The following is a 223,717-nucleotide window of genomic DNA, read 5'->3' on the forward strand; positions in this document are numbered from 1 at the left end:
CTGTTTCATTGATAACCTTTTACTATGAACCTATGCAGCACCCATGTGTCATCACGTGCCACCCTGTTTTTATCAGGACTACAACTGATCCAAGGCAATGTTTTGGAGACTCTCAGAAATCAATTAAGTGGAAATACTGGAAAGTGTACATAATATCAAGTTAAAATTCTCAGAGGCACCGTGTGTTTGCTTGAGAAAAAAAAGCTGGACACAGTAATGTTTACAGGTCTCTCTGAGTGAGACCTTAACACACTTAACATCTGAACATTAAAACTCAGAAATTCTGTGTAACACTTAACAGTTTGAAACTAGAATCCCAGACACTAATTACAAATCCTATTTCGTGTTTGAAGTTCTACACTCAACAGATACAATGAACAAGGATGACAGCTGTAAAGTGAACTTCTAGGTGGCAGCTCTCCTTTGCAAATAAACCAAATACCATTAGGAGGAGTTGTTAGGAGGCCGTAACCTCAAAAACATTAGAAAACTTACAATAGTGTTATCTCACATAAGCATAGGTCCATTTATCCCGGGATTAAGATATAGCTAACTGTAACAAGCCAGAGAGCTGGATAACCTGTCTTTAAACAGGTTTTCTTTCTTTTTATTTCCTCTTTTTAAACAAGGAAGAAACCCCCAAACACTTGTACCCAAGGAGCTATTTCCTTAGAAAGAACCAAGTCAGACAAACAGCAGGCACCACAAGATAATGTAACCAGCAAATCTATTTGAACAGTAACTTCAGTAACTTAAGATACTGCCTCTGAATAAACAAGCACGTGGTTTTGAGAATTCTGGTGAGATCTTACTCTGAGTCCAGATAACAAAATACAAAGCCACCGTTCTACTTCACTTAATTTTTCCCATATCTAAAAGGAATATTTTTGCGCTTGGAAAACATTGTGTGGAAACCTCATGCAATCACACTGACTGTTGAACAACTCGGATGTTCTCCCCAGCTCTCTTGGTGGGATTCCTTTTCATGTTTTTGTGTTTGTGTGTGTGTGCGGCATTTCTAATTGCAACTTCACAGTAAGATACTCCTGTATCTCCTGTCAGTGTTGTACCTGGTGATCATTTTATCATTTACACCAAATTTGTACAAAAAAAAGACCAAAACAGAAGTCTTGTATAGCTTGTGTTGTATCAGTACTCAGGATTTCTTGCAGAGCCCAGAGTGTTTCCTCATGTAATTAATCAACACAAAAATCCTTTGGGTAGAAAATACCTTCCCTTGGGATACTTCCAATGCTCCCCAGTATAGAATATAACATAGCTGCACATAGTTGCTCACACATACTTCGATGTCTCAGTATCCCAATACATATGCAGATGTTCGTTCACAGCCTGAATGAACCAGCACCCTCTGCTGTCACAACAAACACAGTGCTGCTGGGAAGACAGGCTGCACTGCAACACATTCCTGTCCTATAAATCTCAAATGCACACACACACAGAACGGAATTGCTTTAAAACATTAATACTCAAAGCATTTTTATTGCTTTTTACAATAAACAGAAATTAGAAAGAGCATTTCAAGAATCAGACCATTTCCTCCAAGTATTCCACCATTTGCTAAGGCTTTCAAGATTCCAATCTTTGTCTAAATACTATCAGTACTGAGTGTACCTATAGGCACTGCCAGTACACTGGAGAACCCACAGCAGGATTCAGTCATACAGGTACGCCAACAAAAGCAGATGCAGCATTCAAGTCCCTTGAGACAAATATCTCCTTCTCCCTGAGGTTGTTTTCACATTCAATCAATTGCTTAAAACTTCTGTTTGAAAACAATACAAAGAAACAAAAATCCACAACCCATATCCACACGGCTTGGCATAATGCTGCCAACAGGCAGCCTTTGAACCCTAACAATTGTACCTTTATTCTCAGTCTCCAGTGTTTCTAATAAGACAATGTATTCCATTCAAGTTTTTAATGTCCTATTTTTAATGTCCTATCAAGTAGAGACACTGCATGATGATATATTTGAAACTTTAATCGCTGATTTAAGGCCCTTCCCAACCATGAAAGGACATTCACTTTTGCTACCAAAAGGATGCACGTCTGTCTTCTTTTTACAATGGCTTGGTTTGTGGACCAGATTTATAAGCCTAATATCTGGAAAAGGCTAAAGCCAGGGATTTTTGTCTTAAAAAAAAGAACGATTAAAAAAACCAACTAATTAAGCTAATGTACCTAAGCTGTTTAGAGCAGTCGTTTGATTAAACAAACAGAGTCGGCTTCAGTTTACACCAGCGTTCCCTTAGCTTTGATTTTACTACATTTGAAGCAAAGATATAGTTGATTGATTCATAGGAAAGATCCCACATCTGCGATCGAGTCAGATGAAATGTTTTTGCAACCAGTTCATATTCTTGAGACAGATCTGTTGCAAATACGCCTTTATCATCAGTCTGGAGTTAAATCAAAAGAAAAATAAAGTTTAAATTAGTTAAATTAATTAAAGGGTTTTGACTACACATTACAAAACAGTTTTACTTCGACGTGTTGCACATATTACTCCAGTTCTTCCATCTATTAAGTATCATTTCATCCTTACTTTGCCCTATTTTCACTTACAGTTAATAAATTACTCAAACACACAAGAAAACTTCTCAAACATAAATCATAACAAATAACATAAATTACCTAGAAAATACTATTTCCTATAAACATAGCTGGAAAGATGGCCTGTTAAGCACATCAAATATACATGTATTTACATAGTTTGCACGCATCATCTCCACACTCCTCTCTTTCTCAGATTTGTGAACTAGATCAAATTCTGTATTCCTAAATCTTCAGGGAAGAAACTGTTTCATCCTCTGCATTTTAACTGTTTCATCCTTTGCATTTGAGTCAGCTCAAATAATTTCTACAGACTGAGGTACTGAAGGCAGCATCTTAAAAACAAGACTGAAAGCAGTCTAAAGATCATCTATCTAAAAGAAACAAGTTAGGATTATTGAAGTGTTAATGAGATTTCCTATTTCTAACTTAGAGCCCTTGTGCCCCCTCAGAGAAGACTGCTAACTCTATCTCGTTAAATTTAAGACACCATAGCACCTCTTTTTCTGCTGCTTTTTTTATTGGCACGCATGAGCAAACTGCTATCTGACATGACACCACTGGTTATCTAGACTTACCACAATTCAAAATCCCAGAAATAATCTGATTGTGATCTATTTTTGAAACTCAGTGATATATAATAAAACAAAGGACTGATGCTTGTTTGAATGGTAAGCGTAATGCTTAAAAATACACACATGCTTGCACAAAGCTACAAAGTCTAAGGGGTAAACCAGCAGGATGGTAGAGTGTAAAATCCTGCCACATACTTGGCACCGTCATAAGGTGGAGAGAGAATTCAAGAGAATCTCAGAAGCCTTATTCAACACAATAAATTAGGATATAAGCACAAGCTTAAAAACAGTGATTCCACTCTTGCTTAAGTGAAATCCGTCCATATAAAAATGTTTAAGAATGTCATTACATACTTTGCTGATTATATTTAATCTACATAGGGAAATGTCCTGCTTTCAATAAAAAGATTAATGTTAAGCATTTCAATTTCTACTACAAACATATATCTGATGGAATATCATGATTTGCTGTAAGCAGATGATAGGCTGTAATGACACACAGTGAGTTAGTACCTCAGCTCTAATTCATAAAAAGAGACATACTCCAATATGACTCTAGTTTTGCCCTAAGAACCTGGTTAAAAAACTTACACAAAGCACAGCAGGATGGCCAATGTTGTACCAGTATCCAAAATGGTGTTTGTCACAGGAGGGCACTGTCTGAGTTTTGATGTTTGATGTCATGCAAAGTTCTAAGGAAAAAAAAACAGAATAATCAAACATATAATACTAAAAAATGTTTTCCACACATTAATGGGCGTGCTTCCTTCTAAACGAAAATTGAAATCAATTGTTTTCTTAATTTTCAATGCTTCAAATATTTTGTAAGATCTTCTGACAAGCCCACAGTAGCCATTTTTTTCCTTAACTACTTGCTGTGTGTAAAACATAAGGATCTTGCAAAGCACACACAAACACCACACAGCCTTTCACAGTAACCAAGGGTTATGATTTAATTTTGTTTTCATCAGGGACATCAATTGTTGTATTTTTTACATATTTGTGGCAGCCACCAAAGACAAATCAGAGTTACTGAATCAGCAGTATGCACGACATTCGTAAGTTCAGAGATTACCAAGTGATTTCCTGTTTCCTTACCAATAGGTATATGATTCTGTCTAACAAGTGGCACTAATTCTTCTGAGCCAGTTGTTGCAGAGTTGAGAAACGTTCCATGCCCAATCCTGTCAGGAGGCAGGCCCAGGAGAATTTTCGTCTCCTCCTCTTGATTTGGAATCTAGGGAAGATGTATTTTACATTCCATTAAAGCAGCATAAAATAACGTAATAAATGATCACAACTGAGCTCAACTTCTATTTTCATAGTATATAATCATATATAATCAAAACAGCGTACACAAGGCTAAATATCTGCACTGCTAACCTCTGAAGAAAGCAATAAGGTATGACAGTGATTGTCAAATTTGAATTATTAAACAAAGAAGCCATAATCTTAAAAGGATATGTGAAAGATAATCACTGTTTGAAATTATTAAGTGCTTTCAGTCAGAGGCATCAAATCAGCTTTGCATTCTTCGGTCTCAAAAGTACCCTGTCAAGGTGTCCTTCAACATCTGTTATACACAGTTGTTAAAAGCACTGTGAGAGCCCCTAAACAAAGCAAAAACCAGATCACACAGTAATATGTTTTCAAATCAGTATGTGGGAATATGTTGCAAAAACCTCCTTAATAAAATAGAAAAGTACGAACAGTTTTATGACAGTATCTATCACACTTAACTTTCTAAAGAAACAGAAGTATTTTCAGCATTCGTCAGACTGACCAGAGCAGACATCAACCACCACTTCAACAGACCGTAAGAGGAGGCTCTGCTCATTCTACTGGAATCAGCAGAATCAAAACAAAATTGAAATTTCACTCATGCAACTTAGAATGTGCAACTTTTACTATACATGACTTCTGACACTATACCAGAAAAACAACAGTGGATCTCCTGGAACATTTCCAATTGTCAAATCCATGCCTGCCCCCCCTCCTGTCCCCTCTGCTAGGTATAACATGGTAAGAAACAATTCCACAGTTCTTACTCAGAACTGATTGATGAAAATCTACCTTTGTTTTCTTTGGTCACAATGCTCCAAAACATTACTGCTTTCTCATGAGAAATCTCTCAAAATCCATAGAAGCTACTGCCAGCTTCATCAAGGTTTTTATGAAATGGGAATTACAGAGGACTAAAATAATGAAAACTTTTACCTCTGAAAGATGCAGTGCCAGCTTCAGACCTGCTTTTTTTGCTTCTGAGAGGGGTTCAAAAAAATCTTGACCATGCCCTGCCTTGAAGATAGAAAAGCATCATCATTCTACATCTAGTTTTACAGGAATTCTCTAATTATATGATTAAGAAGTCTAGCAATATCCAAATACGTAGCTCCACTACAGTTACACTGACTAACTTTCCTTTTGCCACTACTCCACTTTAGATTACAGCACAGCAGGCAACGTTCTGCTATACAGGTGCAATTTTGACAAATAAGCTATACCTCAGTAGTTCAGTTGATGCCCAACACTGACCACTCACATCTTGATTTGATACCCTTTCCATAACTATCACCTAGAGCTATTTCATTTCAACTCAACAGCTGTCTTCAAATACTCTTGCTTTCTTAATATTGAAAGACCATTTGGTGCAACAAATCAAAATTCATACTTGTGCAGACTTGCTATAGTATTTAGTTCACCTCAACTCAGCCTATCTACTAGGACAATTTAGTAAGAGACACTTCCCAGATAAACACTGCTTTCCAGTGACTTTTCTTTCAGCGTTATAACCTTCTGATTCTTTGTTAAGAGTGCCTTTTTCCCTTACAGCAACAGGGATTAACATAGTGTCAAAACTATGAGTAATTAACTCAAACAAGCAACAAACGTAAGGCAAAACCTTAAAAGAACAAAGTGTTTTTGGAACTGCCTTCTGCTACACAACATTAAATAGTCATCTTCAAGGACAGATCAAAGCAAAACAAAAACTTACATTTGGATCACCACTGAGGTCAAGTCCTACTACAACCCCATCAGTGGAAAGAAGGAATTCTTCAGCAAGTTTAACAGTCTGCTTAGCAACTGCTGGGCCATCTCTTCTATTTATTGCTATTAATAATCTTGGAGAGAAGCGTACAGGTTCAGTAAAACAAGCCAGAGTACCAGGAGACCAACAAATCTCACACCAACGCGAACGGCACTTCACCTCCTTCATGGGTGACAACAGAGAGCATTTGCACAGCAAACTGTTTAGAGAGTGAAGGTACTGAAGCACAGAGGAACACCAACGGGATTAATACAATAGCTTGTGAACTGCAGTAGCCATGGAGAGAAGGAGGGCAGGGAACAATATAATATACTGCTCTTCTGCTGCCTGCAGTACCAGGAGAGCAACCTCTTGGAGAGGCACACGTGAAAAATAAGAAACCTTCAACTTTCACAAACAAATCTAACAGGTTGCTATTGAGAATCTTTTATACAGGCATGTAGATTCATTGTCCATAAGCAACAACTGACACCTTCTAAAACTCTTCTGATCCTTTTAACTACCTCTCCTTTACTGCAGGCTGCTTGTAGAGCTAATCCAGCAAAAGCATCTGCAAAGAATGTAGGCTCTGAAATAGAGTCTCTAATGCATTTCCTTCAAAACACTGCCTTTCCTGAAAATATTGCAGAGAATGCACAGATTTAAAGCAGAAAAGTTGCACCCAGTTTCATTCTCTATCGGTAAAAATGAAGATGAAAAATTAAATTTGCATATAAAATATCTTTCTATTCCATTACAAAGGTGACTTTCTGTAAGAAAGATTTTATTAGTCAATGACATGCTAATTTAAAAATATACAGATGTATTTTATCTAGTTTAGACAATTTTCTTTTCCATGCTCTTTTGTAAACTTCTCTGCAAACCATGACAGAGCATCAGACTAGACAAAACCTTGAACAGAAGCACTCCATGGGCTCATTTACCTTACATCTATATCCAAGCCTTCTTCTTTACACTGCTTTATACCCTCAAGTACAGTTTCAACATACATCCTTTTGGTCATACCTACAAACACACGTACACATTTGGAATCAACATATGTGAATTAATTTATTTTTTTTACACTGCAGACCCAGTTCTCTCGCCTCGTTGCTCATTTTGCACCTTTGATTTTTCTCCACCTTTTTCTAATTCATGTAGTACTAATTAGCCTCCTTCTAAGGGCATCTCAGAGAAATAAAATAACATTATGAATCAGAATGCAGCAAAAGCAATTTTCTTATGTTTTTCTATTAAATAACATTAAAAGAAATGGAGTAATAAAAATAAAATGTATCAGCTACTGAGTAGGAATCAAATGTCCTACTAAAGTCAGTAACTTAAATTCTTGGGTAACGGAATTATAACCAGTGCATCTTTTTTTTTTTTCCTCAAAAATCTAACAGTAAACAGTAAAATGACATTTTCACATCACTACATTTTACTTCTACATTTAAAGTATATTTTAGTTGATTCAATTGAATTTAACGTGCCTTGTTATTAACACAGTCTTAACTAAGCTTTAAAGCACATCAGACTTAGGAATTAACAACTAGGACAGACTATACCTGTGGAATTTTCTTCTCGAGGAGTGCTCCTTAATTCCAGATATTTGACACCATCATCAGCAAATTCTTTAACAACATCCTTAGTTATCTAGTTAAGAAACAGTGTATTCAACATCACTAAAATAATAGTTATAATGGCTTACACTCTCTTTTACAACTAAATGACACCCAATTATCTTTTGATGGAATGCTTAAAAGTTTTTGGGATGGATGTTTCCAGCACTTTGACCCTGGAAATAGTCCCCATGGAAGTGCCTTCATTTCCCATACAGATACTAGAGCAGGTTATGATAAACAAGCATTTCCCTGTCTGAATGAGAAAACTCCTCACCTGGTGCATTTACAAACCCTTTCACAGCTCCTGTATCTTTCTGTAATTTAAAAGGCCACCTAAAAATCCTTTTAGATAAGGAAAAGAGGATACTGCATCACTTTATTCTCCCTATAGTGATCACACAACCATTCTTCTTGTTAATTTTGTAATCTGAGGCAAGCAAAAGACAATTCCAGTTCTGTATCTTGAGTACATAAATGGGACAAGAAGAAACACAAGACTGTAATAAATAGAAGCTTTGCTACTGAGACATCATATTTTTAAGACACTATCAGTCCAAGTGTCTGAGTAGTAATAAGGACCACCATATTGGAACCTTGTTGCTTTAAAAAATATTAAATGGAAACATTATTTTAATCCTCTATTTCTAAATCAATGTGTTTTACACTAGTAGCTTAAAGGGACCTTTGTCAATACCATTGTTATTCAGAATTCAACCAACCAACCTTGACTTTGCACGTCACTTGCTTGTTTGAAACTATTTTAACCAACTTACCAGTAAAATATCTTCAGTCCTTGTTGTAATCTGATAGATGATCTGAAACATCTGAAAACATCTAAAATAAAAAGTCAGAAAATAAACACCAAACAGTAAATTGAGCATTCATATAAAATCTATACCATGAAAACTTGTACTATGTTAATTAACCACCTTGTAGGTTAAAATGCACATGGGATTTTGTTTATAGGGCAACCAAGACCATCTTAAGGGCCACTTCTGATTTCAGAAGTAAACACATTTGCAACAGAAATTATTAATGTCAACATGAGATTTCCATTTTCTTTCAAAATATTTAAGAAATGACTTTATAGGTACAACTAGAAAACAAAACCTAAAAGTTTTTACTAAGCTGAAATTTACGTATATTTCTGCAGTCAGTATACAAAGTCATAATTAAGCTTGCAACTTAATTAAAAGGTACATAGTAAATGGTGATCTCACACGTTTACTCACTCATCTAAGGTTCTTTTCTTTCCTTTGTCAATCACAGTCATTCCATTCTGGATCTGAAGGTATGGTTTCTGCGCCATAAGTTTCTTCATAGTAGAAGAACTGATACAGCCATTCAAATGAGCATGAAGTTCCTAGGAGGCGGAAATACACTGTGGATGATTAAGTGAGAAGGACAGCTTCTACATTTGCTTTTGTACTACCACTCACGTATCCTGCATTACTATTTCACTCCAAGATTACAAATAACAATTATCTCTGGCCAACAATCTCTGCCCATTAACAGCACACCAGGATTAATTGTGTTCCATCGCTAGTGACTGATTTCTGCCTTTCTCGTGGCAAACTGTCTTACAGGTGCAAACCCATGCCTCTCAACTCTGTTCCTCACTCCATCTTTGCTCTGTTTTATGATCTCTTGGCTGCTGAGGTACGAAATAATTACCTAGAGCCCTCCAAACTCAATCAAAACACATGCACACAAGCTTTGTTACATAGAACCCCCCTGGCATTCCACTCTTCTCAGAGATAGATTTAGTGAAGTATTTCATAAAGTTGCTAATTGGAAAAATATTGAAATCTTTTTCAATAATTTTTCAAATTCAGTTTTTCAGTAACTTTTTCAAAAATTTGATTTAATGTTATAACCTACTACATCTCAGATTGCTAAAGCACTACATTTCCAGGCAGAGGAAAAGGGGTCTCATCACTTCAATCAGTGCACAACTCCAGCAGAACAGCAGGAGCTGCAGCTGCTCCCCACTTCAGGACATTGAACCAGGTGCACATTTCATTGTCTTCCAAGCAAAAGACAGAGTTCAAATGGACATTAAACTTAAATCTAGACAGATGTATCTTATTGAAAAGGCACATCAGCACACACAGAGTGTGCAGTTTGATTTTGCTGTGCAAACAGTGTGGTGAGTACGTGCTGCTGGCTGTTTTGGAAGCCCAGAACTGTAACACCGATAAGATGCAGCAGCATGCACCCCGAGATAGCACAGATGCACTAAAACACACCCTTCAGAACATGAAGCACATGTTATCAGGGACAGACCTCAGGTCTTGAAGGTAGCTTCAGGGTAAACAGGGCAAAATAAAGAAAAAATAAAGGTCAAGCTCAACTGTATTAAATGGAAGAACAGACTACAAAAGCTGCAAATAAAAGCAGAAGGCCAACATGCACAGCACTTCCCAGAGTATGGAACAGAATCAGAAGAAAGATCACTGAGATCATCTAGTTCAACAACTACCAACCCATCTCCAGACCACATCCCTTAGTGCCACATCTACCCTTGTACATCCCCAGGGATGACGACTCTACCACCTAACTAGGCCTGTGCCAGTGCCTCACCACCCTTTCTAAGAAATGTTTCCTAATATCCAATCTGAACCTCACATGGTGCAACTTAAGGCCATCACTTCTCATCCTATCACTGTTAACCTGGGACAAGAGGCTGATCTCCACCTCACCACAACCTCCTCTTCTCCACACTGAACAATCCCAGTTCCCGTAGTTGCTCCCCATAACACTTGTGCTCCAGAGCCTTCACAGCTTCATTGCTCTTCTCTCTCAATGTCTTTCATGCAGTGAGGGGCCCTATATATACTGAGCACAGTATTCAGGATGCAGCCTCACCAGAGCTGCATACAGAGGGACGACCACCTCCAGCTGCTGCTGGCTGCGCTGTCTCCCATAGAAGCCAGGATGCCAATGGCCCATTGACCCTCTCGGCCACCTGGGCACACTGCTGGCTCACGCTCAGCCAGCTGTCAGCTAACCACCTCCAGACCCTTTTCTGCCACACAGCTTCCCAGCCACTCTGCCAGCCTGCAGCAATGCACAGGGTTGCTGTGAGTGAAATGCAGGACCCGGCACTTGGTCTCGTTGAACATCATCCCGTCGGTCTCAGCACAGCGATCCAGCTTACCCAGATGGATTTGCAGGGCCTCCCGCCCTCAAGCAGATCGACGCGTCCTCCCGACGCGGCGCCATCTGCAAACTTACCGAGGGTGCAACTCAATCCCCTCACCCGGACCATTCATCAAGTCCGTGGGACAAAAACTCGCCGCCCCGTGCCAGCCCCCGGCCCACCTCCCGGCGGGCAGGCAGGGCTCTGCCCCTCTCGAGGCCGCACACGCAGCCGCCGCCCGGAGCCGCTCACCACTTTGGGCAGCTCCCGGTAGAAGCGCCGCTCCCGCTCCGCCGCCATGACGGCACTTTGTGGCGCAGGGCGGGCCGGGGAGGGGCCATAACGGCGCACCGCCCCGCAGGGCCCACCGGGAGGAGAGTTCACGGAAAGCACAACCAACGAGAAACTCAAGTACCGCTCCAACATCAAGTTTATTGAGTGAAACAACCGTCCGACCACCGCCCCTCGGAGCTCCGGCTGACCGGAGGGGCGGCCAGGCTGCGGGCACACCGCCACGCCTCCGGCTCCGAGATCGACTTGCAGGATGGCTGGCTGGCACAGAACGAGATATTTCCACTCGTACACTGGTCAAACCCAACGGAAACAAAGCCATCCTGGAACTCAAAGGTACTGCGGTTATTTTGCATTTAGCTTTGAGCCTCAGAGCCATCTAATTGTAGCCCCATTTCTAAGTAACCAGTCAGAAGCAAAAGCTAGAGATGAATGCAATGAAGATCAGTAAGCGCAGTGCCCTCAGGCAAATAAATTAACCTCCCGCAAGTGCGCAATGGAAAAAAAACATTATTGACATATATTGGTAATCAACCTTTCTCAGAAAAGCAGCACATCCATAAATGAAGGGAAATTAACTTCAATTTAGTGATCCACCCTTTTGTTTTACCTTATTTAAAGGCAAACTAAGTACAGATACTGTACGTTAAAATGTATCCACACAGAAAGAACAACTGTTCTTTATTCTATCTTAAGGGCTCAGACTCCTACACGCTTCTATAGGGAGCCCTTTCCAAGCAATTACTCCTCTTGGAAATTACAACTACATTAAATATAAAGAGAGCCATCTGCAGGTCCCACGTAGCCCACGCCAATCAGCAGCACATCAATCAGTGTCCAAATTCCAAGTCCACCAAAGCTGAAGAGTTTTCCCAGACCTTCCCTCCACTGGCCCAGATAGAAACGATCTGCTCCAAATCCACCCAGGGTGATGCTGTGAGAATGAAAACAATTCATTACTTCTGTGTTATGTTATAGTTACATTTATAGCACCCGGAGACTCGACAGTTTTTCCATTCATGGCAAGCAATGAAAACAAAACTTCTCTACTTTTCTAACTTTGTAGAAGCTTGAAAATAGGCTATAAAAACAGCACACTCATCCCTACACAAGAGCCAACTTCTTCAGCTGGTGGCAGGAATGACTCCTGCTGTGAAGGCAACTGTGTTACGTTATGTCCTTAATCACAGTCTTATGTATTTGTCTTGGAGAATATGGATTCTTGCTACATAATTCATCATTTTTGAACCTCTAAAACTTACTGGAAAATGTCCAAAAAAACCCCCCAAAAAACACCAAAAGTGTCTGTACTTTCAAATCACTGTTGTAGTTCTCTAATGGCTTAATGTGTCAAAAGCTACCTAAATAGTTTAAATTTCAAAACTGCTACGCAGCTTTCTACCTTAATAATTTTAAAATTAAAGAATCTTTCCTTTTAAAGCATTTCCAGCTACAACACTAGGAAAAGAAGCCTTAAAAAGTGTAAACCATCTACACAACGATCAGTGATACCCATCAAATTCAGAAATAGCTACATTCAAGAGATTATTTGGATGATTTACAGCCTTAATTGCTTTAAGCATATTATAAAGGGGGAGAAAACAATGTGAAGTCCACAGAATTATTTCAGCATTCTCATCTGTTACTTCAGTACCTCATTACATTATTTCAGTAGCTCATCTGTTACCATACAGAAAGCATGTCCCCTCTACTCAGAGAATCACTCGAGGCTTCAGAATCATTGGTATTTACTCTAAAGAAAGCACATCCAATGCAGAAGTAGGGTAAAGGTTTGTCTTTCAAGCTCTACTGAAGACAGCTAATACAAAATCTTCAGTCATCATATGCCTCCAAGTTCTAAATTCTAAACCATTATAAACTACCCACTGCACTGAACAATGTGGAACAAAGATTTTATACATGATACGTTCGCACTAATTCATGTCAGCTTAAGTTCCGCTAATAGCTCTTGTGTACCTTAGTGCCAGGGCAGTAGACCACTTATAACCTCCAGTCCAGTTGCAATACAGCATCTTTGGAAAGACTCTGTTACCTGAATGTTAGAAAAGGTTTGAACCTTAATGCAACTGACAAAAAAAATAAATAAATAAATAAATAAAAAAAAATCACATAATAAGTAAGAAAATGACATATGAAGCCACACTCACTGTATTCCTCTAACAAGGCACTAAAAGGGTTGGCAGTGATTGAAACAGGAATTTTTGAGAAAATCTTACATTTTACAGTCCTCTGTAGACAATCAAACTTTGTCTCACATCAGAAAACATGAACGGTAAATGAACAAATAAACAGGGAAAAATTAAACTAGTGGGGTGACACCAGTGTGACTTTTTCCATTATCCTGAGACGTTTGAAATTGATTCTATTAATGTTGTGCAAAGTAGTTTAAGTCATAAAAGTTAACAAAAAGAAAGACCAATTTTCCCTCACATGAAAGGTATACAACAGTCCTGTAAAACAATGTTTGCAGTTAGCTATCACTTTTATAAACAAAAATTAAAACGCAACTGTAAAAAAGAATCCAATAGATTGATCAAGGTGCAGATTGCTACTGTAATCAACATAAACAATCATTGTGCTGACTCAACATTAAAAAGCCATTTAGAAAAAAGTGTTCACAAAATCCCTGGTACGGCACATTACCCAGACAGTGGATGTGGTCCCGCACTGTACAAGTGGCATTGTATCGCTGCCGGGGACAGGAAACCGTCATGCAGTTTGTAGAATTGGTGCACACGTAGTCAGTTGTTGGAAGCTGCCAGCAAAACTGGCACGTCATGTTAATTGTAAAGTTCTCCTGCTCGTGGTTATTCTGATCCTACAGAAGGACAGCATTACCACTTCATTAGCAATCAAGAAACGGTCAGCTTTCAGTATCAAACTGCATCTCGTAGATAGAAATGTTGGGCAAAATGTCAGCTGCTCTTTGTTACCTCCATATCCAGTAGAAAAATCAACATGATAAAAGTGACAAAGGTATTAAAACACAGTTTTAGTACTACTGCTTCCTCTACTCCAAATGAGGCTGCTGCCAAATTGACTGTTCTTACTCATTTGGTTTCAACCTCTGACAGACATTAGCCTCCCCATTCTCAAACTGGTTCAGTTCTCGTTGGTCAGCACGCCAATTAAACACAATCGATCAGTGGCTGCATAACAAGATCCAAAGCAAGAAAGACAAGCAGAGAAGAGTAGGTCTGACTCTCTACCAACTGCCGGCAGCTCAATCACAAAAAACGGATAACCTGCCTATGATAACCTAACAAACTGCATACGTAAGAAGTTTTTAAAAACATACAGATATTTTATGACAAGATGTCAAAGTTTAATTAAATTACTCAAAATTAGTTTTAAAAATAATAGGTTACTTACAACACAATGAACATGCGGTTTGACTCTGCAATCAAAAGTGGCTGGCTTCCCATATATGCAGGAATAATTTGTGTTACATATCATGCAGTCTGGTGGCAACCTACTGCAAAGTCCATTGCTTGGACACTTAGTCACATAAGCTGGAATTTCTGTACTTTCTGAAAGATGAAATATGTAAATGAAGTTATAAAAAAATTCTAATTTAAAAAAGCAATCTAGTTTGAAGCATGCATATTCAAATACATACGTGTGTGTTGATACCATATAAAGGACTTTCCTTAATTTGCAACGTGCAGAATCTATACTATATGACATAGCAGAGCAACTTGCAAGGATCTTGAGAAGTTCTGCACTGGACAGCACAGCCCAGCACAACAACACTCAGCATGGACTTGCTCACAGACGTGTATTGTTCACATGTGTTCAGAATCACCTCTTAATTTACTCCCTATCTGAAACACTTACCTCTGCTTACCTACCTCAGGGATGTGCAAAAGCTGTGTTTAATTGCACTGGGAGCAGTAACAACTTCTTGCAGAACTCTGAAGTCGCTCCAGAATTTCCACCATCCATCATAGGCATAAAACACATGAACTACAATGCCAATTTAACTTTAAGATTTTATATGAACAAGTTTTCTAACTGTATAATGCAAATCATTTCTTATGGTTATTGAAGAGTAATTCTTGATATGATGCTCCACAACTTCTCTAAAAGAACACAGAAGTTTCTAAGATAGAACTGAAGACCTTTACTGGTAACCTCAATACTCGGAGGAGAAAACCCACAGGGCTAAAACACAGGGAACAGCAACACAAACTGTACCTGCTGCCCTGAAGTAGGGAGCGTCTGTGCTTGTTGAAGTCAGGCTTTTTGCAAATGTGGACTGTGGCTGTGAATGCTTCGTGGCCATCAAAGATCCTGCTGTGAGAGGAGAAAAAAAAAAAAAAAAAAAAAAAAAAAAAAAAAAAAAGGAGAAAGTGGTATTTTTAGAATAAAGTGCACCAGGAACGGTTTGCTTTCAGCACATTGGTTAAAAGAAAAAAAAAACACAACACGGAAAGTGCAATAATAATGAAAATGTATGTCAGGTTTCCCATTTTATAAATAATAAGATGTAAACATTAGATATCAAAGACGAGCAGAAGTGATTCACACCTTCCATACAACCCGCGCTGATGTTCCAGCTCAGCCTTGTTTTCTCACCGCTCATTTCCCGCCGCGTCTGCACCGCGCACTGCAGCCGCTCCTCACGCGGAGCTGCGGCACGGGGCCGCGCCCGGGCAACGGTGCCACCCGGTGAGCGTCAGGGGGCACCGCTCCGCCGCCCACCTCCGGGCCGCGCGTCTGAGGTCAGCCCCGCCAGCAGCCCCGGCCCCGCCCGACCACCCCGAGAGCGGCAGCCACCGCGCTGAGGCTCCGCCGGGCCCGCCCTGCCCGTCCCCACCGCCCTCCCCAGCCCGGCCGGGGCACCGCGCTCACCGCGGCCGGAGAGGACGTAGAGCTGCGACACGAAGAGCGCGACGCCGCAGAGCCGCCGCAGCGCGCTTTGCCCCGCCGGCGCCGCCATCTTGTCTGCCGCCGCCTCACGGCCGGCGCCTGCCCGGAGAGGGGCGGAGCGCGCGCGCCCGCCCGCAGGCGGTGCTCGGGGCCGGACCCTGCAGAGCGGTTCTGCTTCCCTCCCGCCTTTTCTCAGCGCAGCTGTCCTTCACGTGCTTCATCCTGCATAGAGTTAGAGCATGTCCTGCAGGTCCTCTAAAAACTGCCACGGCTACAGCACGGATACACGTGTTAAAGCCCGGTACTGGAAAGGGCGGGAAGCTCATCTCAAACTACTGCCCCTCAGTGCTGGAGCCCGAACACATCACGGGTCATGGAAGGTGAATGTAGCCCACACAAAACAAAACTTTCACAGATAAGAATATATCCTTAAAAATAGAAAAAAGTCACCCCAATCATCTGACATTAATTCTGTAAAGCTGAACAGAAAGCTTTCCCCATCCTCCTTCCTACAGTTCGCTTTTCTTTTTTCTGTGGGTGGCAATCGGTGAAAGCTGGGTCACAAGCCAACTAGCACGGCACAAAGCACGCGCCAATGGAACACAGGCTGCAGGCAGGGGGAAGCACTGGCGTGCTTGTAATAACATCTGTGTCAAAGAGCACTTCCAACTCGTGGCTGTATGTTTACAAAGGTTGACAGAGCACATAACAGTGAAAAAATACTCGTGGTTAAAAATCACATATAAAAAAACATTGATTAAATGCCCTGCAGAGTTAACTTTAAAAATCATTTATAAGCATAAACAATCAGATAAGTAGAACCAATTTGTTTTCCAACACACTTGAAACAAAAAAATGAAGATTACATCACCCAGTTTCAGCACACAGTATCCCAAGCAACCACAGCAATAAATCACATGCCCATTTCTTTGAAAGGCAAATTGAGTGGGATTTTTTTTGATTGTTTTCAAAGAACCAAGTCAACAACAAACAGGCAGAAATAAAATACTTCCCACACACGGATATGGTGGTTAATTCAACTTCATTCTTGGTAATCGCCTTTACAGCAAGCAGTTACCGAAGGCATGGGCTCATTCAGTACCTTGTTACATTGTGATTTCCAACAGATACCATTTATTTATCACTTGTGAGCAGAAATTCATGAAGGAACAGGCTACTCCCTTACTCCAATATCTGACACATATTTGACAATTCAGAGTTAGAAAAAAGCAAAACCCAAGAGCCAAGCTCTGGATTCCAGGCCATGTCAGTTCTGCAGCTGCTGTATGACTGAGGTAGTTCAGCAGCTGCAGTCAGCACATTTCCCAGCCTTCTGCTCCTTCAGCTAGTACAGCACTACCTATTTACACAGTAAAACTGACATATTTCAGCAGAAGTGTAGGATGCCTGACAAAAACCAGCACTGAGCAGAGTCCCACAGGACAGTTAAAGGAGTCACCCACTGCAGTTGTTTGCTCATGCTATTCTCGTAGAATCAACACTGCTACCTTTGCTCGGCTTGTGTGTCCATGCTTCAAATTCTTTCAGATGAGCATTACCGCTATGGAGAAGGAAAGCAACACCATTTCACATAGGCAGTTCATATCTTAGTTTTTGTCCTTAGTAGCAACATCAGAATTCTTCTTCTGCATTTGGAAGACGCAAACTCTTAAATTTCTTGAGTTTCTCAATTGCAGAAGATACCAAAATTTCTCCATGAACTTTGTTGTCTCTTGTTCTCACATTGACAGCATGATTTGTTTTCTCCTTTTCACCAACCACTGCAAGATATATCACAAACAATATTAAACTACCTACATTATTAAGTGAGTCTAGACAAACCATGCCCAACATCAGAACTTAAATGATATGCAGAAAGACTCTACAGTTACCTAAGATAAAGTTATATTGAGCCAGTTGTGCATTTCTGATTTTCTTGTTGAGTGTGCAGCTCTGATCCAAATCCACATCTGACATAAATCCTGCTTCAAAAAACTCAGTGCAAACCTAAAAAAAGACGTTTACTATTACAGCATATACTTTATGAGATTCCATCCAATAAATAATTTATAAATATAAATAATTTAGCTCTTATGAACAACTGTATTAATGAAATCAACACAATTATTCAAAGAAAACTGCACACACCCTTAAAAGCTTGACAGGACCTTAGTGCTTAGCAATTCCTTGTTAGAAGAAATACAAGTTAACATCCGTATCAAACATTTGCTGATCCTCTCAGACAGCTACACTGCTGAATGCCAAAATGCCTCAGCCACAGAAAGAAGAAAATGAAGAGAACCATTTATATTTGCACTAAAAGGGGGTGGGAGTTGGTAAAAAGAACTTTGCCTATATCCTAGAAAGCGGGAGAAACCAAGTCTACCCCTACACTTTAAGGGGATAATTCTACAATGAAACATTTATTAGTATGTAAGGTAAGTAGCTCAGAACATTTTTCCTGTAATTATTACTGAAGTTTGTACATGGCAACAAAACCCCAAATATTTTGTTATATTTCCCTTTCTCAGGCTTACACAATTTTAGAGGGCATGGAAAAAAATGACTTGACCCAAAAGCGTCTCCTGTATTATTAAAGCATTTACTGCTCGCTCAAGGATGAGTATTTCAGGAGCTACTAAAATTGCTTGCTGCATAAAGCTGTATTCTCACCTGCCGTGCATACTCTTCAGAAGTAGGTCCCACAGGCACAACCATGACCTGCCGTGGAGACAGCCAGAATGGCCTGGCAAACCCAATAAGAAGAAAAGATAAATGAGCATTCTATTCTACCTTCTCATTCATACCCACAGAATTGTAAGCTAAGAATGTTGCATGTTACCTTTACACTTTTCAATTCACATAAAATATCAATCAGACTGAGTCCAATAAAATGGCATGCACAGAACTTTGACCTTCTGTTTGCTTCCTACCAATTTCCCAGATTTAAATAGAATTTCAATTCTTCACATAATTTCTGCTTTCATTTGTTATATAACTTGATAGTACTAGGTGAGTAGTCTCTGCATTTAAAGGTGAGAATTCACTCTTCCTTAATCCTTCAATCTATTAAAGAAGAAATATCTTCAGAGCTAACTAGAGATGAAATAGAACAACTTACAAATAAAAAAAAAAAAATCATATATCTGGGCTAATTTATGCCTGTGTAAGCATCTACTTTACATATATTAAGCATCTTCCAATAAAAAGGAAGAAGTAAAATGCAGCACACACACATTCAGTTGCAATTCGTATCTCACAGAATTTTTAACCATGAGCTATTAGTAGAACACACAACTGGAACTGCAAAACTAGATTTCATTCCATCTCACCTGCTGTTAAGAAAACCCTAGAGAAATCATTTTGTAAGGGGATGTATGAGACATTAGGGAAGACCTATATTTCCTAACCATGTTGTTAAACATTTCTCAGAATTGTATTTGTGTCACATACCATTTTCCTCCATAATTTTCTGCTAGAATAGCTATCATTCTCTCCACAGATCCCAGAACAGCTCTGTGAATAATCACTGGCCTCTTTTTATCATCTCCATCTTTGCTGAAAAAGAAAATAATTTCAAAACCACACTTCTCCTAGATCACATACATGCAATCCTACTAATTCTTTTGATTTTACTTATCACAGTAAAAAAACAGTAATTTATATTAAGCAAAAATTGCCACTTGCTACTAAAAATCTACTTCAGAATGAATCATGCTTTTAAAGGAATGCAGAGTAATCAGAATGACTGTGACATAGACACAAGTTCTTAAGCTATAAAAAGCACACTCTACAATTTGACTCCAAAACTGACAGCACCTTGTCTCTGTATTTTAATATTTTATATCATTCCTCTCTTTTCCACTACGACTTGAACTCGTCTTCTTGCACAGGATTTTATCTGCCCTCATTATTCATTTCTTTCTTTAAGATACACACCTCTGGTTATGGAAAAAAAAAAAAAAAAAGGCCAGCTGCTGTTTCTAATCTTATTTTCTACTGAAGAGTTATGATGTCTACCGAAGAATATGCAGCAGAACCAAAAATAACCAACACCTCCCTCAAACTTTTTGTATTATATAAAAATAAACATCGTAATAAAAACAACCCAGAAGACATGGTTCTAAAATTAACACACTCAGATGATAAAACCTCTTTTCTTAGCTGGAAGTCTAAGTGACATTTTCCTCAAAAAACTATTTGCATTCGCTTTATGTTCTTCAAGGTCACCTAATTCTATCCAACAAAAACAGCAAAGCATTTCCTACTGCAAACATACCATCTCCTCAACGGATGTTTGAATACGCATGCAATGTCCTCAAAGACAACACGATGACTGGACTAAAATTAAGAACTAAGCCATATAATCAGTTGCTTACCAGTTTTCTCAAGACAAATAGACAGGTCACCACGTTTTCCCACAAACAATGGCATGTACAATTAAAGTGAGCTATCGTCATACTGAGAAAACACCTTCAAGCTCTGGACTGAGTCTTCCACTCTCCAGAGATGTTTTCCTTCATAACCTATTGCAGGCTACTTAGATGCAAACTAATAATTTGCTAAGTGAGCAACAGAGCATTAATATAGCTCAGTTTATGGAAATTGCAGATAAGTATTCTATTAGTTCTAGTTAGAAGAGGAAGATAAGTATTTTAATCACTCACCCAACGTAAGTAAGATTAAATCGAATGGGTAGCTGGAAATCAAGTTGGATAGTAGCACACTGATGGTATCTGCCAAGAGCATCTTTGATCTTAATATCAATCTGTGAATCATAGAATGGCCTGGGTTGAAAAGGACCACATTGATCATCGGTTTCAACCCCCTGCTGTGTGCAGGGTCACCACACACCAGACCAGGCTGCCCAGAGCCACATCCAGCCTGGCCTTGAATGCCTGCAGGGATGGGGCATCCACAGCCTCCTTGGGCAACCTGTTCCAGTGCTTCACCACCCTCTGGGTGAAAAACTTCCTCCTAATATCTAACCTAAACCTCCCCTGTCTCAGTTTAAAACCATTTCCCCTTGTCCTATCACTATCCACCCTGTTCCCCCTCCTGTTTATAAGCTCCCTTCAAGTACTGGAAGGCCACAAAGAGGTCTCCCAGGAGCCTTCTCTTCTCCAAAGAAAGATTACATAGTAACCTGATACAGTTACAGCGTACATCTTGTCTACATTGTTGTCCATCCTGAAGTTGTATTAAAATATCAATTCACTAACCTTAGGACCATAAAATGCTCCATCTCCTGGATTCAATGTCCACTGTACTCCAAAATTATCCAAGCTGCTTTGAAGTTGCTAATCATGAAACAGAAAGAGTAATTACAACAACAAAACCCCACAACCTTTACAGGTGTACAAGAGCTTTTCATCTCTGTAAAAGTGTAAGCATTTTTCTCTGAAATACTAAGCAACTCAACATGCTGATGACTATCATTCAAACATTTAGTCACTTATGATATTCTTTAAAATAACAGTTCCCTGTAAGAATTTTTTTATTAATCTGGGGGGGGGGGGGGAAATCAGTTCAAGATAAGGGACTCTGTAAAAAATCTATAATTCCTCATTTTATTTAGAAACCTCACATATTATACAGTTTTTCAACATGCATTTCTATTCAAGATAATATTTAGCATCTGACCTGCACAATTTCACAAATGTCACTGTTCAACATGAAAAATTTGACTAAATATCTACTTCTGTAAAACTTTGCAGATATTAAATATATATATATATAACATTTATATATATATATATATATATGTGTGTGTGTGTGTGTGTTTATCTTTTTAATTATTATTTATTTATTTTAAATGTCAATTACCTTTTCTGCATGATCCCAAATCTCTAATTCTCCTAGATAGTTTTCTGGTCTTGTTGAAAGATGCAATTGGAAGGTAAAGCCAAAGATAGAATAAACTGACTTCAAGAAATCAAGACAGCCCTTAATTTCTTCTTCAATCTTAAATGTAAACAAAAGAAATTATTTGAAAAATAAAGCACAGTATTTTTACGATTCATTCATATCAAAATCTAATTGAATTTGCTGAGCTCACTACCAGAGCTAAGAGGCCACTACATAACAACCATCATGTATGAAAATGGGAGGGGGAAATGAAGGAGGAAAAATATTTTGCCTTTTGTAATTTACTTGCCTGATATATCAATCTTACTCAAGGGAAAACTCCTATACAAAGATCCCGTTCTGCAATTCATATCAATAACATCCCTTAGATATTTTTAAGGGATTTTAAGTTTTATTCTTTTTATGTAAGTATTTAACTCCAAAGGAAAAAAAAAATTACAGCACTGCTATTTGAGACTTCTAACAAAATAACTTTAAGAGGCTACTGATGAGCATTACTGCAGAAGAGTAAGAAATACGAAGTATCAGGTGATTAAGTAGAAAACGCCTACATCTAAAAAAAAGCACTGAAAACAGCATTATGCTAGAAAAAACAATAGAAAAACTTGGAGTGAAAATACTTGTATGAGTTTCACTTTTTTTGTTTGAAGTGTCAGTTTGAGTTGGTGAGATTTTTTTTTTACCTGTTCTATTGTACAGAAGATGTGAGCATCATCTTGTTGGAAGCGCCTCACACGAGTCAAGCCACTTAAAGTGCCAGAGAGTTCATTTCGGTGAAGAACTCCAAAATCTGCAAGTCTCAGAGGCATTTCCCTCCAGGACCGTGGACGATGAGCAAACATCAAGCTAGAAGGAACACGAACCTTGCTTTAAATCTTCTTGCAGAAGATTTAAGTCAGTACGTAAACTAGCAGTTAATATAGACGGTAATTTCACTGCTAAGCATTTATTCATTCAGACTGCCCATTACCTGCCTGTTCTAAAAGGCAGGTAAATGGAGAGCACAAGGCACTCAAAAAGCCTTGCTAGAGCCCACCTAGAAAAAAGCAACACTGAGAATAAGAATCAGAATTTTTGATATGCTGTATATGAAGCCTCAATCTAATCGACATTACTCCTATTTGCTACTGGTACAGGCTAATATTGATACACACAAATCTAGCTACTTAGTCTAGACTTACTGAAAGACCCTCCTACAAGAGTTTTACTTGGTCCACTTTGGGATGTTGTCAGGGAGCTCTCTAGAGTCCTAGCTGCTCAGTAGTCTACTGCACACACAAATGATGTGTATTGACACCACGTTTCTTTCTCCTCAGCCTCATAAGGGATGAAAACAGTGAAGAAAGAAGGCTTTCAGTTGAAAATACAAACCAGTGTCCTGGACAGTTCATTGGTTTAAGTGCGAAAGTTTCTTTCTCTACTTCAAAAGAGAACATATTTTCACTGTAGTGCTGCCAGTGCCCAGAAGTTTCCCAGAGTTTACTGTTGAAGATGTTTGGAGATACAACTTCAGTAAAATTACGCCTGTGATACTCCTCCTGTAAAACAAATCAAACGTTTACAAGATGATACAGCTTTCTATAAGCAATATTCTGATTTTCTTACTTTTAAAAAAATTGTTTTCTTACTACGGCACTTTACTGGGGAAGTAAACTGTGCATGAAGGCCTTACATAACTGTAAAACGTGTCAGTTAAGAACACTTTCATCTGTCCTATTTTGGAAAAGGTTAAATGTGTATGATCTTGGTGAAAATGGCATGTGCTTACATGCATAGACCCATCTCCCCCTGAGAACAGCTCAGTGCTACAAACAGCATATCCCTCGAGATCAACAGAAAGCATTAAGAATGTCAGTACTCACTCGTATGAAATCTGTGAGTGTATTATAAAGAAAGGCACCTCTGGGGAGGAAAAAGCAGCTTCCAGGACTCAAATCATGAAAGAAGAAGAGTTCTTGCTCCTATGTAAATATAAAACAGAATTCTGTAACATCATTTCAGATCTCCCTCTTGTAGTTACCTGCAGAAAATGAGTATTTCACACACTGAGACTTAACAAAAATGAAAGAATACAGTAACAAGATGATCTAACACAGTAACAAGATGATTTCTAAAAGTTAACAATTTCTCAGCGACAGATGTTAATTTCTCTCCAGTTCTTACTCTTAGAAGTCTGTGTATGACTGGTAGCCCACTTAACTCAGTGGCTAAATAGACATTTCCTCAAAATCTTGATGCCTGAAGTAATCTTACCATTAGCAACCAATGCAATTACACATATACCCATCACATCTGAGGGCTGACATACGAAGTTTATGAGCTGGTCATTCTTCAACAGAATTATCTCAAATACAAACTTAGAAGTGTGGCTCTAATACATCTTAAGAGCACCAGTAGCCTCTTACATTTATTAGATACTAGATACATAGATAATTTTTTTTTTTTATAGTAGATAATTTAGCTTTGAAAATGAAAGTAAATAATCATCAAGTACTGTACAGACATTCAAGTCTTAGCGGGTTAATTGAAACAAACACAAACACTTCAGCAAAGATCATCTGCCATTCCTATCCTTTGTCAGTTTTCTGTAAGTTTCTTGTTGACTCTTCTTCTGAGTCACCCCAGTTGTTCATTACCGCTTACGAAGGCAGCCCATATTTGTGTTTTGGCACCTACCAACGAGTAACCAGAGGTTTGCATCGACATCCTGCTGGCTACTGATGCTAATCTTCATTTAACACTTCAGTGTTTCAAATGAATGCCCCTCTGTTTTCAACTGTATATCACCCATTGTGTCTTAAAACAACCACAAGGCAATTCATCTTCTTTCAAATACTCTCCTTCTAAACTCAATTTAATACTAAATCTTCTCATTTTAACCTAGTAGAGGTACGTATTACTTCCTCACTTGCACCTATAAAAAGTATGACCAAAATATCATTCATAAAATTTTCAATAATTTCTCCCTTCTATGAAAAATGCAGCGTTTTATGTAGGATCTCAAAATATCCTACATCAAAAATGTTGAGAAATACCTCCCCAAGCCCAGGGACTACCTCCCAATTTATTCCCAATGTTAGTTCAGTATTTGTAAGCAACTGATGAGCCAAATTTGTTTAAATGAAAGTTTGAAACATAAAGTACACTGTAAGATAAATGCATACAACAGGTTCCCATTCAAATTACCCTAAAAAGAAGAAAGGGGGAAAAAAAAAAAAAAAAAAAAAAAAAAGAAGAGAATGAATCCTATTGCAGTAGCACAAAAGAGAAGCAGACCATAGAAGAGCACACCTTTCCAATTTTCCTATGATCTCGGTTTCTAGCTTCTTCCTGGAATTTTTCCCATTCCTTCATCATTTTGTTATCAGGGAAGGATATTCCATAGATTCGCTGCAGAGTTTCCATGTCAGCTTTTCCTTCCCAGTACGTAGAGGAATTCTGATGGACAAAACCCATAGCTGAGGATAAGTATTGTTATACTCTCAGCAAGAGGAAGAATAGATGTTAATGCATTTGAATGTTACGGCTTTTAACTTGGTAAAAGAATTACATGCAGTCATCCAGCATTTATTTATATTACAGATACTCGCACGGCCTTTTAGTCAGCATGCCTAATGCAGTAGGTATAAACAAGAGTCACTAGTCAAGTCATATTTATTTTACTTAGGTCCTGTATTTTAACTCAAACCACGTGTTATCTCTTGTTAAAGTTCAAAACAACAGAAAAGATAAGCACGGAAGTCAAAAAGAAAACGACTCTCTCAGTTAAATCCTAGCTTTCTGACAAGCCAAACAATCCATAGACTTCAGTCAGGAAGTCAGCAGAAGCAAGTATAACAAATGTCCCAGTGAGGACAGCCTGACAACAACATCAGAATCAGCATCTGCAACTAACTTAAACTGCATCGTTCTTGTCAGCTATTCCATTTTTAAAAAGCCAATAACTAAAAATCATAAAACCATGACAAACATTTACAGACCTGCCACTGCCCACTTTACCTCCTACACCTGAAGGACTCTGCCTTACAAGGTCAAAACACTACTTTCTGATCCAATTTACATCTTGGAAGTTATTTTTAGCAGAGAATGGAGGGAACGTGCATAACGCATGGACAGAACGGCACAAAGATGTGACAGCCACTACAAAGCCCGACCACAACAGCTGCACTGCACAGTGCAATGCTCTGAAGATACCAGCACAACAATACAGCAGCACTGTCACATTAGGTCAGCCACATTAACTTCTCCACTGTGCATGGGATAGCTAGTTCCACACCACTACTGTGAGTGTGTTTGCTCTGCTCCTCATTATACTCATATAGTTCAACTGCACTAACACCCCGATTAAAAAAAAAAGATGCTATCAGTTTCCACTGATGATTGCTGTGATGGTCAACAATAAGCAAGCCTTGGAAATGGATGAAGGAGGAAAGTCAGTAGTTCTGTTGGATGAGAAAAAGGAAATAAATGAGGGACTATTTTTAGAGTAAGCAAAAAAAACCAACCCAGGGGACCTTGTCACTTCAGGAAAAATAGATAAAGAAATCAACTGACCAGCTTATGGCAGTTAGGATTTAAAATGTGCTTTATTTAAACTTACCTTAAATATTTTAAGGGCCTTGATTTTTCCAGTGTGTCTCACATGTGGGCCCCTGCAGAGATCGATCAGTGGACCACATCTAAACACCAAAAGAATGAAAGTGTTTATTTCAAAATAGTCCAGCATTTTAAAATACAGTCACTAATGACATACAGGGTATTGCTTTACATGCTCAAATAATTAATAAGTACCTATATATGTAATACTCAGCAAATCTGTGCATCCTAAACCTAACTGCGTCTGGTACTTGAAGCAGGATATTCACTTGGTCAACACTCATCACATTTGATGAGAACAAATACCAGAACCACAGTATTATGCACAGCAATTCACATATTTCCATATGTGAATTCATTTAAAATTGCTCAGGGAATCTCAAACTATATACATCAAACAGAAAAAATGTTTTTCTCTTTTTCTTACTAATAAGTTTTACTCCTTGCAACTGCATGAACAGGATCCTCGACACTCAACACACACTTAGCAGTTAGTTTTATTCATTATCCAGTCATTCAGTTGCACTGGGGGTAATTTACTTTAATCTTTTTATTAAGAGGCAAAGACTGAAAAGATCTGCCATTTGTCCACCAATGGAGATCTGACCTGTCCTCACAGAGAAAGGAAATATCTGATTTTACATAAATCAATATTACTGATTGAAAGTCTCATTCCTGATTATACAAGTATTCAGAAATAAAAACAGAAAAAAGTATTATCCTCTCAAATAAAATGAAACATTTAACAGTATAAATGTTTTGTAACACCTCTTAATTTGTTTACCTGTAAACTGTGGTAGTTGGTGTGTTCACCTTCTCATTAAGGATACGGCACTTAAATTTGTTATACTGCATGAGGAAACACGAGAACACAGGAACACCATTACAACAGCTACTAACACTCTATCCAAAATTATGTATTAATAATACACATGCATCAGTAAGACTATCACAGCTAGCAAGTCAGGTATACAATGTAAACATTCAACAGCCTTCCAGAAGCATTACAAAACAAAAGGGGAAAGAGAGAAATTATCCTCACTATCCAGACAAAGCGTTAAACATGGCGATTACCACCTGAAAGCCTCAACCGACTTCAGAAAGACAACTACAACACAGCACAGTGAGACTGTTAACATTCACCATATAAAATGGACGTCTAGGGAATAGTCTTTTTTTTTTAATTCATCTCTGCAAGTTAACCAGAATGACCATATGCCTTTTAAGCACCAATAATCTCACTGAACTTGAGGCGTTTTTATGCAACAAGAAATTGATTTTTTTTATTTCTTGAAAAAACACCTGTAAGGGATATGGAGAAGGGAGACTTTTTTTATTATTATTATAACATAGCTAGGTACAATTCTGACATTGCAGGCAGTGCTTTGAAATGTAACTCTTATGAAAACACCATCATACCAGAATCACAGGTACTCCAAAGATTTACCTTAAACATGTCTAACAGGATCTCCTTCTTGACCTCCAGCCTTTCAAAAGGCTGCTTTTCTTTTATGATGTTTTTACAGCGGTTCTCCAGCGCTGGGAATTCAGTACTAGATACACCTCTACACAAACAGACAAGGACAAAAGAAACTCAAATCAATTATTCTGATATTCACATTCTTTAGGTAACCACATTACAACAGTCTAATCTGAAGACCACGGGACACGCTGTGATTTGTCACAGTAATGTCTTAGTTCCTTGATATCAGCAAGGACACAAAGCTCTGACACACAAACAGTATCACTCCAAACAATCCCATTCAAATCACCCAGGTAACAGCCTTCAGTTCATTCAACTGTCTGGAAGACCATTAGCTCCAAATACACACGGCTAAATCCCGCTGCATTTTACACTTCCATGTGTGATTCTTCAAAGAAATCTCCTTATACATGCGCCACTTTTAACACACAAAACATTATGGAGTAAAATACTCCAGTGTTGCACTTCAGTAATGAGTGCTAAAGCTCTTACTGAATATTTACCTGTCCTCAATGTACATGTCATAGTAAAATCCATTCTCAATTGGTGGTCCATAGCACAAGCAGCCCCCATAGAATCCTTCCATGGCCTCTCCAAGAATGTGAGCACTTGAATGCCAGTAAACCTGCAAATCAGGTCAGATGAGCAAGTCATGGGATCATCGTTATTATACAGTTAAAATTAAAAAACAAAAACAAAAAAAACCAAAAACGTATGGCTTAAGATGAGAAACTGATAAATCAGTCGTTGCTTTTTAAATTCTGTGAGAATTTCACCAATTTTTTGCTGTCATTTTTAACCATGACAAATACTTACATGATGATTTTTAATTACTTCTTAACTACTTCTTTGACCATACATTGGCAGCTGTAGCATTAAAGCCTCATCTTATTTTAGTCTGAAATACAATTATACCTCTGCACAACTCAGTCACTGTAATAAACATTCAGTTCATTTATAAGCAAGTCAATTTCCAGTCAGTTTAAAGTCTATGCAGTTTAACTACATGTAAAGCAATACAGACAATTAAGTTGCTGCTGTTCACATGTGGTATGTTTACAATAAGACTGCAAACCACGTTATGTGTAACATCAGAAGGTGGGAGAGAACAACTCCACAGAAAAACACCCATCTATGTTCTAAGTCCCTACTAATTCAGGCCACTTAATGACCCAAAAGGCTCACAAAATGCCTTGAACAAACTTAATCACGTGAATCTGACAAAATGAAGTCTAAGTCCCATGCATAAACACAGGCTAGAATCCCAGTCCCACAGAAAATTCCTGGGCACGTCACTAACTGTATTTATAGTTCAACTGACCAAGATGTGCTTACTTGTTTCTAACAAGCACTGTCAATACACAGCTGTATATATTTCATTTCATTTATGACTCAAATTTGATATTACACGATTCCTAGAAAATTTCAAGACAACCTCACTGTTACCTTCAGCATCTGATTTGCAAACACGTCCTTTGAACACACTCTAAGTCACACAACTTAGCCAAACTACTTCAACTTAGTACACAAATCAAGACACTACACAAAATCTGAATCTCGTACAGAGATATAATAACCTGTTTATGAGCAAGAGGAAATAAAAGAACAGTAAGAATTACTTCACCTATGAATTAGTTACATAGTATTTAAGCATCTTTGTCAAATAATGAGAAAAATTAATTGAACAGGTTTCTGGATTATTTTTTTTTTTAATACAACATTTAAAAAGCATAAAGCTGCAATCAGTTCAGTGACACAAACTCTTTTCATCAAGTAAAAAACAGATTTATTTACAGCTTGTGCTTCTTCATCATCAAATGTAAGCAGCTCCAGAGTACAATCTCCCTCCAATGGACGATCCAGGTCCCACAGTTCACCATTCACTTTGGCTATGACTGCATTTGAAGCCAACCCTTGACTAAAGAACACAAAGAAGAGACCAAAATATTTAGGTTCAAATTTGCAAAACTGGCAAGGTTTCTAGACCTGATGATCCCACTCACATCTTGTAGCACCTAAAGACATTTAATCTTTAAGTTTTTAAGTTTTGGGTGTTTGGTTGTTTTTTTTTTTTTTTTTTTTTTTTTTTTTTTGGTTTTTTGTTTTTTGTTTTAAAGCACTTTCCTACTTTCAAAGCATAGACTTTTGAGGACTTCACGGTTCATTCAACTTTCAGTACTAAGGATCTGCTCACAATTTTCTACCACTAGCCAGTAACTCACAAACCTTTACATGTCTCTAAGTTCTTAACAGTCTAATTGTTGTATTTTTTAATTGGAAGCAAGCACGATGACCTCAGCACACAGCCTCAAGCATCACTCATAATTGGTGATACACATCCCTGCTACTGCCTTGGCATTCAGCAGAGGCCTCAACAATGCTTTTCAAGTAAAGCAACTTGAGTCACCATTCACTCACTATGACGTACATGTTTTACACAACAATGTGAGAGGCAAATAACAGTAACAGATTTATCACCCCAAAAATACAATTCCTTCAATCTGCAACTTACCTGATTCCTACAGCTAGTTGATAGGGTGTGGTTTTCCAAGACTCCCCATCAGCTACTTTTCCATCTGTCAGAGTAATTTTGATAGGTTTTGTCTCATTGGCTGCTCTAAAAGCTAGTAAAGCATCATGTTCTTTCTTCAGTGTTTCATAAAGCTTCAGTCTGTCTTCTATGAAACTTGGCTCACACTGTAACTGTAACAAGGAAGTGAAATCATACATGCAAGCCAAAAGTTATTTGCAAGAGAAATGGAAGGAAGAGATTTACAGTGCTGATACATTCCTAGAGGTTTCAACTGAGACTAGATTTCAATATGTTAGAATTTATACTAACACGTAGTAAAGCGTTGGTACATAATAGTGCAGTCCAAATTGCTAACTATTTTATAGTAGCTTTTCAATATTCCAATGCACCCTCATCCATCTGGATCTAAATAGCTTTGTGTGTCTGACCTCAGAGAGCAGCCCATACTTCTGCCCCAGTTTGCATTTGGCTGACATCCCAGAGAAGTTTGGATCATGCCAACAAGAGCTCACTTCTGCTCGTCCTTTCAAAGACTCAGATCCAAGTTACTCAAGACAGTTTGAGGGAAGTTTCCTTTCGTTTAGCAGAAAACAAATTATGATCTATCAAACAACAGCCACTGTTGCCAACATTCTACTTCACAGTGCACATTATTTAACCATTCATGAAACACCACCCTCTTTAGGAACCACTGCATCCTGACCTTTATTCCCCCAAAGCCCACGTACTGTTGTCATACAGAAAGTAGAGCACTGTGAATGTGTAAGAATTCCACGTGCAAGTTGAAAGCCTCTGACAATACATCTTGTCAATACGTACACTATAGAAAGCCTTCTTCCCAAACCTGAGATTTCAGAATGCAGAGAGGTACTTCAGATCTCAGCATCTCTCCTGAATGGAACATCAAACAAAACCACTCCTCCTTTAATTACATGGTAATAAACCCACTCACTTCACTCTTGTGCCCACTGATGACTTCCTTTTCCTTCTGGTCCACCACAACAGCAGGTCTTTCTGTGGAGGCTTCCTGAAAATAACGAGAACATAAAGCATAACTCTGCTTTTGAGGCTTTCCCAGGCAGCCACCGAACCAACCGAAGCCGGCCAGCCTGGCCTCGGGCTAAAAAGGCAGCCTGTCCGTTCGGAGGCATCCCTTCTACACACACAGCTCACCTAAAGCCAGAACCAGGCCGCAGCACGGCGCTCAGCAAAGACTGCAAGACTGCTGACCAGGCTTCCCGATATCGCTTTCTCAGCGTTATTTCAATCACCACCGCCGCCAAGATCCCGACGCGTTCACACGGCCCGGTCAGCGGTAAGAACAGGCTGCGGTGGTTTGATACAACGATTCCGCGATCACGAAGCTCTCGCAGGGCGGGGAGCGGCGCCGCTCCGAGCCCACAGCCGTGACCGGGCCGGGCATACCGCTCCCATACCGCTCCCATACCGCTCCCATACCGCTCCCATACCGCTCCCAGCCCGCCCCGCACGGCGCCCTTCCGCCGCCACGCCCGAGCGCCGTTACCTCGCTGCCGGCTCGTGGCTCCGCCGGCGCCGCCCGGGCCAGCTCGGCCTCCAGGCTGCGGCGCAGGTGCAGGAGGCGGTAGCGCAGCTTCTCGTTCTCGGCCCTCAGCCGCAGCAGCTCGGGGCTGCAGCCCTCGGCACAGCGCGACGCGTCCCGCTCCTTCAGACGGCCGACCTCGGCCGCCAGCCGGCACAGCTCCTGCTCCTGCCGCGACACGCGCCGTGCGGCCGCCTCGACCGCCGCCATGTTCTCCCGGCGGGCAGCCCGCCCGCTGCCTCCGCCCTCTGCCCCGCCCCGCTCCTCCCGCCCACACGGACGTGGGGCCGCCCGTGGCGCGGCTGAGCCCGTGGGGCGGCCCGCCGGGCCCGGGCGGAGCCGTGGTGTGTGCGGGCGGGTGGGGCCCTGCCTCGTTGAGGCCGCTTTAGGAGTCGCAAAACTTTGGCGCCGAGGAATGGCTGAATCATTAAGGTTGGCAAAGACCGCTCACAGCACCTAGTCCAACCGCCGGCCATCCCCACCGTGCCCCCTGTTCCTTAGGAAAACCACCGATTTTACAACAAATCTGTGTTCCCACCGCGTACTACATGGATTCTTTTACCTCCAGTAGTCTCCCATCACCACCTCTCTCTGGTTTCCTCCTTTCATTGCACTTCCTGCCTATTTCTCCATTTTCAGTTTCTCTACCCAAACTTTCAGTATTTGCTTCACCCGGTTTTTACTGGAATTGTGATAACTACCAAACCAGGGTCAGCACTCTACACAGTTTACACAACTGGAAATAGCTGCACAGTGTGTGAAGGACAGCAGTCTCATATTTGTCCACAATTTGACACACTTCTTATGATACCACCCATTTTTATTTGTGTTTTTAAGGTTTTTTTAAGACTAAAAAGACATTATTTCACCAACAAATGCAGAATTTGTTACCCCATTTGGGATAGCAATGACAATCATGTTCTCAGCACAATAAAATAAATGCAGATGCAGCTTTGAGGTTAGACCTGAGAAATGTACTCATACTACAGCTTCTGTGTCTCATCTTTGGGTTCTGTTTCTCTCCAAAGCTGCAGTTTGCACTTGATCTAGTATTTACTGCAGTAACAGAAAAACTTAGCAGAAGCTATAGTGGCTGAGAAGGCTAATTAATCAGATGCTAATGTATGTGGAACTACAGATTTCATCAGAATCTTTCAGCTGCTGAGATATCACAGTATTAATATTAGTTCTAACTACTGAGACCAACAAGTCGGATAAGAAAATAGCATGAGTTTTGATTGAGAATATGAAGAAAATGGGAGAGCAGTATTTGTACTAAACTTACGGAGGTTCAAAATCAAAGGGAGTTTTATGAATTAAGCATTTAGTGGTCGCCTGAAAGATGTTCCAGGCCTTCCAGATAAATTGACTGCTTTCTCTGCCTACTGTGCACTACCCTTGCTTAGCCATGCTACCTGTGTATGAGGCAGATTGCTGGTGCCTTTCATCACCTTTCTTCTCCCCAAGGGTCCCCTGTTATGTGGTGTGCAATACCACACAAAGCATACATCGTTCTACTGGAATAGATTCACAAAGATTACAGAAGCAGTGACAATCTCACTGTTATGGTCAATAAGCCACAACACTCTATAAGGGGACCATAGCAAACTAACGCGTATTTCCACTCTTTACTCCAGCTAAGGTCACCTACGAGGCTTGTTATACCTGCAGCCAACCACAAGGTGACAGGCGATGCCTCCGAACAATTGCATGAAACATGACTGGTTCACTGTCTGCCTGGTGACGTGCGTAACAAAAATCCTAAACGATGGAACGGTCAGTGGTCACCTTCAGTGATAACTGATAAACACCTGAAACTTCAGAAGCAGAATCAGCCTGACAGGAAGATGTGATGGCTGCTACTTAAGAAGAGAGGAAACATTATAAAACTCATTTTCGTAAAAGACTGGGAAGTATTTTTGTTTGCTACACAACAGGTAAAGTACCCCTAAGAAATTTTATAGGTAAAGCTGCACAAGTGAGAACACGGACACGTTGTCAGTTGGAAGTAATGGAAATAGAAAAAAACAGACTAAGAAATGGGAGGAGGAAGCAGGAAATGCTCATAGCTTTTCTAGATGGGGAATTTATGTTGACAGAAACTATGAAAACAAGAGCAAAAAGCCCATGTATTAAGCAGCATTTGCGTAAGGAAGGTTATGTAAGATGTGATCCTCAATGAATGATTATCAGTGGCAGAACACCTCCACCAGGATCGCAGTAATCTTCACGTTAAACCTGGTTCACAAAACGGATGCTTTAACTGTGATTTTATTTTGCCTGGACACAATTTAGAGATATAAACATTACAAAGTTGATATTCTTCTCTGTGACATATTGATTTTAACAATAAAAAAGTCATTCTGTAATTTATTTTTTTTCCCTTTTACATGTAGGTTTGCAATGTATTCACAGAAATATTCTTGTTAAATGTATAATTCTATCACATCGTAAAGTTAATATTTTATGAAAGAGTAATAAGCAGAGCACTTACACAGTTATAATCTCAGAGGAATACAAAATTGAAGTGTACAGAAGACACTGCCATGTAGCAGCTTGTATGGATTATTTCAATTTGATCAGCTGTCTTGAACGAATTACATTTTGCAAAGGGATATCTTTGAAGATCAGTTACAGAATTAAAAAGTAACATTTAAATAAGCAATTCTCAGTCTCATCATTACGGTTCAGAAGCTGTTAACAGTTGTAAAGGGCTAATTAGTGTAATGTAATCCTCTTAGGAGGCTGCAGGCACTGAGCTAGATTTCTTTATAATTTGTACGTAGGCCTTCTTTATTCCATTAGAATTACAATAATTACAGTCGGCAGTATGTATTTGCATTCTATCCATCCACATTATGTTTACTTTGCATACTGAAGACTGCGCAATTAATACAGAGGCAGAATTTTGTATTTAAATACCAACATGTTTAGAAGAATAGGCAAATCTTGGTTTTATAACTGTGCAAAATATACCAGAAGAGAAAATGAAAATAGGAATAAGTGGCTTTCTGAAATCCCAAGCAATCAGAGGGAGAAAATACTGGAAGAGCTGGATGTGAACAAAGTGCTGTCATATTTGGTTTACAAGAGAGTCTTTTCCTTGGAGGAATACAAAGACATTTGGTCCCAGGGAAGCTACAAGAAGAGAACTGAATATTTTCTCGATAAACTATCGTTAAAAGGCCCAAGTGCTTTCTCTGCTTTTTGTTCCATTTTGGAAGAGGTCTGCCCTAACTTGCTGACATGTTTTCTCCTTGGCTCTGAAGGTAAGGACTCTGCTCTGAAATGCTTAAGTGTATATTGGTAATGTCTTGGAATCCTTTGGCACTAATAGTTACTTGCTATAATTAGCGTTTACTTTCTCTCTTGCACTAAACAAGGGAGAGTTTTCTCTGTATGGTTTGCATAAAAGAGAAAATCATGAGGAAGAAAATGTATTAAACAAATATATGTTGTTTTGAGCACTGCTGTTGAATGTTTGAACTGTTAGCAAATTACTGTATTTTAACATTGCTGCTAATAACAAAAAGCAGTCAGGATAAGGAAAAGGATTCCTAAGTAATACTGACAAGGCTTAGCTCAGAAATGTAACGCTGTTCTTTCAGTCTCTTTTCCATTTCTACGACATTTAAAAATAGGCTGATAGTGGTGTGTGACCTCCTCCACGTTTTTCTTGTGAGCTGTATTATTTATTCTAGCTATCAACAAATTACTGCTTTAAAAGGTTGCATTACTAAATATCAACAAAACAATAGAAATTAATCAAAATGCTCTTTGGCCAGCAGGAACCATTTAAGAAACAACGTCGACTAGATGCTAGCAATGATTATGTGAAAAAAAGCAGTATTCACAATTATATCCTAGTGACCTATTTTTCAATTTGCATGTCTATTTATTCCAAATTTGAGTCTTTCAAGTCTGAGTGTTCCTAGTAAAAATTGCAGAGTTACATTAATGTTGCACATAGAATGTCCTTTCAGCATGTAATTAAAACATTGCATTTTACCAATCCATTCGGTAATGGATTTAAGCACCCAAGTGTTCACAGAGTCACAGAATCACAGAATTGTATTTATAAAGAAAAACTGTAGGAGCGAGTATCATAAGGATTTTGACAAAATAAATAGGAAAAATTAAGATCTAAAATCATTTTAACCTTTGACATAGCTGTGTCTGTGTTGTCTCTTGAAAACCTGATTGTTTTAACTTGACAGTTAGAAATGCAATTATTCTAGAAGGCAACAGACATTTTACCATAATTCACTTATGAACAGATGTCCATACAGTGTGTCTTTTCAAGATCAATTTACATACAGATTTATGACAGTCACAGGGAAATGAAAGCATGGTGAATTTCTCAAGTGTTTTTGTCCGTTTTAAAACATCTAGAATAGAATGCTATGTATGGACAACTACCAGTTTTGAGAAGGCTGCTTAAGGTCTTTTCACATCATCAGTTTTTTGAAAAAGTAAAACACAAACCTAAACAAAGTAGGTTATAAATATGTTATAAACCCAAGCCTTTGAGAATATTTATTTTGGACTCAATTTTTTTGTTTCCTCTCAATTAACTGCAAGGACAGTGCAGAGAAAATTTCCTTTTACTGCACCCAAAATTTTATGCAGAAGCATGTCACAGAACGGCCTTACATCTTCCTGGGTGTACAAGGCTTGGGGACAAGTGCTATTCTGGAGGGTAGATTTGCACCCTCTGCAGCTGAGTGCAAGTCAAGGACTCTGTCTCCCTGACAACATCACAGCAGACACAGAGGAAAAATAAGAAAGCCAATGCTGCACATTTCTAAAAGAGTAAAGGATACTGTTGGAACAGCGTCCCCAATCCGTGCTGTCTGCCTGTGCCTTGTGCAGGCAGAAAAATGCCTCGGGCTGCCTTAGCTCATTCACTATTACTCTTGTTCCTCCTTCCCCTCCCCCACTAGCATGCATCAAATATGCAAAGTCCATCTTAGAATCTGTTATTGCTAGCAAACTACAAGATAACAGGCAAAGAAAAACACGTGCTATGTTCACATCAAGTCATGCACATATGTTTAAATTCACAAAAATAAATTGCGGTTTCAATTCAATTGCAGTTTTTTGTATATTGTGAATTTTTATAGATGGATTTTGATAAAGCCAGTTCTGAGGCATGGAGAAAGGTATGATGAAAAAAGAGCATTGTTTATTATTTCCATTAAAATAATTTTCTTCTGTACACTATAAGAGCTGATTAACAAGACAAAGGAATCAAAATGGAAGGAATACTGTCTGATCCAGATGCATGGTCAAAGGTTTGCTGTGTAAATGGCTTCAGCATCACAGCAGGCACAGCACTTGCGTGCCATCCTGCCCACTGTACTTGTTAAAGAGGCTCTTTATTGCAGGCTGACTGAGCACACCAAGTAGAATCAATCCGTGCTATTGATCCACTGCATGCACAGCAGAGGCCAGTTTCTGTTTTCTGGACCTGCCCGTGTTGGCAGATATGGGTATTTTAATGTTTCCATTGTCTTCATGCCCTACAGAAAGAACCATCTGATAGGTGGTGGAAATGTGGCATGGTTCCAAGAGGTCACTCCGTCTAATGTAGTTCCATGCAAAAACTGCAAACGGTGCTAGTGAAATGTGACCAGTGAGTTATGTGCTGCCACTTCAATACAGTTGATTTAACACCACTTGGAACTCTTTTGCCTCCTTATTTCAAAGAATTACATCCACAGTAATGTGAGACATGTTACAACAGTATTTGCTCTGTAAGACTCTTGTGACTTGAACATTCTACTCTTCTCTTATAAAATTCTCACAGGAATACAAAGCACAACTCCTAGTGATTCCACATGAAAAAATATTTGTTTACTACTCGTCCATCTGATGCAGTAGGAAACCAATTCTTCATTGGTTTCATTGAGCAAGAATATATGAGGAGTAACAATTTCAAATTTATTTGCAAAATGCCTGTAAGTTTAGACTGGCCACTACCACTTAAGCTATTTGAAATGTAAATATGGAAACAATGTTATCTATAGAAGGTCAAAAGAAATTATGTTTGCCTAAAACAGTCATGTTCAAATGCAGCACCACAGGTTGCATCGCACTGAAGAGTTGGTGGCTTTTTGAACTATGTATCAACTATTATAATTCTTTATTGTTATCCAGACTGTACGCACAGACATTTCCCAGCATCATCAGAGCAAACAAAGCTGAGAGCTGCAAACAAAGCAGAGATGGAGCTGAATGAAACCTGGGAGATGAGTGACCAAGAAGGAAGCCCTTCTGCTGAGGAGCACCTGAATCAATCATTCAACAAATACAGGTTAAAATTATCAGTATCATAATGTCTTTAATGATCACAGTATTTCCTGTCACAGTTTCCACGTATGTGAAGTACACCACAGATGCTTTCAAGAAGTTTTTCATTTGCATCCAATTTTACTTGGCAATTGTAAACTATGATTCAATATTGTAAATTGCTATTTTTGATGCTGATGAGTGCCAGGCTCACCTATCCTTACCATGTGTAATGATGTCATGCATTGATGGCACTGCTAATTTTCAGTGTTCAAGGACTAAGCACATACACAGAAATATGTTTGACTCACAAAGAAACTTGCTTAAAATGCGAGAGACACTTTGCTTAGTTCAATGAGCAGCTGAGAATGGACTACAGCTCTCAACAGCTCATTAGCTGTGAAAAAATCCTGTATATAGCTTGGGCAGAAACTTGCATAGTGAGGAGAATGCTCAAAAAGTAGTTAAAAGCTGTACTTCTGTTCTGATGTGTCAGTAGCATATAAAAGGTAAACATAGAAGTCTTCATACCTTTGTGGGTCTAGCTTAGTTTTGTTCATTTTCAGCTACAAAGTGGGTTACTCTACCTTGTGGAGGTATTGTGAAACTTCACAACAATGAAGTGATCGAAAAAGACTGTAGTATTAAGAGATAAGTTCATGTTGAGTAGCAGAGAAACACTGAATGGTAGAAGAATACAAAAAGACACTTGATGCTATATATTATGGACCCAAATTATAAAGCATGGGCTACTCTATACCATTCACTAGTGAATCTCCAGTAAGTTCTCTTTTTTTCTCTGTAAGCATTCACTAGTCTTCTAGGAAGCTTGCAGTCATTTGTAATCTGAATATGTGTCATCTGTCTTTAAAGAGATAAAAAAATATACATTGACACCAATTTAAAAAAAAAATCCAAATATTTCCACACTTTCTGTATGCTGACACTCACGTCCTCCATCCAGCAGAAAACTGTAGTAGGTAACTGGCTGATGTTACTATTTTCTCAAGTACCACACTTGTGTCAGCCATCAGAAAGAAAATCTTATATGGTCACCACAGTATTTGTGCAGACTAGAGTTTCAAGTGCTTGTAACAAATTGTGAAAAATGACGACCTCACTTTTAAAGAAAATAGTATAGCTGGAAGCAAAGCGAATGTGTCACCCACACATAACCTACATACATTCACACCTTACATGACAAAGTAACAGGCTCCCTGTCAACAAGACAACCGAGAGGAGACAGCGTTTACCCGCTATAAGAACACCAGCGCAGTAACTATGGCGCATCTAAAGACAGCTAGAAAAATAGTGTTAGGAAAAAAAGAAGAGATAAGAGAAGTGAAAATGGGAATTAGCTTAACTACACTTTTCCCAGTATTTGTAAATATTCTGAATAATTTGTTGAATACTTTTTCTAATGATAGAAAAATGCCAGACACAGATACTCGAGAACTTCAATGAATGAACAAATGGCAAAATTCCAGATGATGTTAATGGAAGCATCATGGCAAGCAAAGGTTCTTTGGTAACACAGACAGTAATAGATGTTACACAATTACAGAGCGTGTGTAAAGGTATGCTCTTATTATACAGCTTATCACTGCAGAATAGATGGTGTGTATGATTACATGTCTGGGAACAGAAGAATCACCTCAGTTCTAAACATTGAGATGATTCTCTTTGTTAGGAGTCAAGGAAATGCAACCATTACACAGCTCAGACAGTAAAGCACCATGGGCAAAAGAAAACAAATTTAAAGACGCAAAAAGGGTGTGAAATCACACTCCATTTTATTTAGTTATTTATGAAGATAAAAGTCCTACAAAGGGCATACCACTTTACTTCACAGTTTCACCTCTTGAAACAGCTACATCATTCCTTATGAATACAGTAAAAATGTGATCACTAACAGAGCTGAAACAAAGTAAGTCTGGGCTTTGCATACTGTAATTTGGTGTAGGACTTCAAAGGGCCAGCAGCCTATCCATAAACACTGTTACAGAGTGGCCTGGCAGAAGTACCAGTAACACAGTGCATGGCTTCTGCAAATCAGAGTTAATGATACGTTCTTGGTCTGGTTTTGGGTCAGAAACTGTGATCCCCTGATCATTGTCTTGTCTGTGCCTTTTTTCCCAGAATATCCTTTCTAAAAAAGATAATCTCTATTAGGCAAAGGATGGAATTGTAGTTCAGGTCATTAATTACCTGAATATGACCTCAAATTAATTAGCACTGCTGCCAAAACTCTTTATTTTTTTGTTGCTTTCCTTTATTCCTGGACAAATATCCATCGCTGGATGTTTGATGATGGCCCTTTTTAAAGTCATGCAGATCACAGAGAAGAGAACAGTTATTTTTCTCTGACTTTGTGTTTGCACCTCATGTTTGAGAAGTTTTTATTCTGTTACTGAGGGCTAAAGATCTGAAGCAGAAAACTCTCAGCTGCGTTAGTAATACATATATGTCCTACGTTCTCATGCATTAAGATTCCACCACAGTGCCTGCCAAAGGAATAATCAGAATAAGTTATGTCCTTACAGTGAAAATCAGATGTTATTTTTTGAAACTGATGTTATGTAGGCCATTAATTTTCATGCTGCAAGCAACAAGAGACTTGACATACAGCTTGTTCATTTCCAAGTAAATGTGTTACATTTGTGTTTAAACATGCATTATAGTGCATGTAATTCATTTCTTCCTGAAGCCCGCTGTATGGATTTCTTCTTGATGTTCACAGTTTTGGAATGGCTTTGTTCTGTTGCAGAATATACCTTCCAGAAATCTATTTCAATTGTATTTTAAAGCTTTTATATCAGCTGTTAACATTTGAAATCCAACATTTTTCATTATGAAAAACCCCTCCATTTTGGCAGAACTTCACTGTAATTAGAAGTCCTTTTGGAGAACAGACAACACTGCTCTCTTTCAGCTAATAAAAATAATATGTACAAATTGTTTAAAGATCATATATTCAGGAAGAAGTGCAGAGCTAAGCCACAGCCCCAGAGTTTTACAATTCATTTGGCCAGGACAACGTTACCATTTATTTGGATAGCCAAATATTGGCTTCTGACACCCCTAAACATCATTACTAATTTGGGAATAATAATGTTTATGGCATTTTGGCACATATTATGTACTATGGAAGAACAATCAAAAAAAAAAAAAAAATTCATGCTTTCATCTCAGTGCTGAGAGAGAATGGTGAGGAGAAAGACCTGAGTATCTGCCGGGCACGTTAGTCCAGCAGTCCCTAAAGAATTACTTGTATTTTTCTGCAAGGTGGTGATCTGTCTTATAAATCTAAGTTTCCATTTAACTTTTATTTTTTCATCACACAAATCACACCAGATTATATACTACTATACATTAGGCTCAAAATGCATACTAAATCTGTTTTAAGTTCATGGTCAGACTAAGTACAACTTTTTCTTTCTAGAAATTAAAAAAAGCTTACAAAAAATAAATTCACAGTAAGATAGACTGATTGAGAAGGTACTACTGTAACAAGCTCATGCAACGGATGGTAAAAAATGTTTTTTTCCCCATTTCCATACCATCTTATAAAACTTAGAAGTTCACCAATCCCTTTAGTTTAGACATAGAACTTACTTTTCTCTGCAGTTAATACTTAGAAATAGTAATCGAAACAGAAATTGTCAAGATAGCAACATTGAATTTACAACTGCAAATATATTCTTTCCATTATGTTCTTACCAATCAAAATCCTTCGATTCAAAAAATTGTGTCTAAGAAGGTTGGTGCAGAAGCCATGGCCTTGCAGTATTTAGAGCCGCAGGTTATCAGGCAAGCTGTGTATCTATTAAGAGCAGAAGGCTGCCCTCTGTACCACAGTAATTGTAAACTCAAGCAGCAACCGCAGCTTTTGACAGTTGATGGAAACTTAAGGTATCCATCCCTGATAAAGTTCTGTTCAATTTGGCCACTAGGTAGCACCACATAACAGTTATTACAAATATTTTGCTACCTACTGGAAATGATAACTGTGAATGATTATGAATTATTGTGACGTTATCATAACATTTCATTGTGATGATTTGTTTGCCTAGCTGTGCTGGGCATGCTACAAAACCATGCTACTAAACCAAACCAACAACAAAAATAGAAGGGCACATATCAGAGGTTTAGAAATATTTCTTATTTCAATTCGGTAGTGTTACTTACTGAGTTCATTATTTTATGCTCTTTACCAGCCAATACAAATATAACTGTGATGTTTCAAAGGTTTAGTGACAAACACCACCTTTACTTCATTGCGTTTGTTAAACAAAGCATTTCTTTTTGAAGCTGTGATGCCCAGACATAGGCAAAGGCCACCCAAAAAACTCACTGCCAAATACAAGAATACATCACAGGTATGGTAACTTTCACATTTCATGAACTTTGAGATGATTCCTTGCTGACCTGGAAACATCTCATATCCACTTTCTCATATTCAAATGATAAAATTAAGTGCAGGATATCTAGCCACCAAAGTCCAAGCCAAATACAAACCAATAACCGTTTCAACATTCAAGTTTCATCTTTCTACTAAACTGCTAACTGCAGCTGTTATAACTAACTAACTGCTGCTGTTATACTCAATCACTTCAAACAGTCTATATATGGTTCCATTTTTGCATGCATATATCAAACCAAATCATTCCGCCAAGGACTTTCTACACCTGCTTTACATAAGGCACTGCTGCGCTGCATCTCATCCAGTCACAAGGTTGTGTACTGTTTAAATTCCATTAATCTAAAATGCTGTTTCTGTGCTCTGATGCATTCCATTGGCAAAGACTATTTGCCTCCTGCATCTTACTGGAAGTTTGACTTCAGTTTTTCTTCTTCTAACTTGTGAGACTGCATGCATCTAATCACATGAAGGGGGCTCTGTTAGTTGGGTCTCCAAACATGACAGGCAAAGGCTGTAGGACTGGACTGTACATAGAAGAAACTCCTTTCGAGAGAGCTTCAATGAATGCAGAACTTTGCCAGAAAATGCACAGTTCTCCACTACTGAGAGGATCCCATTGCAGGGGACAGAGCATAATACAGTACTGCAAATAATTCTCATACATCAAGTCTGAGACATGTCTTCACAATGTTCTGTTCTACCTTACAGACTGGGGTTGAATACCTTGCTACCCAGCACCGTAATCATGCCCCCTCCCATATCTTTAGTTCTACAAGCATAGTGGATTTACATACGGAAAACATAAGTGGAACTCTGTGAGGATTGATTCTATTAAAAAAAAAATCCAAAAATACCTTCTAAAAGGTGTTAGTAGTGAGGTGGAAAGTTTGCTGAGGATACAAATCAATGTAGTAAGTATGAGGGTGAGTGCAGGGAACTACAGATGGGCCTTGTAAGACTAAGTGACTGGGTAACAAAATGGCAGAGGAAATATACCACAGATAAATGTGAAATGATGTATGTGGGCAAAAGTGTTCTAGGCTTCATGAATAAAATGATGAACTCTGAGCTGCCTATTACCACTGAAATGAAAGTTTAGGACTGTGACAGATAGTTCCATAGAAACATCAATTCATGGCATGGCAGCGGTTCAAATCTGCAAATGCTAGGAATTGTTAGGACAGGAAAAAAGAACAAACAGAAAACATAAGTATGGCAATATATAAAGCTGTAGCTTGCTTTAATCTGGAATATTGTCTGCTGCTCTGGTCCTTGCATCTTGAAATGGTTACATTAGATCTGGGAAAAGTGCAGAGAGTGTTAACAGTGGTCAGATACATGGGAGGGAATGGCTTACTTCATGAAGCCCTGAACAAGATGGAACTCTTTTTCTTTCTGGAAAAGAAGCAGCTTATGAAAGGAAATTTAAAAATAACTAAAAGCGAGGGTGAGAATTAAAGAATCACATATGCAAGTATAAGAAACCATGCTGAAATAAAGTAAACTGAATATGACAGCACCCACAGCTTTTTGAAGGTGTCCAAGCAGCTTTTGGGTCCTGCCCAGCAGTGCTTTGTCCAGCTACAGAGTAGATAAGGCAATAGAATATGGCTTTACTGTGAGCTGGATCCATTTTGTCAAACTTCTTTTTGTACTGAAAAGTCAAGCCAGGTTGGCACTCAAAGCACCCAATGCAATGCACTGTGTAATAACCTGCAGTTTCATCTATATAAATTGTTACTTCTGCAAACTGCTACATAAAATGTAAAGTTAGACAGGTGCTATCATTATAAATAACTAAAAGGCAGTTCTAGCTAAAGTTGCAGTTGCTTATGTAAGCTAACTATACTTAAACACAATATTTACAGTTCTTCTATAACAGCTGTGGTAACCATCACCATAGCAATGCATTATGCATGCTTTCTGAGACTACATCTTGTGTCTGAAAATATCTAAAACCCAGTTATCTGTTCTTCCTTAGTTCAGCTGGTGACAAAACCAGAAAAAAAGACAAAAGTAGCTTTTGGCCTTGCAACTTTCTTTTCTGATATTTGAATTTCCATAATTTCAGGCTTCTATGGTTAATCAGTGCAGTCTTAGACTACTCTACCTTATTTTTTTGTCTGTTCTTGGCTAGAAATACCAAAAAGATTTGTCTTTCCACCAGAAAGAGTCAGAGTATAGCGGTAATCCAGCTAACTATCATACTGTGGAAGTTTGTTGGATTTACTATATGCATATTAAGTAATCTCTTCACTATATAGATTTTTTTTTTTTCATTAGATAAGCTTTCCAGGTGCATTTTGCCTTGTTATAGTAGCAGAAATATGAACAAGAGAGTTGGGCCTTATAGCCATCCGTTGGTCTGTCTGTCCTCTCTTCCTTCCATCCTTCCATCCATCCACCCATCCATCCACTCTCTCAGCCAGCATTTCTCTCTTAAGAAGATTCTTCCCTCGTACAATGTTTGTTATTATAAAAGTGAAGCTTTTGGTAAATATTAATAAAATGGAAGTGTCAGTGTTGAGCAGGCATGTATCAAAGGAAGTGGACTTAGCAGTATACATTTCCACTGTCATTGTGCCGATGAGTCACTTGAATTACACGTATACTCTTGCCATATTTTAAACGCTCCTTGAGTACAAGATCATATGAAATGATTGCATCTTAACAAAAACTTCACAGAGAAGCATTCTGTCTTAAGAATAGGATGTACTTAGAAAAATAGCAGCTCTTTAAACTTACATATTCTTTGCTATTATTTCCACCCCAACAGCAATGAATCATAAGATTACCATAGAATTACTTCTTCTTTTGGTGCTGTAGGCACTTGCTCTGCTTGCAGACTGAGAAAAAAAATGTATTAAACAGTATGTCATAACATCGGTTAGACCTTTCTGTCATAGCAATACCTCCATATAGACATAACTGCCAGATCGGGACAGAAGTTTATCAGTCTCACCTGAGAATTCCAGGCACAGAAGTCATACAAAATGCTAATAGCAGTACTACCAAGAAGCTGATATTCAATTTATGCAGAAGAAATGCATTATTGCTGTTGATCTTGGTATTATTCACAATGTTTGTATCACTGGCTATTACCAGGAATTTTGTGTTGAATATTACATGAATAGTCATGAATGAGTGCAAACTCTCTGAAGTCCTGCAGTCGAAGTACATGTAGGTGCTTACTGTGCAAGCCAACGATTTCTCAAGAGGCAGAGAGCTATATACACAATCACTGAGAGCAGTATTTCAATCAAATCACCTTCTTTTCAAATCTTTTAAGATGGAGATAGAAACAAGACTATCCACAAATACATGAATAAAGAAGAACATTAAGCTTAGAGTATCTTCTAGACAAACACTTCGACCCTAATGACCATTCATAATACTCATTATGCTATTCAACATAAGTGGAAAGCTGAACACAAATATGAAGTTACAGTACAGGCACTGCAATCTTCAGGATGTTCTACAAAGCCAGAAAAAGCCTGACAAATGCAAACACAGGACTACAGTAACATGTAGCCACTGTCACATCTCAAGACAAACTTAAGGATTTTTGAGAAGGACACAGAAGTCTACACTGGGGGTGCAACATTTGTACAGAAATGGCCCAAATATACTTTCATGAATAGTTCAAAGAGATCACTGTCTTCTACTTACACATTTTTATTTATGGTGCATATGTCACAGCCATAATGATCTGGAATGCCTACGTTCAATACAGTTTCTGTTTACAATAAATTCTTATTCCATAGCTTAGGTTTTATTAGCAAATATGGAAGATCTCAACTTTCTGTTTAAGTAAGACACGACAGGTGACCTTTGTAATATATTTTTAAATTGCATTGTATTGGATTTTAAAATTCTTACACAAATATGTCTCTTTTTTCCATCTGTGCAAAATTCTGCACACTTGAAGGTCTTAGTGTCAGCAGCAATTAGTGTAGAGGGAAGGAGAGGATATTAGGTAGGCATTTCAGAAGCCTTCTTTAATTTTTCCATGGCAGCTTCAGAGCAATTAAATGATCCAGTATAGATCAAGGACTTCAAAATGTTTAAAATGATGAAAAATTGCTAAGGTTGTTATACTGCAATTTTGAGGAAAAGCCCTGACTAGGTCCACTTATAAAGCAATTCAAATATGTGATCACAAGCCTCATATCATGATTTTGATTTCTATTAACAGGATTGGAGAGGAATCTTCCACAGTATTGAATTGTTTGAGGCTGGCAGGATCTTTGGGTCTACCTGATCCCACTCCTGCCCCAGCAGGGCCACCCAGAGCAGGGTGCCCAGGCGAATGCCCAGGGGGCTTTTGGAGATCTCTAAGGAGGGGACTCCACCACATCTGGGCAACCTGTGCCCATGCACTGTCACCTGCAGAGCACAGAAGTGCTTCCTAATGGTCAGATGGAACCTTCTGTGTTTCAGTTTGTGCCCGCTGCTTCTTGTTCTTTCATCCAGGACTACTGAAAAGAGGGCTCTATCTTCTTTACAACAAAACTAAAACCACCCAGTGTTCCCAGACAATCTCCCATACAGTATGAGACTAAAGCTTCCGAGCTAAAGTTAATCCTTCACACCCTTATTTGCATCAGTAATCCTCAGTAATTGCATCATTTATTGACATGACTAAGGCTTTGGGAGAACTGTTCTGGGATAGTAACATTTAAATGTTGGTGCTTTATTAAAGAGCTTAGCATCAAGAGTACTGCTTGTATTTGAAATGTTTCACACTTTACTGGAGTAGCAAACATGATGCTTTCATTCACTGCTTTGTTCATTTATGGGTGCATTTGGAGCTGAGATGGATGGAATTGACTGCAAGCTAGTTTGGCTTGTCTTTATCTCTCAAGCTATAGTTACCGTGCTGGGGGGAAGAACCCAGTAGTGCAGAGAGCTCAGTGAAAACTGAGGATTGGTGGTAAATAGCAGCTAAAAGAGCAAACAAAATAATACCATTCACTGTTCATTCTACTGTACCCCAAAAAAGAAGAAATGTAAAATCAATACAAATATGATGAAAATTATTAGCAGTATATGGAATTACTTCTATAAGTAAAGCTACCTCTCTAACTAAAGAAAGTTTGAAAAGGGGGATTGCTTTATTTAGACTGGAGAGTGGAAAATGACAAAAGGTAAGTAATGCAGGATTTGAATTGCATTATGAATGAACTGAGATTTTAAAACACTGATATCAAGAATCCCTCTTTACTTTTTTCCTGAGACAAGAAAAAAGTCAAGCTTAAAAGAACAGAGAACAGAGCAAATAACCATATTATAATTCTTTTATCAAAATCAAAAGTTATTTGTAGAGTTCATGGCCAACAGCTATGGTCAAAATCAGTAATGTAAGGAGATTCAGAACTGCATTTTATTTTTGTATGCACAACACACACATCAATAGTCTCACTAAAAGTAACCTTAATTGCTCTGCCATATTGCAAATCCAAGTCTAATAGAAGAGTCTCCTGGCAGGATTTCCTACAGGCATTAATGGCGCTACTCCACCTAAAATCCAAATATCAGGCAGCTGTGGTCACATATCCCCAGCACATCCTCTCTAGAGTCTATATGGATGGTGCAGGAAAACAAAATCTATCTACTCTGCACCATCAACATAGCTTTACAAGACTAAAAACTAATCAAAAAAATGTAGATAAAGTTGACATCAAGTGAATGACTGTAGTCAACATCATATCTGTTCAAAAAACCTTTCAAGATCACCTGAAGAATTTCAGAATGCAGTGAATCCTTGGATACTGGTGCTGGCTTCTATTGAGATTTATGTTCTACTGTGCCTGCTGGTCTCGTGGCTTTTGTAAGATGCAATTCATAGCTATTCCAGCCAAACTTTGGCCCTTTATGTGCACCAGTTACTATCTCTTTTTCTCAAGGCTACTTTCTCAATTCCAAATAAAAGGATTTTTTTTTTTAAAGTACACATTGGAAGTTTCAGAATGTTTCTTAAATTTACTCTCTCCCTGAAAACCATCAATATAGTAGAAAATAAAATGGAAGACACTTTTTTACCACATTACGGTTAAAAATAATATAGTAAGGATTAGATTAATTATTTAACGTTCAAAGCTGAACCCTTTTTGTCCTAACATTACTGAATAATAGGGTTTTTATGATTTAAATACCAGAGAATATCTTAAATATGTTTTCTGATAGATCTGGGGCAACAAATCCCTTCTGGACATTTATCTCTGAAATTACATTGAGAGGAATAAACAGCTGTCGGGAATATAAATGCTAACTCATCAGAATGCTGACTCAGTGCTGTGGAAATCAAAATATGTTCATACACTGTAGAGGTAACATGTCAGACACCAACAAGTCATTTTTTTCTGTTGGGCAACCGTAAACCAGTTGAATTAAAATGCTGGAAAAAAAAAAACAACCAGGGAGTAGAAAGCAAATTATAAATAACACAAATCCTAAGGACCTTGAAAAGACCTGCCATGCAACAGAATGAACAGCAACCATCAGCAACAGGGTTTGTTAATCCGTCACCTTCAGCAGTAACAAACCTGCTCTTTAACAAAGATTATCTCAATAATCATTACGTGATTAAAGGCTCATTTCTGCTTTGCTTGCAATTAATAGAATTTAAAAATTCTGTGGAAGCGGGATTTAGCAATGAAATAATATAGCACTTAGGTGAAGGTTCCCATTAGAGACATTGGTTCAGTTTATTCACGAAATATGAGTTGAGTGCGAGTGATTTTTTGTGCTAAGATTTCCTAAGGGTGGAAATTTGTTGCTGGAGATGATTGTATTTTACTGAAATACCTGATGTTCTGCCAAGAGATGTAAGAAGATCTCTTTTATTTTAAAGTAAGTTTTCTTCTGGTAATAAATTCTCCTATGGAAATAACTGCTATCTAGGCATAATTTCAGGACTTTTTATCCAGATGGAATTTATCTTTGATACCTTGGGTCAACTATATTGACTTCAGTTGAAGCTGCCACTTTGCTCTGTGGCAAAGATTTTGGCTTGGTCTGGAGTCTTGTCCTACAAAGTAATGACTTGGACTCACAGTATGTTTTCTGGTGGAACAAATTATATATTTAATGCATTTATTGCATAATATTGCTAAATTGCATATACATGTGAATGTATGTAAGTATATATTCCTAACACCACTTCTACAGTCAGTCATCTTCCCTTTCACATTTCTTTATGGATTTACATCTAACTCTTGTGTCAGATACATTCCTTACAGAATTCAACTGTTATTTCATAAAGAGACAAGTGCCTGGTCCACTGGATAAATACTCTGCAATAGGTTTTGAGCAAAGTTGCAAATGAAGAATTTACTTTTTGAAAGCATAACCTAGGGCATTACTCAGCAATGATGGCTGTCAAAGGGAGAAAGCAAAGCAGAGCAAGAAAATTTATTTTGAAATATGACATTAAAGCTAAAGATTCTTTCCAGTGCAAATAACAACCTCTGCCAAAAGAGACTCTAAAACCAGAAAATCTAAAGCACCTTATACAATTAATTTTCAAAGGTAAAAGATGATACAATGCAAGTTCATTGCCTAGAAAAATCAAAATATTCATAGAGGCATACTAAAACATAGAAGAATTGACTTTCTTGATTTTATAACCTCAAGCTTAACGCCTTTATTCACAACTACTCTTCAAGCAATCAAGATTTCTCAAACTGGAATCTTTCTGGGCAGCAGAATTTCTCTGCTGGGCTCCTTGATCCTGTGGCATCTTTGTCATGACTTAGTTATCACACAGTTTCACAAGGCAGCCCCAGGTTCTGCAAAATCCAATCTAGAGGCATTGTTTTATTGCCCAAGGTAAAGCAGTCTTCTTTCGTAAACTGAGAGGAATCTGCCCTGTACTGTCATGTTAGGCCTTCTGTTTTCAAATCACCCAGCTGTTACTAATCTGTTATGTAGCTAGTATCTCCGTGTGCTGTATGATCTATAAGCAGGCAGCCCTTCTGCACATTTTTAGACATCAACATGTTTAATAACATACAGCATTATAAAATCCTCATGCAGATATTACTGAACAAGGCTGTGACTTGGTCGTACTTGAGATTTACTCTAGCTTGTTGCGTTTGGTTTGGAAAACGACTTAGTTCAGCACATTTCGGTATTTAGTCCTAGGACATGTGAAGCAACTTTTAATTACTTTAATCTTATTTATTTATTTATTTAGGTTATTTTGTGGGGTTTTGTTTGTTAGTTTGTTTTTGTTCAAGAGGTACCTCATCTTCCATGTTAATCTTTGTTGTTAAAATAACCTTACACAAGAAGCTGCGAGGAAATTTTTCTTATTCATAGTGCTAGATGCAGGATCTGTGATCTTGCCTTCTTAAATTCCTGGCCTACAAAAGATTTGCTGGTTTGGAAAGATGGTTATCTCGCCCAGACTTTCACATCTGGCACCAAGCTCAGCACAGATAGATAGAATCTGAAGCAATTTAACCTCCTGCTCTAATTCCAACTTCTGCTGAACAGCCTTTCTTCAGCTGTTCTGCTTCCAAATTAGCTTAGGATTTCTTATGTCATAGCAGTTCTAATCCTACTAGTTAGGGACATATTATCCAGTAGCTGTCCCACAACAAGATTTTCACCTTAGCCACACTTTTTTTTTCTGCAGAATTCTGCAGAAAATTATTGTTTTATTCCATTTTGTAGGTTCATTTTGTATTAGCAACTTCATTGTCACTGATGCTGTAACTATAGATGTCATTGTGGGTTACTTCTGAAATTGGATTTTTACGTTGAGTAGTCCTGAAGAATAAAACTGCATTTATCCAGATGTGGCCCCTGGCTTCAGATTCTGTAGTTTAGCTTTCTTGTTTATATTACGAGTAAGCTTTAGATTTGCTGCTGATCAGTGGGTCTTTGAAAGGTCCCTCCTTCTTAGGGCTCTGTTTGGATTATGCAGTTCGGTTCTACCATTTTTTTTTCTTTACTTTCTCCTGCTCCTTTAATTCTCCTCTTGCCATCATGAAACCTGAAAAGTGTAGGCACAGAATACATAACTCAAGAGCATAAACCTTCAAGGTTTCCTAATCCTTCTCTTGTGATATTTATGTCACAAATTTTGTATTTCCTATGTTGGGTTTATTCCTTATGCCTTTGGCAAATTAGTTTCTATTGGGAACATATACCTTGGGGATTTTTACCCCGCACCAGAGCAGTTAATGACTATGCCTAGTCTCTGTTTCCAGCAATTCTGTTTGGGATTCTGAAGTATACAATAATGAAGCCTGACCATCTCTGGAGTGCTGTGATATTTCCATATGATAAAAAAACATAATAAAAAAAAGCACAGTTATTCAGGATCAGCTCCTCAGATAAATCTAGTGTCTTAGAACTTTACTTCTTTTAAAGTGACTTTTCTCTAAATCCACTGAGTACTTTAAATAGAAAATAGGGTTGATCCTCAACTAAGGTCTGACACTAAATTCTTGGTGATAGCTCTTTTTATATCCAGCAAACAAAAGTCCATAAATCAATGTAAACTCTCTGAGTAATAGGAATTTTAAGAGTGCCAGTACTGCAGGATAATAAAAACCTGGCACAGAGACATTGCTGTCATGGGGAAATGTTAGGTTGTTGCATTAACTAATAACAATAGACGAATTAATTAGTTTGCTTGCTTATTTTTTTGCTGCCAGCTTTGCAGACTGATTAAGTTCTCTATTTCTGGCTAGGTTAAGGGTTTTATTTTTGTCTTGTTCTCTTATATGACTATTTTATTTTTGACAATACTATCCTCATTGTATTTGTAGGTTTCCATAGACATCTCACTGTAAGGGGAACGCTTGTGATAAAGAACAGTATCAGAATAGCTGGTCCCCCTAGGGATGCATTTGCTCATTCTTTCTATCTGGATCACTTAAAATCTTCAAAGACCAGCTGTACCTGGGTATTAATGCTCTTTCAAGACCATATGTTCCTCTTCAGCATAAAATCCATGTAAGGGGGACGCTTACATAAAAATCTTGCTGCAAATTATTGCCGCATGCTCCTTCTGTAAGGGATAAAGGATAAGGGACAAGCAGGAGCACATGCTTGTAATCAACCCATAGTAGGATACTTGAACAAACATGGGTAGCTCTTCCTCTTGCCTTTCTCCAGCCCTCCCCCAGAGTAATGGTAACTGCTGCCTTGAAATAACTCTGGTCTATTCAGATGAGCAGAAGGGCAGCTCTTTTAGAGTTATCTGTTGCTACATACACCATACAGATAGGATGGTTACTTGATAAAGGAAAAGTAGATGTCATAGACATGTATCTCACTTTGCAGCATTTCAAAACATATTCTGTGCAAGAATTTTGCCCATGTACTTCCTATACTCTAAGCAAGCAAATAAGCCGTCGTTATTAGTACAGACATAGAAAAATAAACATAATATGCTGAACAAATGGGAGCACTGCCACTCTGCGCAGGTGATAGGAGGTGAATTTATCTGGTCTTAGAATGCTTCCAGTGGACTGCAAAGAAAAATTTAGCTTACAATATTGAAGGGGGAAGAATCAAAATAACAGCACATCAAAAGTTGCAATGATCTAGAAATGTCTCAAGAATAATGTTGGGTTTGTGGAAGAAGTTTTGAGAAAATCTATGGGACTTTTATATGGGTAATTTCCTTACTAACTTCCTTCTATTTAAGCTTAGTCAGAAAACATACAAATATCAAGAACATGTGTTCAAGGTGTCAATATAAAATAGCAGAAAATAAGGCCTTGTTTCATCTAGTGAAGGCCAACTGAGTTCAAACAGTACATAACCTTTTTCTAGTTTGCTAATGAGATTCAGGAAAATACAGAAAGAGAGAAAAGGTGATAAGTGTATGTACTGTAGATCAGAAGGATAAGAAGTGGAGAGCTTTTTAAGTAATGCAGAAATGTCTGTCATCCATGTGTGTTAGGTGTATTAACAGGTAATTGTTATTTGTACAGTAGGATGACAGTGCATTTGTAAAGAGAAAAGCAATGCCTCTCAAAATTAAGTTCTTTGTACTGTACAAGACCTATAGCAAAGAGAACGCAAATTAAGTCTTAAGATTTCATGAAGGTTTAGATAACTCTTACAGTCAACTCCTCCAGAAATTCATCAGTCTAAAGTTTGGTGTTATTCACCATTATACTCTTTCAATGAGGCAGGTATAAATCTGAAGATGACAGAAAAGGGAATGAGAGTCTATGCATTATATTTAATTTAATCATATTCACTTGGATTCTTAGCTACGACCTTGAATTTGGTTATATTTGCAATATAATTCACCATAGAGAAGATGAGCTTCTGAAGCATTAGATTTGTCATGAGATGTCAGATTTCTACACCAAGCAGGAGGAAGAGTAACTAAGAAATGACATTGGTATTATCCTGATTTTAAATTCATGAAAAGAATAAAATTCCTTGCAGCCGGAATAGCATCAGAATGCTTAGACATAGCTTTTTTCTCCTTGCTACTGGAAAACTGCATCCTGCCTCTATGCTGGATGATTTTTCTTATTGTGCTTTCCACCCCTCGGGAACTGCTGGTATCAGTGCTGCATAAGTCATTGGAAGGTTTCCTTCTGGTGAAATATCAGTATGTTGTAGAAATGCACAGAAGTCATTGGTAACTGAAGGTATTTGCTATATCACATCCTCAGATGCAGCATAATGCTAAGAGAGACACGCTTTCAGAACTTGCAGTAGTAAGATGGCTTTTAAAAATAATATGGAGTACTTAGAGATGTGTTCACATGAAAATACAGGAAGACAAAAGCAGAAATGATTTCTGTTTCATTCACAGTGTGGATAGCATAATAAGAACATTTCATAAATGCTCAACAGATGGTATGTATGGTTTCTACATGATAAGATAACCAGAAACTTATCTATTGTAAGGAGTAAATCAAATGCAGAGTGACCCACCTTAGTCTTTGATTTCGGCTTCACAGGGAACCTTCCCTATAAACTGTTGCAGAGCTTGTGATTTATTGTTGCTGTCAAAGTAAAATACAGATTACCAGACTGAATATGTTTTGCAGTGACTACTTGCAAGTATTGGTCTTCTTCAGGTCCACACACTTTCTTGTACCATCAGTGTACACTAAGATACTTTCAAACTGTCCCTGCTGAGAAAAGGTATCTTCAGCTACTTGTGAGGTCACTCACAGAAGTGGAAACACTATTTTTGGCTACATGAGCAGATGTGAAACTTGATTTCCTTATTTCCATTTGTATATTCACTGCTATTTCTTTTTCCAGTCACCGCTTAATTCTGTTTGTTTGTCACTCATGTCTAGACAAAATTCTGGTAGGAGAATATCCCATTAGATCTGTGTGAAAGGTCAGCTGACTTTGTTCAATGAAATGAGCTGAGCTTCTGTGGTTTGGGGGTGAGAGCAATGTGTATGCTAGAGCGGCTTGGACAGTGGGTTTGCAGATAAGTGAAGGAGGTTTGAGGGTAGCCTTGCATCCATTGAGCAATGGTCTCTTTTGTGTGCTCTGGTTTTCAGATCTCAGTAGCAGTACATATAGTTCTGAGGAAGAGTTTGCACTACTGCAATAAACCAAACAGATTTGCAGAACTATTTAGGATGGCAGTATAATCTCTATTTATGATCTGTTACGTATTTTCCAAAGATTGTCCTTTGTATATACTAGAGGAATTTTCACAGAATTTAAAAGTAAGGATCTTCAACCAAAACTAAAATAATAAAAAAGAGGACTTTCTTCTCATTGCTTTCTTGTATCCTGTCTTGCCATTTCAAGACTGGAAAGTCAATGTACAGCTCCAAAAAAATACAATGCTGAGTAAGAAGCATGCACAGTTTCATAACTACTTGGGTTTTCTTTACATGCAGATGGTGGGTAAATTGCTTGGTTGGCAAGATAGCAAATGAGCTCTGAAGCCTGCTGTTGTATCATGAGAAAAAATGTTGTGGGTTATACTGAGAAGAGTAATTATACCGTAACTGTTATGCAGTGTATGTTGGCACTGTGGCAGTGCAGATCACAGCTTGATAGACCTTGGGACAGATACTATCCAGGTCAGCTCCAGGAAAACACTCACTGTAAACACTGCTTCCAACATCCACCAAAATGCATGGACTGAACAATGCTACTAGACCGTCACATGGTATAAAATGATGACTTCAGCGAAGCCTTATTATTTTATGCCCTCTGGTACATCTGACCCTTACAGCGTCCTGCTCGTGCTTTGTATGCTTCAGGTAAAGTGTTAGATAACAAGAAGCAAACAAAGAACAAGGACAGAGTTCTTTGTTCAGGGTTCAAGGACAGAGCATTAAGGTATAACTTCTTTTAACATATTTTGCTGATTTATTTTTGGAACATCCTAGAAAGTAGAAATATTTAGATTTAAAAGAGCACTAATGTAACCATGGATTTTAAGTTAGAGGAATAAAATCTTGTAAAATACTCTATTGTATGTATTTCTGTTATTCTAATGTCCTAAAACAAATCAAGAGAAGCTTGAAGCTGATCAGAAAAAATGTCAAATAAGCTGCAAAAACAGCAAAAGGTGATTTAAGTCTGCTCACCTTACTAGACAAAATCTTAGTAGTGCATTATTTACTTCACCTAATTCCTTAGCTTAAAAACACAATAAAAACCAAACAAACATAAAGAACAGAAACCAAACCAACCAACAAAACTAAAAAAACCTCTGTGCACTGTGTTAAGTAAGTAACAGTAAGTTGTTTAATTCTCCTCTTTCTCCCTTCTGCTATTAATGCATTTTTTTCCAGGATGTGAGGCATTATGCAATTTGATAGTGTAATATCAAGAGTGCCATAAAGGCAATTTTATTTTTATACTGGGGCAATTAAAAAAAATAGTCTACTCACAGCAAATTTGGAGCCAAATTACCTATGCCAAAAGTAGCAATAACTGCAGCGTAGAAGAGAAGACAGAATTGATTGTATCTGAAGAAGAGGGCAGAAAATTGCTTATTTGTTATAAAAGTCAGGTTTGTAGCAAGATTGTTGATCTGCACACGAATTTTCCTTGTTTATAAACAAATTATTGGAGGCTGGAGAAGTCTGAACACCAGTTAGTCAAAAAAGCTTTTAGATCTGTTTTGTAGCCAAATTTGAAGTAGAGAAAGTGTATTAATTACTCAAAGATACCTGTATCTGTAATGAACAGAACCGTTCTTCATGATGTATTAGATGGTCTCTAAGGAAACTGCAGAGAAAAACTTATGTACATAATTTCCATATTCCTGAATGTAATCCAACTGTTGATTATTTAATGACATATTTAAAACCTTTATTGCATTGTTGTATTGAAAAAAACACTGTACACTCATTTTGTATTTATTTGGCCAATATTTTCAAGAGTGAGCAAGAATGTGGGATACCCAGCCAAAGATAAAACACATACTGTGAATTAGGCTTCCAAAAATTGAAGTATTTTTAAAACTTTGGCTCCGGAGTTTCTTTAAGCTGATATTTATATTTACACACTCACACATAATGGGTGAGCTTTACTTTCCTGGAATGTTAGGAATGCTACCTCTGCTATTTTCTTAAAACTAAAAATGCAGTTACTAAAATATCTAATCTTACAAACTCTTAACAGCATGAATAACTTTTGCTCTTCAAAATTGGATTGGATTTCACAAAATTTTGAAGATACACACTGTAACTCACTACTGGAATTTGAATCTAACCCACTGTCCCTCATAGAATAGAATACCATGACACTAAGCTATGGCAGAATCCAACTATGGATGAAAGCATTGCACTCCCTTATTCTTAGCTCTGAGGCTGGTGGGAGCTTCCAGTGTACACCTGTATGCTCCAGTGGCAGCCAGTCGTCTCTTCCCATTGACAACAGCCTACTCCCACCTACAAACACCGAGGCATGGGCCAAGATCAACTCACACATACTGGCATCAACCTCCACCTCCTCAAGGCCTGTCCATCTGTCTGCTAGATGCCTCTTAGGATGCTAGATTGAATCTTAGGAAGAAATCCTTAAACTTTTTGTGGTCATCCTTTAATCACGTCACCCCAAACAGTCATAAAAAGGTTCCCCGCAGCATCAAGCTTTAGTTAGTAGGCTTATCTTTCAGTAGCTTTTCATTTCTTAATTCCCACCTGCTGAGCCTATTATCCTAAGTTTTACGATCCATCAGGATGTTACAACAGATTGGTATATAACAACTGTATAGTCACTTGGGAGCCAGATCTGCAAACTGTACCAAAACTTCATGGATGTTTCCTTACTTAGAAATAACAGGAACATTTGGCATATATTGATACCAACAAATATTGAGCTCTCATGGGCTTAAAACCATAATTTAAAATGGGACTATTTCATCTATGTTTTAAAAGCCTTGTTTATCACCTGTTTATTATTTATGCTCTTTTTTTCTTGTTGCCACTTTATTTTTTATTCAGGATGGACAATGAAACAAGTAGCTTGCAGTCACCCAGTTTCATGTTTTCATTTAGTTCCACTCCTCCTGTGCCTGACAAGAGCAATACTCAACTATTACTAATTACTTAAGGGTAGAGTTGATTGATCAAAGTTCCGCTTAAAATCAGACAGCATGTTTTTAGAAAGTTAAACTATTAGCATAAACAATATCCCTCTAATGATCTTCTCTAATAGTTCTGTGTTCCTTTCATTGTAGATTACTGTATACTTGACTCTAATTATAGTAAATCCTATTACATTAATTCTCGACGTACTGGTAATCTGATTATCTGTATAGTTTAAAAGTCATACAGATTGTAGTGACAATGACTTATTTCCCAGAAGTGAAAAATGGGTTTCATACTGTGTACAAATATGCAACTCAACATATAAAACAGCCCTCATCTCACATTCTGAACATTTTCAACATATTCATGCAGCATTCAGCTGGCCTTCGGGCTTTACAGTCCCATGGATGTGGAAACATTTCCATTAGGATTTAATCAAAGATATTAATGAACCTAAATCAGGGTCTGAATTACTATCACTTTATAAAATGAGGCACGCATATCTTTTCTGTCACAAGAAGCTCCTGAAACTTTAGTAATACTCTCTCTCATTTCTATTTATTTATCCTGATGTGTACAGCTACCAAGCACTGAACTCACTATTCCAATTTTAAAATGTAAAGAAAATGTAGAGAGGTATTATTTCCAGGCAATTGAGTACAGTCTCATGAATTGGTCTTCTTTCTCTACTTTTTCACAAAGGCTTTATAATGCCTACCACAACAGTTCAACAATTCAGCAATACAACTCCAATTTTTATTTGTTTTCAGGATGCCACACCCTCACTTCAAGGAACCATCATTATTCCCCGCTTCTCATAGTTTCCCCTTTTGTTTTAAGTGTTGTGTGCTTGTAGACTTTCCCGTTGGGCATATCATCTGAAAATGAAAGATACTAGCAACTCTACATTCCAGAACGATAGCGAAGTCCGGTCACACTTCACATCAGAATTACATACTCTCTCAGCTCCAACAGTATGCAGTTAGCAAGGCTAATTAATTAGATCTTTGTGTACCTTAGTTGTGATGTGTTACAGATGGTAATATATTTCTTAGAATCTTTTATGGGAAGTGATGCTACCTCTTTTTCTGTTGCATTTCACTTTGAAATTGTGTGCTTGGTGATTTCTTCCCTCCAGTAGTTTTCTACATGAATAATCTGTATCAGAGAGCACTAATGGAATTCATGCATACGCTTATCTTTTTCTACATTAAGCTTATTTAATCCTGCGAGAGGGTCATGTTTGTCAGGCATAATGTGATATTTGGATAATTTTGACTTAAAGTGCTTTTCTTTTTTTCAAAGTAATGTCTTAGAACTACAAGTTTGCAAGAAATAGGTGCAAGTACTGAATAGACGGTGGCTACAGATCCACTTTGCACTAGCTGCCTTTAATAGCATTTTTATTTGTAAAATTTGATAATAATAGTATAAAGGAGTTCCACGTCAGACCCAGAAGAAAGGCACTAAGACTGTCCATACAATAGTTCTGGACTACAGAGACACCTGCTTGCTTGCAAGTTTCATTTAAAATGTTAATAGCATATTCTAAGAAACTATTATTATTGACAATCTGAAGTTAAGTAAAATACATTATTTCTGTGAAGGTATTTGCAGAAGAAAATAAGCACTGAGGTCTCTACATCTGATGTACCTTTAGATTCTAAGGCATATTTTGTCTCAGAAAGAAAGTGGGACATATGAAGCCTACACATTACATTGAAATGGCAAGAAAATCTGTTTCAGTAGCTGTCTTGCCTGAAGGATCTGCATTAATGTTGTTAGTAAAAGGGAATCTTTATTAATATTACGATTATAATTGACCAACTGTGAAAATTAACAGAACCAATCCTAAGAAGTAGCACTGTGAAAATTAACAGAACTAGTACTAAAATGTAACGCAGAAAAAGAACTCTTCTGGTAAAGGGAAAGATTTAGATTAAATTGGAGTGCATTTGGAGATCAGTAAAGTCATGTTTTAATGTAAGTGTAGCATCACAGTCTGGGATGTTACAATGCCACTTCATCAATGGAGTTGTGTAATAAAAAGTTCTCGAATCATATGAAATACCACATGAGAACAGAATTCAACATGCATATCTCAAGATTTTTTAACCAATCATTAGAGTACAAATCAGCAAGGAGAACAGATACATTCTAACAAACAAAATATTAATTATTCCGTCTACGCTGTAGCAACAGTATTGAAAAATAGATGGAATGGACAACGTAATATTATGAAAAGTCCCTTTTTTATATAGGCTAAAGCTATATAGTAAAAGGTTAAGACTATTCTAAACTGCAAATAAGAGATTGTACTACCTGCAAACTCCTATTCTGACAATATTAAGATTAAAAAAATAAAAAAAAAAGACTGATGTAGTTTAGGATGAAACTGGTGTTACGACACCGTTACGCTCCCTTATTATTATGGATGGGACTGTGAGCAACCTGGTTTAGAGGGAGGTGTCCCTACCTGTAGCAGGGGCTTGGAACTAGGTGATCTTAAAGTTCCCTTCCAACCCAAACCATTCTATTATTCTATGATTCTTAGCTGCTTTGCAGCTGATTGGAGCTCCCAACGTGCAGTGCCTCAATGGCATGCTCTCAGTTGCAGCCTGTTTCCTACTGTTGACAACAGCCCACTTCCTACAAACACCAAGGCATGGGTCAAGACCAGATCAGGCATGCTGGCATTAATCTCCACCTCCTCAGCACCTGGCCATCTATCTGCTCCATGACTCACTATGCTAGCATAAACTTACTAACGTGAGTGGAATTTGGGCCAGCTATACATCTCTTCATGTGTAGCATTCATACCAGTGCAGTAACTTTCTGAACGAGTGGTTTGTTCGTCTGGAGGCAAGAAGTGCATTAGGAAGTCATAGAAGAGGCAGGCTTCAGAAGAAACAATGGCACTGGGGACTGTAAGCAATAGATGTATTACAGAGTTTGTCCTGAAATAAAATCTGCTGTTCAGTTTCCCATGCAAATAAAATTAAGAAACAATTACGGCTCTGCTTGGTCTTGTACTGAAAAGAAATAATGAATCGACTATGTTAAACTGAAGTAATGAAATAGGACATTAATTGTTTTAAAATGTATGCTAGGTTCAAAAAACATATGCAGCTTTCAGAATTCTGTAGTGAAGTAGAGTGTATCTCACTCTTGCGCAGGGCTATCTACTGTATAAATTATGGCCTAAGCTCAGCTAAAGGGTCCACATAGCTTCAGAGGTAACAGAGGGATATCTGGGTGCTTACCCTAATCTGGAAGCTGCTGACTGACTCCTATTTAAAACAGGTTTTTCAGCTGAAAGGCAAGAAATACAGGATTGTTTTACTCTTTTAGCTATATAAAGGACACGTACTTTAAAAACAGTGTTCTGAAAGAGATGTATAATGGAGCAGAACTAAGAACAAACAGGTATGAGGGAAGCAGAAATAATGGCAATTAAAATTAGAGAATTACATTATATCCTTAATTTATTGGTCTCTGCAACACATGAAGAAATATGGATGATAAAACTGTACAAAAGTTAATCCATTGGAACTAGATTAAAGAGTAAAATCCTTGAAAACTACGGAGCTAACTGAAAAAAAACAAATTATTTTTCAAATTTAAAAAGAATTAGGAAGTCCTACTTAATGAAGAGTAGGAATCGTATAATAGACTTAAAGTTGTTGAATAAAGATTTGAATGTGTAGCCAGGTTCCATTCTTAAATCTTTATGCAAGCTATTGTTGGCACATTTCTTAACACTTTAGTACATGGATGCTTAAAATAAATTTATGTTCCAAATCTCCCACTGTAGAAATGGGAAAAGCAATATTACAGGACTCTGTGCTTAGCTGCTTCTCCCTGCTTTATCAGCTTTCAAATCAAATTTCCTTCCATTGAACCCTCAGACTGCCTTATCTACGATGTTTCTACCACTACTAACAGATCAAGACTAGGTTTATATTTCAAGAATTTCTTTGTGAGATAATAATAATATGCATCTCTTCTGACTGATAGGTATAACGGGCACAACAGTAAAACTGAAATATGATATGAAAACCAATACAGTCTCATCATTCTTACAGTCAGTATTTCCTAGCATTTCAAGGTGTAAATGATTTTCTTAAGAGGATTGCACGAGTGTAAATGAATATTTCAATTATACTGTAGCTACCATTCTGCTAACAGTGGTGAGAGCAAAATCCAGCCCACACTCACGCTCTCATAACTTCTGTAGGCAAGAGGCATTTTTTCGTTGAAGTAATGACTGGATGAACAGCAGGGGAAAACAATGTGTTGGTTTTACAAAGGCAAACAAAGATCTCTATAGGTTTTCAAACTGCTTTGAAGTTCTGACTACAGAAGATAGTATACAGAAGATAATATACTATTGTCATTATGTAAAGACAAAAATTAATTCCTCCTCTTTAATGTTCCTAATCACTTCAATTTAACCATCCCTCATTGCTTTTATTGTTACATCTCTCAAAAGACAAAGAACCCATCAGTGATATCTTGTGTGGCATAGATGTGCAGGCTGGGCGCTGAGCTAGTGACTAAATTTTAAATTCATCTCTGACACAAAATTTGTACACATCTCATTTCTAGCTGAAAATGCAAAACCACCCTTATCATTAACCACAGTAATACAATTCTTATGATATGCTTGTAATTCAGATCTGATGTTTACCAATGAAATATTTCCCTTTTTGTACTACAGCATACTACAGTCCAAGTGCACATATTACGCATAGAAAAGAACAAAAAAATCACCAAAATTCTCATGTCTTAGACTCAAAGTGACAGTGCTGTTTACAGTATTTTCTCCAAACTGATTGAGTCAACTGGGACATCTACTCTAGGCAAGTATTACAATTTGTTTTTTTTGCGTATTATTTATAGTCCACTTCAAATATAATGCCTTCTATTTATTTTCATGGAAAGTACAACACATACAAAGAGTACAAGAACACTCTTTGATAGAGCAAATTCTTAGCTAGAATGCACTCTTTTTCAACATAGACACCACCGTTAGCTATGCACTTTCACCAGTGATGAACAAAAACCTGTACCAGCAGAGGTGACCCACAGTGCTCACATCCACTGTTTGGTCTCCATAAAGCTTCAGCAAGAAGATCAGTGTCAGTGGATTTTCGTTTTTTTTTTTTCTCATGAAGAAATTCAATTCCAGACTTCTCCTTCATATGCACTTCCATGTCAGACACCATTCTGTCAGACTGCCCCTCTGCTGCCATCTGGCACATGGCAACAACATTTAATGGAATATTGGTGGGAAGGTTCAACCCCTGCACCAACATCCAACTCTGACATTGTGGGCCAGCATCATAAAGTAGGAGGCATTACTTTTGGAGCAGCCTTTACATTTTACAGCATCTTAACGAAAAGTTGTCACTTCAGCATGGATTTGCTCTTGGATTTGTATTCTGCAAAATAGCTACATAATTTAGGAATAGTGGAATGGCCAAAATATCCCAGATGATATCAGGGGACCTTCATCTTCCCCTGGTCTGGCAGTTTGGAGGAAGGAAAAAAACTTTCTGCGTTAAACCACTCAACAACTCTCTCTCAACATATGTATCAGAACACCTTCTACAGAATATCTTAGAAAAAAAATAGAGCCGTTTCAGTGGATTTACTTGAGATTGACAGGTTTTCAGATGTGAATTAAGGATAATTTGGTGCTTCCGGCCAGGGCGCAGCCACCAGGTATCTCTAGCTATATTTCCAAGTGCTGTTTATCAACAGCCCCGTGCTGCCCTTCATCTCAGGGATGTCTGCTCAGAGATGGGTCTCTCTGATGTTTACAATGAATTCCAAAAGCACTCATCAAGAGCTGGACTTCTACAGCTCTCAGTGCAGAACTCGAAGAGGGCACAAACCAAATTGAAGTTGTAATGATATTGGTCACAGGTAGGGCTACCACACAGTTACGTCTTCAGTTACTGTTGCTGAATAATCCTGAGGTGCACCTTCCTCTACAAAACTTTGATACTTTTAGTTTCACTGTCTAATTTTCTGACATGCTGACATGCTTTTGTCCGGTGGGGAGAAAAAAAAAAAAAGGTGTGCGGGGCTGCGCTCTCTTTCCTGTGGACTCTCTAGTCGTTTTTAGGTGTCTTCACATCCCCATCAGTTTCGGGTCTTGCAGAGGTGAGTGCTGCTTTGGGGAGCTGCTCTCCCACCACCTCACGCTGTGTCTCGTGCTGAAGGAGGCCTGGTTGGAAGTGCTGCCCTGCCACCCCAGCGTGCCTCACCTCACCTTCATCCCCACTTTCACCTCCTCACCTCCATCCTCACCTCAGCCTTCACACCCAGCTTCATCCTCACCTTCACGTTCACCATCACCTCACCGCACCTTCATCCTCACCTCGGCTCCACCTAGAGCCTCGCCTCGCCTTCGCCCTCACCTCACCTCCATCCTCCGGTCACCTTCGCTCTCCCACCCTCAACTTCGCACTTTCTCCTCGCCGCACCTCAGCCCCTGCCGCTCGCCCTCACCTCACCTTCCCCTCGCCGCCTCCGCAGCGCCGCCCAGGCGGGTAGCGCGGCGTTTCCCCCCCGCCGCTCGGCGACCGACGGCCACGAGCGTCCGCGCAGGGCGGGAGGGACAGATCAGGACGGACAGATCGGGACGGCACGGGGCGCTAAGGAGATCAGGGCCGGGCTGCGGCATGGCGCCCCGCTGATGGCGGGAGGGCAGCGCCGCAACTGCGCCACATGGGCGGGGGGGAGAGCCCACGTAGCGGAGCCGGGCAGCGGGAGCGACGGGGCGGGGATGGTCGGGAAGGAGGCCCGCCGGGCCGGGGGGGACACGGGGGGCAACGGCCCGAGAGGGGACCGAGCGGGGAGGGGGGGGTCGGGCCTAGCGAGAGGCGGCGCAGGTGAGGATGGGGCGAGCGGCCTGCGGCCTCGGGGCGGCGGCGGCGAGGGAGAGGGGGAGCGGCAGGTGCGAGCGGGGGGCTGCGGGCGGACAGTGCGGCTGAGGAGGAGGAGGAGAAGAGCGCGGGCCGGGGGGAGGGCAGAGCGCGGCGGGAGGCGGAGGAGCGTCAGCTGGAGCGCGGATGGCGGGAGCGCGGCGGGAGGCGGAGGAGGAGGAGGAGGAGAGCGTCAGCGGGGGGCAGAGATAGCGGGAGTGCGGCAGGAGGAGGAGAGCGCGAGCCGGGGGGGCAGAGAGCGAGGGAGCGCGGCAGGAGGAGGAGGAGGAGAAGGAGGAGGAGAAGGAGGAGGAGGAGGAGGGGAAGGAGCGACGCAGGGACGGCAGATGCCTGGAAATAAAAATTTGATGATTGCATGCAGCGGCTGGAGAGACTCTGTCGGTGGCGGCGGCGGGGACGCGGCAGGGACAGGGGGGGCGACGGCAAAATGAAGTATCAGAAATACCTGACTGTCTTGCAGATGGCCATAGGGGTGACCGCCTCCAACAGGGGCAGTCTGATGCCCTTAAAGAGGAAGCTGTGGTGAGTAGGCACCGCGGGCGGCTCTGCGGCCGGGCCGGGACGGGCGGGCGGGCGGCGGTCGCGTTCCGCCGTGCGGATCCGCCGCGGGCCCGGGGCTGCCGCGCACGCCTCCGGGCGGGACGTTCCCGGCGCGGGCGGGGGCCGCGGGCTCGGAGCGCCCCGAAGGAGCTGTCCGCGCCTCGGCGACCCGGCGGCCCGCGCTCGGCATCCCGCGGGGCGCTGGCGCGGCCGGGAAGGCGCTGCGCCCGGCGTGCGGGGCGCTCCCACGGGCGGCAACGAGCCCGAGCCCGCCGGGCCGAGCCTCCCTGCGGGCCGAGCCTCCCTCCGGGCAGGTGGGCCGGGCGGCGGCGTGGGCCTCGGTGCGGCGGCGTGCGGTTGAGATGCTGAAATGGACTTTCCCTCGACTCGTTGTCGGTGTTAGCGCTCTCGCCGATGGGTGTGCTGAACCGAATTTTCTGGCTGAATCAACAATACGTTATGAAAAATGTATTAAAGTGAAATTGTGTAATGTGGGTGAGTAGGGCAGCGACAAGCATATGGCACCGTGCTGCCTGGCACTCGCTGACGGGAGCAGGCCGCTGCCGGCTGTGTGGAGGCACCGGGATGTGCCGGCAGGACGAGCTGTGCGGTCCGTGAGCTCGGGCTTTTTGTGAAGGAGCTGCCCAGAACAAACGCACGCTGAGAATGCCTTTCCTCGAAAAGACAAAGTGGTTCCGGTGGAGATGGCCCTGTGCTTTCTTTCACTGTGCTTAAACGCTCATGGTGAGGGGAAGTGCCATAGAAGGCATGGTAGGTCATGCTGCTTAGAGGGACACCCTCTGCAGGGACAGGGCTGTTGGCATGTCAGCAGCCCCGACAAATACAGGATTACCTGAATTCTACAGTGTGCTTTTCCCTTCCCCTCCCATGCCCCATATTGCCAGTTAGCATTCTCAGTATCAAGGAAGTGTATCCCTTGCAGGAGCAATGTAAAGCTAATAAGCTCTGTCATTAGTTCCGAATCTTGCTACAAAACAGATTGCAAATCCATCTCTATTCACTGTAATGCGCAAGATCAAATATAGTCTTACACAAAAATATGTTGTCATGCAAATAAGTTTATTACATTTAATCAAATCAAAAGGTTTTATAGTATATTCAGTGGTTTGATTTTGATTATGTAAGTTACATAAAGTGCTACCACCATACCTGTTCTGTTCTCCTCCATTGCTTTTCTTTCCTGTGTGCACTAGCACATCCATTGGTACATTACTTCTTTTGACAGTCTTAATTCGTCAAGCACTAGCACTTGTTCTTGTTCCCTGTGTCTTCTTGGAAACATTTTGTTTTACGACACATTAAAGGGAGGCTATTTACATGTACTTTAGAAGTCTAAAAGGTGCTCTTCACTCCTTGAGGTGATGTCTGCAGCTGGAGTTAGATCAGCTCTGTATCACCTGGTTTTCTGGCAAAATTCAGTGCTTTTTGAGCACAGATATCAAAACAATGGAGTGGATCTCCACTGCTGTGTGCTAAGAGCAGTGCATTTCATAACGTTTGTAACTTGCCTCAGTACTGCTGCAATGGTAGGCTTCGTGGAGATTTAGTTAGCTAAGAGTGTTAGGGAGAAATAAGATTATTTTTTTTTTAATTTTAGGGATATCTATGGATTATTTAAGGTTTGGAAGCCTATCTCTAGGATGTTGTTGTTAATAGGTGACGTGATATTATGTAGTCACTTTTTCTTTGAGAACTTTAATAGCATTAGGCATTATGAGAATTTATGCTCATGTAAGAACTACCATTCTGATGCATTTAGAGAAACGCTTAAGGATACTTTATCATTTAGTTTGTTTTTTTTTTTTTTTAACTTGGTCTGTGTCAAATAATCCGTTAAGAAAAAGTGAATATTAGAGATGAGAATAGATACCGTATTACTCAAATCAGTGTGATATTAGAGTGTATTTCCAACACAGAAAGCAAAAGTGTATTCCAGTACTGGATCACTGAGGATCTCCAAGAAGCATAAGCAAAATGTATAATCGAGCAATTCTGTAATCAATGGATGCTGATTTTCATTTGTTTTTATTTAGCTAAAAGATAACAGCAACAAAAAAAAAGCCTTTTGTTTAACCAGTCAGATTCATAAATTCTTTGATATGTTGGTGCATATTGAAAGTGGAAGCAAAAGGCATAACTTAATAAAAAAGGGTTAAAATACTCATCTTTTTGTTGGTTGAGATAATCCACCTGAATCCTACTGAATGAAAATGAAAAAGGTAACAGCAATGGTTTATTTCTTTATGGAGCATCTGTCACTCCAATTTCCTTCTACTTTCTTCCCCAGAATCCAAGTTCTGTTCCTGATGTACAAAAGCAGAGTTAGGAATGAAAACAAAACAAAAGAAAAGGTGGATACCCATGTCTCATGATGAGTTAACAATAAATTGGTGTAAACTCTCTGAGTGCAAACCAGAAAATGGTCCGAAACAGATGCTGCAGGCTTGCTGTGGGAAGTGGTGTAGATGGAAATTTGACTGCACTTAATGTGGAGCTCGGTCATTTTATGGTGAGGTTTGTCGGAGGCAGTAACGTGTTGGACCTAGTGATGAAGGAAGTTGCTGGAGTCTAGAGCTGCTGATTCAGACCTGTGTTTGTGAGGCACTGTAATTTAATACCTAGGAACCAAATGAGATGAGTGGGATGAGATGAGTACAGTCTTGCTGTATCTGGATGCAAAAAAGTGCTGTCATAATGCTGCCAGTTAGCAGAGTCTAACAAGTCAATAAGCTGTCTTCATTCAGAGCAGGATCCTCCTTCCAGCTCAGGCAATATGAGAAGTTTGCAGGCTGTGATGAGCTTCTTCCTGGACAGATTTTCTTTTCTGAGCCTGTATGATAATATTTTTTTGGAGTACTAACTTTATTTCTCCTAGAGTAGGGTTTTATGTGATGCCTTATGTTTAAAACGATTACAAGAGCTGCATAATTATAATTTCCTTCTGAATTTCTCATTTCTATTGTGAAATAGGTTATTTCACAGAGTTTTTCAAATTGTAAAACCTTTATTCTGGCACTGAGATTTCGCTAGAGCAGTTATTAGAGAAGGCAGAATAAAAATTGGGGATATGCTGGTTTGCACCTTGAAAACTGTACGCCACTTTCTTTCACCATAAGACAATCCAGAACTTCATTGGTCAACAGCTGTGATAGCTTTTATTATTGTTTTTATGGGTGAGAGCAGCATTGGTCAGCACCTTAGCTAGTATACTCAAGAAAAACTAACTGCTGACCTGGGGACGCCTTTAAACACTAAACTGACATCAATATTTACAGAAATACCAATATCTACAACTGGAATGCTTTTGGAATAGGAAACAATAAATAATGTATTTAAGGGGAACAATACAAATGCACAGTAATTTCTTACCACGCTGACAATAATGTTTCTCTTCCAAAGGAAGAAGGAGCAAGCCAAAAAGGAAAAAAACAAAAACCCAGAATATTTTCTAGCAGCTCTAATAATCCTCACTGATATTCTCGTGTGTCTTCAAGCATTTACCTCTACCTTGGAAGGCTTCCTCTGCTTGGGTCTGCTCCCTCTGGCTCCCCATGGTGCAAACGAGTGTGAAGTCACGAAAAGGCGAAAAGCTCAGTTACTGATGTGTTTTTGTTACCAAGAATGTTATGGAAATGGCTGGGGCTATCCATGGTGATATTTCTGTGTCTTTTTAGAGTGATGGGTAGTAGCCTGAAGTAATCCTTAGGTTACAGAGAGGTCTGCAGAAGCAGTGTTGTACAGAATTTGCATTTTGACAGGGTCTAATTGGTGCTATTGCTAAGTGAGTGTGTGATTTGGCAGCCTGGATGTTAATGATAGCTGCTGCTTGTAAGATCTGCATGGGCAGATTTATTTTTAAGCATGTGAGTAAACTTGCCTGCAATCATTGTCGGCATTAAGCATTGATCCGAACGCTTGGTTGAGTGTTTGTGTTCAGACTGGGGTCGGATGTGAAAGTTCAGGCTCGTAGCAAAGGATGCCTGTTTTATCATTAGGACCATCCCCAGGGAGAAAAGTGTCACTGTTAGTTTATGTTCCATGTAGAAACATAGCTAGAAAAAGCAAATAATAGAAAATGTGTAAGAGAAATAAAGCATTAAAGATTCAGCCTCTTGGATGTGGCTGCAGAAGTTTGTGGAAAAACGCAGATCACCAGAATGGATGTTATCCATTATTGCTTCTGTTAATACTTGTTTGAAATGGGAATAGTAGTCTCATTTTAGCCCACTGTAAAGATTTGTTGGTGATGCAAATTAATTGATTTTTTTTTTCCTGATGAAGGTGGGAAGCTCTGCTTAGTATTGAAGATATTTGCAGAGATATACAAACATTTTTCACAGTAGGGGACTGCTCAGGGTTACCAGTAATTGTTTCATATTAGGCTTTTTTTTTTTTTAATCAAAAATTAACACTGAATGACTATAAATTTTAGGTCTTCCAGGCAAGCGGGAGTGAGTTTCAGCCTTTCCACTGTTTGTTGCAGCCAGAAGGCAAACTGGCCACATTCAGCTGCACCCAGCGGACATCTCTGTCATAGTGGGGAAGCCTGTCTTCTCACTGGACACAATTACAGACAATTCACACATTTCTCAGTAGAGATCTGTGAAACTACTAGAGGTAGAAGTTTCAGACTTGCATGGCCACCTGCAGTAACCATTTGCTACAGACACCTCAGCACTTTTTAATAAGATGGTAGACAACTTGCAGGATATGAGAGTCATAGTGATTAATTATGACACTAAGTCTTGTTGAGGATATATATTTGCCAAAGATTTGTTCTCTCTATATTACATTCAGAAAACAAATACAGAAATGGTTTCAGTCCACAAATTATTCAATTATTCGGATACTGCTCTATAAAATTGTTCAGAACTCTAAGTCACTAAATAATGAGCTTTAAAGTCTCTTGAGTCTAACTGCACTCCAGAAAATTAACATGACATTAGTTTAGCTATTTCAACCAAGATAGAACTTTAAAAAAATGTTAGGGAATATTGAAGCTCATTATAAATAGTAGTTTTCTGCAAGTAAAGTAGTAAGTATAGTAAGTAAGTATCTGTAAGTATAATTTTTAATAATAACTGAGGTATGTTACATAGATTACATCTAATTATATTATAGTGTGCATTGAGGGATTAGTCCTTGGTGTTGACAGTGCACTTTGATGTAAATGTTGACTAGTATTTTGCTAGACTAATGCATTCATCAGTGGAGCACAGACACTAGAAGTGTCTTCATGTTTTTGCTTATTTTTCCAACTTGAGAAATAATTCATTCACAGTTATGTAATCTGATGTCTGATCAGGAACCAGCAAGGTCAATGTAACTGTTGTAAGAACTGTGGAGAATAAACCGGAGTCTCTGGCTCAAGGTGGGATTTACAAAGTCATTCCATCTTACCGAATAACATTTCCAGAATTGATGTGCCTTGATTTGGGAATCCTGGATGAGCCACATTAGAAAGCTGTTATGTTTCCACGGAATACTGAGGACATTCTTTGATAAACAAAACCAGTGCTTTTCCAACAAGGCATCTAGAATCATCCACTCCTCTCAGAGCTCTGGAGTCAGCTTTTGAAGTGTCTAGGCTTCTCTCAAGATCTCATTCTTAAGCTTTGAATCAAGAGTGTTTGCATGAAGAGGTTGATGAGTTGCAGACACCTTAACAGGAGAAATCTTCCTGCCTTAACTGGTGATAATTCCTCTATACCCCTGTACTACAGCCAGTGATTTAGCAACTCTCTCAGCAATTTTCTATTAATTAAATAACACAAATGAAATACAAAGGAAAGATGTAATGAAGTGTAGCAACTTTCATTAATATATTAATTTTTTTTTACCTTGAGGTTCAGATGTCAGAACCATCATATTACATGACAGTTTCAGTGCTCATTTAAAAAACAAACAAACAAACAAACAGCTCTATTTCTCAAGTTACAGTGGAAATGATGGGGACAGAAAGCAAGATAGGAAAGTAAAAAGAATTTAAAAATCTGTCTTTCAGTTCTATGCAAAAATGAATTTCAACTCAAACTCAAATACTTTGAGGCTTGTCTTGTGAGTTTGGACAGACTGAAACCAATATTCCCATTTGTCTTGCAACCTCATAGTCTTCATTTTGGAGTCTTATTCCTTGTGGAATTTCCTAATGCCTGAATCAGTTGCTATTGCTGTACTGCACCAATGTTACTGGAATTCTTGAGGGTTTTATTGCTGCTTCCTATGTTCCAAGAGGGTGGGTGTCATAGATCCAGTTCTGTCTCAGGTTTTTTAGCACCCCTTTGCTAAAGCTAGAGTAGTAGCAGAGGCACTGGAGGAGCTGGCATTTCATTTCTTTACTCTTGCCCCGAAGTTTCCCCATCAACCATAAAGTCAAAAACACACTGTTCTGTACCTGTGGATATCTTACAACAGTAAGCTTCAAGATTTCTATTGGTGATACTGATTTGATTTTTCTTCAGTTGGTTAAATATTGCTTTATTTACTTGTAAAGACACGTTGAAGTTAATAATGTTATAAAAAAAGTGAGTCTTTGATATCATGATATTCCTTCCCATAAAATTATACTTTGAAAGTTAAACGTGGTTTTTAAAGCAGGATTTGGAACTATGGAAGCTAGTAAATATTCACTGTCATTGGTTCTCCATCAGAATGAAATGATGGATGGATTCCTGGGGCAGCAAGTTCTGCTCCTCTCTTTCATTTTTTTCAAGTGCCTTTAAAGAATGGATCTCATGAGTAGAAGGGCTTTCAAAATGCATCATTAGTTCAGTTCTTTGTGAAAACTGTGTGACTTTGATTAGCTTGTTATTTTTACAGGCTTTATTTCACTTTATTTTATTATATATTTTTAAGGCTTCTTAGTATGAGAAAACATTAAAAGACTTAGAATTTAAACAAATATACGTCTAAAGGCCCCAGACTGAGTGGTTTGAAATAGAAAATTAAGAAAAGCCCAGTGCAGCTTATGGTTGTTCAAAAATATTTCTATTAAATGCAAGGAAGAATGTTATTATTAAGTTATTGAGCATTTAATTGAATGGAGGTAAAGGTGAGAACTTAATGACCCAGGTGACAAGTATTGAAATAGGCAACCCTCACAGATTTTCTGGGGGTAGAATAAATCCAGACCTACCTGCAGTGAAAGCCGTGGATCTCTTTGTGGGCTCCATGGTCAGTGTGCGGATGGATTGAGCACATTTGGACTAACTTTATCAGAAATGCTTGCAGAGCTCCATAACGTGTCCAAAAGAGATTCATACGGTCAAAATGTATGATAAGTGTAAATGTCACTTCTTGTCTGTGAACAGGAGTTGTGACAGAGCAGCTGTCTTGCTTTGGGAGTTTGTTTTTATGATTCTTTCAGACATTTCAGCAGGAAAATCTCTGGTGTTGATTTGGTTTCTGTGTACAATTCCATTGCAATAGCAGCCTGGCATCTTTCTCAGAACTTGCCCCATAAATAATTTCATCAAAAAAATCTGGTGTTGTCTGAGCAGGATGTTTATGCATTTCTGAATATTAGTTATGTAATGATTCAGAAAATTTTCTTTCCTCGCAGTTGAAAGTTCAGGAGTAAATTAACCCAAGGGGAAAAGTATTAATTTGGAAATTACAGCAATTCATCAGTGTTTGTAAATTGAATGAGAAATTTTAAAATCTCTTTCTTTTTTTAATTTACACATTTTATTCCTGTGACTTTTGTCTCTCCAGCCTCTTACAAATGTGAATGGGGACGTTTTATTCCAGTTGTGAAGCAGTGTAGACCCCAGGGTTCCCCCACCAAACAAGTATATTCAGCCTGGGTATTTTGTACTTGGAATTTTGTATTTCAAGTGTTAGCATGGCCCACTCTGTGCAACCTCTCTTTGTGTAATGTGTACCTGTAAAGGCACACAGCTGTCCTCTTCGTTTGTAAAAGCTTTTATGTACATACCAAAGCCATTAATTCCAAGTTTAAAAAGAGAAACCCAAAAATATATAGGAATCTTAATGGTTACAGGGAAAATCATTGAACTGTTGTTGTCCACAGCCTTGGGCAATGCAAAAAAGATGTGTATGGATATATGTGTGCACGCGTGTTTCAGTGGCCTCTTGTGCCTGCAGCTGAGAAAAAGAAGAAATGTAAACCTGCAAAAGAAGATTTTACTTTTTAGGTGCATGGATTTGCTGAAACACAGCACTCGTTTTCCTAATGTGGTGTCAGACTGCCTACAGACTATTTTGCATTTAAAATATTGACCTTTTGAAACTTATATTTAGTTAATTGTTAACCCCATTTACATTTACTCATTAACAACTTTCAACAATTTTGAAATACAAGGAGCTTACTCAAAATACTTCAATTGCAAGCTCCTCTTAGAACTATATTTAGATGACCAATGTGATGAACAGCCTTGAAAGCTGTAGTTTTAATTACTTCTACAGCTGTAATAGGTCCTTTCCATTTTGTGATTTCTCACCATTATTCTTTGCTAGAAGAGCTGAAGTGCCATTAGTGCTTAAACTGGAAAAGGTCAAAAGCCGAATTCTGCCAGGCTGCCTTTGATTTAACCAACAGACAGCAACATGTATCACAGGACACAATTTTTACCTTGAACTAAGAGTGGAAAATATCCCTTTTAGTTTATTAGAAAAAATATGCAATAGAGACATGTACAACTTTTAATTAAGGAAGTGTTTACACTGAAAAGAATATGTGAATGTGAATGGAGTGTGGGGATAGATTTCCCACTATTTATACTGGTCAGAAAAGGTCAGAGTTATTTCTAATAAGTTAAATATGTTTCTTTGCATTTTTTCTGACGTTTCTTACATCCGTGCAGAAAATGTACAGAAGACTCAATCTGCAAGCAGTGGTGGATTTAGTGGGAGCTACATTCCTGCATCTTTTGTTGTCTTATTTTGGTACTGCCTGTTGGAATACTAAAGGTTGGATTGAGAACCCTGTGATATCACCCTTGCTCATTTTTTTACTTGCATATTAACAGCGCGATATAAAATAAAGCGATCTATTCTTTGTCTGATACAGATCTCTTTTTGTTTGGCAGGGTAACTCCATCTTCCGAAAATCCCAATGGTGCTACCTGTAGTGTAAGTCAGGGAAAACCTTCCTTAAGAAGAATAAAAGGGAGAATACACAGAAGCAAAAGCCTCGATAGCATTGATTTCTGTGAATTCACTGTAAGTACCTTATCTTTTACATTCATTCCATCTGAAGTTTCGAGAATCTTGCTAATAAAGGAGTCATTCCTCGTGCATTTGGTTTATGTCATTGTTAGAATTGGAAAAGGTGTTGTTCTTAATAATGTTAAGAGTTAGGGTTCCATGCTGGCAAATGTAACAAAAATTGTATTGCTTACATAATTATTGATACATACCTACATTTTTGTTCTTGTGTAGATGTTAGTTCCGTATCTTGATTTCAGATTTTGATATTGCCTCATTCGTAAAGAGATGCACGAATTAACTGGAAATTGAGTAAATATGAAAAATGAATTATGTTTTCAACATCTATTTTCAGACTTAGAATGTGGAAGTTGTATCCACATTAAAATATATGTATTTTTAGGCAATCTTCAAAAGCACTTTTATTATATGCAGCTGTAGTAGAGTACAAGAGAAAAATCAATGCATATAAATTGTGTGTGTTCTTAGAGTACTTAAAGTTAGTATATCTGATAGATACTTTACTTAAGTGGTATTGGTGTATACTTGTTTGCTTCTCTGATTACAGTTACTTACATTTTTTCTATGGTTTAAGAAAATTCATAGTGGTTTTGAGGAACTCGTATAGCTTGTACTTTAGAGATTTAATAGAATTTAGAGAAAAAATATGCAATAGAGACATGTACAACTTTTAATTAAGGAAGTGTTTACATTGAAAAGAATATGTGAATGTGAATGGAGTGTGGGGATAGATTTCCCACCATTTATACTGGTCAGAAAAGGTTAGAGTTATTTCTAAAAAGCCGTGGTATATTTTTTCAGAAGTCCTTTACTGCAAAAGCAGTATAAGCTGCACCTCTGGAAGGACTGGTGGAAATTTGATCAAAACAAATTACATTACTCTGACAAACTAATATGATACAGCTATCAAATACTAACATAATGGTTAAGAATATGTTGAGTTATAAACCCACTGTTAAATGTGAGAACAAAAGATGTAATTAGGAAATATGTGCTGTCTTTATGATAACGTATAGATCAATAGAAATTGCATTGTCTGGTACTACATGATAATAGAAATAACATCATTATGATGTTCAGATGTAATTTCGTGAAACAGTTAAAGCTGAAAAACATAACAAACTCAGTTTGTGCAGCATTCTTTGTTTGCTTTGTTAAAGATGATGCCAATAGCATCAATGATATTTTTTTCTCAGGACTGCTTTGCTTCTAATTACGATGTCTTGTCAAGCTATCTTTGGAACAAAGAGCTTGTTTGCTGTGTAAGGAAACAGTGAAACTGGTAGCAAGGATTTGTGATGGAATGTTTTCTGTGGTGTCCAGCTACTTCTAGGATGCAAAGCCAAGTCTCATAGCTGATTTAAAGTTAGTTTTGGAGTCTGTGCAAACTGTTGTCACAGAAGCGATGTTGGTGTAATGGTTACCTTACTGAAGGGTAAAAATTCTCTTTGGGAATGAGATTGCTGAAACAATAATTTTAGCATGTGCTATATGGGTCTTCGTCTGTGTGGTCCTATTAAGGATTTTTTCTAAAAATCCTTAATCCTTAAAGGATTTTATCTAAATCTCTACTCTTGGGGCTTTCAAAGGAAAAAGCGATCATAGCCAACGGTAAAAAGAATATCCTGTGTGCCATAGAACTTTTGCAAGGAGATTTGAGACACATAATAACAGCCCATGCCTGAGCATGAAATGTGCCAATATACAGAGTATGTACATCTATCCATATGAAACTCAACTATTAATAGCAAAGCGTTGAAAATTAGGATCATGAAAAGAGGACCACTATTTATTCTGAGGTTGTGTGTGTTAAAGGGTGATGACACTATAAAATAGCTAAGCAGAGAAACAGAGTTATACAAATGGATTTTCTTGCTGCTGCTACAAAATTAAGCTACAATCACACTAAAATATTTCTTAATATTGCTTAATAGTACTTTTATTGTTTTAAAATTGTGATTAAAAATAGATCTGAAGAAATAATCGAGGGAGTCAATATGAATAAATCTTTCCAAAGTGCTGTAATACTATTCATGTTATGCATCTTTTTTCTGGTAGGAAGGCTCATGCACTGGCAGAAGGAATAAAATAGAAAACAAAACATGTAGCAGAAGTGAGAAATTATTTTACACAGTGAAGGAAAGAGCTTTTTATACATTCCCTTTGGAACTGCTTAGTGTGGTAGTGTTGTTTTCATGCAGAACAGAGATGAAATGTTTCATATTGAAAGGATGATTTCTATGCTGACAAACTCAAAATAACTGGAGGAGCCAATGAAGTGCTAGCTTTCTTCATCATATAATGCAATTAAGATCTATTAATAATTCTGACTGTTAGAGAATTTCATGTCTATCTGCATCCCAAATTGCTGTGTTTTTTTTTGTAAACCTTTTGTTCCTTACCTCTAAGCTAATGCATGTTGAATACAAATCCTGACAGCAGGGGGACCTAAAAAAAAAAAAAAAAAAAGGTGCATGCTGCATTTTCTCCTAGTGCTACAAGATGTGTCCCTAGTGGGAAAGGTCTGGATTTCCATGCAATATGTACATATGAAAATGCAGTAGGTGAAAACACTGTACCACTTACTGTGACTTCAGCTGTGGTGGAGAACAAGCTGCGGGAGCAGTGTTAAGCTGGGAGGCTCATTAAAAAACATGGTTATTCTTTGCAAGGGAAAGGTTAGCCAGAGAAGAGCCTACTGCATGCGTGAGGTTCCAGATGAGACCAAATTATGACTTGGACAGAATACCACAGCCTTCTCCTGAGGGCTGTCTGGGACAGGGAGTGCTGCCCTGCTCCTTGTTCACCTCGTGAAGCCTATGATGTTCGCAGTTTGTTGGTCCTGTGGCTATTACTGTGGGTGACATACCTAAAAGAGTTGGAGGGGTCTCTGCCTGTGTAAATTGCTGTAATGGCAGGTCAGCCCAAAAGGAACTTACTGTGAGCCTCAGGTATCTGTGAGAGGCTGCCAGGGCATGCCCCTGTTACTGTGCAGCAGCTGCCTGGTGTTTCATCATCTTTAACATCATGTTAGGGGGTATAAATTCTTTGTTACTACAAGTGGTGGGAGTCTGCAGGATTGCTGACAAAAGATCTGGGATATATTTCTGTTGATACCTCTGCTGTCTGAAGTGGGTGGTACTGGGGTTTGTAAGTCATGACTCCCATTACCATTTTGCTAAGAAAGTGAGCAGGAAGATAAAGCAGAGAGACAGTGATAAGCCACAGAGTGACAGGACAGCAGCTCCTTTAATGTCTTTCATCCTTTTTCTTTTCTTTATCCTCTCAAGGTCCAATTAGGGTCTGGTTCCCACTAAGTAAAGCTGTTTTATTGTTTTCCAGTTCCCCTTTATGGAGTACCACCATGCAATGCTTTCCCAGTTTTTAGTCTCTGAAATACTCAGTTTTATTGTGATATAACAAAAATGTGTATTTTTGTAATATTGGTAAATGGTTATCTGCAAGAAACGTTGTGTAACTCCTTTTGCACGCTGCAGAAAGCTTTGAACTGGAGAAGGAAAAGGATTGTAAGTTCTCAGAGAGCTCTGAAATAAGTCTTCCCTTGTAGAATGAGCTGGTCATACTAGTGGTCATTACATCCACTTTTAAATGCTTACAGTGCTGAAACAAGCTCTGGGCTTGTGCAAGCCACCCTCTGCAGCAGTAGCAGTTCTGAGTCCAATTTGTCAGCAGGGATGATGTTGTGCTCGGCGCTGTGCTGACACACCCGATATTCCTTGTCAGGGACCTCTGGACCCGTAGCACCAGATGGTGAGGTGTGACTGGGCTCTGCCTTTTTGGCTTCTTCTCGGTCACCATGTGGGAGTGTGGTAGGACCACGATGGGGCTGTGAGCAGCCTGGGGTCCCTGTGTCAGCCCCGAGGTGTCTGAACGAAACTGATGGCTGCTGGCATTACAGGTTTTGTGCGTGACTCACAGTGTTGCACACACTGACTGCCCCCATGGTGCGCAGACACCGAGAAACTGTTCCCTCCTGCCCCTGTGAGACAGTGGGGATGTTCTGTGGGAATGATGACCAGGAGGATTGCTGGGTGCAAGTGTAGGGACCTCAATGGAGATGGAATATCTGAGATGTGCTTTTTTGTTTTTAATGCTGTAACATTTTGATCAGATTTGAGAAATTTACCAAAATTATCAATTTAAGAGCTCTGTGTGTTTGTAGTAATATATCCATAACGTTTTCCTACTAGAATCAATCCTTGTGGAAGGAGCTCTTATTGGAAATCAAAGCACTGCAGATATTTTCAATACGAATAAGCCCAGCTCTGCGTATTTTCTGAAGGCAGCTGATGCCAGCGGCTCAGTAAGCATGCACACAACAAGGTGTTGTAAGCAGGCAGATCCATTTCTGGTGTGCTTCCACTTGCACTGAGGTGGAATTCCAATGAAGAATTCTGTGAAATGCTGTGGAAGAGCTGGGTCCTGCTGTCATTTTACCATTCTTTTCTTGTCTTGCCTTCTCTGGGTGCACTGCTTTGTCTCATCAGGTATTGATGATAAAGAGGGATTGGCTCCAGTCCTTTGTGCTGGCACTTCAGAAGTCAGTGGATGTCAGTGGAAAAACACAAAAGTAACACGGTGAGGTGGGAGATTACTCAAAAGAAGAGAAGAGAGAGGCAACTAAGCACAAAGGGCAGGCTGAATAAAACAGTGTGGAATGTAGGAGGAAATTGAAGAGGCAACAAAGGAGGAGATCATCACAAAGTGAGAAGTAGCCACACGTGAGTTTTAGGCAGGGAATGCACGTGTTCACCCATCACATTAGTTTGCTGTTACACCACTGAGGGAGCATGGTACCTCATGGGCCTTCCTGCCCACAGAGGAGCTGTGTATTTCCCTCATGCCCACCGTTGTCAGCAGGGCCAACCTCGTGCTCAGAGGGGCTGTGTGCCCAGCGCTGTGCGGGCAGTGTGCTCAGAGGGGCTGTGCTGCCATGTGGGCACGGTGTTCTGCTGCTGCTGTGAGAGGTTTCGCTTCCTTATGTTTTGTAATGACATTTTAAGGCTGTTTAGGGGCTTCAGACATTAGCTTGCGTGGATGTTTATGATGACATCCTTGTTTCACTTCCCAAGACTCTTTGGTAGATTTTTAAAGCGTACGGCAGGCTGAAGAATTTGTTCATTCTTGGAAATGTCCTTACTGAGAAATTGTCATTGTGATTAGCCCCATTCCCCCAGTGAGAAAACCCGGTGATTAGAACAGGACTCTGTACTGCATCGCTCTGTTAGTTCATAGGGTGAGTATATTGCTGAGTAAAGCACTCTGATCTGTACTGAAATCATGGTTTTGTTGCAATTTCTATTTTATATCATTGAACTCAAACTTCTCGTCGTTTGGAGTCATCAAGTAAATTGCTTCTGAGGTGGTAAAAGATATTCTCTAATTTAATTTGAAATAAAATGGTTATATTTTTATACTTCCATTCGTCTTGATTTTATGGCTAGACCTTCCAGTGTGAACATGTATCTGTAAAAGTAGTGCAAGGCTAACTGAAGAATAATGGAGATTGTATGTACGTGAGTTATTTCTTAGGATGGAGATGTAAGAACACTGACATTCTTTAAAAAGTCCTGCAGGTATTTTAGCCTTGTTTGTAGATGTGGAAGGAGGAATTCATTAGCACAGCTGGAGTCTTGTAGATGCCCTTAATTTGTTCCTGTTCAGAGAACTGTGTGGTTGTTCTGCAGCTGTTTGTGAGGATTAAATCCTCTGTTGTACAAGACAAATCTCTTGCAAAAGTGACTCATTTATTAGGTTATTAATTTCATCTGTTAATGGATACAGGAACACAATCCTGGCTTACAGAGTAGAGACAGTTTTAGGCATATTGCTTTACATAAGATGGTTTAAATGATATATAAAAAAAGAAAATTTGTTTCATTTGACCAATTAACACATTTTACAGTTAATGAGATTAATGTACTTTATGTTTCTCTTTTGTATTTCACTAGTAATGTAGAAAAAAGTGAGGAAAAATCTCCATATAATTTTTAGCATAGGTAGTGAATAGTTTCAAATACAGATGATTTTTTAACTAATTTTGGTTGGTGCAAGCTTTGTAATACTGCACTATCTAAAAGAGAAAATGCTACAGGCTTTTGATCCAATATTATGATTTCTGTAGGAAGAAGGGGTTTGTTTTCATCACCGTTTATTTCTCTCATCTTGTTCTCTTTTCAAACAGAAATCCAAAGTTTTATACAACAAGTATTCTAAACGTTGAGGCAAATTAGTAAGTCTTAAACACCATGCTAGGTGAAACGTATGCAGCCTTTTGAGTAAGGACATAAACTGTAAGGATGAATAATTTAATTTGCTAGGTTTTAAATTGTGATTGACCTTGATTTATGTTTCTGAATCGATTCAGATTGTTTTATGCCTCTGAATAAATTCAGCACTCCAGTGTAAGTCTGCCAAGGATATTAACTTCATAATAGTCATTATACTAGTGACTGGATTTACATTTGTATTTAATTAGAAATATATTTTAGAGTAAGTATATTTTTTAGGTTATTATTTCTTCTGAGGATGTCACCATGAAATGCAGTAGACTGAGCTGCATTGAAATTGGCATCTGTTAAAGCAATACCTCGCTGATTATTTCAGTACCATCATAATTTGACAACTGTGACTTGTCAGGTCTCTCCTTTCCTTAGCAAATGTCAAAAGATATCCAGGCCATCATGTAGTTTAAGTTATATAATATCAGGCCCTGACATGCAGCAGTATGGGATGCTGGTGTCCCATATCCCTTCAATCTCAATATCTCAGTACGTGCGCCGTAACGTTCCAACCTGCTGAGGCCGCAGGCAGAGGGAAGGTCCAAAGCCTTGTCCTTCAACTGGTGCAGGGCTCCAAGGTAGCACAAGGGGGACAGTGAGTGGCCATTTTCTCTGGTTTAAGGTGCTTCTGAAAGCATGCATTAGTGTCTTCATTTCTGCACTGAATTTTGTATACATCCACATGAAGATCAACTTTGTCTTATAGTCATTTTGTAGGATGACTCAGGGAAAAGAATAACTTTCGTATAAGCTTCTTTAAGTAGCTGCTAATCTAATTTTCTGGAATCCAAAGTTTCTTCATCTTTGTTGTGATACAGACTGGATACCTTAGCATTTTGTTAACTGTTATATATTTATGTAGTAAAAAGTTGTTTCTGTCCAAAAGAATTTTGTGTGAGTGGATTTCTACTGCTTTTGAGTCCAAGTGCATTTATCTTTCATGGCAGAAATTCTTCACTGATTTATTTCTACAGTGGAAGTTAACGTTCTGTTGCTCAATCTATTTTTCTGTTATTGATAGGGTTATTTGTTTGGCCTTTCTCCATTATTGCGTTTGAAGAGAGGCAGACTTGTTTATAAATATGAGGAAACAAAGACAGTAATGATTTCTGTTGCAGGCTCTCAGTGCTTAAAAATAGCAAATAATAGGAATGTCAGAATGAATGGCTTTTCAAAGATTTCACCAGAATGTATAAGCTTAAAATTGTAGTAGCATGTCTGATTTAATATTTTAGTAGTGTTTTCTTTTCTTTTCCCTTGGTTTTGATTGTTTTGTTTGTGTGTGTGTTTTTTGACAACTCAGTTGGCCTTACTGGACTCATTCCCTCTTGGAAATAAGAATTTGTGAGCAATTAATTCTAGTGGCCTTACAATCTATTTTTCATTTTAAAATGAACCTATATGAGTTGCTTTTATTTGTAAAAGGTGCTTCGAATTTTCTGTCATGAAATACATGTCCAAATGTAGGCACTGTTGGCCAGTCTGTTAAGGTGCAATAACGTCTCGGGAATAACAAAAGTCCTATAGGGCAGGTACTGTCAGCATCAAAATACAGTGTTTGTGGTTTTCATGATCTTGAAATACAACACTTGGCCTCACTGAAAGGTCTTTGAAATCTTTCTTTTTTAGGTTAAGACAGAAGAAATGTTAATCAAAGTATTAGATAACCATGACTGAGATGCTCCAGCCATTCACTGCCAGAATGCTCTCACAGTGGATGTTTCCCAGCACTAAGCTGTATTTCGTTCTTTAAGCTTTGAAGAAGGACTTTTTAGATCTACAGGGAGATGAGAAGGTAGTGCAAGTTCCTAAGCAGCAGCAGAATATCTCTTAAACGCAGCCATGCTCAAGGTTATCTGCTACTATCTAGCTACTGTCATACATCTGTCTATATAACCTCGTAGAAGCAGACACAAGCACTGTACACGTCTAATGCAGCTGCATGCTCACTGCATTCAACATATACTGGTTGGGCCCACTTTAGTGTTGCACTGGTTAGGCTCGCTTTCTGTCAGCATGCCCTCTATGTACATTTCAGAGCTTTGTTGACTAAACTCTGCCATCAAATCATTCAGGCTCTGCTGGTAGCAGGCACTTCCAAGCAGAGGCCCTGACCCTATGTGGGCAGACCTTCAGCAGCAGCTGAGAAATGTCTTCGTCACCCTGCCAAGGGCTGCTCTGTCCAATTTTTTTTTTTATTCTCTCGAAGTCCCAGTGGGTGCTCAGGAACCTGTCATTTATCACTCAAATAAATTGCATTTTTAAACATTCCTCATCATTCCAAACTGTCCAGCCCTCTCCTAATCTCTGTCATCCAAATGGCTGACAAGTGTGCCTAGGCAGGGGACAAAGGAATTTGCCTTTAGCAGATGGTTTATTTTGGGAGGATATACAAGTGCTAATGTAGAAAGAACTGGCAGAATGCTTCTCGGCAGTCAGAAAGGATTTTGATGTATGTGCTATAGCATAAGGTTTTGCTGCAGTTTCTGGAAAACTAAAAATAAAGGAAATGTTGCTAGAACAATGAAATAGAATTCCATGTGTTGAAAGTTGAAGACAAAATACATTCCATCCAATGCCGAAGTCTCTGACTTGAGTGCAGAATGAAATAAAAAAGATTGATTGTAAGCACCTTGGAATTCAGACTGCATGAATTTGCAAAAATTTCTTAGCAAACTTCTAGGAGAAAATGTTTTTCTGGCCCAAATACTTTTTATATTTTTTTTAAATTTTCAAGTCTGAGGCTGTGAATGCAAACCAAATTGTTTATACTCTGTGCTTAGGGTAAAAAAGAGTTAGAATGCATTAATGGACCGGGGCAGTTGGCGTGGGCTGCCTCATCAGACCTGCAGCAACAAAGCCACTTCTTATTTGCAGAGGTTCTGGTTGCTTTTGGCACAGATGTCCTCTTTGCCCTCTGGCACAGTTCTACTCAATTTTTCAAAGAATTATTGGGTGTTTGTTGCCCATCTATATCTAAGAAGAGCAGCTTGCTTCTCCCACAGGTATAATATGCCTTTGCTGATAGCTCTGCAGTATTCCACGAGGAAGTGCACAGGACTGGATAACCTCTAAAGAGCAGCTGCCTTTGGATATTTGGCACTGTTATTAGCAATATACTATTGGGATCACAGCTTCTGTAATAAATTTAGCAATCTTGGCTGTGCTATCATTATACTTATCTAGCACCCCTCAGAGCTAGAGAATTTGAGAAGCGCGTCTCCTGTTCTCACCACGATGAATGCCACTGCATAAGTAAGAAGCAAATATTTCGTATTTTTATGAAGATTTGACATTTAGCTTATGGTGTCTACTGACTTCCTCCAGCTGTCATTCATTGCCCTTGAGGACCATCCAGGAGACTTGTACTAGAAGTTCGTTCATGACAAAGAAAAGGGAAAACTGGAGCTGCTCTGATATCCAGCAATCAGAGAATGCTTTCTCTGGGCTTGCTCTGAAGGGAAGTTAATAAAGACAGTACTCAAGGTTGAGGGATATGCTTTCCAGTGAAATGTTCTGCAGGGAAAGGAAATGAAAACTGTCAAGCTCCAGTGAGGTGAGCAGCACACAGCAGAACAAATACAGCAGAACTGGTCTCCCCCCCTTTAGGGAAGCCATTGTGTCTTATTCTTTGACCAAATGGTGGTGAACTGCTTTACATCAGAGTGCCTGAAGTGCCCAGGCAGTGCTTCAGCTGCACTTACTTTCAGGTGTGATTTTTCTATGTGGACAGTAAAACAGTGCTTTGTGCAATAATGGTTCATTTACTCTAACAAAATAGGGATGTGATCTCCCAAATTAACAATCCCTCAACAGAGGCATGAAAGCTTTTCGCAGTTTATAAGTGGATGTGCATTCTGTGTTTTTTTTATTCTTAAATGTGCAATCCCTGTGAGACTTGGTTGGCCAAATTAACCTAGTTAAACTTCGCTGACACATTACCTGAGAAGTACATGGCTTTTTCTTTCTCTATCCAGAAAGTAATGGTGGGTTATATCTATATAATGGTGGGCTTTTCTATATTGCCATTAAAGATCTTTCTAGTAACTGCACACAGTCTTTATGCTTTTTGGCTGCAGTTTTGGACAGTATAGCAAAACAGCTTTGCATGTCTGGATGGTTCCTACTGGATCAAGAGCTTGAGCAAAAGCTATAGCAATTCTGAGATGCAGTCATCTAGAGGTGGCCAGCCATCCTTTTTCTGTTTCGCAGGAATTCTGCTGTGTGCTCACAGGCAGGCAAGAATGAGTTCAGACAGATGCTGAGAAACAAAATGCATTAATCCAAAACTTTTACAGCCAGTACTTTGTAATCTTGTATTTGTATTGTTAATCTCCTCTGGAGTATCTATTTTTTTTTTTTTTTTTGGTTTGGATTCTGTGAGGGAATCTTGGGGCTCTAAGATGAGTCCAAAAAGAAATACAATTTGGAGGTATCAACACAGGCATATTTTAGAACGAGTGCAAAACCAGGAAGATAAAAGATGAGTCAGGAGGATTTACTGGACTTCATCCCAAGCACCTAAAATTCCCTGACAGGAGTTTCATTTCTCTTCTGCCACTGCAAACTTTTCCATTTAAGATGGAGCTCAGAAGAGCGCCTGGGCTCTATGGAGCGCTCACAAAGTGGCAATTCACAATTTGCCCTGTTTTACATATTCTGCTGATACGTATATCTTTTGAACATGTTGTGCAGTGACATGGGCCACAGAATCGCACTGTGCAAGGTAACAGTGAAGCAGTACAAGTAGCAGGAGTCTTTCTTACAAACTTGGTTCTGGTGATAGACTGGGATTTTCTGCATGGAGGCTGTGGTTTTTCTAGACCACACCTTTAGAAGGAGCTACTGGGACTAAAACACTGTGCATGCTGGAGATCAGCCATTGGGTATCCTTCAGAAGATCATACTCGCTTCAGGGTGTCCAGAAAGATCTTCAGTTATGTTTTGTCCCTTGATGAGGGTTTCCTTACTGATTGCAGTGGCTGTCATGTTCAGATTTACACATTGTTGTCTTCTATTTATTGTTCTCAACTTTTATCTTCAACTTTTGTGGCTTTTATCATTTGTGTTACAGTAGTATTTTGAGCATCCTGTTATCATTAGAGTTCCACTTTACCAGATCTTGTATTGACATGGAAGAAGATTCAGTTCTCTAAGCATTAGATATGTTAAAATGTATTAAATAAGGACACTGCAGGTACTTCAGTTAAAATTAGTAAAGGAGAGATGACTTATCACCATAGTGATAGTTTTGATTCCCTTGATTTCATCTGCCTGTAATGCACTGCATGTAAGCATTTGCTTTTCTACCTCCTGACTTTTGTACAAATATTCTGAAATATTAAGTATTCAGCAATGTAAGCTGTATTTGTCCTGCAGTTGCTTTTCACCTCAGCAGGTAGTTACTGTGGTGTTAAAGAGCTAAAGGCCACCCATGCTGCCTTTCTGTGGCTGGTCTAATTTAGAGTGCATGCTCAGTACCCTGTCAATGGTGAAAGTCATGCATGAGGATATTAGAATGGAGCTAATGAAAATGAGGGATGTGGGGAAGCAGAATGGCAGCATAAGATGAACTTGCTGGCAAACCAGAATAAGCAGAAAAAGTGTGGGACTGAACAAAACAAACATGCTGTAGGGGAGCACACGGGAGGAAACTCAAGTAGCATATTTTCACCCAAAGGACATAGTTTAAAGTGTTTGTTTAAAGGCCATGTGTATCTAGCAGAAATATCATCGAGGAAACACCTTGACTGAAATAGAGTACATTTCATAGGAAGGGAATTGAGAGTAATAGCTTTTTAAAACAAAAAACGTTTTCTTTTTGAAAAAAAAAAGGGTAACAATTCAGAGACTATTACTTGTCAACATTTTGGTTGTGTTTCATAATGAGCTGAGAAGAGAACATTTTATTTTGGGATCATCATGGGAATCCTAAGCCTCAGACAAACACTGTGTTCCCTTGTAATGGCGCAGAGAAAGCAGACAAATTTCAGCACAACATCTGAGAACAGAATTGGTCACAGCTTAAATGCAGCTCTCCTTGTTTTCTTGGGTGAATAGAGATATTCTAAGGTAGTTCCTTGCCGATGGGTAAGATGACCAAGAGATGAATGAGACCCATTAATGTGTTGCTTTTATGCTTCCTGACTAGTGAATGAGCCTGATTTTGCTGATGCTTTAGGGTGCTGCTTAAATAAAGATGATAATTGCATTTCAAGACTACCCCCAGAGATGCTCAACATTAGTAAGAGTTATTAGTTATTTTAGCAACTATTATTATTAGATATTCTTCAGGGAATAAAAAGCCAACAAAGGAATCATAGCTATAGCAAAAAAGGCCTTGGGGCATTCCTCTATGAAGAGGTGCTAAGGAACACCGAATGATACTGAGGTATGTGATGGAATTTTATCCAAGTTTGCCTGGCATTGAACAAAATGTACTGTATAAACTGTCTTGTAGGTTAAAGAAATTAGTGTGGAACAGTAAGAAAGACAGTCTTGGGAAAAAGAATAGATGTAACCTAAAGAATGCAGTGAATGCGAGCCTGTGTGATAAAGAGAGTAGGAGAAGAAAGTATCAGAGACAGAGAGAAATGAAATTAATGCACTGGTGGAAGTCTGCTTGCCTCTTAGTAAAGAGATGCCATTAACCTTATCAGGGATAGTGGTTATTTTTAGGACCCCTTTAGCCCTAGTGTACAAAGAAGAGCATAATCGTATAAAATCACTGCAGCTGATTTGTCGTAGCATTTTCTCATAAAGAATATGATCTAAGCCTTTAAAACTAAATGATCTCAGAAGGATAGCTCTTTTGCCAGCACCCAGATATAGCACATACACAGCTCAGAGGTGATTTCAAATAATTATGGATGCCTTTTCCCTCTGAATCAAATGATTTGATTTTAGTGAGGGTTACAGTTTGAATTTGACAGCAAGTAGGAAAAGAGTCAACATTTCTCACTGAACTGTCTAAAATAAACAAGAGAATTGTTTTTCAGGATCAATCAAGAATTATAGCAGACATCTTCAGAGGAAGAAGGATTTTCTTCCCCAGTTCAGGACCATTTATAAAAGTTGTTCCTCTTCCTACAATGTTTTCACACCTGATGTAGACTGCGTGCCGTGTGACCTTAACGGAGTATCAGAATCATCGGCTGTTTTAGGCTGGAAGGTCCCTGCAGAGGTCACGTAGTCCATGCTTTCTGCTCAGAACAGTGGCAGCCTGGACCAGGGCGCTCAGAGACTTTCCTGCTCCTTTCTGAGAATCTCTGAGAGTGGAGGCTCCATGGCACTCTAGGCAGCTTCTTTCTGTGATTGACCACCCTTCCCACAAACATTTTTTTCCTTATATCTGATTAGAACTTTCTGGGCTGTGATTTGTGTCACTGTGTACCCCCAGGAAGTCTGGCACCGTGCTTCCAGTTCCATTAGGTAGCTGAAGAACTCCAGTTAGCCTCTTTTATTCAAACCTCATTTGCTCACCGTGCCCTAATATGTTGTGCTTGCTCCCATCCTCTAGTCAATGCTTGCTCTCTGTTGCATTTGCTAAGCTTTCTCTTGCACTAATCAGCCCACGACTGCACACAGTACACACAGTCATCATCTTCAACATGCCCTGGGTTTTCACCTTATCTCTGAGTTAAGTGCTTCAAGCTGAATGAGGAAGGATCAAGTGCAAGGTATTATTTCAGTGTGATGACTTGGAAGTCTTCCATGGCAACTGTTGTACAGAGTATGTAACAGTAACAGTGTGGAAGATCTTAAAAAATAAGATACAGACCTTGAAATTAAATTGTTAAATAACTGAGATACAGCTCTTCCTGCAAATTCATTAGTTTTTTCCTAACCGTATTCAACAGGAAAAATGGTCTTTGTCTTATGTCCAACCTAAATATGATGAAGTTCGAACTGTATGTATGGAGGGTGGAATGAAGAAGAATCTGTGAAACTAACAAAACCTTCCTCTTGGTTATCACCATGCACTGACGTGGTCAGTTTGGAAGAACACCAGCAGGGTGCACAGTTGGGCTGTGCAGTGGTTTGGTGTTGCTATTTACTGTAGTTTCAGTTCGACTGTTTCAGCGTACGTGCTCTGTGTTTAAGTTCTGCTTCCCAAGGAAGATTTTCATTGATCTGCTCCCTCTTAACTGTGGGAACAGCTTTCAGTTTGGTTATAGTCAATACCAAAAGCTGAAATTAGAAAAGACGTAAAAATTAATCTTGAAAATGCCTGGAAGAACCAGAAGCAACCAGACCCCATGCCTTCTAAGTCTCTTATGAGTCACGATTTTGATAGATTGGACTTGGCAGCAGTCATGGTATTTTGGGTGTATCTGTGGAAGCCCACAATGGTGGGCTTCTTCATCTTTTATATTCAGTAATTCCATACAAATTTAAATCTTTTAAATTGTTTGTGTTCTTTTGAGATCTTTTCAGGAGTGAGAGATGGATCTGAGTTATTTGAAAAGTATTATTAAATAGATTATATAAAGTACATGTGATCTATTTTGCCATTTTTCTATCCTTTAATCAGGGGCAGAAGGCCTGGCAGCTGAGCCAGAAGCACGGAGCTGGCAGGGGCTGTGCCTCCTATAGAAAGGGAAAGGAATTTGGGGACAGTACCGAGAGGCAGGGGCACGGGGAAAGAAAGCCAGAAGAGGGGAGAGGGGCCAAGCAGCGGGGAGCTGGGCTGCTGGCAGCACTGACCAGAGCAGCCTGTACCTGTCCTGCACAGCTGGTGGCAGCCTGCCTGCAGCCGCAGTGCCTGCCCTTGTCCCGTCCTCAGGGAGGGCTGGGTTGTGCCCCAGCCTCTACATGCAGAATGGTCAGTGTTTGGTGTTAGGGTGAATCACCTGCAATGCTTGGCAGGGCCCAATGAGCTGGACCCCAGTAAATGGTGCTGTTATTCAATTACAGTAAATTACCGGAATTAAAGGTCTGACAAAGATTTAGGGAAACTACACTGGCACTCGGAGGCTAGACAGCCACCTGAGCCTGCTTTCTGTTGTTTGATCGAACTAATTAACATGTATTTGAATATGAAGTGAGTTAATCTTTAAAGAAAATATTTAGCAGTTATACGGTAATATTGTCTGACATAAAAAATGCTTTATAAAATCAGATTAAGTCAATTAAATCCCTCCTGAGAGTCATTTTTTAGAATCTTAGAGTTCAGGCTGTTCAAGATTTAAGGTATTATCAAAGATAACGTAGTATTAGATCTCTGTCAACTGCTTCCAGAGTTGTGAAGCTTTTCTCCAAAAACTGGGCAGTGAAGTTTAGTTAGCGGTAAAGCTGTTGGAATGTTGGCAGGGCATTACCAGAAGTAATATTGCTGCAGTCATTTCAAGTCAGGAAACAGAAGGTGATCTGCCCTGGGCCAGCTCCTGCAGAATTCGAACGTAATGCACAGTTTTATCCTTTTTGATGCCTTTTAAAATATACTCTACAAATATGGTAGATTAATTCTCAGTGACTCATTCCTTAATGGCCCATAAGGGTAGTTTCTATAACTTTCTCACATTTTGCATAGCTATGTTTGCTTTCTGTGATTTTAAGTTCTTACAGTTGATCAATTTATGAATTCACAAATCAGGAAAATACTGTTGCATTGAAACTAAACACTCTTGACTTTGTTTTTCTACCATTTTGGATATTTGAGAATTTGCTCATCAGAAGGAAATCCTGTGTTTGCTGTTTGGAGATCCTCCACCAGCTTCCTGTCCTGCCAGGGGTCACTGCCAGCGCAGTCAGTCAGGGCCCTATCCAGTAGGTCACAGACATACCACATCCGTCTGTACACTCACAGCCCCCCGTCACAGGCAGCTGAGACATACCCAGTAACTCTACAACAATGCTGCATAAGGGTTTATATGCTGGACTACACTTTCTTGTTTCTTTTTTCCTTCCATTCTTCCTGTCTTCCTTCCTTTTTTTTTTTTTTTTTTTTTAAACTTTCCACATTCTCAGACTAATCTGGTTACTCTTTTAGTGACAAGAAAAAGTGAATATCATTTGACAATTCCATCACTGTGCAGCCTTGACAACTGGAATCAAATTAGGTTAGCCAGCTTTTTACAATAGGGTGCAGGCTCAATTTAAACGTGATGTACATGAAATTGCTAAGCCAGTTTGAATGCAGTGAAGAAATGAAGATTTAAGCAGGAAAAGCAGCTAGGAGAATTGATGAGACAAGCTGTATTTTATCTGAGACCACTTTACAAACATATCTTCCTTGCAAAAGAGGTCAATATCAAGTATGCCATACAGACTTCAGAAATAGAGCTGAGTGCTGAATCCTGTTAATAAGGTTTTTAAGAGGATGTTTTTAACGCAGACAATACCTGTATGCATGGATAGAAATGTATTCTATCAGAAATCTACTCACAGAAAAGAAGTAGCATCTGAAAAATGAATGGAATTTGTCATGGGAAGCCTACTGGCATTTTCTTAATAAGGGCCACTTGCTTCTTCTCTCGTACTGCTGCATTTTCTCCCATTCTCCAAATCTTACGCTAATTAGCCTCCTACCTGCCTTTTCCCAATGCCAATTCTCACTGTCTCACACCACGTTCAGTGCTTGAATCCCCTTCCTTCTGTCTTATGCTGGCTGAAATCCATCTCTCTGCATGCTAAATATGTTAATTAATTTTTTCATACACTGGACTGATACATAACATTTTTATCTAATCACACAGATTGGTCGTGCAGCTTCTTGCAGAATTCTTGTACTTTCATGTACTTTATGTAAAACACAGCAAAGTTAACTTGGGGCCATATCTCCAGATGTATACCTCTCAGTCTTCCCTAGAAACCAAATGTATGAGTCTACCAGAACCACACCATGGAGCTGTCTGCTTACAATTGCATCTCTGCTTTCCTGTCCACTTTCAGTGCATTCGGAATTTTCTCTTAGTAAAGCAGGAATGTGCATGTATATCAGATCAGGCCACAAACCAAAATTCTGCTGTCCTTTTCACAACTGTTGACAATGTTTGTGTGTTGTTGAGATGCAAATATCTCACGGCTGTTTGTGATTTCTCAAGTTTCTGTCCTGATAACCTCCCGTGGCAGGCAGTTTTATCATTTAATGACCTTTTTAAGAAATTGTTCTTTTTGTGAGTTTTTTACTGTTTTCCAGCAAGTTCATATATTAGTTTGTCTCTTTCTCATAATCTGAGACAAAAAGATTCTCCTAGTTCTTGTACCCATTGTGAGAACACGCCATGTTGGTTTGCTGCAGCCTTTTTCTCAATAAGAGATTTTCCTATGCAAACTTGTGTCTTTCCTCTACAGCACCTCTGGTTCCTTTTTTAGAAAGAAATGACACATAGACTGTGCTTGAAGACACGTTATTGGTTTGTGAGGAAATTACTGTGTTTTCAGTGTTATCTTCCATTCAGTTCCCTACATATCTTAACATTGTGTTACTTTTTGTTGTTGTTGTTTGGCAGATTGATTAAATATTTCTGCTGAAATTTCTACAGTTAAATCAATGGTTTCAAAGTATATTTGGTTTGATACAGTGAATTTAGAACTCTCATTCTAAAAATATATATAGTAATTTTCATTATTTGGCTTTTTTCTTTTTCATTAATTTTTACTTGTCTTTATGTTGCCTGTTCTGCTTGATTGTTTAGGATTTCCTGAAGCTGTTTGTGGTATTTTTGGTCACAACTTCTGTCAGTTGTTTTATCTCATCTCCAGATATTTTTGAAATTTGCTACTCATTCCAAAGTAATAATCACAATATTAAATAAAAGGAGATTTGGTCAGAAGTACGGAGCAAAATTGGCCATTTATTGCTACTTTTCATGTTATAGTCTGATTTAAACTAATTTGATAATTTCATATTGATCCACAAAGTTGTGTCACCTTTAAACAGAGAGCAGTACTTACCAAGGTAACCAAGGCATTGTTATCCCACCTGAGTACAAGCAGATACTTTGTGAAAAGCACTTGTTTTACATCGAGTTTTAATTGTTTAGAGGCCTTTTATGTAGTATTTGATCAAGATGGTAAGAAATGACATATTGCAGTATTTTTTATTTTGGTATTACCCAACAAGTCTGCAACCCTGCAAGTGCACTTTGCAAACATCCGTGCATGGGGAACCACAGTGAGGCACCTTGCTGCACTGGAACAGTTCACCAGCTCAGTGGTTTTCATTCAGCTTTCCTATTGCTTACCTCCTTGCTACAATAGAAAGAAAACAGCAAAGAATAATATAAAGGCATGGTGAAGTAAAAGAAACCATTGACTGAATGGAAAACTTTTAGTTCAATTTTGTCAATATCTGCTTTTAATCTTACTTTGCTCATTTTGTCTTTTTATTGTCTTTTAGTTAAGACTATTGACTGTTTAGTTAAGACCTCAATAGTGCTATCTTGATTCACTTTTAATAGCTTTTCTTTAAATCCATTGGTACTCTAAATGAGATTAGTATTTCTCATGTCCAGGAATTAGAAAGGAATCCTTAGAAGTAGATTTTACAACTGAAATATCAGTATATTTCTTCCACTGATCAAAATCCACGTTTCTGACAATCACACCATTCTTTCATGTGAATGGAGGTGCCTTTTTTTTTTTCTTCTTTTTTTTTTGAGAAGATCTGGAATGTAAAATAAGCAGAGAATTAAGCTTCCATACATCCTTCCTTTTTCCTCATTTTCCTTTGGAGCTTTTTGGACTGTCAGGCATTTGCAAAAGAGCATGCAGAAGGGCAACTACAGGTAACTACGGATTTTCACAGATTTCTGTGAATATCACACCTGCAGACACAACTCAGGACCTCTTGAGGTGCAAAGCTGCCATTTGGTCACTGGTTTTGGCAGGAGGAATGTAATCTATCCACTGTGAAGTTTCTCTTACTGTGAGTAAGTCTGTAGGTTTTCTGGTGCTTTCATTTAGCTTGAAATCTTTGTCTGTTCCCCGAGTACCTTAGACATAATCATGAGCAATCAGAAGACGTTTAGTAATTGCTTTAAATGATTGGGTTAAAGAAAATCCTTGAAACAGCTTGAAGTTTTTAAGATTCACATTGTAGTTGTGCTGTTGGCTTTGCTCACACCAACCTTTTACAACGTGACAAGCAGCAGACAGAAGTACTGGGAAAAACAAGTGAATTTAGAAACAAAGCTGCTGACTTGCAGTTGCTGTTACCAGCAGGAAGGGTTTATCTCATTACAATTCCCTTGAGGTCTAAGCCCTGCTCACATGCATACCTGAATATTTAAGTGTATGGATAAACTACTTAAAAACCTTTTGAATCAACTTTTGTCTCACCTTAACTGGCTTTATTTCTATCTCTTGGCCTCTTTTGGGTTCCCATATTAAAACTGTAATTCTTTCATTTGTTCTTCTTTAGGAAAAACCACAAAATCTGCTGACACAAAAGAATTTTGTCAGTTGTATGAGTAAATCTTCTTTAATTGTCAAACTGTATTCCAGGTACATCATTCTTAGTGTCACTTCAAGGCTTAAGCTGACACTGTATGCTGGAATGCGTCAGCATGTTGTATAGCATGAGTTACAAAGAACTTGCACACTGTCTTTGAAAACACAATTTATACTGCATCTCTTATCCCAAAGCGTAAACCTCAGAATGTTCTATACAAAGTTTAATTGTCTAAAACTGTAAGTGAAAGAAAACCAGAGGCCTAGAACGAGGGATAAGGGTGATCTCTGCGGCAAATGAATTCAGAGAAACTTCAGAATATTCCCTGGAAATTTTTTAGCTTTTGTGTTTTATCTCTGTGGAATCTGAGGTACGTCAAAGCACTCATCATTTCAGCAAATAGATATACTCACCTTGGAACTTGGGCCAAATCTACTGTCTCTGGATTGAGGGACTGTCTAGTGAAATTCATTTGACTAAATCTCTTTTTTGAAGAGTGGAAAATATGATCATTCAGTTTCAAACAGAGCCATACTTGGAATTAAGCATGTGCGTAGCACACTGATGCACGAAATGCAGTCATAAATTAATACCATCTCCTCTGAGTTGTCTTTTTTCAGAAAAAGTGTTTTCTTTCCCTGACATTGAATTTTGTTTGATGTTTAGGAGTATAAAGGTCTGTGTGATGTTCTGTAGAGAATAAAGATTGTGTAACATCATATTTTGATGGAAATATAACAGCTACTTAGTGAATCTTTCTACACTGATGTATACAACCAAAATAGGTAACAATAAAAATTTGTTATTCATATCTATACAGTGCTTCCTGGACACAGCAGAGGTACCTTCCTGATATACTGAGAGAACTGAAAGGATTGAGAGCTTTGAGAAGCGTAGGATGGGAGCACAGCTGGGTTGGATGGTGACCATGCATCCCAAAAGCCCCTGGTGACTCACTGTCACAGCTGTCTCAGCACTCTCATTCCTTAGCAGCCGCTCTCCAGGACAGCCACACTGCTGACCCTGTGATGTATCAGAGCTGACTTGAGCTGCTTCAGAGCTATATGTAGCTCAAGAGCCACACGTTGGTCCCTCTGGCATAGATTGTTCAAGTTCGTTATGTCTTATGGTTGTTGAAATTGCTGTATGTGTGTTATCTCACTACATTATGCAGGTTTTACAAGGCAAGAAGCATATCCCTGTGATAGTCCCTGTGAAGGAATTCATGAGTATGAAGTATAGATACTTCACATTTTTCTGAGTATCTTTTCATGTGTCACTTGCATTCTACAATGAAACTTGTTTTCTAAAGTTCAACTCCAGTTCTCAATAGGCATTGAGCTTTTACTGATGCCCATTTGTTTCCAAACCAAATTTTAATTTGAAATTTAACTTTTATACTTCTGCTGTGTATAAGGTATTATACCCTTACTGGCTTTATTTGTATCACATTATATCTTTCTTCTTTCACTTTAACAGAAAAAACAATGCAACACTTTTCATGACTTTAATAGTCCTTGTTCCTCCACTTACTGCTTTGATTACATTGCAGATTTTATCATAGACACAAGACACAAGCACTGACCACTTTACTGATTATGAATGTCTTTTTTCCTACTGCCATCACAATTGCCTCATGTGCACTTTTTTGGTTGATGCTGATTCTTACTGACCTTAATCCCTCTTCTGAAGAGAAATGCCTGTCGAACCTTGTAATACTGTCAAAAAGCATGAAGTTCAGAGAATCGTAGCCTAGTGATGGAAAAGTCCTGCTGGGTCATCTACTCCATCCCTCGTCAGTGCAAGATTCTCCACAGGGACACTCAAGAAAGGACTGTTGTTCTTCAGCTAGAAACCCGAAGTTGTTCCATTGTCCATACAGTCATCCTGATGTAAAACTTATCCTTTGTTTGCTTAAATTCAGATCTAGAGAGCACTCAGGTAATAACTGAATGTAGATCCAAGGCATCTATGTGCGCCTGTGGCTGCATGTGTCATATGGCAGTGATATGTCAGATTCAAAAGGCATGAATTAATACTGGCAAAACAACAGCAGATATTACCAGTGTCTGAAGGGACACATGAGTGAGCAGCCTAGCATCCTATTCTGCACTGGCAATTCTTGCCAAGAAGCTGAATATCAGTGGCTATATTTACTAGTTTAATGGTATGGCAGCTGTCTTGTCAAGACTTTCAGTATTATCTTGTGAAACTGAATACTTCTTTCAGGTTACCTGGCCTGCAGAGGAATATGTAGAGCTGTTGGTCTTCTGATAAGAAATCATCCGTGACAATAGAAGGTCTTAAGTGAATGGATATGGACTGATATCACTGAACAGCTTTCTTGCTGACAGTAGACTGCAACAATAAAGACAAAAAACAACTTCGCAGATTCTATTTAAAATAATGCAGTATATACCTATAAAGTAGAGAGAATCCCAGTAGGATTCGCAGCTCTTTTATATAGCCCTGGAGCGTTATGTCTCCTAGTCTGCTGTGGACCACAGTGAGTGGAAGCTGGGTTTTGGAGCTCTTAAATTTGTAGGGTTTTATATGTATATATAATAGTCTTATTTGAGCTACTAGAGTGTTTCTCAGCAAATAGCTGCTAACTCCAATACAGAGTATGGAGTTTGGTGTGTTCTTTGGGGCTGCAAGGCACAGCCTGTCAGCCCTCTGTGGCACATTTCTGAACCACAGAGCCAGTATTCAGTATTTCCTTTTAAACTGTATGTTTTAATATATACTACCCAGACTTGCTGCAAGTGAGGAGATGGGTGCATTGAATCACTAAGCTTGTAATTAATCCTTCAAATAACTGCTTTTTCAGTGTAGGAAAAAAGCTTTAAGGAGACATCTACTGTATATTATTTTCTGTAGTGATTTGGTTTAAGTACTTAGCACAGTATAGAAAAACTAGTGCTTGAAAGGCTTTGAATTTATGATAGCATATGTGATAGGCCTTTTCCTCAATATTACTGTGTTGTTAGATGTTCTAAAACTGAAAACAAGAAGTTTATGTAGATAAAAGTTAGTTTAATTGTACCAAATGGCACACCAGTTAGACCAAAGAGATAAGCAGGCAGCTTTTAAGTGCTTTTTTCCTCAGAACATCTGAGAATACCATGCCTACCTTGCTTTGTATGGTCAAGCCAATCTTTGATGAGAAATACCTCTTATTAAGTCTTTCAGGACTGAATTCTCTGACTTGCTGTAAAATTACATATGGGGAAAAGTATCATTTCATGCAAAGGTAAGAGCAGAATTGGAGCTGAGGTGGTCTTGCAAAATATAAACTGCTATTTCATATGAAGTACTAAAATCTGCAGAGAATTTTCTTAAAATCGTAACTGTGTCCTTATCATCAACAGAAGAAAGAGTAGATGAAAAAGTATGCTGCAATTTGGACACTGGACATCATTATTACAGAAAATTTTCTTTTTTTCTCCCAGCTATGATAGGAATTTGCTCTCCTTTTAAAAATGGTAAAAACAGATGGAGTTTTGAAACCTCAAATTCTTTATTATGGACTCTTTAAACTTTGAGAGCAAAGTAGTTATTTGAAACAAAAATGTTATGTAATTTATGAAGTTAATAGAAGGTAAAACTTTTGACATTCCTTAAATTTTAATCCCTCTGTTATCCATGTGATTTCATGTGATCTTTCTGCTTCTTGAGAAACTGCTTCATTATATTGCATAACAGTTTGGCATATTTTGCTGTTCCGAATAAAAGCATACTTTTCCTACAGGCTTAAGTTTGAGAATTTCCAAGATGGAGAAGGAGCTCCAGGCTTAAAATCCAGTTTTTAAATAATTGCTTTGTTAGAAGCCAAAGTTTTTACTGCAATTAAATTGCAATTAATAAGTACATTATCATAGAGTGGGGTTTTTTTGGTAGGGGCTGAACTTCACGAAAAGAAGCCTGCAAAATATTTAGAAGCTGTTTTAATTCTTAAAATAATGAACTGATGCTATTTTCATCTTCCTTTAGTATCAATACTTCTAATGTTGGTTTAATTATATTTTGTATGTTTTGATTGGTAACTTCAGTTCTGGTCAGGACTTTCCTAACTTTGCCAGTATGAGTGCCAGTAGAAGCAGATACCTGGTATTGTGACAGTTATATGCTGTCATAGGGTTACAGGTTTCCTTTTTACCCAAAGAAGGGAATTGTTCATATTTTATTACCTAACCTCTATTTCACAGTTGTTGTTGTTGTTTTCTTTTCTTTTTTTCTTTTTTTCTCTTGCAGAGTTTAAATTTAGGACATGGCATTTCTGGGGGGAAAAAATCTATATTTAAGACATACAAAAAATCTGGGTCTATCAATTTCAATTCAAAATTTTCACATACAAAGAACTCCCAAAGAATATCAGAGCCTTTGTGGTTTCTCTTTGTAGGCTTGGAAGGCTGCACAGACTGACTGAGCATCTCTGCTGTGTGAGATACCTGAGCTCAGTGTCCAGGCTGAAAAGAAGCTGCAGATTCACTGCCTACAAATCACATGTGAAAGGCTGCATTGTGCTTTTCTCTGACTGTGGTGTCTGACAATATGTGTTGAAAATCATTTTATTCTCTTAAATTGCATGCTTAGGCTAGATACAGGAGACTAAGGTATCAATCACAGTCCCTATGCATTATCTATCTACAGATCAGTCAGTCCTTTTATAGACAACGCTGTGTTTAAGTTGTTAGATAATCAACACGATGAGAGTTAGCATCATGTAACTCCAGTATAAAGAGAGAAGTAGGTGAAAATAAAGCCAGAATGAATCTCACTGAAAAAAGATGTAATGGTGGTATCTGAGAATAAGCTCCATCAGCAGAGCTGAAGACTGTGTATTTAGGCACATGTCTCTGCCCAGATATATGTGTGTGCATGTGTGGATACTGGAGGTCATGAAAATTGCCTCAGCTTGCCAATGTAAAAATAGTTATTTAGCTAGTAAACAAATCAATAGCAATCACTAACAGTTTCATTAGATGAATAATTTACACTCTTATAGTGGGATTGATTTAGTTACTGTGGATACATTTGAAATTGTTTCAGCTGCACTTATACAGTTTTAATTTAATTTAATGAATTAATGGATGAATCTAATTCCTCAGAGTGTTATTTAAACTGATTTAAATGTGTCTATATTAAAGTGGATATGAAAGGAGTTTAATTAATACAGAACACTACAGCAGCATAAGTCCCATGTACAGCCATAGCAGATAGTTCTGTGTGCACTGTCTTGGAAGTGATGTAGAATCAATTCCAGCTGTAGTCCTTTTTCAAAGTTTGTGTGACTGCAGGAACAGCCAGCTTCTTTCATTCTACAGACATCCTCCCCAATGCATTATCAAGGAGATTTCACAATATTCCCTCCTGTCCTGGTATAGAAATTGTGACCAAGATTTCAGTACTGCAGAAGTGGCAGCAGTCATTAATGAGGAGTCAATCCATTCATCTGAAGTGACTGTATTTGCTATTGACCTAATAAGTGTAACCATCTACATGGGCTTTTTGATATCTCTGAAGTTTAGTCAACACGCAGGAGATTTTTCCGTTATTGTTTCATTAGCTGCTGAGTTGGGAATTTCATCAGCCTTTTGGGAACAGACATTTAAATCTTGAGAAAAATAAATTTGTACTCCTAGTTTAATACTTGATTCCTGTGTTCTGCTAGACTACCACAACAAGTGAGTAGCTCCTGCTATGAAATAGTAGAAATAGAAGCCAGGCCACTTCAGTACCAGGAGGCAACAAGGAATTTTATTCCTGCAGTGGAAATGGAGAGGAACTCTCCTTGTTCTCACTACCTGTGCCATTTCTTCATTAATGTGCAGTGAATTAATGGAACTCTACAACTCCTTCTGACAATACGACAGCTATTCCTTGTTTAGGTTTCAGAGACAACCTAACCCATATGTGAATCAAGGCAAGTCTCTGTATTTATGTTCATAGAATTGTTTGTTAATATATACATAAGTCCCATGTTTCTTTACTACAGCAAAAAGATGAGCTTACTTACAGCACTGTTGATGAACTGGTGATATCCTTAGGATACCAAGGAAATTTCAGTTAGGTAACAGTCTCTAAACTTGCCAACAGAAAAGTGAAATACTGGTAGTAAGACTGGTCTTTTAAACCAAGATATTTTGCCAGTGGCTACGAATAAAATTTATAGATATGACAGAATGAGCCCCGGTGGAAGAACATGCCATTGGGACCCACAATGGCTGTAAACATTTTATGATATATGCCAACTCCATTTAGATTTTCTTTTTTTTAAAAAAAAAAAAAAAAAAAAAAGAGGACAAATTGATGCAGCAGGCTGATGGAGTGCAGGATTTATATTTTATGTAAAGGAAGGGATTTTGTGATGGATGTGTTTGAGGGCATATACTGCCCACACTGAATAAGCAGTTCTGACTGCATTCACATTTCAGAGATAATCCAAAATTGTTCTGAGACAAGGAACGCGGCTGTGCCCAGTGAACTAAAGTTTAGGCTGCGTGTGTGTTGTGCGTTACGAAACTACAGATCCACCAAATGGAATTTTCAAAAGTTTCAAAAATGTTGCATTCCCATTATCTTTTTTTCCATGTAAACTCACAAAGAAATGAGGCGCAGATGATTTCAAAATGCACTCTTTCCAGATGAGTGAGGGCTGAGTTGTGAAGTGTGCTGCTGCTAACGGAGGTACAGTTCCTTATTTGTTGTCAGCAGGGAAATAGAGCTGTGGCAGATTCTTCTGCCTTGGTGGTAGCAAATAGACAAGTGCTTAGTGAGCTCTCTGCTTCCGTATCCACTTTTGATCTGCTTTTAATCGTCGCCCTTCTTGCACTTATCAGTGATGTACATGAATTCAAAGATTAAAATCCTTGCTAAAAGGCGAGATGCTGCCCGTAGAAGTGCCTTCTGTTGGATCAGTTGGCTGATAACTGAGTAGCGGGTGATTTTTTTCTAGGTCATTTTAGCACAAGGCAAAGATGTCGCTGTTGGTGTGGCTGCTGTCTTTTGACCTGTGACATTTTATCCGCTAGAATATATCTAGCTGATAAATATCTAGCTGATAAATAGCTAAAAATAAATAAATAAATAAAAGATAAATCTAGCTAAATAGAATATATTTAATTTGCCTGAAGTTGAGTGGAATATCCATGAAGTACAAGACATTAACTGTGCATATGGCATGTTGAGGAAAAAGATTTTTAGAAAGGAAGAGGATAATCAAAGGCTGAGAAAATGTTCTCTGACATGAAACAGTACGGAGAAACAGACTCCAAATTTAGATAGGTAATAAAATAGTGCTTGCAGCAATAACACTGAAACATTGAGAAGCGATTAGCAGACTGAAAACCAAAAAGAGCCACTTCTCCAAAAGCAGCCCTGATCCTGGCTGCCTTACAGGGAAAACTGTTCTCAGCGAACGTGTCCTCCTTGATGAGAATGTCCACTGTGCTGAAAACGTGATGCGGAAAGCTGCTGCTCCCCCTGCCCTGACACATGCCGTGCTGTGCGTCTGTGCATACAGTTTACACGTGCTGCTTTGTCAGTGGTGTGAGGACCACATGTCAGTGGGTAGAGCAGTGCAGGCAGCCCACAGCCCTGCTCTGGGAGCCAGGCCTCACAGGTGCTGCTGAGCCTCCAAGATGCGCTGTGCTCAACACAGCTCTTGGCCCTGTGGCAGAAGATGGGACTGAGTTAAGGAAAGCACAGGAGGAAAAATGACCTTCCTGTTTTCTAGATTTGACTTTTGTTGAGCAGTGCAGAAGTATCTGCTGAAAATATGCCAGAAAGTACTTCCTTGCAGCAAGCCTTTATCCATCTTAAGTACATAAAAATGGTAGAAATCCCATTTACAAACAATTATATTGAAGGCTCTCCTGAAGGAGAACCATTATGCAAACGAAGGCATGCCACGCATTCCTGGCATTCTCCCTGTGTTAGTGCTGCAGTGTCCCTGGGAGCTCTATCAGCACAGGAGCCACTGGGCCATGTTCCAGCCCTGAGCACTTCTGGCCAGGCTTCCCATATTCCTGTAGCAAGGGAACAGTGTGCCAGAACATCTCCACCAGGGATGGCTCCTGTAACGGTGGGAGTGCTGCTAATGGTATGCTAGAGAGAGAACTGGTAAGGAAAGGGAAACAAATCTGGTGACAGTAGAAAGATGGCTTTTGATTTCCTTTTCTTACTCCCACAGGAAAAGGTGGAGTAGAACATGTTTATGTAACATTTGGAGACAAGGTGATTCCACCAGCAGAGTAAATATCCCACCTCCCAGTAGTGTCTTGCAGTTTGTATTTCAATGTGGATCATTAGTGTTTAAATCAATTCCAAACATGTAAAGGGCCAAATTAACGACCATGAATTTCAGCAGAACTCAGAGCTTTGCAGGAGAGTTTGTTCCATTACGCAAATAAGACCTGGTGATACTGTCACAATTCTGCAGGCCAGTGGGAAAACCATGCTGCGGCCCCTGTAGTCCCCTCACAGTACGTTTGTATCTTAGAACAGGACTAGCAAGATCATTTACCAATGTCTCTCCCTTTCTTTTTGTCATTCCTTTATTTGCTTGAGTTGCAGCCCTGTCTCAGTTTGCAGACACCTCCCACTGATGTTCTGTGGTCACATGAAGGAACAGAGCTTTTAGAAATGTATTTGCTGCTCACACAGTGAAGCTCTCACATGAAGTATTTTGTTTGCCAGTCTCACACAGAAAGAATAATTTACATTCCTGTCATATAGAACATGGCAAGTTATATATGCTGGGTAAGCATTTTAACATCTTCTAAATTTGTATGCCCTTATTTCAGAATGCTTTTAAATGTAAAAATGTAGGAGACAGGGCTCCTGCCCTCCTCATTTGAGTTTTGGGAACCAGATTTTACATGGTATGTTTATTTCAGAGAAGACTACAATGTAACACATCAGAGCAGGTACATCCTTTGCACTGCATAGTTAGCCAGTATCTAATTTTTTTTGTATGATTTGTTTTTCAGTTGATTACTTCTCTTGTAGGATTACCCACTAGTTTTCATTAAGGAGCAATAAGAAATAATCCTGTTCAGTTCCTAATTGGCTTCCTCACTGAAGAGCCTCAGCATTTGGAGACTTTCCATTCATTTTGCCACTGGAGGAAAAAGTCATGATCTGGACTGTAGCATGCTTTCTGAAGGTGACTTCTGAACCTTTCGATATCTTGAGCAAAGAAATCCACAGATGCTAAACATACAGTCTCCTTCAGAGCAAGTATCAACAACCTGGGAAAAACTCTACCAAAATCAACACAGATACAGAAGCTGGGGAAGCAGACTCCCTTGTTTTCATGAAACCAACTTGCCTCAACAATAGCAAAGTCTTCAGAGACTGAAAATTAGCTATACGCTAAGGAAATGCACTGGTGAAACCGAGTGCTGCAGTGCCACCTAGCACTGCCCAGCTTAACGGTGTTTACTCTTATTTGCTCTGGTAGCAGTGGGAGTCCTCAGCTGGTGATAGGTCTGGTTGTGTTGAGAGCACTGATTGTACGTGTATGTAGTAAGAGACAATTCCTGCCCTGAAGAGCTTGCACTGCTAAATACAAAAGAGACAAAGTGAAGGAAAGAAGCATGCAAACAGTTGTTCACCAGGGCAGTGAGAGAGGCAGGAGAGGTGTCCATCTTCTGAGCTGCAGGCCAGCAGACTGTACACTAAGGGACAGTTCTCAGGAATGAAAAAATGCTTAAAGACTGAAACTGCTCTTCTATTTGGAGAGCGAAAATAGAAAAGTGGGAGATTTTGTGAGGTGTTTATTTTAGACAGCTTGAAGTAGAAAGCCTATGGCCTTCCAGATGCATCTCCTACATGTAATTCCTGATGATTTCTGTATGCTGTATGGAATATATAAAAACAATAGCAAGCAGTTAGGGCTCTTGATGTTCTTTTTAAGAAAAAGAAAAAAAAAAGAGTCACCAGGGTATGCAAATGTAGCATCTTTTGTGCTAACTGGTCTAATTAGTATCCAGTTTGAAAAACTGAAGTGGTTGATAGAAAATATTAATGAAAGGTGAGGTTGGTTTATGAACATCATGTACTTATACAGCACACCAGGTATTTTTATGCTACCCAGGGCATAAAAATGCCAGTCCATCTGCCTTTATACAGAATGATACTTAGAAATTTTCAACCAAAAAACATGAAACTCTTAGAAATCTAAAAAAAGAGAGAGAAATGTATTATTAACACAAATTAGCAGCTATTGCTCAGAAACTTGACCACTGTCTTCTAAATGCAGACCAGAGTGGATGGTGCTTGGATAGAGCTTTTGCGGAACATGAGAAAAATCCTCCAGATGGCAGAATAGCTGCTTGGATGTATGTGCAGTAGACGGGGATGTAGTTTTATCCCTCACTAATAAACATCCCTGTTGTGGGATCAGCATCTGATGCAGTAGCTCTTATTTCTGATTTTTTTTGAAAGCAGTTTTGATTAGAGCTTGTGGAGAATTACTCAGTTTGAGTCGTATTTGCTTGTTTTAGTCAGGATGCTGTCTGAGAGCTTCACCTTTCTTCTGTTCTTAAATAACTGGAATTCAGAAGCAAACTTGTTTGGATGTCAAGCAGCTTAGAAGATGCTATTAACAGTTCAAAGAATGTGGGCATAGTGGGAGTATGCAGGGTGCTTCCAGGGTCACATTTCCCATTCTATTTGTTTAAGTGTGGTAACAGTGGAAGGAAAGCTTCAAAATGAAGTGGAGCATTTAGCAAATTTTGTTTTGACACTTATCTACTACTGAGTACACAGTCATTACGAAAGAAAATTAACCCTCCCCTCAGGAATGTCTGTTCCTTAATATCCCTTTGATGAATTTTCTGTGCTGTCATACATTTGAGAGGGAACGTCAACTTCATGTGTTTCGGCTCTGCTTGCCCTGGCATCCTTCTCAGCTTCTTCAGGACACATCTCTGCTGAGTGCATAGTCCCTCTGTGTTATCAGGATTTCTCATCCATTATCCAGCAATATAGACTTCACTTTCAGCAGTGAAGGCTATACCAAGAAATTGTTAGATATATTTCAAGATTCTACTAATGCAATTTTTTCTGTTGGAAAAAGAGAATTTTATAACTCTGGGTCCTTATAAGTTATCAGCCTATATGCTGCAGGTAAGCAAAATGAGAGAATTGCTGCCATTTAGGAAGCCATAAAATGCATACTGCTTTTCTTGGGGAAAGGCAGCAGATAGATGGATGCAGCCTTCTGCTCTTGCTTCTGAGTCCTGCATGATGGTAAATGATTTCTAAAGCAGCATTTTGTTAAATAAAATATGAAATACTCTTCAAAGATGCTTGTCCAGAGTTCTCCCTTGTTTAAGTACAGGATTTACTCTGAGAGACATTTTGACACATCTGGATGCACAGCATGTTAGCTGAAGGCAAGCAGACATTGCAGTGATGAGGGACAGCTGGGCCCTGCTGGCTCAGCACACTGGGGGCTCGCATGGAAGTGCTGACACTGCATCGTGACCGCAGCTCCCAGGTGATCACTGCATTGCCTGTGACATTAGAAATCAGCAGAAAGTTGGCTGAGAAGTCATTCGTGCAATCTCAGAGAGAGAGGGAAAGCAAAAGAGAAACCACAGTTGGCTCTTGGGAGAGGAGGCAAAGTGCTAAGTTGCCGCGGTACAGAAGTTTTGAATAGTTCATTCATTAAGTGAAGGTCAAGGTAGATTCAGACTGATGTGTATACATTTGGGCAATTGCTGTACGTTAGGCATAAATATTAAAAAATACAAAATAATCTCTTTAAAATTGACATACCCTGTACTGATGTATCACTAAGTGGATAGGTCTTTCTTCATAATAGCTCTTCCCTCCCTCTAAATATATATTTTTGTCTTTCACTGATTCTAGATTTATGTTTTCTTTCTTTATATTAATTTTTGGAGAGGAAGGTACACAAAATACATTATTGCCTCAGTATGCAGGCACCAGTGGTTTGTTCTTTGGTAAAAGGAAGAATTTGGAACATCCGATCAGCTTAAGAATCATATTCTGAGACAAACACTTTTCTGTGCTATATGTCTAGATCAGAGTAAGTAAAGTGTGTATAAACGTAAGTTTGTCCTTAGCATTTTATAATATTTATTCTCAATTGTAAGATTATCTGCCACAGAACTGCTTTAACAGTTCAACTGTGAGTTCTAAAGTGCAGCTCTTTTGAAAAAACAGGAATGAGTGAAAGGAAGGATTTTAAATGCATGCTACAGATAGGTGCTACCGTAACGCTCAGAGAGGTATTGGCTCTTACTTCTCAGGGACAGAAATATACAGTAAACAATTTCTCCAAATAGAAATAGAAATAGAATAGTACATAGTTAAAAATTAAAACTCAGTGACAGTTTGCTGTTTGCTTTGAAAGTATTTATAGAAATGCAGCTGAATGGTGGAAATGCTATATTAATACAAAGTGTACAGTATACCTCTAGACATGAGGTTATTTTACTATGGGAATCTCCATATCTGACAATATTGGCAAGTTGTGAAACAATATACCTGGAAACAAAACACGAAAAAGCTTTTAAACTGTTTTGAAACACATTTGTTTAGAAAGTATTGCTGTAGATGCAGAACAGGAGAGTTAGTTTTTCTGCTTGGGTTTCTTTTGTTTATTTTAAGGGTTGAAGTTAAAATACGAAACTCAGACAATTCAGTTATCATCACATGGAGTCACAGAATCACAGAATCACAGAATTGCAGGGGTTGGAAGGGACTTGCAGAGATCATCGAGTCCAACTCCCTGCCAAAGCAGGTTCCCTACAGCAGGTCGCACAGGTCAGCATCCAGGCAGGTCTTGAACATCTCCAGAGAAGGAGACTCCACCACCTCCCTGGGCAGCCTGTTCCAGTGCTCCATCACCTCACTGTACAGAAGTTCTTGCGCACATTGGTGCAGAACTTCCTATGCTGCAGTTTCGGGCCATTTCCCCTTGTCCTGTCACCCTTCACCACTGAAAAGAGTCCGTCCTCACAATTCTGCCCCCCAAACCATAGATACTTATACACCTGGATCAGATCCCCTCTCAGTCTTCTCGAGGCTGAACAGACCCAGCTCACTCAGCCTTTCTCCATAGCAGAGATGCTCCAGGCCCTTCACCATCTTGTGGCCCTCCGCTGGACTCTTTCCAAGAGATCCCTGTCTTTTTTGTACTGGGGAGCCCAGAACTGGAGGCAGTACTCCAGATGAGGCCTTACCAGGGCAGAGTAGAGGGGGAGGATCACCTCCCTCGACCTGCTGGCCACGCTCTTTTTAATGCACCCCAGGATGCCATTGGTCCTCTTGGCCACAAGGGCACACTGCTGGCTCATGGCCGACGTGTTGTCCACCAGGACACCCAGGTCCCTCTCCGCAGAGCTCCCCTCCAGCAGCTCATCCCCCAACCTGTACTGGTGCATGCAATTATTCCTCCCCAGATGCAAGACTCCACACTTGCTGTTGTCAAACCTCATCTGGTTTTTTTCTGCCCAGCTCTCCAGCCTATCCAGGTCTTGCTGAATGGCAGCACAGCCTTCAGGCGTGTCAGCCAATCCTCCCAACTTCATATCATCAGCAAACTTGCTGAGGGTGGCCACTATCCCCTCATCAAGGTCATTGATGAAGATGTTGAACAAGACCGAACCCAGCACAGCCCCCTGGGGGACACCACTGGTTACAGGTCTCCAGCCAGACTCTGCACCGCCAACAACGACCCTCTGCGCTCTGCCAGTCAGCCAGTTCTCAACCCACCTCACTGTCCACTCATCTATCCCACACTTCCTCAGATTTGTTATAAGGATGTCGTGGGGGACAGTATCAAACGCCTTGCTGAAATCAAGGTAGACTACATCCACTGCTCTCCCCCCATCCACCCAGCCAGAGACAACATCATAGAAGGCCACCAGGTTGGTCAAGCACGACCTCCCCCTGGTGAACCCATGCTGACTACTCCTGATCACCTCCTTTTCTTCCAGTTGTCTGGAGATGACATCCAGCACCAGCTGTTCCATCACCTTTCCAGGGACAGAGGTGAGGCTGACTGGCCTATAATTGCCTGGATCTTTCTTCTTGCCCTTTTTGAAGATCGGAGTGACATTGGCTATCCTCCAGTCTTCAGGCACCTCCCCCGTCCTCCAAGACTTCTCAAAGATGACAGAAAGCTGTTCAGCAATCACCTCTGCCAGCTCCCTCAGCTCCATGGATGCATCCCATCAGGTCCCATGGATTTGTGAACATTGGTGTTGCCTAGGCACTCTTGGACCACCTCTTCCCTGACTGAAGGGAGGTCTTCCATTCCCCAGACCTTCTCACTAACCTCCAGGGTCTCGGATTCCCGAAGGGGAGCTTTTTCACTGAAGACAGAAGCAAAGAAGGCATTCAGTATCTCCGCCTTCTCAGCATCCCCCGTTACCAGAACACCCCCGTCACTTAGCAGGGGAGTCTAACAGGCCTCACTTACCAGCATGAGCACGAGAAACAGACACAGAGCAGGCTGCAGGGTTCTAGCAAAGGACAAAAGGCAGTTCAGAACAGGAGGGGAACAGGTTATACCCTGTTTAGATTACTTGGGTTTATTCAGGTTGGCAGTTCCTTATGAATTTGTGCTCAACTCCTTACGGAAGTAGCTGAAGCAGTCTCTGAAGCATTAGCAATTATCTCTGAAAATCCATAGAGGATGAGGGGGAGAGATCCCAGAGGACTGGAGATGCACATGATGTTGTGCTATGTGTGCTTAAACAGGAGAAAAGGAATAGCTGAGGCATCATAAGGAAAGGAGCATTGCTAGAGTCAGCAAGATTCTAGACTCACCTGTTCAACGATCAGTTTTCTTAATGTGGTAAACACCTTATGTGTACTTTTTGATGTACAGATTCTATCAAGCCAAGTTACTTTTTCCAACAGGTAAGAAGCCTGGTCCAAGTGTTGTTACCTATCTGAGTTTAGAAGGCTGTGAACACAACTCCACTGTCCAAAATAGAACATCTTGATCAGCAATCTAATGAGGTAGAAATAGAAATCCACTATAAAACTGTTCCACACCACAGGCCCCATACACTGCTATACACCCGTGTGCTGTCAGAAAGGACAGCTGGTTCAGGTGGAGTTCAGCAGGCATTTATCCTTTGTGTGGCTGTAAAGAAAGTTTGCGTGAGGAAGAGAAGTATGCTTCAAAAATGTCTGGATGGCACCAAACTGAAACTGTTTTAAATCTTTTGAAGGGCAGGTCAGAATTTGGAATGATCTTGAATAACTGAAGAAATGGCCTGAGGTCAGCAAGATGCAGTTCATTGAGGTCAAAAGCAGGATGTAGGATCAGAGATATGAAGGGTGTTGTGTCTAGCAAAAATGGCAGACACAGGTCAGTGCAGGATCCATCCGTTTGTCTTAAAACCCCTGTCACATTTGTGCTGAGCTACACACACAGCCCAGCTTTTGGAGAGTTTTGAAAACATATCTGACAAACACCTGTAGGAGGCTGTGTTGTGCTCATCTTGACTCACCAGGTGCGCACAGGCTAAATCATACAGGACAATTTGAGGAGGTGAAGTCTGGGTCTCAGCTGCTTTTTCCAGTGCAGCCTTACCAGGTGCGTGCTGTGATTTGCTGAGCACCGTGGTGCAGTGCCTCCAGAGCCATCCCTGCAGCTCATGGGTCAAGCCTGCAGCTCTGGCTGGGCAGTGGGCCTGGCCACAGGAGAAGGTCCTCAGGCTGTCATGTCCTCCCTGGCTGAATGGTCTCGATGTCCCATACAGCCTGCTGTCCTGCCATCCTCTGGTCGTTTAAATGTCATCTTCTGTCAGCATACTAAAATGAGTGCTATTTAGACTTGTTACTCTATGGTTCATTGACTAAAAGAACCATTATGGTCTGCTGGTTTCCTGTGGGTGGTAACCACGTAGCTGGTCACTACTTGGTAGGGAGAAGGGATATTTTGTCAGTATTGTGATTAAGATAATTTTTCATATGTGTTTTCATGTTTCCCTAAAACAGAAAAGATTTTTTTAACTTTGAATTGTTTAGAATATACATAGAATTATGATTAAATATTCTTACAGATGGAGAGATAAACATCTATTAAATATGAATCTGCATGGAAGTCAATTAAATCTCTTCCATATGTTTTCCATAATATTAAAAAAAATGAATTGCAGCTTAAGGCCAGTTATGACCATGCCTATTCATTTGTAATGGCTGACTTATGATAATGTCTAAAATTGCAATTTTGGTAGAACCACGGACAGGCTGCTACATGCAGAAAGGGGTGCAGACGCCCCAAGCTGTGACCTCATCTCAGGGCAGCTGGCTCCAGGAGGACTGGCCACCCTCTGGGCTCTCCAGTCATTCATGCTTCTCCAGAGTCTCAGGGTGACCTACAGCAGGAACACTGAGTCCATGTGGTAGCATTCGTTGGTTTATTGGTAGCAACTGCATGTGTATTAATTCATCAAGGCCAATCAGCAGGTTAGCTGCATTCCCGAATGGTTGGTATCCAAGTAGATGCACAGATAAGCCATCAGAGGGCAAGCTTCTCTTTGGTGGCTGGTTTTTGTTTTTTTAATATCTTGGACTAAGATGTCTAAGTTGAACTCTCTCATATGCATGATGTGAATATCATGTCTTCCCTGTCTACCTATATTACAGAAATGTGCCTTGTTACCATAGTGGCAAACAGACATTTCAAGCAAGGACTAGAAGCTTTTCCCTAAGAATGACATTAAAGCTTTTTTATCATCCAGTGTTTTACAGTAAACAAGATGATAGGATGTTTGTTTTCAAACTTACTGCATAGAATATTTTGAGGAGAGGGTGAGCATTGTCAGGGGTCACAGGCTGAGGATCTGGGAGGTGTGCTCGGAGGATGACTTCATTACAGCACGTGGAAGTACTGTGTCTCCCTGACACAGTGCGCTTTCCTAGTCCTGTACTATTTAAAGCAAAAGGGCTTTTAGTTTAGAGGAGGCAGAGCAATTAGGATTGCCCTGGAGGGAGGTATGTAATTATTTTGGAAAATTGAAAACATCATTAAGAAGTTCCTTTGTGTGCTGAGCTGCTTTCCCCGGCGTTGAGAGGATTTTCCAGTTTTTGTTGTGCATTCTTTAATGCCAGGTATTTCTGGTTGCTAGCTCAAGCCTTCTTTGAAGGGGCGAAATTCACGCAGAGCTGGAGACAACCTCTCGCAAGATACTCTTAAAGCATTGGTAAATATGTCATTAGTGGAATATAGTAGCAAAAAGCTTTTACTCTATGCACTTTGAGGTGGGGACAAGCAGTTACTCTTTCATTGACACTTTGGAGTTTTCCTCAAAGTTGAGTTCCTATGGTGGGAGAAATTGTTAGTGATCTGTTAAGGTATTCGTTTTGTTAGTGGTGGGAAAAAGACCATGATAAGCAAAAGCATTTTCTGGAAAAAGCTAGCATTTAAAGCATGAAGTTCAGTGGAGTTTCTTTCTCAAATAAATTACTTTAAGTGCTGCTGTTGAATGTAGCTGCCTGATACTCACTTGTTTCTGGAGCATTGTGTATTTCTCAGTGTAAATACTGAGTGTGAACTGGTACTCAAGGATAGAGAGCCTTGGAAACTGTCACATGCAAAACCTCCGGGCTGAGGTCTGTCCTCCCCATCAGGGCCTCATGGCAGATGCAGCCTGTCAGTGAGGGCAATGCCTGGCGGTCCTCTGAGCCCCCCAAGGCCTGGCCCTGCCCCAGGCCTGCTTCCACATGGGCACGGCGACTGCCACATTGTGTGGTGCTGGGGAAATACCGCGTCTCCCTGACACAGCGCGCTTTCCTAGTCATGTACTATTTAAAGCAAAAGGGCCAGGGTTGGCTGCAGCCAGGTTGCAGCATTTTGTCCAGCTGTAGATCCACCAGCCCTGTGGAGGAACCAAATTGAGAGGGAGCCCTTCTGTGGCTTCCAGCATGATCCCCATGGTGCATTCTTGCACCAGAGAGCAGTCATCCTGCACAAATCCTCAGCAGATCCAACACACTTCAGCGTGTTCTGGATTCCTCTGGAAGCTAGGTGAGAAGCCAGTGTTACTGCCTGTGGTTGCAGAGCTGTGTTGTCACATTGGCTGGGGAAGTGTTTCCTGGGTTGGACTCTGTTGAACCTGGTGCTCACAGGAAACTGTGCTTCAGCGAGCACTGAGCTGCAAACACGGTCATATGTGTCCTCCAGGAAGGACAGAAGATACATCTATCATCTCCCACTGCCTCTGCAGGGCCAAAAAGGGATTTGCACTAATAAGACACCAACTTCAAAAGAGCCCCAAAAGTTAAATGTTTGTATTAATTAAATCTGCACACCAACTTCTTTTGATTGCATGGAGAAATCTCAGACATAAGTAATCTGAGTTGCAGGATATCCCTGTGGTAAGTACTCAGATAAATCTGCCTAATTCTACTGAATGCAGAATTTTCTTTGCATGCAGGCAGATGCCTCTGATTGCTCTCTCCTGTGCTGTGCTTTCCTTTATGCCCATATACTTGTTTTCTATCGTGAGACTGCGGCTTGGCCTACTGTTGCCTGGGTCAGCAGCAAACTCAGAGTCCCTTCTCCAAAATCACCGAAAGCAGACCCTGTTCTCTACAGTGCTGTACAACTTGAGGTGCTGCCTGTTGCATTCCACCAGGACAGCTCGGAGGGCTCAGGGTGCTTGGGTGGGTCTCAGTAACTCAAAGGAAGGAGCTAGTGGGCAATCTCAGAAACAGTGTAAGTGGTACAAGTGAGGAAGGTTGTATTCTGGAGAGGTTCATAAGGTGACAGAGCCATCTGACTGGAATGCTGAAGTGGACAGAAAATCAAGTAGGCACCTTTCTACTGACCACAAGCCCACAGTTGTCAGAAGACACTACATACTCCCCCATTGCTTCCCCATGGTGACAGATGTCCTACTTTTGCAATTCAAAAATGTGGTCTTGCTAACTTATGAATTATACAAGGGAAGAGCATAAAAATCTCTTCACCCACCACTGAAGAGAAGCTACCTCTAGGCTGCAATATTGTTACTGTTTAATGGTGCAGGACAACTATATAGAGCACTTATGACTTCAGGAAAATATTAAGCATAAGATAGCTATTTGTTTTTCAAAAATGACCTGACTGCTAACACTCTACATTGCATGCATGGGCACACAGACCATGTATGCATTGCTTTGCATGGCCATACATTTTCAAGGCATTTTAATGCTTTATCTGACTGACAACAATACCTTAGTGTCTTATCCCATGTAGACTTGAGGGAAAAACTTACCAAATCATGACCACAAGCAGTTCTAATAATACCTGCCTGTTCTCCCTGATGATCTTTTACACACATAGCCAGGCACATCCTCCCTGGTTTAAAGGGATCAGTGAACTGCTTTTCAGGCAGCTCTGACTACAGGAATATATTTACTTTGATTTATGAAAATTTAAAATCTTTTGGGCATAGGGGATCAAACTCTATGCATACTTAGTAGCGGGTTTTTTTGCATTATTTATGCCTTCAACTGTAAACAATAGCAGCAGCATTTATACTCGGGAAATAAATCGTGCAGTTAAACAGGGCCAGAGTTTGTTGTCTGCAGAATAAACTTTCCTCACTCAGAAGGAGGTAAAAATGCTGTAACAAAAGAAGTTCTGAGAAAATATTTGAAGAGAGGAGAGTACATAGGAGTGGCAGACCAACCCTGGAAAATACTACAGCACTATTTTCTAGCAATACACCAAAAACTTGGCCAACATTTGGGTCTTGTGGCTTGACCTTGGGTGGGAATGATATTTTAATGTAACTGCCTTTTCCACTTACATAAAAAGTAGCCAGTTTCTCAATGTTACAAAATAAAGAGGTGGATCTAGCCCTCCCAGTTCACTGAACAGAGTGGAAAGCGTTGCGCTTCCTTTGCTTGCTTTCATTCTGGTTGACAAATATCAATCTGCGTGTATGGAAATAGTTAATTTGTAATTTTTCTCTGGCCTGTATAAGCATTTTTATACTGAGTTGAAGTATCCCAGCACACGAGTAGCAGAAGGTCTGGATGGACTCTGCTCCCCTTTGCCCTCTGCCCTGTCCCCTCCCCTTCCCCTCTCTGTTTTCCTGACATAATCCCACATTTACATACTCGCATCCCACACAGTTCCCCAAACATGTGGCTTCCTGGCCCATAAAAATCTGAAGGCTGTGCTGGCTGTGCTATAGGCCAACGTTTTCAGAACTGCTGAATTGCTACATTTGCTTTCCATTCTCTGTGTAAGTATCATAGAATTACTGCTTTGTCCCTTCCTCTGAATTCTCTTGAGGTTAAGTGCTACATGAGGTTTCCTGCAATCCTGGAAATGATCTCTTTGCACAAGGCCTGGTGGGAGATGGAACAGTTTGCAGATGCTGTTTACAAGATGAGGTGGTGGCACATCTTTAATCTGTAAATGGAAGTGTCAGGTGCTAACTAGTTCACAGGTCAGCTTCTTCCTACATGTGGAGGGTGGCCATAGAGAATTACAGCTTGTCTGACATAGAGCTTGTTCCCAGTAGTCAGTTCTGTGTTGTAACGAGAGATCTGCAAAATACCTGATTTTAGAGGTGTAAGTTTTAATATGCATTTGAAGATGACTGGCATTACAAATCTGGGTTGTTGCTTCTGACAAAGTAAACATGTCTTGTATCATACTGAAATATACAACTAAGTGCTGTCACTGCTGACCGCCTGTTGGAGTTTCTGATAAAGGTTTGATCAGAACAGCCAGATTTGAGATTCCTTTCTGTGTAGATGCTGCACTTGAATGACCTTAGGGGGAAGATTCTGTCTCAAAATATTCTAAACGTATGAACAGGAAATGCCTACTTTGCACTCTAATTTCTTCAATGAACTTATTATAAAAATAACCTGCCATTCTGTAAGGTTACTGGTGCAGAGAATTTTTGCTAGAGTTCTGCTGACGTATAGAATTCCCACTCACCCCCTTTTGCTCAGAGCACATGGTGTTGCTTATAGCAGAGTGGGCTCAGACCGTGTTTAGAAATGCAGAGCTGCGTGGATGCACACGTGCGTGTTAAAGCAGAAAGTTGTCTTTCCAAAGAATTGAAATGCATGTGGGAACTAATGTGCATTTTTTAGTGTATAATCGTGTTTGCGATAGCAGTTAATCTGTAGTGCTTAAAGAATGAATGTTCAGCCCAGGAAGCTGAGAGATGCAATGTCCTCTGCATCTGGAGCCTCTGTCTGCATTCAGAACCACACAGCTGCTCCTGCAGAGCATCCTGCAGAGCGCTCCCGGCTCCCGTTGCTTTGCTGCAGTGCCATGCAATAACCAGCACACCATCCAGAAACTGTGCAAGCCAGCTTCTGAAAGGCTCCAAACCTAGCCTGCATTACAGTCATCAGCAAAATACAAACAAAACATCACTTGGTTTTTTTTTCTTTTATCATTTGCATATTTGCAAAATGCTTTCTCAGAGCTTTGGCATGTCTGGTATGGGGAAGGATGAGCTGCTGTAGTTTTTCTTTCCCGAGTATTTTTTTATGCAGACTTCTGATATAGGATTACAAGCTAACAGAATAATGCCTGACAGGAATTGATAAAGGATTGCAGCACGAATCCCTGCAGGGCACACTGGGGCAAGTTCGTTACAGGAACAGCCTTCCTCTGTTTACATGGACAAAAGCTGGGTTTGACAGTTTCACTGATCAGCGGCTTCGGGAGTGTGTGAACTCGCCATCATTCTGCGTTGCTTTTTCTACATTTTTCTCTATAGTAGCCTTCTGAGCATCCTCACCCTGATTCACAGTGCTATGCAATACTTTCCAATGCAAAGTTTGTAGAGAGTGTGTGAGATCCTTTTATGAGATTTATTTCCAAAATGGTTAGGTAACAGAGCATCAAGTGAAGCTGTGCTGAGGCTGAAAGCCAACCAGCCGTGCTGGTGCTGATACAGGCACAACGCTGATGGTAACGTCTGTAAGAAATATGTTTCAATCCCACTGTCATCATCATCCTTACCTAGGGAAGCTGCTCTCTTTCATTCATATTGCTACTCAAAAGTCAGTCAAGCTCACAAATCTGTATGTGCTACTTCATGTTGAAAGAATGCATTTTATTTCCCAGAGATTCTGTACAAACCCAGTGTAGCAGCTCTATTTACGAATGATATTGCATTTATTTTGCTCATGCTTTTCGTGGACATTGTGTACAAATGAGAGAAGAGACATCCAAATGGTGATTGTACAAATTAATGTGTGATTATTGCTTTGCATTCTTGACAGTAGGTTGACTCACGACACAAGAATATAGCTATGGAGGACCTCATCGTGCTTTTACACCACTTTAATTGTACTGGCATCAGTGAAGTCATTTTTCATTTACGCCAACATAAACATAATTTGACGGAGGCCCAACGAGAAGGCAGCCTGAGATATGAATTTTGCATTGCCAGTGACATCATTGGAAAGATCCTGGTTCTTATTCCATTTTCAGAATTACTCAGATCCTCCCGACTTGTCTAAACTCAGTGAATAAACTCTTTTTGATATATGATATCTGAACTGACCGTTGAGATAAGACTGCAGAGAGGAGCTGGGCTTTTTCATTTATGGTTCGATTTTCAGAACATCTGAAAGACTCTTTGAACATACTAACACTGCTTTCTTGTGTTCTTCCTGTTAGTGGTTTTGCAGTGCTGTAGCACTGGGCAGACAGAAATAAAATGGTAATTGTACATGACTTTTCATCCATTTCACCTTCTTTTTCCCTTTTCTTTTCTGCTCCTTTTCATTACTTTCTTCCCAGTTTAGTGTGACTGTTTAGAGAAATATTGTCTCTGACAGTGGCGACACAGAGTTGGGAGGTTACCGCAGCTATCCCTGTATTCTTAAAATAATAATTTTCTTAACCATATGCTGGGAAAATTTGCATTAAAAATAATGGGAAGTGAAACAGCGCTGTGGTAGTTCGGTCAGACTTTAAGTCTAAATTAGAAAAGACTTTAATCTGTCATTTGGCTTCTTGTTATTTGCTTTTCCTGCTACACCCGCTTCCGCCACTTGGAATTATGATTAAACAAAGAAGTAGCAGAATCAGTTACAGCCAGAGATTCTTACGTGCCCCTTCTGTTGCTTGACTTCCTCTCATTTGTTGTTGGCTGTACTCTGTGAAACAATTCTAACAGGAGTGGTTTCAAGACACTATTCCTTTGAAAATTTTCTGCTTCTTCTTAAACATGTTTTTTGCAAGCGCAAAATATGTGATTAAGTTCAGCTTCTGTTCTACAAGTGCTGTGATTTTGAACAGCTTGACTGTGCCGAGAGGGAGAAAGAGCTGCAGCCAGGGAATTGCCAGTTCAAATCACTGGCGTCACGGGTTCAATTCACAAGTTTCATCCCCCCAACAGGGGCGGCCAGCATGTCCACGTGAATGTGGAGACTCCAGGTCTGCACAGCGTTGCTTTTTGTGTCCTGTATGTAGATGGAAAGACACTGAGGCCCTGGAGCGTGTCCAGGGAAGGGCAACGAAACTGGTGAGGGGTCTGGAGCTCGAGTCTTATGAGGAGCGGCTGAGGGAGCTGGGATTGTTCAGTCTGGAGAAGAGGAGGCTCAGAGGAGACCTCATTCTGCAACTTCCTGAAGGCGTTCTGCAACTTCCTGAAGGAAGGCTGTGATGAGGAGGGGTTTGGCCTTTTCTCCCAGGCAACAAACAGGATCCAAGGAAATGGCCACACGTTGTACCAGAGGAGGCTTAGGTTGGACACGAGGAAAAGCTTTTTGTCTCAGAGGGTGGTCAGGCACTGGAATGGCTGCCCAGGGAGGTGGTGGAGTTGCCGTCCCTAGCAGCTTTCGAGAGGCGTCTGGATGAGGAGCTATGAGATAAGGGTTAGTTTGTGGTAGCAGTGGTGATGGGAGGGCGGTTGGACTAGATGATCTTGCAGGTCCTTTCCAACCTTGCAATTCTGTGATTCTATGATCTGCACACATACAAGACCTTTCATATAAAGCTATAAATTCACGTATTTGACAGGTCATTAAGGAAGAAGAGTTTTATTATTTTCCTAGTAACTGTTATAAAGGGATATATAGCTATTCTGAATAGATAAGACAGCTGTGGGTTATATTGTAATTTCCAGGTATCTTCCACAGGACTACAAAGTACACATTGGATAGCCCTTACCTCTGCCTGCCCCAGTCTCAGTTTGTTCCCCAGACTGTGGGACTGGAGGGGGAGGCAGAGGAGACAACAGCAGCCTGGCCCCATTCAGCCAGGGCTGTCCTGCATCTCGACCTGCAGGCACTGTGCAGCCCACAGCACTTTTCAGACTCAGAAGCAATTTTTACAAAGGACAGGAAATTGCTCACATCAGTCCTGCATGATCAGAAGACAGAATTGCATTTTGTAAAGCAGTAGAGGGGGCAAACAGCAGGCACTATTAGAAAACAGTAGCCCCAGACAGTTTTTGTTAACTAGCATGAGTTAATTTCTTCCAAATTTCTTGACTTCACTGGGAAGTCTTTCTTTACTGAAAGACTGTTTAAATGTAGTCTTGTAGCACTGGCACCGATTTAACCCAGGAGCCACATGGCAAGAAGGCTCAAAGCTAGAACATGACTCGTGATGCTTGTGAGACCAACACACATCCATTACACTGTCAGGTGAGCAAGGACTCCAGGCTGGAAGTAGCTGTTCTGTGTACAGAAAAAGAAGTGTTTGTAAACACATGTTTAGGAAGCTATTTTGAAAATGTGATTAAGAAGAGGAAATAATGCCCTTTATGAGCAGTATGCTTTGATGGTTTTGTGCCTCTGAAGTCTTTCTTCTTTTCTGCTGACCTAATTAGGATTTCATATAACCTAGTGTCATCATTTAACTTATAGGATATTCATTCTCTTTAGAGAATTATGCTACTGAAGCATGTTCTAATCAGCTGGTATTAATGCTATTGTGTTGAGTATTAGCAGTAGAATGTGTGTGGGGTTTGGGGCGTGTGAAAAGGAGTCAGACTTTAAATGCCAAATCAGACCAAGAGCTATTCTTCTGGTACACACAGTCGGGAATTTATCAACACCAGTGTTTTTTCAGTTTGTGCATATGACTCTTTTGTATGTAACTATAAATAGAAAAGACACGCAAGCACTGGCGTAGCCTTAGTCTGTTTGCAGTAGACATCTAAGTTAGCTATCATTTACTTTGGTATCTTCGCATTCATCATTGTATATGCAAAGAAAATGAGTGAATTGTTTTGTAAGTCACACGAATTATACAATTGTGTTAAAAATCGGATTCTTTGGTACCTACTCTATCAATTAGAAGTCATATTGGTTATGACAAGTCCGCACAAAATACTGTGGTGATACCATTTTTAAAAGGTTCAGACAATAGTCTTTAATTTAGGACTTTCAGAAATGTATAACATAGACCTCATCAATCATCACTTAGGTTCAGATGAAAGTGTTAATCTGTGCAAGTTACCATGAACCTGGTTGAGAATGCCTTTGTAAGAACTCAAATTTAACTTACTTTCAAAATCTACCCATTAGGGTTGAAACATTCTATTCACATATTAGCCTAAAATTTGTATTTTGGAAAGGCTGAGAGAGGTTTTGGAGTTTGGTTTAGTTATTTGATTTTGCATTTTGATTCAAAAATAGTGCATTTTCTTATTCAAACAACACTACAGCTAAATCATAAACTGAATATCACCTCTAAACAATCCCTTCCAAATGACTCACCTGAGCTGTGAGCATGTGAAATCTGACTTCAGAGTGTTTGCAGTGGAGTTGATTTCTTTCTTTATTTTGCTGAGGTCATTATCGTGCAGCAAGGAAAGGTTGCCCTTTAAGTGCACGGGTATCTGAGTTAGCTTTGCAGTGAGCTGGCTGGCCAGCCAAGGTCAAAGTTAAGGTGAGCACTTGTGACCGAGTGAGATTGTTCATTTGCACTTCCTGAGCAGATAGAGGGAAAAATCCTTTCCTACTACCTGTAGAGGAATGGGCTACGTAAGTTACACATGTGGTTAAATTCATTTTCCATGAAGAATAATAGGTTTTCTACAGTGAGATATTGCAACAGCCCCCGGTAATATAGCAGAACTGAAAGATATGGAAATACATTACCATCTATTAGATACTCAGGTACTACTTCATATTTTTTTGAAAGCACTTTGTAATGCTTTTAATTTAACAGGAAGAAAACTCAATAATTAGAAAAACAAATTCTGGCAGGCCAGGATCCCGTTAAACCTGGCATTTCTGAGGTGCTTTCAGTTACAAAGGCTACTTTGAGAAGCTGGTAATAGCAGAGCTGCTCAGATCATAGCAGAGATGAAAGAGGTAATTCCGCTGGGAGTATCAAATTTAAACTGCTCGCTGCTGCTTTGGCTTCTGAAATATGACGAGAGAATCAATGATGGCTGTTGTTAAGGTCTGAGGAAGCCTCTGGCTTATTAACAGTCTAGAAATTAAGAATTTTGAAACTATTAAGATGAAACAGCTTCAGATAAATCATTCCCTGAAGTTTTTTCTGAAGGGGAGAAATAATTAGACTTATCTAAGGGAAATCAAGAGATTGAATTACAGGGACCGTCCCTAAACTGGCCCTGTGACAAAGACAGGACCGTCCCCAAACTGACTGTGAGAAAGGAGTTTACTGGAGGCCTCATGTTTTTCATGAAGCTTTTCAAGCATATTCCCTCTTGCTGCTTAAGCTGACAAATGTCAGACCATGAACTAAATGTGGATATTTTCCGCTTAGCCAAGTCAGTCACTGTTTCAAAAATCATACATCCTCTTTTTGTCTTTGCTACAAGATAAAAATCCTTTGTAGCAAGGATTATGATCTGCAAGTCTCACATAAAGGTTACAGTAGCTGGCAGCACCGTGCTGTGTTGGGATGGTGATATTCCTCTGACCCTTCACTTCCAGCTGCATCCTTATTCTTTTCCCATTAACTCCAGGTAGAAGTAACGTTTAGCCCTGGCAGCCAAATCCATGCAACTGCAACAGTGAGGATGTCAGCACTCTTAGGAATTGATCGCTCAAGGCGAGTGACAGACGGTTGTCCTTCAGCTCTGGAGCCTGTGCCTCGCTGTGCTGGGGCTGCAGAACCCAGGCTCCTCACTGAGGCCCTGGGGCAGCTGCAGGTCACGGCCTGTGCTGAGCGGGGTGGCAGGGCACTGCTGTGTGCTGCTGCTCATGGGCCCCCATGAAAGGAAAGAGCTTCTAGGATGCGGTAAGTAATACCTAAGAAACCTTGTGAAATGATTAAAAAAACCAAAACATCACAAACAGAGGGTTTCTGATTTCTCTATTGGCTATTTTTACACCCATTGTTAAGTTTACTAAGTAATTCATTTCCTTTAAGAGTAAAATTCACAAAGCCGTTTAGAGAAACTGCTATGATAGCTTTTCCAAATTTCCCTAATGAATATTTCACACTTTCATTAGATTTCTTCTGCTTCTATTTCTAGTTAGGGCATGCAACTCATTCCATATTTAAAGACTGCTCCGCAGCATAGCTTCCAGCCAAGTGGTGGCCCTGTTAGAGATGAAATAGCTCTGTTGAAAGTTCTGGCTTTTCTGCAAGGTATCAGGCTTTAAAGAAGATGATTTAAATGGGAGGAAGTATACCCCAGGTGAAACTGAAAAAAACCCACAGGCTTTTGTTGCAATGCTTGTTGCCTTCTATGCAGCTTGTTTAAATGATTGTTTTCTATTTTTTTTACTTTCCTTCCTCTCTTAGATGGTAGGCTGTTTGGGGCAAGCTTGATTTTTACTGCATTTTTAAACTTTTCAATACTATAAATGCAAATAGCTATATTGATCCAACTGTCATATGAAGGATAGGCATATCAGAGAAGACGTAGTGATGGCTTTGATGGCAAAATAAGGTGGCAGTTATGAAATCTAGTGAATTTTGTACGCTGTGTTCAGTATTTTACACATGTAGGCATGGGGGCAGCATGGGCTTGCTTTATCATTTATATAAGCAAAAGCACAAAGATCTAGATATCAGTCTGTAGATGGGAAAATGCTATTTCATGTGCATGTCAGTCTGGTATGTCCAGCTTCTCCAGATGCCTGTTCAGAGCTGCTCTCTTTTAGCTATCCCCCAGGCAGCCCCTGAAAACTGGCACTCCCCTGTTCTCTACTTGCTGAAGGGTTTTCGTGCTTCTGCTTTGGCTTATGCTCCCCAGCTGGCAAAATAAGACAGATCGAAGGATCCTCCAAAGCTGGTGGTCTTCTGGATATGTACCAAGTATTCCTCTCTAGGGGTCCTGGTGTGGCTTCCTGCTTGTTGCTTCAGCAACTTACATTAATGGTCTAGGTACAGAATTAATTCCTGGCCAGTCCAATTAAGTTAAGCAGACTTGTGTTGCCTTTCATTTCTGCATTCTGACTTAATTATATAGTCAAACCTCACCCATCACTGTTATTGTATCTTACTGATGAGTTAATCAGGCATGTACACATGTTTCTTTGTAGCATCACAAGGGAATTTAAGGAACTGTAACTCTTTGCATCTTCCCTGTAAATTCTTACATGCTTTCATATTGGACTGTGTGGCTGCCTGGAGTTAAGAATGGTACTGGATGCTATAGTAATCTGAATAACTCTCCTGAAGCCTTACTAACACTCCTGTGAAACCTGCTCAGGCAGCACTCCTGCAGTGATCCTTCAAACATCTGAGCAGACACGTAAGTAGCTATTGAGCCATATTAATGGGAAATGCCAGTAAAAAGAAAGAATTCACTCTGGCTCCATGGAAGGATGCTTGATTGCTAAAGAGAAAGTCCCACTTATGTAAACCTCCTTTATGCAGTGTGACTGCAAGTCTCACACATTTCTTTTTTGTTAAATTAGGACATTTGGATTAAACAGTCCAAAAGAGAAGGAACATGCATTTTCAGCATGCAAGGAACTGTTGGCTTAGTGTTCCCCACTGCTACACTTTACGCGCTCTTCAGTTTCTTTAGAGGGTTTTGTCATTCTCTTAAGTGCTGTATTTTCACAAATGCTGTAATTTGATATTCTGATTAATGTTTTTCAACTGTTGTTTAAAAATACTGGTAAAGTCAGTGAAATTGTTAATTAATATTTATTGCAGAAATGCTCTCTTGCTAGTAATTGAACACAGAAGGGCAATCAATGTGGAGTCAGGGAGAAACAAACAGCCCTAGTCCTTATCAGAGGGCAGGTTTTGCAGGCAGTGCTGTCCTTAGTTTTCAAAGCTTACATAATCTTACCCGAAGCTGTCAGTCGCCTGCAGCTCACACAGATCGCAGCGACCACAGCCTCTGTGACCGCATCAGCAGCTTGGTGCCCCCATGAAATGTAGTACTGGCTTCCTTCAATACTGATATTAAAACACTGTTCAGACTGGGGATATCAAGTCAAAATTGAAGAGCATGTAGACAGTTATTTTGAACTTGCTCCTACGGTTTTGGATTTGGGTTCTCTTAATGTTTACCATATGTAGAGCTAAATAACATGAAGCATAAGTTTGCTTTTAGCATAATCAAACACAAAAATTAATATCCTTAGAAATGAAGTCTTTCCTGTGCACAAAAAGTCTTGGAATGGAGGGGGCTTTGGAGAAGGGTGAGATGAAATCACAGTTATGGGGTACCTATGAGGTGCCTGATGTTGTCTTTGATACCAGCAGACCACAGCATCCCTCTTTCAATATTCTGGAAAACATTTACCTCTTTTCTCTTCCTGGAGAGAGTAAATCAGCACAGGCAACTGAAAACATGCTTCAAGACAGAAGGATAAAGCATATCCTAAAAACTTAACATTGCTGTGCACAGGAGTTAGCTGTTTTTAAACAGTCGTTTATTTTGGAGGCATTTTTTTAAGCAGGGAAACAGCTAAAAGGCAGTCCTAGAAAGCAGTGAGCTTATGTGCATAAGCCTTTTTATGTGTTGATAAATGAGAAAGCATAGTCAGTAAAAAGTAGTTATCAACTGCAGAGCAATTTTTCTTCACCAGTTAGATTACAAGTATGAAAAGCATAGAAATCGAGGGAAAAGAGTACAATTTGGATGTTTCTTTATGCATTGGAACATGTAACGTATCTGTAGAAGAGTCGCACATAATGCTAGAACATGAATTGCATCCTTTGATTGCTGCTTTCCATGTTTGGTAAACCACGGTGTGGTGGCACAAAGCCAGGGATGGCAATTTTTCACCACCTCAGTGTTTCTCAGTCAGTGGGAAATCCCCATTTCACTTACTGAGAAAGATCTCGCCTTCTTTGTCAATTAATGCCGAAGGGGTGGAATTGGGAGCTGAACAGAATATGTTGTTCTTTACCCTTGTATGTCCTCAAGGCTCTCAGTGTATATGTACATGTTATTTGATTTCATGCTTCTGTAAATTTTTGCCCAGAATAAATGCTTCGTTCTGTGGCAATAATTATATAATGTTATAAAAATCCATCATTTAAACACTAAGTTGTCAACTGCATGACTTTCATACAAATTCAGAAACTAGTTTATTATGTGTCTTACAAAGATAGTTTTGTTTCAGACACAATACATCCTCTTAGCTGGAAGGGATGGTCTGCCAAGTACTCAGACAAAAAGAAGGATACATGTAGTGCTGAGGAGATGAGTAGGAGTCCTGTAAAATGTGTAACTGTTATGTTAGAGATCTTTTAACACAGTCAGAAATAAGTTTGCATTCTGTGCAGGACAAGTCTATTTATGTATTTTCTCACTGCCACCACAGGTTTTGCTGCAAGGTAGCATTCAGGCACATCGAAACATCCAGAGATGTTTATCCTGGTCATCCTTGTCAAAGAAATGTTTTGTGTGGGAGTCAGGATGTGGTATCATAGCAAGATGTCAAGAGACAGATCTGCTCCTGCTTACATGGGAAATGCCTTCATCTCCTCAAGGTCCATGCAGCACCTAGTGCTCCTAGCAGAAGTGCTGTCTGGAGAGAAGGCACACAAGGCCAGCTGCTACTTGGAACACAAATCATTTTTAACAATGACTTGCATGGTCCCTGAGGGTTGAGTCCGCAATTTAATAACAGTTTATCTTGATGTGATTTGCATACAATTCAAAAGTTAGCTTATTATGGAGCCTAAAAGCATAGCTTTCTTTTGGCAACAGTGTGTCCTCTTAGCTAGAGAGGATGGCCTGCCAAGAACTGGAAGGAAAAATTGGAGAAAACTGTTGAAGTTCACCAAAGGAAACTGGGAAGTGATGATAGAATACTGCCTCTTGTCAAAGCTGCTTCATGATGATGTGTGATTGCCCAGTCACGTAATGATGGTGACACAATTGAGAAACAGAGATATTGCTTTCTTCTACATCTGTGTGGCAGGCAGGAATAAAAAAGAAGCTAACATTTTCAATAGGAATTTCCACAATTGTTTAAATATATATGATTTTAAGAGGGTGAGGTTTCTAGGTCTGTGTTAGTAGAAAAGTTGCACCGATAGAAATAATTGATAGGAAGAAAAAGCAGAGCCTGTTTACCAAATTGATTCCTTAATTTCCTGAATGTAGATTGCTTCACTGCCATATGCACCTCAGATTAAGGCAGAGCTGCAAATGGAATTGTTAAGAAGTTTCAATCCCACCAATAGTGTCCCCTGCAGTTGGAGGGTTATAGCTATAGCACTAACATAAACAATACAACTGTTTGCACCTCGGCTTTCAATCCTGTCACACTCCTGCTGAGTTCCAGGACATCACTCCTTTTGGCTTCAGGGGCAGCAGGAGCAGGTCCAGCTGAATTACGTGACATGAAGACTTTTCCTTAGCTCTATACTGGCTGAGCTATATAGGCAAATTCCTGTTATGTAATCCAGAGATCTTCACAGTTGAACAATGCTGATTTATGCGTCTGCTTGTGGTAATAATTTATTAGCAGGAAGATGTTCTTCACAAAAAAATTGTGCATCCTTCTTGCAAGGTTTTCTCTTCAATTTTAGGTTTTGGTAGCGCTCATTGAAATCCATAACCAGAAGGTTATGTTGAGTTACTGTGTTATTTATTCAAAAAATAGAGCCCCTAAATGCACTTTTTTACAGACTATTTGTTGTTTTTCAAAAGGCTACTTAGAAAGGATATTTTTAGACTGTGACAACTGCATCTTGCCATTAGCAGAGTTTCAGGCAAAAATACCATGGATCTGTCTTTGTCATGACAGGAGTATGAATGCAAGATGCTTCACATGTCTTTGGAACCGATATAAAAATATCTATAAATGATACCTCCGAGATTTCTACTGTATGTATTGAATGTATTTCATTTCACCCTTCATTATTTGCAGTAAGATTTGCTTGTTAGGATACTGCAGACCACACAGTGCAGATTGCCACACATCAGTGCGTGCCAGAAGTTCATGGCCCCGTGCAGGAGTGTGGGAGGCAGTCGAGCTGCGCCACTCCCAGGAACGTGAAATGCTGCCTGTAGTGGCTGCGTGCTGCACCTTCCTGGCTGCTGCTGTGCAGAGGTATTTATGGGTGTGGGTCACAAGTTTATGGCTCCTGCTCCCTGGCCCAGCAAAGGACTTGCACACAGAGAGGCAGGGAGTATTTCTGGTTTTATTTAGTGCAGACCCGTTTTGGCTAGCATAAAAATAAACTTAACGCTGACTTTGCAAAGGATGTGTGTAAAGCTGGATTTCACTTCTGGCAGAAAAAAATGGTCTTAAATTTAAAGGTAGTAATGTTGGACTTCCAATGTGAAACATTACATTTTCTGTCAATTTACCCTACTTACTATAAAATAGATTTCACATTATCCATATACAGAAAACTCTTTTTTCATTATTGACCGTAGAAAAGTATGTCAAACCGAAATACTTAAAATTTGGCAGATGAAAAAAACTCTTCTCCTTGAGCAGCAGAGATACTTATCTGTGATATTCTGTGAGTGCCTGAATGCCCTACAACTCTTACAGCATTGTCTTTCTTGGTAGAGATATGCTCTAAACCATTTGCAGTTTACTTGTACTCAGTACTCATTGGTGTTTCCATCTCCTGTCAGCTGGGTAGGAACAGCAGGTAGGCAAGTTGATTAAACAAGTTTGTTTTCTTGGGAAATCTATAAAATGATGAGTTGACACTTTTTTAGTTTGAACAAGGAGACTGATTAAAATAATCAGCATTTCCTATCCCCTTTGGCACTAGCTATTGTTTAAATATCATCAACAAAGCATATTGTAAATGAGCTTGTAAGAGGAAGCAGTGTAGTCCTGTTGTCATCATTTCACTGGAGGCTGTTAGTAGTCAGAAGATGAATTTGTCAGATTTTGGTTTTACTTCATCTGGAAAGATCAATTTGGCATGATAATCAGTTAACATTGTGGATTTCCAAATGTCCTTCCAGATTGCAATTTTGTTCTCTTTATCATTAAAAAAGTGAATGACTGTTTAATTTAACTGACAAAGAGACTTTTGTCCAGATTCACCTTACTAAGCTAAGAGTTGGCAGTGGCAGTCAAAAGTATCTTTTAAGATGAAATAAGGAATGATGGCAGAAGAAAATAGCCCTTTGATCATTTCCCTTTTTAAAATTTCTGTTAGTTTCCTTCCTGCAACCTGGTGCTCCTAAACACAAGTTCTTTTTAATATTACAAATACAATTTTCATATGAATGTAAAGGTATACTACATATGGGATGTAAATTATTAACAGACTTAAGAAACTATAAATGTAAAATTCAACTTTGAGCTGTTTCCAGAATTAAGATACGTGTGTGATACTGCTGATATCTGGTATTTATTTTGCTCGAGCTAAAAAAAACCACACTGTGTGTAAGCTTTTTGCTAGAGGGTATTTCTTAAACCTTACTGTTACCATGGATAATGCAAGTTGACAGGACCTAAGTTGAGGGGCAAGTCATATGGAGTCTGCATTCCAGGGCTGTATTTTGGCAGGCAGAGGACAGGTTGGAAATACTTCAGCAGGATGATCAAGGTTTACTGCTTTCAGACACAGGTTTGTGCCAGGCATGCATGCAAACACTTGATGTATCCCAACCAGGCAGTTACCTTTCACATAAAGTATGAGAAAATAGTCACAGTCTTTGATGCTGCGTTACAAAGGGCATCAGATATTACAGCAAGAGCCTCACCAGAAGTGTCTGTATGTGAATGGAGAAAAGTTCTGCGTGACAGCAGTGCCTGATGGCAGTGCTTCATTCCAGGACCGTAACTTGAATCATTTCAAGGTTCTGTAAACTAATATAAAGTCTGATAGAGTGGAATCATGTCCACAAGTTGCTCCGTTACATTTCCAGTCTGGCTAATGTGTATTAGAAATTTCTTTGTAAGTCCACATCTGAACATGGTTCTGAAACTGTTTTTGAGCTTTGCTCTGTGTAGGAAGCTGAGCTGTAGCCAAAGACTCCTGGTTTTCCCTTTGTCATCATGGAATTAGCTCTGGTGAAGGGAGCCAAGAACTGTGGCCTCCAGTGAAGCTGGGAGCCTATCAGGGAAAGTGGTGCGGAGAGGTTTATAAATCATACCACCAGCTGCTAAAGTGAGGAGTCTTTGCTGCATTACTCTGTCCAAGGGAGGATTTGGACGGCGGGGCCCAAGCAGCTGGGCCGAGGGAGCAGGCTGCTGTTACCACATCCCCACATCCAGACCCAGGTCACTCAGATGCATGGGAACGGGGCTCCCTGCCCCTGGTTTCCAGTGGACTTTCCTAAAACTGTGCAGGCCTCCGTCTGCTTATCCTCAGCATTTGCTTCAGTACTGAAGCTTACTTACTTTGTTCTGCCTGAATGATCCTGGACAGGACTGGAACACATCCAGCAGGCCAAGTCCTGCAGCTGGCGGAGGGCACCTGGATAGAGAAGTTCAGAATGGGAGCAGGATTAAAGGATGGAGGAGAAATGGGAAAACCATAGAGAATATGTTGGTTTAAGGGTGACAGTGCAAGGACAAAAATCAGAGCTGACACTGATGCATGCAGCCAAATTAATCTTTCTGGGCTTTATGGAACCAAGACCCGGACAACATGGAGCCAGGAATTATTCAGGTACTGAATATGGGGTGAAGTCCATGTGCAGGAGGGTGAAAGAAAAAGAGCTCTGCTTTCAAAATCATTAGGAAGCAATGCTGCAGGTATTGTTCCTGTCATGAAGAAACATTTAATAGAGCGCAATATCAACTTTTCTAGAAGGCAGAGATTTTGCTTATTATGAACTTGGAGTAGGAATGGACTCTTCACTAGTTCACCTGGGTGAAAAGGACGACAGTGTGTAATAGTGGCACAGGACCATTTGCAAGGAGTGCTGTTTTATCCAAATCTTCATATAGGTGACAAAAACTCATCAGGAGCAGCTGTAAATATATGCACTGCTTTGCGGAGCGGGGATTTCTTCGGGTACACTGTACTGACGGTACTGATGTTTCCTTCAAGATCCTGTGTGAGGAAGCCTTGCGTTTCATAAAGTTTCTCATATCTGATTAATTTTAATAACTGCATTAGATAATGTATGATGCCTGTGCTCAAATAAAACATCAGCTAAATCTTTGTGCAGTCTTACTGGGGAGAGGCTGGGGAGAGATTGCTGATTATTCTTTAATACCTTAATAAAACCTTTTGGCATAACTGCGGCTTCTAGTTTCACTCAATTAAGTGAACAAGTCCTGAGCATGCACAAAGACTCATATTAAACTTGCAGATAGGCCCGAGGAGAAATTAAGGACAATGAAATGAGAATAGCTACTGCCAACAGGGAATTAAAACTGAAATATAATCAAAAGTACAAACTCTCAGACTTTTTTCTTTCCTGTTCCTTTCCTTGCCAGTCATCTTAAGTAAAACTTGTATCCACTCCTATTTTTTGTTTCCTCCTGCCTCTTCGTGCAGTATTTTGGTGCAGGATTTTGTATGGCTCACCAGACAGGAGCTTTGGTGCGGTCTGCATGTGCTGACGTTCCCCACCTAGCAGGGCACAGCCAGATGTGAGGGTGAGGCAGCCCGCAGCTGTGGGCAGCGGGATGTGGCTGGTGGCTTCCCTGGGAGAGCAGGCAGCATGTCCTTTCCCTTCAATTCCTCTTCTACTGGTAAGGGGTGCAGCACCATGGGGTACCACTGCCTCTACAAGTGTCAGCCCGGCACAGTGGTGTTTGTCTGTGCTCACTATTGCCTGTGATCTGTAGAAAATTTATATTGGGTTTGGTCCATCATTTCGAGAACATCAAGCCTCTCAGCTCCTTCCTTCCCACACCCATTGCAGCTCTTTGCATTTGGCGCTCCCCTTTTGCATTTCTTCAGTGCCTGTTATTGAGCACTCTTATCTGTTGTATTATGCAGCAAGACAGGTACACTTGCAGTTCTGGACACAATCTATGGCACTTCAGTTGTTGAAGTCCTTATAAACGATAAATAGAAAAACTATGCATTGATCAGGAATTGAGGTAATTGAGAGAATGAATTTCTGCTGTGTTATTCTTGTATCTCACTGTTGGCAAGGTTTGTCATTTCTGATCTGGCGTTTCTCCCATCTGTGAGTTTTTCTATGTAGTAGCAGGTGACAAATAGAAAGTTTTATTATTAAAATTTAATAACTTTAAATGGATGTAGACTTTACATAGCCCTGGCCCAGTAGGCTGGAGAAGAGTGAGGTGATCTGAAACAGACCGTATGTTAACATCTCAGGTTTCACGTATTTGTAGGGTAAGAAGCACATGAGGAGATACTTTTACTATTCATCAGTAAATGAGATTCTATTCTGTGCCTAAAACAGCTTGTTTAGCCTTTCCGAAAGAGATTTTTAAGTGGTGGTACAGTAAAGTAAGTGACAGAGAAAAAGATGCGTGAGAACATTTCCCTTATCCTCTAACCTAAATCATCAACTAAAATTCCTTTTGTGTAACAACATTTCAAGTGGTAGGTTTACAGGGAGACCGGGGAAAGTAAGGGAAGGCCTGGAGGATTACTGATAAGAAGTTGCTGAGTGCTTGTTTGGCCAGTAACTACAGAGTGGTCTTTTAGGTAGCGAGAAGTACAGAGCCTCTGAGTTGCCACAGAGGAACAAAACCAATCTGGTATGAATCTAGTCAAAAGTAGATATCTGGATGGATTTTGTATGCTGAAGGATAGCTTAACACAACAGCCCACAGATCCTTAAGATATTTCCAAGTGGAAAAAGGTTTACAAGAAGAACATCAGTAACTTTTGAGTCTTTAATGTTGATAAATGTTAACAACTGAAGCTTGCATAAAAAATCACAGGTTTACTTTTATATAAAACATACAAGATGCAAATCCATGAATATTGTAGTTTTTCAAGTTGCTTTATTATTAATATAACATACAACAAATCCTGAAGGATAGATAAGGTTATACTGTGAAAATTCTTGTCTTGTACAAATATTTTCCCTCTTTGAGAAATGTTGACAGGCATAAAAGAAGGTGTGGAGAATCCTCTGCAGAGGGGAAAAGGCTTCTGCGCAATCCTTTCCTTACAGACAGTACTGCACTGCCACAATTCACAGAATGCTCAGGTGCAGGGAAACCCGGATTCTCTCCAGCCCTGAATGTAGCCACCTAGCAGGAAATTGCTGTCTCTTTGTACCAAAATTTCCCCACAGCAACAGTGGATACAATAGGTAGTGCTCAATAGTTTCTAGCTTCATGTCCTTGTTTTCTTTTATTTTTAAAGTGGAGAGTGTAGGATGTCCTATCAGTGCTGTTTCAAACAGGTCTTCAGGATAATTTTCCTGAATGTCCAGAGGGGCAGTTCTTTGCTCTGGGTTTGCCATTACCATCTCAGCATAGGAACTTTTCCAGCATCCTCTTCCTACTGTTTCTCCAGTAACAAAAGTTTCTGATGGGAACCAGAACTCAGAGCAAATGAGTCATCAGGCCAAGGCACGGAACCTTGTGGCAGCGTTGCTTCATCCCTTTGATGCATGGCTCTCCAAACCCGACTGCACACACCAAACAAGCTGGCCTTAGATGGTGCTATAATAACTGCCTGACTGCCACAGTCAAAATTACAGTGTATGAGGTATTCCTTCCAGATATTCATCAACATGCGAGTGTGTTCTTGCCTTGCACAGCAAACCTGTGTCACACCCTCAGTGTGGCCAAGGAGGAGTTGGACAAGACAGCTGGGCCTGGAGCGGCCACGGTAGGCAAGGCAGCTGGTGGGTGACAGCAGGGGCAGCCGGCATCTTGGTGCAAGTAGGGGGACCTGGCTTACGAGCAGGGGAGCAGGAGGCCATGGCATTGCCACGGAGCTGTCGGAAGCTGATCCTGTTAATTCATGGCCCAGTGCAACCAAAGTGTGGAGAGTGGTGGAGGTGGGTCTGGTGAGCTGAGGTGGTGCTGCCTCGTGCAGGAGTGTGTGGGTAGAGAAGTAATGAAAAGAAACGAGGAGACTACAGAAACCCAGCAGTGTTAACATCTTCATACTGAGGGCAGTGTGGAGCAGAACCTGGTTACTTATAAATCTGCTGAGACAAAGTTATGTGTGTGTGCGATGGCCCTTGGGACTTGATTTTGGTAGAAGCAGCAGCATGTTCTGGTTCCCTCTGTCCTCTACTCAGAGCATTTTGCAAGTCTTTCCTCAGCCCATCTGAAACAATGCCATCCTTGATGTGATCTTGTCACTTCCCCACTCCTCTCTGACCTATTTTTGCTGTTACGAGAATTCAGTTGATTAATAATGGCACATTCGAGGACAAAATGGGAGTAATGTCTCAACCTTGAACTCCTGCTCGCGTATTGCCGTATTAGTAAGTCACAAATACATAGATGTTGAGCGCTTGAATTAGGCATTCTTCTCTTTTCTCCTGCCTTCTGTTTCTCTTCAGGTTTTAAGCTCTGTGGGTTAGAAAATGCCAGCAGACTATGGGGATTGCCAGAAACTAATAATAATTAAAATTCCTTGCTATAAAAAGCGATGCACGCTGTTTGAGCTGAAAGCATTAGAACACTTTCCAAGAATTCCAGCATATTAAATTCTGCTGTGACATTTGACTTACAGCATGCTAATTTTTTTTTTCTGCTTCAATGCAGTGTAATGACAGTAAGTTCCACTTTTGTAAATAGGTTCCCACACAAATTCTTCATATGACAGCATGTGTGGGAGTCCGCATAATCCAAAAGGAATGTTTCCTTCTTCGTGTCTCTGTACAAACCTGTCTCCATCGTGACAGAGATGTAAGCCAGAGTCATGTTCCCTGTGAAGACAGGTGCCTACTGACCTGAGCTATGAGACTGGCATTTCGTTATCTGTGTTAGCATTCACAAGAGCTGTCCTCCTAACTGATAAGCAGATAGCAAAAAAAAAAAACAAACCCAAAACTTTTTGTAATATTTGACAGCGAAGTGCAGTGGGTGCAGTAGCCTGGGCTGGCAAGCTCAGGATGCTGTGGTGGTGATGCAGCCTCAGGACTGGCAGAGCTGCTTCCACAGGGCTCCCAGCTGGCACACGGACATGGAAACCACACAGCTGCCCACACTGTGGGTGCCTACATGCTGAACGTGCCCCAGCTGTGGGCCAGTTTGTGTACAGGCAAAACGTGCATCGCTGGACTAAGCTTCTTAGTGTATCCTTTGTGTACAGGGCCAGAAATCCTTCCCTTTTTAGGGATCTGTGCTCAGTTACTGAGCACTTACTTTATGTGGGCAAACAACTGTTGATATTTTGGCATTAGATTCCCAGCAGGGAGCTGTTGCAGACCCTCCGTGGTGGCAGTGCTGGCAGTGGCCAGGCTGGAAGCAGCTGGCATTCACAGGCCAGCGCATTCCCAGAAGATATCAAACCTTCTGATGTCTGGCTGCTAGTTCTGCACCAAGGCACTGTGGAGATGTGTCAGACCCGTTAAAGGGAACATATTGCCAATTCGGATCGAAGCTGTAATTTGACTATCTCAGTGATGTCAGGCACCTGTGTTCATCTTCGGTGGTGCATCTGTTCTGGTTCTGGCTGCGTGCACTCTGAAACTGTTTTGTTATGGTCTCTCAGAAAAATGTTTCCGCAAGTTTCTTCTGAGAAGGAAGTACAGTATTGCTGTTATTAGGTTGTTTTGGGCTAAATACAGAGCTGCTGCTGAAAGGAATAGGGGTACTGCAAGTGGTGTCTTGGTCTGCCTGGGAACTTTAGCAGCTGAATGTCACTGCTGGGAGCCTGAAGAAGACAGTAAACTATGAGACTTTGCAATGAAATAGGTTTAGAAGCACACAGAAAATATTTGGAGAAAATAGATATCCATGTATTCCAAATACTTAGTTGTGGTACCAATGGAAATGTTCTTTTTATGGTTTATTTTATCTGGAGAGCTCTGAGTAGCACGTCAAATTCTTCAAGGATCAGAGCTGGTGGGATCTTGTTCTTCACTCTGTATACTCTTAGCAGCAAAACCAGTTTTCCTTGTATCCTTTGATATTTTTCATCACACGTTTCTTGTTGCTAATATTTTTAAAAAGGTTATTTTATCTTGCAATAATCAGCCACCTATGGCTAGATGGCAAAAATACATTGTGTATTTGTTTAGCCCAGTGGAAGAGGAAGGAGAATGGAAAGCAAAGATAGAAGGGTCATTCTCAGCAATTAGATGCTTTTTTTCTTCAGTAGTAATTAGAACAAAGTAATTGCCAATAATACAAGTGAATTCAGATCAATGGTAGTAGTATGGCCTTGACCACACCACAAGAAACCATCCATATTCTGTGAGCATAGTCTTGGTAAATGTGTCTCATTTTAGATGATCATATTTAATGTTAGTTCTGACATTTTCGTGTACTAGCTAACACATCAGTATCTGTTCTACTTTCCTACCTTCTGGGGATGTGTATATGCTCTGTGTACAAATGTAACACAGGGACATGTTGGTGTTTCTTCTGCATTGTCTATTCAGCTTTGAACACTGCACAGCACCCTATAAGGTGCTGTGACATATCAATTACTTATAAATGACTTATGTGGTTCTGATATTACAGTAGGAGTCATGTGGAAAATGCCGTGGCCATCTGCAGAGTGGAAATCTGGAAACGCTGTAATACCATATGTGACATCCATTCATTCCACATGGCAGTGAAATCAGTCCGAAGAGCAGCAGTGTTTGACTTGAGCTGGGTACTTCTCCAAAGATGAGAGCTATTGAATGATTCAGACTGATGACACAAAGAGACTGTAATAATGGCTCCTGTGTAAGTCTGAAAGTGTTTCTACAGTACCAGAAGAGTGTGTTGTATGAGCTCTTTCATATGTAGAAACGTTAAAAATGTTAGTGTTAGTCCTAGGAAAATGACAAGGCAGTGACCCACAGCTGGCAGTGGACAGGGCAGCAGCTGAATTTGTCCTCACACCACCACGTCTTCACACACAGCACACTGGCAGGAGGATGTGTAAGCCGTTCCTCCATGCTATCCTGTATTTTTCAGGTTCCAAGTGTACTTTTTATTGCCATGCCTTCTTATCAAAGTCATCCAGTTTAAGAAATATATTGCTCTACTGAGGAGTTAGAGCTGTTGCTGCGGCTGCTGATTCTGCTTTTTGATTAGCTCAGTAGGATCCCAGTTTCCTCTTGTCTTCCTGTTTGCTGCAGGGACGTGGAGAATTTCAGAGGACTTGCGAGAGGCCAGGAGCGAATTTCCATGGCATGCTTGATGTAAGGAGGCCTGTGTTTTGCAACTCCCATCATAGGAAGTCCACTGAGGTCATGATGAAGTGTGCTTGTAGTGTTTTGCTGATTTTCATAGGGAGCTGCCATGACAGCGGGCATGGGCAGAGTTCAGGAAATGCGGAGAGGATTTGAAGCCATTTTTGCCCTCTCCTGGGCTGCACTTTCCATCAAAAATGAGGCACGGTATCTGCCCAAGGAAGTACAAGTAGATAAAAACTTAATTTTAGTTATTCAGGGTCACCTGTGGACTGAGATGGAAGGGCAGCTTTGAAGTTTTCAAATTCTGTTTCTGTGTCCAGTGAGCAAATTTCACTGATTCTTCCACCAAGCTGGTGTTGTACTCTTGTTATTATTGCTGTGCATGAACGACTGGCTGCTGTCTCCTGCCTTTATTTCCAACTGTGAACTCTTTTATAAGACAAGGAAAAATGAGCCAGATAGCATCCTGATAGTTTTCTCCTTTCAGATAATGGCTGTGGTTACCACACCACCACAAATAGGGCAGATGTCAGTAGCACAAGGGATGCCTTGCTCAGTGGTCATAGATATGGGACTGCCATGCAACTCCAAGACTCATCTCATTTCGGTGAAGATCTCACTGCATGAAAGGTGTTGGCAGCTATGAAAAAGCTGCCACAACCCATTCCTCTGGCAAAGCATGGGACTCCTCAGTTAGAATAGAATTTGTTTTTATATTTTATTTTTATATTGAGGGCTTCCTGAAATATCTTTGTTTTGCACTGGGATTATTGCCAATAATATGTTTTTGTGACATTTTGTAAATGTACCTGCATCCTCAGATAACATTATTTTTATTGCTGCTCAAAGTAATTGACGAAAAGAAACAGAACGAAAGAAGTGTAAACTCTTAACAAAGCCAGTGCAGGAAGTTTCCTAGCAGAACAAAAGGAAAAGGACAGAAATGATGAAAGAAGAGCTAGATTTGAAATGCTGCACAAATTATTACCTTGCAACATTAATTCCAGCAATTTACAGGCATCACGTAAAGGAAGGAAGTGATTCAGTAGGTTAAAGGCAGCCAGAGAGTTTGAGATTGCCAAAGCAGTACAAGTGAGATCCTATCTGGGGATCAAGAGAAATACTGAGAATGAAAAAGGTAGATTGAGCAGATGAGGATGTCCACGTTTAAAATCAAAGCTGCAAACCAAAGGATGTTGATGAAGTGTTAACAAGATGTATTTCCAATTCTGTTTGAAGATAGATAAGAAAGCTGCAACTGTAGGAAAAAAGAAAAAAGAAAAAAAAGTTTACCGTAAAAAACAAGATTTAGATAAAACATCCATCACAAGATCTTGAAGTGGTTTACAGAAGTGCTTTTATATTTCAATTTTACTTCATAGATGATCAAAGTGAGTAAATTAAGGGACTTGAGAGGTTACACAGAAAACCAGCAGCACAGCCAAACTGGATTAAGAGCTGCATGCACCACATGCAACGGTCTAAATGTGAGGATGCTAGAAGATACTCTTCTGTAAGGTAGCTGGTCACCTCACAACTGATATTTCAGTACAACTAAATGGCAAAAATGCTGAACTGCTAAATGATCCTCTCTGTGTTACCTGAGTTTAGAACATCACAAAGCTGTTTCCAAGCATTGGAAATGGATGCCAAATGTTTGTCAAGACAGCTTGCAATTCCTCTTTGCATTTTGTCTGCATTTCACAGCATATTATAAGTGGCATGTCAGTAAAAAATAGATTCAATCTTGCCAGCAACAGAAAGCAAAGAGGGAAGCAGCGGTAGTTGGCTCCCAGCAATTTCTCTTGGGAACAAGTCTGAACTGAGGCAGCTTTAGGGCTCTTCAGTTAAATTAGAGTTTTCTTTCAGTTCTCTACATGACGGGGTTGTTCTTTTAAGGACACCACCATTTTAGAAGAATCAGAAAAAAGGAAATGTGTGGCTTAGGCAACCGGCATCTTATTGCACGATTGCACTGCCTATGTTGAAGTAGATATCAGTACACAACCCATGATGAGAAAATGCCTCAGTGTCTAATGAAAGAAAGCAGAAACACGCCATAAAACACTTGATAAAACTGTTTCTGGCTGATAAGTTTTTATCTTTGAGCACCAACATCTCGGGGAATGTGGCCAAGGGCCGTGGATATCATACAAGGACCAGAAGCTGTTTGTCACAGCCATCCTCATTAATGGCATCGCAAGTCAGCTGGAGCATTGCTTTGCTTGTCAATCTATACTGCCTGCTCCCTCACTGCACTAAGTGGGGCTGAGTCTTACAGACTGTTTACACTGGTTTTAGTTGTCGGAGGCTTTTTCCAGAAAGCTTGTCTGTGATAATATTTTGTTGTAATTTATCTGCCACTTTGCTAGGGTAGTGGATTCAGTTTGGGCTGTGAATTCCATTTATGTAGACAAAAGTAGATCTGGATACATTCCAGTCCCCAAAGCAACCATTTCTCATCTTCCAGCCCCTCATTTTGGCGTCACCTTTTTCTTCACCCTCCCATATCACGCAGTCTTTATACTCTGAAATGTATGGCAGCTTCTTTTTATGGCTTAGCAGAGCTTCCTCCTGGCTTGTCAGAGCTGGAAGGTGCTGCTGGCTCTCCTGGGTGAACTGGGTGAGAGGTTGAGCAGACAGTCAGAAGTTACTGTTTGGCATCATGATTTGCCTGCCAGTAGAGCTGCATCCCACAGTCCTTCTTTTACAATTTCAGATGTATGTACTGAGGAGAACAACAGATCTCTGAGAAGGATGTTGTGAAAGGCTCCGTTGCAGAGTGACCACTGCAAAGGGAATCTCAAGCGGTTTAATCATATGATCAGCATTCAATGGGGGCTCACTGATCACATGTGGATTGTTTTGCTCGCATGTCAGAGCCCACCAGGAGCTCTAAGTGTGGACAGGCTTTGAAAGAAACCAAAAAGCACACAAGTGTTTGTGCAAACAGAGAGTCTTTTTGTTCTGTAAGTAGCAAAACAGTTGTCTCCTTGGATGCCTGGTCATGAGGATGGCAGTACTTTCACTGTTTTGCTCAAAGCTGTAAGCAACCTTCAGTGATGTGGATAGTCTGAAAATATGCCAGGCTTATGTAGTGGCCCTTAAGGAAAATTACTCACTGCAGCCATTTATACCAGCTTGTATTTGCAAGGAAAATTTAAAAAAAAAAGAAGAAAAAAAAGGAAAGAAAAAGATTTTTATCTCCAGCAGTACAGATTATAAATCCATAAAAGCAAAAATACTTGAAGTTCTATGGTTGGATATTGCGCGGTGCTTAAAGGAAATAGAATGCTGTCAACAATTTCTACAAAACTCCTAAGTTTGGAAGCAAAAACAAACAAACAAACAAAATCTTATTTGTTCATTTTCTAGCTTCTCCCTTTTGGTTCCTGACTCCAGTAGTCATTTTACAAAGTTTTGCATGTCAGTTATTTTGTTTTTCTGCTAATTGGCTTTTAAAGGGAGAAGAAATTCTCATATAGGTGTATGCAGGCTGACCTGCTTTTTAGAACTCATACAATATCTCTTGGAGAAAGGAATAGGGAAAAACCTCTAAAAGCACACTGCCAAATGGCAGTAATGTCTCCTGTCAGATAGTAGAAGGGGAGGAGAGGCATAATAAAGCTCACTGTGATTATGTAAGAAGCTGGAAAAAGTGACCTCCACTGGAGGTGGAAAATACTTCAGAAAGGTTGAAAATGTGTGGAACCTAAAATTCGGAGAATCACAGAACTATTAGAGTTGGAAGTGACTTTTAAAGGTCGTCAAACCCGACTCCCCTGCAGTGAGCAGGGACACCTACAGCTCCATCAGGTGCTCAGAACCCTGTCCAGCCTGACCTTGAATGTCTCCAAGGACAGGGCATCGCCCACCTCCTTGGGCAACCTGTGCCAGTGCCTCACTACTCTTATGATAAAAAACCCTTTTTCTTATATCTAATCTAAGTCTATGCTCTTTACATTTGAAACCATTTCCCATTGTCCTGTCACACCAGACCCTGCTAAAGAGTCTGTCCCCTTCCTTCTTATAGCCCCCCTTTAGATACTGAAAGGCCGCTCTCAGACCTCCCCAGAGCCTTCTGTTCTGCAGGCTGAACAACCCCAGCTCTCAGCCTGTCCTCACAGGGGAGGTGTTCCATCCCTTGTTCCATGAGTTTTGTGGCCCTCCTTCGGACACGCTCCAACAGGTCCACATCTGTCCTGTGCTGAGGACTCCCCATGTGGATGCAATACTCCAGGTGAGGCCTCATTGCTCAGGGCAGAGGGGCAGGATCACCTCCCTCATTCTGCTGGTCACGCTTCTTTTGATGCAACCCGGGATACGATTGGCTTTTTGGGCTGCAAGGGCACATTACTGCTTACGTCTAGCTTGCCATCCACCAGTACTCCAGGTCCTTTTCAGCAGTGCTGTGCTCCATCCTTACATTGCTCTGCTTGTACTGATAAGTGGGGGTTGCTGTGACCCAGGTGCAAGACCGCACACTTGGCTTTGTTGAACCTCGTGAGGTTCTCCTTGGCCCACTGTTCGAGCCTGTCTAGATTGTTCTGTTCTATTATTCTATCGCAAAAACAGGCTGATACAGAGGTGAAAACCTGAGGAGATGCTGATTTCTCTAGGAAGAAAGAGTAGACTTAGGATCATGGCGTAATTCAGGTCAGAAGGGACAGGAGAGCCCCAGCCTCCTGCTCAAAGTTGGCTCACTGATGAGTGCAGAGCAGGTTGATCAGGGCTTCAGCCACTCTGGTCTTGCAACCCTCCAAGAATAGGAATTACACAACTGTAATGCTGAAGGAGAAACTGTGGTGATAATATGAAGAACTTAAAAATCAGTTTGTCCTTTGCAGTACAGTAAAGCTTTCAAGAAGGCCCAGCTGTCTGTTCTGGATGTGGCAAACCACAGTGCTGTGGAGCAGAGCGGCCAGAAGTGCTCCCTGGCACACAGCTGTAGGGAGCTACAGTGAGAATAGTGTAACAGTGTGGTGACTGTAGTGAAAAAGGGTGTTTTGTAGCTGAGAATTTGCTCTATCAAATAGTGTTATTGTGCTTTTTGTATCTGTTGCAGTTTCCATGGAAGTAAATAGGAGGCGTTATTTTCAGAGCGATTTATGTCACTTAATTTTGTCTTTCTTAACAGCAGTTCTACAGCAGTATTGTATATTTATGTGCCAGCAGTTAATTTATAAAGCATTTAATTCTTGTTAAAGCTATTAATTAGGCCATATAGTACCCTGTTGATGTTTTACTGGTGCTGGGAGTTGTTCAGTGATTAACCCAAGGTGGGAGAGTGTGCCTGTGACCCCTGGGGGGTAAGAGCCAGCCTCTGTGCTGCCTGTCTCAGCAGCCACCAAGGAACAGGTGGTAATACTAACCTCATGGGGGAATTCTTTGTGAACAAGGAGTGTGTCCTCCTAAAAAGACCACAGAAAATGATTGAAAATGGGATTCTGAAAAGCAATATGCCTTATGCAATGCATTTTGCACTTTTTTTTCTTCAGACATATAATATAACAAAGCAGAAGAGCCTAGTGGATGTTCTCCATATTCTGAAACACATAAACTAGGAAGGAAAAGTGAAAAATACCAGTTTTGTTGCGGAACTGAAGGGATGTGAGACAAGTGCAGTCCAGAATGTAACATCTGTATCCCGCTGCTGCTAAAACATGGGTGTAGTCATAGTTGTTTGTCCTTTCATTGCAAAGTGGAGCTTAATAAACATCCCTGACAATAGGAGCAGGTATGGCTTAATTACAGCTGTTACCACAGACAGGACTGTACCAGTTACGTTTGCATTGCATTTATACTTAGAGAAACAGGTTTGTTCAGAAGAAAATTATCTGTCTGTATATCTGTACTTACATCAAAGTATGTCTGTTAAATACTTCTTCCACACAGCAGAGAATGAGAAAGGAAAGATGCTATCATAGACTACATCCAAAGCTTGTTTAAAATGTTGTAGTTAATGTTAAAAATAGAGATCTCGGTCAATAATTGAAGCATCTTATTATTGTTTCCACGATCAGTACTGACTTCAGAGAGAAGAGGGGCAGGGGACAGTTTGCACAATAGCTTTTGGATTGCTTATGAAGGTTACTACAATATTTGTCTTGCTCATTCCATGCTCTGCTATGCAGGCAGAAACAGATTTCTGTGTTTTGAAGAGCTGCTCAAGCATAATTAGAGGCTCAAAATGAGTTGAAATCTCAGCTGGCGGTCTAGCAATTTGTTTTCATGCTGCAAGTCATTCAAAATTTATATGTGCATAACTTTTTGATGGGGTAAGGGGATATCCTCAGTCCAAGCACTCTGTTACACCCCTATTTTTAATCAAGATATAATGCACACAGTGTCCAGTTGTGCATTGTCTTCTGCCCGTCAATGCAGCTGAATCTTCATAGTTTCTGCACTTCGTCTCTCTGAGGCAAGGACTGCAATACAACCATAATAATGTTATATAATGGCGTGTTTGTTTCAGCTGTAAAACACTGCAGCAGCGGGGTCATTGCTAAAAATACGAGACAAGCAGAGCACCGGGCCCTGCTGGAGCCCTGAGAAGTGACCATGGTTGGGAGCTGGGGCCAGGCTGTGGCAGTGCAGGGCCTGAGCAGTGCCTGGGGAGGGTGCCACAGAGAGAGCATCTCTGCAGCTAGCGTGGTCGGGAGGGCTGTGGTGGGGTTCTCTAATAGGAGTGGAAGCTGCCTTGTCCCCAGCCAGTGGGGGGCTGTGGCTGGGCACTGTCAGTGCCTGTCCCTCAGCTGCCCGCTCCTGTGCAGCCAGTACGTTTGGCAGGGGGCACAGCCTGCTGCTGGCTGCTGCACTGTGCAAATGCAGACCTTGCTCCCAAGCAGCTCCACATGCTTTATTTTAGAGTATCTCTGCCTCCTTATGTTCAAAGAACCTTTTGGTGATGGAGTGTGTACGTTGGCTGAATTAATGTCGATTGCAGGTACAAGAAACAACTCTTGAAAAATAGGGATGCTGATGCTGTAGAATACTGCCTTTCACCCTGTCTAACTAGTAATATGTTATGGTAAAGCAGAGCATGCCCAGGTGCTCCTTACTTTGAGACTCATCGTTTCTCCTTCACTGGCCAGCCTGCAGGGCTATGTCAGTAGTGCACTGACAATCTCCATCTGTTGACAGATTTGGGGTGAAGAGTTGTAGGAGGGCGGTGTATGCTTTGTATTTGTCTTTTCAGTCCAGGCAGGAGTTAAGAAAAAAAGAAAAAAAAAAAAAATTAAAAATCAAGGACTTTGTCTGAAACAGTGCATATAACACAAATGCATTCCAGAGACTTCAGCCAACTTAGCTGTGAGATCAGTGGAATTCTGTTTGCAGTGAGAAGGAAATATGATTTAGATATATTTTGATGATACAGTCTAATCTGATCACTTAGAAACAGAACATCTTTTTTTTTATTAAATATGATACATAATGAAGTTTTTGCTTGGAGGAGTAGTTCAGATAGTAACATTCACGTGTTCAGCATCCACCCCTAGTCACAACATGAAATCCCATTTGGGTAAGATCTCATTAAGTTGTGCTGCAACACGTCGAGTGTGAGTGCAATGACACGTTCTGAGGCCACGTCCATCTCACGGCTCTCCTGCCTCTCTGGCTGGTTATTCAAGCTGGGGCTGGTGCTGCCCCAGGGAGGCATCGCTGCACACACCCTTGTCTCTGGGCCTTTTGTGACCAGGCGTGGGTAAAGCTGGCCCTGCATATATACGAGCAGAAATTTTGTACAGCTCAGAATTTTCTGTGGTTTTTAATATACTGAGGGCTACTACATTAACCCAAGCAAACATAACAAACACTAGATATGATTAGTAATCCTCATTGAATATGTTTATGTAGGTAATTTCACTGATTTTCCCATGTGAAGCAGACGTTCAGTGATGACCCCTCAGGACCACAGCTGTAGGCGAGCTGTGGTGATGCAGGTGCAGTGCTGACTGGGGTGCAGCAGAGGGGCATCACATGAGCTGTAGCAGCTCCCTGTTCCGTGGCCTCCTTCTGCCCTCCTCCATGAAGATCCCAGCCAACCCTGGCTGCTGCTTCCAGACTATGGAGCCTGTAAAGAGAAGCCACTAATTATCTTCATACTCATTTTGTCAGCACCATTAAGGCCCATGAGGGTGCTGACACAGGTAAAATGTTTCAGAATACTTTCTGTGGTTACTTGGGATCTAGGTTTGCTCTGGTGTTTGCATGCTTTTTGTGTGTATTGTAAAGGAAAAAGGGAGGTGCCTGTTCATCCAAATAAAGTATTGCTATCCTGATACATGCCCTTAGAAGAAACATTTGTCCAGTAGTGCATGTCAGAATGGCACCACTGGTGTTCTGAGAAATGTCATCATGGTGTATCATTGGATAGTAGGATGAGAAGTAATGATCTACAGTTGCCATTAAGGGGAGGTGCAGGTTGGATATTAGGAAAAAATTCTTCTCAGAAGGAGGGGTGAAGCGCTGGAATGGGCTGCTCGGGTAGGTGGTGAAGTCACTGCCCCTGGAGGCATTCAGGACAAGGGTGAATATACACTGAAGGACATGGTTAATGAGCATGGTGGGAATGGCTTGGCAGTTGGACTAATTATCTTAGTTGTCTTATCCAACCTAAGTGATTCTGTGATTCTATAATAAGTAGTCATAGGGCTTGCTTCAGCCTCCAGGTTTATAACTGGGCCTTCATGAGGAAATGTTTGAAGGGCAGCCCTTTCTAATGAGGAGCTTTAGAAAAGCATGGGAAAAAAAGTCTTAATATAGTATCTGTGGAAGAACTTTGTCAAAATGCGTTACATTCCTCGTAAGAAACCATATAGATCACAACAGTATCAAGCATCTTGCTGTCAGTTACAATCTCAGCTCCGAGAGGTACCAGAGTTGTGTGACTCACAAAGATTCTGACACTTGGCAAAATTGACTTCTCCCCATTTCAAAAAGGCTTTCAGAAGGACTTAGGAGTTAGAGAATGACATTTACAGGCATAGGCTGTATCTTTATAACTGTAAAGCAGCACTGAAAGCAACAAGCAAGCTTGCAGGTGCATGTGGAAGGTGAAGGGGTTGAGGGTCTGCCAACAGCTTCAGCTTGGACTTTGCAGGGAAGCTTTCTTTATTGCTTGTCCTAGCTTTACCTGCTCTGGAAACAAGAAGCATTTCGTTCCCCAGGCTCTTGCTTTAGCACCTTTCACAAGGATTAAAATCTCACACGTTTAAAAAAAGATATGGCAGTTACAGGTTTTCAGCTTGCACACCGGATGGAACTGACAGATGTGTAAAGAAAAGGTTTAGCTAATGAAATGGATATAATGGTGAGGCCTCTGCTGCCTAACAACCTAGAAATGCTAGAGGTGAGAAATGCTCATCCACATGTGGTAGGTAGAACGGGGAGTTTGAACAGTTAGCTGCACACTAGAAGGGTTTTGCTTGTATTCTTGCTGGGCTCTGTGTGTGTGTTTAGCCAGATTAAAGCGTCATGCTGACTGGAGCCTCTTGGCATCACCATGGTGTAGGCATGCAGTCTTAAACAGGAAGCTTTCTCTGTTAATGCAGCAGAACCTGGAACATTTCTGCCTGCTGATTTCTCAGGTTTGAAGTTGGAGATTGGGATGTACCCTTGTAACATATGCTTGCCTTCTGAGGTGTGAATGTGTTCTCAGTAAGCAACTACACAACCAGCTTTAACCTGCTGAGGTCAGAATTGAGCCCCTGCCTGCAGGCAGATGCCACCTGTGAGGTTCTCTGAAGAGCTCCTGGTCTGGGAAATGTAAATCCATTTACAGACCTGTGTGCAGAGTAAATGCCTGAGAGCTGGACTGAATCTGAGTTATGCTGAGAGAATTTCTGCTGAGAGAAATGAGTGAAATTTGGACCCTGGGACGCTATAAGCAATGTGATGGCCGTAGAGGAAATCTTACAGAAAGTCTTGCTTACTTAGTAGCTCGTATCCCTTTGAACCTCATGTTTACCACATTAAACATATCCAATATTGCTCTGTGATCAAAAATCAAGTTTTCAAATCTTAGATTGAGATAGTATTTAGTTATTTCTAGGAAAAAAAAAAAACACTTATTGAAAATGTATTAGAGATTGCTGCTAATGGGAAAAGTGTGAAAAGCATGCTTTCTGTTGCCTTTTGAGTGAATTGGTACCAACTGGCTTCACTGAATCTGTATGCAGCCAACACTATGGGAATCTCCAAATTGAGGAAGTATGCATCTCAGGATTTCTTGCACATGCATGATGGAAATGCATGCATGTCTTACAGGACCTTCTGAAACATGTAATGCAGATTTCATAGGAGTGAAGTGTGCAGTCATAGCTCATGTGAAGTGCAGGTTTCCTCGCTTTTGTAAGGCAGAGAGTTCCTTTTGTCCTTCAGTTTGGAAATCTGCAAGTGAAGAGATCTATGTGCTTCAAGCACAGGTGAACGATAAGCAATTGTAGGTATATAATCATGTGACCTTTACCAGCTTAAAAAGTTCCTGTCTTTGTCCATCTACTCTTGCCTCTGTTCTACAAGAATAATTTTCTAAGAAGTATTGTTTTACTAACCTGCATACACAGTTAGCCTGATGTAGCTATGAAGGTGGTGGGAAGAGGTTCAGGGGCAGAGATGAGTGATCGAGTAACAGCAGAAGAAAGTGGGGCTTCTGTCACGTCAGTGTGTGTTGCCTGATGATTTCTGTGCTGTGACATACCAAAGCCCAGCAGGCAATCTGTGACGCTTTTTTTCTTTCCTGACAACAGATCAGGAAATAATGCAATATCCTCCCATACTAAGCACTTTCTATTATCCTCTCTAGTATATTGCCACTTGAAGCTATTACATAAAGTAAAATGTTTAAACTTCTTTTAGAATCTTGTTGTGAGTTTTATTTGTGTAATTAGACAGATTAATATTAACCACAGTCAAACAGTTGCAGATGAAGTGTTCCACCAGTGTGTACTGCAAAACCACATGTTGTCCCTGGGAGCTGCGCTTTCCTGCCAGTCACGGACAGCCAAAACCATTGTGTGTAATATCACAGATAGCCAGATGTCTCCCTGGCTGCTGCACGTGGAAAGTGGCTGAAGAGCACTCTTAACTCTTAAGATGAGAAGTATATTACGCTCAGTAAATGTATCTTAAATTAGACTGTTTCTGGTGGAGGGTGAATTTGGAGGGTGAATTATTGGAACACTGAGCTTTTTATAGCAGAATACTATGCTTTTCAGTGACACTGGCTTTGAATGGGAGCCCCCAGAAAACCATTTGACCAGTTGTGACAACACTGTGCTGTACAGCCTTCCCACAGTGTGCTGTAAGAGCTGTACAGGGCACAAAAGGGACAACCTGAGCTTCTTCTACTGCCAGAAACAGCAGTCTTTTAGAACTGGTTTTCTTTTAGATGCCTTAAGATCAGAAAGTAGAAATAAAAACAAGGTGGAAAAGGTTCATAACCTTGTGGGCATGACCATCAGAAGCTTACTCACCTTACTTACCTCCCCTAAACCTTACGAAAGTCACTCTTACAGAGCAGGTGCTGCTAGGACAGAGCTGCCAGATGAGGTAAAGATTATGCTGGCATTACTGGCTCTAATCTGCCGTTCCTGCTTTTGAGTATACTGTCAGTTCCTTGACTTGGTGGAAGCATGTGTTTTTTAAGATTGTAGATGGAGTCTTGTGCCAGTTGTCGTAAGAACATTTAGGGGAAAAAATGAGGAGAGAGTCTAATGCCAAAAGCTGAAGCAAGAACTGTGAGTTATTGCTTCTGGAGTCCACGTGTTTAAGTTTGTACATTTCTGCAACTACACTAAAGTGTCAATATGAAGAGCTAGGAAGGAAATGAGTTTTTTTTCAGTATTTTTAAAATCTTTTAGAAGTATAAAAATGTTCAGTGTTATGTTTTTTATGTTGAATACAGCAGCTTTCAGCATATAGTTTCCCGTTCTATATGCGTGCTGTCTCATTAACAAAAGTGAGTTGTGATGCTTTTCTGCGGTGCTCATTACTGGTGAGGTATTTGCGTTCGAGAAACTGGAGACATCATTTCATGTTTCAAAATGATCTGGGTTGGAAAACCACTCCCTAGCAGAACCCACATGCATGGCTTCATCAGTCCTAGAAGATGGGGATTTCTCTTTGGGTTTCAGAGAACAGCTTTGTCCCTTTGCATTGTGTGCAAGGGCTCCTGGAAAAATCTTCAATACTGAAGACTTTGCCAGCAATTAATGAAATCCATCAATGTTATTAAGCTATCCCTGGTCTGCCTTTCCAAAATCCTTACAGTTTGTAAGTGGCAAAGATCTTTATACTGGTTTATATTAATTCTTTGTTTTACTCACCAAAGATACCTGTACGTATCAACTTTGGAACCTGTTCCTTTTTGTTTGGGCACACATCTTCGAGAATGAATGAGTCACATTATCCTGTTCTGTGTAAGCAAATATGAAGAAGAGTAATTCCAGAACAATGTTGCATGGGTGGCAGTGTCTCCAGTGTAAGACTGCTTAAGTTTTTCACCTATCTTTGAGTGTTTTTATTATCCCCTCTGAGTTAAAAAAGCTGGAGAAAGCAAAACAAAGCACAATAAATATATCTGACGTTCTGACATCCAGTGGCTGCTTGTAGTGAAGCATTTTGTAAAATTAGCCTTGATCAGCTGCAGTGAATTCCAAATACACAGCCCCATTCACAAAGCGTCTGTCAGTGGGACGCAGTTTTACATAGCACTGCTGTAATGAATTAGCTCTGCTGTCATGAACCAAGATTAAAACTTACTGATAACGTGTTCTTTTGTTCCCAGACTTTGTCACTGTACATAATAATAGGAATGACAGATATTCTCTAAGACCTGGTCAAAACCAAGGAGACGAGGTTTCTTTTTATAAGGATATCCTAAAATAATAACCAAATAGTGTAGCCTGCGTTCTCTTCAGCTCTACAATAATAAATTATTTCAATATTTCAAAGATGGAAATAATCTTGCATTGCCCCTACAACCTACTTTTAATTCTATTCATACACTTGCCATTTGCTTAAAAAGTGAACTGATGTTCTGCCTGAACAGAAGAGCCTTGCACTATGTTAAACCTAATACACTTGTAGTAATAAATAAGACATAGCAATGAATATAGCACATCAGGTGTTTAAGATTCCTCACTGGTGAAACAGGTCCGATTTATTCCTTGTCAGGCTCTATTCAGCCTCTGATGTATACCTGAGGTGTATGCTTTCACCTATTAATGAGAGAGAAATTAAAGATGTTTGGGATTTTGTCTAACAGTTCTGCTTTGTGAAAGGCAGTGAGGTATTGGAAGACTCTGTTCACTGTAATATTGAGCAAATATCTGCAGTGTTTTTAGATGAGGGACCTGCACTGGATCATGGCCTTTTAGAGAGGAAGGTAGGAAGTAAGCTTTAGCCTGTAAGTTTAGGAAGTGAGCTTTAACTGCGTGTAAGGAGGAGGAAGATAAGAGTCATTATAGACATTGTTACTGCACTAATGTTTTTTTTCCCTAGGGACTTGATTCAAAAAGACTCTAAAAAATTATGTAATATTAAGCACATGGATTTCCTAATGATTTGTTTAAACCACTTCCTTATTTCTTGAGGCGAAAAAAGATACTTTCTTCTTTTGTGGTTTGCACTGTGAATTCTGATTTTCAGTTCCCCTTTTATCTTCATTCCTGAAAAGCTGAAATCAAGTGGCAAATTACAAATAGAGAACATACCATATCAACTCAACTGCTTGGCGTCATTGATCCCACGTTGGCATATTTAGAGCTAATTTGCACAAGACTACCTTGTGCTGCAGTACAAGCCTGATATCTTTGAAAGATGCGCTATGAATTGTTTTCTTTCTGAGCCCCATACACCACGAAAACCACAGGAAGTTATCTCGGTAGTGGCTGTGGTTCTGCAGTTTCCTTCTTCCTCATCTTTAAGTGATCAAAACATTTCTTAAAAAAATTAAATCAGCATAGAGAATAGACTTCCTGTTCTTGCAGAATAGCAGATACAGAAATCAGGATTCACACATCGGATTGTCCTTCTGTGTCCTTTGAATCAATTTAAGTTTGTGGCTTGAACAGTACTGATCAAAGCAGTTTTATTTTTAACAAGAAAATGCAATAGTGCTTTTGTTAGACATCTTTCGGTGGCAGTTATTTTAAAGATAAGTAAAGTACTTCTGTCATTCAACTGTTGATTTCTCAGAGTTTTCTCTCTAAAGACAAAGAAGTTGTCCCATTTTCAGGACTGAACGGGCAGTATCAGAACTGTTATTTAAAGTTTGATTTTTAAGTTACACCTTGCAGATGAGACCTGGTATATATCTATCTCAGTGAATGTGTTCTCTGCAGTGCATGTATATGCACAGACACTGATATGTTTGTCTGTGCTTTGCTCTTTATCACTGCAAGTGTGTATATGGATAGATGTTTGCTGTTGTTAGAGCCTTTTTTCAGGGAATTCAGTAATACAGAGATGAATTTTGTAATACTTTATTGAGAATTTTTGAAATAAGGTAAATGAGAGAATCAGTCAAGATTTTTTCCATTTCATATAATGATTTGGTTATTCAACCAACACTTGACCAAAGTTTGATTTAGTGTTATCAATATTGTGGCGGTAGCTTTGCTTGTCAGTAATTTATTAATGAACAGATGCAAAAGTGCTTCTGAAGAAGAATTTGAAATGGCTGCAGAAACAAAACCCACTTTCAATTAAAATATCTATGAAGGCACCTTCAAGCTTGTACTTTTTACCAGTGCTAAGAGAATGAGTTGGCACTTCTGGCTTCTTGGGTTGGTATCACCAGCAGAGGTGGAGCTGTACACAGCTGCTGGAAAGAAGAAGGCGGGAGAGGAGGGAGAAAGGGAAGGAAAGGAAAGAAGAAAAGGAAATGAGATTGATTGAAAAGAAGGAAGGAAAGAAAGAAACAAATACGAGTCTTTTGGGGCCGGACATCTTCCAGCCTGGCAAGAGGTCATCTGCAATCATCTGGTATCTGCTGCCAGATGTTCTGAACTCTGTGCTGGCAGCTTTGCCTGTTCACATAGTCTGCGTCTGTGTTGATTCAGTGTATGCATATATGGCATGGTTGACCTATGTTCTGTAAGGTGCTACAAAAACTGCCCCTTGTTTTTGGTGGAGCTTGGGGCAGACATAAGGGAGGGCTATGAACTTGCTCTTTTTCAAGTTGCTCTCCCTTTTCCCTCATCAAGTTCCTTTTTGTGCCTCAGTACCTTGAAATCTTCCCCCTCCTTCCTGTTGTGATCTTAGCCTTTTCCTTCCTGCCTCCTCCGGCAATTACGCATGCGATGTGGGCATAAAAATTGTCGCATTCCTCCTTTGGCATGCGTAGATAGATTTCAAAATCTGAGGCGCAGTTACTTCTAGCAGTGCTCAAGTGAACAGATCTTCAGCGTGTTTGTGTGCTGGAGTCAGCTGAGGGGCTTTGGCAAAGGGCAAAGGGAGGAGAAATTCTCATGGCTGCTGTGGGAAAGGGCAGGGGCAGGTGCATGGCAGGGCTAGTAGATGCTGGCAGCTTGGGGGTGGGGACACGACTCTGTTGGGCTAGTGCCTTGAGGGGTGCTGGTGGGCCCAGCCCAGGCAGGAGGTCTTAGCAGGCCGGGCTCCGCACTGCTGTGTCCTCCTTGCCGCGGCCCTTTCCCCTTGGTTTCAGGCTGCTGCCTTGGGAATTTGCTCCAGCTATTTCCTGGAATATGGATTTGTTTATTTTCAAAGGAGAACAAACATAAAACTCACACGGAGGCTTTGGGTAGGGCGTTCCTTTGTAAAGCGGTGTTTTGGCCATTAAATTGTTGTCTCTTTTTGGGAATGCAGATGCTCTGAAGCATTGCACGGAGCACTATGGCAGCTGATAGCATGTAAAGCATACATAAAGCGAAAAAACACGAGGCCCCGATACAGTGCCTCAGTAGTGCCTCGTATCTGCACAGCGCTTGTGGCGTGCGCTCTGCTCTGGGCTCTCTCTCACCTGTGCTGCTCTGAGCCGGCGGGCGCTCCCGGTTACTCACGGCACCAGAGCTAACACGGGACTTCTGCTCGTCTGGCACTGAGAGCAAAGCGAGGTCAGTAAGGCGCTGCTGCCGCTGCGCAGGGAGGCGCGCGGTGCGGTAGCGCAGCACGGGGTCGGCGGGGTGCGGCCAGGGCCCACACCCACAGCTGGGGCGGCTTCTTTAGGAAGCGCTTATCTAAATGGAAAAAAAATATTTTCGTGCGATTTCTCTTATTTCTTAAATAAATGTTTATTTTGTAAAAGGCGCCGAAAACGCCTTCACCTCGAGCACCCAGGCGTTTGTTCGCCAAAGCTGCAGTCCGCGCGGCCGCCACTTCGGGCCGGAGCTCCTCGGCTGTTCTCGGTCAGCGCCTTTGTTCCTTTATCTGGAGAACGAGACGCGCAGCCGGAGCGCCGCCGCCCGCCCTGCGGACAATAGGGGCAGCGGGAGCGTCCGGCGGCCGCTCAGTGAATGGGGGAGCGGTGTGGGAGGCCCGGCTCCGGGCTCCCCGCTGCGCCGCCGCTGCTCATCGCGCCTCCCACCCCCCCGCCGGCTCCGCTCCGGCGTTTCAAACCGCCCCCCGCGCTCCCATAGGCTGTGCCAGACGGCCGCCGCTCGGCCCCCGCCGCCGTCGCCCGCGGCTCCGACCACCGCGCGGGGGGAGCCCGGAGGCGGACGGGCTCTACGGCCGTTCTTGCGCAGCTCGGCCACCGCCGGGGGAGGCGGGGCCGGGAGCCGAGGAGATGCCGGCCACGCAGGTGCCGCCGCTCGGGGAAAGCCGGGGCCGGCGGCGGGACGGGGGTACGGGCGGGGCGGGGCGCTCCCCCGCACGGCGGGATGGGTCGCGCCGCACTCAGGAGCGTCCGGGGCTGCGCGGCACGCGGCGCCGTGTGGGGAGCGGAGCGGAGCGCGCGGATCGCGGATCAGGCAGCGACCGTCGCCCTTCGCAGCCCCGGCCCGGGCGGGAAAGAGCCGGCACTTTTCTCAAAGTTGGGGCTCCGCTCTCTTTCCCCTTCCTTCCTCCCTTCCTCCTCCCTCTTTCCCCGCCCCTTCCCTCGCCGCCCGCCTCTCTCCTCCTCTTCCTCCTCCTCCTCCTCCCTGCCCGTGGGATGTTTATTTGGGCGGCTGCGTGAGGCGCGGGAGGCGGCGGGGATCCCTTCTCCCCGCTCTTGGTACTTGCAGGCGCGGTCTCCCTGCTCGGGGGGAAAGAAGGAAACAAAATGTCTGCCAGAGCCGCGTCCAGCAAGGTAAGGCTCAGCCCGGCGGCGGAGCGCTGCCGCGTTAATCCGCGGTGCGGTACGGAGCTGCGGGCGGCCCCGCTGCCTCCTCCTCCTTACGGCCGCTTCCCGCGCGGCTGCGGCGTCCCGGCGGCTGTAAGGCTCCGTCCGTCCGTCCTGAGGTGCGGGCAGCCCGGCCGGGGCGCGGAGCCGAGTTGGGACGGGGCCTCGCCGTGCGTTCAGCGCGATCCCGCGTCCCGGCCGGGCCGAGCGAGCTCGTGGACGGCTCGGAACCCCCCGCCGGGGCCGCTCCCCACCTGTTGCACGGGCCGCGGCGGCGGGACAGCCCCGCGCCGAGATGGACCGGGCCCCGCCGAGGGGCCCCACGCGGGCGGGGCGGAGTCGCCGGGAAAGGCCGCGTCCCTTTGTTGGGGGCGGGCGGCCGGGGGCGGCTGGACCGGGAGAGGCCGGACCGGGAGAGGCCGGTAGCGCGGGATTCTTCGTCCCGCCGGGCCGGGCGGCGGCATTTGACGCGCGGGCGGCGAGCGGCCCGGGCCGGCGGGCCGCAGCCGGCGGTGCCCGTACAGGTGCACGGGCGGGCGCCGCCCGCCTCTGCGGTGAGTAACGCCGCGCTGCCCCGGGGCAGGGCCGGAACGGCGCCCAACAGGTTGTTGCCGCTCCGCCCGCGATTGCGGGGCGCTCGGAAACGGGTTCGGGTTTGAACTCGGAGCCGCCGTTCGGCCGCGACTCCCGAACGGCCGCCGTGGGCTTCGGCGTTCCGAGTTCCGAGCTCGCGCGTGTCGCCGGCGCCGCGATGTTTGCTCTCGGTGAAACTCGGCGGTTTCGGTCTGATGTCACCTGCTGGAACGCACCCTGTGGCGCGGCCCGCCCTGCTGGGGCCTTGGGGCTGGGAGCGCCCCGTTGCACCGGGCGGCCGGCCGGCCTGCGGCCCCTTGGCGTGAGCGTAGCGCCCACCGCTGTGCGGGCAATGAGGCTGAAGCGCCCGTGTCCGCTTACTCGATTGTGTACTCGGTTTCTAAGTATGCATCAGAGATTTCTTACTACATATTAACCGATGTGTACACAGAAATACCAGCGATAAATGTATGCAGTGAGCAAAGTAATTTGTTCTGCGTTACACTTCAAACTGGTGCTGTCACATTACACAGCTGTACGGATAGGACTTACTTTTACCTTGTTCGGATTGACAGAAAGCATGATGGTGAAAGTAAGTATTCTTTGTCCTTAAAGCTAGTAACCTTGTATTGGAATTCTGTTGTGTGAGGAACTGTGGGAAACTGCCCTGGCTGAAATGTTGCACACTGTGCTCTCATGTAAAACTGGTGCTGAGTTTCCACCTGTAGGACGAAATCTTCTCTTGAAATATAGCTAGCTTTCGTGGTTGTGGAAAAAATAATGCCCCTCGTGTGCATGCAGTGTCTTAGGAAGTTAAAAATGGAAGAAACTCCAAACATTCTAAACTTCTAAAATACGCAGGCGTTACCTCTTTTGTTTTTGGACTGGTGTGCATGTACACTGGAGTAAAACTGAGCGTTGTCTCTTCCCTTAGCAGTCACCTGACACTTCTTCCAAGTCTTTGGCATTAAATTGGCACTGTGAGCCCATGTTCATGTTTACGATAGCAGCTAAACTAATTACGGTGAAAGTTATCTTAATTTAAGAGTGTTGCAAAATAGTCTGCTTCTGCTGTAACTCTTCACGGTCTATTTCCAGACCTTTTTTTGTCAAGTAAGATCTTGCAGCCTGTAATGGTCTCCTGTTTAGTTATTGCTTGTCTTCTTGCTCTTAATTTGTCACATAACATTGTCCGAGACTTGGCTCTTATCTATACAGTTCACATGAATTTCATTGTCAAAGTTTCCTGTCAGTATGTAGGCAGTGTAATTCTACTTCAACTAATAATTCCTGGGCTACCGATTATGCTTTAATAGTTATGGAGAAGATGAGGGAGAGATGATAAATATTTCAGAAATACGAGAATATTGGAGGACTCCTGTGTTAAGTTTCAGGTCTTGTTTCCTTCAGTCATCCCTCTGGACGCGGTGTCCAGTTTCTCATTTTGAGGGGTGTAGTGCATTAAAACAAATGCTGTGAATGTTTATCTCTTAACAGAAGTTTTCCTTAACATACTTGCAAGTTTCTGAGGGTTTGTGTCCATGCCCACGTCTGCGTCCATGCTCGTGTTTATGTTGGCACACTTGACCAGAGGAGAACTAAAACAATTTTTTATTAGCACAGTAATTCTTGATTTGTACGTGTGGGAATGTTGGCTGGCTTTGCTGTGTTACACCCCGTTATCAGTAGTTCCTGCTGCCTTCTGCTCCTGCTCACTTTTGGTTGCTTGACTTTTTCACAGCTATGCTGTGAAAGAATGAGCTTTATGAAGGTTTTCAGTGTTTGCTGCAGCTGTTGGTAGTGTACAATACAAGATGGTGGGAGAAATGAAATCTTGCTTGCAGCCTAATCTAGCAGTGGCCATGATTGTGAAACATTGAGGGCCTAATCTCTTCTAATGTAGTCTTGAACAATGCTAATGGATGCTGAGGGAATGACTGTGTGTCAGGGTATTAGTAATGAGATGTAAAGCTCTCCACCTTTAAGCTGAGGGTCCATATGCAGTCTGCACTAGATTTTAAAAAGAAAGGAGAAGTTCCTTAGTAGTAAATGTAAGGAGAAGAATTTTTAGTTTTCTGACCTCTATTGTATTTTGAACCTGAGTTCTTGACTTCATTCTAGTTTTAAATGTACGTGCAGAGAAGATTTCCCTTCACTTCAGTCCTGTAATTAATTGGATTTTTGTTCTAACTGCCTCTCCAGCTCCAGGCAAGTATCTGTTAGTGCTTCAATGAGAAGTAGAGAAATGGGTCACAGTAACAGTTCAATACTCGCAGATTGCTAGGACTCCTTGGTTCCTCTTATGGTTTTCATAAACATAGCTTAGTATTCTATCCAAAATCATGTTCAAAGATGCTAATGACTTCATTCTTTGTAGAGGCTATATGCACCAACTTTTTGAGTGTGCTTTATACTGTGCGTATCTATGATACAGGTTTTGTAACAGTGTTTTGTTCTTCACTTTGAGACCTTCATAAACACTAGAACGTTGGATCAGTTCTCTCAATGTTGGGGAGATTCTTCAAGCATAACAATAAAGAAATGTAGAAAATGCATGTGAAGAAGTAACATGAAGTACTAGAAATAAGCTGAGTGAATTTAACATCAGAAATTATCTACTTGCCGGAAACAATCCTGAAACATTTAATTTTGATATTGTTCTTTAGGTTGTGTGTGGACCTAAGACATTGCTTCAATTTATGTATTGTTTTCAGGAAAGAAGATAATCCAGAACGTTTAAAACTTAAATTCATACAATTATGGTGAGAGGCAACTGTGGCTACTGAATGGTAGTTGAGGTGTTTTTTTCCAGTGTCAGCTGCATGAAAGAAGCTCAGAGCTCTACAGTCTTTGCTGTTGTGAAGTGCGTATGGAGTTTGCTACTAGTTCAGTGCATAGGACAAAGATTAATTTAACCAGCGGTTGAGATCTGACTGTGCCCGGGAGCTGATTTTTATCTTCATAGGATGGAAAATTGGTAAAACCTTATCAGTGAGCAGCTAACTAATCCTTGCTTTGAAGAAGGCAACTAGAAATGGATTGTTGTGCTTCACAGGTATGTTAAGGCACACGTTGTGCTGTTGAATACTGTGAGTATAGGTACAGAGCTTACGTCATTGTGAAAAAAGGCTTAAAAACACTCATCCATAACCAGTTTCTGTCAGTCACTGATGTTCAGACCAAGCCTGCTGTGCTACCAGCCATACCAATCAGCTGGCAGTGTGAAGTAGGATCTTCTGTTTTGTTCTCCCGTGCTCTAGAGCTGACAGGAAAGGTGATGTGTGTTGCACTGGAAGGTGCACTGAGCACGTCTGGTTGGTCAGTGTGAAAGCTGCAAAGCTGTACATGTCTAAATGTAGAAAGTTGTGGTCTCCATGTTCAGTTTGCTAACAGTGAGTCGAACTCTACATGTCTGTTTAAGTTAATTGGTGGTACTTGATTCAAAGGCTTATTTTTTTACTATATAGAATGTTTGAAGTTATATAATCTGTACAGCAAACTACCCTCTGGTTAAGAAAGACTTCAGTCATTTGTATCTCTTGAGTTTTTCCTGGTCATAGTATAAATGCAGCGAAAATTAATATCAAGCTATGTTCAATGTTTTCTCAGGCAAATAATATTGCTAATGACTTCTTCAGTGAACGTACTGATTAAGCAAATAGCCACAGGGAAGTCTCAAAATGAATTCTGTGGTTCTGTGCATTTATGTATGTTGAGTCCAAAATGTCTTGAAAACATTGTCTTTTCTTGTAATTATGCTATTTTAGGGGCATATTGTTCAAATGTGCGCTCTGTGCTCACAAACATGGGGATGTTCTTGCTTCAAGGAGTTGTGCTGAGGAAATGAAGAAAGCATTAATTTGAATGCTGGCAGATCCAGTTTGAGTCTTGTGGATCCAGGGGAGCAGTGAGCTCTGCCAAGGTCACAGGGGTAGGAACTTGGCTGGGGAAAATGATGTCTGCTTCTGTTATCCATAGATTTTTCTTGCCTGGAATTCCCTCGGGGAACTCGCAGGCTACAAGCAAGCCTGCAGGACTGGGTACTTTGCTCACATCTGCTATTTGTAACTCTGTGGGATCTTTAGTAACTCTTCAGAGTTGTTTCTAGCCTTCATCCATTAAGAATGTTTTTTTAGTTTAGGTGTGTTTGCAAGCGTTAAGCACAATGTAGGTGCTAAGAAATTAAGTTGACATTGTTTTAAAAAGTATTGATATTCCCAAGGTATTTAGTAATCTCTAACAGGATTCTTGTTTCCTAATCTGTTACAAACAGATGTTTCTGCCCTTTTGTGGTGGGGGAAGGTAGCCTAAATTCAGTAACATGGTAGCAGTAGGAAGCATGGTAGTAGGAGTTCCTTCTTATGAGAGGTGAGCAAGGCTGCTATTACCCACGTTGACCTGGATAATTTGCTATAATGTGTTTTCTTAGTTAGCTTTCCATAGCAGAAAAGCAGTAACAGAACTTGGTACTACTCAATCTTTTGTCCCTCCCACCTAACTAAATCTATTAAATGCTGACTTGCTAAAAATAGGAATTATGCAAAAGCAGGCACCTTCACTGATTTGTAGTTTCTCTGTGTTCCTCTCCATTGCCTTTTTGCATTTAAGATCTATCTTAGAGGCTTCCTTGCAAAATATTTCCCTTCACCCCTCCTCAACCAGGCAGTAATTAGTTTTCAACTCACAGTCCCATGGGACTGCATAGCCTGTTCTTGCCTGGTTTGAATGGGGTCCACAGCAGTGTCTTTCCCTCTGCCCTACTAGGTCAGCAATCATTTAACAAATTGTCCCATTTCTTTACTTGCACTGAGTGGAAATCAGTGTGCTCTACCACTCTGGAGAAGATACAATTGTCCAAATTGCATTTAAAAACACATAAGGATTTAAGTTCATTTTCCACGTGAATGTTTATTTTTCAGAGTGGGTATTTGCATGGTGGGATAATGGCAGCCATGGTGGGAATTAATACGAAATTACTTGAAATTAATACTTGATTTGGTCTTTTAGCAGGCTTTTTTAATAAATGAATCTGTAGAACAGGACTTGCAGTGGATGAATTCCCTGTGGCAAAATTGAAGTAAGTGTGGTCATCTTCACTGAATAAATATTGGGAATATGATTGTCTTCAGTCATGCTGTGTAAGGGTAAGTTGTCTGTAGCAGAATGTAACAGTTCAAATTACCAAAACTGTAGAACTCAAGGAGAAGTAACTCTTAAAAAGGTATTACTTGACAATGTGTTATCAAAGTTATCAAACAATTAGTGATGTGTAATTAATATGGGATCAGAACAGTACCTGGGGCTAGGTATGGCAAGTATTGTTTATCTGAACAATTTCCAAGGCTTGTAATAAATCTGTAATTCATGTTCATTTTTGATGGCTGGCTTCCCCACAATTATATCTGGGAGAAGGCCAGATCGTGTTAACTCTGTCAGCACAGGATGCTTCTTGGAAAAAGTGGATCTTGTTTGACCCAGCGTTGTTCCTGTGTGTTATTTGGAACAACGTTGTTCTGAATAACCCCACGTGAGGTAGTTTTCCTGGTGAACCCGTAAATCTGGATTCCTTGAAATAGTATTTCTAGTGAGTATTAAGATCTTGAAGCCAAGCTTGGAGGCATGGCTTTCTGACAAAAGAACTTGTGTTTCCTTCAGTATTGAGAGTGAGCTGTGGAAAGTGATTGGCCATCATTTACAGGTTGAGCCCCTCTGTTAATAGCATGGCTATGTTGGAAAGGAAATTCCTGGAGGGTTATCTCATGAGAAAACTAAGTGGGCTTCATTTGGTTTGTTTTGTTTGACTCCTTTGAATGATGAGGAGTAGATCAGTGCTCCCCAAAAGGGGAGTATTTAGCTAAAGGAAATGAGAAAGGTCCACTGTTTATAAACAGCACAGTAATGATTTGAACTGAGGATACACTCTATCAGAAGTGGATGTCGTGCTGTAGGTGCAGTCTGTAGAACGGCTGTGTACGTTTCCTAGTTGTGCTATTGTAGTTGTGTTGGTGGTGGTTAGAGGGTGGGTGTCCCCTAGAGCTGCTATGGGAACAGCTGAGGTTCAGATAGGGGATCTATCTGTAAAAGTACCTTGTCAGTATGTAGCTGAACATTTTGTTTGTCATACACATCTTGCACCTACTGACCCTCTGGTTCTATGTTTCTTATGTGGTGAAACAGAAAAATAAGTACTGCCTGACGGGAGCGTGGAATATTGTCTTGTTGGGGGGCAGTTAGGAAGCTTCTTGACTTCATATCAGAATTCTGTTTATCAGAGTTTTGTTTACACTATGGTCAGCAGCAGATCTTTGATCGTCTGAAAAGGTGAGATATGCAGTGTTGCCTTCTGAAGTTAATAACCAAGGAACTGTATCATTTCAACGTTCTGCCTGCCACCAGGTTCTTCTGATTCAGCGTCTTGGCTGAGCATTGCCTTTGCCATTTGGTATTTCATAGACCTTTGTGAAACAGAAAGGCTTTTCACTCCTTTCTTGCATCTGCCTTCCCCAGCAGTGAGAATCTTATCACAAAAGCTGAGGTGTCTGGACTCTCCAAGTGACTACTGTGAAACCTGGTGTTCTATGACTAAGGCTTACTCACAGAAGTGTTTCATCAAGACTAACTGAATAGCTGTATTTGAAGATTGCAATTCTAAATCAAGATGATACAATCAGACCCAACTTCTGAAAGAACCATAATAGGAGCTGAGGTGTGTTGCTGAAGTTGCAGCTGTATTGTTTTTTGCATCTGTAATGCTAGCTCCTGTGCTTGTTACTGCTTTGTGTAATAGAACTGAAGGCAATGAATGGGGAGGAGAAAGAAAAGCATAACAAATTTAAATGTTAAAGCAAATAAAGAACAGTTTGAAGGACAAAGTTCTACAAAATTCTAGATAGTAAGACTCCAGAGCAAACTGGAAGCACTTCAGAACCTACTCCAAGCACTTAAAATGAAAAGTGTGCAAAAGTTCAGATGAGAAATAATCCCTGACATTGGCCTCCTGAGACTACAGTTAAGTCCAGAAAGAGAGAATAAAATATGCTGAAATGCATCTACTGCTTATCTTCTCTTGTGCTGCGTTTGGAAATAATGGGAATAATCACACACACTGGTTTGGATGATCCTCCTCAATTATAACATTTATCTGAAAATATTCCCAGATAAGTGGGAAAGAGCAGTATCTTTAGTATGGTGATGACTTATCAAGCTGCTTCCTCTTAAATTCCTCTCTATTTTTATTTTTTTTTAAAGTATTGTGAAGATAGCCAAGAAAGCAAGTGTAACCCAAAGTCATTGGTTGTGTTGGTGTAAGTGGTCGTTTAGGTAGGACCTAGATGGGACGCAGGTAAATGAAGGGCCCACCTTTCTGAGAGTACTGTGTGTGCTGTTTCAGGGACAGGAGGCACTGAGCTCAGTGCTCACAGTTGTGCACGGGCTGATAGTTTAAATTAGTTCAAAAGGTGGTAACAATTTCTGTGAAACTGTAGGAAAGACATATGCTGGCATATGGAAACTCCTGTTGTCTTTCTGCCTGTAAGCATGAAGGGGGGGTGGTCAGAAGTCCTTGCTTTCACACTCTACCTTCCCCTTCCATGTGAGAGCACCACCTCAGCAGGCTCCCCCAAACCCTGTCTGATAACAGCTGTGTTTGTAACCAAGTGTCAGGAATGTGGCTTTCCTTTGCCCATATTTATTTGCTTCCTCGAATGTCTTTCCTGCCTTCCTGTTTCTGGAGAGGAGGTGTGGGTGTATGCATTAAGAAGAATTGCAAATAGGAATGGAAAATGCATGTGAGTCTCTGCTAAATCCCTTTTCCTTCTACTGCTTCTTACCAGGTTAATTCTAGTGCTAGTCCAAGTTTCTGTGCTGATATGCTGTTCCCAGGAATCCGTTCTGTATTCCAGTGTGTTGTTTGGATATGTTTGCCATCTGAGATACAAGATAGGGTAATATATGCCTTGTTCTGAGTGAAATCTCGTAATTCTTGTCTGGTAATCTTTGCCTGATAGCTGTCTGTCAAGAGGAATTTCGGGATGCAGGTTGATGTGGACCAAAGCGTACATTTGTCTTTCAAAATGGTAGAAATCTCTTTGCCTTTGATGTTATGTAAGCTTGAAATGATTCATCTGAAATAAAGCGGTGCAAACGTGGAAGGCTTTCTTGCTTGTTGCATTGTCTGCTGTCTGTAAATGCCTCTTTATCTCGGGAAGAGTGAACAATGGTAAGAAGGCACCGCTGGCAGTTGCTGAGGTCATTGTTCCTGCAGAATGGCCAGTGTTCTGGCTCCTGCCTTTTTCCTCCCAGCGTTATGAGGATATCTGCTAAATGACTGGGTTACTGCTCATGTGAGCACTATCTCTGGCTGTGCATCTAGCTCCATTCACATCGGGGTGGGATTTCTGTCCTATGTCATACTGTGTGTACGTTTCAGTTTTAAATGGAAACAGAAAGGAAATGTCTCTTTAACTTCAATGGGAAATTTTGCAGCATGCATTTTGCTAGGCTGAACTTCTAATTATATTAATCCCCTCTTTCACGAATCAGTTCTTAAATAGCTATTGACAATTAAAAAAAATATTTAAACAAAACCAGGCAGTCAGGAAAGTCCTGTATGGGCTTTTTTTCCCTTTTCTAGGATCAAATTGAGAATTTTTGTGATACTTTTTATATTTTTCACTGATGTTATTTCCTGCTTTCTCCTCTGGACTTAAAGAGCATGAAGTCTCCTAGAGCTCCTAGAACTAGCAGAAGTACACTTATTAGTGGATGGCAATTAAGTGGTGAAGCAAGCAGGCAGTAGTCATCTGTACAGCAGAAGGGCTCTGTGGGACAGGGTGAAGTAAATAGCATGTGGCAAGTTGCAAATGCTGGTACCTGTTGGGTGAGCTCTGTCGTCAGGTTGGTATGTGATGGGAGAGAAACACGTGGGTCAAGCAGCGAGTTGGAGCAGCTGGAATTTACTGCAGTGCTGCTGAGGCTTGTGAGGTAGGCAGGCTGATGGAATCCGCTGTCCTGTTCCGCCGCCTCCCCCACCCCCCATTCCCCTTTTGTTGCTGGAAGATCTTTGAGTAGAACTGCTGGCTGACTTGCTCTGCTGGGAGTGAAATGCTCCGCTTCTGAGCAGCTGGAAGTAAGCATTTCACTTTGTTTTGTAGAATACCCCTTTTCGTAGGGAGTGCCACAAACTTAGCATGAATCCAGGTTTTACTTTCTCTACCTTTTAACTCTAACATGGGGCCTTTTATTCAGTAGGTTTAGCTCATTGTCTGTATGGGGAAAAATCAGTTTTCTGTAGAATGTTCAGCATTTTGGTCACCTTAAAGAAAACAAAAAACCAAACTCACAAAACTCAGTTACTCAAGAGAACACCGTAGGCAGCATCAGGAAAAAAATGTAGTTTCACTTTTTTTTTCTATTGAAAAAGTGGATTTTTTCATGTTTTAATGTTCGTGTATTTTTAAAAATTGTACATGACCTGTAGCTGACTAAAAGATCACGGCTACAAACTGCTGCCCCGGCCCTGCAAGCAGTGTAATTATGTTGCTTCCAAGCGATAAGCCGAGGCAATTCCCAGATTGCTGAGATGCCTGGAAGCGCTGACCTCTGGGGCGCTCCTGCTATGCGGGGATGGCCGCCGCCTGCGCTGCTGTGCGGGCCTGTCACGTGCGGACCGGCTGCAGGAAGCTTTGGTGCAGCCGTGCTAAGAATGCTTTTGCTGACTGATAGGCACTTAGGCTACCGGCTGTGAACAAAGCTGGCTCTCGTTCCCTGCTTCTAGCCCCCATTTTCTGTAACAATGCTTCTTTCCTGCTGGATGCCGCACTGCTCTCATCTAGGCCCAGCTGTTGACTCGTCTCCGGTTAAATTGTATTCTCCTTAGTTTTCACTTCAAAAATAGTCATGTGTGAGAGTTTTGGTTTGTGTGGTTTGTTTAGAGCTGCTTCGAACAGGCAGCCTGCAAAAGTTGATGTGGTGTTTTAAAGAGTGTGAGGATTAGGGGAGGGGAGTGTGTGACTGGGCACGAAGGGGGAGGGAGAGAATTAGAAAACAATGGTCTTTTATCGTGATGACCAGTACTGTGAGCAGCGGTTTGCTGAAATGGAGCATGCATCGTGGAGAAGTTAGAGTTCTAGTGTCTAGTCTTGAATTGCTGGGAAGAACAGGAATAAGCTGATAAATAAACGTTATCTTTTGTGCGTGATGCTGAACGGCTGTTGTGTACAGTCACTGTGCTCCTTCAGTATGAGAAGTAGGGCTTGGGCACGAATAGGGAACTAAACTGACTTGATTTCCTTGTTTAATCTCTTTACCTTTTATTTAGTTATATTAACAGCTGATAGTGATTCTTGCAAGTCAGGCACTGAAAGTGGAAAAATAATTTGAAAATGAGAAACTCTAATTCCAGTAGGCTGACTAGAATGTTACAAGGATAAACTGCTTTCTGAATTCACTTAGAGAATCCTGCTGCAGTTCAGGGAGCTGCACACTCACCTGAATTGGAAGTGTAATCCAAACGAGCCTATACAAAAAGAGTCGTCCATTACTAACAAAGAGCAAAGTTTACCAACTCGCAACTTAACCTTTGACTCTACTGATTGTGTTTATATTGAATATAATCTCTTGGTTGCTTGCACCTTGATTCTAAGCCTGTTCGAGCTTTTCAGTAGGTTTGGATTAAACAACAATAATTTTCTGCTGAGAAATAGAAAGTGTTCAAGGATTTTGTTGATATAATTTTTAGAGTTGAGCCTTCTGTGCAGCCTGTCATCATTGCCTGCTTGGAGGGCTGGTGGTGACTGCAGGTGTTCCCCTACTTCTACTGTATTTCTAGTATCTTCCTAGGGCTGTACCTGGAAGGAAGACTTCTTCCCATTCCTGTATTCACCAACCTGAAGCTGTGTGGTGCTATTAATTTCTGCCTCTTTTTTAATTGTGTTGTAGTACAGTTAGGAGAGTGTAATTTTTAGGATGAGTAGAAAGAAATTCTATTAATCACAGTCTGGAAAGTGAGACAAGATTCTATTATGAATGAGTTTAGAAAGATTTGAAATAAGTGGCACTTTTTGTTAATTTATTAATAACTAGATGATTAGTAAAAGCATTTAAAATGCAGGCTGTTCTTGCTCTGATAATTATGAAAGTATAATTCAAAAATAAGTAATTGCTGGTCTGGATGAACAGAAAACAGATCAGTTTTTTGCAAAATAATCCAATGTGTTGCAGCCAGGATGTAATTCTGGGAATTCACTTAGAAAATTGTTTGGTTTTCTTATTTAATTCTCTGATGCTTCAATGCAGATTCGATGCACTGTTGCCATTAGTGGCAGTGTGGTTGTCCGACACTGCAGTGTGACAATTGGTGGGCCTCTGCCCTGGGAGGTTTAATGCCTGTCAAATAGTGTGATTAGCTTAAATGTACTTATTTTCCTAACTTGGATTTTAACCTAGATGTTTCTTATGTTCCAATGTGATCCTGAAATGTCTTTACCTTTTTTGCACTGTAAGTATCACATTATCTTATAATGCAGTAAATAAAGTAGATCTTATCCAATGGAGTGTTCTGTTTGTTTTCCCTTTGAGAGGAGTGATTTTTGTTTTCTGCTGAAAGGAAGTGTTGGCAAAGATGGTGAAAACTTGCTGCAGCAAAAAGAGATGTGACAAAATGATCTTCCTCACCTCCCATCCTTGGCTGACTTCTGAATGTTTTACTTCATGTCACTACAATTATTTAAAAAGTTATTTTTTTGTGCTCTTTCCTATTTATTTCCCTTCTCAGTTTATTAAGATGAGCCAGCTGACAGAAGGAGTTGGACAGAGCAGCACAAGTGCCAAAAAAGGATATACAATAACATACATGCAAGTACATGCACTCCTTCAGAGTGCTGATTACGAAGACAATAAAGCCAAGGCTAGTCTGAGCTAAAGCCTCACTGGTGCTTTAGCCTGCATGCAGAGCTTTTGGACTTGTAACCTAACTTGGGCTTAGGCTTCTGGCCTCCCCGTGGCCTTTTCACTGCCTCTGATGCTCATTAACACATCAGTAAGGTAGGCTGAAACATCCATTTCTCCAGGGATTTTTTTGTAGGGGTGTTTTTTGTCTTCTGAAGGATGTGTGACATTGGCTCTGGATTTGAAACTTAAAAAGTCTGTGTACCACAAGTTTAACTGAAATCTGTTGCAGAATGTCAGCATGTTACATACATTGGTGTAGAAGTGAATTACCTCAGTTGAGAGGAAGTGATGGCACTTGTCCTTGACTTGATCACAGCCTGGGACTTGGCTGCAGGGTGGTAATTGCTCACCCCTGGCTTGTGGACTGTTCTCAGTAGTAAGGCTTCAGAAGACAGGTAATCAATGTTACTTTGCTCTTATTTGTCCCACTTCTGGTGTTTTACAGTGTGTTAGCAGGAAGACTGCAGTATAATAATTGCTGTGGTTCTTCACTGTGTTAAGAAATTCAGGGTGGGGCCTCGATGCAACTTCTGTTTTCTAAATGCTTTAAAAATAGGTAGGGGAATAAGAGGTAATATGAACAAATATTTTTAAAATCGTTTCCATTTGAGTATTGTAACAAAAAGGAAGTCCTTTTTAGAGCAGTCTCTGTAAGTGATGTGGCTCTACAAAAGGTTGGCTGATGTAACTTCATGGTAGTGGAACAATGCTTCCTTCCCTGTATCTAAGCAGTCTACTGCCTCATGCTCTGAATCATACTTGTCTGGCTACACGGTGAGCCACTTCATCTTATTAACTCAGCAAAAGGCTGATCACTTGTTTTTTTTTCTGGGTTTTAGGGAGCTGAATGGCTGCCTGGAATGTCCTGAGAAATGTAGGACTTCTTGTTAGGCTGGTCAGCTGTTAGGGCAGTTAACTCCTGTTTTGTACAACCACCATTGTGTTCATTTTGTGTCTGAAGATTGTTTGATGAGCCGTTTTTTCCTGTAGATCAGTTCCTTTTCCTAGTAGGTCGGTTCCAATTGTGTTTTTCTAACCTCAGCATAGCTCTGATGTCTTGAGCAAGAGCTACAGGTGTTGGCTTAGTGACTAATCCTGTATTGTTTGTAAGAAGTAGCAGGACCGAAACAATAGTATTTCTCAAATGAGCTGTTTCTTTACTGATTTCGAGTCACATACTCAGATTTTCTTGAAGACTCTGATCACAGCTTCCAGGATGCTAAAAAGGGATGTTACACAATAGGGCTTTATAAAATTCCCCTTCTGGTTATGTTCTGATTTATCTGCTCTTGAGTTATGGGAGATAACAAGGTGGATGGCCTGCCTGTGTAACAGAGTTAGTGTGCTCTCCTACTAATGTTTGTCTGCAAGTGTGCAGACAAGAATAAGCTAACTTTGCTGTACTATCAGTGGTTTAAGAATTTTGGAATAAAACCCTCGGTGTTATAAATAGGAGGTAGAGTTTTCCTAGCCAGCTGTGTAAGAATAAGTAAGAATTAAAAAAAAAAAAAAAAAAGACTTGGATGAGGGACACAGAAGGACAGTTTTCCTTCAGTGGGAGGAAGGAGCTAGACCAGCTGATTCTATCCTGACTTGGATGATTGAATTTAAGATTTTAAACCTTTCTCTGAAAGGTTGTACCTAAGTTGGACTGTCATTTGATGACAGTCAAATGATACCCACATTTGTAAATCATAATGATACTGAAGCTCTTTTCCCTCTTTCTCCCCTCTCCCCCCCGCAGTTTAATCTTTTAAGTTCTTTTATCCTAATATAGGGGAAATGTTATCACACTGCCTGTGTACGTGGCCATTTTCTTCTTTAGAACCTCTCCTATGGGGGGAAAAAAAAACCATGGAAGTTTTTTCAGAGTCATCAACTTCTCAAATAGTTTCAAAAGCCTTCACTATTTTTTCTTCAAGCTGTGGCCTCTGATATCATTTTCCATTACATTGGCTCATCAAACAGACTTGTCTGGTGTTCTGAAGCTATCTCTTAAGGTTTCTTGCTCATCCAAGAAGAATGTTTAGTGGTTGGTTTTTTCCCTTAAATTTAGCTGATTTTGCAGGTTTCTAGGTGATTCAATTGCTTCCTTCCCCATTCTATTTCTTGCAGTTGTGTAACTTGAGAGCTTTTGGAGCAATGGTTGAATGAACTGTGGCTGTAACCTAGGATAAACAGGTAATTGGCTGAAATTATACAGGCATTTGGCCAAACGTATGCAGGCATTTCAGCTTTAACGGAGAGCTTATCCAGTTTCTTCTCCAGTTGGTTGGATAAACAGCTAGAATGTCACTCATGCCTTTTCACTTCGAAAAATGTGCTGAGTAAACTAAATAAACATCTGCCCATTAAGCACAGATGGGAAGGGCTTGCCAAGAGGTGGTTTCGACGGGTAGCATGTCTGAGTAGGTATGTGTAGACTTTTATTTTCAGTCTGTTTGTGAAGTTCCTGTTCTGAAATACACTACATGCTTGTCATCATCTTTGCTGTCATCTGTCTGGCAACTGAGTATTCTTTATGAAATGATGATTACCGCGGGAGAAAGGCATGTGAGAAGCTGCTGTGCCTCTTAAATACAAAGCTTATCTGCCTCTGTTATTTATTGCCTGTTTGATTACTATTTCAAAGTAAGGTTGAAGCTGTGATATCCACTATTACTTGTGTGGGTATGTCTCTGTAGTGATTTTCTGTGGGGGATTTCTCGCTTGATGAGTCTTACCTGTGCAAAGTCACAGATTTAAATAGAAGTATTTAAATGTAAATAGTTCTTTTCATCTGTGTGCTTATAAAAGGTGTTAAGCTGACTACTCCAGGAGATAATTTCAATGGTTAAATTGTAACAAGAACTCTCCTAAAAACCCCTTTATTTGCTGTTTGACCTTCATCTGTTAGAATGCTGGTATGTCCAGATTTCCCTTTTTGGAAGTTGTGATGGATGTTAAAGTAATGCCTGTATTTACACAGCTTTATTTTCATTTCTGTACAGTAATTTGGGGGGGGGGGGAGGGGGGGGGGGGTTGTTGAGAGTCTGTAGGGAGTACAAACTCCTCTTCCTCCTTCATAATTCTGAAAATGAGTCTGAGGAAGCCAAAGCATATATGAGTGTTGCTTTTCATGATGTTGGATGCTTCTTTTCTTGGACTGGTCGTGGCTTAGCTAAATTTGCTTATGTTCTCATATTTTTATCCTGTGCTGAAGTAGACTAATATTTTGGTGTGAGGGGACAAAAAAAACAACCCAAATCCTTACTTCTGTCATGAGACAAATGTCAGTTAAGTGTTGAGAAGTACTGTACACAAGGAGAAAGAAGCTTACTGCTTTATCTTGCACATTTTCCTGTAATATTTAAGAAGTTTGCTTCTAAGAAAAAATGGCAGCACTGTGCTATGTATATGCAAACTGATATATGCTCCTGGAGACATAATGTGTTCACTATTTCTGACACAGAGTTCTTTAGAAATCACGTCTAGACAGCTAAAATGTGTCTTCAGTTTACTTGCCGTGTAGCTGCAAGATGTAAAGCAGAAGTGGAACAGGAGAAGAGCTTTGAAGTATACTTGTTCTGTTTTGTCTTGTAACAAAGTTCTTTTAATAACAACAAAAATCATGCAGCGGTCCTCAAACTCTGTTGCTGATTTATGAAGGCTCAGAAAAGATGTGCTGTCACAGAAATGACTTCCTGGATCCTTGACTTTCGGATACCAAAGACACGGGCTGCTGTTGGCGAGGAAGACCTGAGGGCAGGAGGGTGGCAAGTTGTTGTGCAAGACATTTAGCCCTATGATAGTGATGTGATATACAGCTCAAGAGTTAAAGGGCTGAGTTGAGAATGCGGGGTTTAGAAATGCTGCGTTTGCAATGTGGAAGTTGAGAGCTGCTTTCTGTGCCACAAAGAGCAAGGAGTGCTGGCATGTGGAGGGGTGAGCTGAAGGCTGTATAAACCTGATCCTTTTTCAGTTTGCAAACCAGAATGTCATGCTGATGAAATTCTGATTCTTGTGGTTTTGAAGTTGAAGTGGAAACTGAACTTTCTGAAAGGGGGAATTTTATCCTTGTTTGATACCTCACAAATCCAAAGCCCTTCATTTTTTAAATACAGTTCCTGGTAATTACAGATGCACTTATGGCAGAAAGAAGTACAGCACATATTTTAAAGTAGCCCTAATCATTTTGCCCATGTAATTTATTGCCTAATTGGGAATGTGCATTCCAGAGTGGTGATGAAGGGGCGCAATGCAGTTTTGATGAAGAATATAATCCTGTGTTCTTTATATAGTCTGATTTACTGTGCAGATGCAGAAACTGTGGGAAGAGAAGTTACACTGCTGTGTGTTCAAAGCAGCTGCGGGGAGGAGACAGCAGTTTGTTTTGCTTCTGTATTTATATCAACTCTTAAAAGTGGTCACAAAGATATTTTAATTTGAGGTTAGCTTTTGGTTTCTGGTGGTTTTAAGTATGCCAGGCTTAAAGCATGTGAGATTTTAAAGCAAGTTAAACGGTGGATTGGGATCTTTTTTGTTGTTGTTTTTGCTATTTGTTATCATCTTAAATGATCAGCTTGGGAAAAGGAAGATGAAGTTTAAGCTGCAGCACAAAGACCTCCAAGCTGTATGTCATAGCAAATTTTCTGCTATTTCCTTACTTACAAAGCTTTCTGAACTTGTATGATAAGTGTTACATAAAAGTTGGTGTGTTAATTGAACTGCAGTGGTCAAAATAACTGGCAGGCAACCAAACGGCACTTATGGAGAGAGTGAGTTTTTGTCTGATATCAGGTGTGATGTTTTGCCTTGAGTGTGTAAGGCGGAGTGCTGCGAGGCAGTTCTGACCTGGTCAGCAAAGAATGCTGCAGAGTTAATTCCCTGCTCCCTTCCCCTGCTTTGATGTGCAAATAGAAAAGGAAACAGTAGCTGTGAGTCTGTGGGGTGGGATGGGAAAAGGCACCATGGTTATGTATGTCTGAATACGTTCAGAGTTTAATTTGAAGCCTGTGTAAAGCCTCTTGTCCACAAATTGCTGTAATTTTCTTCTAGAAACTGTAGCCAATGTTTCTCCTAACCTGGTTGAGTTAGGAAATGACTGGGGTGTTCTTTGGCCTGGCCTTCCTGGCGGCCCCTGGATTGTTAGGGTGGGATATGGATGCAGTCAGCAAAGAGGAAATCCAAAACCAAAAATCCAAGAGCATGCTGCTGTTGAAAAGGCTTGCTTTACTTTTCATCTGAAGTTTTAATATATGGCAATTTGCGTCCAATTTTTTTTTTGGGGGGGGGGAGGGAAATCTGCAAATTGGAAAAGGTTGTAAACCACTGGTACAGGGAAAGGCAAGGCTGGGATCACTGCCAGCAGAAAATCAGGGGAGGATTATAATCAGGCAGCTGTTTGCACTGGGCGGTAGCTCAGGCCTGCATTCATTGCCTCTTGCTTGGTCCTGGCTCCCCAGTGGGATTGGTTTTGCTGCTGTTTATTCCTACCACAGCTTCTCATCACCTTAGAAAGGTGTTTCTGGCTTGGTTGTGGTGACATGGGTGTTCCTGCTGCTGTTGCATGTCACTGGAAGGGGAGGGAGAGAAACATGTGGAAATGTTTTCCTGGTTCTTCCTTGCTTGTGGAGCTGCTGGTATTTTTCTCTTGTGCTTGTTAGGGGCCGTGATGTCTGAACAGATGGAAGCAATGATTATTTTACTTTTTTTTTTTTTTATGGGTAGATAATAAACTGGAAGGTGGAAAAATATGTATGTGTATATTTTCCATAAAAGCGTGTTTGTGAAACTTTGATAACAATGAATCCTGTTTATCTTTCTGAAGGGAAACACCCATATTTTTCAAACCCCTGTGTATGGTTATGTTTAAGTTTGGGAACAAATGTGCAATAAACATGGAAGGACTGGATGTGAAGAAACTGTACTGTACTTTTCTTACTACCTACAAAGCATGACATGTCCCTTGTAAAGCAGCTGGTGCTATGGCAATAACTGCAGGTGCACACTGCTACGTGTGTTCTGTGCTATGTCTGCTCCTGTGTTCGTGGTTGACAACCCACCAGACCAGGCTTCCATTTCTCTTCTGTTAGTTTCTCTGCCTGCCTGCTCCTTCTGCACTCAGCCCCTTGGCTCCTTGATTCGGTTCAATTGGCTTTGCAAACAGAGGAGAACCTGCCCTGAAAATGTGAGCAGTGCTGAGCTGAGGTTGCTGCTGCTACTCCCAGCCCTCTGTGTTGGCAAACAGCAGCCTGTTTCTTCTTGAGTGCTGTTCTTCCAATTCTGCTGGTTCTGATGGGACAGGTTGCTTAAATCCAGTGGCTGCTGTGCCTTGCTCTGCAGCGGCATTGGGTGCCCACTCACCGGGTTCATGCAGGACCCATTTCCCCCTTCCCCCAGGTATGCTGTAGCTGAACTTGTACAGTCACTTCCATTTTTTCTCTTTGTTAGCAGCCGATAACTTTAATTGATTTGTTCTGCAGACACTAAACAAAAAGGACTGGTAAAAGATAAGCACTTAAGCTGCAGCAATAAGCTGCTTGTGGGGCCGGAGTTCATCTGTAGGTCTGCAGGCTACCGAGCACAGCATGACGGCTTGCTGCAAACGTAGGAGGGACTCTGCTCTGAATTTAAATATTGGTAGCATGCATCAACACTGCTTTGACTTTTTTACATTATATGTTTCTGAACTTGCAACACTACCTGCTTTTGAGTTAAATCACTGCTGTATTTTAGTTTTGTAATCAGATGTAAGGACAATTGCAGCATGTATATTTTTTCTTCAGTAATAGTTGATGTGTTTTCTGGAAACCTCCTTTTTATAGCCGGCGAATTGATGTGTGTATGGCTAGAGATGGAGCAGCAGTAGTGGTGAGAGGTATCACTGAAGAGCACTAGGTTGTGTCTGCTTAAGCCAGGTAACTCTTCCCCTTTTGCAGGGAACATGTTTTGGAAAACTGGGAAAGGAGTACTTGTGTTACAATGAAGTAATGCAAAATGAGCTTTTATAGTAGGATGGGAATACTCCTGTTTCACAAGGAAAAAGGTTGTTCTGCACTTTCCATGCTTGCTGATAAGAAAGTGCAGTTAGGTTGTCCTTGCTGACAGCTGAGCAAGCTGTGCCGATGTGAACCTGTGTGCCCAGGCAGGGTGTTGCTGTGCTGCTCTCATTCTCATCCCTTCTCTCTCATTGATCTCTCATACTTTTTTCTCCTCATCCTTAATTTAAAGATCAAGGACAAAAAGCTGCTTTTCTCCCTGTTTTGTACCTTTTAAACCAAACTGTTTGTTACTACTGTCTCCTTTATACAAAGTCACTAACAACCTTTAACTTGCCTAATATTTAACACTACTTGCTGTCTCCTCTTTTTTCAAGTCCCGTGTTTCTGTGTGCTTGGCTCTTCATTTACCTCCTTTGAATGTGCAAAGATAATGTAAGCTTAGAATTACAGTGTATGCTGCAGATGCTTCAGTAACTGTGTGGCTGCTGAAATTGAATCTTCTTAACTGACCCCCAAAATTGGAAGACATCTGTATGCCTGGTTGTCACAAATAGGGAAGGGCACTTAACTCAAAGCTTTGTGATAGTGATAGATGATGTTGAGAGGAAGAAACTTAGAACATCTTTAAAGAAAGATTAACATGTGTCATTTCATGTGTGTTGTTGTCCAACTTCTGAAGATAGCATGGCATCTGTAAATTGAAGTATCATGCAAACCTCTTAAATGTATGTTTGGTCTGAGTGATGCCAGAAAGCTTTGAGCAGTATGTTGGGAAAAGGACTACCGTGTCTTTGGGGGATATGGTTGCCTCTCCAGAGGCTCTCATTTAACAGATCTTCAGAGTGTAACAGATGAAGTGGATGTTTACCTGGTGCAGTGTGTGGTAACTGAGTAATGATCTGGAGGAGAAGCAAGGTCACAGCCTTCTTGCTTACAGTGAGATTCTTGAGCATTGACTGCTGCTCTGATCTCCAGCTACATGTTTGCAACTTTTGGTGTCCATATCTCACACTTGTATGCACTTTATCTTTTCATTTTGAATTAAAAAGCGATATCCAGGTGCATGAAGTTGACTCAAGTTTCCTAAATAAAACTGAAATAGTATGATTAAGTTTTCTTACATAATGATGAGACAAACTGATAAGGAGCCAACTCAGGTAGAATCAGCTACATGTGGCCACATAGCATGCAGGAACATAACAAGGGAGCAGAGGGTAGGGTTATTTCTGAGAATGGAAACTAGTTGCAGGGCAAAGTGTGCTGCTTAAGCAGTTTTTGGTGCTAAAACGGTGCTTTTCAGGCAGCACCTGAAGATGCAAAGAGTTAAAACATTAGATGGTGTTTCTTGAGAATCTTGTCTTTGAACTGGAGAAATTCACATCTGAACTAAAGATGATCTCTAAAGAGAAAATGAATGCTTTCAGCAATATATGAAAGCTATAACCTAGTTTTTTTTTTTTAATCATTGTCCTAATAATGCTGACTTCAGTCAGTATAATGGAGAAATTAAAGACAAAAAAAAAGCCTACCTGTGGCAGTGGCACCATCACTCCATCTGAACACAAAGGCAAGGCAATAAGCTGTATTTTGTATTTCTCTTCTGCTGTGATTTTTGGTTCCATTTTGCTAGTGTACTAGCCTGGAAGTCATGATCTTTGAAATGCTGTTTGCCAGCACTTGGGAGTTTGTGATTGTACATGATTTCATTGCCAGCTGGAAAGCAAAATGGAAAGAAGCAAAACAAATGAGGATCCCAAATTCTAAAGCATTTTTCCCACGCCTTAGAGATCATGGAGCAAGTAAGCTTTCCTTAGCTGATGGCAGATACTGTTAACAGGGTGTTTGAGTGCTGCTCTTCAGCACCTGAAGTAACCTGACCTATGACTGAGATGCATCTTTGGGGTCTTTATGTTCTGGTTTGTTTTGCATTACTACAAGTTTCCTGAGTGTTGTTCTGTAATAATAGCATTCAGCAAGCCTATGACATAAAAACTTCTATAAATACTGCACTATAACTGGATTATAATCCGGTTTTGATTTTTTTTTCTTTAATATTTTCTAACATTTTCCTTCCACCCAAATGCATTTTTCCCCCTAGCTTCTGCATATTTTTGTCATTTGAGGGTTTCTAGAATGTCTGAAAACTTTTGGAACTAGACTCTGCTGATTTAAGTGTTGCCTCCATGAGCAACAATAGCCAAGGAAACCTGTGGCTGTGCAGAGAGCTGGGTGAGGTTTGGACTGAGAGGCCATTCTGGAGTCTTGCTTGCTTCTGGATGCAAACAGCAAGTTCCAGCAGTGTGCAGCTTGCTGTGCCTGTCCTGCCTCTGAGCACCCTCTTCTCTGAGTACACAAGCTCTAGAGCTTGTCTCCCAGTGCTTGAAATAACTTAGGTATCAAGTTAGAGTTCAGTGGCTCTAGGGTAGCTTGGAGAGTGAATGTGAGGTGGTGAGTATCTTACATAAAGAGTATGCAAGAAAAAGCTCAGATTTTTCAATTGATAAAATCAATCTGATAGTAGGGTTCTATCCTCTCTGTACTGGTTGCAGTGAAAAAGGATTTTTAATTAACAGAGGCCTTTGTGGTATCCACATAAGACAGTTGGAACTAAGCTGTTGGAGTATATGGTGGTTATAGAGTAAGCAGTAAGGACAGAGGTGAGTGTCTGCAGGAAGTTCTCTTGGTTGGTGCTGGAAGCAGTGCACTGCTCCAAGTATGTGCCGAGAGATGGCATGTTTGGGGGGGAAGTGACCTCTTCATTTTCTGCTCTAGCTGGCTGAGGAAGATACGGTTTCCTTCTGTGGACTTCCTCAGGAAGCCATTGTTTGGGCTATTGCCTTTAGGTCTTTTTTTTTTAACTGAATGATAAATATAATCCAGTAGTACTCAAACCTGCAGAAATTCTTACAACAGTTCCAAATGCTAGTTGTTATGGTACAGACTTTATTTCTTTTTTTTTTTTTAATTTCTTTTTCTTTTTTTATTGCAAAAGCAGATGGCAGCTTTGACTTCAGTGTAGCCATCTTGTAAGTGCAGAAGTCTGAAAAAAGTGAGTGTTACAGTGGAAGAAACTTCACCGCAGGAACCTTGTATTATTTTTAGGCATGAGATACTGGTTTCTCTAGCTTGAATTGCATCTTTCCAAATGTGAACTTGAACTGTCTTCTGCAGCCTGCAGGTAGATCTGGTGCTGCTGCTGACTGCAGCTTTCCCAACTGCAGGAGTGGCAAAGGGAGCAGTGCTGTTCCAGAAGCATGGCAGCACTGGCAGTCAGCAAGGCTTTTGTTCCTGGATGGTGCTTGGAGGAAAAATCTTGGTGCATGAGTACCGAATTACTCATTTGGGAAAATTGTATTGTGTGTGTATTCATGTACCCAGAAATGCACAAAGAAAAAGTGGTATGACAAAGGCATATTTAAAAAAAAAAAAAAAAAAAAAAAAGCACAGAGGAACAAAGTGGGGGTGGAGGGGAAGGTTGGGGGAGGAAAACACCACCCTTAGAAAAGAAACAAAGAAATGTGGATAGGAGTACAAAAAAGTTGTACCTTGTGAAGGACTCTAAGCCCACAAAGGGAGCTTCATGAAAAGATGCTTAGTTAGATGAATTTATATCTCAGAGCAATACCAAAGATCAAGAACTTCAATTATTTGCATATTGATGAATTGCAGTCTCATCTATATCTTCTTGAAAACTGAGAAGACAGTTTCAGGAGCCATCTACAGAACTGGTAGTTCTACTAACAGTTTGCGTAAAGGTGATTCAAATGAGCTTAAGGAAATTTTGATTTAGTAAAGAATAAGTATAATGTAAACTATTCTTTTTAATGCTAAAGTCATGATAACTATCCTTTCCTTCCAGTTTCTCTTAGAGAACCACAGCCAATATAGATACAGCATGAGTCTACAGATTTACTTGGCCTCTTGCATTACGAAAATTCTTAATGGTTTCTGTTGAGTTACTCCAGCCCTAGACTGTAGCATCTCATTGTCGTATCCTGGTTTCTAGTGGTGTGTATTTGCTTTCCTGCTGAGTCACCTCATTTTCCCCAAATCAATATTGGTAATGTTGTCTTGAATACCACGTTGGCAGCAGCATGCAGCAGGGCTGGTGCCATCACTGCTAACTTAACGCTGTCTGCCCCCACCTCTTAATTAATAGCTGCTTTTTCTACACACTTGGGATTTACCTATATCCACATAAGAGGTGTGAAACTCAAATGTTCCCTGCAGAATACAGTATTAGCATACCCACAGTGTGGGTCATGTCGAAGAGCAGCATCTCAATGGAGACCTTGGCTGATGGAGAGCAGCAAGAGCTAGTTTTTGTGCCTCAGCTGTCAGTGCCTGGTGGGATGAGCACCTCCGTGAGTCTTCATCAGACTTTTTAGTCATCTATGAGTGAAGGCAGTTCCTCACAGACAAGAAGCAAACTCACTTATGCAGTTTGTGTTAAAGCCAGCAACTCACCTCAGGCTGCCTTTGAACTGTTTTAACTGCTCTGGATTGGACTGTTTGGGCATGCAGAAAGAATGAAAATAACATATTACTTGGTTTGCTATCTGACTAATGGATATTTGATGTTTCCAACTCTTGTGAACTTGAAATGAATGTAGTAGCAAAATCTGGGGAGGCAGTAGCAGTAGACGAAGAGATTACTTAAGTGAAAAACGGAGCAGAATGGAAGTGGAAAGACTGAGCTACAGAAAGGAAACCAATTGGGAAGAAAAGTTAGAAATGGTAGCTCAGTCAGTGAATGACCAATGAGCACTGTGGCTGCGCTGAGAAAGAAAGGTGGATTAAGTTGTGTGGTAGCAAGCAAGTTTTGGGGGTTTGCTTTGTTTTGCTTTGAGGTATGTTGTCTTAGTTCTTAGAAACACGTTGAGTAGACCAGTTTAATTTTTCTTATTTGTTGGAAATTTACCAGCTCGTCTCATATCTTTCCCACTTCAGCATTACCAGTTCTCCCAGCTTCAGCATGAGCAGTGCTTAGCTGGATAACTTGTTATCAGCCTTTGCCGTATCCAGGAGCAGGCAGTGTGTTTGAGCTGTGCCTTCGGGTGCCCTGCTCCAAAAACAAGCAGCAGCAGCTGGCAGCCCTGGAGCTGTGCTGCCTTTTAGCCCAGTGGCTCAAACTGACCTGTAGGCAGGTGCTCCGAATGCAAGGCGAAGGGTGTGACGTGCCTGGGACAGGTGTGGTTAGTGAGCTGTTGGGTTCATTTCTCTGCTAACTGGACTAACCTGATGCAGGTAGGGCTGCCTGTTTTGGTTAAAATGTCTATTGCAACTTGTGCAATCTGTTCTTGTACTTCTGTTTCACCTTTTTCCTAATTGGAGTTATTTAAAAACTTCTCCTGGAAGTTTACGTGCAGAGATAATTCTTCATTTGTTGAGATGTTTAGCCTGAGAAACACTTGCCAAAACTAAGACAGAATGAGAGCATCACGAATGGGGAAGGAAATCAGTATTCATTAACCGTGTAGCAAGTGGAACATTCTATTTTGTTTCAAAGATGGCACTGTTTGTGGAAGTTGTTACTGTGCTAAAATTGATCAGCTGTGTTTTTAAAATACTTAACTGGAAGGAAAGAATCTAATCTGGGGCTCCAGTTGTGTTGATTTCTAATGCAGAGGAGCACCCTGTGCTGAGTGAGAGAACTGATGGAAGGAGGTGTTTGCCAATTAAGTTGCACCAACGTTTTTAGGAGAAGTGAACCCTGAAAGAAAAATAAGCTGTAATGTAACACATCCAAGCTGTTGAAATTGGAGCACAAAATGCAGAGAGGAAAAAGACCTAAAGCTTTCTGGGAACATGAGAAGAACTCACTTGTTAAATGTAGTTGCAAATTCTGGTGTGAGAGAAGTGGATTAAATTTTCATAGATATTCATAGTGGGACTAAATGTTTCTGATGCAGTTTTCTGTAATTATGTACGACTGGATGAAAATTGGGAACGTTTTTGTTGTAATGACTGTGTTACTGTAATGATGGTTGAGTGCTTCTTTCTGATTGGCTTCAGAGATGTTTCTGCTGTGATTCTGTGCTTTAGTTAGTGGATTGTTTACTTGTGAGAGGGTGCATATGGAGCAAAACATGGGATGCTGCCTATGGAAAGGCAGAATGTGGCAGCAGGAGAGTTGTTGCTGCTTGCTGTGTATTTCCTGCTGCCTCTCTACCCGTTTTCAAGGCTTTGACTCTTCCATTTTTAACTCCCCCAGCCCATTTTCCCCTTTTCCAAATGTTTTTTGTGGCACGTCTAGAGCGTCTGCTCTTGTAGGCAGAAATACAAGTATGTAAACATTGCCATAATGTTACTGTTTAATCCTGTTCCTTTTCTGAGACCTCATTTATTTCTGTGGTACTGTGGCATTGAGTGAAGAAATTAGTGTACACTGATCTGCAGTCTGTTAAGTGACCTGTAAGCATAACACAGTTGCATGGGTACTGTGATCTGCAGAGCTGGGTGCTCACGATGAGTTGGTGGTGATCTGCCTACAACTATAGAACAAGCAAAAGGCAGAACGTTCATGAAGTGTCAAATGTGAAAGTTAGTGTGTTATACTTGTGATCCTGGTGGGAAACTGAAGTGGGCATTGGACCTTACTGTGCGCTTAAGGAGCAACCTAGAGAGACTGCATTATAGGTTTCTTGTAGTTCTTCCCTTTAAACTTCCCTAGTTCCAAAGTTAGTGATATATATAATGATCAGAAATTTCATGCCTGTTAAGTTCTGCTTCCTGAATCCACATCCCCCCCCTTGACCAAGAGCACAGGAAGTTCAGATGTGACATATAAAGGTGGGAAGTATCTAACAAGTGAGCCAACTCTTCTGTTACTGTTCAGTATGAATAAAAATGGTCATTTTGAGTGCAAATTCCTATTTGTGATACTATACAGTTATTACAGCTTTTCACTGTATGCTGTATGGGGAAGTCTGATTTTTGTTTTCTCTCTTTCCTTAGAGTGCAACAATGGAAGAAACAGCTATATGGGAACAACACACGGTGACTCTTCACAGGGTAAGCTAATACAATTGGTTGTGTGTGCCTAACTCAGGATGCTGGTAGGCTTTGAAAACAATAGGAAAAAGCCAGATGTCAGGAAGTGAAAGAAAAGGAAACTGTCCTATCCCTTTGTTTAAATTTAGAAGCGTTGTAAAAGCTGTGTGATAGTAGTTCTATTTCATCTGTTTGTTTCAGTTTAAATTTCTAAGATGAGCCTGCCTACAAATGCTTCTGCACATAACCGAAAGTAGTTAGAAACTGAAGGGTTCATGCATTAAAGACTGTACAGAAACCATACTGATTGTTTTGCATTTTGAGTTGCAAAGGCTTAAAGCAGTGTGGTTGAATACAACTAAATGTATTCAAAACTGTCTAATTTGATTAACATTTCTGTTAAATCAGTGTTGAAAATGGTGATTAGATAACAGAAATATGCACTTCAGACAAAATGTGTAGTAGAGATCAGTGAATGGAGACAATTTCTACCTTTGTACTTTTTTCTTATTTGAGCTACTCTTAAAGTGAACCAGTTTCTGGTGTAGCTATCAGAAAGCCATACAAGAGAAGCAATTAGTAAATAAGTAAAAATGATAACACACAGCACTACTTTTCTAGGTGACTCTTCAAGTTTACTACGCTTTACAGCCCAGAAAGTTTTTTAACAAATGTTTTTTCTGAAAGTAATTGCCCCTGTTATTTTCTTCTGCAAGCTGTGCAGTCACACTGTGAAACTTTTTAAACGTGACTTTTTTTTTTTTCTTTTTTTTTTTTTATCTTACTGTTGGTTAAAATAGTGCTGGTGTTATTTAGAAATGAAAAATCCTATAGCAGTACAAAACTGGGTGGTAGATTTAATGGTAGCTTGGTTTTTCTGGAAAGAGATCTTATTCTGATTAATCTAAGTGATAACTTTAATGAAACATGAAAGTGAGTTCAATCAGTGTACAAAGGAATAATGCAACGCTGTGGTAGGTTTTATCTGGCAAATGTTAAACAAATAGAAAGTTAGAATTTATTCTCGGCACTATGAAGAGTTTTTCAGGGTATTTGCTTATTTGCTAAACTTCAGACTTTCCTGTGACATTCTTATAATGCTAGGTTATCAAGAACATAAAGTTATTTCTGCTTAGTTGTCAGAGAAGAAATGCTACCAAATTTGTTGCATTCTCACATGCAGAAGTTAGCAGAATTGGAATAGTCTCAAAACAACACTTTAGAGTGGTTGAGGAGTATTTCTGTGCAAATTCATCTGTTGCCCTCTGCTGAGCTACGGAACTGTCTGGAGACAGTCCATTGTCTGCCATGTAATGCATTTGAAGAGCTGAACTTGCTTTCTTTTAAAAGAGATGTTGAAAAGTCAGTGTGATTTTTATTTAGGCTTAGCTGAGGGCAGTGAGCTGGCTGCAACTAATGGACTGGCACTAAGCCTCTGAACTTATAGAATAGCAGCAAGTTAAGCATCGCAGTATTGGCTTCCCATGTGCTTTTTCTTGTTTGTTTGTTTTGTGGTGTTATTAATTTTATTTTTGGTATGCCTGCAAAGGTCTTTTACCTTGTAGTTCATTTGGTCAGTATTTACCCTGGAACTGAAGGTAGACAAATGGAAGGTAGACAATGGAAAAACCTGGTTGAGAATATAACTTTGGTAAGTCCCCTTGGAAGAGGCAGAGAAATACAGAGATGTGAGCAGATCTTTGGTGCCTTTTCCCCATGCCCAAAGAAAGCCTCTGCAATGTGGCTGCTTCTTCAATTCAATTAGCTGCTGTTCAACTTTTTTAAATAAAAACTTACTAGAAGGGATGACCTCTGCTATAATTACCAGCTTTGAAAACAGAAGGAAAATTCAAGTAGCTTAAGCAATATGTATATGTGTGTGAGCAAAGTTACGTAGAATGTTCTTGACTTTGTATTTTCATGTTCTAAGAGCCATTTTTGTTCTGTTGGTATGTCCAGCTCTGACAGATTTCTGTTTTAAACCTGTACTGTTCTCTGGTATAACTCCATTGCTGCTGTCTGTATTGGAGTTGTATTCCTTTAACTCTTCTTGTGCTCTGTAAGGGTAGACAAAATGTAAACATGAAAATCAATTTCAGTAGTAACCAAAGGCATTTCAGAAGTGTTATATACCTTGAAAGCATACACGTTTTTGGTTGGTTTGTTTGTTTTTTTCTGAGGGGGTTGTTTTGTTTGGTAATGGGCCTTTAAAAAGGGGTTATGATGCTGGATAGTCTTTGGAGGATGAGACTTAGAAAAGAGAAGGGAGTGTTTTATGGAAGAAGTTCTTGCTGAGGAATGATCCTTTTCTCACTTCCTCTTGCAGGGCTTTTTCTATTACCTTTGCTTTCAAGAGGTGTCATTACAAATTAGGGACAGAGTGCTCTTAATCCCAGTAGTTGCAGTATACGTGTGTCAGTTCAGGTGCTTTGCCACAGTTCAGACATGAGATGTTTAATTTTAAACTACTCCTGATCCATCTGTTTCAGATATCTTACAGAGCCTATAACAGCATAAAGGAGATCTGACTACATGGCACTTAGTGAATTCCAGCACTACTGTCAAAAGATGTACTACAAACCTCTTTGGGGGAGAAAAAGCAGCTTGAACTTAAAAACCAATTTTTTTTTTTCCTTCCATTTCTTTACTACACTTGTAACTTTGTGGGCTGTTATATGGCTCTTAAGAGACTGAGCCAGGCTCAGATTCAGTTAAAGCTTTCCAGTAGCTGCAGTTCCTTTTACTGAGAGATTTATATTTTTATATTCTTAACTGTGATTCTGAGTGCACTTCAGGTTTGAAGTGGGATTTTTTTCATCCTTGGAATTGGAGAATTGGAGTATTGAAGTATTAGATGAGTTTCTTAACCCAGTAAAATAAAAATCATGTGTGTACGCTCCTTTCTGCTTCTCCCATGCAGCCTTATTGTGGGAGCGGAGCAGCACAGCCCTTCCTTGTGTTGCTGTTATGTCATCTGATGGGAGTTTGTGAAGTGTTACAAGTAAATAAAAGGCAGCTTAAGCAAGATGCATGTTTGTATCTTATAACCCATAGTGATCATCCGGTTATTTCCCTCCACAAATTTGGAGATTTTTCTTTAAGAACTAGGTTCAGTTTTACAGCTCTGAGTGCAGTTCAGTTTGTCGCTCTAGGTTGATGTTAGGCAGTGGGATAAAATGAGAAGCAGTAGGCAAAAGGTTATGGGAAGCTTTATTTATTTGAGCTCGTACGTTTTCAAAAAAAAATTCAGTTTTTGTTTTGTGTTTTCCAATGTGGGTTGTTTCTTAAGCCTTCATTTTCATATTGTCAGGCAGCTTTTCTCAGAGTGGTACTCCTTTTTTTGACTACTTCCAGCATATGAGACTGCATTGTTTCAGGCTTGATGAGAAGGACATTGTAACAGTGAAGCATGAAACTTGTCCCTTCGCTTTTGTTGATTTGGTTTGCGGATCTCCTCTAACAAAAACAGAATGATAAGTGACAGGATAGGCTTACAGTGAGTTTCTGTGTTTCTGAATTCGAGTGATGATTGTATTTCTTTTCATGAGTGGAGAAATATATATATTTTTTTGTATGTGTCTTTATGGTTTAAGGAAAGGTAGACCTTCATTTAAATGAAGTTTGATATAAATGTCTGCATCTCTCTTCTGCCTCCCTCTTCCCACCCAAGTACAGTGCAAACTGTTCTATTTCTTATGGTATTGGAAAACTGGAAGAAGGAACAGTAGCATGAGGAAGGGGAGAAATGTTTCCTTTGCAAGTGTTACTGTTTTGGAAAGTTCCTTGTTGCGTGTTTTTATAGGCTGTTATATATGTTTGCTTTGAGAACTATTTAAAATTGAATTAAAAACCTGACCTGCAGTTCTGGTTCTAAGTGATCATTATGAGCCTTTATCCTGCCCTCCTGCATGGCACAGGGTTTCACTTAGCGATTCTTGAATCTCAGCCATGACTTCTGGTTGATCTGGCTGGAATGTGTTTGAAAAGATGTTCAGCCTTCCTTGAAGGAAGTTAAGTATGTGTAAAAAGAAAGCAGTAAGGTATGCCCCTACACAATTATTAAATAACCTTATTTTAAAAGTGTATTTTTTACTCTAATTTTTTAATAGCTTTCTTTGTGGCTTGCATAGCATTGCATGGTTTGTTAATCCTTCTTCCAAAAAGCTGTATTTCTCTCCATGTTTTATGCAGTAAATTGTTACCATATGAGTAACATTAAGTAAAATTGGTTCTCTTGTTGCGTTACAGGCCCCTGGATTTGGATTTGGTATTGCAATATCTGGAGGAAGAGATAATCCTCACTTTCAGAGTGGTGAGACCTCAATAGTTATTTCTGATGTGCTGAAAGGAGGCCCAGCAGAAGGACTGCTACAGTAAGTGCCGAAATACAGCTGCATTCTAATTTGGGGCATTTGTGTTTTTGGTGGTTGCTTAACGTCCTAATTGTTTGGCTCTCAAGATATCAATATACTCTTTATATAGTAGGTCTATACTATGTGTTATTTGTTCAGGGAAGCTCAGCCCTTGTTATTTTTTCCTTAATCAAGTATTTAAAATCCACATTTTCATATTTTTTTTCTTTCAGAGAAAATGACCGTGTTGCGATGGTTAATGGAGTTTCAATGGATAATGTTGAGCATGCATTTGCTGTTCAGCAGCTGAGGAAAAGTGGGAAGAATGCCAAAATTGTAAGTGGATGTCCACAGACTTAAGGATGCTTAAATTCAGAAGTTACAGAGCAGAATTGAAATGGCATAATTTTTGCTGATATACATACAGATACATACATGATGCGGAGTACTTGCGTAATACCTACCTGAAAGATGCTTCAGGTTTAAGGGATGATAATGACATGGTTATCACATGAGTCACCCAAAATGTTCTCTCTTAAAGTATGAACAATCACTTGGTTTGCTAACCAAACAATCGTGTTTGGTTAGCATGGCAACAAATAGTAAAGATTCTTTTTCTTTGTAGTAAAGTTGTCCTCAGGTTGCCAAAAGTTTAATTCTTGGCTTTGTTTAATATTTCTTTTCATTACCAAGTGCTCTTTTATCAAGTCTTTCACTGGCACTGTATGCTAAAGATCCTTACCTACTACTCATGCACAAATGTAGTTCTTAGTCTCAGCAAATGCCGTGCCAAAGTAAAGTATAATTACCTTAATTCCTATAATTTTGTAGGCTTATTCAAAGTGCCTGGCTGGCTTTTGAACTTAGCAAAACAGAACAGATGATCACTAGAGGGTAGTAAACTGTTTTTCTATAGAAGTTTGAGTACTTTTTTTTACATTATGGAAAAAGTAGAAATCACGTTTGACTTCTTAATTTAGGAAAATGGGCTTTAGGGGCTTGTGGAAAAACTTCAGTGCTGGCAGATTTCAAGTGCTCTAGTGTGCTTTAGCAAGATTGCACAAAATTGTGCCATGTCTTACACTTGTGGGTTTAGCAATTATTTAAAGCTTAGAAAAAAATAACGTTATCGTGAGCTGTGCAGGTTTTGGAACCTAAATATGTGTTGTAGGATTCAGTATTTGTATGTTGCTTGATCATAGACATAAGTGTTTTCTATACCTATCTGGAGAAAATCAGTGGCAGAACTTCTGTGTATATCTTTATTTGGTACATGGTAGGGAATGAAATCCTGGAGACAGTCGGGTTTTATTCTGGAAACTGCCATCTGTGTTAGTGCAAACTGACTTTGAACTTTTATCAGGAATGTTCCCTTGTTTCTGTGGCCTACATAAACAACTTTAATATTGGCAGGCTTCAAAGGTAAAGAGAGTTACAGTCAGTAACACGCTTGAGTATACAATAGATTACATGTTAGTAAAAAAGTTTTTAGCAGTGCCAGTGACTGACTGGTGGGTTTAAGGAAAGAGAGGGCATTAAAATATGCAATGCTATGGCAACAGAATCGTGCTGCAAAGGCTGTCACAGAATCACAGAATGGCCCGGGTTGGAAGGGACCTCAAGGATCATGAATCTCCAACCCCTCCTGCCACATGCAGGGTCACCAACCTCCCCATTTAATACCAGCCCAGGCTGCCCAGGGCCCCATCCAGCCTGGCCTTGAACACCTCCAGGGATGGACGGGGCATCCACAGCCTCTCTGGGCAGCCTGTTCCAGCACCTCACCACTCTCATAGTAAAGAATTTCCCCCTGACATCCAACCTAAATCTTCCCTCTCTGAACTTGAAACCATTTCCCCTTGTCCTGCTGTTATCTACCCTTTCAAAGAATTGATTCCCCTCATTTGTAGGCTCCTGTCATTACTACCCTTTTTCCTCCTAATGTAGAGGAAAATAACTAATATATTTCAGTAGATGACTAAATCAACTGTTTTTCTTGTTTCATTGTTCGGTGTTCTTTTTTTTTTTTTCTTTCTTTTTTTTTTTTTAAAGGGAAGAGTTTCTAGTAATCTGTATTGATGTTTCTCCTCTATTAGCTGGATAGAATTTTATGACAAGAATGCAGGAGCTCAGAGCGTTCACAAGTATTTTCTTTTGAATTTAACTTCTGTTGTTTAGTACACTGTTTGCATTAAGCAGCATGGAATCTGTTACACCTGAAAGGCAAATCCTGTAAATCAGTTTTGGAGCTGGGCTTCTTACTTGGCTCTAAAATCACTTGCTCTCCAAGAAAGGAATTCTTGAGCTGTGATTTTTCTTCAGTTTTTTTAATCCTGGAATAAGATATATAGACCAGAGTTTTCAGGGTTTATTTACACCAAACTAGGTCTGTGTGATCCTGGATACAAAACAGTGAAAGGTCTTACTTGGAATTCGTTGGTAATCATCTTCCATCATGGGCTCACTGCTTCTTTTTTTTCCAGACTGTAACAGGTTCTCAAGAGACCTTGTTAGAGAGTTTGTTCTAAGGCTTATGTCTCCGTAGTGATAATCTTGCCTCGTGCCCATTTCTTTGCATCAGTGTTCTTCAGTAGACTTAGCTGGTAATGTTCTTCTGTAGAGTTAGGCTGTATGTGTAGCATCATAGAATATCCTGAATTGGAAGGAACCCACAGGGATTATTGTGTCCAACTCCTTGCTCCACGTAGGACTACACAGACATGAAGCCCTATGTTTGAAAGCAGTGTCTGAGCTCTTTGAACTTTGGCAGCTTGCTGCTGTGACCACTGCCCTGGGCGGCCTGTTTCTGGGCCTGTCACACTATGGTGAAGAACTCTTTCTGTTGTATACTCTGTGATCATCTCCTGATGCATCTCCATGCCATTGAGAGCCAACTTTCTAAGCTCATCTATCTTGTAGCCATTACTGGGCTTTGCACATTAACTAACAGACCTCACCTTCACAGAATAGTTTGGATCTATAGCTAGTAATGGCAGGATGGGATGTCTGGAAAATGTCTGTTCTGTAACTGTTACATAGATCTGTTCTGGTAAAGGTTGACTAGACATCCTATGCTTCATTTACATGCCAGGTGTCATGATTATCACTTTGATTCTTCAGGTCTTGTGTAACTTTCCTCTTGTGTAAAGGATTTCCTTTGTCATGAATTGGCAATGATCCAACAGTGATCAAGGAATGAGTGATCAAAAGGGATTTTCACCAGTCTCACTGGGTTAGCAGTCAACATACAAAATATTCCTTCTCTGGTAGATCCTCAAATAGTTTTCAATAAGTTTATTTTAATAAACAGAAATTTATGTATAAAGGTTTCCAATAACATACTGGAAGTGTTTTCTCTACCCTCATCTAGCTCATCTAGGAAAGTATTTGTGTAAGTGATGAGTTGAAATGGAGATGGATGAAAGCTAAAAGCAGTAGTTGGTTTTGGCCTCTTTGGGAAGGAGCTTGCATCATGTATTTAATTGCTGTTGTGAAAGAGAAACTAATTTAATTTTAGCGTTAATTTCATTTTGACATCGAAGCTATGGGTAAAGAATCATTAACAATTCCTTAGTTAGTATTCTCTAAATTTAATGAAGTAGAGGCCTGTTGAATCTGTTCCATAGCTGCTGATTATCACTTGAGGAAAACTCACAGCCCATCTTTATTGCTAAAAGGTTTTCTGTTCCTAGAAGTGCAACAGAAACCCACTGGTAAAGATAAAACCACACACACTTAAAACAAACAAGAACAGCTTGTGTATCAATACAACTAAGTGGTACATGAGACGTGATTAAAATACAGCCAAAGCTATTAGCTATTGGTTTGTTGTAGACTATCCGAAGAATGAAGAAAATTCAGATTCCAGTAGCTCGACAGGAACCTGAGCCAGTGTCTGAAAATGAGGACGATAGCTATGATGAAGAGATACGGGATCCAAGGTCCAGCCGTGGTGCTTCCAGTGCCAACAGAAGGCATGAGAAGAGCTGGGTACGAGACCGAAGTGCAAGCAGAGAAAGAAGCTTATCACCAAGATCTGACAGAAGATCAGTTACTTCCAGTCAGCCTGCAAAACCTACCAAAGTAACGTTGGTGAAATCAAGGAAGAATGAAGGTAACATGCACAGAATTCTAAAAATAGGCAAAGGTCCTAGCAATAAAGGCCAACTACATCAATCAGTGTTGTGGTAAAGGCTTTGTGAACTTTACGAAGGGAGTTGTTTCAGTTCATTGCCAGTTTTACAAGTAGCTAGTTGAAGAACTGAAAATTGCTGTTGTGTTTCCAGTGGTATTTTTCATGTTCCAATATATATGAGCTTAACCATTTATATGTCTGACATGTTATAGTGGCTACATACTTTATATATATTTCAGCTAAGTCTTCCTTGTTCCTCCTTTTTGAAAGAAGGAAAAATTGTTTGGTAGTATATATACTGAGCTACTAAAAACCAGAAATGACTACAGACATAGCTGGAAGAGGAGTTCTGTAACAGTAAATACATGGAGAAATTCCACTGTAGGCTTTCACGTAGTATGTTCACTCTTCTGTTTGTGTTTTTAGTTTAACTCTTACTCTTTACAGCGCTGTAAATCTTGAGATCTTTGGACTTACTTTTTTTTTTTTTTTTAAACTACAATCATTTTTTCTTTCTTTTTTTTTAATTTTCTTTGTTCTGAAGAATATGGTCTACGGTTGGCAAGCCACATATTTGTGAAAGAAATATCACAGGATAGCCTTGCAGCAAGAGATGGCAATATTCAGGAAGGAGATGTTGTTCTGAAGGTACAGTAAATTGTGGTGGTGGTTGTCCAAAGGAAAAAATCTTTGATGTAATCTTTTGTAGAACCAACTTTCTCTTTATGTTCTAATTATTGTTAGTAACGTGAGTAAATATCTTATTTTAAGGATTTTAAGGATCAATAAATCTAACTCTCCTACTTAAAAAAAAAAAAAAAAAAAAAAAAAAAAGTCATAAAGCATGTTTTTTTGTTGAGTATTATTCCACAGGACTGACTTGGTCAAACAATGCTTATGTAACAAAAGAACCTCACTTCAAATGCATAATTAAAAATAAAGTGCTTGGAGTGGTATGAGATTCTGGCCCTAGATGCATACTTACACCATATAGTGCTGTGCAGTTGAGCAACACTGAACCTCACCTTCAAGTTAAATGTGATTTTTATTACGAAGGAAAAAAAAGTTGAGATACACAGCAACTTTTATCTAAGAATAAATAAATAAAATTGTTAGTAATCTTGCAACAAATGGCGCAGAAGAACATGCTATTCCTCACTCTGCTGTTAGTTCAAAAAAGCATTTTCCGGGGGAAGAAAGCTTATAATTAGTGAGTGGTAGAGGTTTTGTATTTGAAAGATGAGGAAATTTTTTTTTTTTTGTTATTCTATTTTGGATAAAACCTATTGCTGTAGTATTCTGAGTAAACTGTGGCAATTTGAAAAATCTCTGGATGTTTCAAAATATTATCAGACAGAAATACACAGCATTTTCTGGAGGTTCACTGTTTTTCAGTAAGCTTCTATTTGCATTCTTCTTACTGTTCCAGATCAATGGCACAGTGACAGAAAATATGTCCTTAGCAGATGCAAAAACACTAATAGAAAGGTCCAAAGGCAAGTTGAAGATGGTGGTTCAACGAGATGAACGAGCTACGCTGTTGAATGTCCCTGATCTTTCTGACAGTATTCATTCTGCTAATGCTTCGGAAAGAGATGGTGAGTATAAACTTAATTTCCAAAGGCAAGGAATTCCCTGTGTTACGAAGATATGAAATACTTCAGTGGGGTGAGAGGAGGGTGGGAAGGCTGCTAGTAGGATTGTCATGCGGGTAAATTCCTTTGAATGTGATTTGAAATCTGTACCTTCAAAAAATATATGGAGAGAAAATTACAACTCCTTTTCTTGCAATTGTTTTTGCAGGAATATCGTTTTTAGTTGTTTTTGAAATAATATATTTATAACATCTTCATTAAAAAAGAAAAAAAAAACAAAAAAACAACCTCTGCAAAAGCTTGTTTCCATTTGAGCAGGTCATGCCACCATTTTAATTACAGTCATTTCATAGAAAAACAACTTTTATTTAACAGACATCTCAGAAATTCAGTCGCTGGCATCAGATCATTCCAACCGATCACATGACAGGCCCCGCCGCAGTCGTTCACGATCTCCTGACCAGAGGTCAGAGCCTTCAGACCATTCCAGACATTCTCCACAGCAGCCCAGCAACGGCAGGTGATGGCAGCATTGTATTTTTAAATCAACTATTTAAAGTGACATTTAAGCTGTAGGAGTGCTTGGGTTTGTACATCAACTGGTGTGATGCACAATTATGGTAGCAGTAATGTGGACTTCTTTCTCTTGAGGTGTAACTGATTGTGATCCAAATTTTGTGAGGCTTTGGGGAAATCGTACCTTAAGCTTCTTTTGCCCCTTTCTTATTAAAAAAAAAATAAAAAAAAAAAAATACACACACACACACACACACACACACACACACACACACACATACACACACATATACTGGAACATAATTATTGTAAATGGTCTTTCAAGTTTAAAATGATTGAAGAATATGCAAGTATATTTTACTTCACAGAAAAATGAGCTGCAGCAATCTTAATAGAGCCAACTAGCAGCACAGTTCTAATTGGTTGTCCATCTGGTTAAATTGGAAATCTGCGTTGTTTTGTTTAATTTTCTTTGCTACCTTTCTTTAGAAGTTATTAAATCTTTCTAAGTAAGTTTAATTCCTGCAAAATAAGGAGGCTTTTTTCAGCAAATGTAATTTGGGAATATAGTTTTAAAAATTTGAGTTGGTACTGGGGCATTCTAGTGGTAACTCTGAAGTAAGTCAGTCTAATTTTATATGAACTCAGAGATGAGTGATCTACTGTATGTTTTAGAATATTTTCTTCTGCCTTTTCTTCTGAAATGTTACTATTGACAACAAATCTGTCTTTTTTTTTTTTTTTTTTTTAATTTGTGCTGCATTGTTTTGGAAATTGGTACTCTAATTAGCAATAGAAAGTTTAAAAAAAAAAAAAAAAGGAAAAATAGGATTTTAAACAAATTTGTTGTTTATGGTGTGATGACTTCACCATTAGTGCTTCCAGCTGACAGAACAAAAACTGTTACAAATTTCAAATTCAGAGCTGCTAGCTGTTTGATAAAACTAAGATAGACCAATTGCTTATTAACTTTTTTTTTTTTTTTTTTTTTTTTTTTTTTGCCAAAGGGGGAGTGCTTCAAGACTTTTAATATCTTCTAGGGCTTAATAAATCTGCAAGATGGCTCTTACATGCATGCATACCTATTTGTATACATTGTTGAGAGAGACCACAAGGCAGGAAGGTCTGTTTTCAAGTAGGAGCTCTGTGCAAGTGAAAAAAGCTTAACAGCAGGATTCCAGACTCAGGGATGCCATGATTCTTCATTTGTTTTAGAAGTGCATACTTCATAGCTCAGTAAAATATCCATGAGAGCTAAAACAGCTGGAATGCAAGGAGGGCTAGCTCAATAGTTATCACCTATCTTCTTGTTGCAAAGTTCATTTTAGCTGTGACCTAACAGTTCAAATGAAGTACAAATACAAATTTCTGCTTATTCTAGAGTTATTATTCTAGAGTGGCTTAGCTGCTGTTAGTAATTAGTAGAATCCCATTATTTAGAAGAATGCAAGTTCAGCCATACGTTTTTCTATCTTGTGCTAGATGGATTGAATTCCTGCTTCCATAGGCAAGAACAACACAATGAATGTAGAGTCCCTTGTCCTTTTGTGATAATTTTCTCCCTATGGTGTCCCAGAAAAAAATGCAAGTGAGCTCTTACTTTGTTTTCCTTTCTTTATGTTTAAATAAATAAATCTACCCACTCAAATATTCTTTTAGTGAGAGATTATAGCTCCACGACCTTGGTTTTGTTGAAGGCACTGTGGGAAATTTGTATCCTCTTTGTCATATGATACTTGGCTGTCTGAGAATGTCATGAAGGGAAACGTGTTGCTGTTTGTTATTGAGATGTTCAGGTTTGGAAACTATTTTTCTGAGTCCTTCGAAGGAAGGGAAGATTGGATTAAAGCATAAAATCAACATTTAGGAATATTCTGTTGAATAGTTCCTTTATGTCAACAGAATTGATTTTGTGGTTTCGTAGTTTTGACTTCCTCCTGGACGTACTGTTGGAGTAGGAGACACCTTAACATTTTTTGATTATAAAGGCTCCTGTAAGAGATGAAACTTGTATTTCTCAACATGCTTTTCTAATGCAATGTGAAGATGGCTGACAGATGGAGGAAAAAAATCCATCAAAACTGAACTATGACTTATTCTTGTGTTAGGGCTTTCCTCCTCTGTTACAGTGGCTGATGTGGATGGTCACTTCCTCCCTACTGACTGTGCTGTCCAAGAATTAAATCCTTCCTTAGAAGGAACTTCAAAGTTAACTGTGAATGCTTCTGTTATCTGCTTTGTGAACAGGAGCTACCTCAGCATGGATTGGCTTCCTGTTGGACATACCCCTTTTGAGATCAGAAAATCTGTTGGGCCCTGAACCACATAAAGAACATGCTAAAAGCAGCCGCTTCTTGCAGTATTTATTTGTGCAAGTTCAGATTTGCTGCTGGTAGCACTGTATTTGCAACAGTGCTTCATTGTTAAAAATATGGTGGAAAAATTAGAGGGAGAAAGCTTGAGAATAAGCTGAGGAAGGAAAGGTGGAAAAAAAAAAAAATCAAAATCAAGAAGGATGTTAAAATGTATTGAACATAATTAGCCTTTATTTAGAAATTGTGCTGTTATGCCAAGTGTTTGTGTGTTGATGAGGAGAGAAATTCTGTAGGAATCCTCTCAGTCCTTTCACACGGACTTAACTGTAGACTGACACATTTTTTTTTTTTTTTTTTAAAGTGCATTAGACCACTGACATGTGCCAGTACATTTGTTTCAGTATTGCTTCAGTGCCTGGTTTGATCTTGACTGTAGTCCATATTTCAGTATTTTTTACAGCAGTTTTCCTATATGTAGAAATTTTATAACAATTGCTACTTGTACATGGTGTTAAATATCATTTGTAGTTTTCTTTAGTCCAGAGGAAGTTCAGAGATGTCGTGGGGTTTTTGTTTGTTTTAAAGTGATAGAACATGGACCAGTTGTACTTTACTTTTTCCACTTATGGAGAATTGCAAATTATCCATTGTCAAGTTTTGAAAAGGATTCAGAAAATGGTGCATTCTGATGTAAAGCAATTGGGTTCTGTGGTGATCCAGTCAAAGCTCAGGTCTTTACAGATTTAGCAGCATTGTCGCAATGTAAGAACCATCAAACTCAGAACTGGCTTTCAATAAGTGTAATGGTTTCCAAACTTGACAGAAGCATGGAGAGATGTCTGCCTGTGGATGAGCAACTAGGTCTAGATTAGTTTCAGTAGCTTTAGGTTGACTTTTACTAGTTGTTCCATGTTGAAGGGGCTTAAACAAACACCAGCAACAACAGAAACTATAAATACAGACAAATGTTTGTAGCTGTGGAGACTTGGAGAACTTTTAATCAGCTGATAAGGAATTAGGTACTGAGTAAAATAGAAGGTAGGATTATCTCCTGGCTTTGAGGAGGAGCTCTGAGTTTTAACAGCGAAGTATAGTTTTAGAAGACAGATTTAACTTTGAAGAACTATTTAGGTAAAATGTATCTTATACATAGAACTTCAGGGAACATGGGATAACTTTGTAGAGTACATTAAGAACTGTGCTCCCTAGGCTGGAGAGTACTTTGGGGAAGTACCATATATATTCTATTCCATATATTCTTTCTTACCTGTCTAGTCTTACTGTTACAGATTACAGGTTGTTGATCTAGTTAAGGTTTTGGTGAGATGTGTGCTAAGCAGTGGCATTTATAGCAGGGATAAGAGCTGCAGTAAAACTAGTGGTTTGGGACTATGTGAAGATGAAAAGTAAAATAACCTTTGTTTTTGTCTAGTAACTCCAGCATTTTTTTTTCACTTTATTGTCAAAGAAAAACAGAATTATTATTTTGAAAATAATTTTGTTTCTATTTAGTGTTAGGAGATGCAAAGAAACGGGTAGGAAAGGTTCATGGCAAAATCAACTCATTAGTGCCCAAAAAATCTTAAATCTGGGGGAAGGGAATTAGTTGTAGCTTACTGTCTGTATAAGACACTTATGCATTTAAATGTATGTCAGTGTCTGGTTTCAGTGACACAGGCTGTAGGAAAAAAATACTGCTTTTCGTAACAATGAAGATAGGGAAGAGAAAGTAGAAAAATCAGTGTTTGTTTCATTTTGCTAGACCTGATGGTTGAACCAAAATTATTTTGACATTTTTATCAACTCTGAAAGTGCCAGAAGAATTTCTAAGAAAAAAGCCCACTGTACCTGTGTTCACCAAATATTTATAAGCTTGTTGATTATAGTGGAAAGATGTTTATGTCTTTCCAGATCATGGTAATGATTACAAGTTTGGTGATTGTTTTCTATTTTATTTTAGTTGACTTCAGGCAGAATTGTGGAAGTCTGGCAGAAGAAAGTTGAGAAGGGTCTTAGTATGGCTGAAGCTGAGATTTGTTTCTGATGTTTCAAACTTCATGTTCCTTCATGAAAGCATGTTCTGCTTGTCTTTAGATAGTTACTGTTTCTTATATTGTTTCATCCAAACCTTGAGATGAACTGTTTATTTTTGTTTTCCTCAGTCCTACTTAACTCTTGAGGTAGTGGTTCTGGTTAAATAGCCTTTCTCTGTGTAATAGATTTTTTTTTTTTTTTTTTTTAATACGTTTGTACTTAATGAAAACTGAGACTCATTATTGCCCAGTAGCACCATCTACTGTTAGTAGTGACAGACTTGACTTCTCTCTTCCTGTCAGACAGGAGGTATGATGTCCTCTAGTAAGTTGTTGCTTGTTGGTGTCAGTGTCCTCTCAGATACTACTTATGCTTGCTTACGCATCAACTCTCACTAATTCAATAGATGTGTAGGGTGTATTTACTCTGGAATTAAGGCCATTCTTTTCAGTTTTTCCAACTGCTAATGAATACTCTGCTTTTACCCTGTTAAATTATTTCACTTCCAACAGCTGATGGTGTAACAGTTGATACGTGCTGCAAGCTGCAGTGTTCTGTTTAGTTTTGTTATGGTCCAGCTGGTAGCAAAGTAACCTCTCTATAACAACATACTACAATACCTGATCTTTTGAGCTAAAGGAATAGAAATTACCTTACTTGAGATTTAGATATTCCTTTCATTTAAGAAATGAAATTTTTTTCTCTTTATGCTATTAGTGTATGTGGGAAATGCATAAGAGGCCTGTTGTCTTTTTTCTAAAATATGACAGATGACTTAGTGTATGAGAAGCACTTCTTTTGCTTGCAAGTATGATAGATATGTAATAGCCCCATCTATGTGAGAAGTCAGAGGTAAGTTTGTGTACTGTTTTTTTTCTCTGCGAGGCTCTACCAAGAGCCACAACAGCAGCACCTGTATTCCAGGGAAGCTGCCACATGAAGAAGCAGATAGATTAGTGTGAAACCTGGGGTGAAGTCTGAAAATCTATGACCTTTGCAGGGAGAGGAAAAAAAGGATTATAATTGGTCTTCTCCCCATCTTTCCTTTGCTTCTTATGTTCTTCTACAGCCCGTTTGTACACCTTGCGTGCTTGAAGCAGGATGCAGTAAAGACAGTAGTCTGTTTTACCATGTCGCTCCTTTTTCAAAACAACCTTATGTAGACACTTATTATTTTGTTGACATAAGGTTAGGTACAAAAGGCTCAGATTTTGAAATGGTAAAAATACCAACACCATAATAGCCATAAGAGTAGGAGAGCAAAATGTTGTAATTAGTAATTACTTATCCTAGCAGTTCAAGGTCAGAGAAATAATTCTGTATGCAGAGTGAAATCTCTTTTTCTAATATAGTCTTCGAAGCAGAGAAGATGAAAGAGTAACTAAACCAGGAGCCGTCTCTACACCTGTAAAGAATGCAGATGATATTTCTAAAACTATGGAAGAGGTGGCAGTTGAAAGAACCGAAAAACAAACACCACCACTCCCAGGTAAAAATGTTAAATGTCTTAATTCAGCATGTTGCTGAGAATGGATGATCAGCAGAGATTTTCTTGCTCTTATGTAGCTGTGAAATAATTATTGAAGTCTTAAAACAGAACAAGTTCTAACTATTACTTAGGCCTGTTTATATTTCAGAGTTTTGGTCATGAAAACCTCAATTTAGAGATCTGCCCACTCTGTGGGCTCAAACTGCAGCGCTTAAAGCTATAACTGGATGTTTTAGTCATAGATGTTTTTTGTCATTTTCTCTAGAAGAAGGTTACAATAGATCTCTGTCAAGCAATAGTCTGGTTCTTCTAGGTTATTATTAGCAGAGTATATTTGATTAATGGTGAAGGTAAGTTCTTTCAAAACTACTATTCCCAAACAAAACTTAAAACACCTTGAAATGTGTTCTTCCTGTAGCATTCAACTATAGTCGTGGACTAATTTAGGCAGAGCTGCCCTTGAAAGGCTGTAGAACGAGAAAAAGCACATTTGAGCATGAAAATCTTTGACAACTTAAGGGATGAAAAATGAGACTATTGCATGTGGTGTTCAGTTACTCAGTGAAGAATTGAAGGAGTTGTGATACTGATAGGCTCTGAAAGATTTTGAACAGGAGTACTGTGGGTTTTCTGATGCACTGGCCTTTAACAAGACTGTCATCAGTGATAGTCTTTTGCAGTAGTGTTATTAAAAGGTGCATGTCTTTGTTTACCAAGATAGAAAAAGGATACTGTAGCAAGTGAGATTTAAAATATTAGTTCAGTATTTCTATAACACAATGGAAAATAATTGGCATAATACAGAATCAGTCAGGATAGGACTGCAAGGATGTTTCTCATTTGAAAGTAACATTATTGGTTTGAGGGACTGCCAAATGCATAATAAGCACTGTGAGGTTGTCATTTTGGTTAGTGGGGAAAAAGAAGTGTACTATTCCTGGATGAGTGGGGAGAGACACATGGAGAAAATCAATTTGTATGGGAGGTGGTGGCTTAAAAAGTCATAGTCCAGTACATGAAGATAATACATAGTTTTTCTGCAGATAAAATTAACTTTGTTATAATGTATGGTCTGAAATAAAAAGGTGTAATGAAGGGCCTGATTCTCTAGTAGCCTCAGAGAAAGCTCTAGAGAAATGAGGAGGCTTTCTGAAAGACTATAACAAAAATTTGATCAGAAAAGTAAGTTGGTGGGTTCTGTGACTGCTTCTTAGACTTAAGGGCAAGAAGTCTGTCATGACTGAGTCAAGGAGGGAACAGAAGGTGAGTATTTCTTGAGAGCAGTCATTAAAGGCTTAGGTCACTAAAGACTTAAAGAAAAAATGCTATGCTATTGTACAGTAAAGACAAAAAAAATTGCAGTAGAAGAAGTATATTATCAAATTGTCTGAAATTCTCTATTTCGAGCTGGTCTACTTGGTGATTTGAAAAGAAGGTGATTTTATAGCTAGATTAAGCAGAAAGGAGCATTAGCCTAGTTTCAAGATAGTGTAGTTGGAAGTTGGCTTCTTTCAAGTGCATCAAGATAATGCTTTAAATACAAATTCTTGTAACATGTGCAACCATATAGCACAGATAATAGACAGTAATAATGTCCACTGCTGGAGGATGATTGCAGTGGTATTTTCCTCTCAGTAGTTTCAGAATATCCATGCAGCAGAGTCATAAGTATTTATCTTTAAGAGCAACTGCACCACAGTACGCATTGGAATTTGCTGTCCTCGAGTTGTGCACCAGTAGTTCTAGTGTTTGAAGTACTTTTGTTTCATAAATCAAAGAATTCTTTAATGGGGGAAATCACAGAATTGCAGGGGCTGGAAGGGACCTCAAGAGATAGAGCCCAACCCGCCCTGCTAAAGCAGATACCCTACAGTAGGTCACAGAGGTAGGTGTCCAGACAGGTCTTCAATACCTTCATGGAAGAAGACTCCTCAACCCCTCTGGACAACCTGTTCTAATGTACTTACGGAGAAGTTCTTCCACATATTTGTATGCAACTTCTCCTTTTCCTATCACCACTGAGAAGAGCCTGACCTCACTCATTTGCCTCTCATCTGCCTTTAGATAAAAACATTTATCTGATCCCCCTTCAGCTGTCTTTTCCTCAGGCTGAACAGACCTCCCTCAGCAGACCTTGAGAAAAGGTTACTCAGCCTTTCCTCGAATAGGAAATGCTCCAGGTCCTTTACCATCTCTGTGGCTCTCTGCTGGACTCCTTTCAGGAGATCCCTGTCTTTTTTGAGCTGGGGCGCCCAGCACATAGTACTGTTAAATGTGGAAAATTATGTTAGGCATATCTAAGTGTGCCTGACTTGGAGGAAGGAGTAAGGCTGAAAACGGGCTTGAGACAGCATAAAACCTGTTAGTTCTTGCAGTTTTACGAAGTTGATGAAGCCCTGCTTTGAATGACAAGGTTTCTTGTTGCAAGTTCCCAACGTTATGTTTCTAGCATAAAGTGGGTTGGTGGGTAGAGGAAGACTACTGAAGAAGCTCTGAAGTTAAGCTTTATTTTCTCATCTTTAAATGCCCAAATGGACATTCAATGTCTTCTATATTTTAATAGAACCAAAGCCAGTATATGCACAAGGAGGTCAGCCAGATGTGGATTTACCAGTCAGTCCGTCTGATGGTCCTTTACCCAATTCAACCCATGAAGATGGAATGCTTCGGTAATGTAACCCTAAATTCTATTTGAGTCTTATTGCCTAGGCCTTTAGTAAGACAATATTTCTTCCAAGTTAATGAATAACATTTATAAATGGCCTGGCGTGAGGTCCAGCACGCTGTTTGGATGCCTCTATTCAAAAATAGCGGAATGAGAATTGCAGAAAAATCTTCTACTTTTGTAATTATTGGGGGCCAATTAGAATAATCACAGAAATGTGCAGTCATGGTATGCAAATGAGTCTAATTCAATTGAATCTGCTTCATGGACATCAGTGTACATGAGAGTAGATTCTATTTCAGGTAAGTTCATCTTCTTCCTTGAAGAACCAGAACAAATCTCTGTACTAGCACAGTTCTTCCAAAGGGACAAAAGCTTTGGGAAGAGAGTGTCAAAATGCCTCACTTAAAACTCTATATTAACATAAGATAAACTTTGCTATACTAGTAAAGTAAGTTGTTGCCTTTTTTATTATTTCTAAGTGCTGCAAATGAGTCTGTATCATGGTATAGTTGATAAGCAATTGATGGTAGTCAGTATAATGTTCTCTAGTTGAAGCAGCAGGCAAATTTTTGTGTGTCAACAGTCTCAATTACTCAAACACTTTATGTATATAATACACACGCATGTATACACATATACACAATTCTAAGTGGAATATATTCTTAATCTCTAGGCCAAGCATGAAACTGGTAAAATTCAGAAAAGGAGATAGTGTGGGCCTGCGGCTCGCTGGTGGCAATGATGTTGGTATATTTGTAGCTGGTGTTCTGGAGGACAGCCCTGCGGCAAAAGAAGGATTAGAGGAAGGAGACCAAATTCTCAGGGTATGTTGAATATAATAGCATGAGTGTTCTATCGTACTAAGTGGATTTTATTTCTTTAGTGAATGTTTATTAGATGACTTGGCAGCAAATTTGCTTTTACTGTTGCTGGGAAAGTTTCTAAGTCTCACGTTCAATCTCTGAGACTAAACTCAGTTCAAAGAAAATGCCTCTAATTGTTGGGACCCACTAGATCCTCAAGTAGGCTTCTGTGTACTACAGTTAATATTACTGATGTTTATAGATGCTCTATAGTATTGATCTAAAGAAGTGAAAATGAGCAGCTGTCTCATGTTCCAGAGGTTATCAAACAGGTTCTCAAACAGTAGTATTTCTTAGAGCTGTGTCTTCTTGAGATCCATGTCCTTGGTTTGCATATATATTAAGCTGAGTAAACAACCTCAGCAATAAACTAATTCAGTTTACCTGTTATGTAGCTGCGTGTCTATTAAATGATGTATGCTAAATCAAACTGATTACTTCATTGATGCTAGGTTAATAACGTAGACTTCACAAATATCATCAGAGAAGAAGCTGTCCTTTTTTTGCTTGATCTCCCTAAAGGCGAAGAAGTAACCATTTTGGCACAGAAGAAGAAAGATGGTAAGTATATCAGAGACAGTGTGGTGGATGATTGGAATCAGATTTAAAAAAAAAAGTTAAGAAAAGGCAAATTGGCTAGCAGGAGATTAGCATCTTACAAAGGCTATTAAAAGTTCTTTTGGCTTTGGAAGTTTATTTTACTGCTTCAAATGGACTAAAGGTTGATATGGTAGTAATTTTTTTTCTTAAATAAGGATAAAAACCAACAAGGAAACAAAACAAAAACCCCAAAAGCAAACTACAACAGGTTTTTTTTTTTTTTTTTTTTTTAAACTAGCATTTAATGAAATTGTTGGCAATAAATGTTGGGGGGGGGAGGAGGGCAGGAGAGAATCAGTTTTATGCTATTCTGTTGAAAATGGGTACTTACCAATTTCTTTCCCAGTGAGATTCTTTCCTTCCAGGGGAAGTGGATTCAGTTTATACTGAATTCAGTTATAATATGTCAAATCTCTCAGCAGAAGTTGAATTTACATTTGTAGAGTTCTTTGTAATAGTTCTATAGTTTAAAACAGAAGCTCTGAGTCATTAAGGTTTTCTTAAGTAATATTTAAAACAAGGAGAATTAAGAGAAGATGAAACACTGCTTTAAGTCCTTTTTGCAAGCACTGCAATTCACTGGGACAAGTATAACAGCAATTTTTTCTTTTTTTAGTTTATCGTCGCATTGTTGAGTCTGATGTAGGGGATTCTTTCTATATCAGAACTCATTTTGAGTATGAAAAGGAATCTCCTTATGGACTGAGCTTCAACAAAGGTGAAGTGTTTCGGGTTGTGGACACTCTATATAATGGCAAACTGGGTTCATGGCTGGCGATTCGAATTGGCAAGAATCATAAGGAGGTTGAAAGAGGTATCATACCTAACAAAAACAGGTACGATCTTACAGTATTTATACTGCTGTTTCAAAGCTACAGTTTTTAATTATGCATCTGTATAACTTGCTGGGTCTGATGGACATCAGTCTGTAGAACTTGTTCATTGGTTGGGAAAAAGTGCCTGTTAAAACAGAAAACAAATTGATGTTGGATAGTTAGTCCATGATTTTATTTCAACTTTTGTACATCCACAGGAAAAAGAAACAGCTGTAACATAGAACTTACTTTTGAATGCAAGACTCAAAGCTAGATAAAGCTTTAGAAATCTGATATTGACCTGTGTTTTTCATTCTTAAGTTTTCTAAGACAGAAGCAAGGAAAACTTGATTCAGCAGATAGTAGGCAAGCATCAGAAGCTGGCTTCTTTTATAACTTGTTGGGTTTTGCTGTTGTCTTAGAGCTGAACAACTAGCTAGTGTGCAGTACACGCTTCCAAAAACAGCAGGAGGAGATCGAGCGGATTTCTGGAGATTCCGAGGTTTGCGTAGCTCAAAAAGAAATCTCCGAAAAAGTAGAGAAGATCTTTCTGCTCAGCCTGTTCAGACAAAGTTCCCTGCCTATGAAAGAGTTGTTCTTCGGGAAGGTATGGTTTTATTCTTAAATATTTACTGTAGCAGGCTAGCAAGTTGTGTAGTTCGCTTTGTATTCCTCTGTGTATTTCAAAGTATGTTGCGTTTGTTTTAAGCGATCTGTTTTTTTTCCTTCCTAATCTAGCTGGGTTTCTCAGACCTGTGACCATTTTTGGTCCAATAGCTGATGTTGCACGGGAGAAACTAGCCAGAGAAGAACCAGATATCTTTCAAATTGCAAGTAAGTGTGAGAGAGAGTTTTCATGCAGCTATGAAATTGCCAAATTTCTTTTGTTAGTTTGTTCCTCTGTTGTTAAACACATTAATAACTAAAGTAATAAAATGTTAACAATATTAAGTAACAGACGTTATATAAAGCTTTCTCACTGGTTAATTGATGATGATTCTCTGTAGGCAAAAGTAATGTTTGTTCTATTTGTGGCCTTCTCAAATTAAATTTTAATTCAGTACATTATTTAACTCCTAAGTGCTTCTGTAAAGGTGTTGGGATTTTTGTGGCCCAATGGGTGGGTTGCTGTTTCTTGTATTTTAAAGCTAGAGGAGTGTTCTCAATTTGAATTTATGCTGAGTGATAAAATAGTTCAGTCTGTTTTAGTATGGAAATGCAGAGTATGTTGTAGACTTACAAGAGATTTTTACTGTGTCCTCTCTACCAGAAAGTGAACCAAGAGATGCTGGTACTGACCAACGTAGTTCTGGCATTATTCGTCTTCATACGATAAAACAGATAATTGATAGAGTAAGTCTTTTTACTGCCACTGTATGTCTAAGCCAAGAGGAAAACTGGTTCATTAAATAAAATGTTGATGTTTTAAAGATACAAGTACAACCAAAGCTTTCTCATCTTCTGTTGATTAACGTGAAAAATAAATTCCATCTTCATAACTGCAATCTAAAAGGATTTCTAGGCTTTATTCCAAGAGTGTTGTTCCCTCTCCTTCGCAGCTGTTCTAAGTTTCATCCTGTTTTGCTTACAACCACAGCGTGTCCCCTACCCCTCCTGATTATAAATAAATAATCTCAGAATTTTCTGCAGAAGGTAGAGGGAAGAGTCTTTCATTCTCGCTTCCTTACTATCATGAGAACCTCTGATCTTAGCACATAATTTGAGGCTGCACTTCTCCCCTATTAGTTTATAACTTAAAAACCAGCTGTAAACCTTTCTGATTGCTAAACAGGAACTGTTTCAGCAGCAGAGTGGGGTTACTGTGTTCTGTGTACTTGATATGAATCTTGCAGTGGTTGAAAACTGTTGAAGTTCTTGGATGCAGAGATTTTTTTTTGAAGGGGAAAGTGGGTGGTGGTCTTATGTTCGACTCCCTCCTTTTTTCTTGGTCAGAAATCTTTGCGTATTTTTTAGTTCAATGCTTTTTTGTAGATTCTGCTTATTTCAGGGAGGTAAGGTTTTTTCGTAGGGAGCTGAATATTAAAAATATAAATTGAAATAATTGTAGAACTAACTGCATAACTGAAAGGTGTGCCCATGCAGCCTGGTACTTGAGGTGGTCTGGTTATTCAAACAGAAAATAATTTAAGTTAGTCCTTTGTATTAATAAACTCTGTAAAAGTAATACAAAAAAAACTTGTAGAAAAAAAATCTTACTGAGTGCTTCACTTCCTTCTCTCTGCTCTTTATCATAACAGGACAAACACGCTTTATTAGATGTCACTCCTAATGCAGTGGACCGTCTGAATTATGCACAGTGGTATCCTATTGTAGTGTTTCTGAACCCTGATTCTAAGCAGGGTGTGAAGACTATGAGGATGAGGCTGTGCCCAGAATCACGAAAAAGCGCCAGAAAGCTGTACGAAAGAGCTCACAAGCTACGCAAAAATAATCATCACCTCTTTACAAGTAAGCAATTAAAAAGCAATACTAATTAATCCATGATAATTTAGAGAGAAGTGTGATGAGTAACTTGTCCCCAGACTTCAGCAGGAGTTTTTTTACATAGTAGTACAAAAATTGCTACCTACACCTTGCTCTTAATGCTGGGTGACTGGATGTCATTTTTTCTTGAAATTAAGCCAATTTTGAGAATTACAGTACGCAGTGATTAATAACTTATTAATGCACTAGCATTGCAATTAATAGTGGACATAATTGTACTTTATATGTTTACTTTGTATATTCATGGTTTTTCATCTGTTTCTTTTTCCTCTGGCTTTTTTCTCTTGCTTCTCTTCCCTTAGAGGAGTACAGATGCATCTCTTAGCTTGTTTTCCATTAGCTGTTTATCAGGCTCTCCTTTTCTTCCATGGCATTTTTTCCTTCTCTTACTATGACCTGATGCCTATCTTCTGCTTGCTTGCCTTATTCTTCTATCCTAGTTCACACAGGCTTGCTTATGACTCCAAGAGTGGGAAGCTGACAGAGCAAATGCGCGTGCTTCTACAAATACAGTCAAGTAGTTGTGAACTTGTTGAGGCTTCCCTATTCAAATACAAACAGTTCCTTAGTGTGTGAATTGTTTATGCCCATAACTGAACAAATGTGAAGTTATTTGAAACATCAAAATGATATTAAAAAAGAAATCTGGTGGCATGGCAAGATGACCATCAGTTATAATCAGGCATGGAATAAATAGGAGGAGGACATAAAAAACAAAACAAAACTTCTTAGTCTGACTAAACTAAAGCTTTGCTTTACTTTTAACTCTTTGCACATCAGGTTTTAGGGTTGCTTTGAATATTGATATTTAATTTACTACTTAAAACTTTGATTTTAGTACTGGTGGTACAGATTATTCTCAATAACCTACAGGATTTGAAAGTCAAACTAACTTGCTGTACTTCTAGCTACCATTAACTTGAATTCCATGAACGAAGGATGGTATGGAGCTCTAAAAGAAGCAATTCAGCAACAACAGAACCAACTGGTGTGGGTTTCTGAAGGAAAGGTAAGAAATAATTGTATGGTTAGTTGAGAGATGAAGTGATGTAACTATCAGTTTATTAAGTTACTGATGTTGCAGTTGTGAGTATATGCTTCTGGAATGGAATCTGTTTTCCTTTTTTCCTCATTATGATTTTAATGATCATTTGAAGATGTAAAATAGTAATGCTTCGTGACTGTATGAACTACTTTAAACTGATTTGTTGTTGTATTAGTGCAGTTGCTCTGTTAATGAGGGCTGTGTGCTTGTCCTTGTGCATGTAGCAGCACAGTAACAGTGAGAGCATTTGCCTGTTGACACCTTTTGCTGAAGGATATATTATTGCTTTGCATGAAAAAGCAGCCAGTACTCACAGAAGCTTCAAACATCAATATGCTCTGCTGCATCTGTACTAGAGGCTGGGATTATCCTTGGAATTACTGTTTTTGTTTTTTTTTTTTATATTAAAAGCAAGCAATATTTTCACATTCTTTCTGATTTTTTGCCTTCTCTCAATTTTGAGAACACAAATACAAAATATGAAAGTTAGAATCCTTTTCCCCACTACAACTCCAGTTGTCTTCTGAAGCAATGTGTTTTACTATGTACGTTAGATGCATTCTATTGAGGAACTAATTTCAAGAGGAATACCAACTTCAAGTAAGCCAACAGTGAATGTATTATCATTACACTTTTCTTAATATTTGGGCTGTTTAATTTTGCTCACACAGAACTCATTTCACCTTAGATCAACCTCTAAGCTAGTGATTCCAGTATGAAGACAGTGTTTTCACTATAGCTTTTCACGTCCAACAGTGTAATTTCAGTGGATGCTATCTACTGTCCCATTCCTTGCAGTGGCAGCCATCTACCTTAGTACACTGATATAAAGAGCTAGACTGCAGAAAAGGTTCTTAGATATAAGATTAATATTTCCAATTGAAACCTGATTTCTCCTCCCCTGTGATATTCAGAATTGTAGAATTCTAACTGCTGCTGTGGTGCTGGATTTTGAGCACTACTAACATCTAAAAATACTGGACTTTCTGTTGTAGATCAGAGCGAAATAGATGTTACGTTACATGTTACATTACATTTAGTCACTTCTTCACTAAAAATATGTATTAGCTTTACATTTCAAGAAGAAAAGCATACTTTGAAAGATATTTCAGTAAGTATGTACTCTTCTTTTGTTTGATGCAGGCAGATGGTGCTACAAGTGATGACCTTGATTTACATGATGACCGCCTTTCTTACCTCTCGGCTCCCGGTAGTGAATATTCAATGTACAGTACAGACAGCAGGCATACATCTGACTATGAAGACACAGATACAGAAGGTGGTGCTTATACTGATCAAGAGCTGGATGAGACTCTGAACGATGAGGTTGGAACTCCTCCTGAATCTGCTATTACACGTTCTTCTGAACCCGTTAGAGAGGATTCTTCTGGAATGCATCATGAAACTCAAACTTACACTAGTTATGCATCTCAAGCTCAGCCACAGCCAAATCTTAGAATAGATTCTTCAGGATTTAAAACAACTGCTTCTCAGCCGGTAAGGAAATATTTTACAAACTGACCACTGTGCATTTAGTTCAAGTAGCAATTTCTCTTGAACAAGAAATCTATCTTTGTAGTCTACTTACAAGTGTTACATGCGTACAAGAAAATTGTGAAAAGCAGTAACGTGTTGCAGTGAGTTGAAGAATCAGCTTGCACTACCCATGTTAGTGTTAGATAGGAGGATTAAAGTACCACTCTACTTTGATTAATGTTTTTATTTTTTTCCTACGTTTTCAATATAATTTCTGGAAGTGGTAGTGCATGATACTTTCTGTACATTTCATTCTGCATGTAGCTGAGTTGATCAAAGCATCAATTTTAAGTTACTTTATATAAATCAAAAAGTCATACAATGATTCGATAGCAGTGTATTTAAAATATTTTAAACACTTCACAGAAAGCAGAAGCATCACCTGCAGTCCCTTACCTTTCCCCGTCGCCTGAATCAAACCCTGCAACCTCATCAACCTCTGCAGTAAATGCTAATGTAAACCTAACTAATGTCAGACTAGAGGAGCCTACTGCTGCTCCTTACAACTCTTATCAACCACAAGCGGGCCCCTTAAGAACATCAAGTACTGAGGGAGCTCATGTAGTGCTAAGAGATCAAGAGCCATCATCCTTACCGCCGCATATAGATCCAGCAAAGGTACCTGTGCTGCACTGTTGCGCTGATTTCCTGCTATACATCAAGCTAGCACATGATTATATTTTTCTTTTTCCATTATTTGGAGAATTCTTCTGGTTTTTTTTTTTTCCCCTCTAGGAGATCATGCAGGTTACAAAACACAGTGCATCTAAATTGCTGAGCATCACCTAACATTTTGTGTGCATGGCTTCAAACTATATACTTTCCACTTATCAAAAAGATGACATTTTATATAAAGGCTGCATTCTGTATTTTGATTTTATTTTACATGTGACCTTTTCAGCTTGTCAGTGCTCTGCTATTTGTTAATGAAAAATCTATTCTTTCGTTTTGTTGATGAAAAGTCTCTTCTTTCTCTAAAATGACAGAAGACTTTTTCATATATTTACCTGTTGATTGTGAAGATAAATCTGATTTATTTGGTAATTTTAAATGCTTTCCCTGAATGTTTGAAATAAATTTACTACAAATCTCTTTACTTTCCAAACAAACCTGTCTCACCCTCCTCCTCATTTAAAAAAAAAAAAAAAAAAAAAAAAAAAGGCAGCAGAGGGGAAGCAACATGCCACCACCAACAGAAGTCAAATGAGAAATTGTTACCTTTGGCTTGCAGTTTTAATCTGTGTGTATGTCTTTGCTCAAATGTGTAACTGCAATGAATCTTTGAATCATCAAGTTCAGCTTCCTGTGATTGCGGACAACTGCATTAAATTACTATCCTTCTAAACCAAATTAAAGCCAATATGAAAAGTTAATTTTGAATAAAACTTTGCTCTGGTTACTCTTCATTTTAAATAAATTGGAACACCTCTCTATTTAACAGGTATACAGAAAGGACCCATATATTAATGAAGAAGCATCCAGACAAAGCTATGTCTTAAAACAGCCAGCTGTTAATCACCCAGCACAGAGACAGGAAAGAGACCCAAATCTGATCTATGAATCTCAGACTCAATATGCAGAAAAACAACCAAGTAGGGAGTATGAACAGTCAACATACAGGTATGATTCTACAAACTATGTAGATCAATTTTCCCGTGGGTATGACCCTCGACTACATTATGAAGATCGAGTGCCTCCCTATGAGGAGCACTGGTCGTATTATGATGAAAAACAGCCCTACAGTCAACCAAGAACAGCTTATGAAAGCCAGCCTCCTAGAGATCTTGACTCCAGACAAAATACCGAAGAGAGCACAGAACGCAGCTATTACCCAGCACAACCCCGATTTGAGGAACCTCCTCCGATGAGCTACGATGGCAGACCTCGCTATGAGCATGCACCCAAGAACTTCAGCTTACCACAAGTGCGGTATGAAGATCAGCATCCTGTTGGCTATGACACACATGCACATGGTAGATATAAACAAGAAGCTCAGCCATACCAGTCAGCCATATCTCGATCTCCTGAACCCAAGCAGTACTTTGATCCACATATGAGGGGCTATGAGCAAGGCCCTCCTCAAGCTTACAATGCAAAAGCTGGACAGTTTGAGCCTTCTCATAGCACTTCAAGTGTTTCTCTTCCTCCTCCTGCATCTTCACAAACAAAACCAGAAGTTTTGCCTTCCAACAGTAAACCACTGCCTACACCTCCATCTCTAGCAGAGGAAGAGGAGGATCCAGCCATGAAACCGCAGTCTGTGCGAAGTAGAGTTAAGATATTTGAACGAAGAAGATCACCATCTCTGGAAAAAATTAAGGACCCCAGTGACACATCAGCTGTCAAAGTAAGGCATTTAAGTTTTGCATGTTTTTAATTTTTTTTCAAATTCTTGTTTCACTGATGAGATTGAATTGCTGGTAAGAAAATACTGTCTTGGAGAGAGAACTCTGTTAGTGGAGCAGACTCCTAGCAACCTAAGTGTAGTTTGTTTTAAAAGCTGAAGTTGAAAACTAAAATGGAAATCGCACTGTTGAAGACTGCCTCTTTCATTTTTACTGGTTTTTCATGCTGTTTTATTCTGAAGGAATAAGAAAGGGAGGGCTGTGTTAGTTTTCTTACTCTAACATGCTGCCTCTTTCCAGATGTTAGAAAATGTGTTGTGCTTCTCTTTACAGCCTCCAGAACTAGCACCAAAGCCTACGCTCCCAGCCGTGAGTGGCCCAAAAACAACTTCTCAAAGCCAGTATGAACATGACAAAACAACTTACAGGTAGATGCACAACTGATAATCAAACTTAGCTTTCAATACAAGATTGGAGTGTTCAGACAGTACATTGTAGTGGTTCAAACTGGAAGCTGCAGAGTGGAGAGCGGGTTGTCAGTGTAATTTATGTCAGTAGTAAGTCGAGAAGTAAAGCCAGTTGACACAGATGTGATTGCTGAGAAGGAAACGGATGCAAAATGATTTTGGGGGCTTTTTTAAGGAAGTAATTTTTAATAAGGAAAAAGGTAAGATGGAGATATGGGTATATTTGGGACAATTTAAAAGTGAAGCATAAGTGAAAAGGAGAGATGAAATAAGAATTTTCTTTGTGCTATGTCAGAGCTGTCGCATCTCAAGACTGCGTAGATTAGAGGTAGTGCATGCAGTTATGAAAATTATTTTAGTTGGTTTATTACTAGTTAGGTTAGGAAGAAGCAGAATTTAATTCTTGTAATTATCCTTGTTAAAACTGTGCAAGGCAATTGTGTATTATTATTCCTGGTTAGGGCCCCAGAACCACAAAGACCTCAAGCGAAGCCACCTGAAGATATTGTTCGTTCAAATCATTATGATCCTGAAGAAGATGAAGAGTATTACAGAAAGCAGCTCTCATACTTTGATCGCAGGAATTTTGAGAATAAGCCTTCTGCACAGGTTCCTGCCAGCCATCACTCTGACTCCACTAAACCAATACATTCACAAAATCAGCTGAATTTCTCCAATTATTCTAAGTAAGTTTTGTGGTTTTATTTATTTTTTTATTTTCTTTAATTTGAAAAAAGGAAGGGGAGAGGTGTGTAGAGCTAAAAAGGAAATTCTTTATCTGCAAATAGAGTTTCAAGAGTTCATGGTACCTAACTGATCTTTTATGTTGATAAAGTTCATTTCTCTGTATAGATGAGGTGTCAGTCTGCATGTATTTTTGTAAATGACATGATTAGTTTTTAGTAGGACTTTAAATGCGCTACTTCTCTTGCTTACCACTTTAGTTCTTAAATATTGTTCAAAGCAGTGGTTTTAGTTTATTGCAAGCTTTTATTCTTCAGATCCGCTTGTACACGTCAGCTGTGTTTGACATTAGGAAAGTGAGCCTTTTGGGAATTTTGTTGATGCCAGAATTTAATCTGTTGATGGAAACATCTGCTTCCTTTATTGTTCTACTTCCTTGACTTGGAACATTTTGATACAGTATTGTGTGAAAGTTCATAGAACAAATTTAGCTCAGGCAGAGGACTGGTTGTCTTGGAGAGTATTTAAACAGGTTTTATACTTTCTACAGTTTTATTTAAATCTTCAAAATTTATTTAAATTCAAACTATAATAATGTCTTTGTAGCTGTCCATGTGGGAAGCTGTCTTGGCTTTGATTAATGAAGGCTTCAAGTCAGGTGACTTTTGAAGGCTTTGGTTGCGCTCCTACTTGAAATCTGTATTATTAATATTCAGATCTAGCAGAAAGACTGGCAATCCTAGTGTAAATGAGGTCTTTATAGTAAAATAATAAATTAGCTTGCTAATTAATACTCTGCATTTTATATTGCGACTGTGTGTTCAAGCTGTGTTGTGTACTTGATACACTGTGTTCTAGTGCTTGTCTTAAAGGATTGGATTTGGGGCTCCTAAATCCTATACCTGTATCTGTAAGATTGCCTAGAATGTTTTTCTCTGGGAACTGAAAACTTCAGAATCTTTCCAAAGATCTTGGTAGGTTTTAAAGGAATTGCTAGTTTTATTGTAATCAAAAGTTTTTATAAGTTTGCAGACAACACCAAGTTGGAAGGGAGTGTTAATCTGCCTGAGGGGAAAAGGGCACTACAGAGGGACCTGGGTAGGCTGGATTGATGGGCCAAAGCAAACTGTGTGAGTTTCAATAGGGTCAAGTGTCAGGTCCTGCATTTTAGTCACAACCCCAGACAACCCTACAAGCTTGGGGAGGAGTGGCTGGAAAGCTGCCTGATGGAAAGGGACCTTGGTGTACTGATGGACAGTCAGCTGAATATGGGGCAGCAGTGTGCCCAGGTGGCCAAGAGGGCCAATGGCATCCTGGCTTGTATCAGGGATGCTGTGGTGAGCAGGACTAGGGAAGTCATCCTGCCCCTGTACTCGGCACTGGTGAGGCCTCACCTCGAGTACCGTGTTCAGTTTTGGGTGCCTCAGTGCACAGAGGACATTGAGGTGCTGGAGCAGGTCCAAAGAAGGGCAGCAAGGCTTGTGAAGGGCTTGGAGAATGTGTCCTATGAGGAGAGACTGAAGGAACTGGGGCTGTTTAGTCTGGGAAGAGGAGGCTGAGGGGAGACCTTATTGCCCTCTTCCAATATCTGAAAGGTGACTGCAGAGAGAGCAGGGTTGGTCTCTTCTCACTGGTGACAGGTGACAGAATGAGGGGAAATGGCTTCAAGTTTGTGCCAAGGTAAGTTTAAGTTGGATATCAGGAAAAGCTTCTTTACAAAAACGGTTGTGAAGCACTGGAATAGGCTCCCCAGGGAGGTGGTTGAGTCACCGTCCCTGGATGTGTTTAAAAACCATTTGGATGTGGTGCTCAGGGACGTGATTTAGCAGAGGGTTGTTAGAGATAGGGTAGTATGGTTAGGTTGTGGTTGGACTCAATGATCTTTAAGGTCTTTTCCAACCTGACTGACTGTGATTCTATGCTTAGGGTTAATGTATACATTAATCTGTAAGCAGTTCTGATAGTGTTCTACACTCTTATATTCTGATATATTATATGATATATTATTATATTCTGATAGTGTTCTACTTCTGATAGCAGTTCTTAGTCAAGCATATTATGCTTCCTCTTTTTTTTTTTTTTTTTTTTTTTCGGTCCTGCATCTTCTGATAGGAAGATGGGAGTATTATTAATGTCTTGATTTCTGGCATCATAGGGAGGCCAGAAAGTCTCGTTGGCCTCACAGTGCTTTGCAGTAGCTCTCAGAATTGTTTTCACCTCTCAAAACAGTTAGCTATAAATAGTCCATTTTGATCTGTAAGCACCCGACTATGTTGCCATAGTAAATGCAACTAATGCTTAAGTGAGAATCCTGTGAGCTCTCAGCAAATAGCTGTAAAGATTGTAGAATTCCTTAAACAGAGAATCTGTGCATTTGTTACTCCCTGCATTGGTGTCAAACATGAGAGAGCACGAGCAATAAGCATTAACTGTTAAGTCGTTTGCTGCAGAACAGCTAATTGTTGAGATAAATGGTTCCATACTTCTACTTACCACTCCTGACTGTCACGTTTCTATTTTTTGGCTGCCCAGTTGTAGTCTTTTTTGTGAGTTAGAGATTTGAAGGATTATACTCAGAGAAAAGTAACATCTAAATGCCACAGAGAAATAAATCGATATTGTTTTTATGTGTGATACAGCTTCATGTGTCAGGGGGCAAAAATGGATAGAATTTTTCTTTTAAGGAAAAATGTAATCCGTAACAGAAATAAGAGGGCATGGGAAAGAAAATGTACCCAGGGCAGTCCTTTACAAATAGACAAAGGATTGAAATACGAATTGGTAGTAAGTGGAAATAAATGAGAAAACTACTCAGCTTGACAGAGTGGCCTCCAGAGGCATAGCACAAAGTGCCTGTTTAGAAACACAAAACTACTGCTGGATTGAGAAGGCATTTGTCCTCAGGACTTTTCCCTTTAGCCAGTTTTCCCTTTGGTACCCTGTTGCCTCCTCATTATTCATCTTTTTTTTTTCTAGTTCGTTTATGCAGTAACTATGTCAATGAATTCTTCCTAAAACAAACAAACAAAAACACAGGATTAAATTTGAATGGCAGTACAGGAACTCATGGTTATCCCACTGCTTGTTCTTCTGTGATAGAAATAATGTGCAATCCATGTACTGTATTGTGGGTATTGAAGACAGATTTTATTTTCTCATGAGCAGTGTCCATGACTTTTTCAGTTTCAAATATGTTAAACATTGAGTTATGTAAAATTCTTTGCTATTAAGTAAATATTGTGAAAGTATATATTTTATGTTACATGTGTACAATTGTTTACTCTTCTGATTTTATGCACTTTATGCACAATATATATTGTGCCATTAATAAAGCTGCTTTGTAAGAGTAATTTCTATAAGCATGTTATGGTTTTCAGTGACTGTAGGATAAGGGATACTTTCTCCTACTTCAAGAAAGCAGAACTTATAAGTGGATGCATTTCTGTGGCTCTGGTTGGAGCAGTTTGAGAGTACTGCCCCTGTGACTGAGTAGTAGATTTCTTCCTACATTGTTCAGTGTGGTGCACTGCAGATCAGTGGTACAGTTTGCCAGATTTTGTCTGTGTGCTGAGATCAATAGGCTGTTGCACACTGGTTCATTCTCATAGTTCATTTCTGGTTCATATCTACTTAGAAATGATGGTTTTGCAACAAACATGAAATAGGAAGCAGCATAGCTTTAATTACAGGAACTTCATTTATACACCCACAAGTTGAAGCAGGAATTTTGTTGTTCGCTGATTTCGTTACAAGAGAATTCTGAGCAATGTGGTTACGATTTTGGCTGACCTGTAGTCGAGGAGTGTGTAGCAAAGTTGTGCTTCATGTCACACATAACTGCTGAATGAGTTTGTGTTGCCACTGCTGGCTCTTACACTCCCTCCATCAAAATGTACAGCCCTTCCACTTTTTTCTTCAAATTTCCCATAGGTGTGGAGAGTTGTCACTTTCCTCCCTCTGCTGGATGATAGCCCTCTCTGGGAAGCAGTAATTTCAGGTGGGCAGTTTGCAGAGGAAGGAGCTACTGCCCGCCTGGAGTGAAGACATCAGTGAGCAAATGTGCAGCTGTAACTTCTGCTGTCAGATAAATGGCTTTATGTAAATTCAGTGACAACAGAAGCTTATACAATGTCTCTGAATGATCATTTTTGCAACATTGGCTAACACTGATGAATTCATACAGATGTTGCTCACTGAGCATCGTGTTCACATGCTTATCAAGCAGACTGCCAAAAGTTGATCAGGTCTTTTCTTTGTTTCATGAGATTGTCCTCCAAAGCAGTAAGCCACTGGCTGTTGAAAATTATTAGTTATCATGAGCATACAGAAAGTGAAGTCATGATGGAAAGCTGTTCTAATCTAGAAAGTATTTAACTTGCTTTTAAGTTATATGTTAAAAAGGAGGGAAAGTTGCTGGGACTACCCAGTCTTTCCTCTAGGATACATAAACAGTTTTTTTTTTTTTAACATACTGCTGATGGTTGAACGCAATCAGAAGCATTTCCAAGTGTGGGCTCTGCTATTTGACAAGCTGTAGAGCCATTGAAATATGTGTTGTGCTGAGGGAATGTTCTTATGATCCGGGGGTACAAAACCAGGAATGTTCTGTGTTGAGACTGAAGAAAGATGAACGGAAACTGGCCCATAAACAAGAGAGCCTGTTACAATTTTGGATTTGGTGTTTGTGTTTTCAATATGCCAACTAACTCCTTGTTTATACAGATCTTAACAAATGGCTTTGCACAATCTCATTCTTATTTCCGTTATCTGCTGATTTGAAACATGACTTCCTAATTCACTGACAAAATCTCAGGTTGCTGTAGGGGATTGTTGTACTTATACATTTGGTAAAAGCACTGTCAACATCACTGCTAAAAATAGTCGTATGAGAACTGCAAGGACTAATGTAAAGCATGTAGAAATAATATGCTTAAGATAGAATGACTATTTTTCTTTCATTCTTCTATTGCTGTTTGCTTTGCCATCACCTAGATTTCTTGGCTCTTACACTAGCTATGACTACTTGAAAAGGAACATCAAGTGGTAAGACTTGTTGATGTGAGGATGTTTTCAGGTGTCCTCTCACTGTTACATTTCATCACGGGCATTATGTGCACTTCAAATTTTAAACACATGAATTCTAAAAGTTATTACTATCTACTGAAGTCCAAAATCACAGGGATTTGCAAAATTAATCATTTTCTGAAAGAAGCTTTTTTGAGGAATATTTCTAGTACAACCAAGAATTATCTTAAAAATGAGATTTTTAAAGTTGTTTACAGTATGCACATAAAGCTAGTGAAGCTTAAGCTGATTGCATTTCTAATTAAGATGGCATTGTTCAAATACTGGGTGTATTTAGAAAAATTATACTAAAACTCATCTTCCTTTTGGCTACCTATTTTTACCAAAAACAACCTATCAACCCCTTGAGAAGAGGATTTATATTCTTATTTTAAAGATGTGCTAAACTGGAAAGTACTTTCTTTACTGAAAATACCCCTTAATGAAATTGAAAAATGAAGATCTGTAGGTTATTGTACAAATACACCTGAAATGTCATCTGCCTTTTGTTTGCCTTGGTTTGTGTTACTAATCTTCTTAAGATTCAATGTTGTCTTGAAATATCTTGTGCTTATTAATGAATGTTTTTATACTAGAGGAAAGATATTTAAGAAAAGTGCTTTAATGTTTATAGGAAAAAGATGGAAATCGGGTGATCGTAGGAGAAAAATACAGCAGAAGCTCAGAGCCCTGAGGAAACAAAAGTCTTTCTTTTTTCCATTCATTTCAACAGGGGGAAGCCAACTGATGCTGAATCAATGGATAGATCTGTTGGTGACAAGCGCTATGAGCCAATCCCTCAAGTTGCAACTCCTCCTCCTGCTCCTTCAGTCCAGTACACACAACCTCAGTCAATTAATAGTCCTGTCCTGTCTCTCCCAGCACATCACAAGCCTGCACTTTCTGAAGGTGAGCAATTAGAACGCTAACCTGCTCATGTGATGCAGGTATAAAATGTCACGTTCTTTTGTGAACGTTTCAGCATGCATAAGCTGCTAGCTGTGTTTCTCTTTAACTGATCTTTTGAGTAATTAAAGTTGAGGTTGAGTTTTGAGAAACAATTCAGGATCTTATCTGAAACTTTAACTTCCAGGTATTGTTAGTCACTAGAATTTTTTTTTTTATTCTGAAATTGAGTGGTCTCAGAAAAGAGTAAATAAAATTTTGAGTATTTAGATGTTCCTTATGCTTTCAGATGGGAATTCTTTAGGCATGAGTAATAGTTGTAGGTTTCTGAAAACAGATGTTGTTTCACATCCTTCAGAAGAATGCCCAGTCCAGCTGAATTTTGCAGTTTTTTGCAAGTGTGTAATGATATTGTGCTTTGAAAAATTGAAAACAGGTATTACTAATTAGTCTAACCTTCTTATTGAGCAATTATACCATTGTGGCTAACGCCACTATTTAGTGAAACAATAGGTAATTTTGTTTTTGTTTTTTTTTAAATTAGAATGAAGTGTAATAGAGATGATGTAAGAGAGCTGAACGTAGTAATAGGTATTTCATATAGTACAAAAATGGACTAAATGTGCCTGCTGTGTATGACTAGAAATTCCTGATAATTTTTCTTCAATTCTGGTGTTTTTATTTGTATTGCAGTTAACTCTGTGTCTGACCCTCCTCCGCCTCAGAATAAGCCAGCAATTTTCAGATCCTCTAGAGAGGACACTGTACAGTCCACCTTTTATCCCCAGAAAAGCTTCCCTGACAAAGGTCCTGTTAATGGAACTGAACAGGTTCAGAAAACAGTCACTCCTTCTTACAACCGTTTTACAACAAAACCTTACACTAGTGCTGCAAGGCCCTTTGAGCGCAAGTTTGAAAGTCCTAAATTCAACCATAATCTCTTGCCAAATGAAGCTCAGCATAAACCAGAGTTGCCATCAAAATCTCCAAATTCTCCTCAACCAATTTTGAAAGCACACAGCTCATCACAGCCTCCTGAGTTTGACAGTGGAATGGACACCTTCACTGTACAGGTCGACAAGCCTAAATATCAACCAAATAATGTAAATGCTGTGCCTAAAGCCATTCCTGTAAGGTAAGCTGCTTGGGTTTTGTCTCCAGTAGTAAGTCTGTAGGAGTTTATCTGTTAAACCATATAACTTACTGTTGCTGTGCTTCCATCTTCTGTTGATGTCAGTCCGTAAGCAAAGATAGCTTAAAGGCTGCTGTGATTCTACGATTGTGCAAAAGAGTGCTGAAGAGCACTCAGATTCTTAGCATGTGTCCAGTGTCATGATGTCATTTTGCATTAATCATTTTAGTAATTTATCATCACTACAAAATGACACGGCTGTAATTTTCCATTTCTCATAATAAAAATTAATTTGTAATTATTTGTTTCTAAAAGATAAACTTCATGCCTAAGAATAGCTGTCACAATGACTTGTATTTTCTCTATATGGTTAGAGAAAGTAGGTGCATACTATGTTTGTATACAGGATATTTCAAAAGTAGTCATAAAAAACAGAAGTCACTCCATCAGTTTCGTTTGGTTCTCTTTTCTGTGAGACCAAAGAAGGCAAGTTGTTTTAAGCACTTATTTTCCCAAAGTACTTAAACTATAAGAATTATGTCACCAGCAGCAAATGATAGCACTCTAATCTTAAACTTTGCTGACTTACTCAACTATTTTCATTAATATTTTCAGAATAATGTTTTTTATTATGATTTTAAAGTTAGTAATGAACAAATCATACTCCATCTTGTTTGCTTTTTCAGTAACTCAAATATTGAATAGAATAAATCCTATTTGCTCTTAATCTTAGGAATGTTTTGATGCTGTGCAGTTGCAGGCTGCACAGATCTTGAAATTATTGTCATGTTTTGAGTGAAATACTTTTAGAAATCAGAATCTACTCAAACTAACCATTTGATAACATTCTGTATCTTTTTATTTGTATCTTTACAATCTGGAAATGTGTGCCTTTTTTAAGGGTTTTCAGTGCATGTCTTGCAGCTGTTATGTTCTTCTTCATTAAAGTTTGAAATAAAAGGTTCACTGGAGATGGAATTATAAGTGCTATTTCTTGTTAACGGTATTGAAATCATAATGGAATTTTGGGAACGAAAGGAAATCTTCGGATGTGCAATATATTTGGTTTTCGCTAGTTGAAACGTGTAACAAAGAACAAGCTGCTTCAGTAAAATTTCAGAGGTGGACACGTGAAAACTTAACATTCAAGTAGTCCAAAATCTTGCCCTGACAACTTTCTAAACACATTCAGAGTTTATGTGCATTGATTTTTGTCTTAGGTGTCCCCCATAATTGAGTGTTAGACACAATTAACGTGTCCTTATCAGAGCTTGCTAGCTAGTGTTAGGATGTAAACTAGCAAAATGAAGAGAAGACAGTGATAAAACTGCTGGGCTTAATCTTTGTTTTATATTCAGCCCTTCAGCACTAGAGGATGAGGAGGAGGAAGACGGACACACTGTTGTAGCCACAGCAAGAGGTGTATTCAACAGCAATGGTGGTGTATTGAGCTCCATAGAGACTGGAGTTAGTATTATTATTCCACAAGGAGCCATTCCAGAGGGAATAGAGCAAGAAATATATTTTAAAGTCTGCAGAGACAACAGTATACTTCCACCTTTGGACAAAGAGAAAGGTAAGAGCTGGTACAGTTTATTATGCTGTTACTTAATATTACTATTTTCTAACAACAGCAAAATGAGCTATAAGAGCATATTCATGTGCTTCCAGTGTATTTTATGTATTTCTGTCTGGAGGTACAGAGTATACATCTCAGAAACAAGAACTAAAAGGAAAAATATTCAGCTTGGTATTGGAATTTTCAACCAAGATAAAGGCTCTAAATCATAACTTGAGTATTTGTAGAGTTGAATGTAGCTTTAAAGCTTGCTATCAAGTTTGCTGAAGTATGGTTCTAAGTACCTTTTCCAAGGATCTTTGAAAATTCAGATTGCCTATGATAGCATATTCTTATTAATAGTATATACATTATTAATGCAAATTGAGTAGTGTGTCTTGTCGATTTTTTTTCCTAGCAGTCTCTTTCATACCGTTACTTCAACATTCATGCAATTTCTGACTTAAGATACCTAATTTCCTCAAGTCAAGAAACCAGAAATTTGAATCTGTAATTAAAGCATTACTTGTAAAGGTTCAGAGTAACTGCAGATTACAAGTTAAACATAACTGAATAATCTTATGTTACAATGGGAATTTTAAACTAAAAATAGACTTACACACTTGTATGTTCTGCATTCTAACTGTTATGATAAGAAGTCATAAGCTTTTGAGCTGCAGGAGGCTTGATTCAGCCCAGCATGTCATAAATCCATGCAGGTGGAGCACCACCAGCCACAGCAGAAGCATGAAGAAGGCTGCTTGCTAATATGGGGATTGTTTTTTTGTGCAGTAGATTTTTAGACTGTGATGTGTACCATTGTCATTTCTTGTCTCTGAAGAAAACAGAGGAACAATTTTGTGAAAGCTGTTCCTTATTGACAGTTGAAAATGTTTTTTTTTTTTAAAAACTGAGTTGAATACCTTTGCAATGTAATTGTAATAATCTGAATCTATTTCAAGAGCCATGGTTAACATTTTTTTCTTCTCTGAACTGTAGGTGAAACACTTCTTAGCCCCTTGGTAATGTGTGGGCCTCACGGACTAAAATTCCTGAAGCCAGTGGAGCTGCGCCTGCCACACTGTGCGTCTATGACCCCTGATGGTTGGTCTTTTGCTCTAAAATCCTCTGACTCCTCGTCGGGTATGCTGTCCTCCCTCTGTCCTTTTGGGGCTTTTGGGTGCTATCGTATAATTTAAGTTAATTTGGCTAAAGATGATATGTAATATAAAGAAAACTTGATCATTGTATTTGTGTCAAACTCTCTCATTTCACTTTCATTACAAATGTCTTTCTTACATTTATTCATGGTGCAAATTCATAGCTAAAGCCATGATTGACAGCAGAAAAACAGAGTAATATATTTAGTCTCTTAAATATAATCGTATTTTTCTATTCTGTCTTTTCTTGAGGACTGCTACAGCTGAATACACTTGAAATGATAATCGCACTAAAATTGAGAGGAAATGATTATGTACCTCTGATTGGCCTTTGTAACATAACTGGTGTTTGTCTGTTGCTTAATTAACCATATAGGACTCTGGCAAATCTTAACAATCTGCATGCTCTTAAATCATGATTTAACGCTTGTTAACTGTTTCCATGTGTGCAAGTTGATGCTAACAATTGGGTCATTTAAGAAAACTATAGTGTTTCAGTAAAAGCATTTACAATTCATTTTAATGTAGCTGGATTTTCCACAAGACTTTTCTTGCTTGCTTCTGCCTATTTTTCCTCTACCGCCTTTTACCCAGAAGTTTCTGGTTGATAGTAAAAGTTGCAACTAGGTTGCAATTCTATTTACCTGTTCATTTTACCTCACTGTGACTTTCTGGGAACAGGGGGAAAATGTATTGGCTGAAATTGTCAATGAGAGGCCTATGTTAGAATTCTGGGCAAACTTCAAGCGTTTCAAGCAATTTCATGAAATGGCTGTGAGGTTACAGAAACATAAAAAAATAAAAACCAAAAAGTTTGCACATTTTGGGGGAATAAGTCTTAAGGTTTTATTCAGCTACTTTCAAAAACTATGGTGGAAGATATAAGCCATTCATGTGTACTATGACCTAAGCAATGACTGAACAATGTACTTCTGTATACAGCATTTAAGCCACCATGTATGCATATCTTCTGTCACTAATGTATTTATCACTGTCAACACCAAAGCACTGATGCTTTGAAAATGTAAAGCATCGATCTCCTTGATGGTGATTCAATAACTTAGAGGTATTAAAGGCAATAATTTTTAGTTGTTTTTATAAGCTACTATATGCATGGATTGCATGCATCTATTTAACAATGTGTGTACATGGCAGTGTTAAAACACAGATGCATAAATGATAAGGTCCTGAAAGGTAAAATTACATACAAAAATGACACAATACTTTTGTAACTAATAGCACCTGTTCATGAACTTACTTGAAGTGAAGGGAGAGAATTCAAAATGATCTAACCAATAACTGAATCTGGGACATTTTTCTCCCTTTCCAAAGTGGTGTGTGTGCGTGCGCGCATGTGTGGGAGCAAGAGCGTGTATATTAAACACTAACACTTTCTGTATTGTAAATATTACACCACATTCTGTTAATCTGAAATGGGATGTATATCATAACATTGCTCTTTTGAGACAAACTTAAAAATTAGGCAATTCTGTCTTATGATATGTAAGTAGACCATACTGTGTCTTAAATAAATTATTGTTTTCTCTCTTTTTAAAATAGTTGCTTATGGGACTCTGATTTTTCAGGTGGCTTTATAATAACAGCTAATAGAATTCTGGGGTTTTCCTCTCTTCAGTCGTCTGCTCTGCCTCATCTTTTCTGAACGTGTCCATGTTCTGTCCTAAAAATGACATTCATTTGCACTTAACATCCTTTCTGCTATGCTTAGGCCTCGTATGTTATTTTACTGGTAAACACCTTCAAACACTCTTATGATTTTGGTATTAAAAACAAAATAAACAAGAAAGCTTTTATGGCCACAACTATTTTAATATAGTACAAAATAGTGAAGGATCATTGTTTCGATTGCTTGCCTTTCTACTGACATAATCAGTCTTGTGAGTTTTGAGACTAAGTGGAACTTCCTGCATCTATAAAGTGAAACAGCCTCCAGCATTAAGGTTCTTAACTGAAATAAGTAGTTTTGGCTGGCAGCAGTAAACTTGTTTGTATTCTCTAACTGTACACGTGCCGCTTGTACTTCCTTGTCCCTACATCAGATGTTGCCATCACTCAGTGCATTGTGTACTTCATTTTGTTTTCATGAGTTAAAGAAAACTGTGGAATGACATCACTCATTCAGTGCAGAAGTCTGTGGTGTTTGTAGCCTATGTGACAGGGTTCTCTTAACGTGTTGCACGCTTCTCTAGAATGAGTGGCTTTGAGCCATTTAATGTCATTTGTATGGAAGGTATAGGAAAGTATTAGTGCATTTTTTCCTCTCTTCTACTGTAGTGGGATGATGATGCTTTTTCTATAGCAATAACTTTTAGAAATGGCTCTAGATTAAAGGAAAAACATATCCTCCAGTCAAAGGAGGTGTCTGAATGTGCAGATGGAATTTAACCTTTGTCTGCTGAGATGGCGTTTGACAACGCTCGCTTGTAAAACAATATTACACAGAACTTTGACCGTGAGTTGGTATCTTCTGTTGTAAAAAATCTTAAGCATGTACCAGCTAACTGGAATATTTTCAGAATGTCAGTATTTCACCCTTCAAAATAACACTGTAGCTGCAAAATAATTTCTATTCTGTCTACAGTAATTTTCATAACAGAAAAGTAAATTACCAATGTATTGGTGCTTAGTTAAAAGTTTGCTTCTGCTTTGACTTGTTTGTGCTCAGAATTATTCCAGAGACTTCAAATGCATCCTAACCATAGTTGCTTTTTATATCTCCTAATTTCTTTGGCAGCTAAGGAAAGAGCCAGTGAATGCTTCATTCGCTGTTAACGCTTCTGAAATGAAAAGCACAATGTTGATGCTGCAGAGTAGCATGACTTGTATTTAGCATTTCCAGAATATCATACCGTCTGCTTAGCACAATTGATCTATTCTGTATTATAGGCAAATGAGGTGAAAGATTTTGTTAATAATGTGCCAGCTGCAGGTTTAAAAAAAGAAAAAAAAGACATGTTGATTCAGAGCCTAAAAGTTCCTATCCAAGAGCTTGGTTGTGTCAAGTTGTGCACTGTTTGACAGCAGATACTAAACACCAGCATTGTGTTTTCCTCCCACAGGTGACCCCAAAACCTGGCAGAACAAGTCTCTTCCTGGAGATCCAAACTATCTTGTTGGAGCAAACTGTGTCTCAGTCCTAATTGACCACTTCTAAATATTAAGTTAGCTGACTCAAGTAAATAATGTGAAACTGAGATGGACCTTACATATAAACTGAACCACTCTATCAAGTATTAACTGTTCTATAAGTGATAATGGATCTTAGTGTTTAAGCATCTTGCTTTAACTAACAATGGTTTAGCAAGTACACTCTTTGAACCATGGTCACAATACATGCCACAAGCAGGGAGTGTACTGTGGGAACAAGGTAGGGTTCTTGCAGGTTCTGTATGCTTTGGTTTATTGGTTGTTATTTTGTGTTAATTTTTTGTTGTTTTAAAGGACACTACTAGTATTACATTGTTTAAAAATTGAAGTACCAATGGGATTATATTCAGAGGAACTGAATTTGGTTCATGCTCCACTGGCAAAACACAGAATTTGGCCTACATTTTTAATACTGTGTATTTTCTAATTCACAAGACTACATTTTGGTCTCTAGTTTTTAAATGACTTTGAGTGTATGTGTCCAATGAAATGGCAATCAACTTTGGGTAGCACAGTTTAGATGTTTTCCTCTGCTGAGAGGCTAATATAAACACATCTACTTACTTACTCTGTGTGGAAACATTGTCATGAGAACAGGGGGGAGGGGGAGAAAAGCATGTGGG

At 39.8% G+C, this 223,717-nt stretch overlaps 4 protein-coding genes across 7 annotated transcripts; 1 reads left to right on the top strand and 3 right to left on the bottom strand.

Moving 5' to 3' along the window:
- Positions 1 to 2,228: 2,228 nt before the first annotated feature.
- Positions 2,229 to 11,244, bottom strand: MAPDA (N6-Methyl-AMP deaminase; the record flags this gene model as incomplete). Its single annotated transcript, XM_079540759.1, has 10 exons — positions 2,229 to 2,420; positions 3,741 to 3,841; positions 4,248 to 4,386; positions 5,367 to 5,447; positions 6,145 to 6,271; positions 7,122 to 7,203; positions 7,746 to 7,833; positions 8,576 to 8,636; positions 9,035 to 9,165; positions 11,197 to 11,244. The coding sequence occupies 10 exons, from the start codon at positions 11,242 to 11,244 to the stop codon at positions 2,229 to 2,231; spliced, it is 1,050 nt and encodes a 349-aa protein (XP_079396885.1).
- Positions 11,245 to 12,003: 759 nt separating this feature from the next.
- On the bottom strand, positions 12,004 to 16,198 carry TM2D3 (TM2 domain containing 3; the record flags this gene model as incomplete). Of its 2 annotated transcripts, none has more annotated exons than XM_079541129.1 (6): positions 12,004 to 12,169; positions 13,213 to 13,288; positions 13,900 to 14,074; positions 14,629 to 14,786; positions 15,454 to 15,549; positions 16,111 to 16,198. In XM_079541129.1, the coding sequence occupies 6 exons, from the start codon at positions 16,196 to 16,198 to the stop codon at positions 12,004 to 12,006; spliced, it is 759 nt and encodes a 252-aa protein (XP_079397255.1). The 2 variants fall into 2 exon arrangements, with proteins under 2 accessions (XP_079397255.1, XP_079397254.1); XM_079541128.1 differs by having other exon boundaries at positions 15,454 to 15,552.
- A 1,562-nt stretch (positions 16,199 to 17,760) lies between these two features.
- On the bottom strand, positions 17,761 to 32,379 carry TARS3 (threonyl-tRNA synthetase 3; the record flags this gene model as incomplete). 2 transcript variants are annotated; one of them, XM_079540973.1, is made up of 19 exons in its annotated part: positions 17,761 to 17,909; positions 18,021 to 18,135; positions 18,802 to 18,874; positions 19,582 to 19,686; positions 20,796 to 20,896; positions 21,351 to 21,428; positions 21,955 to 22,092; positions 22,680 to 22,842; positions 23,368 to 23,534; positions 23,859 to 23,957; positions 25,288 to 25,434; positions 26,597 to 26,675; positions 27,377 to 27,441; positions 28,040 to 28,157; positions 28,579 to 28,700; positions 29,870 to 29,993; positions 30,588 to 30,778; positions 31,561 to 31,635; positions 32,134 to 32,379. In XM_079540973.1, 19 exons carry the CDS (start codon positions 32,377 to 32,379, stop codon positions 17,761 to 17,763), a joined length of 2,355 nt encoding a protein of 784 aa, XP_079397099.1. The 2 variants fall into 2 exon arrangements, with proteins under 2 accessions (XP_079397099.1, XP_079397100.1); XM_079540974.1 differs by lacking the exon at positions 31,561 to 31,635.
- Positions 32,380 to 65,700: 33,321 nt separating this feature from the next.
- Positions 65,701 to 223,101, top strand: TJP1 (tight junction protein 1; the record flags this gene model as incomplete). 2 transcript variants are annotated; one of them, XM_079540676.1, is made up of 30 exons in its annotated part: positions 65,701 to 65,867; positions 74,957 to 75,089; positions 180,107 to 180,163; positions 184,391 to 184,515; positions 184,728 to 184,830; positions 188,329 to 188,608; positions 189,174 to 189,277; positions 190,059 to 190,227; positions 190,600 to 190,744; positions 196,442 to 196,578; positions 199,142 to 199,247; positions 199,920 to 200,070; positions 200,562 to 200,670; positions 201,326 to 201,545; positions 201,947 to 202,131; positions 202,263 to 202,358; positions 202,795 to 202,877; positions 203,783 to 203,993; positions 204,938 to 205,038; positions 206,218 to 206,571; positions 206,977 to 207,228; positions 208,052 to 208,957; positions 209,289 to 209,383; positions 209,884 to 210,108; positions 215,099 to 215,149; positions 215,904 to 216,079; positions 216,770 to 217,211; positions 218,567 to 218,784; positions 219,766 to 219,909; positions 223,007 to 223,101. In XM_079540676.1, the coding sequence occupies 30 exons, from the start codon at positions 65,701 to 65,703 to the stop codon at positions 223,099 to 223,101; spliced, it is 5,640 nt and encodes a 1,879-aa protein (XP_079396802.1). The 2 variants fall into 2 exon arrangements, with proteins under 2 accessions (XP_079396802.1, XP_079396803.1); XM_079540677.1 differs by lacking the exon at positions 215,099 to 215,149.
- Positions 223,102 to 223,717: the final 616 nt, after the last annotated feature.

Source organism: Tetrao urogallus, assembly GCF_951394365.1.
Source record: "Tetrao urogallus genome assembly, chromosome: 11".
Classification (NCBI taxonomy): domain Eukaryota; kingdom Metazoa; phylum Chordata; class Aves; order Galliformes; family Phasianidae; genus Tetrao; species Tetrao urogallus.